Source organism: Prionailurus viverrinus, chromosome D3 (assembly GCF_022837055.1).
Source record: "Prionailurus viverrinus isolate Anna chromosome D3, UM_Priviv_1.0, whole genome shotgun sequence".
NCBI lineage: Eukaryota > Metazoa > Chordata > Mammalia > Carnivora > Felidae > Prionailurus > Prionailurus viverrinus.
In genome coordinates this window covers 33,424,050-33,677,094 of record NC_062572.1, presented here as the reverse complement: position 1 = coordinate 33,677,094, position 253,045 = coordinate 33,424,050, and the positions used below count along the sequence as shown (strand labels likewise).

Here is a 253,045-nt window from a genome sequence, read left to right as displayed (position 1 = left end):
TTCTCTCTGCCTCTCCCCTGCTCACACTCTGCCTCACTCTCTCTCTCTCTTTCAAAAATAAATAAACATTAAAAAAAAAAAAAGGCAGTTGATGCAGATCCCTCCCATTCGCTCAGTGGAATGAATTTGTTGAGCCCCTACGTTCCAGGGGCTGGGAATAGGAAGATGAAAAGCATGTGGTTGCCTCTCCCCCAGATGCTTCTGGATTTTTGCATATAGTGCTCTCCTCTAGGACAAGCATGGAGGAGCATGTTCTGGCTAGAAGAAATAGTATGAGCGAGGGTCCGGTGATGACAAGGAAGCTCCTTGCCTAATCCAGCTGGTGGACAGGCGGATCTGAGACGGTTGCCGCCCGTCGGCATCAGAGTCCCGGGGCGGAACTTGTTAAACCACAAACGCCTGTCCCCCCACCGGCCTCCCACAGCATGGTGGGGCTGAGGTGGGACCTAGGGTTTCCATTCCAGGTGACACAGCCACCCCTGTTCCCAGAGCCGACTGGGTGTAACGGAGCGAATGCAAGTGTGGACGCTGCCCCAAATGGAGGTATCAGGATAGGACTTCAAGCAGGGATGGGACTTTTGTTTATTCTTCAAGAATTCTTCATTGATTGTGTACCTACTATGCTTCTGACTCTGGACATACCAAGAATAATGATAATCCAGTTCCTGATCGCAAAAGGTTTTTAGCCTGGTGGGGAGGCAGAAAACCACGGATGATCATAAGCCATTGTGGTGAGCGTCAGAGGGAGGTGTGCACGGGCTGTGACGTAATTGCAGGGAGGGTGCTGCACAGGCCGGATGACACCCGGATGCACAGGCCAGGCATGGCTGCCTGAGAACCCACGGCCCTGGGTAAGATGGATTTGAAGGTGGGGCAAGGGCAGGTGACAGTGAGACTGAGCAGCAATCACCCAGGGATCAAAGGTGGTCTCATTTCTCTCCCTTTCTTGGTCGCCCAACTCCACCACTGAATAGCGTGTCTCTGTACCAAGGCGCTACCTCGTTAGGGTCTTAGTTTCCCCACTCGGTGAGATGCAAAACTCAGCAGTCATCCCTCAGACCTGGAGGTACTTACAGGAGCTGTCTCACCTACAGTGTGTTCTAACTCACCAAGCAGCCCCATTCTTCGAGTCTCATGCTCAGTACACGTTTGTGGAAGATGCTGATTTTAAAAAAATTTTTTTTAACGTTTATTTATTTTTGAGACAGAGAGAGACAGAGCATGAACGGGGGAGGGGCAGAGAGAGAGGGAGACACAGAATCGGAAGCAGGCTCCAGGCTCTGGGTCATCGGCCCAGAGCCTGACGCGGGGCTCGAACTCCCGGACCGCGAGATTGTGACCTGGCTGAAGTCAGATGCTTAACCGACTAAGCCACCCAGGCGAAGATGCTGATTTTAAATGATGATGCTTTTTAAAAATCAAAATAACAGCACCTAGCTTCCTAGTGCTGAGCATATAGGAAATGTTTGACAACAGGTCCGATCATAATTGTGAGCCACTGTAGCACAGGTGTGAGGGGGAGTCGTGCAAACCCCACTGTCCAGGCCTGTATGGGTAGCTGCGGTCTGTCAGCAGCTCAGCCCTCTGCCAGCCCCCAAAGGAAAGGCTGCCCCCCAGCCCCCTGCTTCAGCAGTTCCATCATGGGCCTCATCAGTCAGGTGGCCCCTGTATCAGATAGGCTGCATTGCTCTGTGAGTTCTCTACCTAACTGCCCCTAGAAAGAACAGAGCTGGCTCTTCTTTTCAGGATGCCAAGGTCGCAGTCTGCGAATGGCTAGTGCCAGTTTTCAGCTCCATCCCTTAGTGTGTGAACACTGAGAGAGCTTTTACATTTCTTCAAACCCCAGTTTGCTCATCTATGAAATAGGTTATAGCAGCACCAGCTTTGGAAGGTTACTGTAAGGTTAAAGCCATAGGTGGTAAAGGCCAGCATAAGTAGATGGTGGAGCCAGGATCCTAACCTAGTTAGGTTGTTTCTGGTTGTTTCTGTGTTCTCTTTCCACTGGCTCATCGCACAAACAAGGCCCTGATGCCCACTCAATGCCAGGTGCTGTGCTAAGTCCTGGGATTCAGTAGTGAACCGGACGAGGTCCCTGCCCTCATGCCACATCTCATTCTGCACAGGTCACCTTCTTCACAAAACAAGCGTCTGCTTCTTTGCACTTGAACTTTGGTTGTGGTCGTGCAGGGTAAATACAAATCTAAAAAGAAACAAAATCGATTTTCCCTGGTGCAAAAGGAAAAGAACCGCTCCTTTCCCTTCTTAAAGAGCATTTACTCTAGAAAACTTGTAAATTCTTTGTCCTTTTGAGATGTGTGTAAATGTTTTCAAAAGCTAAGTGGGCCTTTGGCCAGTTTTACAACCCAGAAATATTTTTTGTCAAAGTCCTGGGAGCCATCTCTTTGAAATGTTAGCTTAATTTTCAGGAGCACCTGGCTTCAAACCTACCTTCTATGGTGACGACATGAGAATTTTATTGCTCCTTTAGATAAAGACTATTAGCAAACAAAACAGCCACTCTAATTGCCAGGTAAAGTTAGGATGAACTCTGCGTGACAAATGGTGCTGTCAAGCCCTCTCACTTGAGAACACGGGTGGAAGGTGTTGCACCTGCCTGGCTATATTAAAGGGTGAGATTTCTTGCTGTGTTTGCAATCTCTTTACCTCCTGTGACACGCATTACATTCTGGCTTAATGTTTACTCAGTAGTAAAACTGTTTCTTTCTCTTCTATTCCGTGGAGAGTTTCTGGGGGGCTGACAGGAGATTTTGTTTTTCTTTATACTTCCCAACAGTAGAAAACAGCCCAACTGGAAAGAGCTGTGGGAGAATTTGGACAACCTGAACGATGAGAATTAGTCCCTCACCTCCATCTCTGCATTTGCAGCTAGTGCTCTCCGCGCATCTCCTTGCCGCAGCGCAGATGCCCCATCCGCGGGGACAGCTGAGTCCCGCATCCCTATTTTTAGCCGCCACAACCCTCGTGGCCAAACGGCAGGCAAGCGAGAGGTGCAGTAGAGCGCGGGTCCCGGTCCCGCCCACCGCGCGCGCGCCCCGCCCCCGCCCCGCCCTCACGCGCCGCGAGGGAGGAGTCGGGCGCGCTGAGTCGGGCGCGCGGAGTCCGAGTCGGGAACCCGCGCCTTGCGGCCGGCGGCCGGCGGCGATGAAGATCTGGAGCTCGGAGCACGTGTTCGGGTGAGGTCGGGCTGCGGGCCACGGTGGGGTCCGGACCGGCACCTGCTCCTGCCCCCAAACCTCTGGGGGCGGTCGAGGAAGGCTAGACCCCAGACCCAGCCCTCGCAGAGCCCGCCCGGCCCCGCGCTGGCGGGTCCCAGACCGCGGCCCCGGCATCCTAAAAAGAGGAGCAGGCCTTGTCCCAGCTAGGACGACGTTAGGTAGAGATCCCGCCGAGTGGTGCAGTCTGTTCGATGGAGGGGCCGTCTGACTGACGGAGGCCTGTGGTGGGATTGCTAAATCCAGGGGGCGGGGGGCGGCCTTTCCTTTGCGGGCTGGCGGAGGGCCGAGCCGCGGGGACGGTTCTCCGCTAGCCGTCGGGGGCCGAACGGTGGGGAGCGGGGCAGTGCTTTCCGCGGCAGGGCGCACCGGTGTGCAGGGAGGCCCGAGTGGACGTGGCCGGGAGAGGACCCGGCAAAGTGATGGTGCGCACTCCGCAGACCACCCGGGAGCAGGCCGTCTCTCCGCCTGCACAATGCGCTCTTTGGGCAGGGCGCGCGGCGACCCAGGGAGAACAGAGGCCTGGAGAGCTGGCCTGGTCCTTTGCTGAGATTGTGTAGGGCAATTGAACACCGACGCTAAGTGAGCTCGGGAGGAAGCCAAATGTGGAGAAGGCTTGTTGGAGGTCTTTCAGCCTGCATGCACTTGTGGGCATGGAAGGCCTCCAAAGCCGGCATGGAAAACTGCGAACTGTTTCAGAGTACTTTCGTGACCTAAATGATATCTCCAAATAAGTCGCTTGATCTGTGACACTATGAAACCATCTTTTAATATTTTTTAAAGGAACAAAGATTTTAAAGATTCCTTGACCCCACTTAAGAGAAGCATTTCATTTCTGAAAAAATATTGCATGAAATGGAATTGTCATTCTTTGACCTTTTTATATAAATTATTATGTAAAATAAAAATTTATCAAGTGGTTTAAAACCTCTGAAGTTATTTTTAATGAGATCTTGAGACTTTATGGGATCTAGTTATAGTGTTGATTTTTGTACAGCCTGCAGCCTTTCTCGACTGGGGTTCCTTGAGAGACCCAGAGAAAACCCCTTGAGAGAGACTCCAAAGATTCTTTTCTCAGTCCTTCCAAGGTTGGGACATAACTGACACCATCCAGATGCAGAGGGGATAAGTTAAGTCATTGCAAACTGTATGCCCAGGCATTGGGGTTCAGTTTTGTCATTGAACACCTGAGAAGGATTATCCTAGAAGTTCATGAAATGTTGGTTGACAGGCAGAAGTGAATGGTCAGCTGTGGAAAGTCACTATTGATAAACACCCATTTAAAGTGTACAGTTCAGTGATTCTTAATGCATTTGCAGAGTTACACAACCATCACTGTAGTCCAGCTTTAGAACATTTCCATCATCCTACAAAGACCCCTCATGCCCATTCACAGTCCCCCGCCACTCTCATCTCCAGCCCCAGGCAACCACCACTCTGTTTCTATTGATTTGCCTTTTCTAGACATTTTGTATAAATCTCATCATACAGTACGTAGTCATTTGTGTCTGGCTTCTTTTATGTCTGGCACGTATTTTTTTGAGCTTCATTGGTGTAGTAGCCTCTATCAGTCCTTCATTCGTTTACCTCATTCATTTTGTGTCCTTGGCACTCTGCCAGTGCCTGGCACAGAGTAGGTGCTCAGTGAGGGGCTGAGGAATCTCCGGGAAACCAGGTGCCCTTGCAAAATGAGGGCAGCTGGCAATCCACCAAAAGAATTCAGTGAGCCCCCAAGCTGTGGGCTAAGTGCTGGTCCTCTGCTCCCTGCCCCCTCCTTTTCTTTTAAATGAGAGAAATTGAACATTGCAGACAAAAGTTGAATGCCTTCCAGTGCTCTTCCCTTTCTCTCTCCCCACAGGCAGACAAAATTATGAATTTGGTGGGTATCCTTCTGAAGGTCTATGTTGCAAAGGTCCATTTGACTACGTTTATGTGTGTGTGTTCACGTGATGTCCATGTGATGCCGTTTGTTGTTTTAAAACAGGAATCAAGATCACCTGGTACAGGTCTTTTGACCATTTCCCTTTCTTCACAACAGTGTGTTAAGGAGGTGTGTGTGTCTCATAGCTGCATGATATTCCATTGTATGAATATGTCACAGTTTATCCTGTCTCTTATTGAAAGAACATGACATTCCCCCTTTATTCCACCATATCATTCCATATCATCCACCCCTGTGCATATTTCTGATCCATTTAATCAAGGGCCCATTGGGTTAGTGATTCTCAAACTTTTCGGCCTCAGGACCCCTTTACACTCTTAGAAAATGTGAGATACCCCAAACAGTTTTAATCTGTGTTACATCTATCGATATTTACCATATTAGAAATTAAAACCAATAAACTTAAAAATATCTACCAATTTATTAAAATTAATAACAATAGACCCACTGTATTAATGTAAATAACATTTGTATTAAATAACAAACCTATATTTTCCAAAAGCACAAGAAGTTGTAAGAAGATTGACACTGTTTGATATTTTTGTTGTTGTTAATTTCTGGCTTAATAGAAGATAGCTTGATACTCATGTCTGCTTCTGTATTCAGTGTTTTGCAGTCTGTTATTTTGGTTCAAATATACGAATAAAACCCAGCCTCACTCAGTATATGAATAAAACCCATTTGGAAAAGGCAGCAATATTTTAATAGTCTTTTAAAGTAATTGGGGCTATTTGCTGCTACAATGAGACAAGTGGTAGTTTCTGAAGTTTGTTGCAATGTCAACTCCAAAGCCATAATTACCAGAGTAATCGGCCCGGGTCTTTCAGTCCTGTGTGCTTTTATGACATTATGCACCAGTCACTTGGCATATATGGGTTCGTCAGGTTTACAGTATGGCACAGTCATCAGGCTCATGGTAGAGGATACAAGTTTTCTAAAATTCCATTCTGCACTCAGAAGCTCAAATTTTCTTTGGCAGCAAATACAATCAGTTGTTGAAGTGATAAGTTCACTTTATTAATTTTTGAGAAAATGTCTGCCAAGTGCCTACGTCTGAATAACCAGAGGTCATCCATCTGTTGTTTTACTTGGAGTGGTGGGCCGGAAAGAAGCAGCCACGAGGGCCTCCCCACCCAATAGCTGCCCCGTGCTTCCCCAGCCACCATGTACCCGCACGTGCGGCTGGAGCGCATCCTGCCTGCATCGTGTTCTCTCGCTCAGAATATCAGTAGAGGGGGGACTTAAGGGTCTAATGTAAAATTAATAGTCTTACTATTTCATAATGGATATTCTTTTTTTTTGAATTTTTTTAATGTTTACTTATTTTTGGCAGAGAGAGAGAGAGAGAACATTGGGGAAGGGCAGAGAGAGAGGGAGACAGAATCCGAAGCAGGCTCCAGGCTCTGAGCTGTCAGCACAGAGCCCGACACGGGGCTCGAACTCAGAGACCACGAGATCATGACCTGAGCCGAAGTCAGACGCTCAACTGACTGAGCCATCCAGGCGCCCCATAATGGGTATTCTTTTTTTTTTTTTTTTAATTAAATTTTTTTTTTCAACGTTTATTTATTTTTGGGACAGAGAGAGACAGAGCATGAACGGGGGAGGGGCAGAAAGAGAGGGAGACACAGAATCGGAAACAGGCTCCAGGCTCTGAGCCATCAGCCCAGAGCCCGACGCGGGGCTCGAACTCAGGGACCGCGAGATCGTGACCTGGCTGAAGTCGGACGCTTAACTGACTGCGCCACCCAGGCGCCCCCATAATGGGTATTCTTAAGAAGACACTGGCATTGTTTTCCTGAGTGCATGTATAGCAGTGGGCGCTGACCCCAGGTTTGGGTTCAGGGCCTTAATTCACGGTGGGAGGCCAGCAAGCTTTACTCTCTTACTTTTGCAGCATCAGGGTAAATGTCAGTATGGTGAAAAAGGCCAATCATGTCTTAGTAGCATTGAGACACTTTCGGCCTGGCAGAACTCCCCAAAGGGCCCGGGAGCCTCCTGGGTGTGGACCACTCTCTGAGAACCGCTGGTCTGGGCCTGGAGTTGCTTTGGGTGGGTGCAGGGACGCGTTGCCTTGGTTATGGCAAGTTATATATATATATATTTTTAAAAGCTTGTTATTATGGAAATTTTAAAAGTATGCAAAAGCGGAGAGCTGAGAATAGTGAGTGCCCACTGCCATCTCCCACATTGACAGTCACCCTCTTGCAGCCAGGCTTGGCTTCACGTGTCCCCACCCACTGCTCCCCACCCCCCCAAACCCCCCACTGCCGGGTTATTTCAGGCACACCCCAGGCATCCTATAATCTCATCCCACTCATCTTTCTGCCACCCTGGCTGTGCGTAGACAGATGTCTCTGTTACTCCTTTCTGCTCCCCAGTGTGCCAGGTGGGCCTAGTGCTGCCACCTTCCAGGCGCTGCAAGAGTGCTGCCTGGCCCTTCAGTGGTGGCACTGTGCTCTGAGGCAGCCACTCTGTGGTGGGGGCCTCCCACCCTGGGACCAGGTTCCCACTGCACCCCGATCACCTGAAGTGATAGCCAGGTGTGACCTGAAGGTCACCAGGAGTGACCTGAAGCCATAGCCAGGACCACGCACCCCGGAGGATGAATTCCAGCCGATTCCTGTCCTGCCTAACCCAGACCCTGTGCCTGAGCCCTGACACCAGGGCACCTGCCTGCTCAGCGTCTCTCAGGGCCTGGGCCAGTGTGTCACTGGCAGCTCCAACTCCCCGCTTTCTCCTGTCCTCCCCAACACTCCATATGGCCAGACTTCGCCATTTTTGCCAAACAAGTAAGTGTCAGGCTATTGCCTTCAACCAGGAAGTGTGTGATACTGACTTGCTGTACTTAACACTTGTTATTTTAAAAAATGTTATTTCCTGCATCTGTTGATGTCTCTGTTAAACGGATGTGATCATTCTCCTATAATCAGTAGGATTATTTATTATGTGAGTGTCATAAGTGGCTTGTATTTAGTTTAAATCAGTGAGAAAGATATAAGGTTTCTATATAAAAGAAAGATTATTGTGTAAGATTTGCTTAATACCAATATTTCTTCAACTTTTTGATAGTTTTAAGTAATTTTAAGAGGCAAAGCCTATTCTGCTTAAAGCAGGGATTTGTATGGGAACACCTCTTAGGACCTTAGCCTGCAGCGCCCGCAGAGTATTTCGTTGAGAAGGGCCCCATGTAACTAGGTCCCTTGCAGCTTTCATGTGTGTCTGGTTCTCCCTCCTTCCCTAGATCTTGGATGACCATCCCCTGACCTTTCTTCCTCAGAGAGGGAGGCTCGGCGTCTGGGTCCTACAGAGTGATCGGTGCAGCCACATCTCTGCTTTTTCATCCCTTTATGTTACAGCTAGTAGATGCATTAACTCGGTGACATGATTCCACAGTTTGAAAAAGCATTTCTTTGTTTAAGAGAGGGAATTTTAGACCAGTTCCTGCCAATCTAGAGGTCATGGAACTCAATGGAAAGAACATAGGCTAGGGGGCTGGAAGACCCAGTTCTAGTCTGGGCCCTGCTGCAAACTTTCAGAGCTGGGACAGACTTTTATGAGGATAAAGTAAATTAATGGTCAGTAACTGATATTTTAAAAGGATGTCAAATATGGACCAAAAACATTTAATTTTGTCATAATATTTGATACTTGGTTTAGTAAATCCATTTCCAGGAATTTATCTTAAGGAAGAATTAGATGAATGAAAGATGAGTGTAACCAGCGCTCACTACTGTCTGTATTTTGCCGAGTAAACTAAATAACCCACCACGGGGGCACCTGGGTGGCTCCGTTGGTTGAGCGTCTGACTCTTGGTTTTGGCTCAGGTCATGAACTCGCGGTTTGTGAGTTCGAGTTCCGTGTCGGGCTCTGTGCTGATGGTGTGGAGCCTGCTTGGGATTCTCTCCCTCTCTCTCTCCCCCTCCCCTGCTGGCTCTCTCTGTCTGTCTCTCTCAAAATAAATAAATAAACTTAAAAAAAAAATAACCCACCATAGGGAACTGGTTGAATATAAATGTCTGCAGGGTAACCTGTTGTGCAGCTGTTTATAATCGCCTTTCTGAAAATAGGTTCATGATCTAGGAAGATGTTCATCATTAGTTAAATATAAAAAGCAGATGATATGATAAATCTGACTATGGTTTGAGCCTGATGGCAGTTTAATCTGTTTAAGGTGCGTGCGTGCGTGTGTGTGTGTGTGTGTGTGTGTGTGTGTGTGTGTCTTAGTGTCTTAGTTTTGAGTCTGGGCTGTGTCTGTCTACACGTGCTGTTTAAACTTGTCTGGGTGTGTCTGAAGAACGATGGTGTTGTTGACATACCCAGGGGGGCTCGGGGGCAGGGGGCTCGGATGCCCTCTGGGGGCACACACATTGGAGGAAGGAAGAATTAGGGGAATAAGCACTCAGGGGAAGGGTCCACTCTGAATACTTGAAGGTGGTGCCTGACATCCTGTGGACCACCATAGGAGTTTCGAGCCTCAACTAGCACTGAACAAGCATTGTCCCAGCAGTGGGGCAGCTGTGGACGTGGCTTGCGACCTGATAGCAGGAAACAAAATAAGGACAAAGATATCCACCCCCCACCTCAAAGGCTCAGGGCAAGAGAAGGAGAGGTAGCATCTTGTAGGAGAAGGACGCCCTCGGGGACTCCTGCACATGCTGTGGTCATCTTTGGGTAGTGGAATTGTGGATGGTTTTATTTTCATAGTTTTCTTTATTTTTCAGTATTTTGGACACTTATTTTTTATAATCAGAAAAAATAGGTTGGCCACCTCACATCACATCCCACTTAGAAGTTGGAACAAAGTATAGTTGACCCTTGAATAATGCGGGTGCTTAGGGGGTGCTGACCCCCTGCACGGCTGAAAATTGTGTATAACTTAAAAACAACAACAACTCTTTCAGTAAATGGCCCAACTATCCACACAATTGTTCGAGCCCAAAACTTGGGGCTCATTCTCGAATCCTCCTCTTTCCTTATTTCCGGGATTAACACATAATTTATCATCCAAATTAGGATGTCTTTGAAAGTAAAAGGGGACACTCTTAGTATGTGCTGTGAGACAAAAGGCAAAAACTGGAACTGTCCTGGGCAAACTGGAATGTATGGTCACTTTTCTTTCTCTCACAATTTGTTACAAAGTACTACTACTTCCTAAATATCTTTTTTTTTTTTTCTTAATTGAAGTATAGTTAACACACAATATTATGTTAGTTTCAGGTGTACCACATAGTGATTCAACATCTCTATATGTCCTGCTAGGTTCACTACAGATGTAGCTACCGAATGCTATTACAGTACCATTGACTACATTCCCTATGCTGTACCTTTCTTCCTTTCTTTTCTCTTCTCTTCTTTCTTTCAAGTTTGCTGATTTATTTTGAGAGAGAGGACACAAGCAGGTGAGGGGCAGAAAGAAGGAGAGACAAAATCCCAAGTAGGCTCCATGCTGTCAATGCAGAGTTCAATGTGGGGCTTGAACTCACAAACCATGAAATCATGACCTGAGCTGAGATCAAGAGTTGGACGTTTAACTGACTGACCCACCCAGGTCCCCCTGTGCTGTACTTTTTATCCCCATGACTTAATTCATTCCGCAACTGGAAGCCTGTATCTCTCAGTCCCCTTCACCCATGCTGCCCATCCCCCATAGCCCCCTCCCCTCTGACAACCACCAGTTTGGTCTCTATATTTATGCATCTGTTTCTGCATTATTTATTCCTTTGTTTTGTCTTTTAGATTCCACATATAAGTGAAATTCTATGATATTTTTCTGTGTCTGACTTCATTTAGCATAATACCATCTAGATCCACGATAGCTCCTTTTTCATGCCTAAGTAATATTCCATTGTACATGTATACCACATCTTCTTTATGCATTCATTTTATCAGTAGACACTTGGGTTGTTTCCATATCTTGGCTATTATAAATTATGCTACAATAAACATAGTGATGCAAATATCTTCTTGAATTAGTATTTTCATTTTCTTTGGGTAAATACTCAGTAGTGGAATGACTGGATTGTATGGTAATCCTAGTTTTAGTTTTTTGAAGAACTTCACACTGTTTTCCACAATGGCCTGCCAATTTGCATTCCTACCATGAGGGTTCTTTTTTTCTCCATATTCTCACCAGCTTCTTGTCTTTTTTATTTTAGCCATTTTTATAGACATAAGGTGATAGCTCCTTGTGGTTTTGATTTTCATTTTCCTGATGATTAGTGATCTGGAGCATCTTTTTGTGTGTATGTTGGCCAACTATATGTCTTATTTGGAAAAATGTCTACTCAGGTCCTCTGCCCATTTTTAATTAGATCATTTGGGTTTTTTTGGTATTGAGTTGAATAAATTCTTTATATATTTTGGATTTTAACCCCTTATCAGATATACCATTTGCAAATATCTTCTCCCTTTCACTGGGTTGACTTTTTGTTCAGTTGATGGTTTCCTGCACTGTGCAAAAAAAATTTATTTGGGGGGAGGTGTAGTCCCAATAAATTTATCTTTGCTTTTGTTTCTCTGCCTTAGGAAACATAGCTAGGAAATTGTTGTCAAAGAACTTACTACCTATGTTTTTCTCTAGGAGTTTTATAGTTTTACGTCCCACATTTAGGACTTTAATCCACTTTGAATTTATTTTTGTATATGGTGTAAGAAAGTGGTCCAGTTTCATTTTTTTTTTTAAGTTTATTTATTTATTTTGAGAGACAGAGAGCAGCACATGCACGAGCAGGGGGAGGGGCAGAGAGAGAGGAGAGAGAGAATCCCAAGCAGGCTCCGCACTGTTAGCACAGAGCCTGACGCAGGGCTCAATCTCAGGAACCATGAGATCATGACCTGAGCCGAAATTAAGAGTCGGAAGTTTAACCGACTGAACCACCCAGGCGTCCTTCCAGTTTCACTCTTTTGAATGTAGCTGTTCAGTTTTCCTAGCATCATTTACTGAAGAGACTGTCTTTTCCCGATTGTATATCCTTGTCACCTTTTTGGTAGATTAATTGGCCATGTAAGTGTTGGTCTATTTCTGGCCCTCTGTTCTGTTCTTTTGATCTGTGTGTCTATTTTTGTGCCAGTACCATACTGTTTTGATTACTACAGCTTTGTAGCTTACCTTGAAATCTGGGATTGTGACAACTTCAGCTTTGTTCTTCTTTCTGAAGACTGCTTTGGCTATTCAGGGTCTTTTGGGGTTCCATACAAATTTTAGTATTATTTGTTCTAGTTCTGTGAAAAATGTTATTGTCATTTTAATAGGGGTGGTACTGAACCTGTAGATTAAAAATTATGTACAACTTTTGCTTCCCCCAGAAATTAACTTACTGCCTACTATGGACTGGAAGCCTTACTGACAACATGAAGAGTTGCTTAACATGTATTTTATGTATTATATACTGTATTCTTACAATAAGCGAGAGAAAAAATGGTATGAAGAAAATCATAAGGAAGAGAAAACACATTTATAGTACTTTTCTGTATTTATTGAAAAAAATCCACATGTAAGGGGACCCACACAGTTGAAACCAGTGTTGTTCAGGGGTGGAGTGGTGGAGGAAGTGGAGGACGGGAAGGTGCTGAGTGGGGGTGGGAAGTGGTTCGTTCCGCCAAGGCCCCAATGTCGGGGTGGCCTGTGAGGGCAGCACCTAGGCCAAGAATGCAGACGCACTGAACACGGCTGCCAGCAGCCTGAGACCTCTGTGTCCCCAGTGTCCTGCGAGTCCTCCCAGGCAAAGCCTTCCGGTTGCCCCTGGTCAGCCCAGAAGGATCACAAGATCCAGGATTTGGGTGTGGGGCCGGATGCCTCAGACAGATTTGTTTGCATATACCTTTAATTAAAGCCAAAAGAAAAAAAGCTTTTAACGAGAACATTAACGCTGATTTTCCTTTCACTCTGCGGCCACAGCAGCTCTGCCCCCCCACCCCCCCCCCACCCCCGTGCCTCTGTGGCACACTTTACAAATGTAGGGATTGCTTGCTTATGCTGGGTGGTTGTATTTTTCCCACCAGCCACCCATGGGACACTGTCATCAAAGCTGCCATGAGGAAGTACCCGAATCCGATGAACCCCTGTGTCGTGGGAGTTGACGTGCTGGAGCGCAGTGTGGATGGCCGGGGCCGGCTTCACAGCCACCGCCTCCTCAGCACTGAGTGGGGGCTGCCTGGCTTCGTGAAAGCGGTGAGGCTGCAACTGCGTACGTACCCCGCCGCGCCAGTACCGCCCCGCCACACGCACATAGCCCTGCCACACCAACCCCAACATGCCGGCTACACCGGCATCGCCCGGCTGCACCCATGTTGGCCCGCTCACCCACATGCCCAGGCTATACCTGCGTCATCCCCACTGCACCCGCATCGCCCCTGCTGCGCCCACAGCCCTGCTCGGGCTGCACCCCCGTTGGCTCCCTGTGCCCGCATCGCCCTGCCCGGGCCATACCCACAATCACCCAGTTGCACCCTCCTTGTTTCTGCTGCATCTGCACGTGCCCGGCTGGTGCCCATCTGCAGAAGGTGACAGCCTTCCCTGAGAACACCTGCTCAGGACTTCAGAGAAACCCGAGAGGTGGTTTGTTTCTCTGTAAACTTCATTTAATTTTCTATCTGTGTGGGTCCTGAGGTCTCCTGACGTGTGGCGTGGCTCCCCCACCCTCAGCCCTGACCCTACCCCCATAGACTCCTGCGTCACTCCACGGTCCTGTGTCCTAACCGGATACGCAGACTGGGGGCTCCGACAGAGGGTTGTTTCCTCACAGCTCTGGAAGCTGGAGGTCCGAGATCAAGGCAGGGGCAAGCTTGGTTCTCCTGAGGACTGCCAGGGAAGGGTCTGTCCCAGCCTCTGTCCTTGGCTGGCAGACAGCTGCCCTGCTTCCTCTGTAGGTGGTGGTCCCTTGCCCTCACGCAGCTCTGGCGGCTCCCTCTGTGTGTTCTTATCTCTCCTTATAAGGATATTGCTCAGGCTGGGTTAGGGCCCACCCTGATGACCCCCTTTTAAACTTAATTAATTACCTTTGGAAAGACCCTGTTTCCAAATACAGTCACATTCTGAGGTGTTGGGGGTCAGGGCGTCAACATATGAACTTTGGGGACACATTCGGTCCTGACAGGTCTCTTCCACAGAGCCATCAGGGAGGTCATTGACAATGTAAATCTGAGCATGGCTTTCTCCTGCCCATATGGACCCCCGTCCTCCTCTCAGCACAGAGTTTAAGCCCTGGCGTGGACCCAGCATGCCAGTGGGCCCACATTCTCCCTCTCCTGCCATGTTGGCCTGTCACTGTGCCAGGAGCTCAGCGCACAGGTCTGGCCCTGGGAGGTGACTGCAGCCCACCTGCTAAACCCAGAACTCTACATGGTGCCCTCCTTCCCTGGCTTTGCCACCTGGCAGAGGGGCCTTCCCCATGCTCCCCACCTCTCACTGTTATTTTCTTCGTCAGGGCGTTTATTACTGTCATACGCTCAACTCTATCTGAATCCATTCATTTGTTCAATGTCTGCCTCCACTGCTGGTACAGAGACCCACCAAAGTTGCTGGGGAGGGCCGTCCATGGCTGCGTCCCCCCTTGGGTCGTTTGTTGAATAGATAAAGGAATTAATTAGTAAATGAGATGGCATTTTGTGGTTGATGCTACAAAATGAAATTTTTGACACATTACTATGCTAGTTTTGCTTTGTTTTTTAGATTTTGGGAACCAGTAGGACTTTGACATACATCAAAGAACATTCCATTGTGGATCCAGTAGAAAAGAAAATGGAACTTTGTTCCACCAATGTAAGCAATGGCCTAAGATGAGAAAGGTGCTTGGTATTTCCTGGTGATGGTGGGTAATATCTTCATTTAATTTTATTTCCAGCCCACCTTTGGTCTAAGTGATCTTTTATTTTTAATAGAAAGGCTAATTTTATTTAGCAGTATTTTATTTATCTTTTTATTCCGTTATAATAAGCGCATAGAAAAATGCCTGTAATGAATTGTCACAAAGTGAACACACCTTTGTAACCAGGCAGATCAGGAACAGAATGTGACCAGACCCCAGGATCCCCCTTTATGCTTCTTTCTGGGGGGCACCCCCACCCCACCCCCAAGATAACCACTATCCTGACTTCCAACAGCATACATGACTTTTAGCACTAGGTTTTTTATTTCTTTTTTGTTTTGTTTATTTCTTTTTGAGAGAGAAATAGAGCATGAGTAGGGGAGGGGCAGAGAGAGGGGAAGGCACAGAATCCAAAGCAGGCTCCAGGCTCTGAGCTATCAGCACAGAGCCTGATACAGGGCTTGAACGCCCAGACTATGAGATCATGACCTGACCCAAAGTTGGATGCTTAACTGACTGAGCCATCCAGGTGCCCCTTTAGCACTAATTTTACAAGCACCTTTTTCCCTTCACTCTTCTCAGAAAAATTTATATTGGCCTACTGCACATTCAAAAAATTTGGGGAAAATGCAGAAGCTAGAAACATGGTTTATTTTATAAAATCGTATTCTATACAAGCAACTTTGTGCTCATTTACCTGGATGGTAACCCTGAATGCTTTTGTAGGACTGTTGATGGGTTGGCAGTTTGAAAGTGCCTTGAGGCCAGGCCAGACTTAGGTTTGGGTGTGGAGGACATGCAAAGGCTGCCAGAAGGAGCGGCCAGGGCTGGGTTTCCCTGGGACTTGGTGTTTCTTGTGTTCTGGCTTCAGTAAGTGGTGATTTGAGGATGGAAGAGTATGAGCAGGTGGTTTGGGAAGAAATGCAAGAGAAATAAAACCTAAAACCATTTTTTGTTTGCTTCAAGATCACACTCACAAACTTGGTGTCAGTGAACGAGAGGCTGGTATACACACCCCATCCGGAGGACCCTGAAATGTAAGCCATCGCGTCCTGGGATTGACACGTTGAATTCCAAGGTCAGGGTGGGCTGGAGCCTCCCCTTCCTCAGGCTGCTCAGCCCCTTTACTTCCTGCTTTTCTGTAGGACTGTGCTCACACAAGAAGCCATCATCACCGTGAAGGGGATCAGCCTCGGCAGCTACCTGGAAAGTCTGATGGCCAACACAATATCATCCAATGCAAAGAAGGTATGGATCTCAGTCCCGGGCCCTGTGTGCGCCCCAGGTGTTAAGTGCCAGATTTAGGGGGTGAAAGATATAGGTCCGGAAATCCTACTGAGTGCTGCGGCCCTCCATTACCAGCTGAGCTCATGATGGATGTCATAGCATTTTCCACTGGGATATTCAAACCTGGCCGCAGGGAGGGCTGGCCCAGGCCTGAGGGGAAGTGCCCGGTGAATCTGGAACGTAAACTCAGCGGAAGCAACCACCGCTTCCAAGAGCCAAAATAGCACAGGCTCAGTGAACAGAACAAACCCCACACGTTAACATCTTCAGGCAGGTTATTCAGGAATTGTCGTAGTACAGCCTACTGAATAGGCACCTAGCGGCTTTGGCTGAACCTCTCCTCTGCGAAGTTCCCTGGAGTCAGCTGCCGTCTTTGCGCCTCCCCCCTGGCAGGATTTGGGAATAAGCTTTGTGGAGGTGGCAGGAGAAAGGTTGGATCGCAGGAGGCCGTCCTCCCCAGGTCCCTAGCTGGAGGGCTGCCTTAGTGAGGCGGACACTGCTCACGGAGTCCAGGTTGCCCCTCCTCTCCAGCACAGCTGATGGAAAGAGCTTGGATGTGTGGAAGCCGTTATACGAGTTCAAGGTAATGTCACTCGAATTCAAGGTAATGTCACTCGCCAGAGCAGGGCCTTTGCTATTTAGCTTACCTCACTGGCTGACGTCTTCCTGGCTGTCCTCCCTTCCCCTGCTCTCTCCTGGTTTGTTTTGGTCAGAAGCAATTCTTCATTTTGGGGATCTGTGGGATGCCTACCGTGCTTGGCATAATTTAACTGGAAAGCCACTCACTTCTGGCTCGCATTTAGCCTAGGCACTGATAGAAGAGCAAGTCTTCCCTGTTTTTAAGAAAAACCCCGATTTGAGAAATGTTGGCATTAGCTCAGCTCAGTTCAGGGGAGGGCGGGGAAGGGGGTATGCAGTGCCCAGAGCCGCATGCCTCGTGTCCTCACTGCAGGCCCTCTTGGGAGGAGACAGAACCTTACTTACCTTTGTGTGGCCAGTGTCTGGCCTAGGGCAGGCGCCCTAAATGTTTGCTGAAGAAAATAAATTATAGGAGGAAGGGACTACTTGGTGAGTCCAAAGCGACCTGAGACCTCTTATGAGAAAAGTCAGGGGAAACTCAGTGAGGCCAAATGATTTTATTTCACTTTACGTTAGTGACTGCTGTGTTGAATCACTCCCCCCCACCCACCCCTGCTCCAGCTGTGTTACCACTTCAGTGCATCCCAGCAGCTAGGAAGATGCCGGAACAGAAGACAGGAGAAGGGGAGCAGGTCATCCTGGGATTTGGGTGGGATGAGTCATTGAGAAGGCGGTGAGGCTGCCCCCTCGTCCTGCACTCAGGAGATGATAGCGTAGATGGTAGGTGCCCGTGTTGGTGCAGCCTGAGCCTGTGCGAGAATTTCAGGCAGAACACCTACCACCTTATTTCTGAGCTTGAAAAACTGCCTGCTTACGGTGAAAGGTTATTCACAAATGGTTACTGTGTCTCCTTTAAAGCCGCAGCGCTTTCCTTGTGCCATTTAAAATCCAGGTTGTGGCTGGCCGTCTGCAGTTCGAGAAGCAGGATTTCTTACACCGTGTTGAACTCTTTCTTTGTTGCTCCAGGGGTGGGCTGCTATTGAGTGGATAATTGAAAATTCTGAGCACGCTGTGAGCTAACGGGGTCTGCACCTGCACCTTGTGATGAACAGTGGTAACTATGGTATTCTTTAACCCAGTAGAGAACCTAGCATCTTGCTAACTGTGTGCATGGTGTGCAGTGGGGAGTGTTTACAGGTGCAGCTGCATGTGTCTCCAGCCCGGCGCTCCTTAGTGTCTTCTGTAACGGAAGCAGTCATTAGTTCATCCTCTTCCTAAATTATCTTGTTTCATGGCAGGATTTATTTCCCAGGAAGACTTGATCATTTGTTATCTGGTCTCAGATAGAGGCAGTTCAGATTTTCCCAAGCCATTCTCAGGACCTGCTTGCCTAAACATTTCCTGTCATTAGCGCATTATCAGAAGGAGGCTTTCACTAGTAGTTCCAGACGGTGTCAAAGGCTGATCAAATGGGAGAATTTTTTCATTTCGGGCAGGGTCTGAATATTTGTACATGTTCTTATAAAGAATGCTATGTGCCTTTGTGTCAGCGCTGCGGGCTCGGGGGGAATCCTGCTCCTCGCCTGCTGCCAGCCAGCACCCAGCCACGTGACTGCCGCTGGCTTTTTTCTTTTAGTGGCAGAAGCCATTTCTAGCATCTTCTTGAGCTTCACAAACATTCCTTGATTTCCTAGGCCACCAGTGACTGGACCGTCAGGAAGGGATTTGACACTTAATTGGTCGGCAGTCATCTTCATACTTCGTAGGAAAGTCAGGGTTTCCTGCTTCCCTCTGTTTAGGGAATCCTTATACTCCTGCCTTGAAACCCCTCACCCTATTGATTTTCCATACTGTGCTGCTCTGGGCCCCGCTTCCCACGGTTGGTCTGTCTGTGTGTCTGCAGCATGTGTGTGTCAGCAAATGGGGATTGTGTGGTTCAGCCTCCTTTAAAAGCTTCCTACTGGAGCCTAAGTTTGCCAGAGCCCTTCACCTTGAATCCAAGGTTGTGATCTGCCGCTGGGTCTCTCTTCTTCCATGGACGCACCACTAAGGTGGCCACGCATAGAGAGCCTGCCGGCCTGGTGAGCATAGTGTGTGTGGGCAGTGTGGTGTGTGTGATGTGTCACTCTGAGTTGTGGACTCTGTCACATTCTGTTTCCTCATAAACTAGAGCTAAATTGCCTCAATCTTTGATCAGATGCCTCACCCAAAAAATCAAAGAAGAAAGAACAAAAGAAAAAAAAGGAAGGAAGAAGGCAAGGAAGAAAAAAGGAAGAACTAAGCGAGCCTTGAATATGGTTCGACCAGTCTGGGAGAGGTGTGGAAACTTCTGTAATCTGCCACTTGCCTGGTCACAGCCTCCACCGGGCTCTTCGGCTGCGACATCTCAAGACAGGAGGCCTGTCTGTTGCAGAATGAGACCCACAGAAGAGAAGACCCCTATATCAGGAGAAGGGCAAGGGCTGCAAAGCTGTCACCCTGCCGCTGCCCACGGCCCCACTGCCCCTGGGCCAGTGTTGTCAGACTGCTCTTGTGCCTTGTCTGTTCTCCCCTAGGTAGCAGCTCCCGGCAGTTTTCTGCTGACTCTTGGGATCTTACTAAACCACTCTTTTCCTGGTGACTCCCCGTATCCCACCCGTACCCCTTGATCACCTGTCTGCACCGACAGCCTCTTCACACATATCTGGGCGCTGTCACTTCAGATGCCGCTGTGGTGCGTCCTTCTCACCATTAGTGCAGATCTGCCCACGCTGGAGTAGGGGCGTCCATCCCCACAGCTGCGTGTGTGGGGACAGTACCGTGAGTTCTCCTGTCTCACGGTTGGAATTGGTCAGGGGAGCCAAGCACTGTGTCCCATGCTGCAGCTGGCTTGTCCTGCGCTCTGGGACCAGAGGCCCCAGGGGCTGAAGGCCTGTGTTACTTGTCATTGTTCAGACCTGTCTGTGGGGATGCTCACACAGAGTGGCTGTGACGAAGTAGTAAAAGTGCTTATGAGCCTAAGCTGTCGTGTTAGCTTTAGGGTACTTCCAGGTGGGAATTTTAACTTTCCTGTTTTCAAAAGTCGAATGTAAAATCTTTCAGTATGCTTCAAATTCTAAAAACTTGAGAGAAGGCCTCCTCCGTAAACAATGAGTAGCACTGTGTTCTTCTGTTTTTTAGGTCGTGTTTTTTGTTTGATAACAGTACTTCTAATCCAAAAGGAAATGACATTCATTTATATTTGTATCAGAATGTTTTATGCATAAAGCTTATGGCAACACAGAATTAAAAGATTTACGGTAAAAACAAACCCCCCTCACCCCTTTGGAAAAGCGTTTTTCTGTCCTGCTGAGGGAACGCTCAACTCTTTTGGCAGCTTTTGGCTTTTGCTGCTAGATTTATAAATAAATAAACATACCCTGTTATTTCTTGATTTGCCAAATTTAGACGCTATCTAGGAATTATTTACCTCTTTGGTAGATTATTATTTTCTCTCTCTTATATCTTCCTTCTCTCTCCCTTTCCCCCAAAATAGCTATATCGTTTATGGTTGAAAGCACAGAGTTTCCGTAATTTCGAAAGTACAAATGCCTAACTGTTGTTTATTACTAAGCCATAATTGCATTTTCCTTCTTATGCAATTTCCCCCCACCTAGGGGATGATAATTCTTTTCATCTGTTTAATTTTATTTTTTAAAAGTCTCTGGCTGAGTTCTTCCATACTCTTACCCACTGTTAGCAGTACGTCATAACGTTATTTTCCACGGGTCCGTCTTTTTGGGCAGCACAACCATTCCCAGTTTCCATGGCGCCATCCATTCTGGAAGCCAGGCCTCACTCTCTGACCAAACAGCCACGTGGCTGTCATCCCCTTTTCTGGGCATTCCTGGGCATTTCCTTGGCCTTCTCTCCTGGAGCCCTTGTTTCCCTGCTTCCCTGCCTTCCTCTTTCTCTTTACTGTTACAAGATGGGGAAGGACATCTCTTTGTGGTTTCTAAGACTTGGTACATCTGAAAATGTCTTTTCTGTTCTCATACTTTGTTCACAGCATAGCTTGACATACAGTTCTTTAAAAAAATATTTTCATTCAGAATTTTGAAGGCATTTTTCTGTTTTTTTCCACTCAGATTATCAACTTCTGTATATGAATTATTTCTCTCTCTGGAAGCTTTTAGGGTCTTTTTATCCTTGATGTTCTGAAATTTCATGAGGTTAAGCCTTATTTCAAGTGATCTTTTAATATTATTATTATTATGTTTATTTTATTTTTGAGAGAGAGAGAGCACGAGTGGGAGAGGGGCAGAGAGAGAGGGAGACACAGGATCTGAAGGAGGCTCCGAATCTGAACTGTCAACACAGAGCCCGATGCAGGGCTCGAACTCATGAACTGTGAGATCATGACCTGAGCCAAAGTCGGACGCTTAACTGACTAAGCCACCCAGGTGCCCCATTTGAAGTGATCTTTTAAAATTCATTGTGCTGCACTGTGCATGTTAAATTCCTGGTTTTGATATTGTAATTATGCATGATGTTATTAGGGGGAAGAGGGTCAAGGGTACATGGGACATTCCTGTATTATCCTTGCAGCTTCCTGTGAATCTATAATAATTTCAAAATTAAAACTAAAAAAATATATAAATAGTAACATCATGGAAAATGGTAGAGGTGGGTGCTCCAAGAATCTGTCCCTCCACTGAAACAACCAATAAGCTGGCGAAAAATAACAGAATCAACTTTTGTAGAACTGTGGATTCTAATAGAATACTTCAACCAGGGGAGCATTTAATGAATCCTGATTAATCTACCCTGCAGATTTTGGACTTGCCAGCCTCCATAATTATGACCGCTAATTGCTTAAAATAAATCTCTGTCTATATTTACACATTCTATTGGTTCTGGTTCTCTGGAAACCCTAACTAATACATTATTAGAGCTAAATTGGTATTGATTCAAATTATATTTTTCTGAGTTTAAGATGTTAATTATAATCACCAGGGTAACTAATAAGAAAATAACTAAAAAATATCCAGAAAATAAAAGGGGAATGAAAATGGTACACTAGAAAAAAAAAACCCAACACAACAGACGAAGATGGAAATAATTCAGGAACAGAAAGTTTTGGAACTCAATAGAAAACAACTAACAGTGTAAAAAAAAAAAAACCCAAAAAACAACTAACAGTGTAAAAAGTTAGTGCTTCTTTAACAGTAATTACTTTAAAAGTAAATAGATTAAATTCACCAGTTAAAGGACAGAGATTGGCAGATTAGATGAAAAAACACGATCCTACTATATATGCCGTCTACAAGAGACTCACTTCAGATCCAAAGACACAAATGGGTTCAATGTGAAAGATGGAACAAGATATTCCACGTAAATAAGAACCAAGAGAGCTGGAATGGCCATGCTCGTATCAGACACAATCTACTTTTGGTCAAAAAAATGTTATAAGAGACAAATAAGGACATTATATATCAATGAGAGGGTCAATTCATCAAGAAGATAAACGTTATAGCCATTTACACGCCAAGCTACAGAGCCCCCAAATATATGAAGGAAACATTAGCTGAACTAAAAGGAGAAATAGTTCTACAATTATAGTTGGACACTTCAATAACCCCCTTTCAACAATGGGCAAGACACCTAGACAGAAGATCAATAAGGAAACGGAGGACTAGAACAACACTATAAACCAACTTGACTTAACATATCCATAGCACACTTCACTCAACAGCAGAGTACACATTTTTCTCAAGAACACATGGATTCTCCATGATAAACCATGTGTTAGGCCAAACACCAAGTCTCAATAAATTTAAGAAGACTGAAATCACAAAATATCTTTTGTGATCCCAATGAAGTGAAATTAGAAACCAACCATAGGGGCACCTGGGTGGCTCAGTTGGTTAAGCATCCGACTTAGGCTCAGGTCATGATCTCATGGTTTGTGAGTTTGAGCCCCGCATCAGCCTCTGTGCTGACAGCTCAGAGCCTGGAGCCTGCTTTGGATTCTGTGTCTTCCTCTCTCTCTGTTCCTCTCTCTCTCTCTCTCTCTCTCTCTCTCTCTCAAAAATAAATAAACATTAAAAAAACCAAAAAGAAATCAACAGTATAAGGTAAATGGAAAATTCAGAAATATGTTGAATTTTTAATGTATATTCTAACAACTAGCGAATCAAATAATAAATTACAAATGAAATTATAACATTTTGAGATGAATGGAAATGAAAATACAACATATGCTATGAGAGCAGTGATCAAAGCGAAATTCATAGCTGCAAACACCTATGTTTGAAAGATCTCAAATCATTAACGTGACTTGAAGGAACTAGAAAATGAAGGACAAACTAAACTCAGAATAGAAAACTAAACTAGAGAATAGAAAAATAGAATCATTGAAATCAAGAGTTGTTTAGTTGAAAAGATCAACAAAGTTGAGAAGACTTTAGTTAGACTGACCAAGAATAAAAAGGATTCAGAATAAAAATATCAGAAAAGAAAGTGAGGCATTACTACACATCTTACAGAAATAAAAGGATATAAGAGAATACTGTGAACAGTTGTATACCAACAAATTAGATCATCTATATGTGATGGAGAAACTACTAAAAACACACAAATTCCCAGAACTAATTTAAGAAGAAATAGAATCTCAACAAAGACATTGAATCAGTAATTAAATTTAAGAAGATTTAGAATTTAAGAAGAATTTAAGAACAATTTAAGAAGAAATAGAATCTCAACAGACAAAGACATTGAATCAGTAATTAAAAACCTTCCAACCAAAGCTTCTCAGGGGGCAGTATAGGAAGAAAGCCCTGAAGTTTGGTGTAACTGCAACCTAGGTAGATGGGCTAAAGGTAGGCATCTGGTCTGACTGCTGACACTGCCCAAGAAGAAGCCTGCATTGGCTCCAGACTGGTACATTCTAACAATGCAGGGATCAAACCCTGCCCAGTGAGCCCACAGCAGACAAAGAGAGTCATTACAGATGACTGATCTGAAGACAAATGCATCCCAGGCATAACAGTAAGACACACGTGGCCCACATAGGAGACTTCCCTGAACTGCCTGGTTCTGGTGAACAGGAAGCATTATACTTCAGGGCACTGTGGGACCTCTTCTTCATAAGGCCACTACTTTTTTTTTTTTTTTTTTTAAATTTTTTTTTTCAACGTTTATTTATTTTTGGGACAGAGAGAGACAGAGCATGAACGGGGGAGGGGCAGAGAGAGAGGGAGACACAGAATCGGAAACAGGCTCCAGGCTCTGAGCCATCAGCCCAGAGCCCGACGCGGGGCTCGAACTCACGGACCGCGAGATCGTGACCTGGCTGAAGTCGGACGCTTAACCGACTGCGCCACCCAGGCGCCCCTTAAGGCCACTACTTTCAAGATCAGGAGACGTGGCAGACTTTCCTAACCCATAGAAACAAACACAGAGAGTTAGACAAAATGAGAAGACAGGAATATGTCCCAAATGCAAGAACAGGACAAAATCACAGCACAAGAGCTAAATGAAATGGAGCAAAGCAATATTCCTGATAAAGAATTCAAAGTAATGGTCATAAAGATACCCACTGGACTTGAGAAAAAGAGTAGAGGATCTCAGTGAGACCTTCAACAAAGAGATTGAAAATATGAAGAAGAAAAAAAAAAAGAACCAGCCAGAGATAAGAACATAACTGAAATAACAAATACACTAGAGAGAAATGGTAGATTAGAGGAGGCAGAAGAATGAGTCAGTGATCTGAAGACAGGGTAATTGAAAGCAACCAAACTGAATAGCAAAAAGGAAAAAGGATAGTAAAAAATGAGAATAGGTTAAGGGAACTCAATGACATAACTGTAATAACATTCATAGAAGGATCCCAGAAGGAGGAGAGAGAGGGAGGGGAACAGAAAATTTATTTGAAGAAATAATATCTGAAAACTTCCCTAATCTGGGGAAGGAGACAGACATCCAGATCCAGGAGGTGCAGTGAGTCCCCCAACAAAGTCAACCCAAACCAAGGAGGTCCACACCAAAACACATAATAATTTAAATAGCAAAAAATAGTGATAGAGAATTTTTAAGAGCAGTAAGAAAACAGTTACATACAAAGGAAACCCCAGAAGGCTATCAGCTGATTTTTCAGCAGAAACTTTTCAGGCCAGAATAGTGGCATGATATATTCAAAGTATTGACAAGAAAAACCCTACAACCAAAAAGGTTATCATTCAGAATAGAATTAGTAATAAAGGGTTTCCCAGACAAAAGTTAAAAGTGTTCACCACTAAAGCAGACTTATAAGAAATGTTAAAGGGAATTCTTTGACTGCAAAAACAAAAGTCATAATCAGGAGTAAGAAAATTATGAAAGGAAAAAATTTCACACGTAAGTGCAAACATAAAATAAAAGTAGTAGATTAAACACTTATAAAACCAGTATGGAGTTTAAAGCACAAAAGCAGTAAAATCAAGAATATCTACAAAAATCAGTCAAGAGATTCACAAAATAAAAGGATATAAAATATGACATCATGTACATAAAATGGGGGTGGGGGAGTAAAAATCTAGTGCTTTTAGAACTTAAGCAACAATCAACTTAATAACATACACTACTGTACGTGTAAGATGTTATAGATGAGCCTAATGGTAAACATAAATTTGTATAATAGATGTACAAAAAAATAGAGAAAGGAATCCAAGGCATAACATTAAAGAAAGTCTTCACACCACAAGGGAAGAGAGCAAAAGAAGAAAGGAACAGAGAAGAACTACAAAAACAACTGTAAAACAAAATGGCAACAAGCAAAATTTAAGTGTAATGGTCTAATGCTCCAATCAAGACATAGTGTGAGTGAATGGATAAAAAAGCAAGACCCATATATATGCTGCCAATAAAAGACTTACTTCAGACTTAAAGACACCTGCAAATTGAAAGTGAAGGGACAGAAAGACATTTACTATGCAAATGGAAGTGAAAAGAAGGCTGGAGTAGCAATACTTACATTGGATAAAATAGACTTTAAGAGAAAGACTGTAATGACAAAGAAGAACATTACATAATGATAAAGGGAACAATCCAACAAGAGGATATAACAATTGTAAATATACATCCAACATAGGAGCACCTAAATACATAAGGCAACTATTAACAGACATAGAGGAAGAAATTGACAGTTATATAGTCATACTAAGGGACTTTGACACCCCACTTACATCAATGGATATATCACCTAGAGAGAAGAAAATCAACTAGGAAAGAGTGGCTTTAAATGACACATTAGATAAGATGGAGGTAACAGATGTATTCAGAACATTCCATCTGAAAACAGCAGAATACACATTCTTTTCAAGTATACATGGAATATTCTCCAGAATAGATGACCTGTTAGGCCACAAAATGAATCTCAATAAATTTAAAAATTCAATAAATTAAAAAATATCATGCATCTTTTCCAGCCATAATGGTATGAAACTAGAAATCAATCACAAAAAATTTGAAAGAACACAAATACATGAAGAATAAATAACATTCTACTAAACAATGAATGGGTCAACCAAGAAATCAAAGAGAAAATTTAAAAAATACATGGAGACCAATGAAAATGAAAACATGAAGACAAAAAAATGAAAACAATGAAGATTTTGTGGTCCAAAATCTTAGGGACGCAGCAAAGCTGTTCTAAGAAGGAATTGTATAGCAATACAGGTCTACCTCAAGAAACAAGAAAAAGCTCAAATAAACAACCTAACCTTACAGCTAAAGGAGTGAGAAAAAGAACAAAGCCCAAATTCAGTAGAAGGAAGGAAATAATAAAGATTAAAGCAGAAATAAATGAAGCAGAGACTAAAAATACAATAGAACAGATCAATGAAACCAGGAGTTGGTTCTTTGGAAAGATAAGTAAAACTGATAAACCTTTAGCCAGACTTATCAAGAAAAAATAAATAAAATCATGAATGAAGGAAAAAAAACAAAGCAAAACAAAACCAAAAATAATCTACCAACAGAGAAAAGACCAGGGCCAGATGGTTTTACTGGTGAATTCTACCAAACATTAAAGAATTAATGCAAATCCTTTGCAAACCCTTCCAAAAAAAGAGGAGAGAATACTTTCTAACTCATTCTGTGAGACCCAATATTACTTTGATACCAAAGTTAGATAAAGACCCCCAGAGAATAAATCTAGACTAATATCCTTTATAAATATTGATGCAAAAATCTTCAACAAAAGATTTATATTATAAATATTGATGCAAAAATCAAGCTGGATCTAACAGCATATTAAAAGGATACACACCATGACTAACTGGGATGATCTCAGAAGCAGGAGGGTGGTTCAAATACAAAAATCAATGTTCTATTGATTAATATTAACAATATTAATCTCATTAATTTTGTTAATCTCATTAATCTCTATTAATCTCATTAATAGAACAAATGGAAAAAGCCCCACATGATTATCTCAGTTGATGCAGAAAAAGCATTTGAAAAAACACCCCTTCATGATGAAAACACTATTCTGGGAATAGAAATAATAATTCTAGAAATAGTTTAGGTATAGGAATAGAAAAGAACTTCCTCTCCATGATAAAGGGCATTTATGAAAAACCCACAGCCAACATCCTATTCAATGATGAAAGACTGCAATCTCCCCCTAAGATCAAGAACACGACAAAGATGTCCACTGTTGTCACTGATGTTGAACATTGTACTAGAAGTTCTAGCCAGAGCAGTTAGATAAGAAAAAGAAGTATTAGGCATCCAAACTAGAAAGGAAGAAATAAAACTATCCATAGTCATAGATGGCAGATCCTATATGTAGAAAACCTTAAGCCACCAGAAAGCTAATAAAGGGTATTTAGCTAAATTACAAGGTACAAGAACAACACATAAAAATCAATTGTGTTTCTTTACAATAGCAATGAGCAACCTCATAAGAAAATTAAGGAAACTATGGAATTTACAGTGGCATCCAAAAGAATAAAATACATGGGAATAAAACAAGGTGAAGGACTGTACATGAAAATTACAAAACATTGCAGAAAGAAATGAAAAAAAAACCCGTAAATTAATGGAAAGACATCCCTTGTTCGTGGATGGGAAGACTAATAATTGTTAAGATGGTAGTACTACCCAAAACATTCTGAAAAATCAAGACAGTTCTTATATAAAAATTTCTATAGCTTTTTTTTTTCAGAAATGGAAAAGCCCATCCTCAGATTCATACGAAATTGCGAGGGATCCTGCATAGCCAAAACAATATTGAAATAGAACAAATTTGGAGGACTCACGCTTCCCAATTTCAAAACTTCTTTTTTGTTTTGTTTTGTTTATTTTTGAGAGTGTGCACGCACGAGAGAGAGAGAGAGAGAGAGAGAGAGAGAGAGAGAGAGAGCATGAGCAGGGAAGGGGCATAGGGAGACAGAGACACAGAATCTGAATGAAGCAGGCTCCAGGCACTGAGCTGTTAGCACAGAGCCTGACATGGGGCTTGAGCCCATGAACTGCGAGATCATGACCAGAGCTTAAGTCAGATGCTTAACTGACTGAGCTACCCAGGTGCCCCACCAATTTCAAAACTTTTTACAAAGCTACAGTAATGAAAGCAATTTGGGACCAGCATAAAGATAGACAAATAGGTCGGTGGAATTAAATTGAGAGTCTAGAAGTAAACCCATGTATCTATGGCCAATTGATATTCAACAAGGGTGCCAAAACAATTCAATGAGGAAAGAATAGTCTCTTCAACAAATGGTTCTGGGATAACTGGATATCTACATATAAGAGAATGAAGTTGGACCATTACTTCACACCATATCCGAAGACTAACTCAAAATGGATCAAAAACCTACAAATAAGAATAAAAACTATGGTGCCTGGGTGGCTCAGTAGGTGAAACATCCTATTCTTGATTTTGGCTCAGGTCATGATCTCATGGTTCATGAGATGGAGTCCTGTGTCCAGCTCTGTGCTGACAGCACTGAGCCTGCTTGAGATTCTCTCTCTCTGCCACCCCCCCCAAATAAATAAACGAACTTAAAAAAAAAAAGAACAAAAACTATACAACTCTTAGAAGAAAACATAAGGGTATATATTCATGGTCTTGGATTTGGCAATGGATTCTTAGATATGACTACAAAAGCAGGAACAACAAAAGAAAAAGTAGATAAATTTGGCTTCATCAAAATTAAAGTTTTGTGCATCAAAAGACACTATCAAGAGGGGCGCCTGGGTGGCTCAGTCGGTTAAGCGACCGACTTCGGCTCAGGTCGTGATCTCGCGGTCCGTGAGTTCGAGCCCTGCGTCGGGCTCTGTGCTGACAGCTCAGAGCCTGGAGCCCGTTTCAGATTCTGTGTCTCCCTCTCTCTGACCCTCCCCCATTCATGCTCTGTCTCTCTCTGTCTCAAAAATAAATAAACATTAAAAAAAAAAGAAAAGACACTATCAAGAAAGTGGAAAGACAAGCTACATAATGGAAGAAAAAATTGCAAATCACATATCCAAAAAGGATCTGTTATCTAGAATGTATAAAAAACTCTTTACAACTCAACAACAAAAAGACAACTCAATTTAAAAATGGGCAAATAATATGAATAGACATTTCTCCTAAGAAGATATACAAATGGCCAATGAGCACAAGAAAAAATGTTCAACATCATTATTCATTAGGGAAATGCAAATCAAACCCACAGAAACCACTCACAACCACTAGGATGGCTGTAATAAACTAAATGGAAAATAAGCATTAGCAAAGATGTGGAGAAATTGGAAGCTTTGTTCATAGTGTTGCAAATGTAAAATGGTACAGCCACTCCACCCTTAGTTGTATACCCCAAAGTACTGAAAACAAGTACACGAATATTTATACATGAATGTTCACAGTAGCGCTACTCACAATAGTCAAAAAGTAGAAACTCAAATGTCCTTCAACCGATAAATGGTTACATAAAAGGTGGTCCATACATATGCTGGAATATTATTCAGCTATAAAAAGGAATGAAGTACTGATCCACACTACAATACGGATGAATCTCTAGAACATTATGCTAAATAAAAGAAGTCAAATGCAAAAGGCCACATACTATATGATTCCATTTGTATGCAATATCTATCATGGATAATCCATACAGACTGAAAGTAGATTGGTTGTTGCCAAGGGGAGAGGGGAGGTATAAATGGGGAAGAATCTGCTTTATGCATTTGAGATTTCCTTTTGGGGTGATGAAAATGCTTTGGAACTAGACAGAGGTGGTGGTTGCACAACAGTGTGAATGTACTAAATACCACTGAATTGTATACTTGAAAATGGTTAACTTATGTGAATTTCATTTCAGTAAAAAAGAGGAAAATATATAGCTGTAAACACATACCTACAAGTACACATGCATACATAAAGCTTTTGTATGTCAGCAAGACATCAAAAACAAAGAAACAAACAATTCATTGTGTTGGGAACTTGGTGGTCCCTTTGGTTCTGGTAATGATTTCTTTGACGATTTCCCCACCATTCTCTCTTCTTTTCTGGAAGTCCTCTTGGTCATATTGGATTGATCTCATAATTTTGTTCTGTTTTCTCTCATCTTTGTTCTACCTTTTGGGAGGTTTCCTGGACTTTATCTTCCAAGAATTTCATGAGTTTTTATTTTGGCAAATTGTAGTTTTAATTTCTCTTTCCTTTTTCTTATGGGATCCTGTTCTTGCTTCATAGATGTAGTGTCCTCCCTCCTCTCTCTGCAGGTAAACACTAAGTGAAGCTTTCTTCTGCATCTGGGTGTCTCCTCTGTGCCCCTTTGCATGGAAGGCTTCCTCGGGTGTCTTTCATGCTGACGTACCTGACACAAGCTGAAGTGGGGGTGAGGAGTGAGGCTTGCTGGCTGTTGGGCTCACTGCAGGTCATCGAGGGTGTCCTGTGGCCTTTTCCACCGCCCCCCCCCCATTCCCTTCTCTCTGAAGTGGTTCAGTTTCTCCCAACAAGACTCCTCAACCTTTATTTTTTGGGGTGGAACCCAGGGGTCTAAGAGTCAGGCTGTTAAATGGTTTTCAGCCTGTCCCTTGCTGTCCCCTGTGTGTCCCCTCTCTCTGGAAAACCCTTGGGCTCTGAATGGCTTGTGTTGGACCCCCTCTACCGCATCACAGCCCATGCCTCTGCCTTCCAACTTCTTATGGGCAGTGAGGGTGCTGACTCCGTGGGTTCTGAAGTTTTGTTTCAGTTTTATTCCTGATAGTTTAATGGACATTTCAGCAGACAAAGGGCCAAAGGTTTTTTTTCCCCACCATCTTGAAATCAGAGTTTTGCTCGCTTTTATAAAAAGTATTCCCTCAAAAAACACATAAAAGCAATCCATGTTTATAGTTAAAACACACACACACACACACACACACACACACACACGAGTCTCTGTTGAAGAGTGAAAGCCTCCCCTTTAGAGGAAGAGTTCCTGGGCTCTGCCAGTTAACTCCTGATTTTTACAAAGGTTTCCAGAAATGTTTTAAGCAAATGCCAAGGATATATGGGTTTGTTTTCCTTTTCTTTTATTAAACACAGATGGAACCATACTGTGTATACTGTTTTGTGCCTTTTTTCTATTTTTAAGCAACATTGTCTTAAAAAGTTCCCTCTTGAAGTTTAGCTGTATAGCACTGACGTCTTAATTCCTCAAGGATTTTCAGGTTCCTTGCAGATAAACCCTGGATTTGCAAAGGCAGTGGGTGCAGGGCAGAACATCTGTCACTCTGCTGCAAAACTGCACTCTGTCCCATGTATCAGCCTAGACACTGAACCCTTTCTCTAGTGACAGCCTCTTGTTCCACTTGTAGGTAACTCTGTTCCACCTAGTGTAACTGTATAACCTTGTAGAGGTAATGGTGTAAAAACTGTCATGTATAGAGTCCTTTTAAAAGGGAACATGGAAATTTGTGAGTTGGGAAACCACATTTGGAAGCAGGGATGAGTATCAGAAAATGTAGATTATCTTGATTCCTCTACAATGTGCAGGGATGCCCAGCGTAGTTTCAGAGGAAGATGGCATTTTTAGGGCAAGTGCATGTAAACAGTTACCCAGCCACTTCAAATTTTTGGTGGATTGAAGTGTGATAAAAATAAGCATATTCATGTGTTGGTTTTTTTTTATTCTCCTAGGCTTTCTATTATAAATAAAAAAATTTTAAGAGAGTCATTAAGAAAGTGGTAGTGATTATTTTCAAAATTTGTTTAGTATAAAATAGTTTGGTTTTGTAACTTTCGTTTTGGTCTGGGAATGGATTCAATATTGATCTGTGCAATGCTTTCTATTTGGAATTCATTATAAGCACAAAAGCAAATTCTGTATGATAAAATATCATGGAAGCTGGGTGGCAAAGCCAGGTGAAATTAAACCTTGATTTTTAGTTTGAGAACATGTTCTCAACTTTAATTACAGAGTATTGCATCACAATGAATACCTGTGATCACTGCTGTTGCACTGATGTTCAGTAGGTACCCCCAGCACCTGGAGGGGCCTCATTTCCTGAGATGCCCTCTGGCAGAAGTATGAGAAGATAAGCATGATGGGACCTGAACAGCCACCGTCTTCATCTCACCAGTTTAGAGGTGGGCACATCCCTGGGCGGGGGGGGGGGAGGGTTCCTCAGTGCTGTTCTCTCGGCAGGGTCGCGAGGCCTTGGAGTGGGTGATTGGCCGACTTAACACGGAACTGGAGGGCCTGGCAGCCCCCGCCTGCGCCAGAGCGTGAAGCACCAGCGGAGCCCAGGACCCGGAGACGCAGGTGCAGCAGCAGGTGGCAGACGTTCACCCCCACCCCCTCAACTCCCCGCTCCGCCCCCGGCAGTGGGGCTGCGAATTCGCTCCACACTTGGTCTGTTGGAGCGAGCCTGTGTGATCAGTGCATGGCTACTCTGGAAAGAGCGTGAATTTACCAGATCTTGGTCTACGGCTTACGTTTACCTTCTTTCTTTATTTTTTTAAGTAGGCTCCATGCCTCCCCCCCCCCCCCCCCCCCACCAGGGTGGGACTTGAACTCCCGCGCGCTGAGATCAAGGGTTGCATGTTCTACTGACTGAGCCAGCCAGGTGCCCCTAGCTTATCTTTACTTTTATCTTTATTATTATTATTTGATGGAAAGTTTTGTTTACTAAACACGTTAGATTTCTGATATCCCTTCCCCAGAAGCCAAGGTATCAGAGTGTAAAAGGGAATGGCTTTCTCCCATCATTTTCAAATAGAAGTTTCTGTGGGTTTTTGTCCTGAGTCGGTTGTAATCACAGACCATGGATATTCCAGGTCTGGCTGTGGCTCTCGGATCCAGCGTCAGTGCTCCAGGCGGTGGAACACCGTCCTTTCAACGCACGCTGTGTGTGGGGCCTCCGTGCCTGCCCCCGCTCAAGTTTGGGGCCATTCCACAAATATGATAGCTGTTCTGCACGCACACTTAATTTACTGACTGATCTTGAAGATCAGTCTGTCTTGAAGACAGACCCTAGATTTAATTTAGGAGATGGGTTTTTAATTATATGCATACAGCGAATAACAAAGCATCCCCATTTCATTTTAGTTTCTGAACAAGAAATAGGGTACTTTTTTCGTTTTAACCAAACCAATCAGTTTAGGTTTTTTTTAGAAGAGAAATGAGTTATCAGGAGAAACTATTTTGGTAATGTCCTATTACTTGCCTAATGCTTTATTTTATTGCCCAAAGCAAGAAATAAATCCAGAATCCTGCCGCCTTTCCTTAGTTTGCAGTGTCACCTCCCTGTTAGTGTGGCCTTTTGAGTTTGGTAGGAATAAAAGTTGAATACACCAGTTACTGTGTCAACTCTTCACCTAAACTAGAAGGCACTACAGCTAAACAAGAAGCTTCCTGTTGGAAGCTGGGCTTCCCAGAGCTCTTTAAGCGCTCTAGGCGATCCTGTGGTCTGTGTATTGGTACCTGTCTTCTGGTTAGGTAGCTACTTCCATACAAGCTTTCTAGAAGCAGAGCCAGGAGCTCTCTGGAAATAGGTTTCCCTTTTTGTGGGAAAATTGGTGGTACTCAATATTCTTTGAAGAGTGTTCCACCTATGTGGCATTAGAACCAACTATTAAAACTGTATCTGATTTGCACCAGTGGCTTTTTGGCTTCTAAAGAGTAGATGACTATTTGCCTCCAGCATTTTTGTCCTCACATTAAGGGTTAGGCATGCTTTGATATAGGAGTTAATTGCTGGGTGTCTCTGTTAGGAGCTTCATTTCCCTCACCCCCTGAATAGTCTTCCCTAGCAGATCTCTCCTTATGGTTGAGCCTTAGTGAATGCCCAATATATTCAGAACAGGTGTTCATAGGTTCTGTTACAACTTCAGTATCCAAAGAGGAAGTAGGGTTATTTATTTGGGTGACTTTGGTGGCTGAGGAGATTACCCTTTGTGAGGCAGCTGTTGGATTATAGGGTATGTAGGAGTAAATCTGGGCAGCGTGTGACTGCTTCATACCACTTCAGTTTCCTCCTCATAAAACGCAGACACTGAACCCAGCTCCAGGATCAAACCAGGGAGCAGATGTGAAGCGCCTCAGTGCAGCCTTGTGGCACCTTGGTCCACGGTGCTGGTACCACTGGCGCTGGCCCGCCATTGGGCCAAAGAGTCCCCTGGGGGGGGCGCCACTGGGCAAGGCTAGAATTGGGAACACTGGGCTTCGCTGATGGAACATTTTTTGAGGCGAGGGCATATTTTAACTTTTATCTTCACTCGTCCATGAGGCAATTGGTAAGACATTAATGAGTACAACTAAGGACTGATTTAGATTTCTGTCCTTCACTGCTCATCATGTTCTAGGCTTCTCTTCACCTATTATAGGACAGTCTGCTTAGGTCAGCGTTGGCAGACTATAGTCTATGAGCTAAGCATGGTTTTTGCATTTTTAAAGAGTTGCAAATAACCCCCCCCCCCCCCCCCCCCATAGAAGAGTATGCAGCAGAGACCATATGAAGCCCACCAGACCTAAGACTTACTATCTGGCCCTTAAAGCCAACCCCTTTCTTAGAGATTCCACTGCATCTCTTAATCAACATAAATCAAACTAAATTTGTTCCCTTTCACCAAACTTTCTGCTCCCTCATTTCTAAGTAGTGCTGCTTCCATTTGCCAAGTACAAAACCTGAGTTATTTAAGACTTATTTCTCTGGCCCTTTCTGTAGCCATATGCAAACCAAACATTCCTTTAAAAGGTCTCAGATCAATTCTGTGTCTTCTCATTTCCCTGTCGAAGTCTGCTTTAGGTCTTATGCGGTGTGGCCAGCTTCCAAGACAGCCCCCAAGGAGGCTGCCTCCTAGTGGCCATGTCTATGGGTGGTCTCTTCCCACACTGAGTAGTGTGTGACCAGTGGGATACTGCAGAATACTCCACAATGCTCTGTGACTTCCCAGGCCAGGTCATAAGAGACGCTGTGACTTGTACCTTGCTTGTTCGTGCATCACCTGCTCTGGGGCAAGCCAGCTGCCATGTCATGAGATGCTGGAGGAGCCCAACAGGGAGGTCCATGTGGTTAGGAGCTGTGAGAGGGAGCCATCTTGGAAGCAGATCTTCTAGCCCCAGGGAAGCCTTGAGCTAACTACAGGCCTAGCTGATGTCTTGACTGCAACCTCTGAGATGCCCGGCCAGAATCACCCAGCTAAAGCTGCTCCGGATTTTCTGACCACGGAAACTTGTGAGATAATAAATGTTTTCTGTTTCAAGCTACAGTGTCTTGGGGTTAATTTGTTATGTAGCAACAGGAAGCTAATCTTCACTTCATAATAAATTTGTACAATCACTTTCTAACTCATCCCCCTTTCCTTCAGTTTCACTTCTTGTCAGATTATTCCAAAATAATCTCATCATAATTTTCCTTCACTTAAAGGGCTACAGAGGTGTCTCATTCCTTTTTGGAAAAAGTCCAACCCAAGGCCTAGGCATTGGCCCAGATGACTCTGATGCAGGTGGGCATCAGGTTGCACTGTGGGCAATATTAGATCCTCTCTCCCCCCTGAACCCACTTTAAAATCAGATTCCAGGACTCCTGGGTGTTTGTCAGTTGGTTAAGCGTCTGACTTTAGCTCAGGTCACGATCTCACAATCTGTGAGTTTGAGCCCCACGTTGGGCTCTGTGCTGACATCTCAGAGCCTGGAGCCTGCTTCAGATTCTGTGTGTGTCTCTCTCTCTGCCCCCTCCTCCACTCACCCTTTGTGTCTCTCAAAAATAAACATAAAAAAATTTTAAGATAAAATCAGCTTCCATGAATGTGTCCTTGACTAATACCAGCTTACAGCTTACTATATATTCCTAGACATTTATGCTGCCTTGGATCACTTCTTTAAACTGTTCACATATTTGACCAGTTTACAGTTCCTCAGGAGCCAAGATCAGATGTTCTGCTTTGCACACACAGTTCCGGCATTCATAAGTGCTTTGGTGATGTGAGGACTGAAGTTAGAATCCTAGCAGCTAATAAGAAATGCTGGAAATGTAGCAGGGCTATAAGCACAGCTTAGGAGTTAGACCTCAGGCTGGATGCTGGGCTAGTGGTTTGACCTCAGGCATATGACAACCTTGTTATTCCTGTTTCTCATCTGTGAGAGAAGGTATTTATGGTACCTACTTCACAGTTGAGTATTCAGGGAGATAATGTGGCTGAGGGTGTTTAGCACAGTATCTGATATAGGGTATGTGCTGAATAACTGGTAGCTACTGAAAATCAGCAAAATGTTTTTTAAATTATGTGTTAATAGTAACATAGCACAGAATATCTAATATCATAATGCTTATCTTCATAGCTTTCCTTATTCTCTTTTATTGACCAAATTGTTTTAATACGAGAAATTTGAAATACAGTTGACCCTTGAACAATGCAGGAGTTAGAGTCACTAACGCCCCCCCAGTCAAAAATCCCCATATAACTTTTGACTCCCCCCAAACTTAACTACTAATCGTCTACTATTGATCAACAGTCAATTAACACATATTAAACATATATATATATATATTCTATACTGTATTCTCACAATATAGTAAGCTAAAGAAAATATTAAAATCAAGAGAAAATACACTTACAGTACTTTACTGTATTTATGAAGAAGAAAAAAAAAATCCACGTTAAGAGGCCCCACACAGTTCAAACCCATATTGTTCAAGGGGCAACTATAGTTTAATATTTTTAAAATTTCAGTCCAGTTGGCACATACACTTTTATCAAAATGTAATGATACTAGTAAGAGTTAACTCCCATAATGTAAAAGAGGCAAGTGGTAAAAAAGTTAATGAGTACAAACTCAGTACTGATAAATATACCCCTTGCATTTAAGTAGTAGCTTCAATTATAGGTCTCTAGGGTCTCTATACATCTGTACATCCACCTGTTAGTGGGAAAAAGCTGGGTCAGGGAGGCAGGGCTGTGCATGGTGGCTCCACCCAGGAGCTCTAGAAGAGAGCCCAGAGAGGAATGTGTAGTGAGTGCCATGTAGGAGTCAGGTAGAAAACCCAGATTGGCAAGTAGGGTTTCTGGAGCTCCAAGTCAACCATGTCAATGGTGTGAGCTACCGCCTCAAGCTTCTCTATTCTAATTAGTTACTTTAGGGCTGCAGTGATTTGTTGACTTTGAGGAAAGACAAAGGGGCTGTACGTGGCAGTTGTCTGTTAAAGAGCACAGATTAGAACTGCATCGATTGTTTTGAAGACATGTTGATGGTTCCACCTTTGTATTTCTTTTTCTCATTTCCATACTGAACCTGCTAATTCATTAGTTAATCCACTCCGCAAATATTTATTCAGCATCTGTTACATGCCAGGCATTTTTCCAGAAACTGGGGATATGGCAGTGAAGAAATCTGACAGAGATCCTTGTCTTCATGGAACAGTTTAGTAGGGTGTTAGGTGCTAAGTGCAATGGAGAAAAAATGCAGAAGAGAGGAGGGAGAAGTAGGAACTGTAGCAGGGAGACAGGAAAATTAAGAGGCTATTTAAGGCAGCCACTTGGGAGAGCAGGCACATTCTGTAGAGCCACACAAGACAGAACCAAGGAGTAAACAATGGGACTAAATTACATGGCTGAACTTCCCAACTATTAGAGCTGTTCAAAGATAGAACTTTACAGAAATAAGTGTCTCCCTGATCCTGAACATGTTTAAACAGAGCCAAGAGTTTGCCATTGGCTGGAGTGAGTGAGGATCGAATGCCTTCTTGGATCACTTTGAACTCTGAAAGTCGCTAGTAGAGTTCAAATTTGGTGGAGAAGAGAGCCAGGCAGGGATGGGGTATACAGCACTGAGAGGGCCAAAGAGACACGGTTCTTGGCTGGGGATCCCATTACTACACTGGGAAGTATATATATTGGGGGACTCCCTGTAGTTGTGGTAACTGGCTCTTTGATCAAGCTGGATAACAAGAGTGTACTGCCTCTTAAAGCAATGAAGATACTCTGTTATATGTAGTTAGTTGCCCATAGCTGCCTGGTTCTCTTTACATCTCTGACAGGAAAACACACCACATTGTGGGAACAAAGACTTGCCAGGTCTGACAAGGTCTTCCTGTTGCATAGGGTTGGGAGATGAACCTTCAGTAACCAGGTGTTGTTAGATATAAAACGCTGTTTTTGTGTGTGTGGTTTAAATATATATCAACTTGTCTTTCCGGAATTTTTCTTCTACATTTTGGGAGATCTACTGAGGAATTTTTTTAGATTCAGTTACAACTGACACACACAAGGACTCAGATTCTTTATAGTAATTGGTAAAGTTGACTTTTTTTTGTCTTTGCCTCCCCAAGTTTCAAATAAATGCAGCATACTTTGTGCTTTTTCTTGCATTTGTGTACTATACATCATCAGGTTTGTCATAACACAGAAATATTGCTTGGAAAGTATCATCATTTCAGCCTTCACTTTAGTGAAAGGGCTGGCTTGGATGCACAAAGGCTTTTTTCTCAATTTCTGGTTACGGTTGGCTCAGGCCCTCCGCTGTTTACTGGTTGGTACCTATGTGGTACTGGTTGTTTGATCCAGTGTGTTGAATGCCTCTCCTGGATAAAACTGACCTTAGAGATCACCTCATCCAACACCCTTGCTTTAAATTGTAAGAAAATAAAATCCAGAAATGTTAAGGAACTTTCGCCATGTCAGATGGCTGTTCTGCTGTCAGGCCGGAGCACAGTGAAGTTAGAGCCATTTCAAATACTTGAAACCAGGTACCGCTGAAAGAACCTGCTTTGCTGACTACAGACTAGTTTTTTTCCATTATCGGGACGAAAGCTCATCCTGAAAAATCCTTTTCCCTAGCAAATCCCATTTTGGAACAGAGTAAGGTCCTGTTCTTACTGAGAAGGAAGTGTGTCTACCATTGGCTACACCTGGAGGAATATTTTAGGCTGTCCTGGGAGTCACATGGAGGCAGGATGCCTGCTGTGTTATGCCCACAGTGCCAGTCCAAATTTATATTCTGTGAATCTGACTTCTGAAATGACCTTGATACTGTGCTAGGAAGACTCGAGGCTTTTTCTCTCATCATGTTCCCTTTCCTTGGTGGGTAAGCTGGAATCTTCTTAGGCTTCCTTCTCTCTTTGGGATGTCTAAGATAAAAATTTCCTTTTAAAAGTAGAAGTTATTCTGGGTTTTGTTTACGCCGTTGGCTCTACACAGCAGTGGCTACGTTGTTCAGATATACCTGTGCAGAGCCTTGCTGTTCCTTCCATTTCTCCCACATGCTTCCCTGCAGCTTTTACACCATGTTTGCTTAGGAACTTGATATTCAATGTGGCTCTACAGAAATTCTCAATTCATCTTTGGCATTTCCACTAGTCTGAATACTGCTGCTCCTGGGAGGAACTGGGATGTGATGTCCTCTGCTGTGTCACCCTAGGGGAAGGGACTGACAGACAATTCCTGCAGCCACAAGGGAACGCCAAAGCAAAGAATATATGGGAGGGCAAACTTGAAGTGAGCAAGCTTGCTCAAGGTGGTCCCTCCTTGCCAGCCACACCCAAGGTGAGGGAGTTCCCCGCCTTATTTCAGTCCACAGACAATGAGATTCCTTAGTGCAGCTTGTGAGAATGCTCCCAGTGCAGGACCCATGGGGCCAGGGCCTCTGGGCAGCAAAAGAAATCTGAGCACGGAGTTGTGTCGAACATGGCATAAGTTTAAACATCCAGAGGATCTTTAAAAGGAACTTTTGATGCCCCACTTTTCAAGAGCCATGTCTTGTCAGTTCTGAAGCTCTTTTATTTACATTGCTTCAATAATGCTGAAGTGGCTTGGGTTTTGCTGCCAGCATCAAAATCCAACAGTAGAAAGAGAATTGAAGATTTTTTTTTTTTTGCCACAGTTAACATCTATTCTACATACGTAAATTATACATTGGGGTGCCTGGGTGGCTCAACTAAGTGCCTGACTCTTGATTTCTGCTCAGGTCATGATCTAACAGTTGTGAGATTGAGCCCCAAGTTGGGCTCTGGGATGACAGCACAGACCCTGCCTGGGATTCTCTCTCTCCCTCTCTCTGTGCCCCTCCCCCATGTGCACACACATGTGTGTGCTCTCAAAATAAATAAACTTAAAAAAAATTAAATAAATTATACATCATAGACATTTTAGTGGAATGAGCCAGAATAATAGTGCAAATCCAGTCTGCCATGCCATGCATCTGAGCATTTAGTTAGTGTAGGCAGAGTTTTATATTAAGTAGGTTCTTACCTCCTGAACTTTTTGAGTGGACAAAAGGAAGTCTCTAGACATGGGCCTTTGGCTAACATGGGGGAAGAAGGAGCATACCCTATATGAACATTATAATGAATCTGTGTGTGTGTGTGTGTGTGTGTACCTGCACATTCTGCAGAGGGACAAGAACTAGAGTCTTTAAACACATCATATGTGCAATCAAGCCCTTTCCTAAAAATAGTTCTCATTACAAAATGCTAGACTATGATGCTTTACAACTATCTTCCTTCACTGGAGCTGAGAAGGGAAAAGACAGATACAGTTATTAAGGGTTACACAAAGCTTTCCTCTTTGTGGTATCCAAGTTTTCTGTATCTCTGGGGTCCAGGAGGTACAACACTAGGAATCTGACTTGGACTGAGAAAGTTTGTGTACACTGGAGAGAGAGCTGGACCCACACAAGTGTTTTGTTACACATACCTCACAGAGAAGCTTCAGTGGAAGATCCTAAAATATGCCTGACAAATAAAAGGATAGTGTGTGTAAATGAGTATCAAACTCAGTATCAGGTAATATTTGAGATATGTAAATATCTTAAGTGATGCTCTCTCTTTAGTTAATAAAAATATAACTTCCCTAAGTTCATTGTGGGTTTAAACTTCCTAATTTTCTCCTCAAGCAATTTACATACTACAACAGGAAATTTTCTTATCACAGGACATTTTAGGAATGTATCCCTTGGGGAATTCTGTTTGGAAAAAATAACAGAAGAGCTTTATCTTTCTATACATAATTTGTCTCCATGTATGTGACTTCTATGACAAAACGTTATACACTATTTACAGAATTTTAATTTCTTGTACTGTTGAGGGTTAAAAAGAAGTCACAGCTTCTTGGTTCCACAGCAGAGTTATGGCAGTGGCTCAATTTAAAAAAATTTTTTTCTAGTGTGGTCCTTGTCAGATTGTATGTCTCAAACCGATCATAACTTGTGGATGATACAGGTGTCTTCCCTTTCTAACCTAGGTGACTTCTGACAGCTAGTTACCGAAAGACATCACCATTTTACAACAGGAACTCAACACAGAAGTTATGATGGAAAGCCATTTTATTTTTCCCTAAACTTATTTAAAATAAAAGACTTGAATGGAAAATGTTTAGTACCGATATGTCACCCTGAATGCCAGCAATACCTTGACTTTTATACACACAGGAAGCCAGGTCAAAGTCCAGTCAGTGTACAGTTTTGCATGAACAAAATTTTCTGCCATTTTGCTTTAGCAAATAGCAACATAATTTAAAACGCTCATGTCTCCTCTGTGGCACCTAAAATCCAGTCCTATATTTATTAATACAGTTAGAAAAATAAAAGCCTTAAAAAATTCATGGTATGAGTTCACGGTGCTAATCACACAGTCTCCTCAAAACTAAGATCATTTTTAAAACTCCTACATAACAACCTTCTGGTTTAATTTGAAAGGCTTAAGACTTGAAATCTAGTAAGACTGTTAAGTCAATGTACATATCAATTATTTGACTTAATTTTTACTTGCCCTGGGAGAGTTAATTCCCATTGTCCACTGAATGAATGCCTTTCAAATATTAATACATATATTACACTATTTACAAGCATTCTTAACCACTCTGACATGGGTAGAAAGTTAGGCCGTGGGGAAGGAACCACCTCCCATCAGGGCAAGCTCGTGAGGTCTGGGACAAAAGGACGGTGCTGGAGGATGCACCAAGGGCTGCTTCAGTGTGCGTGCGAGCTCTCAGACACACCAGGCTCCTTTTGAGACCAGCTAGCCAATAATTTGTTGTTGCTGGATCAGGTATAAATGCACAGTGGCCGGAAACCAGGAAAAAAAAGGAACACTGTGATGGTATGTTATTTTAGTAGTTAAGAAGAGGGAGGCAGTCCTAATGTCAGACTAGGCTAAGGATGGTGCAACCATGCTCCACAAGCTGTTGGTGAATCACCCTCGGCAGATTACCTAACTTAGTCGAGGTGACGGGTACATGTCATGGGTAAGGAAAGGGTAAATGTAAGAAATTGTTTTGGCAACAAAAAGTGATGTTAATTCAACGTCTGCAAGTTTAACTGTACCACATGCCCTCTTCTTACACTACTTTCTGCAAACTGTCTCAAGCAGACATACCATCCATTTGACAAACCTTGTTAATGCTGCTGAAGGATTTACATTCTAATGCTCTGGTAAGAGTGATCATGCCTAAATCAGCCCATACAGTATCATAAACCTGAAGAGGTGAAGCCAAAGATTGAGAGAGGCTAGATATCTGCCTTGTGAATGTAAGCGAAATTCTCATTTGGGGGGCTTAGTTTCTTATGTTTTAGTAACAGCAGTAAACTAGTCATTATTTTAAAAAGCACACTATCTTGGGTCATGTCTATATATGTATACACATACCGTTCCTTTTCCTGGTAGTCATTTAGAGGTCCAAGCCTGGGGCCCTCAAAGGGCATGGCTTCCACCAAACCTTCTGGGGTACAGAGTCCAAATAGTCCCTTGGAAAATGTTATAAATTAGATTTGCCCAATATAATGTTTAAATCTCTTGCACAAGAGTCTTTAAAATAATTTAAACACTTGCAAACTCAATAAGGGTTCTCTGGTGGCCCACTTTCACATGCAAACACAGACGAACTGTTAACATGCATTATTTTAGTCAATTGGTAAAGTTTATTTCGTTAAGTATAAGTAATTTTAAGCCATTTACTAAATTGTAAATTTCAATCCATTAAAAACTACTACCAGAGCAGTTCTGAGGTATTACTGTTAATCTAATATAGAAATGTTACTCTATTCTGCTGTGGTATGAAATGTGACTGCCATGCCTCTTATGTAATGGTGCTGTTGCAGTGCTGACTACAGGCGTGTCCTATAGCTTTCAGGAAATTATTGCGTATGTGCATTCACTGATTTTCCAAACATCAATGGCAATTTGGTCATTTCTAAGCATACTAAAATAATAAAGTACAGCTCCTGGAATGGGACAAACAAGCGGGGAAATTTCAGGTATATAATGCCATCCTCCAACCTACTTCATCAAAAACCCACCCTACTCACTCCAGTCATTTACAAGGAAAACTTGTGCAAAAAGCATCCAAAAAGCCTACTGGTGGGTTAATTTTCTTGTAATTTTAAAAGAACTAGACAATGTTTTTTCCCTTAAAATTCATTTATAAAAATAAATTAATTTCAGTTTGAGACCTTAGATACCAAATTGTGGCTTAATTTAGTCGTGATGGCTAAGACTATAAAGTTATGAAAAATGTAGCTGAAAACGGAAGAGCTCCAGCTCAGTCCCCGTGGCGCGGCAATAGCTGGCACCCTGTGCGGTCACAACCCTCCCCATAGTTACCCAAAACACACTCAACTTCTTGACAGACTTTTGGCGTTCCTTTCTCCTGAAACTCCCACAAAACTTTAATTCTTAGACCTCTGTTGCAAAACTACAAGTAACCATAATACATTCAAGAAAGGGAATGAAAACCTGTCACCCACTCAGGAGACACTGATCCATTGCACTGGGGCAAACACAGCAGCTTGGAGGAAAACGGTCACCCACTTGGGTGTACGGCTTATCCAGATGTTTTGCACTAGAATGCAGGCGTGAAGTCCCTCGGAGTCTTTATCTCAGAGCAACAATAATTTAAAGTCAGTTTGACAGTATGAACAAACCCTTCCAGGTTTTGTGCCATGAGATGATGAGCAGCCTGGCCCCGACTCCAGGTACCTGGTGTGTGGCGGGGCCTGGTCACTATGTACATTAGATAGGAACACTGTCAGGTGGAAATGCCAATATGACTTACTGCTTAGGACTGTGCTGACATCGATGCCTTTGTGAGGCTGATTTCCCACGTGAGAAGCTTTTTGCCTTAGTCAGGAAATTATCTGAGGGAACAGTAAGGAACTGAACTAAGGAAAAAGTTTCTGGCCCCTAAATCCACACACACACACACACACATACACACACACACACACACACACACACACACACACACACACACACACACAAGCAAGTTTCAAACTATTGTTATCTCTCAGTGCAAAGGAGCAATCGGCTGACCTGTCACATACCATCAATCGATATGAACACAGCATTCAGTCTGTGGAACAACGTGATGCAGCAAAAACCTGATCTAATGCGAATTCAAGCCTATTAACTAAGACCGCGGCAAGGAGACAGTGCAGCTCAGTGTTTCTCCCGCGCTAGTGCCGACTCTGAACACAAAGCAACCGAAAGGCACAGGCTCAGATTTCATTGATAGTCCTCTCTGAAGGGCAGTATTCCGAGGGGCCCGGTGAGGACATATAGAAAGACTGTGTTTTCCTTTTTAATCGTGCTCTTTTGTTGGCCAACACCAGGCTGCGCCGGCTCGAACTGATGATTTCCGAAATGAACTTTTTGCAGTCTACGCACACCTCCATAGTACTCCAGTCCTCCATCAACTCTTTGGGAAACTGTAGTTCTTCATCTGATTTGTCCACAGACTTAGATTTTGAGGAGAACCTGGAACAAAACAAAATGTTCTGAATCCAGTATCATTACTCACAGTTCTCCTGCAATACTGAGCAACTAGGTGCAAAAAAGGTAAATTTGCTGCCAAAACATTTTACTGAATGGGTGAGTCACCTCATGTCCTTCCAAAGGAAGAATTTCTAATGGGGGTAAAATTCAAAATATTTTTTTAAAAAAGAAACCAGGAAACATGCTTTATTAAGAAATAATAATACTGAAAACTCTTAGTGTCCCTTCTAGAATTTTTGGAAAAAAAAGACATTCAGAGTATTCACCTGATTAACATACATGACGTCTAGCGGACTTTAACAATGAAAATGATACAAAGTACATGTTGCTAACGTCCTCTGGGTGATTCAGAAGGAACTTCAAGTTCTTTCTCCAGTGGCCCTGTGTCAGGGTTGATGAACATTAGTTAACTGTAGATGGTGGGGCAGATTACAGTAAGCTGAGGTAAATATGTCTTACCCTGAAAAGTTATCTAGGGACCAGCTTTCTCAACATTTTTGCGTTTCTCAAATACACCTTCCCCTCCCTAATAATTCTCTAATTCTCTACATTTGGATGACTAACTATTTGGATTCCAGAGAGCTGGAGTTCACCAGACCTCATCACAGTAATTGTTCTGGGCAATTTTTTGAAATAACTAGGAATCATCTACTCGTTTACTACTTTAGTTAAACCAAATAGGAACCTAGGTGTGGAGTATGTACAGAAAGGAACAACAACGTGTCCCGTCGCCTTGAGCTCACAGGTGATGATCCACAGTTGGAGGCCACCACAGAGCAGCAGTGTCTCAGGGCAGAGTGGGCAGCACAGGGGCAGCAGTGCCGGGCACAAGTTACCTGCTGGGCTCACAGCTTCCTTGCCTTGCCGCCCACATCTGTGGTGTGCAGGAGTGGGGCTGCCCAGTGCTCAGCACCAGTGCCTCTCCCTGACAGGGGGCAGCTGGTACATAAAACCCCAACCTTTTTGGCCTGTGAGTATGTGAGTACGTGAGCCGAGCTGGCCTGATCTCCATCCTTTCTCAAGGACCAACACTAACCTTACCCTGCATTAAATGCAAAGGGACTGATATTCAGGTTTTTTTTTTTTTTTAATTGCCATAAAGCTCTTGGCATAAAGCTTTATTTCTGCCTTATTTACAATAGGAAGATAAACCAAAGTTCTTACAGACCATTGGAAACCAAGACCTAAACAGATTTGCTTTCAAAACTAAGGAGGAAAGAAAGACAACTTCAGGTGCAGGTTTTCAACTGCACTGAAAACAAGGTCAGTTTTAAAGATGACTTTTAGAGAACACACAAAAGTAATTACCTCTAAAATAGAAAAAAAAATGATGACATTCAAGTATGCTTCAAGTAGCTAGCTATTATCCCTTGACAAGTTACCTTTGGGAAATTTTGAAGATTTGTGCGCAAGTCAAGACTATATTAAAACCAACCACCCAACCTAAAGCACCCTGAGCCCAAACCCTACTTTGTCACTGGTTCTCAAAAGGAACGTTCTTCCTTTACAGAGTAAAGTCTCAGGTGTCTTACTCACCTGGCAATGCTCCGGAGTGGCCGATGGTGGCCAGTGGGGGTTTTTTCTGGCCTCATGCAACTTTCCCCTCTTTGCAAGGTAGAAGGTCCCAATGAAAAGATGGGAAGAGTGGAGTATGGTTTAGAGGGCAGCCGCATCTATTATCCCAAATGAAACCAGAGTGAGCAGTACTGTTAAAGAGGTGGACTCCTTAAAATTAACACAAGTTATAATTTTGCCAAGCTTAGCTTACCTTTTTGCAACACTGTGAACACACGGGCCTGTACACAAAATCAGAAGTGTTACTCAGCATTGACGTGATGAGACCGGAGAGTGAGAGAAGTCAATGGCTGTGCGGTTGTGAATTTCTATAACAAACTGCAAAAACTCTCTTGTTCTTCCACCAGAATGTAACGGACTGATACAACCGTGGATTGCCAAGGAGATAATCTGTGAAACTGAACTCTTACACTGTTTCCTGGAAAAGGATCAACTCTCATCTGTCTGGGATTTTCTTACTTGTCTATCTAGGGAAGGATCACATGACAATCACATCTACTTTTTGTGTTTAAACAAGACATATGATTATTAGGATCACCTTAGTTATGTAAAAGAAGTACATGCGGAGAAACATTTTCCAGCTATAACGCTAAGTAACTGTTTGCTCTACTCTTTGAAGAAATCAGTATGACTAACCCACAAGCACAATACGATGTGATAACAAATTGGGGTAATTTCTAATACTGTTCCTGTGTGGAAAAATGACTAAACAGTGAATGTAAGTAGTATTTATTTACATCAATTACAAAAAAACCTTACCTCTTACAGAACTGACAGGTATAAGACCAGGTGAAGAAGGAAAATCTCCTGGTTCGGCAACAAAAGCAGAGCTAAAAATACAAATTTAAAGGGAGAGAAGAGCATTGCCAACAGTTAATTTCCTAATTTACATGTCTAAATATACTTTTACATATTAGGGACCTTTAGCAGACAGAAGGAAAAAGAGAATTCAGAAACCCTGTTTTCAAGTTTGGCTCTGTAAGAATTATAATTTGGCTATTTACTTATAATTCCACTTTTAAAAGGTAATAAAAGGCTATAGCTCTCAGAGGCTCATCATCATGGAATCAATCTGAAGAAGGTTCTGAAACAGTCTCTTCCATTTTTCAGATGTATTTTCTTTATAAATCCTTTAAAAGTATAACAACTAAATGCAGACATGATTTTATGAAGGCATGCCACTATTTATTATGGTTGTTTTAAGTCTTCCAAAGTTTTTGATTTCTCAGAGAGAAACAAAAATACTCTCTTTTGTAAGCAAAGCAGAATAGGAACTGTGTAGTACAGGGTAAGCCTCTTACCTCCTGAAATCCCCTAAAAGTCCTGTACCATCTGGCTGCCAGCAGACCACTCCCTCAGGAGACCAGGCCTGGGACTCACCATTCCTCTAACCCTACTTATCAACCAACTTTAAACAGCTCTCTACCTTTCCTTTTTTCAGGGCGGTGTAGACATCTTTATACTGTTGGTATTTTTCCAGCTCTGCCTTCACCAGGACCTGACGAATATGCATCACTTCCTCCACAGTAAGAGCTAGGCATTCCACTGGATAGCAGAATTCCTCCTGAAATTCAAAATTCCACATGAATAAGAAACTCCCACCCCCCTTTTCTGGCACTGCACAGTTTCCCTTCAGATCAGACACCTGGTTAGTAGCTCCAGAGAAGAAAAGAGGTTTCCCAATGAACACTGGAACAGAGCTGGCTCACTCTGGGGACCACATAATTTCTAATTACACTAAGACAACAGATGGCAGAAAACTTCTGGGGACCATGTCAAACATTATAACCTATAGAAATTTCCAGGAAAGGAAAGTTCCTCACATTTGAGTACATATTTTGCCTCAAGTTTCTATTTCATTAAGCAGAGCTATGTATCTGTGTAATGAAATCTTGAAAGAACATTTTCTTGTTCTAAAACAAATTGACATCTGTTTTCTCCTACAATTCTGCAAAGACATTGCTTCCTGTTATTTGTATACTATATGCTAATACTTAAATAACAAATCTACAACATTGGTACTATTTAGAAAACTGGTTTGTGGTACCCAGAATAGCCAAAAGGAGGTGGTTAGTAATTTATACTGAGAAGCATTATTTAGTGGTAAGTTACATCAGCACATTGAGAAAAATCCTAATGGTATGAGCAGAACTGAAACATGTAACTACTGGTGCAGTTTCCAGCCAAAAAGCAACCTCTACAGGCTGCACCATGGTTCTCTAGATTTCTGTTATTACTTTTAAACAACTGCTGAATGTACAATCAGCACTGGAAAGATGTGGAGAAAATCTTAAGAATTTCACAATAAATATTTATGCCGGCTGTCTTATGGTAATGGCTTCCCTAAAAACAGCTGAGGAAGATGTTGATGTAACTGATCCCACTGAATAAAGAGCCTCACCCCCATCTGCTCCCCATCCGGCCCTGTGTTTGATTGGTGGATCTAATAGAAAGACAGAACGGTCTTGTGCATTCTCACCCTGCCAGGCTTCACAGGGGCCATTGTGGTGTAGGGACACTGAGACTTAATGTTCTCAGTGCAAACACATTATAATTCACTCCCACACACACACAATAGCATTGCTCACAGGCATTCTGGAATCAAACAAGCCAAATGAGAAAGCACATGACTATGAATGCAGTCAGTTTATGGAGTTTTAACATTCAGTTCTGTCTTTCAATCAGAAAAAACAAAAACAAATCTAGGTTGCAAACTTGATAAACATTAGCATTTACTAAAAAAAAAGTAGTTTGAAGAACTGCTTCTTACTAACAATCAATACAAAATCATGTCTGGTCAGGCTAACTTTAAATTTGCTTAAAAATGTTTTGGAAAAAAATCCTGCAATTGAATTTTTAAGAGGAATGTTTAAGAGGATACTAAGCTGTATCCAGAGGGTGGGAAGGTAGTCTGTTCAGGAAGACTGTATCATTTGCTAGTCTAAAATATTTTTTAAAAAATCACCATCACATAATTTTCTCTTTCGATGGGAAAAGTTTTCAAACATAACAGGATTAAATTGGTGTCCAATATCCACTCAGTTTTCTTCCACCCTGAGAAAACAGCTTAGTGTCAAGTAGGAACAATGCACTGCCTGTGTGAAGGTTAGGCCACTACAATTCTGCAGGAGATAGGTATTGTCGGCTGCACATGTCTGAATGATGGCTTTTCTCAGCTTTTAACATATTTCATAAGAAGTTTCCTATGGTCTTTTTTATTCATTTGCTGAGTATGATTTTTGTGCATTTTCTGATAGTTAACCATGTGACAAAACTGCTGAGGTGGAACAAAATAATGTATGAATCTAGTAACTAATCAGAGAATCAACACCTGAGATTTGCTGCTATGGGAAGATGGCAAATAGTGCCAATTTAATTAACTTAACAACTGGAATGCCTGGGACGGTAAACATTTCTGGTAGATGGGAATCCTTTTTATTTGCAGGGAGATCCTAACACACATAATAGACCTGACAGGCTCTACTTCCCTCTTCTCAGTCTTAAATCACAAAAGGGCTTAATCAAGCATACTTTCAACTTACTGCTTTGAACCATATGCAAATCCAGTACTTCGTAAGACATAATAAGAAACTGTATTTTGTGGGTGTTCTTATTCTTTCTCTAACTTTCAGGCAGATTACTGTTTAGTAAAATAATTTCCATCAGGTCAAATGCTAATGTTTTAATTCTGGTGCTTTCCCAAGGACAACAAAACTTTAATGCAACATGAAAGAAAATAATAAACAGTTACTAGAATAGTTTTCATTATTTTTTTTCAATTGGCAAAAAAATTAAACATCCCCAATGCCAAATTAAGCCTTAACCTTAACAGATCTTGCGGAGATATTAAAGCTCCAAAATGTGAGGAGCATTTGGGGCTTTAACAGTGAGTGAGAGCTCTCGGTCATTCCTCCACATGCCCAGAGCTCATTGTCACAGCCAGACATGGGACTCTAAAATCCTCTTGCTTCTCTGTGCCTCAATCTCACTCCTAAATTTAGGAAAGGGAAGCTAAATCTGAAAGAGTTTTAATAAAGATTACAATATGCTATAGGGGGAGATGAGCCTTTAGAACTTACTTTTGATGTATGTCACTAAAATTGCTGAGTTTGTGCTGAATATTCTGATTACATTTACCATCCAGAAGGGTCAGAGTTAGGGAGCACAGAAATTAGATAACATAATGTATACTCTGGTTACTGAGCCACAGAAAGAATGGGAATAGTTATATTTTATATAGTATTCTTAATTAGCAAAAACTTTGTAAGTAGCAGATATTTGAAAATTATCCAAAATGACCATTGCTGTTTTGAGTTTTTAATAAATCAAAGGCAGATTTAAATTAAAATAGCACCTATTAAGTTTAATTACTCTTCTCTTTTTTCAGGTTCAATTTTAAAAGTCAAAGTGAACTGTTTGCCTACAGTGATATGTAGACATAGTATACAGATATCTCTGTCTGGGGAGTATTGATAATAAAAATAAAAATGTCAAACAAAAATAATATAAAAACAGGGAGGGGGACAAAACAGAAGAGACTCATAAATATGGAGAACAAACTGAGGGTTATAGGAGAGGTTGTGGGAAGGGGGATGGGCTAAATGGGTAAGGGGCATTAAGGATCTACTCCTGAAATCATTGTTGCACTATATGCTAACTAATTTGGATGTAAATTAAAAAAAAAAAACAAAAAATAAAACAAGTTAAAAAAATGTATAAAAATGTCAGATCTCCAGTAATAGCAGCAGTAAGAGTGACAGGAATTAAAATGCCATCCCTGCACCTGACCATGTACTGCCCAAAGGGCCAAGATCTAAAATGGAAAAAGAATAGAGATCTAGCCTCTATTTCATGACAAATAAGAAGAGAAAGGAATTTGTTGTATTTCATTTACATTCAGAGTCTCTTTTCCAAACCAAGATGAGTAATAAAGAATAACAAAGAAACCAGCTGCTGGTTCATTTGTCAAGGATATGTTTAGTAAATAAAGGACCTCACAGAGCCAGGACCCTATATGAAGCAGAACAGACCAGGCAGCTGCGAACACTAGTCAGCAGCACATGCTACTCTGGGGGCAGGGGAAGCTTGGGCATAGTCTGAGGGCTTTTTATTTCACTGGAGTTTGGAAAGTATTGGATTTTCTTTAAAAAATAATTCTGTATGAAAATCTAAAAAATAATAAAATGCATACTTATTTAAAATATTTAAAATAACCGCATCAATAAAAGGAAAACTTAAAACTTCTAGAAGTGGGTTGTCCTAAACACCATGCCACACTCTTGACGAACACAATGCAGCTGTATGAAAGGTGTGGGGAAGAAGGTTCTTGGAGCCCAGGGCAGGCATGGGCTACAGGTGCACAGCCCCTCTGAGCTCATGGCGGGGTGTGTGGGAAACGAGAAATGACATGGTTTCATGGGTTGTGGGGGAGTCCCCTGTGGCTATATGGCCTGGCAGGCGGTTGCTCTGCCAGCTGAATGAGGGAGCAAATGCCGATCCGATGGCAGGAAGGCCCTGGGAGGCAAGCACCCACAGGCTATCTGAGTGCCCCTGCACATGGAGAGGAGACGGCATTCTTCCTGCCATATAACTGGGTCACTCACAGGTCCCTCTAATCCGATGCTGCATTTTGAGTTTGTTGTCCTTTCAAGGTCATTTTCCTCTCAACTGAGATCATGGTGTAATCTATGCATCCTACAAAAGACTGGAATCAACAATCAGAAGCAAAGTGCCCATCTAAGCTGTTAATTGTTCAGAGTGCAGTAGCTGAGGTATCACTGTCAAAGAGATAGAGTAAAATAATCCCCAGAACCAGCAGAAAGAGGCCAACCTTTGAGGATTTCCACCTGCTGGTAAAAGCTCTCTCACATAGATAATACATAGCCCCTGCTACCCCAAACATGGTTGCTTCAAAAGGATGAGAGCTGAGCAGAGAAGCTGTTTGTATGGTAGAAAAAAGTGGTCGGAAAGGCGTCCTTGGCCATACACTGGTTATCCTAGGAACCTGAACAACAGATAAGGGAAAAAGAAAATGGCAGGGGGAAAGAAAAGGAGAAAATAATGCTGAACATGAGTGACCTAAAAATAGTGGTTACAGAGCATGAAAGAAAAACAAAACAAAACAAAAACACCACAGAGGATGTTAACAGTAGATTCCACATGTGTGTGTCCACACCAACGTCTGCTTCCACATGTGCAAATTAGTAATCATACCATGAAGTCATTCCTAGGGAGTCTCAGAATTCACAAACCAGAGACTTAAGATGTTTCTAACTTAGTGGCCCCCTGAACAGGGCTCACCAGGAGGCAGGACAGAGGCAACCACCTCTGGGGGCAGTGGGGAGCATGCAGCACACTGAGGAAGGTACTGAAAGACAAGTCTCCTTTTACTTAGATGGGCCATTGTCCTCAATCATTTGACCAAGTGATGAAAAAAAAATTACATTTTAAACATCCTAAGGAAACAGAGGGAGATACAATAAAAATAAAAATGAATACCAACAAAGACATTTCTGCCATCTTCAGTGTAAGGATTATAAATACAAAAGGATTCCTTGTTTTAATATAGCTAAAGTTTAAATTAATGGTCATACTTTTAAAGTACTTACCAAGCTAGACAGCACTACCACAAGACAAGTGTGATTATGGATTTCTCAAGATAAGCTATTAATGAGACCAGTCACTACTCTGACTGGAGGTTACTTTGTCTCAGCTGGCACCCAGAGGCCCTTCCCGTGAGCTATGGTTCCCTATAGAACCTGAGCCATCCAGTGCTGACCGAAGTACTTTCCCACTGCCTTTCACTGAGACTCTTCTCTGTGACTGCAGATAAATTTTGTCTTGCTCTCCTTGTCCATAAAAAACAACTCCCAGCCTGACCTACCACACACTAAGAGTTCCCCTTTGTCAGGAAATACACTTCTGGGTCCTTGATTTGGGCTGATGGTCTTTCTTCTATTAATTCTATGGTATTTCTTCTATTCCATTCAAAATTTCTCTTACTAGCTGAAATTCCTTTTAACTGATCTGATAGTTCTTCCACAGTGATAATTTTAAAATTTAACACCAACAATGGTGTCATATGATCACAAGGCCAGGTACACAGCTGAATGATAAACTGGCTTCTAAGAGAAAAGTTGGCTGAAGAGAAGAACCTCTTGATTATTGGACTTGTGATCTCTTATATACATTTAAGTTGTTCACATAAACAAAAGTCTTTGGACTTTAAAGTTTCAACCTGTCTGGTTAAGAGTTCTGTTTTTCTGCTGATAAACTACTGGTGAGGCTATACTTAATCAATGTTTCAGTGATTATTTAAGAGTTAGAGGAATTCTATCAAGAACTGACACACAATCATTAGTTCCTTAATTGAACTTTTTAGGAACAGAGATAACTGATCAAATTTCAGCGCTTGAAGCTCTGTTCAAACTTGGTATCTTCATAAGAACCATACTATCTTGGGGCGCCTGGGTGGCGCAGTCGGTTAAGCGTCTGACTTCAGCCAGGTCACAATTTCGCAGTCCGTGAGTTCGAGCCCCGCGTCAGGCTCTGGGCTGATGGCTCGGATCCTGGAGCCTGTTTCCGATTCTGTGTCTCCCTCTCTCTCTGCCCCTCCCCTGTTCATGCTCTGTCTCTCTCTGTCCCAAAAATAAATAAACGTTGAAAAAAAAAATTAAAAAAAAAAAAAAGAACCATACTATCTTCCTCTACTTTGAAGGAGGGAAATCAGTTATTGCTTTATTTGAACCCTTGATAATTCAAGACAGCCTAAAAATATGGACTGAAATATAGACAAGGCATATTCCAGTGCTTTTTATTCATGAATTTCTGAGAAAACATTAGATATTAGGTTGCTGGTAGAATTATTGATTGAAGCCTTCATCTCACCTGCAAATATTTCTTAAGTCAAGTGGACTACAAAAGAATCTTTGCAGACCTCTTTTAGTTAGAGGGTCTGTTACTACTTTCTGGCAGTGCCCTACGTATTACTTCCATTGTCCTGGGAATCAAACCCACTACACCAACCTGGAAGTCTCAGGAAAATAGCAAAATCATCATCCAGTGCAAATAGCAGCTTTGGCTCCAAATCATAAAACATACTTGAAAACAATGTACAATGGCTTGTAATGGATCAAAATTCTCCCCTTATACTTCTGCCTCAATAAAATAGTGTACTTTAGTCAGACTTTGCTAACTTTTTGATGAGTTTTAACAATTTTTAAGTGGACTAATTCCCTTTGAAAAGAAGAAGGCATTTCTTTAATAATAATACATGCTTTCAACCATTGATAAGTCTTCTGGGGAAAAAAAAAACTACTTTAAATGAACAAGGAATGGTCAAATTTCATTTAGGTTACTGTCAGAATTGGTTTTCTTTAGATATTAAAAACAAATAAAGCTATTTAAAGATCATTTTAACATTTGGAAGATTTTTTTCTCCTAATAGTTGTCTTAAGAAAGCTAATTATTCCAGGTCTCTAACTGATCCTTAAGTTACTACGCAGTTTTCCAGTTACTTACAAGAGATCGGGAGCTCTGCTTGGAGGGTGGCAAAAACTGTCTTACATTAGTGGGTGTTTCCTTTTCAATGGAATGTCGTCTCTGGGGTGGCTGCCGTCTCTCTGGCTGGGGTGTTGATGATATGGGCAAGAATTTCGGAGGCTCTAAAGAAATGAAATCAACCAAACTGAAATGAACTTTCTTACAAGTAAAAAGTCTTAGATTTTCAATTTCTGACAGAACACCCTTTGTCATTTGTCACAAACATTGCATTCAAAGATGAAATATTTGTTAGAGGGTTTTAGTAAGATTAGAAGTTCTTATGGGGATACTATGAGGACTGTTATAGAAAAATCTTTGCAAGATGAACTTTCCTACAGATATAGAAAGAAAAAAGAAAAATATTTGTATTTTTAATATTCATTCAAATATATCATAAAAACACAATTATAGTCTCAGATTTGTACATACAAATGCCTTCACATTATATACAACAAAATTTTACAGTCTCAGGCATGTAAAATACGTAAAAACATGTATTCTCCGTGTGTCCAAAAAAGGCTATCACATCATACCAAAATTCTGAAGTGTACTGACCTTTTATATTCTTCTTTTTAAAGATAAAATATAAAAACTCTTCCTTTTTAAATATTTATCAAGACATTCTGTCCTTAGATTTAAATCAAGCTCTATTTAAATTTGAAAAAATAAATTCCAGTTTTGATAATATTGTGCCACTGCTCTCCTTCATCTAGTAATATTTTGGGACAGAGTTTAAAAGGAGAAGGTTCGAGGGGTGCCTTGGTATGTAGAGCACACAACTCTTGATCTCGGGGTTGTGAGTTCGGGCCCCCATGTTGGGTGTAAAGATTACTTAAAAAAATAAAATTTTCTAAAAAAAAAAGTTTATAAAAGGAGAATATTTTCTGGTTTGAATGGTTCTGGATTTACATTCTGAAAACATAAGGAGAACATTAGAAATAAATTATATTGCTCTCTCTGAAAAGTAAGCCTGCTTCATTCAATGTAGCAGGTGAGGAAAGTGAAAGTCAACACCAAGTTAAATGTAATCCATCTATTTGGACTACCCCACCAACAGAAATCACTAAATAAAAATAACACGATTTCCATAATCAAGAAAGATACAGAAATCCATTATGTGATTTAATTGAATCTCTATAATATTTAATGGGCCTGGACAAACACCAAGTATAGATAATGACCAAGGTCAGCTCCTACTATTCTTGATACAATCTGACTAAGTAAATCAAAATACTAATTAAAGAATTTTAATCACTAAAAACTCCACGTGTACAGGAAATCAGTAAGTTGTTTTTTTAAATTGCAGTAAAACATACATAAATTATATTTAGTGTGTCTTAACTATTTTTAACTACACAGTTCAGTGGTATTAAATATGTACACTGTTGTGCAACCGTTATCTTCCATCTTGTAACAGTTAAGACCATAACTCCTCATCTTGTAAACTGAAACTCTACAACTTTCTATTCTCCACTACCTACAGCCCCTCACAACTACCATCCTACTTTCCATCTCTATGATTTTGACCGCTCTAAAAATCTCATATAAATGGAATTATACAGTATTTGCCTTTTTTGGAATTCTTTTTTCCCTTAACAAAATGTCCTAAAAGTCTGTCAGTATTGTAGCCTATTGCAGAATTTCCCCCATTTTTAAAAATGTTTTATTTATTTTTGAGAGCGAGCAAGCAAGCGTCTGAGTGGGGGAGGGGCTGAGAGAGAGAGGGAGACACACAATTTTTTAAAAAAAATTTTTTTTCAACGTTTATTTATTTTTGGGACAGAGAGAGACAGAGCATGAACAGGGGGAGGGGCAGAGAGAGAGGGAGACACAGAATCGGAAGCAGGCTCCAGGCTCTGAGCCATCAGCCCAGAGCCTGACGCGGGGCTTGAACTCACGGACCGCGAGATCGTGACCTGGCTGAAGTCGGACGCTTAACCGACTGCGCCACCCAGGTGCCCCAAGGGAGACACACAATTTGAAGCGGGCTCCAGGTTCTGAGCTGTCAGCACAGAGTCCAACGTAGGGCTCAAACTCACAAACCGCGAGATCATGACCTGAGCTGAAGTCGGACATTTAACCGACTGAGCCACCCAGATGCCCCAGAATTTTCCTCAATTTTAAGGCTGAGTACTATTTCATTGTGTGGATATTCCACATTTTGCCTAGCCATTCATCCACTGACGGACACTGAGGTTGCTTTCACATTTTAGCTATTGTGAATACTGCTATGAACATGGATGTACAAATATCTCTTTGAGATTCTGCTTTCAATTTTTTTTTTCTGTTTTGATTCTTTTGCTTATATAGTCAGAAGCAGAATTGCTGGATCATATATAATTCTATTTTTAAGTTTCTGAGGAGTCACCATACTCTTTTCCACAACACCTGTACCATTTCACATTCCCAACAGTGCACATGATTCCAATTTCTCTACATTCTTGCCAACACTTGTCTTCTGATTTTTGTTTTGATAGCAGCCATTTTAATGGGTGGGAGGTGGCATCTCACTATAGTTTTGATTTGTATTTCCCTAATGATTAAAGATGCTGAGAATCTTTTCATGCACTTGTTGGTCATTAGTGTATCTTCTTTGGAGAAATGTCCATTTGAGTACTTTGCCTATTTTATAATTAGGTTCTCTATTCTGTTGTTGAGTTTCAAGACTTTCTCTATATATTCTGAATATTAATCCTTTATTAGAGATATGATCTGCAAATATTTTCTCCTATCCTGCATGCTGCCCTTTTATTTCATTGATAGTGTCTTTTTATGCATAAAAGTTTTTTAAATTTCATAAATTCCAGTTTGTCTATTTTTACAAATAGACAATTTTTTGTCTATCCTTGGAGTCATAGCCAAGAAACCATTGCCAAATCCAATGTCATGAAGTTTTTGTCCTATGTTTTCTTCTAAGAGTTTTATTATTTTAGGTCTTACATTTAGGTTCTTAATCCATTTTGAGTTAATTTTTGTATATGGTGTTACGTGAGGGTATAACTTCCTTTTTGCATGTGGATATACAGTTCTCCCAGGACCATTTGCTGAAAGACTTCCCATTGAATTGTCTTGGCACACTTGTCAAAAATCTTTTGACCATATAGATGAGGCTTTATTCTGGGCTCTCTATTCTATTTTGTTGATTTATATGTCTGTCTTTATGCTAATACCTCATTGCGTTGATTACTATAGTTTGTAGGGTTTTTTTTCTTCAATATATGAAATTTATTGTCAAATTGGTTTCCATACAACACCCAGTGCTCATCCCAAAAGGTGCCCTCCTCAATACCCATCACCCACCCTTCCCTCCCTCCCACCCCCCATCAACCCTCAGTTTGTTCTGTTTTTAACAGTCTCTTATGTTTTGGCTCTCTCCCACTCTAACCTCTTTTTTTTTTTTTCCTTCCCTTCCCCCATGGGTTTCTGTTAAGTCTCTTAGGATCCACATAAGAGTGAAACCATATGGTATCTGTCTTTCTCTGTATGGCTTATTTCACTTAGCATCACACTCTCCAGTTCCGTCCACGTTGCTACAAAAGGCCATATTTCATTCTTTCTCATTGCCATGTAGTATTCCATTGTGTATATAAACCACAATTTCTTTATCCATTCATCAGTTGATGGACATTTAGGCTCTTTCCATAATTTGGCTATTGTTGAGACTGCTGCTATAAACATTGGGGTACAAGTGCCCCTATGCATCAGTACTCCTGTATCCCTTGGATAAATTCCTAGCAGTGCTATTGCTGGGTCATAGGGTAGGTCTATTTTTAATTTTCTGAGGAACCTCCACACTGCTTTCCAGAGCGGCTGCACCAATTTGCATTCCCACCAACAGTGCAAGAGGGTTCCCGTTTCTCCACATCCTCTCCAGCATCTATAGTCTCCTGATTTGTTCATTTTGGCCACTCTGACTGGCGTGAGGTGATATCTGAGTGTGGTTTTGATTTGTATTTCCCTGATAAGGAGCGACGTTGAACATCTTTTCATGTGCCTGTTGGCCATCCGGATGTCTTCTTTAGAGAAGTGTCTATTTACGTTTTCTGCCCATTTCTTCACTGGGTTATTTGTTTTTCGGGTGGGGAGTTTGGTGAGCTCTTTATAGATTTTGGATACTAGCCCTTTGTCCGATATGTCATTTGCAAATATCTTTTCCCATTCCGTTGGTTGCCTTTTAGCTTTGTTGGTTGTTTCCTTTGTCGTGCAGAAGCTTTTTATCTTCATAAGGTCCCAGGAGTTCATTTTTGCTTTTAATTCCCTTGCCTTTGGGGATGTGTCAAGTAAGAAATTGCTACAGCTGAGGTCAGAGAGGTCTTTTCCCGCTTTCTCCTCTAGGGTTTTGATGGTTTCCTGTCTCACATTCAGGTCCTTTATCATTTTGAGTTTATTTTTGTGAATGGTGTGAGAAAGTGGTCTAGTTTCAATCTTCTGCATGTTGCTGTCCAATTCTCCCAGCACCATTTGTTAAAGAGACTGTCTTTTTTCCATTGGATGTTCTTTCCTGCTTTGTCAAAGATTAGTTGGCCATACGTTTGTGGGTCTAGTTCTGGGGTTTCTATTCTATTCCATTGGTCTATGTGTCTGTTTTTGTGCCAATACCATGCTGTCTTGATGATGACAGCTTTGTAGTAGAGGCTAAAGTCTGGGATTGTGATGCCTCCTGCTTTGGTCTTCTTCTTCAATATTACTTTGGCTATTCGGGGCCTTTTGTGGTTCCATATGAATTTTAGGATTGCTTGTTCTAGTTTCGAGAAGAATGCTGGTGCAATTTTGATTGGGATTGCATTGAATGTGTAGATAGCTTTGGGGAGTATTGACATTTTGACAATATTTATTCTTCCAATCCATGAGCACGGAATGTTTTTCCATTTCCTTATATCTTCCTCAATTACCTTCATAAGCTTTCTATAGTTTTCAGCATACCGATCTTTTACATCTTTGGTTAGGTTTATTCCTAGGTATTTTATGCTTCTTGGTGCAATTGTGAATGGGATCAGTTTATTTGTCTTTCTGTTGCTTCATTACTAGTGTATAAGAATGCAACTGATTTCTGTACATTGATTTTGTATCCTGCAACTTTGCTGAATTCCTGTATCAGTTCTAGCAGACTTTTGGTGGAGTCTATCGGATTTTCCATGTATAATATCATGTCATCTGCAAAAAGTGAAAGCTTAACTTCATCTTTGCCAATTTTGATGCCTTTGATTTCCTTTTGTTGTCTGATTGCTGATGCTAGAATTTCCAACACTATGTTAAACAACAGCGGTGACAGTGGACATCCCTGTCGTGTTCCTGATCTCAGGGAAAAAGGTCTGAATTTTTCCCCGTTGAGGATGAGGTTAGCTGTGGGCTTTTCATAAACGGCTTTTATGATCTTTAAGTATGTTCCTTCTATCCCGACTTTCTCAAGGGTTTTTATTAAGAAAGGGTGCTGAATTTTGTCAAAGACCTTTTCTACATCGACTGACAGGATCATATGGTTCTTATCTTTTCTTTAATGTGATGTTATCACGTTGATTGATTTGCGAATGTTGAACCAGCCCTGCATCCCAGGAATGAATCCCACTTGATCATGGTGAATAATTCTTTTTATATGCTGTTGAATTCGATTTGCTAGTATCTTATTGAGAAATTTTGCATCCATATTCATCCGGGATATTGGCCTGTAGTTCTCTTTTTTTACTGGGTCTCTGTCTGGTTTAGAAATCAAAGTAATACTGGCTTCATAGAATGAGTCTGGAAGTTTTCCTTCCCTTTCTATTTCTTGGAATAGCTTGAGAAGGATAGGTATTATCTCTGCTTTAAACGTCTGGTAGAACTCCCCTGGGAAGCCATCTGGTCCTGGACTCTTATTTGTTGGGAGATTTTTGATAACCGATTCAATTTCTTCGCTGGTTATGGGTCTGTTCAAGCTTTCTATTTCCTCCTGATTGCGTTTTGGAAGAGTGTGGGTGTTCAGGAATTTGTCCATTTCTTCCAGGTTGTCCAATTTGTTGGCATATAATTTTTCATAGTATTCCCTGATAATTGTTTGTATCTCTGATGGATTGGTTGTCATAATTCCATTTTCATTCATGATTTTATCTATTTGGGTCATCTCCCTTTTATTTTTGAGAAGCCTGGCTAGAGGTTTGTCAATTTTGTTTATTTTTTCAAAAAACCAACTCTTGGTTTCGTTGATCTGCTCTACAGTTTTTTTTTAGATTCTATATTGTTTATTTCTGCTCTGATCTTTATTATTTCTATTCTTCTGCTGGGTTTAGGCTGTCTTTGCTGTTCTGCTTCTATTTCCTTTAGGTGTGCTGTTAGATTTTGTATTTGGGATTTTTCTTGTTTCTTGAGATAGGCCTGCATTGCAATGTATTTTCCTCCCAGGACTGCCTTCGCTGCATCCCAAAGCGTTTGGATTGTTGTATTTTCATTTTCGTTTGTTTCCATATATTTTTTAATTTCTTCTCTAATTGCCTGGTTGACCCACTCATTCTTTAGTAGGGTGTTCTTTAACCTCCATGCTTTTGGAGGTTTTCCAGACTTTTTCCTGTGGTTGATTTCAAGCTTCATAGCATTGTGGTCTGAAAGTATGCATGGTATGATTTCAATTCTTGTATACTTATGAAGGGTTGTTTTATGACCCATTATGTGATCTATCTTGGAGAATGTTCCATGTGCACTCGAGAAGAAAGTATATTCTGTTGCTTTGGGATGCAGAGTGCTAAATATATCTGTCAAGTCCATCTGATCCAATGTCTCATTCAGGGCCCTTGTTTCTTTATTGACTGTGTGTCTAGATGATCTATCCATTTCTGTAAGTGGAGTGTTAAAGTCCCCTGCAATTACCACATTCTTATCAATAAGGTTGCTTATGTTTGTAAGTAATTGTTTTATATATTTGGGGGCTCCGGTATTCGGCGCATAGACATTTATAATTGTTAGCTCTTCCTGATGGATAGACCCTGTAATTATTATATAATACCCTTCTTCATCTCTTGTTACAGCCTTTAATTTAAAATCTCATTTGTCTGATGTTAAGTATGGCTACTCCACTTTTCTTTTGACTTCCAGTGGCATGATAAATAGTTCTCCATCCCCTCACTCTCAATCTGAAGGTGTGCTCAGGTCTAAAATGAATCTCTTGTAGACAGCAAATAGATGGGTCTTATTTTTTTATCCATTCTGATACCCTATGTCTTTTGGTTGGCGCATTTAGTCCATTTACATTCAGTGTTATCATAGAAAGATATGGGTTTAGAGTCATTGTGATGTCTGTAGGTTTCATGCTTGTAGTGATGTCTCTGGTACTTTGTCTCACAGGATCCCCCTTAGGATCTCTTGTAGGGCTGGTTTAGTGGTGACGAATTCCTTTAGTTTTTGTTTGTTTGGGAAGACCTTTCTCTCTCCTTCTATTCTAAACGACAGACTTGCTGGATAAAGGATTCTCGGCTGCATATTTTTTCTGTTCATCACATTGAAGATCTCCTGCCATTCCTTTCTGGCCTGCCAAGTTTCAGAAGAGAGATCGGTCACGAGTCTTATAAGTCTCCCTTTATATGTTAGAGCACGTTTATCTTTAGCTGCTTTCAGAATTTTCTCTTTATCCTTGTATTTTGCCAGTTTCACTATATGTCGTGCAGACGATCGATTCAAGTTACGTCTGAAGGGAGTTCTCTAGCCTCTTGGATTTCATTGCTTTTTTCCTTCCCCAGATCAGGGAAGTCCTCAGCTATTATTTCTTCAAGTACACCTTCAGCACCTTTCCCTCTCTCTTCCTCCTCTGGAATCCCAATTATGCATATATTATTTCTCTTTAGTGGATCACTTAGTTCTCCAATTTTCCCCTCATACTCCTGGATTTTTTTATCTCTCTTTTTCTCAGCTTCTTCTTTTTCCATAATTTTATCTTCTAGTTCACCTATTCTCTCCTCTGCCTCTTCAATCCGAGCCGTGGTTGTCTCCATTTTATTTTGCAGCTCATTGATAGCATTTTTTAGCTCCTCCTGGTTGTTCCTTAGTCCCTTGATCTCTGTAGCAATAGATTCTCTGCTGTTCTTTATACTGCTTTCAAGCCCAGCGATTAATTTTATGACTATTATTCTAAATTCACTTTCTGTTATATTGTTTAAATCGTTTTTGATCAGTTTGTTAGCTGTTGTTATTTCCTGGACGTTTTTTTGAGGGGAATTCTTCTGTTTGTCATTTTGGATAGTACCTGGAGTGGTTCAGAACTGCGGGGTACTTCCCCTGTGCTGTCTTGAATAACTTGCATTGGTGGGCGGGGCCACAGTCAGACCTGATGTCTGCCCCAGCCCACTGCTGGGGCCACAGTCAGACTGGTGTGTGCCTTCACTTCCCCTCTCTTAGGGGCAGGATTCCCTGTGGGGTGGCGTGGCCCGTCTGGGCTACTTGCACACTACCAGACTTGTGGTGCTGGGGATCTGGCTTATTAGCTGGGGTGGATCGGCAAGGTGCATGGGGGTAGGAGGGGCAGGCTCAGCTCACTTTTCCTTCGGAGATCCGCCTCGGAAGGGGCCCTGCAGCACTGGGAGGGAGTCAGACCCGCCGGAGGCATGTATCTGCAGAAGCACAGCGTTGGGTGTTTGCGCAGAGCAAGCAAGTTCCCTGGCAGGAACTGGTTCCCTTTGGGATTTTGGCTGGGGGAGAGGCCAGAGAGATGGCACTGGCGAGCGCCTTTGTTCCCCGCCAAGCTGAGCTCTGTCGTCCGGGGTTCACCAACTCTCCTTCCCATTGTCCTCCAGTCCTCCTGTTCTCTGAGCAGAGCAGATGTCAAGTCCCGCTTGCTGTCCGAACACACTCCCTCCGGCCCCTCCGCTTTTGCCAGTCAGACTCAGGGGTCTGCTTGGCCGGTGGGCCGCCCCTCCAACCTGGCTCCCTCCCACCAGTCCATGTAGCACACACCGCCTCCCCGCCCTTCCTACCCTCTTCCCTTTCCTACCCTCTTCCGTGGGCCTCTTGTCTGCGCTTGGCTCTAGAAACTCCATTCTGCTAGTCTTCTGGCGGTTTTCTGGGTTATTTAGGCAGGTGTAGGTGGAATCTAAGTGATCAGCAGGATGCGCGGTGAGCCCAGCGTCCTCCTACGCCGCCATCTTCCCAGGATCTAGTTTGTAGTAAGTTTTGAAATCAGGAAGTATGAGTTCTTTTTCAAAGTTGTTTTGGCTATTTGGGTCCTCTGAGATTCCATATGAATATTAGAATGGGTGGTCTTCTATTTCTGCAAAAATGTCATTGGCATTTTGATAGAGATTGCACTGAATCTGTAGATAACTTTGGTCAGTATAAACATTTTAAGAATATTAAGTCTTCCAATCCATGAACACAGGATATGTTTCCATTTATTTATGTCTTCTTTAATTTCTTTCAGCAATGTTTTTAGTGAGCAAGGCTTTCACTTCCTTGTTTGATTCCTAAGTATTTTATTCTTTTTGGTATTCTTTTATAAATGGAATTGCTTTTGTCATTTCCTTTTCAGATTATTGCTTGTGTATAGAAATGGAACTGATTTTTAAAAATATTTACTTATTTTTGAGACAGAGAGACAGTGTGATCAGGGGAGGGGCAGAGAGTGAGGGAGACACAGAATCTGAAGCAGACTGTAGGCTCTGAGCTGTTAGCAGAGAGCCCGACACAGGGCTCAAACTCATGAACTGTGAGATCAGGAACTGAGCCACCCAGGTGCCCCAAAATGCAACTGATTTTTGTGTGCTGACTTTATATTTTGCTACTTTACTGAATTATTTATTCTAACAATATTTTTGTGTTTGGAATCTTTTAGAGTTTTTTTACATGTGAGATCGTATCATCTGCAAAGAGGTAAGTTTACTTTTTTTTCCTGTCTGGCTACCCTTTATTTCCTTTTTTTCCTTATTTCCTTTCCTTTATTTCCTAGCCAAACTGTGCTAACACTTCCAGGACTATGTTGAACAGAAGTGATGAAAGCTGGCATCCTTGCCTTGTTTCTATTTATTAGAGGAAATTTTTTCAGTCTTTCACCACTGAGTATGATGTTTAAAGTGAATTTTTCATATATGGCTTTTATTACATTAAGGTAGTTTCCTTTTTTTCAATTAAAAAATTTTTATTTTAAGTTTAGAAAGAGAGTGCAAGCAGGGGAGAAGGGCAGACGGCACAGAGAGAGAGAGAGAGAGAGAGAGAGAGAGAGAGAGAAATTCCCAAGAAGGCTCCACATTCAGCATGGAGTCCAACACAGAGCTCAATCCCACACCCTAGGATCGTGACCTGAACCAAAATCAAGAGTTGGACGCTCAACTGACAGCCATCCAGGTGCCTCAAGGTAGTTTCTTTCTATTCCTAGTTTGTGTAAAGTGTTTTTACCCTTAAAGGGTGTTCAATTTTGTCAAATGGTATTTCTGCATTGATTAAAATAATCCTGTGGTTGTCTTCCTGTTAATGTGGCATATTACGCTACTCAATTTTTATATGTTGAACCATCCTTGCAGTCAGGAATAAATCCTGCTTGGTCAGGGTATGTAATCCTTTTACTATAATGCTGAATTCTGTTTGTTAGTATTTTTATTTATTTATTTATTTATTTATTTTTAAAAATTTAAAAATATACAATTTACTGTCAAATTGGCTTACATACAACACACAGTGCTCATCCCAGCAAGTGCCCTCCTCAATGCCCATCACCCATTTTCCCCTCTCCCCCCAAATCCACTCTCAGTTAGTTCTCTGTATTTAAGAGTCTCTTGTGGTTTGCCTCTCTCCCTGTTTATAATTATTTTTTCCCCTTCCCTTCCCCCATAGACTTCTGTTAAGTTTCTCAAGATCCACACATGAGTGAAAACACATGATATCTGTCCTTCTCTGACTAACCTATTTCACTCAGCATAATACCTTGCAGTTCCATCCATGTTGCCGCAAAGGGCATGATTTCATTCTTTCTCATTGCCAAGTAGTATTCCATTGTATATATAAACCACATCTTCTTTATCCATTCATCAGTTGATGGACATTTAGGCTCTTTCCATAATTTGGCTATTGTTGAAAGTGCGGCTATAAACATTGGGGTACACGTGCCCCTATGCATTAGCACTCCTAGTAGTGCTATTGCTGGGTCATAGAGTAGTTCTATTTTTAATTTTTAACGAACTTCCACACTGTTTTCCAAAGTGGCTGTACCAGTCTGCATTCCCACCAACAGTGCAAGAGGGTTCCCATTTCTCCATATCCTCGCCAGCATCTATAGTTTCCTGATTTGTTCATTTTAGCCACTCTGACCGGTGTGAGATGGTATCTCAGTGTGGCTTTGATTTGTATTTCCCTGATGATGAGTGACGTTTCGTGATGAGCATCGTTTCATGTGTCTGCTGCCCATTTGGATGTTTTCTTTGGAAAAGTGTCTATTCATGTCTTCTGCCCATTTCTTCACTCAATTATTTGTTTTTTGGGTGTGGGGTTTGGTAAGTTCTTTATAGATTTTGGATACCAGCCCTTTATCTGATAGGTCATTTGCAAATATCTTTTCCCATTCCATTGGATGCCTTTAGTTTTGTTGTTTCCTTTGCAGTGCAGAAGCCTTTTATCTTGATGAGGTCCCAATAGTTCATTTTTACTTTTAATTCCCTTGCCTTTGGAGATGTGTTGAGTAAGAATGCAGCTGAGGTCAAAGAGCCTGGTTTCTCCTCTAGGGTTCTGATGGTTTCCTGTCTCACATTCAGGTCTTTCACCATTTTGAGTTTATTTTGTGTATTGTGTAAGAAAGTGGTCTAGATTCATTCTTCTGCATGTTCCTGTCCAGTTCTCCCAGCACCATTTGCTAAAGAGACTGTCTTTTCCATTGGACACTTTTTCTTGCTTTGTCAAAGATTAGTTGGCCATACATTTGTGGGTCCAATTTTGGGGTCTCTATTCTATTCCATTGGTCTATGTGTCTGTTTTTGTGCTACTGTGTTGATTACAGCTTTGTAGTAGAGGCTAAAGTCTGGGATTGTGATGCTTCCCGCTTTGGTTTTCTTCTTCAATATCACTTTGGTCATTTGGGGTCTTTTCTAGTTCCATACAAATTTTAGGATTGTTTGTTCTAGTTTTGAGAAGAATGCCGGTGCAATTTCCACTGGGATTGCACTGAATGTGTAGATTGCTTTGGGTAGTATTGACATTTTAACAATATTTATTCTTCCAATCCATGAGCATGGGATGTTTTTCCATTTCTTTGTATCTTCTTCAGTTTCCCTCATAAGCTTTCCATAGTTTTCAGCATACAGATCTTTTATAGATCTTTGGTTAGGTTTATTCCTAGGTATTTTATGGTTCTTGGTGCAACTGTAAATGGAATCAGTTTCTTTATTTCTCTTTCTGTTGCTCCATTACTGGTGTATAAAAATGCAACCAATTTCTGTACATTGATTTTGTACCCTGCAACTTTGCTAAATTCATTTATCAGTTCTAGGAGTCTTTTGGTGGAGTCTTATGGGTTTTCCATGCAGAGTATGTCGACTGTGAAAAGTGAAAGTTTGACTTCTTTGCCAATTTTGATGCCTTTGATTTCCTTTTGTTGTCTGACTGCTGATGCTATGAGTTCCAACACTATGTTAAACAACAGCGGTGAGAGTGGACATCCCTGTCATGTTCCTGATCTCAGGAAAGCTCTCAGTTTTTTCCCATTAAGGATGATATTAGCTGTGGGCTTTTTATATATGGCTTTATGATGTTTAAGTATGTTTTTCTATCCCTACTTTCTTGAGGGCTTTTATTAAGAAAGGATGTTGTATTGTGACATATGCTTTCTCTGCATCTGTTGACAGGATCATCTGGTTCTTATCCTTTCTTTTATTAATGTGATGTATCACACTGATTGATTTGCAAATATTCAACCAGGCCTGCAGCCCAGGAATGAATCCCACTTGATCATGGTGAATAATTCTTTTTACATGCTGTTGAATTTGATTTGCTAGTATCTTGTTGGGAATTTTTGCATCCATGTTCATCAGGGATACAGTTCTTTTTTGTGGGGTCTCTGTCTGGTTTGGGAATCAAGGTAATGCTGGTTTCATAGAATGAGTCCAGAAGTTTTCCACACATTTCTATTTTTTGGAAGAGCTTGAGAAGGGTAGGTATTAACTCTGCTTTAAATAGCTGGTAGAATTCCCCAGGGAATTATTTATTTTTGAGAGAGAGAGGGAGACACAGTGTGAGTGGGGGAGGGGCAGAGAGAGACACACACACACACACAGAATTGAAGCAGGTTCCAAGCTTTGAGCCATCAGCACAGAGCCTGACGTGGGGCTTGAAATCATGGACTGCGAGATCATGACCTGAGCTGAAGCCAGACCCTCAACCAACTGAACCACCCAGGCACCCATTTGTTAGTAAAAGATCTTTAAAAAAAAGTCAGTATTTGTAAAGGGTACTGATCTATAGTTTTCTGTCCTTATAGTGTCTTTGTTTGGCTTCAGTATCAGGGTAATGCGGTCTCACAGAATGACTTTTAGGAAACGTTCCCTTCTCTTCAATTTTTTGGAAATGTTTGAGAAGAATTGGTAGTTTTGGGTTTTTGTTTTGTTTTTTAAGGCATCAATTTCCAGCCTCTTCTTTGTTGGGAGAGTTTCTGATTGCTAACTCACTATCCTTACTAGTAATCTGAATGATTTTGTTTCTTTCTGATTTAGTCTTGCTAGATTTGGCATTTCTAGGAATTTGTCCATTTCATCAAGACTATACAATTAAAAAAAATTTTTTTTAACCTTTATTTATTTTTGAGACAGAGAGAGACAGAGCATGAATGGGGGAGGGTCAGAGAGAGGGAGACACAGAATCTGAAACAGGCTCCAGGCTCTGAGCTGTCAGCACAGAGCCCGATGCAGGGCTTGAACTCACTGACCGCGAGATCATGACCTGAGCCGAAGTCGGCCGCTTAACTGACTGAGCCACCCAGGCGCCCCAAGACTATACAATTTGATGGTAAGTGTTCATGATACTCTCTCATAACTCTTTTTATTTCTGTAGAATCAGAAGTAATGGTTCCTCTTTTCATTTCTCATGTTAGTATTTTGAGTCTTTTTTCTTAGGCCATCTTGTTAATCGTTTGTCAACTGTGTTGATATTTTTGAGGAATCAATTTTTGGTTCCACGGATTTTCTCCATTGTTTTTCTATTCTCTATTTCATTTATTTCTGCTCTAATCTTTATTATTTCCTTTCTTCTGCTAACTTTGTGTTTAGTTTGTTCTTCGTTTTCTAGTTCCTTAAGTTGTAAAGTTAGGTTGTTGGTTCACTCATTCATTCGTTCCTTCCTTTCTTTTTAAAACCACAAACTAATCATTGAAATGTGTTTATCACAGTAAGTTTCACCTTAGCAGTGTTTTTACTGTGTCCTATATGTTGTATTTTTATTTTCATTTGTAAGTATTTTCTAATCTCTCTGGTGACCTCTTCTTTCTCCCACTGATTTTTAAAAAGTGTATTGTTTAATTTCTATAATTTTGTGAATTTTTCAGTTTTATTTCTGTTACTGATTTCTAACTTTATCCCATTATGGCCAGAGAAGATCCTTTGTATATGATACCTATCTTTTAAAATCTATTGAGACTTCACTTGTAGTTTCACATATGGTCTATTCTTGAAAACGTTCCATGTGCCCTGAAGAAGAATGTGTGTTTGTTGTTGGGTGGAGTATTCTGTATATGTCTTTCAGATCTAGTTGGTTTATTGGGCTGCTCAAGTCCTCTATTTCCCTATCTTCTGTTTGGTTATTCTATCCATTATTGTGAGAGGGGTCTCCAACTATTATTGAGAACTATTTCTCTTTCATTTCTGTCAGTTTTTATTTTACATATTTTGATGGTCTGTCATTAGCTGCATAAATGTTAATAACTGTTCTTTCCTCTTACTGCATTGAGCCTTTTATTACTACACAGTCTCCTTCCTTGTCTCTTGTAACTTTTTTTTTTTTTTTTCAACGTTTATTTATTTTTGGGACAGAGAGAGACAGAGCATGAACGGGGGAGGGGCAGAGAGAGAGGGAGACACAGAATCGGAAACAGGCTCCAGGCTCCGAGCCATCAGCCCAGAGCCTGACGCGGGGCTCGAACTCACGGACCGCGAGATCGTGACCTGGCTGAAGTTGGACGCTTAACCGACTGCGCCACCCAGGCGCCCCTCTTGTAACTTATTTTTAATTTAAAGTCTATATTGTCTAATGTCAGTATAGTTACTCCAGCTTCCTTTTGGTTACCATTTGCGTGGAATATCTTTTTTTTTTTTTTTTAATTTTTTTAATGTTTATTTTTGAGACAGAGAGAGACAGAGCATGAACGGGGGAGGGAGACACAGAATCGGAAGCAGGCTCCAGGCTCTGAGCCATCAGCCCAGAGCCCGACGCGGGGCTCGAACTCATGGACTGCGAGATCGTGACCTGAGCTGAAGTCAGACGCTTAACCGACTGAGCCACCCAGGTGCCCCTGGAATATCTTTTCTATACTGTCACTTTCAATCTGTTTATGTCTTTGAATCTCAAGGGAGTCTTTTCTAGTCTGCATATAGTTGAATCATGTGTTTTTATCCATTCTGCCAATCTCTAGCTTTTGATTAGAGAGTTTAATTCATTTACATTTAAACTAATTACTGATCAGGATGGACTTCTGTCATTTGTTTTCTATATGCCTTCCAGCTCATTTCCTTCATTCTTGTTTTTCATGTGAAATTGTTTTTTTCTATAACGAAACATTTAAATTCCTTTCCCATTTTCTTTTGTATATATTCTGTAGCTATTTTCTTTGTGGTTACCATGGAAACTACATTTAACAGTCTAAAATTATAACATTCTGATTTGGATGTATAGCAGCTTAATTTCTATACCACACAAAACTCTGCTCCCATACAGCTCTGTCCTCCATCCCTCTTGGTTGTTGATGTCACAAAATTACATTTGTATACACTGCCTTCCCCCAAATAGAGACTAATAATTCTTTTTAAATGCATTAGTCTTTCAAATTACATAGAAAACAAAAAGTGCAGTTATAAACCAGTGTTACAATAATACTAGCTTTTATAATTGCCTATGTATTTGACCAAGACCTTTATTTCTCCTATGGTTTCGAATTATTACCTAGTGTCCTTCTATTTCAGCCTGTAAGACCTCTGAGCCTTTAATGTAGGGAGGGTCTAGTGGTTATGGACTCCCTCAGCTTTTGTTTATCTGGGAATATCTTTATTTCTCTCTCACTTTGAACTATAGTTTTGCTGAATAGAAGATTGTTGCTTGACTTTTTTTTTTTCTTTAAGCACTCTGAATATACAGAGTTCCCCAACTATCTGGAAGGAGAGCATTCCTATGAAACCTTTTGTAAGCTGAAATGGCAAAAACCAAAGAAGCAACTGAAACATCTTGTAGAAGTGAAAATCCTCTTTGGATTTCTCAGTTAGCTAAAACAAATATTAATGTTGATCTTTCAAAAATAGTGAAGTGGTGTAAAGCAAACTTTCAGACTGTGGGTGACAGTGGGTGAAAAAGCTGTTATTGGTCTACCGTCTTCAGGCCTCCAAAGTTTCTGACGAGAAATATGCTGAAAATTTCATTGAGGATCCCTTGTCTCTAGTGACTCACTTCTCTCTTGTTGCTCTGTCTTTGGCTTTTTTTTTTTAATTTTTTTTTTTCAACGTTTATTTATTTTTGGGACAGAGAGAGACAGAGCATGAATGGGGGAGGGGCAGAGAGAGAGGGAGACACAGAATCGGAAACAGGCTCCAGGCTCTGAGCCATCAGCCCAGAGCCTGACGCGGGGCTCGAACTCCCGGACCGCGAGATCGTGACCTGGCTGAAGTCGGACGCTTAACCGACTGCGCCACCCAGGCGCCCCCGTCTTTGGCTTTTGAAAGTTGGGTTATAATGTGTCCTGCTGTGGGTCTCTTTGAGTTCATTTTAGTGGAGCTTCTTGGATATTTATATTCATGTCTTTCATCAAATTTGGGAAGTCTCAGAAATTATTTCTGCAATTATTCTTTCTGCCCCTCTCTCTCCTCTCCTTCGGGGACTCCCACTATCCATTTGTTGGTCTGGTTGATGGTGTCCGACAGATCTCTCCGTCTGTGTTTGCTTGTCTTTGGTCTTTTGTCTTTCTATTCCTCAGGCATGATGTTTTTTATTGCCCTGGCCTGAATTTGTAGATTATTTTTTCTGCTTGCTCAAATCTGTCCTTTAATCTTCTAGTGAATTTTTCTTTTCAGTTAATGGAATTTTCAGCTCCAGAATTTTTTTGGTTTCATTTTAGGTTTTCTGGCTCTTTATTATCTTTCCATATTGTTCACACATAGTGTTCCTGACTTTCTCCACATCTTTTAGTTCTTTGAGCATGTTAAAACAGTGTTTTTAAAAGTCTTTGATGGGCATATCACCCTCTTTTTCTGGGGCAGTTTCCGTTGATTGTTTCTTTACTCTGAATGGGCCATACCTTCATGTTTTTTTGTATGCCTTGTGATTTTGTTTTGTTTTGTTAAACACTGGACATTTGAATCTAATAATGTGGTAACTCTGGAAATCATATTCTGCCCCTTTCCCAGGTGCTGCTGTTTTTTGTTATTGTTTTTGTTCACTGTTTTCTTGACTGTTGTAGGCTCTCTCTGTGCTGAGGATCAGCCTGAGATATAAACTTAAGATCTCAGGTCTTTCATAAGCCATTCTCTGGGCATGCATAGTAACTTTATAATTTTTCCTATATATGTAGTTTTTTCTGAATATCTTAGTCTTTAATGTCTGGCTCCAGAAAGGGACAAAGCTAAAAATGAAGGGGGTAGGGGGAAGGAGCCAGGCCTTTAAATTCCCTGGAAGACACTTTAGCATGCAGGGAGCTGGCAACAAGGAACAACAATGACTACAGGCCTCTTTGTCTACACCTTTGGAATCAGATGGAACAATCAGCAATCAAAGGAAAGATTCCCAATATTTGGAGGACAGCGTCCTTTTTGCCCACCCTAGTTCCTGTAAACTGTGTGTAAGCTGCTTCAGGAACACTAAACTGCCTTGTGGCTGGGGGTGGGGCATGAGTAGCTGCTACTGTACTAAGAGCTGAAAGTGACTGAAATATCCACAAGTTTTCATCTAAATCTTCCCCTGGAAGTTGCAAGCCTTCAACAGACTTCAGAGTTCCAAAGTAGTTACATCAGACAGATTCTGCCAGTGCAATTGTTGTCTAGGTGGGAGACGGATTCTTGGTGCTTCTTGTTCCAACATCTTCCCAGAATCCTCTCCCTAAATGTGTAATTTTTAATCTTTCATAATGATCTTGTACATGAAAAATATTATTAAAAACATTTAGAAATCACTTAACTTCAGATTCTGTGTTCAGAACCTATGAAGAGCTACAAAGGCATTTTTACTATCTATATATGTAAGGGGGTATAGATACATGTATATGTGTGTGGGGGTGGGAATGATAACAAGTGTGATTACTTAGGGCTCTGAGCTTAAATTCAGACAAGGAGGTAATTAATCTAAAACACACACACACACACACACACACACACACACACACACACACTTGACTTATTCCTTACAACCCAAAGGTGACTGATCTGTTATAAGAACCTGAGGCCCAGTTATCAGTTAAGCCCTATCTTAACAAGTCACTCTAGGACTATAACAATATTTCTGCTCCTGACTAGTGAAATTACAGGGTTAATTCTTTCTATCTTAAATGATCACAAGGCACTCTGGGATTCCCTATTCTAGGTCGAGTGTGTTTTTGAAGGTATCTGACACTAGCTCGTTTCATCACAAATACTCACGCTTCCTCGTGGACACAGCCTCTACTGAGGGATCTTCAAGGAAAGAAGGAGACACACTGCTGCTACTGGCTGATCTGTGCAGAGTTTCCTCCTGAGAAAGGTGGGGGCAGAGAAACAGAGAGATTCTTAGACATTAGTGCTCTCATATTAATCACATTTTACTATTACAGATTTATTTTAATGTGAGGCACCAAAGTAAAATGCCAAAGGTTCAAGGCAAGCAGAAGACAAACTAGAAGGGATCTAACATAAGACAAGTCTGGGTTTGTATCCCTCATTAGTGTGATGGGACACGGAACTAGTTTCTCATCTAGGTTTTTTTTTTTTTTTTTTAATTTTTTTTTTTTCAACGTTTATTTATTTTTGGGACAGAGAGAGACAGAGCATGAACGGGGGAGGGGCAGAGACAGAAGGAGACACAGAATTGGAAACAGGCTCCAGGCTCTGAGCCATCAGCCCAGAGCCTGACGCGGGGCTGAAACTCACGGACCGCGAGATCGTGACCTGGCTGAAGTCGGACGCTTAACCGACTGTGCCACCCAGGCGCCCCTCATCTAGGTTTTAACACCTGGTATTTAACCATCTTTACACTGTGTTATTGGATCACATAAGATAATGCACTCAAAACTCAAAATGCTTAACACATTACCAGGCACACAGTAAATAGTGGTTAACATTATTATTAGGGAAATATTTAATACATTTATAAAAGTAATAGATTGGGATCTGCATGAAGGTAGAAGCTATGTGTCTCATTTGTTGTTGTAACAAACCCACTGTTACTAAGTAATGAATAAATATTAATATTTGTTGAATAAAGATGAAAATAAACATTTCATATGAATCTAGAAAAATATCTACATTGTGCAAAACAAAATTTAAATTCCTATAACCTGTGAGAAGAGATCCTTAATTTGTTTTTAATAGTAATACCAAGATTAAGTACAATATTTATTCATGAAAAACTTACTATACATGAACTAAAAGACAACTTATTTCCATAATATCTATAGAAAACTGCTAAATAGTTTTAAATGTAGAAGAAAGAAAACTGGGTTAAAAAATTAACCTATGATTATGTGTGACAAGTAGTGAAAATTCTCTCTGGCCTACTTAGTTAAGGTGATTTTAAGAATTAGCCATTCATAAAAAATGGCCTCACCTAAAACCTAATGTTGAAAGCTGTGGTTTCAAACAAGCTACAATACAAAGGATCTGGTCAAAGAACATGAGATGAAAAAAGGCTGTATAAACCACACAGTTCAAACAAAGAAGGTTTGAACAATGATTTCCACACTCTTGGTACATACCATGAAGAACAAATCAAGTAATGTAACCAAAGTTTCAACCCTAGACATGGTGTAAAGGTCACACAAATCTCCAGAAAAGCTAGCAAGCAACTAGAACGACCTCCTTCTGCTTATGGAGGGTCAAAAGGAAATAAATGCCAAGAGTATCTCTTAGGAAAAGAAAAAAGGGGCCATATACACAGTACTCCCCAAAAATTATGAAGTGGGTGCTACCTAGATTTAAATAGCAGAAACCATCCGCGAGCCTCATATATGTTAGCCCACCTTCCCCAGAAACATTTTTTTTCTTAACATTTATTCATTTTTGAGAGACAGAGCATGAGCAGGGAAGGGGCAAAGAGGGAGACACAGAATCGGAAGCAGGCTCCAGGCTCTGAGCTGTCAGCACAGAGCCCGATGCGGGGCTCGAACTCACGAACTGTGAGATCATGACCTGAACTGAAGTCGGATGCTCAACCAACTGAGCCACCCTGGAGCCCCCCAGAAACATTTTTAGAGTTCAGTTTTACAGAACTGAGCATGTCCACCCCTTCTACACCACTCTTTACTGATTCCACTTGCTTCTACTGGGAAGAACCAAGAACCTGTTCTGGGGCAGTCAGGTGACTGTAAGTCAGTCAGCAGGAGAGAGAAGTGGTGGGGGCAATGGCATGGTTCAAGTCCCTTCAGGATTTTCTCTCAAAAGCTGTTGATGGTCCTCTGCCCCTGCTTGCTGACCACACACAGCTGGACCCAATCTCTCACTATTTAAAAACTAATCTTCATTAAGATTAGTTCCCAGCCCAGAGGAATCACAAAGATGCCCAGAAGAGGCCAGGGGACTTGGAGGTCGGATCTGAGCAAGAGGATGTGGGTGTAGAATCCGGCTCAGCTTGCCCTGTGGTGCCCATTCCCCCAACTAAGCACTTTGTACCTGGCTGGGGGATCCTGATGGCCTCTATTCTTTGAAGCACCAGTCTTTTCTATTGCCGGGCCTGCTTTCGAAAACTTGCTTGCTTGTATTGTCCGATGCAGTTACTAGTCACTCACTAAACTAGGCCTTTTCTAGTTCTACATCCTGACCAGTAGGCTCTTAATCATATGTGCTGGTTGGAACAACGTCACTTCTAGAATTCCTGCTGCTCCTTTACTGCTGCTTTGCTCCAAGGGTGGCACTGTCACTGAAGGCTGCCAGAACTGTCTCAGAGACAGGTCTGGGCAATTAAAGAATAATTCCTTAATTCTAACTTGGATGAACATGGAGTGGATGGAGCCAGCAACCACAACAGCAAACAGAAGATGAGAAGCTGGCTGTGTGTGTGTGTTGTTTGTCTGGCAGGGCCTGAGGGTAGAGGGAGGCAAGCATGTAATTTCATTTTATACAGTGGAGATACACAACATTGATGCTGCAGACAAAGGCTTGAGAGAGAATTGGGAAGCACCAGCATCCTGATTTTTTTCTGGAAAACAGGGAGGACATGAGATCTTCCTCCAAAGGGCAGCAGGAGAAAGATGAAATCTGGATAACCTTAGCAGAGTTTTCTTTTGCAGACCTGTCTATTAGTATTATTACAGAAAGAACGAGCTTCACTATGGGTAGGTGTGTGTGTGTGTGTGTGTGTGTGTGTGTGTGTGTGTGAGAGAGAGAGAGAGAGAGAGAGAGAGAGGGAGAGAGAGAGAGAGAGAGAGAGGAAGAAAGAGAAGAATCCATGGAAATATATTTTTCTTTTTTCCTTCCCAGAATGAAGGGAAACGTAATGAAGATACTATGTTTGCATCTTTTTTTTTCTTATTTTAATAGCACTATAATCTAAGACCATGTGAATATTTCAGAACTTATTCTATAAACTATGGCCACTATACTGGTCTTTACCGAAAAACAGTAAGTAATCCACTGTTTCACTTCCTGCCAAACAAATGAATTTCAGTCCCAACTTTACTGATTGAAAAATAGGAAGAGATCAAGCAACAACTAAGGCAACGTGATTAGTAAACTAGGTCAGAGAGGGCTGGCATTCTGAACATGGAATCAAGATTTGAGAGCCAGGACCTAATGGGACTCACCTCAGAGTCTGAGCTGTCCAGTTCAGCCAGAGTTGGGGCTTTGAGGAGCTTCTTCCGCTGCACAGGCACCTGCTGTGCAGCGCGCAACCCATTTTCTTTTGCTTGTGATGTTAAACCTCCATTCACCATTGATGATTCCACAACGTTCTTTGGAGATTCGGGAGTAGTTACATCTGGTGAAAGAAAGGCGAAAGCTTACCTTTCTTTTCTCAAGCTAAGAAAGGTAATTAGTAGGCTGAATGCACTTTTCTAAGTACCTGCCTGTACTTGGTAGCACACATTAGGTGACATGGCATTTCCATGTCACACAAATACAACACAGAGGCTTGATACAATAATGCCTGCGTATATAAAACATTTTTGTTAGATATTATCTGTCAGGTTCAATTAAAGAAAACCTTTAAATGAATAATTATATTCATATTTATACATTAGAATTTAGAGCCAGAAGGAATCCTATAGATAACTGACTTTAACTTCTGTATCCTCAAGAGATGTTAGTTTTACTTCATAGTCTCCAAAAAGCTAGTGATAGATGGACCACAGTGGTGGCATACACAAAGCCAAAGCAGCCATATGGCTCAACTATTTGAAAATGGTTTAATTTAAAAATCAAAATAGTGAATAATCTATATTCATATAAACATGATCACAAAGAATCTAGGATACATTCCTTCTGATAAAGCTGATTTATGATTTAGGTTATTTAGAGCTCGAATCTGGGTGGGAAGATGATACAACCGATTAAAGACATGTGGCAGCACAGAGTATACAGTATACAGAGTACAGAGCATAGAATATATAGTACAGAGTACAGAGCATGGGGTATATAGTATAAAGTACAGACTATGGAGCACAGAGTAGTATAGAGAGTACAGAGCAGGGTGTATATAGAGTATGCAGTACACAGTATAGACTACAGAGTAGAGTATAGAGACTACAGAGCATAGAGTATATAGTATACAGTACAGGGTTTAGAGTACATTTTTTAAAAGTGAAATAGGCTTTATTTTGAATATACATATTCACTCAATTTTTCATAGTGCACAGCTATGTATGGAAGTATACAGAGAAAAACAAACATTAGAAATACCTAAGGATAGAAGCTTACAGGCAAAGGAGACATCTGATACATACCCATGAACAGGCTTAGAAGCATCATAGGACAGCATCCATTAGAAAAGAAAAAAAGCCATGCAAAAAAATCTATCCAAACCATGGCAGGCAAGTGCAATCAGTACAAGTTACAGTTTCTTATATAGTACAAAAGTATACATGTTCTTTGGATTGAAAACATAATATAAATAAATGGCTTGGCTTTTATGTCCAAGTCAAAAATCATCTAATGTAAGTAACAAGTGTGGATGCCACATGTGACAATAAAATATTAAAGGCCACAGTATATAGAGTATTTAGTACAGAGGAGAGTACAGCGAGGATAGTATGTAGTACAGAGAAGAATCTAGAGTAGTACAGAGAGTACATAGAGTACAGAGTATATATTATATAGAATAGAGTACAGACTACAGAATATAAAGAGTACAGAGCATAGAGCACATAGCATATACAGTATGGAGTAGAGGGCACAGAATATAGAGACAATATAGTGTAGAGTATAGGGCACAGAAATATATAGTATAGAGTACAGGGCATAGAGTATATAGAGTATATAGTATATAGTATAGAGTATATATAGCAGTATATACAGTATAGAGAGTAAAGAGCATAGAGCATATAGTATAGAGCACAGAGCATATAGAGTATAGAGCACAGAGTACACACTACAGAGCATAGAGACTATAGAATATATACAGAGAATATAGTATATATAGTTAAGTATACAGTATAGAGCAGAGTACAGAATATATATTACCGAGTACAGCCTAGAGAGCACAAAGCATAGAGTACAAGTACAGAATAAGAGTACTAAGTGCATAGTATAGAGGACAGGTTATACAGTATACAGAGTACAGAATATAGAGTACAGAGTATATAATATAGTAAGATGCAGATGATTTAGGTTCAAAGTCTAATTCTGCTGCTAGTTGTCTGTGAGCAAGTTACTTAACCTCTTGTTTCATCATCTGTAAAATGGGCCTAACTAACAACAGACATGAGCTCATTTTGAAGATTAACAATTGCGTATAAAATACTACTGTTTGTAATAATGGTAACACACAGTAAATGTTGGGAATTATTAACACTGATTTTTATCTCCATTAGCAGGAAAGTTAAGGCTCAGAGTGACTTAGCCAGTCACACAGCTATTGTGTTGTCAAGTTTTCCATTAATAATTTAATGTAAAATAAACAATTAATGGACAGATCTTCCTTTTCTTCCTTTCCTCCCTCCTTCCTTGCTTACTCATACCTTTTCTTCTCAGTCACAAGGACATGTGCTCTGACCTTCTGACCAGTCGCACAGTTGATTCCTTGTTAGTATTATTAATTCTCAAGGCTGCCTTTTTCTCCTGGTATCCTGTGGGACTAATGCAAGTGGAACTAATTTTCTTTAGTATTTCAAATGAAGTGTTAAACACAGACTGAGTTTAATAACTATTAAATTAAAGCACTTAAAAATGAAAAAAAGCAGTCACTGCACATCTATTTTACAGACAAACAACATGAAACTGATCTCTGCACATGGACAGTCTGTGAAACTCCCGTGGTTGAAGGTAAGGGTACACTAAGCATGAAAGTGAAGAAGACACGAATGATTAAAGCTCCTTTAAGAGGGAAAGCACTGTAACTGCAGTTATTATAAAATATAGTAGTTTCCCTCCCAACATACAATATTTATATGCTTTAAGTATAAGTGGTATTTCCAGGAAACATTCAGTGAATAAGTGTGTTCTAGTACAGCCTTCCTTGACAGTATTTACAAGTCATAAATTATTATCAATAATATGTATCTAGTTTAATATTTACAATTTCTGCTTACTTTTAGAAATGAAGAAGGTCAGAGCACATGTCCTTGTGAATGAGAAGAAAGGGTATGAGTAAGCAAGGAAGGAGGGAGGAAAGGAAGAAAAGGAAGACAGATCTGTCCGTCAATTGTTTATTTTACATTAAATTCTTAATGGAAAACTTGACAACACATGTGTTCATCTTCGTGTTATCTTTCCAGATGTTAGGCAGCTGGAGCAAAAACATAACTAGGTAAGGGGCTGCAGTGAAGGGGACAAAAGGGCAAAAGCAGCAAGTTTTTATACAAATTTAAAGGTTGAAATCTTTAAATAAATCTTTCCTACGGAGCTGCAGAGAGCAGCAGGCTGCCACACTTAAGAGTATAATTAAAAGTTTTCCAGAAAGCAAAAGAGGAAATGATCAGGCTAACGGATAAATCCTATTCTTTAAGAAAAAAGGTAGTGTTCAAATATGGTCTTGAACATATTTTAAAAGATCTTATTCTATAGTGTATCTTATTTTATACACTACCTATAGAATTTCTCAAGTTGTTATAGTAGTGAGGCTTTCAATAGAAAGTATGGAGTTAAAACGCACACATCTTTGTCCCCTCCTAGCTGCTCAGATTCCAACTGAGGCGCCCCCACTGCAGGTACCGTGAGAAGAGAGATATTCAGCTTTCCGAGGTGGGTCTCACATTTCCAGTCCTTCAAGTCGGAGCTTCCCCAAGGGTGAGACCACTAGTAGTGCATGGAGGAACACTGAAAGTTTTAATGGTTATGTATTTATGTTAATGCTTCAGGAAAAATAAATCGAATACGTGGCTTTATGGGTGTTTTTGCTTAAGAATTTTTAATAAGTCATTGATGATAGATTAAAGCAATTTAAATAATACTGGTGGTACTTAAAGCCTGGCAAAAATAATGAGTGTGGCATCTGATCTGAAGTTTAGGGAATACTGCTAAGTGACAGTGGCTGCCATGAGTTCATTTCATTCTCAATGCAGGACACTTGAGAAATTACCTCAATAGTTCTCTACTTGCCTAAACACTACCATGAGATTGATAACTATATTTGAGCTCATTCACTAACCTACTGAAATAAACACCTGTATTGAATTCAAAGCTTTGAGATAAATGGGACTGATAAAAAAAAATATGTAACAAGTTTCAAGATGATCTCCACATAGAAGACAAATACTGTGTGTGATTTTATCTCATACTACTACATATTTGTAAAAGACCCAGTTGAACATATTTTCAAGAGAAACTTGTAAGTAGTTTGATTATGGTTTTAGAAGTCACATACCTCATGTTTAGAATCTAAAATGCATAACCACGATATTAAATACTTTATGTAATAAATTCATGTGTGTCAGATACACCCAACTGCTGACTTATTTAGTGGGAGGAAATAGGACTGTGATACAGATTACACATGTTTGCATTGCAAAAATAAATTACACTTACCTTAATTAATGTTGAATGGATTGTTACGATTTTCCACTAAGTATTAATATTTGTAAGACATACATAAGCAGCAGAATATACTTCATTATGTCTTATTTTATACTTAATTTCAGGGGCATTATCTATACTACATACTTAAATATTTACTCCTTAGTGTGTTAATTTTCCAATTTAGAGAAGAATTATAGTCCAATCTTTGCATTTAGGTTAAAAGAATGGATCGATCTTTTTCCATTTGTAACTAGGGACATCTTAATTGATTAGTCAAAATGTAACAATGCAAACAAAAGTAGCTAGCACAAGAAATCAAGAATGAAGCATATAGAAATCATGAAGCACACTAAAGCGGCAAAATGATAAGCAGTTGAAAGCAAATAAAATTTTTTGCTACTCTTTTACATTATAGAGGTTAAGAGCTTTCTTCCCAAATCAGAAGCCACCATATTACCTATAACAATATATATGTGTGTGGGCATGCATACTTTCCAGATCAACCTAATTTATGTTAGCTAATAGTAAATATGTTTAGGTAGCCAGCCATTCCCTCAGAGTCCAACTGATAGAAACATCTCCAGAAAAAGAGACATAGTCTCTATAATATATACTGCTAACTTTTGGAGATTATCAATAACAAGCTATGTACCAAAACATTTCTGAGTTTATTTTCCAGATCAAAATTTTTACAAGGTTTTTCTTTTTCTCTTTTACAACATTTACTCTGCATTCTGCAAATGGTTGATAAAATAAAAATTTTCAAATGAATAAAGAAAATAGAAAAAGCTCTTCAGTGGTCAGTCAAAAGTAGTAAATGAAGATTATAAAATATTTATCTGAGTTTTTTAAAAGCATAAATAATAGTGATGCCTGAGACCTACAAATATAATTAGAAATTTAAAAAACAGCTGGGAACTAGCTTAGCAGTTGGAAGATACTCCGTAAATATTAATAAACAGAATATGATACTAGAACTCTCTGGCTCTTTAAATATGAATTTGTATATAAGGTATGCCAACAATTCTAGAGCAAATCTAAGAAAACTCTGGAAGAAAATATTAATGCCACTATCTCATTTTATACTCAAAACAGCAGCATCCAAAATGAAAAATTCTAACTTGCAAAATATTTTATTGGGATTAAGTTGGCTTTGAATAGTCACTCACATATATTTTTAAAAACCCAACTTAAAAAGGGGCTGGTTTTAAGGCATCAAATTTAGTCATTAATGGTTACTTGTTTCACTCTTAATCCCTGTCTATTTAACAGCAGGGAACTAAACTTGTACTACAAACCCAGAATACATTAATTATACAGTTGACTCTTGAACAAGGCAGGGATTAGGGGTGCAGAGCTCCACCCCAGTTGAAAATCTGCAAATAACTTTTGATACCCCCTGCACCAAAACTTAACTGCTAATTAAGTGTACTGTTGACTGGAAACTTTACTGATAATATAAACAGTCAACTAACATATTTTATATGTTATATGTAACACACACACACACACACACACACACAGAGTATTCTTAAAGCTAGAGAAAAGAAACAAATTTTTTTAGAGAAAAGAAAATATTAAGAAAAGCATAAGGAGGGGCGCCTGGGTGGTGCAGTCGGTTAAGCGGCTGACTTCAGCCAGGTCACGATCTCGCGGTCCGTGAGTTCGAGCCCCGCGTCGGGCTCTGGGCTGATGGCTCAAGAGCCTGGAGCCTGTTTCCGATTCTGTGTCTCCCTCTCTCTCTGCCCCTCCCCCGTTCATGCTCTGTCTCTCTCTGTCCCAAAAATAAATAAACGTTGAAAAAAAAAATTAAAAAAAAAAAGAAAATCATAAGGATGAGAAAATGCATTTACAGTACTATATGTATATTTGCTGAAGAAAATCTGTGTATAGGCAGGTCAAGCCAGGCTGGAGGTGGCAGTGAGCCTGGTCCCATGAAGACATATTCCGCAGCCTTAGCAGAGGCAGCCGCCTGGCGGGTGGGCAGCCACAGTGGCCTGGGGGTACAGTAGAGCTGTCCCATCTGCCTATAAGTGCCCCACCAACCTACGGCCATTGGCAGCTGTGGCCAGTCATGAGTGGGAAGGGAGGGGGTGGCCCAAGGCTTTGCAGCAGCCGGCCAGCATAGCCTGAGCCTCAGGGGCCAGGGGTGATGGGTAGGTGGAGGAGCACCATCCCGCCCTCTGGGTACATTTCCTTGCTTCAACTCAGCATCCTGACCCCCAGCTCTGGGTGCAGACCCTGACCACCCTGCAGCTCTGCTCATTGCCTCAGTCCATTGGGTCCTATGAAGCAGGGGGGGAGGGGGGAGTAGGGGTGGGAGGCACCTGTAAATAAATCCCTGTATCTTCTCCTGTCACCTCTTGCATAAAAAAATCTTCCCACAAGTGGACCTGAGCAGTTCAAACTCATGTTGTTCAGGGTCAACTGTATTTTACAACCGAAGCCATTAAACACATCTGCATTTTTATGCTCTCAATCAGCACTCAGAGTGATTCATGATTAGGCTCTACCCACAGGGAGCACAGGGACACAAAGGACAGTTCTTGCCTATCAGTGGTCTTCTGAAATAGCTGACAGCTTTGAGTCTAATTACTTACATAACTGAATGTGCTTTAGAGAGTAGTTAGCGTCAAAACTTCATTTCTTGAAAATCTTTTCTATTCTCTTAAGGCAAAGTTCTGTTTTAGATTTTGACGTCATTGCTTCAGAAGAGTATGGGTAAAAGACAGTAACCCTAAGGATGGTCAGCCAGATTTCATAACCACAAGGATTGTGTAATGGTTCTTCTATAATCCCTTGGTAGGCAACAGATTTATTACTATAGTTTTAATTTTTTTTAAGTATATTGTTTTCAAATAAGCAGAATTTTTTATCTTACTGACCACAGCTTAGAAGAAGCCTTTCAATTTTCTTCTTTGACATGTATGGACAAGCAGATGAATGAAATGTATTTCACAGAAACCACAAAACCCACATCAGGTGTGAAAGTGTTTTGTTTTGTTTTGTTTTGTTTTTTACCTGACAAGTCAAAACTGTAAGACATGCTAAGTGGCCGCATTGCTGAAAAAAGAAAACAATAAAAAGAAAATAATTCAGCTGTTAGGAATACACAGAGAGGACAAAAAAGGGGGGGGGGGAGGATTCAAGAAGACCTGTAACGGCATATTTCAGACTTGAAGGCAGAGAATAAAAATCTGAAATACAGTAAAACCATGAGTCTTAGTTTCAATTATATATATCACTAAGACTTGAAATGGAGTAACAATAAAAGAAAAAAAATAACTTTTTAAAGAACACGTTAAAAATGAAAACATGATAAAGATACAAACATTTTAAATAAACTTAGTATAGGATTTTGGCTTAAATATGATTTTAGGGTACAAAATTTTTAAAGAAAAAATGCATTCTTACATAATTTATTTCAGGACGAAAATCTGGCCAAAATCTCTGCCAAAGGTGAAATATTTTATGAAATATCTCCTTTAGGAACTATCATCACACTGTATCACTATACTGCCCATTGCAGGCAGTATAACATAGCAGTTAAAGAGAGGCCTCAGGAGCCAGAATGTCTGAGTTTGAATCTCAGCTCTGCCACTTGCTAGCAGTGTGATTCTGGGAAAGTTACTTAACCTCTCTGTGCTTCAGTTACTTAATCTATAAAATGGGAAGAATGGTTATCTTATGAGATTGTTAGAAAGGTTAAATGACCCTACCAAAAAAAGGTGCTCGCACATAGTAAACAGTGCTTTGCATGTAGTAAAGGCTCAATAAATATAATTTCATTTTTTATTTATTTATTTTTTTTTAATTTTTTTTTTCAATGTTTATTTATTTTTGGGACAGAGAGAGACAGAGCATGAACGGGGAGGGGCAGAGAGAGAGGGAGACACAGAATCAGAAACAGGCTCCAGGCTCTGAGCCATCAGCCCAGAGCCTGACGCGGGGCTTGAACTCACGGACCGCGAGATCGTGACCTGGCTGAAGTCGGACGCTTAACCGACTGCGCCACCCAGGCGCCCCTATAATTTCATTTTTTAAAAAGATTTTTTATTTTTAAGTAATCTCTACATCCAATGTGGGGCTTGAACTCATGACTCTGAGATCAAGAGCTGCCATTACACTGACCAAGCCAGCCAGGTGCCCCAATTTCTTAAGAATAAACTTATTTATTTCCTGTTGAAATAATTTGTCTTAAATTTTGTATTACATATGCTAAAGCCCACTGAATTGTATACATTATACAGGTGAATTTTATGGTAGATAAATTATGCCTCAGTCAACTTTTTTTTTTAAGCTTACTACAAAGACTTGATTGATTTAGGTATTCATGACAGTGAGAATTAACTATTTTCACTGCGGCCCCAAATTCTTAGCAGTATCATCGATTCTATAACCTAGGGTCAGGTAGGACAGCAGCTCAGATCTATAGCGGGGATGGATCTATAGGCATAATGGGAAGAATGTCTCCCCGTTAGTGTTTTCCAAAGTGGAATGCCTGTAGAGTTCCAATATCTAAATTTAATAGAAAGTATCTCTCAATTTTTTTTTGGTAGATGTTTATAAAGGAATAATTTATATTTATAATCCAAAATCTCAATACAGTATTTTTTACAAATGATGTGAAGGTAAAGCATTGAGTGACATCCCAAATGCAACTAGGTAAGATGTCAGAATCATATGTAGATGGTTTTAAAAAGCACTTATGTCAACAAAGGAGATGTGTATCTTCAATGGGGCAAATAATGCAACTCTTTGTTGACAATCATACTTATTGGTTGATGATGAGGAAATATTTTAAGTATTTCATCCTAATATATAAATTAGGATGTAATTTTTAAACAAGCATTTTACTGTATTTTAGTTATCTCAGAGAAAAGTAGTTAGGAATTTTATGTTGAGGAGAATAATCTTCTACTCACCATTAAAAAACCCTATATTTCTTGTAGAAACACTTTTCTTGATAGGCCTCTTCAGGCAAGGGAAACAAGCAAAATTAAACTCTTGGTACTACCTCAAAATAAAAAGCTTTTGCACAGAGAAGGAAACCATCAACAAAACTAAAAGGCAGCCTACTGAATGGGAGAAGATATTTGCAAATGATATGACTGATAAGGGTTAATACCCAAAATATATAAAGAACTTATGTAATTCAACACCAAAAAAAAAAAACGCAATTAAAAATGGGCAGAGGACATGAATATTTCTGCAAAGACATCCACATGGCCAACAGATACATGAAAAAAAGTTCAACATCACTCATCATCAGGGAAATGCACATCAAAACCACGATGAGATATCATCTCACACCTGTCAGAATGGCTAAAAACAAAAACACAAGAAACAGCAAGTGTTGGCAAGGATGTGGAGAGAACGCAACCCTAGTGTAGTGTAGTGTTGGTGGGAATGTCAACTACTGTGGAAAACAGTATGGATGTTCCTCAAAAAACCAGAAATAGAATCACTGTATGATCCAGTAATTCCACTACTGGGTATTTATCCAAAGAAAATGAAAACACCAATTTGAAAAGACACAGGCACCTCTACGTTTATTGCAGCATTATTTATAATAGCCAAGATATGGAAGCAGATCAAGTGTACATCAACTGATGAATGGATAAAGAAGATGTGGTATATACAATGGAACATTGTTTAACCATAAAAAAGAATGAAATCTTGCCATTTCCAACAGCATGGATGAATCAAAAGGATATGATTCTAAGTGAAAGAAGTCAGAGAAACACAAATACCCTATGGTTTCACTCATACTCTGAATTTAAGAAACAAAACAAATGAACAAAGGAAAAAGACACAAACAAAAAAAAGATGTTGGTGGTTACCAGAGGGCACGTAGTTGCGGGGATGGGTGAAACAGGTGAAGGGGACTAAGAGTACATTTATCCTGAAGAGCACTGAGAAATGTATAGAATTGTTGAATCATTACATTGTACACCTGAAACTAAAATAACACTGTATGTTAATTATACTTCAATAAAAAAAAAAGCCCACCTATCTAAAAAAACCCTGCATTTCTGAATTAAAATACTATTGACTCTAGATTTCCCTAATTATGCATAGCAAATAAAATACAACATGGTCTCAGAGCACTCATCACCCTTCCCTAATATCTTCTCATTCTACTCTTCTCTGGTATAGGAACCTATCTTTTGAAATAAGACTGACTATTGCATAAGAAAAGGATGCTATTATTTCTTGGAAGATGAAGTTTGGATCTATTCCAAGTTCTATGTATTACAAAGAGGAGAGAAATCAAGCATAATAACAATTAAGAAGTTTAGGGAAAAGATGTTTAAAAAATTTTTTAATGTTTGTTTATTTTTGGGAGAGAGAGAATTGTGCACAAGTGGGGGAGGGGTAGAGAGAGGAAGACTGAGGATCTGAAGCAGGCTCTGTGCTGACAGCAGAGATCCCGATGCGGGGCTCAAACCCACAAACCGTGAGATCATGACCTAAGCTGAAGTTAGATGCTCAACTGGCTGAGCCACCCAGGAGCCCCAGGGAAAAGATGCTTTTAAAGGAACAATTTATATTTAAAACCCAAAGTCTCAATACAGTATGAGATGTTAGAAAAAAGAAAATGATCAGACATGAACAAAGACTGATGCACAAGAACAGTATTTTCAGACCTGACGGGGGAAAAAATGGAGAATCTGTCAAACAATAGGGAAATAGGTAAATAAAACACAATATAGCCATATATCAAGATATAAGGTCCTTAGGAGTTGTATTTAATGACATGGGAAGATGTTCATGTCACATACACCGTTAAATGAAGAGAGCAGAATACTTTCTTGTCTCCATTTCATAATGCACAAGTAGATTCACAGTGGATGCCTCTGGCTGTTGAAATTATGGGTAACGTTTCTTCTATAACATTTACACATTTCCCCAATTTCTATAGTAGGATTCTGCTTGCAATTACGTGGAGGGGAAAGGTTATAAAAATATTTAGGGAAACTGCTCTTCAAGTTCATTCTGCCATCCTTACCAAACCAAACTCCCCAAAGCAAAATTGTATAGTAAGAACCAATGTAGATCTACAGAAAAAATAAGCCTAATTCCCTTGCTTTCAAATAAAATTCAAGATCAGTTTGAATGCAGAATCATAGAAATGAGACTCTCACAAAACGAATAATCACTTTCTATAACAGCTCAATTCTGGTTGTTATGAAATACCCAATGCATAAGGTTAAAATAAAAAATAATAAGATATTCTCACAACATAAAATTGATATTTATTCTAAAGTAGGTTTTCTGTTATTGAGCATCTAATTTGTTTAAAATGAAATAGAAGAATATATATGTAGACAAAGGCTTATGATGACCCTTCCGGGCAATGAGAGTGTCCCCGTGACACTTACGAGGACTTCTAGTCTTTCCCTAGTCTCCCTAGTCTCTCTGGCCTCACTAATGCCTTGTGATTGGCTGCTGTTAATGGTCTTGCAACATGAATATGCACAACACTCCAGAGTCATTCTTCTGTAAGCATTTGTGGGCAAACACTATGCCTTTTTCATCTCTGTTCCCCAGGAGATGACATGGTTGTTTAATAGAAAATAAAGGTTCAAAAAAATATTAGAAAAGCGAAGTAACTATATGTCAAATATCATATGCATTGTTCATGCACATTATGCCTATCTTGCTCCTCTCTTTTCTATTGCACTTCCACTGAAGTTTACAACCCCTCAGCCTAATTACTCTGTACTCCTATAAATCACAAAGCTTACTTTTATCATGGTAATATATTTGTTTTGCCTCACAGTTTTGCTGAAATCTTTCTACTACCCCCACTATTCTTTTTCAAGGTATAGTAATTTTAAAAAAAATTTTTTTTTTCAACGTTTATTTATTTTTGGGACAGAGAGAGACAGAGCATGAACGGGGGAGGGGCAGAGAGAGAGGGAGACACAGAATCAGAAACAGGCTCCAGGCTCCGAGCCATCAGCCCAGAGCCCGATGCGGGGCTCGAACTCACGGACCGCGAGATCATGACCTGGCTGAAGTCGGACGCTTAACCAACTGCGCCACCCAGGCGCCCCTAAGGTATAGTAATTTTTAAAAACTCCAGTCTTAAGCTAACATCATATAATATCACTTCCTTATTCTTCCACAGTGGTTCTTACTCTTTTGAAGCAGTGGACTCATTAGGAATCTTAGGAAAGCCATGGACCCTCTGTCCAGAAAAATGCACATACATACACTTTGTGAACTAAGCACATTTTTTATATTTCAGGGGATTCACAGACTCTCCTCAGGCCCATCTGAGGACTCTCAGGACTCTTGGTACACATGGCTTATATGCTTTAGTTCATTATTATACAAATGCTCATATGGATTTGTCACTTACCATGCTTTAAACATTATTTTTAAGAGATAATACTTGCTGCCATAAAAATTAGCAATAAATTGATACAATCCATACTCACTCTGTAGCTTTGTAACTGGAAGGTACATTCAATTATTTCAACACCTATGGGAGCCCTTCTACAACAATGAACAAGAAAGAAATGGGTCCTGCTGGCATGGAGGTCACAAGGTAACAGAAGAGCCAAGAGTTTAAGTGACTGAAGAGTTCGAGGCTGGAAGCAGAGAGGATAGTCAAAGCTGATGTGATAAACTAGACAAGAATCTTCGAATATGACGGGCTGAGTTAGGATAGTGTTGGGCTAAAAAAGGGGGAGGTTAGAAAGATCCAGAATAAGAAACATCAATAGGACTTAGCTGTTAAGTAGGAGTCAGAGATGATGCTGAGGTTCTGCCTTGGGCACACTGAAATGGAGGAGGTTTGAGAAGAAAACAGATGATTTCACTCATCCTGCTGCAGGCCCCAGCTAGCAGACAGCTGGATGAATGGATATGAACTCAGAGGGATCAGTGGGCAGATAGGAGCTGAAATAGCTGGAATAAAAACCATGGAAAAAAGGGTGTGGTTGCTCAGGGAGAAGTGAGCCCAGGACAGAAATCTGAAGGACCAAGCAGAGTCTGAAAGAGGCAGGAAAAAGCGATCAGAGGAGAAAACTAGGAGAGTGTGGTTCCTTTCCTGTTTAGAGGCCATTATAATCTATTTTCCTAAAGGAAATTTCTCTGAATTCTTTGGGCATCTTTAATCTTACAAATAGAAGGAAAGTTGTATGAACAGAAGTGTTTACAAACATTTTATAATATGGTCTTATTATAAATCAAAATTAATGTGTGTTTATAGTACACATTAAACAATATTAAATATAGTAAATATAAAGGAACGTTGGGAATAAGTGATGTAAGATAACAATTGATGCTTGCATTACATAATACTGTATCTTTAAACCAATAATAAGACAACAGTAATGTGCAATAAAACTATGTATCACTTATATTTCTAAAACATAATAACTTTGTATGTGTATTATAATTTATGAAGTATTTTGACCACAACCCTATTTAATTCTTACATAAAAGCCATAATGAAAATGTAGAGGAATTTTTATCTCCCTTCTGCCAATGAAGAAATCAACACTCAGAGAGGTAAAGGGACTCTCCTAAAAACACAGTCTACAGAATGGCACAGCAACTCCCACTAAGCTATGATGCCCTCATGTATGTAGTTCAGTATCATATGGGGAGAGAATCTCTTCTTCCATGAATTTCAAGTATAAACTTCAAGTAAGTGTGAAGGTGTGTGAGTGTGTGTGTGAGAGAGAGAGAGAGAGAAAAGGAAAGAGGAACAAACACTACTTTTACTTTGCACTATACCACTATTTTTCACTGGGCTGGTTGTATAAAGACATTGCTTCAAGTGGATGAGGCTGGACCAGCCGTGTAGTAAGCAGCTGACTCACCTAATCTGCTCCGTCTAATTTCCTCTGGGGAGACAGGCCGCAGCTTTCTTTCTGCTTTGATTTCTTCTAATATTCTTTCATGGAGGCTCCGTGGCCGTGGTGGAGTGGGTTTCAGTTTTCTGGCTGAGACCTTGGAAGAAAAAAAGTAATGGCTACAGACTTGAATAGTTGTTCTTAAACAATTTTTAATGCAGTCCATTCCTACAGTATAGATAGTATTTCACTGATTGAAACATTGCCTGATAAGACTAGTTTAAGCAATAGGGCAATTATTGGATTTCACAGTAATTTATCACATGTGCTCAATCAATTTTAAGGAGTCAGTTTTGCTAAAGTTATAATTATGTTCACAATATGCTACCATGATAGGCAATCAACTGAAATGTAAACTATACTTCATCTATTACTATTATTGTTTTTAAAAGTAACATTCTTAGGGGCGCCTGGGTGGCGCAGTTGGTTGAGCGTCCGACTTCAGCCAGGTCACGATCTCGCGGTCCGTGAGTTCGAGCCCCGCGTCAGGCTCTGGGCTGATGGCTCAGAGCCTGGAGCCTGTTTCCAATTCTGTGTCTCCCTCTCTCTCTGCCCCTCCCCCGTTCATGCTCTGTCTCTCTCTGTCCCAAAAATAAATAAATGTTGAAAAAAAAAATTAAAAATAAATAAATAAATAAATAAAAGTAACATTCTTAAATGTTCATTTATTTATTTTTGGGGGAGGGGGCATGCACGAGTGCAAGCTGGGGAGGGACAGAGAGGGAGGGAGGGAGAGAGAATCCCAAGCAGGCTCCGTGCTGACAGTGCAGAGCCCAACTCAGGGCTCGATCTCATGAACTCTAAGATTATGAACTGAGCCAAAATGAAGAGCTGGATGCTTAACCGACTGAGCCACCCATGTGCCCCTAAAAGTAACATTTTGAGTAAGTCATCACAACCTTCTTAGATTATTATTATCATCTTTCTACTGTAAGGGCTGTAATAAGGGCTCACGGAGGCTGATTAATTTACTCAGGGACATGTAGCTACTAAACTGCACCATGACTCAGGTCGTTTTGAGTTAAAATATCCTAAGACAACCTTGTACTGCATAATTGTTAAGTATTTTTCTGTGACAAGAATGTAACTTACAGTTAGGCTTCACCATTTTGAGAATAAAAGTTAGGTGTAAAAACTACTTTGAGAGCTGAGTTCCAGAGATCACATCCTAGACAAGAGCATGTTGCTACCTTCTTCTAGCCAAGGGGAATGCCTCAGATTACATACCGGATTTAAAGGGGGTCTTGATCTGATGAAGTCCAGGATGATTTCATGAGCACTTTTTTTTAACCGAGGGGGAATATCACCATTCACCTGAAAGGAGACATAAAGTATAAGATTCATGTGACTATGGGATTATCATTATAAATTTCTGGGTACAGTGGTTATCTCAACATATGTCATAATATCACTGAAGCGTATTCTGGCTCTACCAAGGATGCATTTCAAATCAATAAAATACAGAGTAAATGGCTGAGTGATCTAGAGCAAAAATAACTATGTAGAATTGAAGAAAATAAAAGTTCATAAAATGAATCATTGGTTCTACCACTTTGGGAAAATGTATATCAGATTCATCCCTTCAAACAAAAAGTTTCTAAAATTATAAATGTGAATGGAATAAATAATACTATGGTTATTAACTATTTTATAAACTATAAAGCCTTTTACGTCTTATTTTCATCCTTGTACAAACCCAGGTAACAGAAAAGAGACTGGTGACCTGATTCACATTCTGTAGATAAAACTCACATCAAGGAGGGAATCTGCTACATTCACACAATTAGTAAGTATAAGAGTTCTGGTAGAGCCCTCACCTGTTTCAGACTCCTGCTCTAATGTCCTTTTTCTTTTTTAAATGTTTATTTTTGAGAGAGAGAGAGAGAGCGAGTGAGTGCAAGCCAGGGAGGAACCGGGGGGGGGGGGGGGGGGGGGGCGGGGTCTGAAGAGGCTCTGCCCTGACAGCAGAGAGCCTGATGTGGGACTTGAACTCATGGACTGTTAGATCTTGACCTGAGCAGAAGCTGGATGCTTAGCCAACTGAGCCACCCAGGTACCCCTAATGTTCACTTTTTATGTCAATGTGTTACAAAATAATTTTTTAAAGCAATTTAATAAACCCACAAAAAATGATCTAAACTCACATTATGACCACCCAAAAGGTACAGTTGTGACCATTTTGTCATATTTTTTCCCAGTCTTATATGAAAAAAATAGAATATGCTAGGCATTTTTCTGTCATGCTCCTCATGAAAGATGGATGAAAAAGATATGTTAACAAATTATAAATTTAAAAAATGAGAAACATCTTAAACTTCTCAATAATCCAAAAAATTAGCATACTTTTTACTAATGCACTGCTTGAAAAATCTCTATAACACTTTCCCCCTCTACTTTGGAGACCTACTGTTTGATTACACCATAATATTCTAACAACTTTATAATATCAATTTTGTTCGAGAGAAGAAAAAGGTAATTTCATTATTCCTCTTGCATCAGTGGTTCGTTTTTTCATTTTGATGCTTCACAACTTGTTACTGGAAATGTCACTTAAATTTTAGAATTACTGTAAAATTTGGTCCGACCTTTTCAAGTATTTTTTGTAAGACTACAACATTTTAGGCATGGACAGTTTTCTCGTGTACTCACCAACTTTATAAATACTATTTTAATTGCTCACAAGTCATTAATTAGTTGGTTTTTCTTCACTGCAGCTGTATTTTATGAGTTGTGATTTTTTTTTTTTTTTGGTCATTGTTGTTATTTTGTGTCCACTGAAAAATAATGTTAAATATATTTGTTTAAAAAAGGACCTGAACTGCCACTCCCAAGCACGGTTGGATCCCCAAATGCAACCCTTCTACCTGAGTTCAGGGAGGATGACAAGCCTGTTGTGGCCCACATAGTATCCACTCTCTCCTTCCCTGGGCCATACCTCCTAGCCCTGAATGAGGCCAGGATGGCCCATGGAAAGATTTAGGAGTAAAAGCTGCTTGAACCAAGTCAAGCTTGAGACTGCTAGTACTTGGTTCAAGGAGGGCATGTCCCGTAGCAGCAGAGGTAGAGGCCTAATGTGGCACAACCCCCATCTATGTATTTCATGTTACATAAGACATTTTTTTAAATCCTTATTGTACAGAACAACCTAATGAGACTTTCCTATTAACTTTCAACTATACTCCTGAACAGGGTAATACATATCTTTCTAGCCATTTTACTTTAATGTATATTTTCCATCACAACAGCAGGGCTTAGGGAATGGTTTAAATAAGGCCAGGGTTGTGAATTCCATTCCCTAAAAAAGTGCAGTTTCCTCACTGGTCAGAAACTGTATCCTGGATCCCAATTACAAAGTGTGTGTCAGTGCTCATGAGGTAGATGGCAGAACTTTATGGATGTGAGTCAGTGAAAATCCTTACCAGGAGGAGAAAAAGCAACTTTGTGCTAATACCATTCTGCAGCTGGCTCAGTGAAATTATACCCCTACACATACAGAACACATACTGAAACAAGTTGTCTGAGCTGCAATGATAAATGATTCCTGGATGAACACAAATAGTAGAGCCACAAGTAAATAAGACACTTCTACAACTTGATCTCATTTTTGAGCCACGATGCCTTAAACAAAGAACTTCTAAATAAAAGGTGTTCTTTCTATATATCTTCATTAAAATTTTTTAAAATTATTTTTATTTATTTTTAAGAGAGAGAGAGACAGAGTGCAAGTGGGGGAGGGGCAGAGAGAGAGGGAGAGACAGAATCTGAAGCAAGGCTCCAGGCTCTCAGCTGTCAGCACAGAGCCCAACGTGGGGCTTGAACCCAGGAGTGTGAGATCATGACCTGAGTCCAAGTTAGATGCTTAACCAACTGAGCCACCCAGGCATCCCTCTACATCTTCATTTTAAAAAGGTGAGTTATTTGAAGCTATTTGTTAGAATTAAAGCATTTTACTCAAACATTCTGAAAAAAGCCAACTGAGATGTTTTACACTTCTATAACTTAATATTCTGGATAATATCCAATATGGCTAAGCCACCAATTCCCAATATCACTACAAATGTACTAAAAACAGTGGATTACTGTGGTATGGTTGTATAGTTTAAACCTGAGGATTAAATATTTTTAAAATTATTTGTATTAAAAAAAATGCTTAATGTTACTTTTTGAGAGCGAGCGAACGAGTGAGTGAGAGTGGGGGAGGGGCAAAGAGAGAGGGAAACACAGAATATGGGGCAGGCTCCAGGCTCTGAGCTGTCAGCACAGAGCCCGACTTGGGGCTCAAACTCACAAACTGTGAGATCATGACCTGAGCTAAAATCAAGAGTCGGATACTTACCTGACTGAGCCCCCTAGGCGCCCCTATACCTGAGGATTAAATTAAAAACATCTCAGCACAGTGCCTCATGTAAGATGGACCATGTTTGAAAACTCTGTTTGCTCTTTACAAAAAAAATTTTGTTTTTATTCTTTAGAGAGAGAGGCAGAGCACAAGCGGGGGAGGGGCAGAGAGCGGGGGAAGGGCAGAAAGCGAAGGAGACACAGAATATGAAGCAGGCTTCGGGGTCTGAGTTGTCAGCACAGAGCCTTATACGGCTAGAACCCACAACCGTGAGATCATGACCTGAGCCGAAGTCAGATGCTTAACTGACTAAGCCACCCAGGTGCCTGTACAAAAATATTTCTTAATGGGGCGCCTCGGTGGCTCAGTCGGTTGAGCGTCCGACTTCGGCTCAGGTCATGATCTCGCGGTCTGTGAGTTCGAGCCCCGCGTCGGGCTCTGTGCTGACTGCTCAGAGCCTGGAGCCTGCTTCGGATTCTGTGTCTCCCTCTCTCTCTGACCCTCCCCCGCTCATGCTCTGTCTCTCTCTCTCTCTCTCTCAAAAATAAATAAAACATTTAAAAAAATTTAAAAAAAACAACAAAAAAACCCAAAAATATTTCTTAAAGAAATTAGAAACTGGCATCTACTCATTAGAATAAAAATGTTTAAGATCGAGTTTTTGAAGATTAAGTATGAGTAGTTGAATTTCTACTCTCATTTACCAGGTACATTTATATAAAATAAGGAACTATTCACACTTTTAGTCTTTTATTTATTTTTTTAATGTTTATTTTTATTTTATCTTTGAGAGAGACAGAGTATGAGCAGGGAAGGGGCAGAGAGAGGGAGACAGAATCTGAAGCAGGCTCCAGGCTCCAAGCTGTCAGCCTAGAGCCCCACAAAGGGCTCAAACTTGCAAACTGTGAGATCATGACCTGAGCTGAAGTTGGATGTTTAAGTTAGCCACACAGGCACCCCAAATTTTAGTCTTTTAGAATGAAAACTTGAAAGCTCCCCACATGAACTTAATCATACTGGAACCTCCATCTGCCCAGCTCCTTGCATAGGGACTCAGTATATACTTACTTAAGCAATTTGCACAGATTCAACCAGACAGAGAAAGACATGGAAAGGAAAACAACAATGGCTACCATGAAGTAGAAACATCTATCCATTTCTCTTCACTTCCTACCCACAATCTACGAGTTCAAAAAATGTATCATTTATACCCAGATACACTGAATGGCAAACAGAGGCATCACTGATAATTATCATAAAAAACACATAAAACTACCTGTCATTACGAAGCTCACAGAGCCCTCAACAAACAAAAAGCTTAAATAACTTGGTCTTTGAAAAAACATTATTTTCTATTTCTGTCTTAAGCAAACAGAACCACTAACAATGACGTAAGATTCCAACTAAAAATGTACAAAGCCAATCTATAGTTTATGGATTAATTTTGGGCCCCCAACCAAACTGCTTTTTCCCCTCAGCTTGGAGGTTGAACGGACAAGTAAAAATTATACATATCTAAAGTAAACAGTGTGATTATCTGATATGTGTGTATACATTGTGACTGATGACCACAACCAAGCTAATTAACACATCCACCACCTCCCATAGTTACTGGTTTTTTGTGTGATGAGAACATGTAAGATGCGTAGTCTCAGCATATTTCAGCACACAATAGAGTATTAGTAATGATAGCCACCGTGCTGAGTCCCCAAAACTTACTCATCTAATGACTGAAACATATGACCTATGACCAACATTTAACCAACATCTCTCCAGTTCCCCCATCACTGAGCCCTGGCAACCTACTCTTCTACTCTCAGCTTCACCATACAAATGAGATCATATACAGTATTCGTCTTTCTGTGCCCAGGTTATTTCACCTAGCATAATGTCCTCCAAGGTCATCAATTTTTTTGCAAATGGCAGGATTTCCTTCTGTATTGCGACTGAATTACTATTCCATTGTATATGTATACACTATCCATTCATCTGTTGACAGACATTTAGGCTGTTTCCATAACTTGGCTATTATGAATAATGCTGCAATAAACATGGGAGTGCAGATATCTTGAGATCCTGATTTGATTTCCTTTGGAAATATATGCAGAAGTGGGATTGCTGGATGATGTGGTAGTTCTATTTTTTTTGTACTATATTTGTTTGTTTATTTATTTATTTAATTTACATCCAAGTTAGTTAGCATATAGTGCAACAATGATTTCAGGAGTAGATTCCTTAATGCCCCTTATCCATTTAGCCCATCCCTGCTCTCCCACAACCCCTCCAGTAACCCTCTGTCTGTTCTCTATATTTAAGAGTCTGTTTTGTCCGCCTCCCTGTTTTTATATTACTTTTGCTTCCTTTCCCTTTGTTCATCTATTCTGTGTCTTAAAATCCTTATATGAGTGAAGTCAGCACAGAGCCTGATGTCTTTGATATGATATTTGTCTTTCTCTGACTAATTTCACTTGGCATAATACCCTCTACCTCCATCCACGTAGTTGCAAATGGCAAGATATCATTCTTTTTGATTGCCGAGTACTACTCCATTGTATATATATACCACATCTTCTTTATCCGTTCATCCATCAATGGACATTTGGGCTCTTTCCATACTTTGGCTATTGTTGACAGTGCTGCTATAAACATTGGCATGCATGTGTCCCTTTGAAACAGCATACCTGTATCCCTTGGATAAATACCTAGTAGTGCAATTGCTGAGTCATAGGGTAGTTCTATTTTTAATTTTTTGAGGAAGCTCCACACTGCTTTCTAGAGTGGCTGCACCAGTTTGCATTCCCACCAGCAGTGCAAAAGAGATCCTCTCTTTCTCTGCATCCTAGCCAACACCTGTTGTTGCCTGAGTTGTTAGTGGTAGCCATTCTGACTAGTATGAGGTGGTATCTCATTGTGGTTTTTAATTCGTATTTCCCTGATGATGAGTGATGAGCATTTTTTCATGTGTCGGTTGCCATCTATCTGGATGTCTTCTTTGGAGAAGTGTCTATTCATGTCTTTTGCCCATTTCTTCACTGGATTATTTGTTTTTTGGGTGTTGAGTTTGATAAGTTCTTTATAAATTTTGGATACTAACCCTTTATCTGATGTCATTTGCAAATATCATCTCCCATTCTGTCGGTTGCCTTTTAGGTTTGCTGACTGTTTCCTTCGTTGTGCAGAAGCTTTTAATTTTGATGAGGTCCCAATAGTTCATTTTTGCTTTTGTTTCCCTTGCCTCTGGAGACATGTTGAGTTAAGAAGTTGCTGCGGCCAAGGTCAAAGAGATTTTTGCCTGCTTTCTACTCGAAGATTTTGATGGCTTCCTGTCTTACATTTAGGTCTTTCGTCCATTTGAGTTTATTTTTGTGTATGGTGTAAGAAAGTGGTCCACTTTCATTCTTCTGCATGTTGCTGTCCAATTTTCCCAGCACCACTTGCTGAAGAGACAGTCTTTATTCCACTGGATATTCTTTCCTGCTTTGTCAAAGATTAGTTGGCCATATGTTTATGGGTCCATTTCTGGGTTCTCTATTCTGTTCCACTGATCTGAGTGTCTGTTTTGTGCCATGTGGTAGTTCTATTTTTAATTCTTTCAGGAACTGCCATACTTTTTTCCATATGGCTTTACCAATTTACATTCTACCACCAGTGTACAAAGTTCCCTTTTCTCCATATCCTCACCAACACTTGGTATGTTTTGCTTTTTAATAACAGCTATCCTAACAGGTATGAAGTGACATATCACCATGGTTTTGACTTTCATTTCCCCGATGACTAGTGGTTTTGAGTATCTTTTCATAAACCTGTTAGTAATTTATATATCTTCTTCAGAAAAATGTTTATTTAAGTCATTTGCACTTAAAATTTTTTTATTTATATTATTTATTTTATTGCTATTGAGTTGTATGAGTTCCTCATATGTTTTGGATATTGGCCTTTTAGCAGGTATGTTTGCCTAACCAAATTTCAAAAACATTTCCTTTTATTAAAGAAAAACATTGTAAAAAAGTATTGGGGCGCCTGGGTGGCTCAGTCAGTTAAGCATCTGACCTCAGCTCAGGTCATGATCTCGTGATTTATGGGTTTGAGCCCCACACAGGGGTCTGTGCTGACAGCTCACAGCCTGGAGCCTGCTTCAGATTCTGTGTCTCCCTCCCTCTCTTGTACTCCCTTGCTTGTGCTCTGTCTCTCTCTCTCTAAAAAAAAATAAACATTAAAATAAAATAAAAAAAAGAAAAACAAGTATCTTCAACACTGATGCAAATCCCCCTATATATAAAGAGCAGTTAGAAATCAGTAAGAAAGACTAGCAGCACCTAGGTGGCTCAGCCAGTTAGGTGTCTGACTCTTGATTTCAGCTCAGGTCATGATCTCATCGTTTGTGTGGTTGAGCCCCATACTGGGCTCTGTGCTGACAGTGTGCGGAGCCTGCTTGGAATTCTGTCTCCCCTTCTCTCTGCCCTTCCTCCCACCATGTGCATTTGCATTCCCTCTCTTTCAAAATAAATACAGTAAATAAACTTAAAAAATTATATTAAATCGTACTAAAAATTGTTTCTGTTGTCACCCACTACAACCTCCTCTTTAGCAATGTTTTGGAAATGCAAAATATTCTTATAAATCAATTATATTTGTGTATCAATATTTATTTAAAGCAGCAGAAATCCAGTTTATGTTTTAACAGTTACATAATATTACTAGAGTTTCATAAAACATGTGGCCCGCCACATACTCCCTGCACCTCTAACACACATACTTGAAAGAAAGGGTAAGATAGTTTTCCTCAGAAACATGAGAAGCTACAATTTCATCATTAGGATTTCAAATATATCTCCAAATTTCTAATCACAAAGAGGTTTATGAGGGTTTTAGACAAGTTGACAGTATTCACCAAAGGCCTTAAAGATGTGTATATTCACTGATCCAATAATTCCATGGCTAGAATTTACACTGAGGAAATTAATATAGCTTTTTATATAATACTAAAAAATGGTAAATCTATATTATCACCTCATATTTGTCAGAATGGCTATTATCAAAAAGATAAGACATAACTGTTGGTAAGAATGTGGAGAAAAGGGAACACTTATGCACTGTTGGTGGGAATATAAATTGGTGCAGACACTATGGAAAACAGTGTGGCGGTTCCTCAAAAAAATTAAAAATAGAAATATCATATGATCTAGAAATTCCATTTCTGGGTATTTATCTGAAGGAAATGAAACACTAACTTGAAAAGGTATCTATACGCTGTGTTCACCGCAGCATTGTTTATAATACCAAGACATGGAAACAACCTAAGTGTCCACTGACACTTAGGATGGATGGATAAATGGATGAATGGATAAAACAAATGGGGCACTTGAGTGGTTCAGTTGGTTAAGCATCTGACTTTGGCTCAGGTCATGATCTCACAGTTTGTGGGTTTGAGCCCTGTGTTGGGCTCTGTGCTGACAGCTCAGAGCTTGGAGCCTGCTTTGGATTCTGTGTCTCCCTCTCTTTCTGACCCTGCCCCGCTCACACTCTGTGTGTGTCTCTCTCTCTCAAAAATAAATAAACATTAAAAAAAATTTAAAGACAAATATAAAACAACAATCATAAATCTATGTAAATAGACACAAAATGTATAAATTAGACATAATTTATGACAATAACAACATAAGGGGGGGAATGAGCTATAAAAGAGAAGAGTTTTTATACATTATTAAAACTAAGCTGGTATTACCTCAAACTTGATTGCTATAAAGGTAAGATATCAATTACAATCTCTAGGGAACTACCAAGAAAAAAAGAAAAAATACAGAAAAAAATGAGAAGAGAATCAAAATGGTATATAGGAAAAAAATAATCACAAAAAAAGGTGGCAATGAAGAAATTATAGGACAAATGAGATTTAAAACATAAAGAAAATAAATGTCAAAAGACAAATAATTTCTTCCTTATCAATAATTATCTGCAGTATAAAATGAATCAATTCTCCAACTGAAGAAATCAACAGAGTGGACATAGAAAACATGATCTAATTTTGTGCTGTCTACAAGACTCAAATAAGATCCAAAGACATGTATAAGTTGAAAGTGAAAGCATGAAAAAAGATATTCCATGCAAATAGTAATCAAAGGAGAGATTGGGTGGTTTTATTAATATCAGACAAAATAGACTTTCAGACAAAAACTGTCACAAAAGACAAAGAGAGACATCATATATTGATAAAAGGGCCAATAAATCAAGAAAATATATTATAAACATAAATGCACCTAAATATATGAATTAAAAATAGAAATAGTTCTATAATAATAGCTGGAGACTTCAATAATGGGTAGAACTAGAGAGGTCAGTAAGGAAAGAGAGAACCTGAACAACACTAATCTCCAACTAAACAAACCAACTAATAATATAGAACATTCTACCCAACAGTCTGCTTTTTCTTAAATGCACAAAGAACATTCTCCATGTTAGACCTCAAAACAACTCTCAACACATTTAAAAAGACTGAAATTATAAAAGCATCTTTTCTAATCACAAAGAAATGAAAGAAACCACTGGCAGAAGGAAAGCTGAAAACATTCACAAATATGTGAAATTTAAAAAACACACTGCTAACAACCAGGAGAAATTATGAGTCAAAGAAGAAATTATCAGTAGAATAATAAAATACCTTGAAATTAATGAAAATGAAAACACAATATACAAAAATTTATGAAATGCAGTGCTCAGAGGGAAATTCATAGTTGTAAAGACCTATATTAAGAAAGAAGGAAGAAGAAATAATTCAAATCAATAACCTGACATTACATTTTAAGGGTCTAAGAAACAAACAAGCTTGCATAAGGAAAGAAATGATAAAGATTAGAGAAGAAATAAATCAAGAAAGAAAAACAGACAAAATTAACAAAGCCAAAAGTTGTTTCATTCATTCAAAGATCAACAAAATTAATCAACAGACTGACCAATAAAAAAAGACACAGGATTCATACAAATATCAGAAATGAAATCAAAGTAAGGACATTACTACAGATGTTACAGAAATACAAAGCATTACAAAAGAATAGTATGATAATTTTACATTAACAAATAAGATAATCTAGATGAGATGGACAAATATCTAGAAAGACACAAACTAACAAAACTGATTAAAAAGGAAGAATGTGAGGTAGGGAGGAAGAGAGAAAGAGAAAGAAAATCTGAACAGACTTCTAACAGGTAAAGAGATTGAGTAAGGAATCAAAAATCTTCCAACAAAGAAGAGCCCACGACCAGAAGACTCCACTGGTGAAGTCTACTCAAACATTTAAAAAAGAATTAACCCCAATCCTTCTCAAATTGTTCCAAACATTAGAAAAGGAGGTAACACTTCCTTAGTTATTCTGAGGCCAACACTACCCTGATACCAAGCCAGACATGGGCATCACAAGAATACTATGTATTAAATCCCTTCTGAATACGGATGCAAAACTCCCAACCAAATAGTAAGCTGACTCTAGCAGCATACTAAAAGTATTGTACATCATGGCCAACTGGGATTTGTCCCATAAATGCAAGGATGGTTCAATGCATAAAAATACACCAGGTAATACACCACCCATGTTAATGGAATGAATCAAAAGAACCCACATGATTGTCTTAATTAATACAGAAAAATGATTTAGCCTAATACCAACAACACATGATAAAAATACTCAACAAACTTGGAATGGAAGGAAACTTCCTCAGTCATTTGTGAAGGGGAGCCTGGGTGGCTCAGGTGGCTGAGTGTCTGACTTTAGCTCAGGTTATGATCTTGCTGTTCCAGATTTCGAGCCCTGTATCAGGCTCTGTGGTGACAGCTCAAAGCCTGTAGCCTGTTTCAGATTCTGTGTCTCCCCATCTCTCTCTCTCTGCCCCTCCCACTCATGCTCTGCCTCTGTCTCTCATAACATTTAAAAAAAAAATTTTAAGTAAACATTAAAAAAAATGTTTTTAAGTCATTTGTGAAAATCCATAGCTAATATTATACTCAATGACGAAAAACTGAATGCCTTCCCCTTAACATCAGAAAGAAGATATGGATGCCTGCTTTTGCTAATTCCATTCAACAACTGATGTTTCTAGCCAGGATAATTAAAAGGCATCCAGAGGGGTAAGGAACAAGTGAAAGTATCTCTCTTCACAGATTACATGATCATGTATATAAAATAAAATATCCTAAAAAATCCATCGAAAAATTATTAGTGTTAATAAACTTGGCAAAATTGCAGAATATAAGAGAAACATATAAAAATCAGTTGTGTATGTACATATAATATGTATATGTATGTATAATGCATATACATTAGCAATGAATGATCCAGAAAAAATTAAGAAAACAATCCCATTCACAATGACATTGAAAACAATAAAATTTTTAGGAACAAATTTAACCAATGAGGTGTAAGGCTTATATCCTGAAAACCATTAAACACTGCTGAAAGAAATAAAAGAAGACCTAAATAAATGGAAAGACATCCCATGTTTATGGATTGGAAGACTTAATATTGTTAAGATGACAATATAACCAAAAGTGATCTAGAGATTCGATATAATCTCTATCAAATTCTCAATGTATTTTTTTGCAGAAATAGAAAAGCCTATTTTAAAATTCACATGGAATCTCAAAGAATTCTGAATTACCAAAACAATCTTGAAAAAGAAAAACAAAGTTGAAGGACTCACTTTCAGATTTCCAAGCTTATCACAGAGCTATAATAATTAACTATATGTATTGTAATCATCCCACAGTGTGGGATAAACATAGGACAGTCATCATACATCAATGAAACAGAATTCAGAGTTCAGAAATAAACTCATACATTCAACTGATTTATGACAAAAGTCCCAAGACCATTAAATGGAGGTAAGAAAAGTCTCAACAAATGATGCTAAGACAAATGGGTATCAAAATGCAAAGAATGATGTCTGACCTTTACTTCACACTATATGCAAAAAATTAACTTAAAATAGACTGAAGACCTACATATAAGAGCTAAAAGTATAAAAGTCTTAGAAGAAAACAGGGGTAAATCTTTATAGCCTTAGATTTGACAATATATTTTTAGAAATGACACCAAAAGCCTGAGCAATAGGAGAGAAAGAATAGATAAATTGAATTTTGGCAAAATTAAAACCTTTTCTGCTTCAAAATACACTATTAAGAGAGTAAAAAGACAAACTACAGAATGGGAGAAAATATTTGAAAATCATGTCTGTCAAGAGTCTAGTATCCAGAGTATATAAAGAATTTTTATCATTCAACAATAAAAATACAAACAACACAATTAAAAATTAGGCACAGGATCTGCATTGACTTTTCTCCAAAGAAGATATACAAAAGGCCCACAAGCACATGAAAACATAAAACATCATTAGTCATTAGGGAAATGCAAATCAAAATCACAGTGAGATTTCACCTCATACTTACTATGGTAGGCATAATTAAAAACAAAAATGGACAGTAACAAATGTTGGCAAGAATGTGGAGAAACTGAAACTCTCATACACTGCTGGTGGGAACATAAAATGGTGCAAGTGGTACAGAAATCAGTTTGGTGGTTCCACAGTAAGTTAAGCTTAGAATTATCATGATCCAGCCATTTCACTCTTAAGCATTTACCCAAAAGGACTGAAAACAAGTATTCAAACAAAACTTGTACATGACTGATCACAGCAGCACTATTCACAATAGTGAAAAGGTAGAAAGAACCCAAATGTCCATCACATGATGAATGGATAAACAAAATATGGTATATGCACACAATGGAATGTTATTCTACCATAAAAAAGAATAAAGTACTCTTACATGCTACAATGTGGATGAACCTAGAAAGCATTATTCTAAATGAAAGAAACCAGACACAAAAGGTCACATATTATTTGATTCCATTTATATGAAATATCCAGAAATATCCAGAATATATGAAATATCCAGAATCAGGGCAGGGGAGATTAGGAGTGACTGCTTCATGGGTACAGGGTTTCCTCTGAGGTGATGAAATTATTTTCGAATGAGACAGAGGTGGAGGATGCACAAAACTGTGGATGTACTAAATGCCACTGAGCTATATATCCACTTTAAATACCTTAAATGAATGAATGAGTGAGTGAAAGAGAGGAGAAAAAAAACCAAAAACAAACAACCAGACTCTTTAAAAGCCTTTCATTTACCACAAAAGAATAATACCTTCCAAACCTGGATGCACAGTTATGTCTATTACATCCCATTATTTCCCAAATACATGATCTTGAGCCTTACCCAATGTTATATGTCTTAAAACATATTATAACCCAGCTGAAACCTGTGAAATCAGCATCTACAAGAGGAATCTACCCTATGTAATTCTTAGTATCAGACAAGTTTAACTACTATGTAGCACAATTATTTTTCTCTGATAAAAATAGATTGATTTAGTTATATTGTGGGTGACAGGTAAGACATTAGTTATAGATCAAATAGAAATGTTAATAATTTATTAAGCAGTATCAACATTTACTTATTTTAATCAATAATATGAATTTCTAAATAATTCCTTCAGGATAAGAGATTTTGAAAATCACCTGAGATTAATGTTGAGTACTCCCACTCAGAGAGGATATGGTTCAAATAAGTAGAAATTTTTGAAAAAGACAGCATTGTCCAATATTAGCAACAAAAATTATCTTGCATTGTTTGTAAAAGTGTAAACTGGTGTAAGTTTGGCAAAATGTATTAAAATTTTAAATGTGCACAATCCTTGATCTATCCATCTCACCAACAGAAATTTAAACCAAGGAGATAATTAGATGAGATGTTTGAGGATATTCATCATAGTACTAATTAAAACAATGAAAACTGGAAACAATCTAAAGGTCTATTAATAGAGGCTTGGGTAAATAATTCACAGTGCACATATACTAGAAAATACTGTGAAGTCATTTAAAAAAGAGAGACTGTCGGACATTCATTCCTCACAGGAATTACAGAATGAAAAGGGCTAAAAAACAGTACATGATTCTCTTTGTATAAACAATCATCCATCCATGAATATAGAAGAGTTTGGAAGGAGAGGTTCTTCAAGATGCTGAACGGTACAGATGGAAGATTTTCAGGAAATTTTTGCTTTTATTTATGTCTCCTAAAAATTTTTTCTACAATGACCATGTACATAGAAAAAAGACAAATGTGTTTTGTGGAAAATGTATGCGAAAGCATGGTGTATTGCAGCTGGGTTTAATTATAATCTGTTAAATACTGAAGACCTGACTGATGCATACACACTTAGTGATGGCCTCTTATCCTTCTAAAGCATACCGTACCTGTTCCAACCATTTCATCTCACAGAATGCTCCTTGTTGCTGCCCATAAATTGGAACTCTATCTTCATGAGGCAGTGATGTCCCTGAGATGCTTTCTGCAGTGTATTTAATGGCATTTGATTTGTCTGCTAAGCTATAAGTTCTGCTGTGTTTTCACAGCAGTGCAAGTGCTCGGCTGTGATGAGTCAGACTCCTGCAGGTGCAGCTGGCTATGGAAGGAGCACACTCAGCAGTCACACATAACCCTTCAAGGAGAATGTGCACAACATTGCCAGAGATGGGCAGATGTACCTTTCTCAGTTTTACAGCATTAGCAAAGAACCCAGGCTTCTCTTCAGGAACAACACAGCTGCTTTTTGCTCATCACCTGGACCCGAACATATTTTCCAGCGTCCTATCATGTCTACTTGTGTGATTCCACGACCGTTTGAAAACTCAGCTGTCCCGTTAGGGTAACATCAATGTCTATTTGGTCAAATATTATTCATTCTTCCAATTCCAAGCCCAGAATAACCTTTCCTTGGAGCCTCCCTTAACATGTTCAGAAAGAGCTGGCTGTCTCTTCTATATCTTACCCTCAACCTTTCACTTATTGTATATTGGTCTCTCTAACCATACTGTGAGAATGGAACCATACATTCATCTTTAAATCACCAGTATGTGGCATAAAACCCTAAATAAAACTTTAATTAATTAAATTTTAAATAAAATTAATTCTTTGTAAAATGTATGGAAATACACCCATTCTGGAAAACTGTTTGACTATTTTTCATAGAACTAAATATGCCCTTACAATATGACCCAAACAGTTACACCATGGACATTTATCCCAGAAAAATGGAAACTTGTGCCTATATAAAAACCTGTACACAATTGATGATAGCAGCTTTATTCTTAGTATCTCCAAATCGGACACAATCCATATACCTTTTAATAGGTGAATGGTTAAGCCAACTATGGTATGTTCATATGATGGGATACCACTCAGCAATAAAAAAGAGTGAATGATTGATAGGCATGACAACTGGGACAGATCTCAAGGAATGAGTGCTGAGTAAAAAAAAGCCAATCTCAAAAGGTTATAGTCTGTACTATTCCATTTATATAATATAATTGAAGCAACAAACTTAAGGACTCCACACAGGAGTCCTGTGGTATTGGAACAGTTCTGTATCTGGTGATGGTAGTTACATAAATCTACAAATGTGGCAAAATTTCACAGACACACACACACACGCACGTGGAGTTTAGGGTTATGATGTGACAGTGGAAGGACACAAAAAGTTGACAAGAAATAGAATAATACTACCAAAGCTAGGCCTTAGAAAGGTTAATCCAGTAGCAGTATCAAGTACTGGAGGGTCGGAGGGGACTGGAACAGAGGCAGGAAGGTGATGCAAAAGATACTATAGAAAGAATTAAGAATTCTAATTCTTACAATTAAGAATTCTAACAATTAACTGGATGTAAGGAGAGAAAAAAGTGTGTAAATTTATAGAAAAAGGTATTAACAGTGGTCATCTCTGCATTTTACGACTGCAGAGATTTCCAGTTTATAATTTTTTTGTATTTGCACTGATGAAGTTTTAAAAATTGTGATAATTACTTTTATATTCAGGAAAAGTCTATTTTCCTAAAAAATGTGAAGTAAATAATTTTAGTTATTGTAAAGCATTTGACTGACTAAAAGTCATTTTATTATTATTTTCTGATATGAAATTTATTGTCAAATTGGTTTCCATACAACACCCAGTGCTCATCCCAACAGGTGCCCTCCTCAATGTCCATCACCCACTTTCCCCTCCCTCCCGTCTCCCATCAACCCTCAGTTTATTCTCAGTTTTTAAAAGTCTCTTATGGTTTGGCTCCCTCCCTCTCTAACTTTTTTTTTCTTCCTTCCCCTCCCCCATGGTCTTCTGTTAAGTTTCTCAGGATCCACATAAGAGTGAAAACATATGGTATATGTCTTTCTCTGTACGTAAAAGTCTTTTTAAAAGACAGCAACAAAGAAAAGATCTCAAACTGATAGTAAAAGATGTTAGCCCAGGTGAGCTGAAGAATGATGATCTTACATGAACACAAAAAGAAGAGCAAATGTGGGGACACAGAATATTGAGACCAGTCTTGGATATACTTGGTGTAAGAAATCCTGGAAGAGGTGCCCAAGAAAGTGTGAAATATATAAAGTACTCAAGGCAGCAGAGACTATTTAAGACAGTTGAGAACTGCAGTCACACAGATACTGAAGTATAGGTGATAATGAAAATTTTAAGTTTTAAGGGAGAAAATGTGGACCATGAAAGAACTCTATAGGAGCCAAATCTTGAGGAATGTTTGTGTTTAGGGCATGACAGAAGGCAAAGAAGAGAGTGCAGTGGTTGTCCCCAAGACAGGGTTGGGGATGGGGAGATGGGAGGTCCCACACACAAGGAAGGAAACAAAGCAGACTCCTCCTCTGACTGTCCCCACCTTCTTTCAGACCCTGCAACCCGACAAACTCCACCCCTAGCTTCTAATGCTCTACTTTCCCCTTCCCTACAACCTACAGCCTTTCCCAAGCATTATTACCAAACAAAACTTTCTTTAGCCCCAATGTGCCTTCCAGATGCTAGCTACCCTTAGATCTCTTCTTAAAAACTTTAAAAAGGCACACTCAGACTGTTTCTGCTTCCTCATTTCCAACCTACAATCTGGTTTCTTTCTATTCCTTTACTTAATAAAGTTTACAAATCATGTCCATGTTGCTAAATTTGTTAAATATTTCTCAATGCTTAAATGGTCTGACCTGCCAGCAGCATTCTGCCTCCAGAAATGCTACCTCCCTTTTGCATCTGTGACCCCATTTTTCCTATGTTTCTTCTCAGCTACACCTTTTCAATCTGTTTACCACCTTCCTCTGTTCTAATCTCTTACATGCTGAGGCTCCCTGGGATCTGTCCCAAAGCTGATCTCTCCTCTTACCTCTGCCCTGTCCCTGAGAATTCCAGTATGTCCACTGTTCCCCACCCTCCTTGACAACTCTAGCCCTCACGATTCTACATTCCATTCTATACTCCAATTATAGAGAATTTTTGTAGTTTTCTTATGTCAAATCCCATCACTTCTTGGTCTTTGTACATTTTTTTTTTTTTTTTTGGCATATAGCCTCTTACATTGAGCTTATCACACTGTATTGCCTAATTACCTGTGGCTCCCACCATACTTTAAACTTCCTGAGAACAAGGACTATATTACATCCTTTTTCCAGATTCTAAAATAGTGCCTGGAACATGAGAAGTGCCTAGTAAATAATTGTTAAATTAAAATAAAATTAAGAAATATACAACTGGTATATATTTTAAAATGTTTAAATGTACTTGTAACCAAAGAAATATAGATTTAAAAAATTTTTATTTTTTTATTTTTTTACTTTAAAAAAAATTTTTTTTTTTTTGGCAACATTTATTTATTTTTGGGACAGAGAGAGACAGAGCATGAACGGGGGAGGGGCAGAGAGAGAGGGAGACACAGAATCGGAAACAGGCTCCAGGCTCTGAGCCGTCAGCCCAGAGCCCGACGCGGGGCTCGAACTCACGGACCGCGAGATCGTGACCTGGCTGAAGTCAGACGCTTAACCGACTGCGCCACCCACGTGCCCCTAAAAAAATTTTTTATGTTCATTTATTTTTGTGACAAAGACAGAGTACAAGTGAGGGAGGGGCAGAGAGAGACAGATAAACAGAATCCGTAGCAGGCTCCAGGCTCTGAGCGCAAAGCCCGACATTGGCCTCGAGCTCACGAACCATGAGATCATGACTTGAGCTGACCATGAGATCATGACTTGAGCTGAAGTCGGATGCTTAACTGACTGAGCCACACAGGCGCCCTCAGAGAAATATAGATTTTAAAAATAAAAGTATTTTCTCCCAGTCAAATTTGTCAACCCCAAATGATACCCACTTTAGTCAAGGATATGAAGAAATGGGCAAAACTACTGTGTTGTAAATAGTAATCATCATGATATAACTAAAGGGCAATTTGGCCACACGTGTGTAACACACAGCACAGGTTCTGACAGAATGGGGATGAAGATAGGCTTTGCCTTATAACTAGTTGTCTGAAGAGCACCTTTAAACTTCAGTTGCCTCATTCCTAAAAGAAATCAGATTTACTAAGAAGTAAATCAACATAATATAGCTGCAATATTGCAGCTTATTAAAATTAATTAACAAAGAGCTCAAACAGCTACCTAAATGTTTTTTTTAGAGTTTGTTTATCTATTTATCTATCATCTATCTATCTATCTATCTATCTATCTATGTAATCTCTACACCCAATGTGGGGTTTGAACCCAGAGATCAAGAGTCGCATGCTCTTGGGGCGCCTGGTTGGCTCACACAGGTGAGCATCTGAATCTTGACTTTGGCTCAGGTCATGATCTCCTGGGTTCGTGGGTTCAAGCTCCGCATTGGGCTCCACAATGGCAGTGCAGAACTTGCTTGGGATTCTCTCTTTCCTCTCTTTGCCCTCCCCCTCATTCTCAAAATAAATAATAAATAAATTTTAAAAAAAAGTTGCATGCTCTTCCGACTGAGCCAGCCAGGTGCCCTTACTTAAATCTATTTTAAAACTAAGTGATGTGCTTCGTAAGAATCTTCCACATAAAATAACTCTGATTAAATTTTCTAAAAAATGGGGATATAATTCATTAATTCATCTCCTATCTACAATTCATTAATTCATTCCACAACTATTTGTTGGGCACAGTATTTAGCACCTGGCTGTGTGTCAGGCACATGCTCTAGTTAGGGGATATAACAGCGAAAGAACTAAGTTCCTGTGGTAAGAGAGATAGCGAATCTGAAAATACATGACACTGTGAGCTACTGACACATGTGGGTAGGGGGGCAAACGCTTCTCTAATCAGGGGACATTTGAGCAGAGACCTAAAATGTGCTAAGGAAAGCTACATAGATGTGTGGGAAAAGAGAGTGCCAGGGAAAGGGGCAGCAAAGGTTCTGCTGCAGGAGCACTTGACAGCAGAGACCAGCATGGCTAAGGAGGAGAAATCAACCAGGAAAGGTGGTAGGAGGTGATGTCTGAAAGGTAAGCTGTACCAGACTCTGCAGAGCTTTGCAGGCCAAGGTAAGGATGTGGCGTTTGTTCCAAGTGTGATGGAGAACCATGGGAAGTTCTGAGCAGGAAAATGGTATCATCATATTTTTACCTGAAGAGGCTTACTCTGGCTGTTTTTGGGAAAAATTGACTAAGAGGGGCAAGAGTGAAAATAGGAAGGCTACTTAGAGGTCACTGTAATGTATGATTGAGAGACAGTGGCAGTCATATTCAGGACATATTTCAGAGGTAGTACTGTCAGGATTCCAATTCTAAGAACCTAACTCAAAGATTTCACTATTGCTATTCAAAAACATTTATATATGCAAGGATACACAACATAGGCTGCCACAACTTAATACAAGTTGATCGACTTAATAAACTCTGGTATAGCCATAAAGCTAGAAGGGAGGTAGTCATTTAGATGTGATGATGTTGAACACATAATGACATGGAAAAATGTTCATACTATGTATGTTAAGTGAAAATAACTGGTTACAAAACAAAGTATTGAATATTAATCCATTTTGTCTAAATAAAATGGATAGAAAAAAGAAGGTTATAATACAAGCATGTTAGCAAAACACCTCTCGGGACTATGAAATCACACATTTGCAACTTTTCTTCTTTGAGCTTACTGTATTTTTCAAATTTTCTGTAATAATTATGTATTACTTCTATGGGAAGAAATGATTTTTAAAATACTGAGAACAGGGGCGCCTGGGTGGCTCAGACAATTAAGCGTCCGACTTCAGCTCAGGTCATGATCTCACGGTTCATGAGTTTGAGCCCCGCATCGGGCTCTGTGCTGCCAGCTCAGAGCCTGAAGCCTGCTTCAGATTCTGTCTCCCTCTCTCTCTGCCCTTCCCCCGCTCGTACTCTGTCTCCGTATCAAAAATAAATAAACGTTAAAAAAAAAAAACAAAACACTGAGAACATTTTCAACAAATAAGATTACTATAGAATAACCATTTGAGTTTATTAATGGTTTTCTTTGTTACTTACCATTACTTTTCGCAAAGTGTATCTTTTAGATCGAATGTCATCCATTAGCATCTCATACGGGGTGAGCTGATATTCAATGGGCAAAGGGTTGTACTGCCGCTCTTGGACCTTCTTAAGTTTTACTCCATTCCGCAAATCCCTCATCACCTGTACCCAGAATCGAGCCTAAAAGAATCAAGGGTAGAGAGATGTCCATGAATAAATTTACTAGTTCCCTCTAAGTAGCTACAGTCATACAGAAAAAATGAAGAGCTTGGCTTGCAAAACATTGAGTAGACCGAACAAAACTGATTTTTAAAACTAGATTTTATAATACTAAGTAAAAAGCCAGTAGAGAATCACGAGCTCTAAGTTCTGAGGCACCTGGGTATAAACCCTAACTCATTCACTGTGAAAGGCTCTATTAATGGCCTCAGTTCTTCACGCCTCTTGTGTCTACACCCTGTTATGTGATTTTGCTCACTGAAGAGTATATTTCCCACACTCTAACATTGGTTTTGGCTTTACGATTTGCTTGGCCACTGGAAGGAATAGTAGTGGATGTGATGTAACCAAAGTCTGCAAAAGCAAATGCATAATGGGTTTGTGCTTCTATTGCCATGAGAACATTATGCCTGGACTAGCATGATTGTCCAGGAGAAGAATGACACACACATAACTGATCTGTACGCTCATGAGCTAAATAAATGTACTACTTTATGCGACTGTGATTCTGTAGTGGCTGGTTAGGCGGCATTACTGTGACCACAGCTAAATGATACAATCACCTATTAGCTATCTGACATCCAGCAAGTTGTTTCACCTCTCTGACCCCTGGCTTCCTCACCAATAAAAGATAATGGTACTTCATAACTTGCTGAGATGGTCATATATTATGTGGAAAATGGCCATAATTTTTATGTTATTACTATCTTTGCACAAATTACATAATATTGGCCTTCTTATCAACAAATAATGGTAAACTGATTTGCTAGGCCTTCAAGAAAATGAGATATAAATGAAGTACTTACAATAATATAAGACATACTAAATATGTATATTATTATTATAAGTTAATCCTTTTATTTTCCTGCCTATAAGCTAAGGTGTCATAGTCTCTACTTCAGTGAAAAGTAAATCAATATGATATTTAACTGAAACACTGTGGTTTGTTAAAATTAATAAGTAGTTCATATTTATTACTTAAACATATTTATTAAAAACCATGTGATATATTTCATAAGAATTATCTGTATAAAATAACTGATTAAATTTCTCAAAAGTGGAATTTATGATTTTTTAAAAAATGTATACCATTTCTTATTCCAAATAAGATTCGAGGTACTTAATATTGTGGTATATCCATTAGAACACCTTCTAAAATATTCCTATTTTAAACAGATCCTTAGAGGGGCGCCTGGGTGGCGCAGTCGGTTAAGCGTCCGACTTCAGCCAGGTCACGATCTCGCGGTCCGTGAGTTCGAGCCCCGCGTCAGGCTCTGGGCTGATGGCTCAGAGCCTGGAGCCTGTTTCCGATTCTGTGTCTCCCTCTCTCTCTGCCCCTCCCCCGTTCATGCTCTGTCTCTCTCTGTCCCAAAAATAAATAAACGTTGGGAAAAAAAATTAAAAAAAAAACAAACAGATCCTTAGATTCTGCCATTAAAGATATTCTAATACAATATCCCTAAAATATTCAGATATCTCTTTTGAGAATGTTCTTGTCCCAATTTCTCTTTTTCTTTTTTTTTTTTTTTTTAAATTTTTTTAACGTTTATTTATTTTTGTGACAGAGAGAGAGCATGAACAGGGGAGGAGCAGAGAGAGAGGGAGACACAGAATCTGAAACAGGCTCCAGGCTCTGAGCTGTCAGCACAGAGCCCGACGCGGGGCTCGAACTCACGGACCGTGAGATCACGACCTGAGCCGAAGTCGGACGCTTAACCGACCAAGCCACCCAGGCGCCCCCCAATTTCTCTTTTTCTTATACGCATTCCTTTTAAGATCCAGTTCAAATATCATCTCATCTTTTAAAATGCTATCTCTTCTCTTGACTGCCCAGGGCTTTAAGAAAACTTGACATATGTGAAATTTTGAGTACTTAAAACAGATAAATTAGGGGATGATTACTCATATTAGAAGATTTTGCTATAATTTATGAAAGGATTCAAACAGACTTTTTATATAGCCAGTTCTTTATATATTATTGTTTGGCAAAAATTTTCAGAAATTTAATTCAGAGATAAAAGTCACAGTAAAATAATGCACGACTGTCACTGTATGTACTCCCAGAGATTCAGTCATTCACATATTCCATCAGAGAGATCCTGAGATGCTACCATCAAAGATACTCTAATTCTCCTTCATTCTTTCATTTCATTCTAATCTTTCTAAATAATTCATTTTAATGGTCTTATAAGAGAGCAGCTGGTGATCTAGGCAAATGGAACTCCCTTTGGAGTTAGTGCATCTCTCGTCAGTGATCCTACCAGTTTTTAAATGAGGCTGCCCTACGGCAATAAGTTAAGTTTTTAGTTCAAGTTTAAACTAGCTGTTTGCTAAATTCTGACCACCTGGAGTTATTTATCTGGCTTCCACGTCTAAAAAAACAAATTTTAAAATTTATTAGTCAAGATAAAATACACCTGAAATAAGGCTATTAGAGTATTCTACACAAAGGAAACTTAATAAACAATACTATTCTAAAATGATCATACCCATTTACAAGACATTACAGGCTACTTATTTTTTAACCTTAATCTTAAATGTTCTAGATTAATATCATTCCAAATATCTCAGTGAAGATATCAATAAATTATGAATATTTATATCCATACATCAATACATGTGGATCCATACAATGGATTGGAATACTACTAGTAATAAAAACAACAAACTATCGGGGCATCTGGGTGGCTCAGTCGGTTAAGTGTCCGACTTAGGCTCAAGTCATGATCTCGTGGTTCGTGAGTTCGAGCCCCGCGTCGGGCTCTGTGCTGACAGCACGGAGCCTAAAGCCTGCTTCAGATTCTGTGTCCCCCTCTCTCTCTACCCCTCCCTCACTCATGGTCTGTCTGTCTGTCTTGTCTCTCTCTCAAAAATAAACATTAAAAAAATGAAAAAACAACAACAAACTATTGATAGAGGCAACAACATGGATGAAATCTCAAAAGAATTATGCTGAGTGGAAGAAGCCAAGCAAAAAACAGTACATACTATATGATTACATTTTTGCAAAATTTTAGAAAATGCAAACTAATCTATAGTGAGAGAAAGCAGATCATGGATTGCTTTCCCATGAGTTCCTCCCAGATCATGAGGAGAAAGGAAGCAGGATTACAAAGGGGTATGAGGAAACTATGGGGGTTAATGGATGGGCTCACGATTTTGATTATGATGATGGTTTCATGGGTATGTATGTATGTGTGTATATGTCAAAACTTATCAAATTATGCCTTTTAAATATGTGTAACTTATTGCATGCTGATTATACTTTAATAAAGGTGTTAAAAAAGAATATGGCAAACAAAGTCTAATATGGTCAAAAGCAATTTGTTCATATCCCCCAAATATTCCTAGTCCCTCATTTAATGATATCATTTTTTTTAACGTTTTATTTATTTTTGAGACAGAGAGAGACAGAGCATGAATGGGGGAGGGGCAGAGAGAGAGGGAGACACAGAATCAGAAGCAGGCTCCAGGCTCTGAGCCATCAGCCCAGAGCCCGACGCGGGGCTCGAACTCACGGACCGTGAGATCGTGACCTGAGCTGAAGTCAGCCGCTTAACTGACTGAGCCACCCAGGCGCCCCTAATGATATCATTTTTTAACCAATATCCTTAACCTGAAAATTCAGAATCCTAAAATGTGCCTTCCCACTGATGCCTGAACATACCTCAGTCTAATTTCATGACAATGACTCAGCCCCAAGGCTGTCATGCCTACCCAACTCTAAGTCATACATGAGGGCAGGGACTCTTGGTTTTACTAGGGTCTAGTACCATGCCAGAAAAATAGTGGCTACTCAAACTGTATTGCATAAATACACTGTAATCATCTGTGCTAGAAATCTGTCTTCTGTTTTATGCAGGCAGAGATCCTATAATAATACAGGAATGAATAATTCTGCATCTCAGAACCCTAATACAGTAACTATTCATCGGATAAATGAATGCACAACACTGTAGTTTCACACCTTATCCTGAAACAGAGGTTAAACTCTGACTTACAAGAGTATGCTAAGGCATTAATATAATCAGGAAGGTCAGTATTTTATTTATTTTTTTTTCAACGTTTATTTATTTTTGGGACAGAGAGAGACAGAGCATGAACGGGGGAGGGGCAGAGAGAGAGGGAGACACAGAATGGGAAACAGGCTCCAGGCTCTGAGCCATCAGCCCAGAGCCCGACGCGGGGCTCGAACTCACGGACCGCGAGATTGTGACCTGGCTGAAGTCGGACGCTTAACTGACTGCGCCACCCAGGCGCCCCAGGAAGGTCAGTATTTTAAAACATCAATTTTATCAGAAGGGACATTGGGGTAGTTCTAATAAAATCAGTTAGTTTTGTAAAATGGGGAAGATATTTCCTCAAATGTAAGACTAAGCACATTCAAATTCATATAATATCAATTCGTATTACAGTCCTTAGTAACAAGCATTTTAGAAATCATCACACTCTGTCTTCAACACTAAGCAAAACAGTGAATATCCAACTACCTTACCCAGTCAGCATTTTTCAGGTCTTCCAGGTCTGTGTTAGATTCATCACTCTTTTCCATTTCTTGAATCTTCTTAAGATTCTATCAATTAAAATAAAAAGAAAACATTTAGGTATAAAAATTTCATTATGCTACCTTCTCAAATGAAAATTTCTAACAGATATCTTCAGATAAAGTCTATATAGAAGCATTATTGAAGCAGATAGTACAGAATCTACTCCCCTATACATTTCAGTCAATGGTAAACTACAATAGATACAGTACTACAGAGAGATGGGCTGAGATTGTTCCTTCTAATTTCCTTCTAGGCCTTGCAGCTAAACCTTTGTCACAATATTAACTCACACCACTAAAATGTATTGACATTGCCTTTTCCCCCAATGCCCTTATTCAATCCACCATCAAATCTCACAGATATTATTTCCTCCATATAACCTAAGCCCTCTTCTTTTTATCTCCACTGCAGATGCCTTAATCCAAACACTAATTTTTGCTGACTTCTGATGTGGTCTGGCCCCAGATGTTCTCCTCTCCTCACCCCCATGCCTGGTCTCATTTATTCTTATTTCTGCTCTTCTTTCAGATATCAGGCTCAACAGAACCATCAATTCTTCAGGAAAGCCTTCCCTTCCCCTCAATTAAGTCAAATCTTCCTACTATACAGTGGCATATAGCACCATCCACCTTTCCTCTGTAGCCCTTGTTACACTGTAGTTTTACATTTGTTTGTACCTTCCCTCTAGGTTTCATGAGGCAAAATTCCATTCTCAGGGGCTAATATATATAGCATTGGCACTTTTTATACTCAATATATATTTGTCAAATAATTTCATGAGTAAATTTCAATATATAAAATGCTTTTTATTTATTTATTATTTGGTAATGTATATATTGCAAAAACGATTACTGCAATAAGGGTAGTTACCACCTCCACCGCCTCCTATAATTACCTTTTTGTGTACGTGGTGAGAACACTTCAGATCTACTCTTGAAACTTTCAAGCATGTAAGGCAATATTGTTAACTACAGTCAACATGCTGTATATTAGATCTCCAGAACTTATTCATCTTAAAACTGCAAGTTTGTACACTTTTCAATTTTTAATTTATTTGAATGCTGTTGACACACAATGCCCCACCCTTTGAAACTGCATGAATCCAACATTTGCAATTTTAAGAAAATCATGATAACTAAAACATCTACTCAGCTATTAATTACTAATCTGTGTTATACCATTCCTACTTACAACAAATCAATTCTTGTATATTTTATAATTTGTTGAGTTTATTTGCCTGAATGCTTGTGGACTGAGTTTAAAGTACCTTATGAAACTTAGTTTATTTTATATGAAAATACTTAATAGAAAACATTTCTAAACCATTTATTTTTTGCTTCTCAACATCTCAGATTGACCATCTGCAAAATGAGAATAACATCACCTGCTTTTTTTGTACTTAATGTATAGGAGTATTAATATAAAAAGAATAAAATTACTCTGAACACTTGAAGAAAATGTGGTATAAATAACGTACTCTCTTGCTAGGAAAGACATTTGGGGGATGAGGGAAGTACTTCTTGGCTGCAACAGGGTATGGGGAAATAATAATATCAGCTAACAAGTGCTAAGGCTTCAAGCAACCATCACTTAACCCCAAGCACAACCCCTGTTATGGCTGGGCTCACAACTGAGGCTCACAAAAGCTAAGTGACATGGCTGGGGTCTCCCCACAGGCAGGACAGAGAGCTAAGTAGGTAGAAGTGGCATCAGGGTCTCAGACAGGAGATAAGATGTGTGGAAGGGACACCAGATAATGAGAAGAATGGCCCTGTTGGGAATCTAAGTGTCCTGATACTGCTTCCCAATGACTTAGATAAGCCTTAGAAAAAAGCTGGATAAAGTTCTACATTACTTTTGCTAAAATTAGTATTTATGAACTGCTAACACACAAGGAAAAAGAAGACTTTACGACTTGTAACTGGGCTTTGCAGATAATTGGGTACTTAATATCTAGTGTAACATTGTGTCAAAATCTGAGTAATAATCATTACTAAATTAGGACCCTCCATTTTCTGTGTTTAATGACACAACAGATGTCCTGGTACATGCAATTTTTCTGATATTTAAAATACCCCCCCCTTTTTTTTGCTACAGATAATTAGTTGTCTTTTTAAAAATCTCTGATGATTTAAAGCCATGGTTTTCAACCCAAGTCCACAATCTTCATCAAGTAGTGATATCTTGAAATCAGAGCTGAACAGGGAAGAGATCAAAAGGACAGGCACATTTATTTTGTTCCTCTGAGGACTTTAATCCAAGCTCTATCCCAAAAAGAATTAATGCCTTAAGGTATATATTCTTCTATTGACTAGAATAGTGTTCTTTCTAGCTTTTTATAATTAAAAGCGTAAAAGAAAAGAAAGAGATTTAGGGAGGTGAAATGCCTTTGGGCACCTTGGGACTCTCTTAGCAGCAGTGCTCTTCCCTCCCTTACCCAAATACCAAAAGCTTAGAATAAGTACCTCATCTCTTCCTATTTCTTCCAACTCCGGCCTTGGGGCATTTGCACTGGCTGTTCCTCTCTCCACAATGCTTTACCCCCCATCTCCACATAGCTAATTCCCATACATATCTTATTTTTGCTCAAATGTCACCTTCTCAATGGGGCCTACCTTGACCATCCTATACAATCCTATACAAACCCCAAGCTCCACTCCCTGCACTAGCAATTCCCCTAGTCTATGTCTTTTCCAAAAATCATCCTGCCTTCTAATAGTCTATATGATTTACTCAATGTGTTTACTGCCTGCCTTTCGTTACTAGATTTTAAGTTTCATAAGGAATTATTTTTGTGTATTTTGTTCACTGCTGGGCTCCTGAAATCTCTAGAAGCATGCCTTGCTCTTGGTAGGTGCTTAGCAAGTATTTGTTGAATAAGTGAATTAAGATCTTTCAACCAAGCCCTTCAATCTCAACAGCTCTTATCAAGTCAACTTTAATAAGAAGCCCTATGAAAGGGAAAATTATTCAGAGGAAATTCTGAATTTTCTTCTCTAAATTCAGAATCTACTGAAGGGGTGGGGAAGAAAACTCTTATCTATGCCACACGGAAACATGTGCTTTCCAGTTCAGGGAAATAAACATGTAATCCAAGCTCACATTACATTTAAGTGTCTCATTCAGTCAACAGATTAAAATAAATAATAATCAGAGTAAATAAAAAGAAAAAAATGCACACTGAAGTAATTATAATACTAAACACGTCAACAAGATTCAGTCAACATCAGAATAAATTGGCTTGAAACCTTAGTGCCTAAGAAGATCTAGATGTACACATGGGCCAACACCCTAACAACACACTTTCCCCATCCATAACCAAGAGTGCAATATGGGCTCTTTGTCACCTACAGGCTGATCCCACAGCAAGCACTATATTGTTTACCCAATGATCTATAAGCCAAAAGATAATGAAAAAAGCTGAAAACATGATGGAGAAACCCATTTTTGCAAGCCTATGTTGTTTTTTAAAATTTCTTGGGGCGCCTGGGTGGCGTAGTCGGTTAAGCGTCCGACTTCAGCCAGGTCACCATCTCGCGGTCCCTGAGTTCGAGCCCCGCGTCGGGCTCTGGGCTGATGGCTCGGAGCCTGGAGCCTGTTTCCGATTCTGTGTCTCCCTCTCTCTCTGCCCCTCCCCCGTTCATGCTCTGTCTCTCTCTGTCCCCAAAATAAATAAACGTTGAAAAAAAAATTAATTAAAAAAATAAAATAAAATTTCTGATGGTCTCTAGGTCCTTCTAGGCTCCAAACAAGAGAAAGCAAGATAAACAGTATAGGTACAGGAGAAGATGGGTGGTCTTTGGCAAGATGAAGATATATATCTTTTTTTCTAGATTCCCACTGCTACTACCAAAGCTGATGATGGCAAGTTCTTTCAACTGTTCTTTCTGCCTCGGTATCTTCCTCATTTGGTTTATCATTTTACTCCCCTATGATGGGTTCCCAGTGTTTCTGCTGTCACCTTCAAACTGGGGTACCCATATTTCCAGGGACCTCTGGTCAAACAGTATAGTGATATGCCAGGGAGCATTTACAATGACAGATAAACAGGACACATTTTCCTGGAGCAAATTTTACTCACAGATGTGATGGATTATCATGCTGTGGTAAGTTGCCTAGGTCCACACCCTGCACCCACTTCAGGAATGAAGTACTCTTCCACTGCTGCTGGAGGTTTTGTCTGCTGTGGCTCATAACCTAATCCTGCCCTAGGAGCTGCACTCAGGGCTCAGAGCAAGGAGCTGCCTTGTCATGGGTATGCCCCATCTCTGGGATAGCCCACACCCAATCACTGGTCTGTGTGGAGGTACACAGGTCAGGCCCCCTTGCCTCTCTTGGGACATCTCTGAAAGGCCATCCCAACTTCTGAGCTCCCTGTGGGATCGGCTGCAACCTGCTGCACGTGCATAATAGTTCAACTTTTCCTTCACCGCTCACAGGTGTTCCCCAAAGCAGTTCCCAATAAAACCTCCCGAATTCAAATTTTACCCCTCAGAATCCTTTTCATGGGGGAACTCAATCCACACATGGAACATTTAAAAAATATTACAATTAGGGACGCCTGGGTAGCTCAGTCAGTTGAACATCCGACTTTGGCTTGGGTCGTGATCTTACAGTTCGTGAGTTCGGGCCCTGCATCAGGCTCTGAACTGACAGCCCAGAGCCTGGAGCCTGCTTTGGATTCTGTGTCTCCCTCTCTCTCTCTGCCCCTCCCCCACTCATGCTCTGTCTCTCTCTGCCTCTCAAAAATAAAGAAACATCATACAAAAATAAAAAAATAAAATATTACAATTAGATGTAGACATATAAAATAAAAGTTTACATGGATTTTAAAGGTAAAATGTATGATTTCAAGGACACTTTGACTTGCACTGAACAATACATCTCTCAGTGGGTATCTGTTGCTTTTGTCTAGACACATCTCCCCCCTTCCTTCTTTCATTTGGGGAATTCAGCCCCTACAGTTTGAGTAGGGCTAATCCCATGGCTGGCACACCTTATCACCTACTCACAAGGGTGAGGACACAGCCTCCACCAGCCAGTGCAGCCACAGTAACTAGTTCTTGAGCAGGCATATGTTTCTGAACTTTCCTCCAAGATATTTTTGCTCTAATTAAGAGAAAGACTTTCTGCTGGAGTTACTAAACTGAGGAAATGTGAGGTTTAAGCTACAGACTGTCATCTTACCTGCTTTTTAGTAAAAGCCCATCCCGGGGAGTGAGAGAGAGAAGGCCAGCCCTGATTACAGAGTTTGAGACACTGGATCCAGCTGCGCCTAAAGTTAGCTGTACCCTTAGACTTTCCATTTATGTGAGCCAGTAAATATTCCCCTACTTCACACATGCTAATTGGAATGGATTTCTGTTACTTGCAACTGAAAGAGTTATGATTTAATATGTTCCTTTAGTCTAGAAGTACGAGTTCATGCTTCTATGTCTTAGGGGTAGTCTGGTTGAGTAATATGAGAAGCACATGGTCCCTTTTCCACCCAACCTTAAATTTTACTGTTTTCCAACACATCCCATCCAGATGGTCTTACTGTTTTACACCTTTACACATCTCCGCCTTTACTTGTGCCGTGATAAAATCCCTAACTCCCTGCTACTAAGAAAAACGATCTGTTCTTTATAATACTAAAGACAGTTTAAATTAATAGTCCAAGAATTTCATGTTTTTTAATTTTTCTGAATTTCTACCATAAACTGTAGTTCAGACACTTCCTAGCTGTGTGTCTTTATACGGGTCACCTAACTGCTCTAATCCTCAGTTTGTTTTCCCATCTGTAAAATGCAGACAAAGAACTACTTTCTAGATTTTGTTAATATTACATAAAATAATACAGAAAGAATACAGCATGGTGCCTGGCTCATGTTAAGCATTTAGTAAGTACTAGTTATTAAAAACCAACAAATATCTGTGAGATTTCACTGTGAATACTTTTTATTCCATCACAATAACATTTTATTCTTTTACCAAATGAGACCTCTCTCTGGCCTCTTCATGAAATCAAAATCCTGACTCACAAATAAGTCAAATACAGTAGCTGAGAATCTGTGAATACTGTAATTGAACAGGCCTGAAGAAATGTGCAACTAGAAATCTCAGGTTTCTAGTTAGCAAAAACAAATGAGTTATTTGAAAGTAAATTACATATTTTTCTAGTGTTAGTGACAAGCTTCTGTCAATTATATTCTGGCTTCTGAATAAATTATTTTGTATGCATAAATGTAATAACAGATGCCAACCTGAGCTTGGAATATGGTGAGAAAGTTATAATTGAGTACCCGCATGGCAATTAACTCTCTGCATGTCTGACATAACCATTCTCAAGCTAGCAATTAGCACTGCTCCAAGCCAACACTTTCAGTTCCTGGCACCTTAAAAAACAAACAAATAAAATCTACTCTGTGAATCACAAGATATCAAATGCTCACAGAATAATTTTAATTCATTTGTATAGGTTCAACACCAGCTCACATATAAATGCCTCTTTTTAGATTAAACCACCCTTACAGATATATTCATATATTAAAAGAATACTTTAATAACAGCATTTCAATGATGATCATTTTCCTGCATACTGTTAACCACTTCACGCCATTTATCATTTATTGATATTCCTCTATATACTGAGTACATGTTTCAGTTAGAAACTTTTCAATGTGTAAAAATGAATATGTTTTAGTAACTCCTTAAACCTTTTTTTTACTCAATATATGCTAATATGCTTTCAAAGAAATTACTATTAATTATATTTCCCGAGTGACAAAATCACTTATATAAATGTCGCCTGTAATAAAAAGAACACATATATCAGCCACAGAGATTAACAGCCATGCTGTCCTAGCTGAGATATTTTTACCATAGAGAAAAGCAAGAAAAGGGATTTTATCATATTTACCAGCCCAAAATTAGTGTTCCAAAAGTTAGGGTACAAAAAACTCCCATGGAATTACAGCAGTTCATCTGAGAACTGGAAGTCTCCCATATACATTAAAGAGTTAGTGGATAATTACAAAAGAATATGATTTATATTTTCATCAAGTTTTATAACACTTTCTTAAAGATGTAATATAGTCTTCTCCTCAAGGGATACGATTAGGAAAAGGTAACTACAACAAAGATGAAAAAAGTCAGCATTTTATTTAATTAAAAAATGTAAAATGTTAAGATACTAAACTATAAGTTAATAATTTCTGTAAAATTTAATTTGAATTTATATGGTTCATTAAAGAAATTACAAAAAACTATAGATGAAGTCATCACAATGAAGGAAATTCATTCTAAATTCTTCCAATACTTTTGTGTACACACACACACACACACACACACACACACACACACACACTCTGTCTCTCTCTCTCTCTCTCTCTCTCTCTCTCTCTCTCTGAGGGTTTAATGAATGTCTCTGCCTCAAGTAGCTGGACTCACAGTATCTCCCTAATACAACCACCCTTCCAGTTTTCATATTTATCCACCCCTATAGACTCACCCCTATAGACTCATCAAGTCTTTACACATAAAGAAAGGCAGTGATAATCATAAAATGATCATTATAATATCATGGACAATATTTGCAATCTATATCACAACAAGTATTTTCTTAAGACATACAAATGGGTAAGTAAAGACCAATACTACATTAGAAAAATGGGCAAAGGATATGAATAGGCAATTGATAAATACAAATATGCCCTTAAGCATATGAAAAGTTGCCCAATCTCATTCATTCAAAGGAGAATGTAAACTAAAACTAAGGAATACAAATTTTCACCTATCACTTAAAAAACACATTGCGTAGGAAAAGACACACTCTTACACAATGCAAAGGATAAGATCATTGGTAAACCTCTATTGAAGACAATTTCATATTTTATGAAAATTGTAAATGCACATGCCATTTGAACGAGTAATTCAAATTTTAGGAATTTATCCTACATATATGATTACACCCATGAAAAGTAGCTTTAAAACTATCCACTGTAGCATTGTATGAAACATCAAAAGATTAGAAGTAATCTTTCTAACAGAGAGCTGATTAAATCAATCAGTATATCCACACAAGAAAATATTACAAACTCATACTAGATGTAAACACTATGGACTGATATGAAATGATCTCCAAGATATATTATTAAATGAAAAAAGGAAAGTTCAGAACAGCATAAAAAAGGAAGAAAAAAACATGATGTTTTTGTTAGTTATGGATAAAATGTCTCCATAACAACAAAAAACAAATTAATAGCATTTATTGTCTGTGGGACAGCAGCCAGCATAAGGGTATAGCTTAGTATAATTTGAATGTTTGAATCATATGAATTTTCTTAAAATAAAGTTAATTAAATTGAAGAAGTTACAGAACCTGCAAGTAGAAGACTTCTTACATGCTATTTATTTATTTATTTATTTATTTATTCATTTATTTATTTAGAGACAGAGAGAGAGAGATAGAGAGAGAGAGAGAGAAATGGTACAAGAGTGAAGAGCAGAGAGAGGGATAATCCCAGGAGGGGCAGAGAAGAGAGAAAGAGAGAGACAGAATTGAGGCTCACCCAAAGCAGGGCTCATGTTTTACCTGAAGAGGGGCTCGGGGCTCATGTTCACTGGAAGTGGGGCTAGAGCACACCTGATGTGGGACTTGAACTCACAAACCATGAGATCATGACCTGAGCCAAAGTCAGATGCTTAACGACTGAGCCACCCAGGTACCCTTACATGATCTTAAATAAAGATTCTTCTGCAATTATTTTAGCAGGGAGAATAGTGATACAAGCAAGATACCCAGGGCAGAGAGAGTAATTTAATTACTTCTGATGAGGTAAATGCTCTGCACGTTTACTAACATTCACAAAATAATAAATCAATAGAAAAAAGACAGACATTGACAAGGGCCATGAAAAGTTACAAATGATGGACGATCTAATTAAAATGAACAAATGGCAATCTTACAAACAGACATCTGGTGGCAGTTCTTTCTTTCAAAAAATGATATGCTCATGTCTTGGCAGAATATAAATCCATTTTAGCTGTAGGGAGAAATTTCCAGCTAACCTAAATGCCAGTTTTATTATTGGAAGTGTTGTGAGCAGGCATGAGGAGAATGATAGGCAGGGAATATGAGAAAGCTGACTAAAATACACTTTTTTTTTTTAACTTATTTTTTTTAAGTAGGCTTCATGCCCTGCGCAGAGCCGGAAGCAGGGTTTGAACTCACAACCCTGAGATCAAGACCTGAACTGAGGTCAAGTCGGATGCTCAACTGACTGAGCAACCAAGGGACCCCTAAAATACATCTTAATATGTTAATGAGATAGAGGTCTTGTGACTTTATCTTTGTAAGTGTAGCCAAGCAGAATATGTCAGAAGTCATATCACATGCAGATGCCTTAGTATGATTGAATGTGGTCACTGGCAATGGTATTATGTAACACAGGTGGATTTGGTTATGGGCTGATAAGAGATGGTGGATGCTAAATACCTACATTTGATTTTTTCCAATAAACTGTAGGTAATTAAATGTGGCTATTTGACTTTTTAAAAAGACAAAAAACAATAACAGCTTAGTCAATTCCAAAAACATCGCTTTTCCCCTAGCAACAAAAGATACTTTATATACACACATTTATACACACACACATATACACACACACATAATATTCCACTGGTAATAATCTTATCTAAGATAAACAGCTCAAAGATTTCATCATGAAACTTTGATTTCTTATAGCACTAATAGTAACAATACTTAATGAAGTGTCACAGCAGTAGTTACGATTGTACAGTATAAAAACACTCATGTTAATATTGTGAAGATTCATACTGAGATTCATGCTTATTTCCAGTTCATCTTCTTACCCCATAATTCCAATATCTGGTCAAATATTAGCAGATAAAGGTAAACTGGTTCTAATCTACGCATCTAGAGATCATCCTTCCATCATTAAATTTAGGGTAAGATTTAACTATTCAAAAGAGTTGAATGATGAGGTTTAAAATAAAGTCACATGTAACTAAGGATCATTAAAACATTCAGAAAATCAAGACACTAGCATAATGCTACTTGTATTTTTATTTTTCTAAAAATTTTTACTTTCATTTGAATATAGTTGCCACACAATGTTCTACTAGTTTTAGGTGCACAATGTAGCGATTTGATAAGTTTATATATTCCGCTATGCTCATCACAAGTGTAGCTACCATCTGTCCTACTATACCACTATTACAATATCATTGACTGTATTCCTTGTGTTGTGCTTTTTATTCCCATGACTTATTCATTCCATAACTGGAAGCTCGTGTCTCCCACACCCCTTCAACAATTTTGTCCAACCTCTCACCTCCCTCTCCTCTGGCAACCACCAGTTTGTTTTCTGTATTTATAGGTCTGATTCTGCTTTTTATTTACTCATTTGTCTTTTTTTTTAAGCTTCCACTTATGAGTGGAATCATACCGTATTTGTCTTTCTCAGTCTGAATTATTTCATTTAACATAATGCCTTCTATGTCCATCCGTGTTGTCCCAAATGGCAAGATCTCATTTTTTCTTATGGCTGTGTAATACTCTGTACCTTGACTACTATAAATAATAAACTTGGGTGCATATATCTTTTTGAATTAGTATTTTCATTAAATACCCAATAATGGAATTACTGGATCATATGGTAAACCTATTTTTTTTTTTTTGCAATTCTATTTTTATTTTGAGGAACCTCCATACCGTTTTCCAGAGTGGCTGTACCAGTTTGCATTCCAGCAACCATGCACAGGGGTTCCTTTTTCTCCACATCCTTGCCAACACTTGTTATTTCTTTGGTCTTTTTAATTTTAGCCATTCTGATAGGTGTGGGGTGGTATCTCATTGTGGTTTTGATTTGCATTTCCTTCATGATGAGTGATGCTGAGCATCTTATGTGTCTTCTGGTCACCTATCTGTGTCTTCTTTGGGAAAATGTTTATTCAGGGCCTCTGTCCATTTTTTGAGTTATTTATTTTTCTGATGTTGAGTTGTGTAAGTTCTTTGTATATTTTGGATATTAACCTTTTATTGGATATATCATTTGCAAATCTCTTCTCCCACTTATAGTATGTTGTCTTTTTGTTTTGCTGATGGTTTTGTTTGCTGTGCAAAAACGTTTTATTTTGATGTAGTTCCAACAATTTATTTTTGCTTTTGTTTCCCTTTCCTTAGGAGACGTATCTAGAAAAATGTGGCTATGGCTGATGTCTGAGAAATTACTGCCTATATTCTCGTCTAAGATTTTATGGTTTGAAGTCTCACATTTAAGTCTTTAATCCATTTTGAGTTTATTTTTGTATATGGTGTAAGAAAGCCATCCAGTTTCATTCTTTTACATATAGCTCTCCAGTTTTCCCAGCAACATTTATTGAAAAGACTATCTTTTCCCCATTGTATATTTTTGCTTCCTTTGTCATAGATTAATTGACCATATAATCCTGAGTTTATTTCTGAGCTCTCTATTCTGTTCCACTGATCTATGTTTTTGGTGCCAGTACCATAGTGTTTTGATTACTACTGTGTACTACATCTTGAAGTCTGGGATTGTGAAACCTCTAGCTTTGCTCTTTCTCAGAATTGCTTTGGCTACTTTGGGTCTTTTGTCATTTCACACAAATTTTAGGATTATTTCTTCTAAAATTAAATACCCAACAGCATTTTCATAGTGATTGCATTGAATCTATAGGTTGCCTTGGGTAATATGAGTATCTTAACAACATTAATTCTTCCAATCCATGAGCATGGAATATCTTTCCAATTGTTTGTGTCATCTTTAATTTTTTTCATCAGTACATTGTAGTTCTTGCAGTACAGGTCTTTCACCCCTTTGGCTAAGTTTATTCCTTGGTATTTTGTTCTTTTTGGTGCAACTGTATTTGGTGCTTTTTAAGTTTCTCTCTACTACTTCATTATTAGTGTATAGAAACACTACTGATTTGTGAATATTAAGTATCTTGCCACCTGAATTTATTACTTCCAGTAGTTTTTATTTATTTATTATTTAAAAATTTTTTAATGTTTATTTATTTTTGAGAGAGATAGAGAGAGAGCACGAGCAGAGGAGGGGTCAGAGAGATGGAGACAGAGAATCTGAAGCAAGCTGTAGGCTCTGAGCTGTCAGCACAGAGCCCAATGCGGAGCTTGAATCCACAAACCAAGAGATAATGACCTGAGCCGAAGTCAGATGCTTAACCAACTGAGCCACCCAGGTGTCCCATAAGTAAGCATTTTCTAGGTGAGAGAAGAGGGGGAACAGGAACTTCAGGTAGGTACAGAGTCCCTGGATGCTCAGAGACTACAGGGGAGGTTGCATACAGTGAATGAAGAGCCTGGAGAGGTTAAGATTGAAGCCTGATTCTGAATAGTGCCCTATGTCATGCCAAGGAGTCTAAACTTTCCACCTACAAGTACCAAGTAGCCAACAAGATCTCTACACAGCGACATAACACTGGGTGGTAGACTGTAGATGAAAAGGGAAATTACATCAGAAGGCTTTCCCGTGGCCCAGGCAAGAGATGTCAGACCACTGCATGAAGAAGGCACAAGGCAGTGAGAACATGAAGGAGGCTGTACATTCTGGAGACAAGTCAAGAGTGTCAGGGACCAAGATTCAAGATAGATGGTAAGAAAGAAGATCTACAGTAGCTAAACCACAGATTCTCTAATTCATTCAACACTGATCAAATATTTAGAGGCCCTATTACACTGGGATATAGCAGTGTATCAGAGAGAAAAGGTCTTTGCCCTTCATGAGATTATTTTCTTGTGGTAGATACCAATGAGTAAGAAAAGAGGTCATCAAGACAACTGTGATAACTGTGAGGAAGGAAATAAACAGGGCAACTGATTTTAAAGTAAAAGACTGAGTGTAAGATATAAATATATATCTATATCTATTTATGTATACACACACACACACGAGTGTTTAGGGGCGGTCTAAGGAGATGTCCATTAAGCGCAGGCCTGAAAGATGCAAATGGAAAACCATAATTAAAACAGTGGATGAAGATAGAATTTATGAGTTTAAGATTCAATAAAAAACTAATTAAGCACCACACTTGAGAAGAGATCAAAGATCGTTATAATCAGATAATCAGAAGTGACAATCCACACCTGTAGAGGCTGCTTCTGAAGAAATCCAAGATGGCTTAACTATATGAGACATCTTATCCCTTAGAGATCAAAATGTTTGGAATATTCCACTTTAGTTCTAGGATTGTTTATGTGTATGATGCAAGAAAGTGCAAGGGGAGAGAAAATTTTCATCACTTTGAGTACACAATCTCCTAGAAAACACTGACTTTAAAATCTATTTTACATGCCTTCTTATAATAATATGAACATATAATGTTTCATAAATCTCAATTATTTTTACTGTTCATTAATTTATGCCTAATATTACTGCATTAGGAATTTCTTCTTTATAGGGATTTATCATTAGATTTTAAAATACAGAATTTTTAGTGGATACTGACATCAATTAATAGTAATGTTGAGTGTTATAGCTCAATATTTATAATATTGAGCTTTCCTCTAAAATCTTCAACAGTGAATTGCCTTCCTATAAAATCCATCTCAAGTTTAAAATATGATGTAAAATAGTATATAATAACTTCATAGCAAATTTTACTGGGCATGCACTTAAAATGTTTATCAGTATACATTTTGCCTATACAACAAGACTTAAAAAAAATGAGAATGAATAAAACAAAGATTTAGCCCAATGAATTGTACTTTCTGCAGCGAAGTTAACGATTACAGGGGCCTTAGCATACCTAATTGCCCTCTCCTCCCTTTCTAAAGATAAATGAACAGAAATCTAGCAAAAGCTATATAACTGATGTCCCATGAATAATGAGTGAAAGAAAATGATTCACCAACAACAAAGGGGCTTTTAAAAATGATCAGCGTCAGGGTGCTTGGGTGGCTCAGTTGGCTGAGCATCTCTTGATTTCCGCTCAGGTCATGCTCTCAGGGTCGTGGGATTGGGCTCTGTGCTGAGCACAGAGCCTGCTGCACATTCTCTCTCCTCTCTCTCTCTCTCTCTCTCTCTCTCTCTCTCTCACCTTCTGCCCCTCTCCCCCACTTGCGCACTCTCTCTCTCACTCTAAAGTTAAAAAATAAAAAAAATGACTAGTGTTAATATATTATAAATATAAATTTTAAAATGACTTATTTGCTTGAAAAAAGGATTCTTCTTTCAAAAGAAAGATTGCTTTTATACACTATACTTCTCTGATACCTCAGGTTTTTCTTTTTATACTAAATATAGTAATTAAAGAAATATAGTAAATATTCTATTGTGAAGCAACATATTTACTGTAGATTTGGGGTTGGGGGCAAGCACACTACACACTCTCAACAAGGAGGCAATGATGGTTAGAGCATGCTAGGAACATACTAGAATAAAATCAACTGACTTCTAATCTTAAAATGATTTTATTTCAGTCTTCGACATTTCTATCACACTTCTGTCTCTTCCCATTTCACACCTCCATATTATTTCATACCTAAACTTAACATGATACCTTCCTTCCTTCCATCCCATTTGTGTGCGTGTGTGAGACAGACACACACACACACACACACACACACACACACACACACAATGTTCTCTCATTTACCCTCTTCTCCCCAGCTCCAAATTTTATTCTCTCTGGCTCCCATAAATTTCTTTCCAATCCTGCTCAGAAGCCTATATCAAAGCATACATCTCCATTTTAGGAACTCTCTTCAACTTTGTTCCAATATAGTCTATCGTATGTGACTATTCTTAGAGGAAACCTTTGAGCATCTTTATGGGGATGAAGATGAGGATGAAGATGGAAACGCTGGTATCAGAAGTGCTGACAGCTTCTGTGTTAGCCCCCAATCTCTGTAAGCCTTAGTTTGCCAATTTGCAAAGTAAGAGTCACAGGACTGTTCATTAGGATTAAATGGAGTAAGCGACAGAGGGCATTTTATAGCTGTAGGAATAATACAGGAAAGCAGTAGGGATCACAGTTTGAGGAACCGATAAATAATTTCATTTAACAATAATAACACAGGGACTGATGATCAAACACTACCTAGACAGCAATGGAGTAAAGGACACTACCATTAATATAACTTCCTTTTCTACAACAAAAAATTTACATTTGAAACTGCCAAGCTAAATTCTCTACTCTCCAGCACACATGCTCACTGGCCACACTTGCTGGTAGAGTTTGGGTGGTGGTGGGTTACTGGCAATAGGACCTGGGCTGTCTCTTCTTTCATACAACCTGATGCACTAAATGGATTGTTTAGCCTGTCCCTTCATCTATAATTACATACAATGATATCAAATTGCTTATGAGACACAGTAATATGTGCCTACTTTCAAGAATATCAAATTGCTTTTGAGACACAGTAACAGCAGGTCTATCCAAAACTTCTCTATCATTCAGAGAATAACCTTAATGGATCTCATTCATTAAGAAGGAAATCATCACATCATAAAAAGATTAGAATAAAAGTGAGTTTGTATTCCATATAGATGATGAACTACAAAGCTCTGAGCTTTCTAAAGTAAGCCAGGTCTAATAAGCATAATTATGTCATAGAACAACTAGTTAACACTTGGGAACAGGTTAGGGGTTTTACTTATATTTTAATACATTGTCAGTTGAGCATATAAGAAATTTAACATGAAGTATTTTTGGTCTGTGAAATCAGGAACATTATCAGCAACTAAGCTCAAATATTTTTTTCCCAATGTTTTGATACTACGAATTTACCCTAATTTTACACACACATGCGTGCCCACACACACAGATAAAATGTAATGTGAAACATCACTGATGATCAGATAATCAACTTATTAAATCAGAGGTCATCACTTTGAAAATTCCACTTGATACATACTAACTCACAGGTACAGAAGAAATATTATCTGATTCTTTATACATCCTGATATTTTTTAATGTTTATTCATTTTTGAGAGAGAGAGAGACAGAAGCGGGTCAGGGAGGGGCAGAGAGAGAGGGAGACACAGAATCCAAAGCAGGTTCCAGGCTCTGAGCTGTCAGCACAGAGCCTGATGTGGGGCTCAAACCCATGAACTGGGAGATCCTGACCTGAGCCGAAGTCAAACACTTAACCAAGTGAGCCACCCAGGCACCCCTGAAATACTGTCTGATTCTTAAATGTATAAGCATACCTCATAGATATTGCGGGTTTGGTTCCAAGCCACCACAATAAAGCAAATACCACAATAATGTGAGTCACGTGAATATTTTTGTTTTCATAGTATATATAAAAGCTATGTTTACACTATATTTCAGTCTATTAAATGTGCAATAGTAGTAGGTCTATAAAAACAATATATATAATTTAAAAATATTTTATTGCTGGTGTGCCTAGGTGGTTCCATCGGTGAAGAGTCCAACTTCAGCTCAGGTCATGATCTCACGGTCCATGAGTCTGAGCCCCGCGTCAGGCTCTGTGCTGACAGCTCAGAGCCTGAAGCCTGCCTTTGGATTCTGTGTCTCCCTCTCTCTCTACCCCACCCCCCACTCATGCTCTGTCTCTCTCTTTCAAAAATAAACAAACATTTAAAAAAATAAAAAAATATTTTTATTGCTAAAAAAATGCTAACCATCATCTGAAGTTTCAGCAAGTTGTAATCTTTTTGCTGGTGGAGGATCCTGCCCTCAATGTTGATGGCTGCTGACTGATCAGGGTGGTGGCTGCTGAAGGTTGGGGTGGCTGTGGCAGTGTCTCTAATATAAAACAACAATGAAGTTTGCTGCATCAACTGACTCTTCCTTTCAGAATTTCTCTGCAGTATGTGATGCTGTTTGATAGTATTTTACCCACAGAACTTCCTCCCAAATTGGAGTCAGTCGTCTCAAACCCAGCCACTGTTTTATCAACTAAGTTATGTCAAAGTCTAAATTCTTTTTGTCATTTCAACAATATTCACAGCATCTTCACCAGGAGTAGATTCCATCTCCAAAAAAACTACTTTCTGATATTTTAATAGTGTTGTATGCTGACAGGTGGTAACTACACTTGTGGTAAGCAGAGCATAATGTATAGAAATGTTGAATCACTATGTTGTACACCTGAAACTAATGGACCACTGTGTGCCAACTATATGGAAATAAAACAGTTTTTCAAAAACCACTTCCTTTGCTCATCCATAAGAAGCACCTCCTCCCCCATTAAAGTTTTATTGTGGGATTATAGCAATTCAGTCACATTTTCAGGCTCCACTTCCAATTCTAGTTCTCTCTTGTTACAGAGTAACATCTGTAGTTATTTCCTCCACTGAAGTCCTGAACACCTTAAAGACATCCATCCATGAAGGTTGGAATCCACTTCATCCCATTTCCTGTTAATGTCAATATTTTTACCTCTTCCCATAAATCACAAATGTTTTTAATGTCATTTAGAATGGTGAATACTTTCCAGAATGTTTTAATTTTTTTACATGTTTATTTTTCAGAGTGAGAGAGACAGAGCATGAGTGGGGGAGATGCAGAGAGAGAGGGAGACACAGAATCCAAAGCAGGCTCCAGGCTCTTAGCTGTCAGAACAGAGCCTGACACAGGGCTCAAACCCATATACTATCAGATCATGACCTGAGCCAAAGTCGGATGCTCAAAATGACTGAGCCACCCAGGCACCCCCAGAAGGTTTTCAACTGATGTCCAGATCCATCAGAGGCATCACTATCTATTGCAGCTATAGCCTTACGAAATGTATTTCTCAAATAACAAAACTTGTAAGCTGAAATTGCTCGTTGATCCATGAGCTGCAGAATAGATGCTGTGTTAGCAGGCACGGAAACAACACTAATCTCACTGGATATCATCAGAGCTCTTGGGTGGCCAGGTGCATTGTCAGTCAACAGTAATATTTTGAAAGGAATCTCTTTCTTTCTTTTTTTCTAGGTCTCAACAATGGACTTAAAATATTTCATCAACCATGTTGTAAACAGACGTGATGTCATCCAGGCTTTGTTATGCCATTTATAGAACACATCAAAGTAGAGTCAGCATAATTCTTAAGAGCCCTAGCATTTTCAGAATGGTCAATGAGCACCGGCTTGAATTTAAAGTCACCAGATGCATAGCCACAAACAAAAGAGTCAGCTGTCCTTTGAAGCTCTGAAGCCAGGCACTGACTTCTCCTCTCCAGCTATCTGGCATCTTCTTCTAATAGATGAGAATTACCTTAGTTAGACCTTCTGGATAACCTGCTACAGCTATTATATCAACACTTGCTTCAACTTGTACTTTTACGTTATGAAGACAGCTTCTTCCCTTAAACTTCATGAACTAACCTCTGCTTGTTTCAAACTTTTCTTCTGCATCTTCCTCACCTCTCTCAGCTTCAAAGAACTGGAAAGATTTAGGGTCTCCGGATGAGGCTTTGGCCTAAGGGAACATTACGACCGTTCTATCGAGACCACTCAAACTTTATCCATATCAGCAATATGGCTGTTTTGCTTTCTTATTGTTCATGTATTCACTGGAGCAGTACTTTTGATTTCCTTTAAGAACTTTCCCTTTGCATTCACAGCATGGCTAACTGTTTGGCACAAAAGGCCCAGCTTTTAGCCCATCTTGGCTTTCGACATACTTTCCTCACTGAGTTTAATGATTTCTAGCTTTTGATTTAAAGTGAGAGACGTGCAACTCTTCCCTTCACTTGAACAATTTTTTTTTAAATATATGAAATTTATTGTCAAATTGGTTTCCATACAACACCCAGCGCTCATCCCAACAGGTGCCTTCCTCAATACCCATCACCCACCCTCCCCTCCCTCCCACCCCCCCATCAGCCCTCAGTCTGTTCTCAGTTTTTAAGAGTCTCTTATGCTTTGGCTCTCTCCCACTCTAACCTCTCTCTCTTTTTTTTTTCTTCCCCTCCCCCATGGGTTCCTGTTAAGTTTCTCAGGATCCACATAGGAGTGAACACATATGGTATCTGTCTTTATCTGTATGGCTTACTTAAAGGCCCCTGTACAGTTATTAATTGGCCTAATTTCAACATTTTTGTGTCTCAGGGAATAGGGATGCCCAAGGAGAGGGAGAGAGATGGGGAAACAGGCAGTCAGTGGAGTAGTCAGAACAGACATTTATCAATTAAGTTTGCTGCCTTATATGGGCACAGTTTGTGGTACCCACGATTACAATAATAGCATTAAAGACCATTGATCATAGATTACCATTAACAAACATGACAGGAATGAAAAAGTCTGAAATATTGCAATAATTACCAAAATGTGACATAGAGACATGAAGTGAGCAAATACTGTTGGGAAAATATCACGGATAGACTTGCTCTACACTGGGTTGCCACAAACATTTAATTTGTTAAAAGAAAAACAACAACAACAAAAAACAAACACAGTATCTCTGAAACACAATGAGGTATGCCTGTCTGTATAAAGTACTTTAAGATCTTTAGAAAAAATATTCAAATTAGCAGACTATTTTATTACTAGTGTGAATTTAGTACTCTTGAGAAAAGGTTAAAATGACTATCATACATACATGAACATATATGAAAATATTCATAATTTCAAGAAAGCAGCACACATTGCAGAGGAAAAACAAATCCTCTTGGACCATGTTAAGACTTTACTTCTAAAACCTCAGTGTTGACAAGCAATTTATGTAACATAAAATCTGTAATTAAATGGTACAGAATGTTCTTAAGTTCAGGATTTCCACATATTCTATAGCTTGTCCTATCAAGATTCATTATTAAATGAAATTTTATGTATAAATTTAAAGAACAGCAAGAGCACTCTAAGACCTCATCTATATTCCCATAAAAGTTCTCCTTTTACTAGAAATACTTTGGCCAAAAGGTTTCTAATCATCACAAATGCTTTCAAAACTGACTTCTTTCAACAAGTTGAAAACCTCTGCAGTTCTAGGAAACACAGATATAATGTATAAATTGTTTCAGTTCAACAAGTATTTCTGGACTGTTTCCTATGTGCATATACTACATTAAGAGTCATTGGCATAAAGATGATTTGAAACACAGTCATTTATCTCAAGAAGGATCTGGTCCAGCTGTGGAGAAAAAAACCACAAAGACGTAAGCAAATAACTACTATAGAGTATGAGAAGTGCATGACTGAAAGATGAATAAGATACAGAGATAGTGGAGGGCATAAAGCTCTGTTGGGCTGGAGGGAGGTCATGAATATTTCACAAAGAAGGCAAATATGGAAGCAGGGTTTAGATGGATAAATAGGAGTTCACCAGGCAGACAATGGGAGAAGAGAATTCCAGGCAGAAAGAACAGAATGTGCAAAGGACACAGACCTACAATAGCATGACATATTCAGAAACTATAAGTAATTTTGATTGGATACTGTTAAAAAGGACAATAAAAACATAAGGAGGGGAAACACCATGAAGGGCCCTGTGTGCAATAGAAAAGTTTTAATTTTACTCTATAGTTGATGGGGAACCATATTAATCAGGGAAGCAACATGGTTCTTTTCAGCTACCAGGGGTTTTAAGGTCAGGTAGAATGAACTGAACTGAAAGTACCAATCAAGCCTTAATTCACTGGATGCAACAGTGCAAACAAGAGGCCAAAAAGGATGTTTTGCTCCTCTTGTTCCATATTTCCCCCCACAGAATGACACTGGGCAAAAGTTAGGTGACGTTCAGAAAAGTGGGGAAAAATCCCCTCACTGCTGAGGAGTATTGGACAAAAGGCTCCAGCCATTTTATGGACCAGGGGCTGGTGGGAGGTAAAGAAGGAAGGAAGAAATGGAAAGTTATGAGCCAGCGTGGAGGAAAGCATGTCAGCCAAGGCCCTGGTGAAGGTGCCTGGGCTAGGGATGCAGATGTGTGAATGAACATGGCTGACCCAGTGGGGATGCTCACTGTTCTTGCCACTCCCTCCAGAAAACCAGTGTGCAGAACCCTGGCTATGCACCAAGTCATGTGTGGGAGGGCACCTTCCCCTATTGGGATTTGCCAGGGAAAACCAGCCTAGGGTCAGGCCTGAAAGATCACATACCTGTGTGACTGGACTCCTCAGGTCAGATCTGTGATCTACAAAAATCATTCACAGACAATGTGAAAGATGAACTTGACGAAGAGGATTCACAGTGACAAGGGGACTGGTGGGAGGTTAGTGCAACAATCCGGTTTGGACATGTGACCTGAACTCCTGTTAAAGTGACTGAACCTAGTTCACGCAGGAAAGGACATACATCCAGGAAGGGCTAATAAACTGGAAGAAAAATGGGGGAGTCGAGAGATTGAAAGATGAGCTCAGGTGGCAATGAGGGAAAGAGCTCGAAAAGCAGAAGTTACAGTTAGGAAGTGGGGGATAAGAGTCCATGATTTCTAAGGTGGAATGATTATAGGTGGTTCTGAGGCCAGAAGTGTGTTCAGGTAAGCAGAGTAGTGAAGTAGAGGGGAAGTCAAGGACACAGAGCTACAGTTTCTTTTTATCAAAGAACGCACACAAGATGGTGGCAGATGACAGTGACAATGGGTTTAAGAATAACAGAACCTGGGGTATCTGGGTGGCTCAGTCAGTTGAGCACTGGACTCTTAACTTCGGCTCAGGTCGTGATCTTGGGAGCGTGAGTTTGAGCCTTGCAATGGGCTCCATACAGTCAGCGCGGAGCCTGCTTAGGATTCTCCTTCTCTCTCTCTCTCTGTTCCTCTCCTGCTCACACATTCTCTCTTTCTCCTTCAAAATAAATAAATAAACTTAAAAAAAAAAAAAGAAAAGAAGAACAGAAGTAGATGGCATGAGCTTTCTGTGCAAGTTAAGAACAGCAGTTGTTTGGAAACAGCAGAGCAGAGACGGAGTATTACTAACTCACAAGGCACAGATATACAAAGTTATGCAGGAAAGAATAGCTTTAGAAAGGGGGAAGTAGCAGAAAGGACTACCCTCAGATGAGCAAGCCTGAGAAGAGCCTGAGGGCTCTGAGGAGTTCTCTCTAAAAATGGAGCAGTTTCCAGAGAAAAATGGAAAGGGGTAAGAGAGATCAACAAAGAGGGGAAACAGAGTAAGAGATGAGAAAACAGGCCAGAACTGATATTTACAAAGACCTAAATCTGGGGTGGTGCCAGACGGTGACGTGGTGAGGTGGGGCTGGAACTCCAGGGTCCCTGGCCTTGGTCTGGCTGGTCTCTGTGGGCACTGCCACACAGCGACTAACCACTTGTATTTTACTCTGCTTGTGAGATTTTTATTTAAATAAATTTTGATAATGTTTAAATTTCCTGGAGTGTGTTTGACAAAGCAAAGTTCTAATGAAGAGCAAAAAATATCTTTTTTTTTTTTTAGCTCACATTGTAATGGAGTAGAAAAAATAATATAAGAATAAGAAAAACTTATTAATACATTTCTTTAAGCTCAGAAACAGTTCCTGAGAGTGTGTGGGTTGGAAGAACTTTAACAGTACATTTAATTTACGCTAACCCCACAGGACTATACTTACACCCTAAAAGTAATACTTGTTCTCTGGAGAAGGTAATCTCAAACTTAACAAACTGGGGAAGATAATTACAAGCTTAAAAAGTAATCTTTTCTACTATGTAATAAACCTTAATTGAGAATGTACTTTCGGATGTTTACTCTGAAACTTTTAAACGGATCTTACATCCTCTGGTTCTATCCAGGAGGAAAAGCTAGCCCATGATGCATTTTTAATTATTCTTCAAATAACACATAGTTATTTTTCCACCTTTTCCACCCCACTGACGACTTTCTTCTTGGTCTAACTCTATAAAATCCTAAAAAAATAAACAGGTTTTCACTGGCCTGTAACAAAAAGACAGACTGTAAGCAGTATCCTGGCTAGGACAGAAGAGGAATGCTTAGAGCTCTTATTCAGACATAAACAATGGATTTATTTAAGGTGGTTTATTAAGGATGACACATCTGTCACTTATTACCAGAACTAATTAGTCTTATAAGTCTAGTATAGGTTAAAATTTTCCTTCCACTCTTACATATGCCATTTGTATCCCTCCCCAAACTGTGTGTCATCATAAGTTTTAAACTAGTGCTTCACATAAACTCTGTACATTAGTCATAAAAGAAATGATACCCACCACCTATCATGTACTGAGCTCTTACTGTGTGCCAGATGCTGCACTGCTTTATATAGAGCTCATGAATCTTCACAACCATCTGTGTGATGTACACTATGGTGATTCAGCTCGTAAATAAATTAAAATGGTTCATTTGGACTCTACACATAACATTTTAAGTCACAGTGATGAATAATAATGTAAGACAATAGCTAAAATGAGATCAACAATTATATGAATATTAATTCCAACTACCTCCATTAGATATTTATCCAAATCCACTATAAAATAGTTCAATTATCAAATGTGTAGCCTACTTCCTGAGTCCTTATCCCTTCCTGAAACAGGTACCGCATCTTTTAAAATGGAAAAAGAGTGGCAGAAAGAGTGAAAAGCAAGTCATATGGGAAATTGATTGAACATTTCTCATTTGTAAGGAAGCTTTATGAAAATCTTTGCTTAGGGACACCTGGGTGGAGCAGTTGGTTAAGCATCTAACTCTTGATCTTGGCTCAGGTCATGGTCTCACAGTTTGTGAGTTCGAGTCCCGCATCGGGCTCTGCACTGATGCTGCAGAGCCTGCTTGGGGTCTGTCTCTACCTCTCTCTGACCCTCTCCCACTTGTTCTCTCTCTTTCTTTCTCAAAATAAATAAACTTAAAAAAAATAATTAAAAAAAATCTTTGCTTAATAAAATGGATTCCTACACTTGCATTTTAAAAAACAGATTTTTTTAAAAAGAAAGAACAGATTTAATTTTATTTAAAAAAAATTTTTTTAAGGTTTATTCATTTTTTTGAGACAGAGACAGAGCATGAGTGGGGGGGGGGGCGGGTAGAGAGAGAGGGAGACAGAGAACCCAAGGCAGGCTCTAGGCTCTGAGCTGTCAGCACAGAGCCTGATGTGGGGCTCGAACCCACGAACTGTGAGATCATGACCTGAGCTGAAGTTGGACGTTCAACCAACTGAGCCACCCAGGTGCCCCTAGAACAGATTTAATTTTAAACAAAATCAGACACGAGAGAGTAGAAATAACAACTTGACACCACAGAAATACAAAGGATAAGAGAATATTATCAAAAATTATATGCCAACAAATTGGACAACCTAGAAGAAATGGATAAATTCCTAGAAATATACAACCTTCCAAAACTGAATTAGGAAGACATCTGTGAACAGATGAATTATCACTAATGAAATTGAATAAGTTATCAAAAAACTCCCAACAAACAAAAATCCAGGACCAGAGAGCTTCATAAGTAAATTCTACCAAACATGTAAAGAGGAATTAATACCTATTCTTCTCAAACTATTCCAAAAAATAAAACTTCCAGATTCATTCTATGAGGTCAGCATTACCCTGATACCAAAACCAGATAAAGACAGCACAAAAAAAAAGAACCACAGGCCAGTATCTCTGATGAACATAGATGCAAAACTCCTTAACAAATACTAGCAAACTGAATCCAACACTACATTTAAAAAGTCATTCACCACGATGAAGTGGGATTTATTCCTGGGATGCAAAAAAGTAGTTCAATATTCACAAATCAATCAACATAATAAATCACATCAATAAGAAAAATGATAAAAAAACATATGATCATTTTAATAGATGCATAAAAAGCATCTGACCAACACAACATCCTTTCATGATAAAAATCCTCAACAAAGTACATTCAGAGGGAATACACCTCAACATAATAAAGGCCATACATGAAAAACCCACAGATAATATCATACTCAATACTGAAAAACTAATAGCTCTTCCCCTAAGAGCAGGAACAACACAAGGATGTCCACTTTCACCACTTTTATTCAACATAGTACTGTAAGTCCTAGCCACAGCAATCTGACAAGAAAAAGAAATAAAAGGCATCCAAATGAGCAAGGAAGAAGTAAAACTCACTATTTGCACATAGCATGATACTATTTCTAGAAAACCCTAAAGATTACACCCCAAAAGTACCAGAACTGAAAATGAATTCAGTAAGGTCACGGAATATAAAATCAATGCACTTCTATACACTAATAAGCATCAGAAAGAGAAATTAAGAAAATAACCCCACTTACAATTGCATCAAAAATAATAAAATACCTAGGAATAATCATCATATTACCATCATAAGGATGGTAAGAAATATTTTAAATAATATGACAGACAGTGTTGAAAATTCAAGTTAATTTTCCACAATACCAATAAATATGAAAGCAGTAGTACTCACCTCCTTTGCACTCTTAATTTTAGTCAGAAATGTATGCAGCTCCATTGTTTCTGCAAACAGTGCACGACATACTGCCTGATAATGATTTGGTGCCTCTGATTCAGTTGGCAGATGAGCAGCACATAACTACAGAAGAAGAAAATAAAACAATAGGGCTCATTTATTATTTTGGGTTTTTGGTACCTAAAAGACAGACATACCCAGTATATTCCTATTTTTATATCAGACAGTAAGGCAATCCCCATCATCCAAAGCCTAATGCATCACCAAATCATCAGTAAAATTATATGGAAAAAGTGGTCCACTAACAAACGGCCAATAGTACAGATGAGCTTAGTAAAATTAGTTAGCTTCTATTTGAAAGTGATAGGACATATATAAAAGTTTTGGTTGGAAGTAGAAAGGGAACTACCATTTACTGAGTGCTAATCATAATGCAGGTATTTTAATAGCTGTCATTTATTTTTTACCATGCCAGGCACTATATTTGACATGTCATATACACAGCATAATATCATTTACTCTTCAGTGTAGCCCGGAATTATCTCCATTTTACAGCAAAGGAAACTAAAGCTAAGAGGACTCAAGTGACTTGTCCACAGTCAGAAGTTGACATGACGGAGAAGAATTAAACATAGTTTTATGGGTTTCTGAAGCCCAGGCTCATCCCAATACATGCTGAATTGTGTAATGCAATAAAAAGACTGTTGGGATGACATGTGGACCACAGGGAAGACGCTCCATCAGTAAATGGAGAGTGCAGCAAAGAGAGCAGAGGGCAGAATAAGTCTGCTGGTCGTATCTCCAGTCTCGATGTCTTTTACCATACATAGTCCATAATCCCCCCAAAACTACCAGTGGGTAAAAGATGCACAACAATTTAGAAAACTCAAACGCCATTTAATATATTAGATTGGAAAGATATCCTATCAAGGGTCTAGTGCATGGGAATAATTTTGCTTTTTTGTAAAGTAATAATTTTGTAACCATGTACTATAGTTATGTTTTAAGGGACTTCATTTTCTTCAAAAAGATGTAGGTTCTCCCTTAATTCTTTACTATATTCAGTAAATTTGACATTAATACAATTACTGAAAATATACATTTTATTGTATTTAAAAAAAATATTTTTTTAAACGTTTATTTATTTTTGGGACAGAGAGAGACAGAGCATGAACGGGGGAGGGGCAGAGAGAGAGGGAGACACAGAATCGGAAACAGGCTCCAGGTTCTGAGCCATGAGCCCAGAGCCTGATGCGGGGCTCGAACCCACGGACCACGAGATCGTGACCTGGCTGAAGTCGGACGCTTAACCGACTGCGCCACCCAGGCGCCCCCACATTTTATTGTATTTTAATAATTTCTATCCATTGGAGAATAAAAGATGTCTTTGTAGATTATACTATCCTTCATAATGTGCCTTCTATTATTTTCATTTGTAATAAGTATCACATGTCATTTATTAGATTACTATCTTTAATAAAGTATATTCTTCTCAAGAAAAATACCTTGGGTTTCAGTAAGAAAATTTCCCCACAGTACCCAAAAGGAGGCTAAGAATTGATTTATCAGAAAGCACAAAAAACAAAAATCTCACAAGCTATACAATGGAATATTAGTCATAAAAAAGAATGAAATCTTGCCATTTGTAACAACATGGATAGTTCTAGAGAGTATTATGCTAAATGAAATAAGTCAGTCAAAGACAAATACCATAAGATTTCACTCATATGCGGAATTTAAAAACAAACAGATGAGCAAAGGCGGGGGGAGATAAACCATGGAACAGACTCTTAACTACAGAACAAACTGATGGTTACCAGAGGGAAGGTGGGGGGAAGGATGGATGAAATACGTGATGGAGATTAAGGAGTGTACCTCTGATGAGCAGCAGGTGATATATGGAAGTGTTCAATCACTATGCTGTACACCCAAAACTAACGTTGCATTGCACATTAACTAACGGGAATTTAAATTAAAACTTTAAAAAAACTCACAAGCTTGTTTTTCACAGAGCTACCAATGAACAGAGTATTTTTATGCATACTTACTTTTATACACAGAAGACAGCTTCCAATATACAATTTTATATCCAAGGTAATGAAAAGCAACTGCTAAGAGTTTCATGTTCATCTAACCAATCCCATAATTTTACATTCTAATTACATGGTGTGAAATACGGCATAATATTTTTGACTATAATTCCCAGTAAGAAATATATTTTATACAAGGACTCAAATACATGCATACATCTATGTTTTATACACAAAAATTTCACAAAACAAAACTTACACACTAAATCTATTTCATGCTCCACTAATAGGCTGTGACCAGCAACTTGAAAAAACACCGGTATAAAAGTAATAACTAGGTCTAAAAATGTTTTTTAATGCATATGACATAATCATATATATATATATGATATATGATATATAATCATATATATATATATGATCCAAAGGAATTCACAAATAACTATTGGAGCTAGTAAGCAATTTCAGCAAAGTTGTGGGATACACGATCAACACACACATACAAAGGTATATGTCTATATCAATGAACAAACAAAAAATGAATGGTTTGCCTCCCTCTCTGTTTGAAACTATTTTTCCACTTCCCTTCTCCCATGGTCTTCTGTTAAGTTTCTCAAGATCCACCTATGGGTGAAAACATGATATCTTTCTCTGACTGACTTATTTCACTTAGCATAATACCCTCTAGTTCCATCCACATTGTTGCAAATGGCAGGATTTCATTCTTTCTCATTGCTAAGTAGTATTCCATTGTATATATAAAGCACATCTTCTTTATCCATTTATCAATTGATGGACATTTGGGCTCTTTCCATGATTTGGCTATTATTGAAAGCACTGTTATAAACATTGGGGTACAAGTGCCCCTATGAATCAGCACTCCTGTATCTTTTGGATAAATTCCTAGTACTGTTGTTGCTGAGTCATAGGGTAGTTGAGAGTTGATGGGGGAGGGAATGTGGGGGAGAGAGGAAAATGGGTGATGGGCATTGAGGAGGGCACTTGGGATGAGCACTGGGTGTTGTACGTAAGCGATAATCACAGGAATCTACTCCCGAAACCAAGAGCACACTGTATACAACATATGTTACCTGATCTGACAACAAATTATATTAAAAATAGAAAAATGCACAAAGTACTCATCTAAATGTTAAAAAAAAAGAAAATGAAGTTAAGAAAGCAATTCCATTTATAAAAGTATTAACAAATGCTAAGGAATAAATTTAACTAAGGAGGTACAAGACTTACACACTGAAAACTAAAAATATTGCTGAAAGACTCAAATATATGGAAAGACATCCTACATTTCATGGGTTTGAAGACAATATTGTTAAGATGGCAATAATTACACAAAGTGATCTAGAGACTGAATGCAATCCCTAACTAAATCCTCATGGCTTTTTTTGAAGAAACAGAAAAGCTGATCCTAAAATTCATATGGAATTGCAAGGGAACCCAAATACCAAAGACAATCTTCAAAACAACAAAATTGAAAGGCTCATACTTCTTATTTCAAAACTACAAAATTACTGTAATCAAATCAGTGTGGTATATAGGGAAAGACCTATAGATTAGTGGAATACAACTAAGAGTCCAGAAATAAACCCATATATCTTTGGTTGATTAATTTTTGATAAAAGTGCCCAGACCATTAAATTAGGAAAGAACAGTCTCTTCAACAAATGATGCTGAGAAAACTGGATAGTCACATGCAAAAACACAAAAACAAAACAACAAAAAAAAATTAAAAAATAAAAAAATGAAGTTGTACCCCTATCTTATGCCATTTATAAAAATTAACTCAAAGTGGATCAGACACTTAAATTTAACAGCCCAAAATATAAAACTCTTAATGTTTTGGGGCGCCTGGGTGGCTCAGTTGGTTGAGCGTCCGACGTCAGCTCAGGTCACGATCTCGTGGTTTGTGGGTTTGAGCCCCGTGTCGAGCTCTGTGCTGACAGCTCAGAGCCTGGAGCCTGCTTAGGACTCTGTGTCTCCTTCTCTCTCTGCCCCTCCCCCACTTGTGCTCTATCTCTTTCTGTCTCTCAAAAGTAAATAAATGTAAAACTCTTAATGTTTATTTGAGAGAGAGAGACAGAGACAGACAGAGTGCAAGCTAGGGAGGGGCAGAGAGAGAGGGAGACACAGAATCTGAAGCAGGCTCCAGGCTCTGAGCTGTCAGCACAGAGCCCAAAGCAGGGCTCGAACTCATGAACTGTGAGATCACGACCTGAGCTGAAGTCAGATGCTTAACCGACTGAGCCACCCAGGCAGCCCCAAAATATAAAACTCTTAGAAGACAACACAGGAAGGGATAAACCTTCACGTTCATAGATTTGGTAATGATTTTTTAGATATGACACCAAAGGCATAAGCAACAACAATATGGATAAATTAGACTTTATCAAAGTTAAAAGATTTTGTACATCGAAGAACACTTTCAAGAGACCCACAGCACAGAAGAAAATATTTGCAAATCACATATCTGAAAAGGGCCTGCTCTGCAGAATATATAAAGAACTCTTAAACACAATGAAAAAGACAACCCAATGTAAAAACTGACTTGAACAGACATTTTTCCAAAGAAAATATACAACTGACCAAAAAGCACAGAAAAGGATGCTCAACATCATTAGTTATTAGGGAAATGTAAATCAAAACCACAATGAGATACTACTCAGACCCAGTAGGATAGCTATAAAAGCAAACAAACCAAAAATGGAAAATAATTGTTGATGAGAATGTGATGAAATTGGAACCCTTATGTATTGCTGGTAGAAATGTAAAAGGTACAGCCACAGTGAAAAACAGTTTGGTGGTTCATCAAAAAGTTACCATGTGATCAGCAATCCAACCCCTCAGTATACAGTTGACCTTGAACAACATGGGTTTGAACTGTTCAGGTGCATTTACATGCAGATTATTAAAATATAAATACATTTAGTATAAAATGTAATTTCTCATGATTTTCTTAATAACATTCTCTACCTTACTTTATTAAGAATACAGTATATAATACATTTAACATACAAAATATGTGTTAATTGACTATTCATGTTATCTGTAAGGCTTCTGGTCAACAGTTGGTTTGCTTAGTTAAATTTTTGGGGAATCAAAAATTATATGTGAATTTTCAGTTGTGCAGGGTGTTGATGTCTCTAACCTCTGCACTGGTTCAAGAGTCAACTATAAATCAAAAAGAATAAAAAGCAAATTTTCAAACAAAAACTTGGATACCAATGTTTATACCAGCAACTCTTCATAGTAGCCAAAGGTGGAAAAAATTCAAATGTTCTGAACTGATACATGGAAAAACAAAGGTAGTATAAATAGTGGAATCTTATTCATTCATAAAAAGGAATGAAGTACTGATACACACTACAACATGGATGAACCTTAAAAACATTATGCTAAGTGAAAGAAGCCAGACAACAAAAGGTCACATATTGTATGATTCCATTTATATGTAATTCCCAGAATACACAAATCCACAAAGTCAGAAAGCTGATTAGTGGTTGCCAGGGGCTGAAAGACGAGGGATAAGAAGTGATGAGTAGGGTTTTCCATGTGAGGTGATAAAAAATCTCTAGAACTAGATAATGGTGATGGCTGGACAATATTGTGAACACACTTAATGCCATTAAATTGTACACTTTAAAATAATTTAGGGGCGCCTGGGTGGCTCAGTCAGTTAAGCATCCAACTTTTAATTTCAGCTCAGGTCATGATCTCATGGTTTCTGCGTTTGAGCCCTACGCCAGGCTCTGTGCTGTCAGCACAGAGCCTGCTTGAGATTCTTTCTCTCTCTCTCTGCTCCTCCCCTCCTCTCTCTCAAAATAAATAAATAAAATTTTAAAAACCTATAATAAAATAAATAAAATAATTTAAAAGATAAATTGTATGTTATGTGTATTTTACCACAATTTAAAATATGTATTAAGGCCACCTGGGTGGCTCAGTCAGTTAAGTGTCTGGACTCGATTTCGACTCAGGTCTTGATCTCACAGTTTGTGGGATCAAGCCCCATGTAGAACTCAACACTGACAGCACAGCGCCTGCTTGGGATTCTCTCTCTCTCTCTTGCTCTCTGCCCTTCCCCCACACACGCTTTCCCTCTCTCTCAAAACAAATAAACTTTAAAAAATATGTGTTAAAAACTTAATAAAAACCAACAAAATTCCACAAAGTCACCATTGACACAGAGGAGAAATAATCCCACAGAGGAGAAATAATCCAAGTGGTTATTTCACTGCCCATGAACTGCTTGATTTTTATTTGGTTCTTTGTTCCTAAATGCATTTCATTTAATCCTCACAAGAAGCCAATTTATGGATATGGAAACTGAGATTTAGAACAACTAAGCAATTTACTCAAATCACACAGGTAGGCAAGAGAAGTGGAATCGAACCCATGTAGTCAACCTCCAAAAGCCAAGTTCTTACGCACTCTAAATGAATGTGGATTACTTTTGTATTATAGAAAATCGTATTTTTTAAAGTTTATTTATTTTGACAGAGACAGTGCGAGTTGGGGAGGGTCAGAAAGAGAGAGAGAGAGAGAGAGAGAGAGAGAGAGAGAAGGAGAGAGAGAATCCCAAGCAGGCTCCACACTGTCGGCACAGAGCCTGACACGGGGCTTGAACCTGTGAAACTGCGAGATCACAACCTGAGCAGAAACCAAGAGTCAGACTCTTAACCGACTGAGCCACCCAGGAGCCCCAAGAAAATCATGTTTTTAAAGTGTTTTAGCATACAACATGGTACACAGCAGGCATGCAACAAAACCATCTTTTACAGTTACAAAAAAAGAGACAATATGGGGATGGAGGAACATAATGAGAAAAAGAGTAGGTTCTATCAACATGATATTATACGACCTTGGACAGTTTATTTGACATTGCTGGGTTTCAGTTTATTTCTAAAAGGAGAGGACTGGACTATGTTATGTCTTACTTAACCTACCTGCCTTTGTTCTATGAATAAATTTTTAAGAACAGCTTTAAATGCCACCTAAAGGCTGATGACTCCCCAACTCCTACTCTAGGCCACTCCTGGTGTGTGTTTGTCAGAAAGAGATCTATTTTACCTTTATTCTTGAAAGGCATTTAGGTTCTATTCTAGAGCTTTAAAGAATCATTCAAACCGTCTTCTGGTTTCCACTCTTTTTATTGAGAAGTAAGTAAAGGTGCAGTCTCATTTTCCCTCTAAGATTTTGTTTGTAAGTTTTAGCAGTTTAACTATAAGGAAACAATGTTATTTTCATTTTTTTTTCTCTTGATTTGTGGAGTTTCTTGAATCTGTGGCATAGTGTTTTCCATGGTTTTGGAAAATTCCTAATTTGTATTAATTATTATGTATTAATTATGTTGTTACCTTAGTATGTATTAATTTTTAGTATTCAAATATTTCTTCCATCCTCCCATTTACTTGCTCTCCTTTTAGGACTTTAATTAGATGTACTGCCTTTGTAACTGACCCTCTATTCTATATTTTTATTCTTTTTGTGTCTTTGTGCTTCATTCTGAGTATTTTCTAATGTTTATTCATTTTTGAGAGACAGAGCACAAGTGGAGGTGGGACAGAGAGAGGAGGAGACACAGAATCTGAAGCAGGCCCCAGGCTCTGAGCTGTCAGCACAGAGCCTGAAGTGGGGCTTGAACTCATGAACTGTGATATCGTGACCTGAGCCGAAGTCCCACTGTTAACCCACTAAGCCACCCCAGCATCCCAATTCTGAGTATTTTCCACTGACAATATTTCATTTCATTCTTTCTCTCTTCAGCACTGTCTAGTCTATTAAACCCATTCACTCAAGTTTTATTTCAGTTATTTTATTTTTTGGTTCAAAATTTCCAGCTGGCTCTTTTCTAGTTTTCTAGTCAAGGTTTCAACCCTGACTCTTGGAACCCTGAGTTTCAAGAATGATTTAAAATATGTGATATAAAATAAAATTCAAAGTCAAAGTCAATCTGAGAACTCAATTATCTGGATTCCCTATACAGAATCATTAATACAATCGCTAGACTCCAAATAAATTTTCTGAAGTTTTCATTAAACATATAGGACCCTGTTACATATTTTCAACAAAACTTGAAAATACCTGAAAACCTTGACTAGGTAGATGTGATTTAAAAAAAAAAAAAAAAAAAAAAAAAGACAACCTACAAATACTTTCTTTTTAAAAATTTTTTTTAATGTTTATTTATTTTTGAGAGAGAGACAGACAGTGTGTGAGCAGGGGAGAGGCAGAGGGAGACACAGAATCTGAAGCAGGCTCCAGGCTCTGAGCTGTCAGCACAGAGCCCAAGGCAGGGCTCAAACCCACGAACCGTAATATCATGACCTGAGCCAAAGTCGGACGGTTAACCTGCTGAGCCACCCAGGTGCCCCCTTATAAATACTGTCTAACATTTTGAAACATTTTCATTTTTTTGTCAAATAAGTTAATATCTGTATTTTTGAAGCAATGCACCAACTACAAGAAAAAAATTTATTTGATATCACATCAAAGATGTATGCCAGTAACTCAGAAATTTTATATATTATCTACTGATGTTTTTTACCCTAATTGGTGTCAAAATACTATACATACCACCAAGTTTTTCTTAAAACCTTGGCACATTGAGAATAGTTTTTGCTTAAACTCCAAATTCCAAAGCATTTAGCAATCCAAGTCACCCTTTGTTTAGAAACACATAATCGCAATGTGTGTAAATTCTATTATCCCAGAAAAGAAAATGGCATAACCAAAATGGTATCTTCTGAGAGCTTTACAATTTATCATATAATAGTCCTCTGTTGATAACATCGGACTCCAATATTTTCTCACAATTTATTCTTGATTATTGAAATTCAAATGTTTTTAAAAATGTTCAGTTCACAAAGTTCAGAATTTTATTTGCAAAACCTAAGTAGAATATTATCTTAATATAACTAAAATGTTTTGCCTAGTGAGTATAATCACGTATTTATCATAAGAAATTAATAACAAAACAAAAAGTACAAAGACTATCTTCTCTAAATTTAGAATCATATAGTTAGTATAAATTACTAAATTTTTGCTTAAATCAGTAACAACAAATTAGTATGTTCCCAGCAAATTTCAAAACTTAGAGAACACAACATTCTGAAATACAGAGAACTGCAATTTCTTTGGAGTCTCTCTAGTTTGACTTATGAATCTTATTCACTCAACTAACCTATATTCACAGAAATCCTAATTCAGTAATGACAAGCTCAAACAAACATCTTGCCCTCCCTTGCATATGTTCCATTAAATCAAGGCCACATTCATACATAGATGAAAATAATACATTTATCCTGTATCGGCTATTTATATACATGTGCATTTTGAAAATGAAGACAAATTCTGCACCGGGTTAATCTAGTCTGGCATAATAAAATTAAATACATAAAGCTTGTTTCTATTTTAAATCACATTCTACAGTACCATTCTTTTCTCCCCTGAGAAGTTTTCAAAATAGTTTGCAAAATCTGACATTACATGGCAAACCAAAAACTGCTAACTTTTTATAAGCAGGGGTTATTATGTATAAACTTTATATTTGCAGAAACATGCTGCATTTTGTTTTAAATTATAAATTAACACTGAAAGCATAACCTGCAAGACTATTCAAGGCCAATAATATACTTAATATACTAGAATTTTACAATCTTTTATTATATAAATGGTAAAAAATAAGAGGAACAGAATTTCTGATGCTAAATGGTTTACTCTGAATCACACCACCACTAATACACTATTTCAAATTACCACATTTTCCTTCATTCTTTACCCATATACCAGTATATGCAGAACTTTGTGGTCTCTTTTCCATTTATTAATACAGAAATTTCCATATTGCTAAACAACTCACAGAATTATAATTTTAGAGATTATCTAATATTCCATATAGTTGATACATCATTTCTTTATGAGCCCTTTATTTCATTATAGAATAGTATAAATAAATAATGCTACAAAACACATCTTCAAGGGGTGTCTGGATAGTTCAGTTGGTGAGAGTCTGACTCTTGATTTCAGCTCAGGTCATGATTCCAGGATCAGGGATTGAGCCCCACGTCAGGCTCCACACTGAGCATGGAGTCTGCTTAAAATGTTCTCTCTCTGTCTCTCTCTCTCTGGGTGCCTAGCTGTTTCAGTTGGTTAAGCATCCAACTCTCGATTTTAGTTCCGGTCATGATTTCATAGTTTGTGAGTTTGAGCCGCATGTCAGGCTCTGTGTTGACAGTGTGGAGCCTGCTTGAGGTTCTCTCTCTCTCCCTCTCTCTCTCTCTGCCCACCCCTGCTCTTCCTCTCTCTCTCAAAAAATAAATAAATAAATAAAAACTGAAAAAAATGCATTAAAAAAATTCTTTCTCCCTCTGCTCCCTCCCTTGCTCGTTCTCTCTCTCTCAAAACAAAAACAAAAACATATCTTCAAGGTATCCATGTAACATTTTCACCTTTTAAAAATTATCTCTTTGAACAGACTCTTAACTATAGAGAACAAACATGGTTACCAGAGGGGAGGTGGGTGGGGGATGGAAAATAGGTGATGGGGATTACGGAGTGCACCTGTTGTAATGAGTACCAGGTGATGTATGGAAGTGTTGAATCATTCACTATATTGTACACTTGAAACTAATATTACACTATATGTTAACTAAATAGAATTTAAATACAAACTTAAAAAGAATAACCTCTTTGTACAGAGAAGAGATGGGTAGTTGGCAAGGGTAGAGGGAGGGGGGTGGGCAAAATGGGTGAAGGAAGTCAAAAGGCACAAACTTACAGTTATAAAATAAGTCCTGAGGATGTAATGTACAGCATGGTGACCATAGTTAATAATTCTGCATTGTATATTTGCAAGTTGCTGAGAGAGTAAATTTTAAAAGTTCTCATCATAGGGGGAAAAAAATGTGTAACTATGTGTGGTGATGGATGTTAACTAGACTTATTATGATAATCATTTCACAATATATGCATATATCAAATCATTAAGTTGTACACCTAAAACTAACATGTTATATGTCAATCATATCTAATTGAAAAAACTTACCTCTTTGAAAAATTTCTAACAGTAGTATTGCTATCACAAAGGATTATTCTGGATATTTTTACATATTTTAATTTTTTATAAGAAAAAATGTCAAAATAAAACTAGGTGAATAGTATATGAATCAGCATGTACTCATCATCCAACGTTAACAATGATCAATTCATGCTCAATCCTATTTTATCTACTTCCTTACCTGCTCAGCTCCACCCTCTAGAATTATTATATAGCAAATCCCATATATCTGAGTTTCATACATAAATATTTCAGCATATATCTCCAAAGATAAGAGTTCTTTAAAAAAATAAACACAATACTATTATCATATTTAAAATATGAGTAATTTCTAATATCAAATATAGCATAAGGTAAAATTTTCTTGATTATCTCAAACAGTCACACATATTTTTACAATTTATTCATTTTCATTAGAACCCATATAAGGTCCATATACTGCAACTGGGTGCTATGTATCAAGTTTGATTTAATGTAAGTTTTTCCTCTCTCCCTCCCCATTTATCTTCTATGTATTTATCAAAGAAATTACATGATTTGTCCTATAGAGTTTCCCATAATCTGGATTTTGATGATTGCATCTTTATGGTGGTTTTAAAATGTTTCTATATCCCCTGGATTTCCTACAAATTGGTAGTTAGATCTAGAGGCTTGATTAGATTGAAGATTGATGGGTTTTTGGTTTGCTTGCTTGGCAAGAGTACCTCCCAAGTGGTGCTGTGAACTAAGTCTGCTGGTCTCTTGTGATGCCACAATGATTACTGCTATTATCATTATTCTTCTTTATTAGATTATTACCATTTTGCAATCCCTATTATTCTGTTTTCACATATTAGCTGGGACTTTTATAAAAAGAAACTTATACAGAACTAATTGGTTACCTAAGGTAACCTCTTCACGGGGAAAAGGCAGGATGAATTTGCTTATTTGCCAATTTTTGAAATAAGTTGATTCCCTAACAGCCTCTAAAGGTGACCGATGAGGGTTTTATTTTCACTTATGTGTTCATGGAATTCAGAATATTTGATGTGATTTTTAATTCATCACAGCTATTGTTCTTATCGATGATCAAATTTTTCCATCTTTGACCAATCAGAACTTCTTTGAGTTGGCTTTCGAGTCCTTTTTATATAATTCAGTAATCTTGGATAGTCTGTTTGCGTTCTGTATAACAAGATGCTCCAGGCTATTTTATACGTTTCCTTCCCAGATCTCGAATTAGCCATTTCTCTAAGGAATCCTGGAATTCTTTTAATGGGGAGTGATATTTAGAGACCACAACCTGGTGGTAGCTGTGCTCACTGCCACTATGTGGTTATAGCTTTGTAGGTCTTCCTATGTAGTTATGTCTCCAGTGTGAGAACAGTTATGTTCAATTTGCCTTGAATGCAGGGGGAATTATATTTCCATATTTAACTTTGTTTTATAATTATGTAAAACATTTATATGATTTCTAAATCAAATCTACAGAATTAAGTATACTCAGAGATGCTTCACTTTTTTTTTTTTAATTTTTTTTTCAACGTTTATTTATTTTTGGGACAGAGAGAGACAGAGCATGAACGGGGGAGGGGCAGAGAGAGAGGGAGACACAGAATCGGAAACCGGCTCCAGGCTCCGAGCCATCAGCCCAGAGCCTGATGCGGGGCTCGAACTCACAGAGCACGAGATGGTGACCTGGCTGAAGTCGGACGCTTAACCGACTGCGCCACCCAGGCGCCTCAGAGATGCTTCACTTTAATGCCTGTCCTTGTTTCTGCTCTGTTCCTTTATCTATAGCTAATTTCTTTAGGTTTATCTTTCCTCTTTTTTAAAACCATATAAACAAATACCTTTATACATATTCTTAAATTTTTGTTTAATGTTTGTTTATTTTTGAAGGAGAGACACAGAGCGTGAGAGGGGGAGGGGCAGAGAGAGAAGGAGAAACAGAATCCGAAGCAGGCTCCAGGCTCTGAGCTGTCAGCACAGAGCTGGACGTGGGGCTCGAACCCATGAGGCTGTGAGATCATAACCTCAGCCAAAGTCAGACACTTAACCAACTGAGCCACCCAGGCGCCCCACCTTGTTTTTTCACCTAAACAATATACCCTGGAGAGAGATTTCCTCAATCCTTTCAGATAGTTATATAGTACTTCACTAGCTATACCCATAGTTAATTCAACCATTCCCCTGTTAATGAACAGCTGGGATGTTCCTAGCCTTTTGCTATCATACACAGTGAAGACTTTTAAATATACTGTCAAGTTATTTTATATAAGGGCTATGAAAATTTACACTGTAGCTATCAATTACTACATGAAATAGTTTACCATAATTTCAAATATCAACAAAAGTAACTTCTTGCTTGCAAAAGAGTTACAAATGGCATTGCTGTATACGCATTCCCTGATTATTAGGGAGACTGGATTGTGTAAGAGAATCAGAATCCCCCAGGCTGAGTTCAGTGCCTCTTTCTGTGCTCCCTGAGCATTTCAGGTACACGTGTTGAACCACCACTTCTGTATGTTCAGACTGTTCACGAGGGTACTATATCTAGAAGGACATCCTCCACATCACAGACATTGCAAATTTCTATTTATTATGACAATTTTCCTACAGATGGCAGCCAAGTATCTTGAAGAAGGAACGCCTATTGCTAATTTGCCCAAAGGTAGTGTATGAGCTAGTATGGTCCTACGCACCTGGTCTATAATACTTATTTCACAGGGGTTCACCTAACCCTATTTAATCTCAGCAACCTAAGTGCTGATAGAGCACTCAGCACAAAGAAGGCACACTAAACGCTTACTTTACATTTCAAAAGGTAAATGAATATATGAATAAACTGAGAATTTTACATTCATTTCAAATGAAGAACTTTGTTCATGTACTATTCTCATATTAATTTCAGTCATTTCTCAGACACTTTTCCTAGATTCCACACCACTTTTTTTTACTCATTCTTTCTATCCACTGTCTTAAGTCTTACTCTTCCATCATCTCTAACCCTGACTCTTCAATCTCCTTTCCTGCACACTTTGTGCTCCATCAATCTCCAATTTTTCTTCATGTCTACAATCTCTTCTTTTTGATTAATGTTAATTGGGTGAATATTTTCCAGAATGTATTTACAGATACAAAAATAATGTTTTTTAAAGTGGGCTTCACACCCAGTGTGGAGCCCAATGCAGGGCTTGAACCCACAATGCTAAGATCAAGACCTGAGCTGAGATCAAAAGTTAGACACTTAACTGACTGAGCCACCCAGATGCCCCTTACAGATAAGAAAACAATTTTTTAGAATGATCTTTTGTTAATGCTTCTTGAAGGTGTTAAGTACTTGGTTACAGGTTATACATACATATATATATATATATATATATATATATATATATATATATTCATATATTTCTCAAGAAATACTTCAACTGAAAGGAAAATGCTTTAGGTGTTACATTCTTTTAAAAAAAATTTTTTTTTCAATGTTTATTTATTTTTGGGACAGAGAGAGACAGAGCATGAACGGGGGAGGGGCAGAGAGAGAGGGAGACACAGAATTGGAAACAGGCTCCAGGCTCTGAGCCGTCAGCCCAGAGCCTGATGCGGGGCTCGAACTCACGGACCGCGAGATCGTGACCTGGCTGAAGTCGGGCGCTTAACCGACTGCGCCACCCAGGCGCCCCTAGGTGTTACATTCTTAATTTAAGGGAAGAACATGTTCTATCTCTGACATAAATCTGTGACTGCAATGAGTCAGAAAAAATTACATGTGTGTGTTTATGCTTTACTTGTTTATATTCTATTTTTCTACATTAAAATTAGGAGCCATAAAGGTAGGGACCATTTGTATGTTGCGTATTGCTATGTGCCTAGCACCTAGGAAAATGCCTGGCATATAGTAAATGCTATTAAATTGTTATTCATGACAAGAACTATACTAGATACTTTATATTAATTATGTTCTCTCTCTCCTCTCTCTGCCCCTCCCTCCCACTCACGTTCTCTCTCTTTCAAAATAAATAAATAAATATTTTTTAAAAAAAAGAATATAGGACACCTGGGTGGCTCAGTCAGTTAAGTTAAGCTCTTGGTTTTGGATCAGGTCATGATCTCATGGTTTGTGGGTTCAGCCCAGCATCAGCTCTGTGCTGACAGTGCAGAGCCTGCTTGGGATTCCCTTTCGCTCTCTCTCTGCCCCTCCCCTGCTCACTCTCTCTGTCTCTCTCTCAAATAAATAAGTAAATAAATAAATAAATAGAAATTAAAAAAAAAAAAATAAGGATCATAGGATTCGATAATCCAGGGCAACAACAGTTGGTATGAAAATGGTAAAACGAGGCCTACCAGAGTATAAGCTCTGAATATAATCACCATGTACCCTTCTTACTTATTCAGTTCTATGAAGCTGGAGAAGTCATATACCTCTCTGAGCCTTAGTTCTTCTATGTGTAAAATGGGTATAAAAATGTCTTCTCAATCTACCTCACAGTGTTATCATAAGGCTCAGAGAACAACAAATATATGAAAATATAACAAAATATTAGTAGAATAAGAACAAATAACTATTCAGGGGAAACATTACACATTAAAGAGGTCTTGCTCACTAAGAATGAAAAAAAAGCTGTCTCCAAGTTCCTAAATATTCTATTATTTATATTATTCAAACTTAGTTTCATATTTCCACTTCCAACAAGGAGAAAGTAGTTATATTCCTTCAGTTACTTCTTCTCTTCCAACAAAATAAACAAGAAGTTAGTTTACTAACTGAAGATTTCAACTCATTAATTAAACCACAAACTCTATGTATCACTATGTGGCCATGAATAATGGATTTTTATGATACATAAGCACCCTTTTAACTATTTATTTTTCATATTAAGGTAGCAGTAAGATAGGCAGGAGTCCAGATGCAATAGCCCAAATTAAAAAAATAAAACAAGTTCAGTTCAAATGGCTGAATGTCTGAGAATTTTTATTTTATAAGTTAAAATATTCAATGTCTTGAATAATAATGATAACAATCCAATAAATCCCTAGCCCTCATCTTCCAAATCTGCAGTATGAGCAATCTGGCTATGACATCTGTCATTCTACTGGTGCCAGGGTTAACTTAATTGCTGTAGCTGGTTAAGTGAGTGTTCTCTTCCTCATTCACCATTCCCTGTTCACTGCCCCCTACATAGCCCCCACCAAAAAACTGCAGACTCAATTTTAGAGGCATAAATAGGTTTATGTCTTAATGGAAAACCTTTTACTCTTCATTTTTAATCATTATCACTGGTCTGCAGTGGAACAAGTAGGTCATCTGTGGGCTGCAGAAAGTTTTATCTGGCCTTTAAGTGTATATATATTTTAAAATATACTTGAAGGGGTGCCTGGGTGGCTCAGTTGGTTGAGCATCCAACTCTTGATATGGGCTCAGATATAAATAAATAAAACAAAAAAATAAAATATACCTTGACCCCTAGAAAATACAAAATGAATAAACTGTGTGAAATTTTAATTTCTACACATTATGAGGGTTTTACCTACAGACACTGTTGATTTAAAACGAGAAGTATTGCAAGTATTAAAAGAGCTAGAGCCACGGGGGTGGCTCGGTTGGTAAAGCATCTAACTGTGGATTTTGGCTCAGATCATGATCTCAGTTTGTAAATTTGAGCCCCATGTCTGGCTCTATACTGACAGCATGGAGCCTGCTTGGGATGATCTCTCTCTCTCTCTCTCTCTCTCTCTCTCTCTCCCTCCCTCCCTCTCTCCCCCCCCCGCCCACCCCATTCCCTGCTCATGTCTATCTCTAAAAAAATAAATAAACTTAAAAAAAAAGAAACAAAATAAAAGAGCTAAAGAATATCTGAATTTCATAAGTATCATAAATGTAGAGCCCTATTCCAGAGTTTCTAGGAGATTTATCATCTAAGAAGGAACAAGAAGCAGGGTATGCTTCAGTACACCTGGAAACTACTATCTTCACAGTTTCTCTCTATTCTTTTCTCTGGGATGTTTTTTAAAAAGTTGTAAAATAAGTGATATATAACCAGTATTGCTTACAAAATCCAGTAAACACCATATACAAATAGCTCTAAACAGAATTCTCTTTTAAGACTAAACTGACAAATCTTAATTTTAATCTCTGTACATTTAGCATTATAGAAATTATGTTCTTCAAGTACACACAAAAATTTAACTAAGAAGAAATTTTCAATTCAAGCTACAGAACTTGTTTCATTACATATAGATAGCACTGAGTAGGTCAAGAAAACAAAGTTACACAATCAGCTGTGATACTTCAGATTCAGAATCTTCATATAAATTAGATCACAGTTGTTATTTAGTCCATAAAAGAAAATGCAGAAGTCAACTCAAGACATAATGTGCAGTTAAGCTGGTGTATAATATGTAATATTAGGAGCATATAATATCTAAAAGTGGATTTTTGAGAGTTATCATTTAATCACAAAAGGCCATGTTGAAGCTATGAACAAATCACAAAACCAGGAGTATTTTAGTTCCTTATTCATTTCACTTATAGCTAAAGATCTACAAACTATGATCAAATGCTGAATTCCCATTTACTTTTTATAGTTCATAACTTATTTTTTCCCCAAATGCTTTTTTAAAAAAAGTTTTCATTTAAATTCCAGTTAGTTAATACACGTTGTTAATATTACTTTCAGGTGTATAATACAGTGATCCAACACTTACATACACCTGTTGTCATCACAACACGTGCACTCCTTAATCTCCATCACCTGTTTCACCCATCCCCCTGTCCACCTCCCCTCTGGTAAACCATCAATTTGTGCTCTACAGTTAAGAATCTAAAATGAAATAACTCTTAAAAACAAGTACTATGTAAACTGCCTCTTTACCTTCATGACATCTCTATATGACCGGATGGCTGAGACTTTTCTCTTTTCATCTTCTCCATCTTCCAGGCCTTCATCTGCAGCCTCATAGCCCTCATCATTGCTGCCATCAGCTTCGACCGTGTTGGCCATGTGATCAATGAGCTGCTCTAGGGGTGGGCTTAACTCCCTTTCTTCATTCTCCTTCAAACCATAGTCCAGTGCTTTATAAATAACAATTCCCAAAGATTCAATAACCTAGGGACATTAAAGAAAGGTGATTAATAAAGATGACTAAATAGCTTTATAGAACTGTAAGGCATAAAATATTTAGTATGACACTTAAGCTAAGTATAATCTATTCCACTGCAGAAACAGGTAATAAATTAGATTTGAGGAGATAAGTAAGCCTCACCTATACATTAAAAAAAAAATCCCAGATGGAAATTTTTGTGTGACTTCTTCAATCCAGTATATACAATACATGAACTCTTTTTGTTTTCTTAGATTTATACTATAAACTAAAATCTGTATTATCCATTCATATAAAATACTAACCAGGTGGATTATCCACATTTCCAAAAGATATTTCTGAGAACAGACAGAGCTATCAAAGCACATATTCTTTCAGAACTTTTACACTGGTGTTTATCAATGTCTATTTCACAGACACCCCAGGAATGTGAGAGACTGCAAACTCAATTATTAGTAGCAGCTAACTTAAGTTTAAACAAACAAATCTACTCTTAACCATATAAACACTGCCCAGTGAGTTACATTTAATTATTGAAAACACACAGCTCTCATATGATACAAATAAGTGAGAGACTTTTTCAAACTCTGATTTCAATGTAATGCATAGATAATCCTCCCTATCCTGTCACCTCCACCAATATTACCTCTGAAAATATAAATACGAATTTAGGAACACTGGGTATGTATCACTGCCTAATATAACCCTGATAAATGCTCCAGACTTGTGTTAATATAGGGAATTCTACGTTATTCCTCAATAGAGCCTTTCTTTTCTGCTTAGAAAGATCACATATAAACAATTCTTCTCTATCTAAAACCTTTGGCACCCAGCAAAGGCAGTCATAAGAGGGAAGTAATATAGCAATCCAGGCCTTCCTAAAGAAGGAAGAAAGGTCACAGATACACAACCCAACCTTACACTTTAAAGAGCTGGAAAAAGAACAGTAAGTAAAACCCAAAACCAGCAGAAGACAGGAAATAATAAAGATTAGAGCAGAAATCAATGCTATTGAAACCAAACAAACAGAACAGACCAATGAAACCAGGAGCTGGTTCTCTGAAAGAATTAACAAAATGGATAAACCCCTAGGCCAGTTTGATTAAAAAGAAAAAGGAAAGAACCCAAATAAATAACATCAAGAATGAAAGAGGAGAGACCACAACCAACACAGCAGAAATACAAACAATAATAAGAGAATATTATGAGCAATTATATGCCAATAAAATGGGCAATCTGGAAGAAATGGACAAATTCCTAAAAACATATAAACTACCAAAACTGAAACAGGAAGAAATAGGAAATTTGAACAGACCCATAACCAGTAAAGAAATCAAATTAGTAATCAAAAAATCTCCCAAAAAACAAGTGTCCAGGGCCAGATGGCTTCCCAGGGGAATTCTACCAAACATTTAAAGAAGAGTTAACACCTATTCTCTTGAAGCTCTTCCAAAAAATAGAAATGGAAGGAAAACCTCCAAACTGTTTCTATGAAGCCAGCATTACCTAGATTCCAAAACCAGGCAGAGACTCCACTAAAAAGGAGAACTACAGACCAATTTCCCTGATGAACATGGATGCAAAACAACAAGATACTAGCCAACTGGATCCAACAATACATTAAAAACTTATTCACCTTGGGGCGCCTGGGTGGCGCAGTCGGTTAAGCGTCCGACTTCAGCCAGGTCACGAACCCGCGGTCCGTGAGTTTGAGCCCCGCGTCAGGCTCTGGGCTGATGGCTCAGAGCCTGGAGCCTGTTTCGGATTCTGTGTCTCCCTCTCTCTCTGCCCCTCCCCCGTTCATGCTCTGTCTCTCTCTGTCCCAAAAATAAATAAACGTTGAAAAAAAAAAAAATTTAAAAAAAAAAAACTTATTCACCACAAGCAAGTGGGATTTATACCTGGGATGCAGGGCTGGTTCAATAACTGCAAAACAATAAATGTGACATATCACATCAATAAAACAAAGGACAAGACCACATGATCCTCTCCATAGATGCAGAGACAGCATTTGACAAAACATAGCATCCTTTCTTGATAAAAACCCTCAAGAAAGTAGGGGATGGAAAGATCATACCTCAAGACCCATAAAAGCCCTATATGAAAGACCTACCCCTAATATCCTCAATGGGGAAAAACTGAGAGCTTTCCCCCTAAGGTCAGGAACAAGACAGGGGTGTCCACTCTCACCACTGTTATTCAACATAGTATTGGAAGTCTTAGCCTCAGCAATCAGACAACACAAAGATATAAAAGGCATCCAAATCAGCAAGGAGGAGGTCAAACTTTCACTCTTCGCAGATGACACGATACTCTATATGGAAAATCCAAAAGATTCCACCAAAAAACAGCTAGAACTGATCCATGAGTTCAACAAAGTTGCAGGATATAAAATCAATGCACAGAAATCGGTTGCACTCATATACACCAATAATGAAGCAACAGACAGAGAAATCAAGGAATCGATCCCAATTACAATTGCATCAAAAAACCATAAAATACCTAGGGATAAATCTAGCCAAAGAGGTGAAAAATCTATACAATGCCGTTTTTTTAAAATACATTTTTTTAAATGCTTATTTCTGAGACAGAGAGAGACAGAGCATGAGTGGGGGAGGGGCAGAGAGCGAAGGAGACACAGAATCTGAAGCAGGCCCCAGGCTCTGAGCCGTCAGCACAGAGCCCAACACGGGGCTGGAACTCACAAACCATGAGATCATGACCTGAGCCGAAGTCAGTTGCCCAACTGACTGAGCCACCCAGGAGCACCACAATGCTGGTTTTTTTTTTTTTTTTAAATTTATTTATGTGGTATCAAAGAAAAAGAAAAGTCAGAAGTTTTAAAGATAAGTTAAGCACAATAGAGTCATGGTCATCACATACTCTCCAGCCCTTAAAAGCATTGAGGCATTCACTCAAAAAAATCTCTACCAAATTTGAAATCTACCTTATCAACTGAAATAATATTTTCTCAACACAAGTTTCAAAATGTATATAAGGCTTAATTTCTCAACTTCTAGTTTTTAACCAATACTTTTTTTTTTTACTATTTCCCACTGAAAATACAGAATATTTTCATCCATTTGTATTGTGTGACTTGGAACTCTACTCCCTGTTTTCAAAGTTGAAGGGAAACAAAAGCAAAAATAATCAGGACCACATCAAAATAAAGATTTTGCAGCCTAAAGGAAACAATCAATGAAACAAAAAGACAACCCACTAAATAGGAGAAGATACTTGCAAATGACATATCCAGTAAGGGGTTAATATCCAAAACATGTAAAGAGCTTATACAACTCAACATCAGAACAACAGCAACAACAACAAAAACCCCAATCCAATCAAAAAATGAACAGACGACCTAAATAGACATTTTCCCAAAGAAGACACAGAGATGGCCAATAGAAACATGAAAATATGCTCAATATCACTAATCATCAGGGAAATTCAAATCAAACCCACAATGAGATACCATCTCACACCTGTCAGACTGACTAAAATAAAAAAAGACAATAACAAGTGTTGACAAGGATATGGAGAAAAAGGAACCCTCATACACACAATTGGTAGAATGTAAATTAGTATACCCACTATAGAAAACAGTATGAGAGTTCATCAAAAAATTAAAAATAGAATTATTACACAATCTAGTCATTCCACTACTGCATATTTTCCCAAAGAAAACAAAAACACTTATTTGAAAAGATATATGTATCCTTATGTTTATTGCAGTTATTTACAATAGCCAAGATATGGAAGCAACCACTGACAAATGGATAAGGAAGATGTGGTATGTATATACACATACATACACACACATACACACACACACACACACACACACACACACACACAAACAGAATATTACAAAGCCATAAAAAAGGATGCAATCTTGCCACTGCAACTACATGGATGGACCTAGAGGGTTATTATGCTATGTGAAATAAATCAGACTGAGAAAGACAAATGCCATATGATTTCACTTATATGTGCAATCTAAAAACAAAACAAAACAAAACAAATGAATAAACACACAAAAAGCAGAATCAGACCTGTACATACAAAGAACAAATTCGTGGCTGCCAGAGGGGAGGGAGCTGGGGGTGGGCAAAATAGGTGAAGGGGAATGGGACATAAAGGCTTCTAATTAAGGAATGAATAAGTCACATAAAAGGTACAGCATAAGGAATATAGTCATTGATATTGTAACAGTGTTGTGGTGAGCACAGCATAATGTATATACCTGTCCAATCACTACTGTTGTACACCTGAAACTAATGTAACATTGTGTGTCAACTACCCTCAAATAAAAAAATTAATAATAAAAGACACATAAAATTAACCATCACAAGTGTACCTCTTGTGAATCTGGCACACATATACATCTCTTTAAGTCTCCTTAAAGTCCATTCTGCTATTCTATCAAGTCCACTGCTTCAGGATAGTGGGAAACATAGTAAGACCAGTGGATTCTGTGAGCAGGCCCACTGCTACACCTAATTTCCTATTTCATTCCTTGATCAGAAGTAATGCTGTGTGAATTACCATGATGGTGAGTAAGGCATTCTGTAGATCCAAGGATGATAGTTTTGGCAGAAGCACTGTATGCCTAGGGAAGGCAAATCTACATCAAGAGTAAGTCACTCCTTAGCTAAAATGAACAAATCAGGAGACTATAGATGCTGGAGAGGATGTGGAGAAACGGGAACACTCTTGCACTATTGGTGGGAATGCAAAATGGTGCAGCCACTCTGGAAAACAGTCTGGAGGTTCCTCAAAAAATTAAAAATAGATCTACTTTATGACCCAGCAATAGCACTGCTAGGAATTTACCCAAGGGATACAGGAGTGCTGATGCATAGGGGCACTTGTACCCCAATGTTTATAGCAGCACTGTCAACAATAGCCAAATTATGGAAAGAGCCTAAATGTCCATCAACTGATGAATGGATAAAGAAATTGTGGTTTATATACACAATGGAGTACTACATGGCAATGAGAAAGAATGAAATCTGGCCTTTTGTAGTAATGTGGATGGAACTGGAGAGTGTGATGCTAAGTGAAATAAGTCATACAGAGAAAGACAGATACCATACGTTTTCACTCTTATGTGGATCCTGTGAAACTTAACAGAAGACCATGGGGAGGGGAAGGAAAAAAAAATTAGAGGGAGGGAGCCAAACCATAAGAGACTCTTGACAACTGAGAATAACTGAGGGTTGATGGGGGGTGGGAGGGAGGGGAAAGTGGGTGATGGGCATTGAGGAGGGCACCTGTTGGGATGAGCACTGGGTGTTGTATGGAAACCAATTTGACAATAAATTTCATATTAAAAAAAAGAAATTAGGGTAAACATAAGGTTCCTGTTTTATTACTATTCAATAAAAGCTCTCTGTTGTACACTCTCTGAAAAAAAAAAGAGTAAGTCACTCTTCCAGTAAGAACAAAATGCTGCCCCTTCTATGATGGAAGAGATCCAATGTAATAAACCTGCCACCAGGGAGCTGGGTAACAGCTCTTGCCCAGGGTAACAGAGCCATATTGGGAATTTAGTATTGGTCTCTCCTTGCTGTTAGATTGGGCCCTAGGCAGTGGCTATAGCTAGGTGAACCCTGGTGAGTGGAAATCCATGTTGATGGCATAATCCCCATCCCTAGCCATGTTCACAAGACTACTGCAAGATGACAGAGTGGCTGGGAAAAGAGGCTGACTGGTATCCACAGAAAAGGTCATCCCATCGATTTGAATATTAATATCCTTCTCTGCTGAGGGCACTCTTTGGTAAGCATTCACATGGGACACAAATACCTTCCCATTTTTTGTCCAGAGAATCTAACCACATATCTCTTCCCCAGATTTCCTTGTCACCAATATTCCAATCATGTCCCTTCCAAGTAAAAGTACACAACTTGGGGCACCTGGGTGGCTCAGTCGGTTAAGCAGCTGACTTCAGCTCAGGTCATGATCTCGCGGTCCGTGAGTTTGAGCCCCGCGTCGGGCTCTGTGCTGACAGCTCAGAGCCTGGAGCCTGTTTCAGATTCTGTGTCTCCCTCTCTCTGACCCTCCCCTGTTCATGCTCTGTCTCTCCCTGTCTCAAAAATAAATAAAACGTTAAAAAAAAATTAAGAAAAAAAAAGTACACAACCAAGTATACTGTTCAAAGTTCTGCCCACTGGGAGGATTTCCCTTCGACACTATCCTTCAGGGATATCCCTGAAAGGACATATATTGCTACAGCTGTCCACTTCCAGGTGACACCTGCATATTATGCAGAACCATCTGTAAACCAGGCGCCAGTCTTCTTTTCTTCTGTCAACTGACTATAGAACTCCCCAGAACGCAGACAGGTATAGGCTAGGAAGACAAGGGAGTGTAGCAGAAGTACATTCAGGCAGTGCTTTCGGGGCGTACTTGTGCCCCATCACATATACACCATTCCAAATGATGATGGAGTGCTGCTATACACACTCCTCATGACTTGAAGGGTCTGATAATACCCAGTTCATGACGGGAAACTCAGGTCACATAGTAACTTGGTGGCCCATGGTTAAGTGTTCAGTCTGTAGTATGGCCTAGTAGCAGACCAAGAGCTGTTTCTCAAATGGAGAACAGTTATGCACAAAGAGTAACAGGGCTTTACTCCAAAATCCTAAGGATCTACACGGCCATTTACCTACTGGAGCTTGCCAAAAGCTCCAAACAGCAACTATCTACTTGCCAATTCAAGCACCATTGGATTTGCTGGACCATATGGCCCAAGTGACAGAGCAGTTTGCATAGCAACAGGACTTGTTTCAGAGCCTTCTCTTGTTCTGGGTCCTACTCAAAACGCAATTTTATTTACCACAGTCATGGTAAAAGGTGTGTCTTCTAGGCAGACATTCCCAGGGTGAAGAGTAGGCTTTAAATAACAAACACAGTTTCTCATCTTACTATAATTCATCTCTTCAATGTAGTTTTTTTTTTATTATCACTCATGTACACTGTTGTCCAACTGTACTGATTTCTTATTCTTTCCTTTATATGCTTTTTATACTTTGTCTCTATGACATTTTTCAGTATTGTTCCTACCTTCTACATGGACTTTCTCCTGTACTTTTGTATGTCCAAATCCTATTCATTTTTCCATCTCCCTGCTCAAAGGAACCCTTCAATAATGACTTGCTAACCCTGATTAACAACTATCAGCTGTTATATCACATCACAGTCTCTATCCACTGTTCTTCCTTGATGAAAACAATCATTTTTCCCTTCAAAATCACCATGACATTGACTTGTACCTTTATGCAGTACATTTCACTTTTTAACTTGGATAATAGTTAATTATGTACATATCTTAATTCCCCAAAAAGATTAACCTCCTTGAAGGTAAAGTCCTCTATGATTCATCTTTATGTCTTTACATTATTTTATAAACAGCAAAGACTTAACAGTTAATGAGTGAATAAACCAAAATATAAATTCCTTCAACTCATATCTGTATGGTTGAAAGTTGGATATGGAATTTATGGACATGGGCAAAAATACCTGTCACTTTAATCTCTCTCATTTCAACAGACCACTACAGTGGTGATCCAACCCTGAACAGCCTCTGAAACTTTCTAGCTAAAGCATAAATTATGTCTAACCTGGTTTAAATGTCCTAAATCTATTCATCTTTCCTGATTTAAATCTGAACCACAAAGTAATTCTATATTTAACCCAATCTCTTGGAAACATAGCATATATGGCTGGGCATGAGTAGTCTGACATGTACACCAGATGACTCACTACTACTTCTGGACTGAGGTAACTTTTAACCTTTTGCTAAAATATATATCCAGTTCTTCAGATAGTCTGCAGCTATGGAATAAGGGTGACCACAAGAACAATAATCAAAGCATAACTGTACCTAGACATGCTAGCTTGCCTAGATATATACTTACTTGTACTAATTTTAGAAGTTCCTTTGCCAAAACCTTTGGAAATGTTAAGAAACCCAAGGGAAACAACAATGTCATTCCTTTGAATGACCAGTCTCCAGGCAGCTGGAAAATCATCCTTCCTGTCCTGTCACATTGGCACCACACCCCAACCCCAGACGCTTCCAGAGACTCTAAAATGAGCAGGGAATTACAGCATAAAACCTTAAAGTTAAATGGAACAATTGAAGCACAATTGAAATCTGTGGTTTTTAAGCCTAATCAACTGATAAAGGGTGAAGGAAAGAAGGCATCAAATAAAACCACGTATTCCAAAATTTAAGGCTGCTACAACATTATGACTAATTACCTCTCAGCTAGTGATAGCTGGCTATAAAACCCTACAGCTCAGAGTAAAGAGACACATGAATGGAACTGAGTGTTCTCTGGACTCCAGACCCAGCCATGCCATCACTGAGAGTAGCCTCACTATAGAACAACAGCATACCCACTAACGTCACTGTTTCATGGAAAGCACGCAGGTTGGCGTAAGCCCACTGAGCCCACATACAGTCTTCCTCTTACCATGCTAACTCACTTCATCTGGCCCCTCTTCAACTTGACTTGCATTTCCTAAAAATATTTGAGTCCACATTTGTTTTCTTTACTAAAATATAAACTTCAGGGCACCTGGGTGGCCAAGTCAGTTGAGCATCCAACTTCGGCTCAAGCCATGATCTCACAGCTCATGAGTTTGAGCCCTGTATCAAGGTTGCTGCTGTCAGCACAGAGCTCCCTTCCCATCTTTTGTTCCCCTCTCTCTCTGCCCGTTCCCCACTTGTACTCTCTCTCAAAAACAAATAAATCTTAAAAAAAAAAAAGAAAGAAAGAAACTCCTTTAGGACAGGGATCAAGTATGATTCTTCCTGTTATTTAGGACAGGGATCAAGTATGAATCTTCCTGTTATTTAGGACAGGGATCAAGTATGATTCTTCCTGTTATTTGCTACAATGCCTAGCACTTTGCTTTACACAGAGTATGTGCTTTAAAATCTTGGTTAAACACATGAGAGTTATAATAGCACAGAAATCTTTAATGCCAAATCTGATAAAATGGGGACAACTTATATCAAAGTTGTCAAGCAAGGTGCCTAGCACTTTAGTGACATCAAACAATCAGTAGTTGCTATTGCCTTCACCATTGTGCCTCATTGCCAAAATCCCCTATTCTCCAGCCTGAAAATTAAAAACAGTTTCTTCAACTCCTCAGGTCCCTTTGCCAATGAGATGAATGAGATGTCCTTATATTTGTGTAACATTTTATTAGAACATGTTTTCCTTTATTTATCACAATCTGTGAAGAAGACATCTCCATTTTAAAGATGAGAAAATTGAACTTAAAAGAGGGTCAATAAACTGTTTACTGTCGATTAACAAGTAACAGAGCCAGGACTCCAACCTGACATTGTCACTTATAAAATTCCATAGCCAGAATTTTACTATAACCAAGCTGCACATCTGAACATCTCCTAGTCTGCCAATACTTGCCCAAAATATGTTATTCAGTACTAAATTCCATTCCATGTGTAGTACAATCATCAAAGAAACAACAAATGGGCATCTTCCTTGTTCTACATCACATAGTTCTATAAATATACCTAGTTTTATATTCAGATTTCTGTTAAACTCATTAAATTGCTGACACTTTAGGTTTACATTCAACCACAGTGACAAGTAATTCAGACAACATAATAGTTAACCAACTTTTTCTATTAATAAAACAACTGAAACATAATTGTACCTAGTCTTTGTAAAGATGTTATGTAATCCTGGTAAAGGGTTTTACATTATCTCTAATCTATTTTATCTTTGTATTTTGATAAATAAAATTTTTTGTTTTTGTTTTGGGGCACTTGGGTGGCTCAGTCAGTTAAGCGTCTGACTTTGCCTCAGGTCATGATCTCACAGTTCATGAGTTTGAGCCCCATGTTGGGCTCTGTGCTGACAACTCAGAGCCTGGAGCCTGCTTTGGATTCTGGGCCTCCCTCTCTCTCTGCCCCTCCCCCACTCGCTTATATGTGTGTGTGTGTGTGTGTGTGTGTGTGTGTGTGTGCGCGCTCTCTCAAAATAAACATTTAAAAATTTAAAAAATGTTTTGCTTTTCTTAGGAACATCATTTAAAATCTAGAGTCTGCCATCTAATTCATTTACTATCATTTCTAAACTTCTAAAATCTGCCAATTTGGGTATGCCTTCTGAATCTTCATAAAACTGATTTAAATGTTAAATAAGATAGTTGCATCTAAGAAGCCTTCAGAACACCAGAGGCATTTTTTCCATGCTGACTCTAACTACAATGTAACTCTATAATACTGATCTGACACTCTTCTACCTTGCTCACAAAAATATAAAAGATTTAATAAAATTTCCTGCTACAATCTCTAAATATGGTGGTAACTCACAACTAGTAAAATCTATCCAAAGAAAGTATATTTTTCCATTAATTAATCTAGCTAATGTCCAGTGTACACAGTTCCCTTCCCTTCACTCATTCATTCAGTCAACAGGTATTTACCAAGAGCAGTATATATAGCAATGGAGATAGAACAATGATGAAACAACTCTGTGAGCTCTCTGGCTTTCACAGAAGTTCTGTCTTAGAGAAAACAGATAATAAATAAGTCATGTAATTGTGCTAAACATTATAATAAAGAAGAAAGAGTGTTATGAGAGTATATAACAGGGAGCCCTAATCTAGTTTAGAAATTCAGGAAACCCTTCTTCAGGAAATAAATCTTAAATGGAGACATGAAAACCAACTAGAGCTAACCAGAGAAGAGGGAATTAGAGTAGAATTCCAGAGAGAAACAGTGAGTATAAAGGCCTGGAGGTCAAGAAGAACAAGGAGTGACTGAAAACAAAAATCCTAATGACAAGAGGAAGGGCTAGGAAGAGGCTAGAGAAGTGGAGAGTGGGTCCTTCGCACAGAACATAAGGCCTCATATGAGCTATCTGAAGGACCTGAACCTTCATCACGTAAAATCAATGGCAGGCAACTGACATGTTTTGGGAGTGGGATGATCTGATATTTCATTTTGTTTTATTATAAAATTTTATTTTAATTTTTTTAACGTTTATTTATTTTTTGAGAGACAGAGACAGAGCATGAGCTGGGGAGGGGACAGAGAGAGAGGGGGAGTCACAGATTCTGAAGCAGGCTCCAGGCTCTGAGCTGTTAGCACAGAGCCTGACGAGGGTTCAAACTCATAAACCATTAGATCATGACCTGAGCTGAAGTGGGACACTCAACCGACTGAGCCACCCAGGCGCCCCTAAAAAAATTTTTTTTAATGTTTATTTTTGAAAGAGAGCACAAGTGGGGAAAAGGCAGAGAGAGAGGGAGACACAATCTGAATAGGCTCCAAGCTGTCAGTACAGAGTGAGACTTGAACTCACAAACTGAGAGATCATGAACTGAGCTGAAGTCGGATGCTCAACTGATGGGGTCACCCAGGTGCCCCTGATCATATTTCATTTTTAAAAGATATCATGCCAGGGCACCTGGGTGGCTCAGTCATTTGAATGTCAGACTCTTGATTTTGGCTCAGGTCACAGTCCCAGGGTAGTGGGATAGAGGTCTGCACTGGGCTTGCGCTGATTGTGGAGCCTGCTTGGGTTCTCGTGCCCTCTCTCTCTCTCTCTCTCTCCTCCCCACCCCCCACCCCATGCACACATTCTCCCCCCCTCATGCACACATTCTCTCTGTCTCTCTAAAAATAAAAAAAATAAAATAAAAGATATCATGCCACAGTAATCAAGACAATGTGGTACTGGAAAAATAATAGACAAATAGATCAACTAAACAGAATAAAGCCTAGAAAAGAGACTCAAAAAAATATACACAACTAAACTTTGACAAAGGAACAAAGGCAATTCAATGGAGAGAGGACAGTCTTTATTACAAATGGTACTGAACTACAGGATATCTACATGCAAAAATACAAATCTAGACACAGACCTTGTAACTTTCCCAAAAATTAACTCAAAAGAGATCATAAACCTGAAAGGAAAATGCAAAATTATAAAACTAAAAGACAACATGGAGAAAATCTACGTGACCTTGGGCTTGGCAATTTTTTAAATACAATGCCAAAAGCACAATCATGAAAGAAAAAAAATGATAACATGAACTTCAATATAATTAAAGCTCTGCTCCATGAAAGGCACTGTTCAGAGAATGAAACAAGCCCCAAGACTGGAGAAAATGTTTGCTGAACACATACTGATAAAGGACTGGTATCTAAAATACACAAAGCACTCTAAACATCAGTAAGAAAATGAACCCATGGGGCACCTGGCTGACTCAGTTGGAAGAGCATGCTACTCTTGGTCATGAGTTTGAGCCCCATGTTGGGTGTAGAGATTACTTCAATAATTAAAAAAGGAAAGAAAAAAAATGAATTCTATTACACAAGAAGCAAGTGATTGGAACAGACAACTCACCAAAGAAGATATGTGGATGGCAAATAACATATGAAAAGACACTCAACATTATATGGACTAGGGGACTCCAAGTTAAAACAATGAGATCCCACTATGCACCTATTAGAATTGGTAAAATCCAAAACACTGACATCATCAAACACTGGTGAAGATGTGGAGCAACAGGAATTCTCATTAATTGTTTGGTGGGAATGCAAAATGATCCAGCCACTGTGGAAGACATCTGATAATTTCTCACACAACTGAGGATATACTCTTACCATAAAATCAAGCAATTGTGCTCCTTGGTATTTATCCAAATAAGTTGAAAACTTATGCCCACATGAAAATCTGCACATAAATGTTTACAGTGACTTTATTCATAACTGACAAAACTTGAAAACAACCAGGATGTTCTTCAGTAGATCAATGGGTAACAGACTGTGATACATCCATACAATGGGATATTATTCAGAGATAATAAAAAGAAATTAGCTATCAAACTATGAAAAGATATGAAGGAACCTTAAAAGTATATTGCTAAGTAAAAGAAGCCAATCTGAAAAAGATAAATATTACAGGACATTCTAGAAAAGACAAAATATGGAGAAAGTACAAAGGTTGCCAGGATTTGGGGAGCTAGAAAGGAGATGAAAAGGTGAAACATGGGGGATTTTTAAAGTAGTGAAACTATTCTACATGATACAGTAATGTGGATACATGTCATACATATTTATCAAAATCCATAGAATGTACAACACAAAGAGTGAACCCTAATGTAAACTATGGAATTCAGTTGTTAAAATAATAATAATAAGAAGAAGAAGAAGAAGAAGAAGAAGAAGAAGGTATCAATATTGGCTCATCAATTGTAACAAATGTACCACATTAACGTGAGTTCTAAATAACTGGGGAGGGCACCTGAGTGACTCAGTCAGTTGGGCATCCAACTTCAGTTCAAGTCAAGAGCTCATGGTTCATGAGTTCAAGCCCCACAATGGACTCTCTGCAGTCAACGCAGAACCCATTTTGGATCCTATGTCTCCCTCACTTTCTGCCCCTCCCCCGCTCATTCTCATTCTCTCTCTCTCTCTCTCTCTCTCTCTCTCTCTCTCCACCCCCCCCCTCCCTAGAGGAGGAAAGGGGTATGTAGGAACTCTATACTTGCCAACCAATTTTTCTATAAACCTAAAACTGCTCTGAAAGAAATATTCTATTAACTAAAAAAGAGGGAGAATGTACTTAAAAATACAATGTTGGAAAATGGATGAAAAATGGGCCAGAGCAGATATGGAAAGACCAATTAGGAGGCTACTGCAGTAGTAGCCAACTCAGGAATGATGGTTTCTTGGGCCAGGGTGATAATAGTGTTTAGACAGAAAATGCAGAGGATCTGAAACAACTTCACAGGTAAATGGATAGGAGAAAGGACTTGGCAATGCATTAAATGTAGGGAAAAGGAATCAAAGTGATCCTTAGGGTTTCTAGCTTGGACTAGTAGAGAAAATGGTACCATTTACTGATACAGAAAATTGGAGGAAAAAGAGATTCAGAGAGAGAGATGGTAAGTTCAGATATCTGTGGGAAACATAATCACAGATGTTAGATCTGCAGCTATATGGACTGCAGAAGAGTCATGAACTGGGGTCATAAACTGGGATTCCTTGGCAAATCATTGGTCAACAGAGTCATGAGAATATATGAGAGAGCTGAAGGAGTGAAAACACACAAAGGAAGAAGAATCAAACACTTAATGAATGGTCAGAGAATGTGAAATCAAGATAGAAGACTGTAAAGGAGCACTAGTAATGGGGAAGGGACAGAAGGATGAATGAATCAAATGATGATATCACAAAAATCTAGGACTTTAAGAAGGAAGACACAGTCATATGTATTGGACGTGGGTGAGGAAAGGTCTAGGACACATACCTTGGATTTAGTGAAGCAGAGGTTACTGGTAGCTTTAGCAAGGGCACTCTGGGTAAGTAAACAGTAGTATGTGTACATAGTATGATCAGAAATTGTTATGAAAATAGGGGTGCCTGGCTGGCTTACCTGGAGGAGCATGTGGCTCTTGATCTTGGGGTCATGAGCTCAAGCCCCACACTGGGTGCAGAAATTGCTTAAATAAATAAAATTTAAAGAAAAAAAGAATTTTTTATGAAGACAAAGGGAAATGTGACAGCAGCCAGACATGAAGCAGCGCAGAGGTAAGATTTTATTTATTTTTTTTATTACTTTTCAAGACTACAGAGCCTTAAGTATGTTTCAATGGTGATGAAAAGGAAGAAGAAGGGGGAAAGCTGAAAATAATGAAGAGATCAGAGTTACTGACAGTGACAGAATAATTATTATATTACCTTCCTTGGGCAAATCTGACCTCCAAAAAATACATACTTCCCTAAAATTCAGACATGCTTTTTTTTTCTTTGCTTTTATTACATGGCAAAAAAGTCCATTTGCACACATATCAGAATTATTCACTATTATTTCCTGAGCACTTTTAATGTGGATATATAATAAATTCTTTAACATGCCATTCTAAGTCTTTTACCTTCTAAGCCCAGTGAACTTTTTCATGCACAGCTCCACACTGTGCATATTATTTCAATCATTTTCATATTGCTGTGCCTTTCTTTATCCACGCCACTCTGCCGATGGCATTTCTCTCTGACAAATCCTACCTATCCTTCAAATCCCAGCTCAGTGTTACCTCCTGTACGAAGTATTCCTATTCACTCCAGAATTGATCATTTCTGCCCTCGTCAACTTTCTTGCTGTTTAACTGACTTTTAGCATAGTACAGGTGACTATTAACTGCACCAAAAACAGCAGAATAATCATCCTTTTCAAATGTAGATGAAAACTAAATACACTTCTAAATAACCCTTAGGTCAGAGAAGAAATCTCAAGGGAAATTCAAGAATATTTTATGATAATGAAAATATATACCCAAATCTGTGGGACACAACTAAAGCAATGCTTAGAAAAAAATTTATTGCTTCAGATGAACAGGCAAACTCCCTGAAAGGCACAACTTACAAAAAGTTGGAAGATCCCAACATTGAAAACTATAATACATTGCTGAAAGAAATTAAAGATCTGGGTAAGTGACAAAATACACTAAGTTCATAGACTGAAGGACTAAATATTGTTAGAATATCAGTTCTCTCCAAATTGGTCAATGCAATCCCAATCAAAACCCCAGCAGAACTTTCAGAGAAACTGACAACCTAATTTAAAAATGTATATGGGATAGCAACACGAATTTTGGAAAGAACAGCACAGTTGGATGACTGACACTACCTGATTTCAAGACTTACAATAAAGATGCAGTAATCAAGACTGTCTAGGGGGCGCCTGGGTGGATTGGTTGGCTGGTTCGGCTCAGGTCATGATCTTACAGTTCGTGGGTTGGAGGCCCGCATTGGGCCCTGTGCTGACAGTGCAGAGCCTGGAGCCTGCTGTGGATTCTGTGTTTCCTTCTCTCTCTGCTCCTCCCCCACTTATTCTCTGCCTCTGTCTCTTAAAAATAAACATTAAAAAAAATTTTTTTTTAAAAAGACTGTCTAGTACTGGTATAAAGGTAGACACGTGGAACAAAGTGTCCTTAATTAATCCTACCCTATATGAGCAATTGATTCTAAACAAAAGTGCCAAAGTAGTTCAATGGAGGAAGGATATTTCAACAAATGGTGCTGGAACCACCAGATGACTACAGAAAAAAGTAATATGCCTAGATCTCTACAACATACACAAAAATTATTTTTAAATGTAAATATAAGTATAAAAGTTAAATCTATTACACTTCTAGCAAAAAAAAATAGGAAAAATCTACATAACACTGGTAGCTTCTCACAGATTTTAAATATTTTCTATATACGTTTTCACGTTGTCAGTGAAAGAGGCAAATATTTGTTATACAGGACATAAAAAACACTAATCACAAGAAGAAAAAATAAATTAGATTTCATCAAAATTAAAAACTTTGCTATTTAAAAGACAATGATAACAAAATGAAAGGGCAAGTCACACACTGGGTAAAAGTATCTATAATATATACGTGTGTGTGTATGTATACATATGACATATATGTATGACAAAAGACTTCAATCTAGAATACATTTAAAATTTTAAAACTCAATACTAAGATAAAGAATCCAATAAATAATGGACAAAAGATCTGAACATAAATTTCACAAAAGAAGATATACAAATGGCCGAAAGCACGTGAATAAGGCTCTGTGTCATTAGGGAAATGCACATCAAAATGACCAGATATTTTACATCCTCTAGAATGGCTAAAATTTAAAAAACTGACAATAATAAGGACTGGTGAGGATGTACAACTAGAACTCTCATACATTGCTGGTGTGAATGTGAAATGATACAACCATACTGTAAGTACAGTTTGGCAGTTTCTCATAAAAGTTAAATATACTTTTACCATGTGACCCATCAATTATACTGCTAGTTATTTACCCAGAAGAAATGAAAATATACATCCAAAAAAGGCTTCATACATAAATACTCGCAGCACCTTTACTTGCAATAGCCAAAAACTGGAAACCACCCAACTGTCAAGCAACAGATGAATGGATATACACTGCAACGGATCTACCCAGTGAACTACTAACCAGCAATAAAAAGGAGCACACTACTTCTCACAGCAACACAAATGAATCTCAAAAACATTCTGCGGAGCAAAACCGTGAACACAGAAGTACATTCTGTATGATAACTTTTACATGAAGTTGGAGCTCAGGGGGAACTGACTATAGAGGGAACTCTCTAGGGTGATGAAATGATTCGGGTGGAACTTATGTGAGTGTACAAATTTGTTAAAAGCCATTGAACTAAACACTTAAAATATCTGCTTTTGTTATATTTAGGTTACACCACAACGGTGGTTTTTAAAAAGAACTGAATACAGTATTTACACTATGAAGAGAATAGTGGACCAGCAGTCATGAGATGGAATCTGCTCATTATGTGATGTGTGACCTTGGGCGGGTCACTTATTCTCCACAGATCTAAGACTCTTCAAGAGTAAATTTAAAGAAAAACCATTTAAAGTGCTTTCCAATCCCAACAGCTACAAGAATTAGAAAATTGAAGAATTTGAATACTAAAAGAAAATACATAGGCTATAAATATATGAAGTTTTGCTTATGGAAATGCCATGGTTGAAGAACTACAGAGGTTAACTTGACTTTTTTTCTGTAAGTAGGTTTTTGAGTAAATTGCACTTTAAGAGGAGTAAAGACAAATTACAGCAAGTGCTATCTCTGAAAACCCTAAACATAATAAAGGGAACTTGCCTGCCCTGTTTTGTTGGAACATTCAATTTTGGAACTGGTTCCCAACTTAAACAACAAAAAACTCAGATCTTAAGGACGTTTAGGAGAGGAAAAAACCATACATGCATACATACAAAAAGACAAGGACAATCTGAACAGCTAAGAACAAGACAGGAATTTTCCACCACTAAGAAGGAAAAGCTTTACACACACACACACACACACACACACACACACACACACGCATGCACACACATACACATACTGAATAAAGCTTATTTTTAAATGACTGGGACTATACATTCAATGAAATACTGTTCAGACTTAAAAAGGAATGATATTCTGCTATATGCTGCAACATGGATAAACCCTAAAAACATGCTAATAAAATAAACCCAACACACAAATACAAATATGGTAATTCCACTTATATGGAATACCTATAATAGGTAAATTCCTAAAAACAGAAAGTAGATCAGAGGTCAGCAGGGTGTTGGAGAAGGTGGAATGGGAGCCATTGCTTAATGTGAGTTTCCATGTGAGATGAGGAAAAAGTTTGAGAAACAGTGGTGATGGCTGCAAAACACTGTGAAGATAGTGCAACTGAACTGTACACTTAACATGGTTAAAATTTTACGCTATGTGTATTTGATCACAATAAAAAGTCTGATTGGGGCTGCTCAGTTTCTTAGGAAGTGCTATGACTCAGCAATATTCAGAAAGGCCTGATTCCTCATATCTGCAGGGGTTACTCGGGTTTCCAAAAAGAAATAAAGGGACTGATTTATCTACGTTTCTACTGGAAGCATTTCTCTGTTAGAACCACACACAGCTCTGCTTCACACTACCACTCTGTTTAGAGTGCTGAGTGCGCCTGTAGTTTGCTTGAATCATCAAGGCTTTGAATCCGCCTGTCACCAGCATTTGACACAGCTGACCATATCTTTTTTTTAATCTTCTTCTGATTCCACACTCCTCTAATTTTCTTCCTCTTTGACTCATGACCTTGACAAGAGAAGCTTTGATGGAGTAAGTCTTGGTGGAAACATGAGAAGAGGACATGGAGGCGGTGGTAACGGATAGAAATGTCTCTTTCTGCTTATTTCTGAAATAATATCCTTGAATAGATGTTTGGTACAGATGCAGGGAAGCAGATTGGGTAGTGGGAGAACGTGAAAGTTCTCTTCAGGTTGCGTTTCTTGAGTAAAAAAAGTACAGCTGCAACTGAGAGTGAGGCGGGAGAAAGGAGAAGAGGGTGTTGGAGGCACGAAGAAACAGAAAGGTTTGAAACAGTTTCCCAGCCATCAAGAAACACTGGTCCATTTAAAACCCCAAATTTATCATGTTCCTCTCTTACTAAAACCCTTCACTATGTCTTTTAAAAACGAAGTACACTACATTAAAGAATTTTCCCATAACTCCTGGCACATATAGAAATGCTTTCTTCAGTCGGAGAGAAAGTTACACCTGGTTTGACAGGGTGTTCACACGATCCCAGCCAAGCCCCTAGGCCTAAGTGGCAGACCACAGTGACTGCTACTGTTATGGAAGGGACAGGTATCTATCACAAATTAGTGTAATGACTGTGAGCTGTAATTTCATTTCATGCACAGCCTCATTTTTAATTAAAACTGGACAAAAAGCAATGAGGACAGCGTCAATCCACAACTATACCACATGTGAGATGCTACAAATATTTGTCAATTACCAAATAAAAAACAAGGGGATGCAAAAAAAAAGGGAGGGGTTCACCTGGGTGGCTCAGTTGGTTAAGTGTCTGACCTCAGCTCTGGTCATGATCTTGTGGTTTGTGAGTTCAAGCCCCATGTCAGGAGGTTCTATACTGACAGCTCAGAGCCTGGAGCCTGCTTCCCATTCTGTGTCTCCCTTTCTCTCTGCTCCTCCCCTGCTCATGCTCTATCTCTCTCAAAAACAAACATAAAGAAAACAAGGGTATGCAAGTGAAATCTGTAATAGTGATATTCATATTAATAAAAGCATCCTGATTATCATAGAATAAGGCTTATTTATGCTTATTTCCTGATAGCATATGTTGATTGCTTCACTTACATTAAATTGGAAGTGAAGGTCTACAAAACAAATCAAGTCTTTATTTTTTCAATTAAAAATTAGAACATGGGCTCTTGGGTGACTCAGTCAGTTGAGCATCCAACTCTTGGTTTCAGTTCGGGTCATATCTCATTTACAGTTTTGTGAGTTCAAGCCCTGTGTGTTGCTCTATGCTGGCAGCATGGAGACTGCCTGTGATTCTCACTCTCTGCCCCTCTCCTGCTTGCACGGTCTCTGTCTCTCTCAAAATAAATAAGCTTTAAAAAATTAGAAAAACATTTTTCCTTATAACAGGGTAATTTCCTAAGCCATTTACATAACTAATTTTATTAAAAACAAGATTATAAAATGGAGTTAATGGCCCAAATGAGCATCAAACTGATGAATGGGAAAACAAAACGTAATATAGCCATACAGTAGCTTATTCAGCCATTAAAAGAAATTTAGTACTGATACATGCTCCATAAATGAACCTTGAAAGCATTATACCACCAGCCACAGTAGGAATATACTATATAGTTCTATCTCTATGAAATGTCCAGAACTGGCAAATCTTATAGAGGGGTATATTACTTGTCACCAAGGGCAGAGACATTGAAGGAAATGAGGTATAACTGCTAATGGGTATAAGAATTCTTTCTAGAGTGAAGAAAATATTCAAAAATTGTGGTGATGACTGCACAACTCTGTGAATAAACTAAAACCACTTTAAATAGACAAATTATATGCTATGTGAATTGTATCTTAATAAAGCTATAACAAATATACATATTGGTGGCTCAGTTAAGCATCCAGCTCTTAGTTTCGTCTCAGGTCATGATCTCACAGTTCGTGGGATGGAGCCTGGCATCAAGCTCTGCACTGAGAGTGTGGAGCCTGCCTAGGGCTCTCTCTTTCTCTCTCTCTCTCTCTCTCTCTCTCTCTCTCTCTCTCTCTCTCTCCCCCTTTGCCCCTCCCCTGCTTGCACCCTCTGTTTCTCTCAAAATAAACAAACATTTAATACACACACACACACACACACACACACACACACTAAAGAATATTATATGCAAATCTTTGTCTTGAAAAGCAGCAACACTGTATGATCGGGGATTTAGTCAGATCTGAATAAACTGACAGGAATATGCTAGTGTACTTTATATGTGTTCTGAGGCACACTAAAATCTGAGACATGGTGAGCCACAGGAAGAACTGCAAACTCCTCGGTGCACACAAGGCCCCTTATGACCTGGGCTCTGCGTGCCATTCTAGCTTCATCCCCCACCATTCTGTGTCCCAGACATGATCTAACTATTTTACAGTGTTCATGCCTCTGTGTCTTTGCTGATGTCATTCCTTCTATGCAGACCACTGCGCAACTTAACAACACACACACACACACACACACACACACACACACACACATCTCACACACATCTTCTATTTATATTCAGTTAAACGTGGTATTTGGGAGTGACTAAAAGACACTGTTGAACACTTAAAAATTTTAACTGTTTCATGTATGTTGCACAACAAAGGGACCAAGTCCTATTATAAGCATCAGCTGATATAGTTTATGTGAAAGTACTATATAAATGTAAGATGCTATAACTGCTATTATCAAGATAGATCCAGGGGCACCTGGCTGGCTCAGTCGGTGGAGCATGCCACTTTTGATCTCAGGGTTGTGAGTTCAAGCCCCCTGTTGGGTGCAGAGGTTACTTAAAAATAAATAGTCTGGAAAAGACACAGAATAAAGAAAATGGAGACTTTTCTGAGGGAAAAAACTTCACTTTTCTTATTTCCAGATAATTCTTCCATTTATCCTGAAAGATAAAGTTTGTTTCATTAGGTCTCTCTGCTGTGCCTAGCACAACACCTTGCACATGGCAGGTAATCTGTAAATGCCTGCTGAACTACTAACACTTCACTGAGTTTCCCAGCTAAGTAATGAAAGAAAAGGATTTGAGAATAACCCACAAGTGTGACCAGGAATCCTTGAGAATCAAGGAAGATGTCCCATGTCACCAAAAAGCACAAAATAATCATGACATTTAAGTCGATGATCCTATGTTAGTCATTTCCACAGAAAGTTGTCAAACTACTTATTTAAAATATTATTACTATAGTACTTTGAACTACAGTAACTTTTATCTAAGTTGCTTAATGCACTTGATTAGCAACCATTAATTAAGTTTCCATACTGCACAAAGTATAATTTCCATTTTGAAAACAGGAAAACCAAAGCACTGAAGATAAACAACCAAGATTAAAAGGTGAAAATAAAAAATTAAACAGCCATGCTTTTTTTTTTTACTCTATCCTGATTAAATCTGAAAATACCATCCCCACTGATATTTTTCCTTAACTCTATATAGTGAATCAAAATTCATTATGAGAGACTAATGCTCTAAATGCTTAGTTTCAAATACAGACAAGGAACTTGATGAACTACTTTTTCAATCATAGGTTTCATTAATAGTTGTCTGCAACCCCAAAAGGTTCACATTCCCATGAAGTTTGCTCCTTGAAGGTAAATGAATATCCTAACTCCACAGATGAATCAACTCAAATAAAACAGCATCATGAGTACAATACAACAAACCAAAATCAAAATTGGGTCCTTTGTGTCCCAGTCAACTTTATACACCATAAATCATGATAAATGTTGACTAAGAGAATCAGTATCTTACAAATAGGAAAAAGCCTAAGATCTCCAGTCCAACCACTCAATGTATGCATTAGTCCCCTTTGGCTATATGTTTCCAATGATTGATTTTATTGATGTAAGGGCACAGAGGCATGTTCAGCCAAATGATTTCCTATAGAGCACATGAAAAGGATGTAGGAAAGCTTAAAGAACTATTTAAGAAAAAGGAAAATTTTACCACTGCTCTTTGGTGTTACTCAAATGGTGATGACCAGCTATCCTCCAGCTTAACTTGGTTTATTTCCTTGTTTTAGGGAAACTGTGGCCCACCTCAATGAAGCAGATCAACAGATTACCCAATGATCAATTTTTCTCTTCACAGTTAACTGTATCAAGAGTCACAAATTGTCTTGAAGTAGAAAAGCTGTCTCAAAGAGGAAAAGTCTCAGTCCAAATTATTGCAAATCTAGCTGATAATCATATTATCTGGGGGATTGTCTGTTTCTTAATGTATGTATCCAGGCTCCAAATCAAACCTATCAAATCAAAATCTCTGAAGTATGTCCCAGGTATCAGTGTATTTGAAAGCTACATAGGTAATTATTAGGATCACCTATCCATTCATTGATTCATTCATTAAATCTTCACTGAGCACCTATGTACCAGGTACCACATCTAGGGGTGCAGTGGTGAGGTAAACAGGCATGGTCTGGACCCTGCCCTCCTGGAACTTAGTACAAGAATCAGAGAGAGAGAGAGAATGAATATCCAGGTGGGGACTGCAACTGGAGAGTGCAGCTCCTAAAAAAGGGACAGCAGCTTTACTTTTCCAGTTGAATGTTTCCATGTAGAAATGCATGATGAGGGGCAGCTGGGTGGCTCAGTCAGCTGAGCACCCAGTTCTTGATTTTGGCTCAAGTCATGATCTCACAGTTTGTGTGATCCAGCCCCGCATTGGGCTCTCCACTGACAACGCAGAGCCTGCTTGGGATTCTCTCTCTCCCTTTTCTCTGCCCTTCCCTTGCTCATGTTCGTTCTCTCTCTCTCTCTCTCTCTCTCTCTCTCTCTCTCTCTCTCTCTCAATAAATAAATAAATAAATAAATAAATAAATAAATAAATAAATAAATAAAGTTAGGGAAGTTAGGGAAAAAAAGGAATGCATGATAATATTGCCATACGTGATTTTTCAAAAAGGCAAGAAAAAGAGGGGTGGGACCTAAAACAAAATATGACATATAGATAACACACAAAAAAAGAAATGTCTCCAAATATACCAGAAATTATAATAAATGTAAACAGGAAATGCATGTCTATTAGAAGACAAACTCTTAAATGAGATTTAAAAAAGAGAGATAATCTAGCAACATACTGTTCACCATAAATACACCTAAAACAACATCTAAAACAAAAAGAATGGAAATATACATGCTGGAAAACGCACGTCAGAAAAAAGCCAGAAAGAAGTAAATTAATATCCAAAGAAAAGAGAATTTAAGGAAAGCAGTATTTAAAATGGTAAAAAGGGACATTTCAAAAAAATAATTATGAACTTGCCTGCCACCAAACAATACCACTTCAAAACATAACCTCAAATATTTTAATTTTAGATTTCACTTTGTAATTAAGACAAAGTGAAAATGATAAATCCTTAGTCACAATAGGAAATTTTTTAAATCTCCTTCAGAAACTTATTAAACAGATAAAAAATAAAATTATGATGAATATGATGAACAAGCCAAATGGAAAACATACATATACACACACACATGCCTGCATATGACACACTGGAATAGTAAAACATTTCACCCTGCAAAGAATATGCATAATTTTTCATTAGAAAAAGAAAAGTTAGAGAAACTAAGTAACCAAGAAACTTCAAGAGAGGAACAGCAGAGAAATGAACAGCTAGGGTCCCATCAGACAGTTGGCTTTGAGTGATGGCAGCAATTCAATTGTCATAGGGAAATAATTCAAACAACTGGTTCCTTTGCTGAAAGTTATTCATCTCTTCTACACATTTAAAAATACGGGAAAGACTAGAAATTTAATAAAGCACTTAAATTACCAAAAACATAAAAATCCTTCTTCACAACTCAGTTATTTTGCCACCATAATCTTAAAACATTAAGCCCTAGGGGCACCTGGGTGGCTCAGTTGGTTAAGCATCCAACTTCAGCTCAGGTCATGATCTCATGGTTCATGGGTTCGAGCCCCACATGGGCTCTGTGTTGACAGCTCAGAGCCTGGATCCTGCTTCGGATTCTGTGTCTCCCTCTCTCTCTACCCCTCCCCTGTTCACACTGTCTCTCTCTGTCTCTCAAAAATAAATAAATGTGAAAACAAAAACAAAAACATTAAGCCCTAAAGCATAAACTGATATTCCCACAAATAATTTGGTTAGACTCATCTCCACATTCATGCCTTTGCCCATAAGGTTCACAAGAACCTTATGAAGAAGGTACAATTATTGTCCCCATTTTATAGATGAGGCACAGACATATGTGAGGCAACCTTTCCAAGATTACACATCGTATGATTAGTGGAGCCAGGATGTGAATTCAGGAAACAGACTTCAAAGACTACTTCTTTAACCTAATATGATATTGCCTTTCCCCTATGCAGAGACATCACATTACTTCCAGTAGTACGTTAAAATTTATTAGAAATGACAGCTAACATTTACTGAGCATGAACTATTTGTCAGTGACCATATCAAGCATTTCACATGTATGGGTATCATTAAATTCTCATGATAATTCTATCATTAGGTATTATGCTTACCCTACTTGCTTCTGATAAAGAAACTGAAGCACAGAGAGGTTAAGTAATTTGCTCCAAGTCACACAGCCTGAAAGTCACATGAACAGGCAGAGCCACTAAAAAGAAAGTACCACCTAAGCCTGTGGCAGTCATGGAGTGGTAAGGATTATCACGTATAAAATAAGATTCCAAGAGATGATGTGACAAAGTGGGAAGCGTATGGATTGGCACAAGCAGACCTAAATCTTGATTCCAATTCTCCCACTTAGTAGCTTTGAGCTCTCAAGAAAAAACTTAATCTCTCTGGCTTCAGGTACCCAGTCTATAATAAGGCAATGCTACAGTGGTTCCAACATTGTTTTTGTTGTTGTTGTTGTTGTTTTTGTTGTTGTTTTTAAGAGAGAGAATGAGTGTGAGCATGGAAGAGGGGCAGAAGTAGAGAGAGAGAATCTTAAGCAGAATCCACGCTCAGCATGGAGCTTGACATGAAGCTCGATCCCACAATCCTGGGATTATGACCTGAGCCAAAATCAAGAGTCAGACGCTCAACCAACTGAGCAAGCAAGACACCCTATAATTTCAAATTCTAAATTTTAGTGCTGATAAGGCAGCCAAGGCAACTGAATAAAAATAAAGTTGGATAGGGGTTCCTGGGTGGCTCAGTTGGTTGGGCATCCAACTTCAGCTCGGGTCATGATCTCACAGCTCGTGGGTTCAAACCTCGCTTCAGGCTCTATACTGACAGCTCAGAGCCTAGAGCCTACTTCAGATTCTGTGTCTCCCTCTGTCTCTGCCCTTCTCTCCTGCTCACACGCTGTCTTTCTCTCTCTCTCAAAAACAAATAAACATTAAAAAAATAATAAAATTGGATCAACAGGCCCAGGAAATTATTCTAATAGAACCCTCTATCAGAGCAGTTCTCAACATCTGATTCAAAGAACAGCTGCTTCACTGTGATGCCGGTTAAAAGTCAAAGTCCCAAGCTATTCCCAGGCCTGATGCTGACTGGGAATTTATAGGGAAGGATCTGGGACTGCATATGGTAACAAATCCTTAAGTGACCCTATACACTTTGCATTTGAGAAGTGCTGCTCTAACATGCGCTAGATTGGAGTCCACTGACTTAGGGAGAATCCAGCGCAGTGTATTGAAGTCAGGAATTCTTTTTTTTTTTAATTTTTTTTTCAACGTTTTTTATTTATTTTTGGGACAGAGAGAGACAGAGCATGAACGGGGGAGGGGCAGAGAGAGAGGGAGACACAGAATCGGAAACAGGCTCCAGGATCCGAGCCATCAGCCCAGAGCCTGACGCGGGGCTCGAACTCACGGACCGCGAGATCGTGACCTGGCTGAAGTCGGACGCTTAACCGACTGCGCCACCCAGGCGCCCCGAAGTCAGGAATTCTTTAAATTGCTTAATTTAAAAAAAATTAACAGCTTTCTTAAGATCTAATCACATACCATATAATTCACCCGCTTAAAGTATACTTTGGTGGGTTTTAGTATGCTCAGGGTGTTATGCAACCACGACCACAGCTGTAGAACATTTTCATCACCCCAAAAGAAACCCCATACCCATCTGCAGTCTCTCTCCATTTTTCCCCAATCCTATCCTTTCTCCCTCTTGTAGACAACCATTAATCTACTTTCTGTCTCTATAGATTTATCTATTCTGGATGTTTCAAATAAATGGAATCATACAAGATGTGATCTTTTGTGACTGGCTTCTATCACTTAGCAAGCCTTATTACATGCTGCATCTATGCTACAGCATATATCAGTACATCATTTCTTCTTATTGCCAAATAATGTTACATAGTGGGAATGTACCACATTTCATTCATTTATTCATTACTTGATGGATATTTGTTTCTAAAATTGCCTAATTTTAACAGAGAAAATAGAAGATTAGATTAAAATTTTTTGCATTAAGATTTTTGCCAGGTAGGGGTGCCTGGCTGGCTCAGTCAGAGGAGCGTGTGGCATTTGATCTCGATGTCATGAGTTCAAGCCCCACATTGGGTGTAGAGATTACTTACTTACATATATACATACATACATAAACAAACCTAAAAAAAAAGATTTTTCCAGGTAAATATTTGCACATACACAACCTGTTCACTACAGTAAATCTTACTACAACGTAAGAAATGTACTACTTATGGTTAACAGCATACTTTTACATTATTTACTGATATTAAAACAAATAGGCTACCAAAACGTGAATATGATCATCACATGTTTAACAGTGGAGACTTCTATTTCTAAACCAAATCCTGTTTCTTTCAAAACCAGTTGTTAAATCGTGACTCTGCCCCCAGAAGGTTATGGCTTCTGTACTGGAAAATTACCGACATCACTTTCCAGTTCACAATTGCTCTCCTTGTTTCACTTTTTTTTAACCTCTGTGGACTTGCTCCAATCTACTTCACAGACCTTATTTCTTTCTACTCCCTTTCTTACTTGTCTAGTGCTGACCTACTAATTGTCTTTATAGGCAAATCTGTCAGCTTGTGAAAGCACTTCTATTCAACACTCTGGAAAACTACACTGATTTTCCTGAGTATTCTTTTTTTTTTTTTTTAAACTTCAGAGTTCCTTTACTAAGCTCTCAATTTAGTACTTAATCCCTGTTTCAATTTAAATTTCTTTTCCCACCTCAGACTGGGTCAAAGTTTTCTTTCAATACTTGACAAGTTCCAAGGCACAAACACCTTTCCCCTGGACTCAGTGTGGTCTGGACCACACCTATTTTGGTCACTGTTGTATTCCCAAAACCCAGCAGAGAGCATGGGTACTTATTCACATGCTATTCATATTCCTGTTGAAAGACTGAATAAAAAGAGGCACTTGGGTGGCTCAGTCAGTTAAGCAGCAACTTCAGCTCAAGTCATGATCTCACGATTCGTGGGTTCAAGCCCTGTGCTGGACTCTGTGCTGACAGCTTAGAGCCTGAGCCTGCTTCCCATTGTGTCTCCTTCTCTCTCTGCCCCTTCCCCTATTAGGACTCTGTCTCTCCCTCTCTCTAATAAATAAATAAATAAATAAATATTTTTTTAAAAAGACTGAATAAAGGAAAATACAGCTTAAAGTAGATTTTTACAGTAATAGCTAAGATCTGTTGAGCTTACTTATGTGGGCAGGGCTTGTGCCAATAAATATCTTCACACATTATCTACTTAATTCTCATCACAGTACTATTTTTTTAATTTGAGAGTGTGAGAGTAAGCACGAATTGGGGGGTGGGGGTTGGAGAGAGAGACAGAGAGAGAGAGAATGAATTCTAAGCAGGCTCCACACTCAGCACAGAGCCTGATGCGGGGCTCAATCCCACAACCCAGGTACCATGACCTGAGCTGAAATCAAGAGTTGGATGCCCAACTAACTGAGCCACCCAGGCACCCCTTGTCACAGTACTATTAAATAGACATTATGCATATTACCCTCTCTCCATTCTAAAGAAGAAGAAACTGAGATTAAGTAAAATGATTAAAGATTAATTAGCAAGGGAGACAGAGCTCAAACTCTGGTCTGCCTCAAAGCCTATGGACATAACCAAATGAACAGCTCTATTCACACTGAGTCAAAGGCAACAGAGGGAAAGCCGGAAACAGAAAGTTTGGAAGCAGGGACACTTGTGACCACAGACCACACCACTAGGATGGCAGGCCAAGGGAAGAGGTCCAAAAGCAGCTTAACCCTCTGGGGTTTCCAGTAAAGAAGGCAGGCACCCTCTATCTACAACCTTCCTCCAAACACACACAAAGGCACAGCGTAAAAGGCACCCAAACTGCCAGTACACATAAAATGTTCCCCTCGGCTCCTCCCCTCCCACCCTGTTGCTAGCAAAGTTGCTCTTATGTAAAACTAGCTCATTCTGAATGGTCCACACCCCATTATTTCTGAAGTAAAAAGCTTCTGTGCTAAACTGAAAAAACAAGCAGAAAAGCACAACCTGAGAAGAGTCAGGCCAAGGACAGTCACTAACCAACTGCCAGTTCCTTCTGGTTCTAATCCAGTCACAGCCACCATCTCAGTGCTCATTTTTATCTATGTCAAAACAGGGAAGCAGAGAACAAGTTTTTAAGCATTAAATTACAGAGAGTAATATAATGCAACAATGATATTAATTTATAAAAATAAGTACTTTCCCACTGTCCATATACAATTTGTCTTCATAAAGCAAATACATGTTGATAAATAACACAGATTTATACTTTTTAAAGGTTTAAATACATAATAAATACACTCTCAGGACTAGCTGGGCTATGAGGATATTTTAATCTTGCCTCTTTCAGTAACATCTTTCCTACATAGCAACTGAAATGCCATTCTAAAAGTTATCTCCTAATTTCTGAACAGGTTACATTCTAAAGTTCCCTTTCAGGGTGGTCTGACAACTGGAAATGATTTTTTTCGTAAAAAAGCTATAAAATGTTCCAATTGTAGGCCACAATAGACTATTTACATTGTAAATACAGTACAAAAGTGGTTTTGAGTCCCATGCTCACCCTATAACCCTCTGAGCCCCAAGAGGGGAGAAGGGAGCACCAGCAACATAGAGATCTTGAGCTAGCTATGAAAAGCAGCAATGAGAAAAGAAAGACGTGAGGACTCCTGAGGAAGCCATTCTCAACACAGGCAGGCAGGGGCAGGCAGGAGCACTGCAGTTTCCTTGGCCAAACAGGGTAGCGGGGCACCCTTTCTTGAGTGAAGGACCTCTGATATGTGTAAGTTATTGTTTGTAGTTTGTGAAATGGGTTTTGTAACTCTCATGATTTCTTCCACCTAAATATAAATTCACTGGAAAATACTTAGCCAAAATAATATCTATAAACATACGTAACAGTGATACAGCAGTGAACCAAACAGACAAAAGTCCCTGTCTACCACAAAAGCCCCTGTCCTAGAAGAGGGAGACAGACAATAAACAAGATTAATAAATAAATTACAATATATCAGAAGGTGCTATGTACCATGGAGGAAAATAAAGTGTGAAGTGCTGGGGGTAGCAGTGGCAGCAGTGTGAAATTTTAAATCAAAGTAGATACTTACATCAGATAGTTGCATAGGAGTAACTGGAAGGAGGTGAGAGGGCAGGTGTGTAAATATCTGGGAACAGTGTTTGAAGCAGGTGGGACAGCCAGTGCAAAGGCCCTAAGGAAGGAGTGTGCCTGGAATGTTCTGTCAACAGTAAGGTGGCCAAAGTGTCTGAAGAAAAGTAAGAGAGACAGCATGAAATGAGAAGTACTGGAGCACCAGATCACACAGGACTTTGCTGACTATTGTAAGGACTCTGACTTTACTCTGAGGGAGATGGTAGCCACTGAAGGTTGTGAATAGAGGGGTAACAATGACATGACTTATGGCTAAACATGAACGCTCTGTCTCTTGACTGAGCACAGACTCTGGTGAAGTTAAGAGCAGCAGGAAGGAGTGCTGGTGAGGACTGGCCAGTTCCTAATTATAGTTTGATTAGCAAATGTGAACCCACATTTGCTAATTCTCTGTTAGCAAACCCATCTTTGCTAACAGACTGATGGTTAAGTATTAGAAATCAAAGAGGGCTCCGAGGTTTCTGTCTTGATTAGACATGGAAGACTTTAAGAATAGCAGTTTTGGGGCGCCTGGGTGGCTCAGTCGGTTAAGCGGCCGACTTCGGCTCAGGTCATGATCTCGCGGTCCGTGAGTTCGAGCCCCGCGTCGGGCTCTGGGCTGACAGCTCAGAGCATGGAGCTTGTTTCGATTCTGTGTCTCCCTCTCTCTGACCCTCCTCCGTTCATGCTCTATCTCTCTCCATCTCAAAAATCAATAAAAAAACGTTTAAAAAAATAAAAAAAAAAAAGAATAGCAGTTTGTGGGGCGGGGTGCATCAGGAATTCAGTTTTAGGCAGATTCAGTTTGAAATGCCCATTAGGTATCTCAGAGGACCAGTAAATTGGCAGGCAACTTCAGGGGAGCAGTACAGGTTACAGATATCAAGCTGTAAGTCGTCAGCACAGAGATGATATTTAAAACAATGAGGACAGATGAGATCACTGTCCTAGATTCAAGAGCTTCAGTAGAGAAAAGAATTCACCAGGATTTCCTTTTTCTAAGATAATGAAGAACTGCCAGCAATTTGAAGTTACTTACTGAAGATACACTTGAAGGGCTCTTTAAATGTATGATAGGAACAATCTGTTAAACTAACCATAACATTTTAGAAAAATGAATAATCCCATTTTTCATTCACGTATGTCTTCTTTCAGGAACAACATTCTTTTTGATGTCTGGTCATCAGAAAAATCCGATCATTTCTTTCATTCTGAAAGTGAGTTTAAAGATCATCTGATCCAATCGTTTTGTTGTACAGAAAGGAAGATGAAGGCAAAGAGAGGTTAAACCACCTGCCTAAATCCACACAACTCATCCATAGCAGACCACAATACTGGTCTCCAAACCCAGCCTCCCTTCCACTCTACTGCCATGTTTTTTTCTGATGGAGAAGTTCCAGCTGGTCTTCCTACAAAACAGTGGTCCCCAGCCTGTCTCTACCTTCACACACCTGGTCCTCATCCACTCTCACCACAGGTGGAGATAACTGCTGATGCAGGGAGAGGGCTAAGCAGCTGAAAAAGCGCCTCAGGAGATTCTACCACACCTACTCTCACCCCGAAGTGTGTCTAAGAGGGATCGCTACTGTAAGGCGTTATCAAGACCAACAAAGAAGGAAAAGAAAAAAAAAAAAAAAAGGAATTGTCACTTAATGACTATACAGACAGCTGTGGAGATTTCATTTCCACTATCTTATTTTTCTGTCACTATTAGGTTCTCTGATTCCTATCTAAGGTTTGTGGAATGGTTACTCTTCTCTTTACCTGATCAAAGCCTATTACTATGAGCCATCAGCTACCAAAAACAAAACAAAACAAACAACAAAAAAACCCCAAAAAACAAAAAAAGAAAGACATTACCTTCATGTATAGTTTTAAGTCAATTTAAACCATAATTACAAAACTCTCATAAGAGTTAATGACTAGGGACTGGGAAGGAGAGTAAAAAAAAAAAAAAAAAAAGCGTTAATAATTATTACTTAAAATGGGCTTAAAATATAAACAGAAAATATCATCTTTTAACTAAAATCTGCTTAGAAAGGAAATTATCTACTTAGAAAAGTTAAGACCATATAATGAGAATTATTATCACTTAACTATCAATAAAGACTAATATAGTAAATAAAAGATCAATTCATTTGATAATGCAAAATACTAAAAATTAGTCAAAGTTTAACAATATGAAATAATAGTTTTTTTCTTTCTTTTTTCTTTTTATTCCAGTATAGTTAACAAACAGTGCTGTATTAGTTTCAGGTGTACAATATAGTGATTCAACAATATGAAATAATAGCTTTGAAAGTATTTTGCATACTATAAAGCACCTTACAAATAAAAGATTATTTATTATGCTTATCTAATAAATAAAAAACATGAGATTGTTAAAGATCACCACTTAATGATACACACACTGGAAAGTGGGAGATGCTTCATGCATTCATTCATTCAAAAAAATATTTACTAAGTTCCTGTTATACACCAGCACTACACTTAGAGCTGGAAAATACAACGGGAAATAAGACATAGTTTCTTTCCTGAAGAAGTTTATAGTCTACTGAGAGATGCACACTTAAGAAAGCATGCAATTAAAACACAGAAGACTGAGTGCTTCTAGGAATAAGGACAAACTACTACCTATGAAGCACACTGGAGGGGCAACTAATCCAGTTTTGGAAAACATCCAAGAAGAAGGAATGGCTAAACTTAGGTCTGAAAAAGTGTGTATTAGCTAGACAAAGAGGGAAGTATGTTATAAGCAGGAGGAATGCGATGGCAAATGTGTGGAACTTAAAGAGATGATGAAGTTTTCAAAGCCTTAACAGTGAATCAATAATAAAGAATAGGAGGGGAAAACAGATGATGCCAGAGAAGTATGATCAAATGTACTCTATTAAATGAATCAATATATAGCTTTAATACTGAGCAATGAAGGATCAGTTAAATTATAGTATATCCATACAATAAAAATACTATGAAACCATAAAAAATGATGCTTAAATATTTGGTAACATGGAAAATGTTCATTAAAAAATATCTATTGAGCATCATTATTGCACTGAGCTAATTAGGTGATAAAATTAGGTTACAAACCCCCCAGTGTCCATCAAGAGATAAACGGATAGGGGGGCACCTGGGTGGCTCAGTCAGTTAAGTGTCCAACTCTTGATGTCAGCTCAGGTCATGATGTCATGATTTGTGAGATCAAGCTCCATGTCAGGCTCTCTGCTGACAGTGCAGAGACTGCTTGGGACTGTTTCTCTCTTTGTCCCTCCCCTGCTCGCTCTCTCTCTCTCTCTCTCTCTCAAAAATAAACAAATATGTAAAAAACAAAAACAAAAAAATAAAAAAATAGACGAATGGATAAAGATGTGGTATGTGTGTGTGTATATATATATATATATATATGTTTATGCATATGTATGTATGTATGTATGTATGGGGGGGTGTGTGTATAATGTAATATTACTCAACCATTAAAAAAAAAGAATGAAATCTTGCCATTTGGGACAACATGGATGGATCTAGAGGGTACTATGCTAAGTGAAATAAATCAAGTAAAGACAAATACCATATGATTTCACTTATATGTGAAGTCTAAATGAACAAAACAAACAAAAAAAAAGACTCTTAAATACAAAGAATAAAACTGGTGGTTGCCAGAGGGGAGAGAGGTGGGAGGATGGGTGAAATAGATAAAGGGGATTAAGAGGTACAAACTTCTACTTACAAAATTATAAGTCACAGAGATGAAAAGCACAGCATAAGGAATATGGTCAATAATATTATAATAACATTGTATGGTGACTATACTTATCACGGTGAGCACTGACCATTGTACAGAATTGTCATACCAGTATGTTGTACAACCAAAACTATATATATATATATATATATATATATATTATATATTTACAAGCCAATATGTTGACATGTAATATAACTCTTAAGGAAAACACACACATGTCCATAAAGTAAAAATAAAATGCCAACAGCTATTATTGCTAGGGAAAGGAGTTTGCAGGGGATCTTCCTTCCTTTTTTGTTTATCTTGATTTCCTAACTTAATCTCTTTATTGTGAAAGTTGGTATAAATAACCCAAAGTAGATGAGAACCTTTTCCATAAGGCCAAGTTTTATTAAAAGAAAACTATCGTGGATGGAACTGGAGAGTGTGATGCTAAGTGAAATAAGCCATACAGAGAAAGACAGATACCATATGGTTTCACTCTTATGTGGATCCTGAGAAACTTCACAGGAACCCATGGGGGAGGGGAAGGAAAAAAAAAAGAAAAAAAGAGGTTAGAATGGGAGAGAGCCAAAGCATAAGAGACTTAAAAACTGAGAACAAACTGAGGGTTGATGGGGGGTGGGAGGGAGGAGAGGGTGGGTGATGGGTATTGAGGAGGGCACCTTTTGGGATGAGCACTGGGTGTTGTATGGAAACCAATTTGTCAATAAATTTCATAAAAAAAAAAAAAAAAAAAAAAAACCAAAACAAACCAAAACTTAATAAAACTATAGTACGAGATCATAATTAAATTAAAAAAAAAAAAAAAAACCAAAACTTAAAAAAAAAAAAAAAAAAAAAAAAAAAAAAAAAAAAAAAAAAAGAAAACTATCCATGTGACTCATTCATCACAGGGTCTGGCAAAGGGTAAACATCTAGAGTTCTCTCTGTGGTGTTTTCTTTTTTTAATGTTTATTTATTTTTGAGAGAGAGACAGAGTGTGAGCGGGGGAGTGGCAGAGAGAGGGAGACACAGAATCCAAAGCAGGCTCCAGGTCCTCAGCTGTGAGCACAGACACGCGGGGCTCGAACTCACTAGCAGTGAGATCATGACCTGAGCTGAGGATAGACGCTTAACCGACTGACCAACCTAGGCACCCCTTATGTCTGTGTTTTTTAATCAATTATCTGACTAACCTTTACTGAATACCTGCTTTGCACCAGGCACTGAAATATGGATGCAAAGATAAATAAGACATAGTCCTTGCTCTGAAAAAGCTCACAATCAAGAGGAGTAAACAGATATGCAAGCAGAAAGTACGAGTGTGGGAAATGCCAATAGAAATATCAGAAAGCACCATGGAAGTACTGAGGACAGAGGCTTGTGCGCAAATGTCAGATATGTGTGACAAGAGTACCATTGCAGGCATTACAGAAGCTGCTCTTTAATACCTGCCGTATGTACTCCAGTAAATCATATTTATCCCACATCACTTTGACCTATCTGCCACAAGGAAAAAAAGTGGGGAGGGGTTGGAGGAGACACTACACCAATTATACAAACTGGGCTCACAATGCAGGGCTGATGTACTAAACCTGCTCCACGAGGAGCCAAGTGCTGCAACTACACAATGACCTGCCATGATGTGTTATCAGATAGTCCTCTCCTGTACTTTAGCACGCTGACTTGTCAAGGGCAGACACACAGTCGGGTTTGTACACGAACAGGGAGCTCTCAAGGAAAGCCAAATAGCTAGAAAAGAGGAAGCCCTGGATTAGCAATCTTGTAGAGAAAGGAAACATAAATGAAGGGCAAAATAAAAACCAGGAAAGAAAGCTAGAGTCTGCTTTCTTCTGGTTTAACTCCTACATTTATTTTGACTTTTTAATTTCACAGAGATTTCATTCTTCTCTTTCACTGTACTACTTCCAGTTTACTATCAAATACAGTGGAACATTAAATATAAAATATCAGCCTGGCTACTCTGAGTATTTAAACCTTTATTAACATAAACTTAGGAAAAAGTATTTTTCCTACAGAGTTAAAAGAATAGGAAACATCCAGACAGTGTAAATCATATAAGCACCTGTCATTTGAGTTATTACCCATGTCAGATATTCACTGTGAAATTTCATGAGAAAGAGAAATCCATGGCTCACATAAAATCCATATACTGTAATTACTGTGGCACTGGACCTAACATCACAACACTGTTTAGTTCACACATGGTTAACCTTAATAATTAAAATAACTGTGTCAAGTAACTCACAAAATAAACACTTGGGAGATAGGACTTTTGTCATTTACTTTATAACAATACATTACACGTTCCTTAAGAAGATGAATGTAGATATGAGAACCTAATAGTACAGTTGCACCAATAATGCACTGCCTTGTTAACACTCTTCCTATTTCCCCTCCACCTGTAAGAATGAGCAACCCACTCAAAAGTCTGCCCCAATCCTCACCAACCCATTACTTTATTCTGGCCAATAACAGCTCTTAAGAAATGCTTACCTTCCTTTCTTTCTTTGCTTCCCTACAAAACCAAAGTATCCCATTTTGTTCATCTCCTACCTCAAAACCTCTATTCACCATTTCACTTTTGCAACTTTTCTCTAGTCTGTCACACACACACACACACACACACACACACACACACACACACAGTTACTCTCAACCACTGGCTTATTTACAACTCCCAAGTTGAAAGAGAGCCCACCCACTATAGCCATGCCCCCGTCTGGGCCTGTGTACCAGAGCAAGCATGAAAGAGGGCTAAAGCTGACAGGTCTGAAATACCAGTGGGCCAGCTGTCACCCACAGACACAAGGAGTCTACAGTGGGAGAGTGGTGACTGGGGACTGCTGTAGCCCTGTGGATAGACCTTGAAGACTCAGACAAACAGGTAGGAGTCAGAACAGCTTTCTTATGCTAACCCAGTGCCAAAAACTAAGGGCAAACTGTATTATTGTCTCCATATCTCTGAGCCTGGCACTTCTGAACATTTGCCAAATGAATGGTTTCATCCCAGGGCCTCCAAAATAGTTCAACTGCCAAAGGAGTGTTTGGAAAGAAGAAAAGAAACTCTGCATAATAATAATTTGCTGAGAGGGGCGCCTGGGTGGCGCAGTCGGTTGAGCGTCCGACTTCAGCCAGGTCACGATCTCGCGGCCCGTGAGTTCGAGCCCCGCGTCGGGCTCTGGGCTGATGGCTCAGAGCCTGGAGCCTGTTTCCGATTCTGTGTCTCCCTCTCTCTCTGCCCCTCCCCCGTTCATGCTCTGTCTCTCTCTGTCCCAAAAATAAATAAACGTTGAAAAAAAAAAAATTTAAAAAAAAAATAAAAAAATAAAAAAAAAAATAATAATTTGCTGAGAATTAAATAGTAACAACCTCAACAGCTGGCTTCTCTTGCACTAGAAGTATTCAAAAAGCAGAGCAGATATGGTCTCCACTATTTTTTTTTTTTAAGATCTGTCCAGTTGCCCAAAACAGCCGCTTAATTTCTTTGCTCTACTTTCTAGTGGGCATAATTAAATATGCAGGCTGGAGGAAGAAGAGAAGAGTGGACTCAAATGGCACAGATGACCACATGACCGCATAGCTCAATGTGTAGGCCCCTTCTCTGCCCCCAGCTCAGTGCCATTCACTCGTATCCAGACAAGCCTGAATAACACTTGAGGGGAGTCGTGGGTGAGGAGCTAGCCAGGACAGCGCTGGCCCGCGGCGCGTGTGCAGAGGCAGCAGAGATTTCACATACTTTGGATTTTTACACAAGAGACTAGCTTGAATCACCAAACTAAAGGGTATATTATCTTTGACATTTAAAAATTATGAAATATACAGTATAAAATAAGAAAACAAAGAATTATCTATATTATTTACTCGTAACATATTTTTCTTATATTCATTTGGTATAATTGTGTATCCCTAAATATACACAGTTATTTTTTACATTAGAATTGTACAATGATTAGAAGATACCTCAAATCTAAAATTCCTTTCAAATTATGTTGGAAGCAATAATTCCTTTGAGAACACTGCTCAAATTTTGGGTTCTTTAATAAAAGCAGTACTGTGAATTCTATTAAGATATCCTTTAGACAGCATATAAAATACACATTATATTTTAATGACCACACAGAGGAAAAAGTGTACTTCTTTCACCATTTGATTCCAGGCTGTATTTGTCCTGACATATCTGTAACACAAATCACTTTTTACGTGGGTTTTTTTTTTTTACCTCAAATAATAAAACTCCATCAAGCAAATTAACTAGCAATTTAACAAAAGTTTAAATAGAATAAGCTTTTTAAATGCAATTAATTATAATGTTATCAATTAAAATCCGTTTTAGTGAAAAAGTAGTTTTAAATTATCATAATTTATATGTAAATAGATGCCACCAAAGTAAGGTTACTACTTTATGATCAACAGGGTAATAACAAAAATAAGCCCATAAATTAACCTTGGTATATACAAAGATAGAGTAAATAAACTTTCCATTTCAAATCAGTGAAGAAAAGTAGAAGAATCATTAATGTCTTAGAAAACAATAAAACAGGGGCGCCTGGGTGGCTCAGTCGGTTGAGCGGCCAACTTGGGCTCAAATCATGATCTCACGGTCTGTGAGTTCAAGCCCCATGTCAGGCTCTGTGCTGACAGCTTGGAGCCTAGAGCCTGCTTCGGATTCTGTGTCTCCCTGTCTTTCTAGCCCTCTCCCATTTGCGCTCTCTTTCAAAAATGAATAAATGTTAAAAAAAAAATTTTTTTTTAAAGAAAACAATAAAATAACATCCTTCACATTAAACCATCTCCAAATTTTCAGGTAAAGACTAAAATATAACTATTTAAAAAAATTTTTTTATGTTTATTCATTTGTGAAAGACAGAGAGAGACAGAGCACAAGCAGGGGTGGGGCAGAGAGAGAGGGGGACACAGAATCTGAAGCAGGCTCCAGGCTCTGAGCTGTCAGCACAGAGCCCAACGCAGGACTCGAACTCATGAACCGTGAGATCATGACCTGAGCTGAAGTCAGATGCTCAACTGACTGAGCCCCCAGGCGCCCCTATACCTATTTTTTAAAGTACTAGGTGAAAATGTGAAAATTTATCTGCTAATATTACAGGAACAATTTCTCTCATGTTTAAAAGCAAAGAAGAATCCATTTTTTAAAATTCTGTAGGATCAAAAATACCATATATAATGTAAAAAGGCCAAGGAACTGATTACAAACATCGCTAATATACTCAACAGAACAAAGAGATAAGACATATTAAATAATGGACTCTTAACCAATATGAAGAGGAATATCACAACAGAAAAACAAGAAAAGGATAGTAATAGACAACTCACACAAAAAATATAAATAACCAAAAATATGGTTTTTGTCATTGTTAAAAGGTTCAATTGCCCAGGGTGCCTGGGTACCTCAACTGGTTAAGCGTCTGACTCTTGATTTCAGCTCAGGTCATGATCTCATGGTTTGTGGATTCAAGCCCCAAATTAGGCTTTATGCTTACCACGGAGCCTACTTGGGATTCTTTCTCTCTCTCTATCACCCCTCCTCCCTCTCTCAAATAAATAAACTTTAAAAAAAAGGTTCAACTGCATTAACAGATCAGTGTATTTTTTTTAAATGAGATGTCATCTCTTGCCTATCCATTTAGAAAATAGTTTTTAATGTTAACACTCAATTATCACCAAATGTTCAGGAAAATGAACATTCTTTCCTGTCACTGGTATGACCATAAATTGGCACAATCTTTTGGGTAGACAATTTGGAAATATGTCAAGTCTTTAAAAATGTGTATACCCTTTGATCTAGTTATCTACTTCTCTGAATATTTCCTTGTGATAAATTTCTAGATATAAGATTTACTCTGTTGGGGCACCTGGGTGGCTCAGTTGGTTGAGCGTTCAACTTTGGCTCAGGTCATGATCTTGTGGTTTTGAGTTTGAGTCCCGCGTCGGGCTCTCTGCTGACAGTTCAGAGCCTGGAGCCTGCTTCAGATTCTGTGTCCCTCTCTCACTCTGCCCCTCCCTTGCTCATGCTCTTTCTCTCTCTCTCAAGAATAAATAAAACATTAAAAAAATTTTTTTTAAAAAGATTTATTCTGTTTACCCAAGAGTTACTTATAATATTTAAAAAATCTGAAATCCTAACCTTTTACTCCATAGGACTGGTAAACTATACAGCCTTACAATACAATGCCATATAATTACTATATTGTCAAATATTTAATGTCATACAAAATATTCATAAGGAATTAAGTGAAAAGGACATGTAATATATTTTACACAAACACACATCACTGGAATAGTATACACCATAATTCCATATCCATTATCAGGGATTGGTCCAAAAACAGGCAAGTTATAGTATTTGAGTCAATTACAGAATAAAAAAGATTTGCTTGGAAGACTTCTGGAAGTGATGGTCTTGAATGGATAAATCTGAGTAAAGGATATACAGGACTTCTTTAAACTGTTCTTGAGACTTTATTGTATGTTTAAAAGTATGTCAAAATGAAACCTTCTAAAAAGTTTAAAGTGACTTAAATAGCAAGGGTATTTATGGGCTCAATGAGAAAGCATGCCACCCTGATCGTTATAGGCAAGCACCTACAACCTCAGGAGGAACCAGCATTAGGATGAAGCTCACACTGTGGGCTGTTGAGCAGAAAGACAGACAGAACCTAGGCATTTCATAAGATTGCTGAGCTGCTACATAAAGCCCATCCTAAAAAGCCCACCCCTCTGGACTTCTAGCTTTGGAGTCAATAAACCTCCTTGAAATTTAAGTCAGCTTAAATTTTCTGGAACTTTTCATTTCAATATAATTAACATTCTACCTCATTTGTTTTACATCCCCCCTCGCATGCTAGTGCTCTCTTGTGCGCTCACGCTACTCTCTCTCTCTCTCTCTCTCTCTCTCTCTGTGTCACACACACACACACACACACACACACACACACACACACACACACTATCTTTGGAAACCACCTGAGAGAAAATTACATACATCACGTTCATCTCTTCTCCAAATATTAGTGTTTGTTTTTTTAAAAATAAGGACATGGGATGATCAAAAAGGATTTAAATAATATAACAGAAAGTGAATTTAGAATAATAGTCATAAAATTAATCGCCGGGCTTGAAAACAGTATAGAGGACAGCAAAGAATCTCTTGCTAGGGAGATCAAGGGACTAAGGAACAGTCACGAGGAGCTGAAAAACGCTTTAAACGAAATGCAAAACAAAATAGAAACCACCACGGCTCGGATTGAAGAGGCAGAGGAGAGACTAGGTGAACTAGAAGATAAAGTTATGGAAAAAGAGGAAGCTGAGAAAAAGAGAGATAAAAAAACCCAGGGGTATGAGGGGAAAATTAGAGAACTAAGTGATACACTAAAAAGAAATAATGTACGCATAATTGGTATCCCAGAGGAGGAAGAGAGAGGGAAAGGTGCTGAAGGGGTACTTGAAGAACTAATAGCTGAGAACTTCCCCGAACTGGGGAAGGAAAAAGGCATTGAAATCCAAGAGGCACAGAGAACTCCCCTCAGACGTAACTTGAATCGATCTTCTGCACGACATATCATAGTGAAACTGGCAAAATACAAGGATAAAGAGAAAATTCTGAAAGCAGCAAGGGATAAACGTGCCCTCACATATAAAGGGAGACCTATAAGACTCGTGACTGATCTCTCTTTTGAAACTTGGCAGGCCAGAAAGAATTGGCACGAGATTTTCAGTGTGCTAAACAGGAAAAATATGCAGCCGAGAATCCTTTATCCAGCAAGTCTGTCATTTAGAATAGAAGGAGACATAAAGGTCTTCCCAACCAAACAAAAACTGAAGGAATTTGTCACCACTAAACCAGCCCTACAAGAGATCCTAATGGGGATCCTGTGAGACAAAGTACCAGAGATATCGCTACAAGCATGAAACCTACAGACATCACAATGACTCTAAACCCATATCTTTCTATAATAACACTGAATGTAAATGGACTAAATGCGCCAACCAAAAGACACAGGTTATCAGAATGGATAAAAAAACAAGACCCATCTATTTGCTGTCTACAAGAGACTCATTTTAGACCTGAGCACACCTTCAGATTGAGAGTGAGGGGATGGAGAACTATTTATCATGCTACTGGAAGCCAAAAGAAAGCTGGAGTAGCCATACTTATATCAGACAAACTAGACTTTAAGTTAAAGGCTGTAACAAGAGATGAAGAAGGGCATTATATAATAGTTACAGGGTCTATCCATCAGGAAGAGCTAACAATTATAAATGTCTATGCGCCGAATACTGGAGCCCCCAAATATATAAAACAATTACTTACAAACATAAGCAACCTTATTGATAAGAATGTGGTAATTGCAGGGGACTTTAACACCCCACTTACAGAAATGGATAGATCATCTAGACACACGGTCAATAAAGAAACAAGGGCCCTGAATGAGACATTGGATCAGATGGACTTGACAGATATATTTAGAACTCTGCATCCCAAAGCAACAGAATATACTTTCTTCTCGAGTGCACATGGAACATTCTCCGGATAGATCATATACTGGGTCACAAAACAGCCCTTCCTAAGTTTACAAGAATTGAAATTATACCATGCATACTTTCAGACCACAATGCTATGAAGCTTGAAATCAACCACAGGAAAAAGTCTGGAAAACCTCCAAAAGCATGGAGGTTAAAGAACACCCTACTAATGAATGAGTGGGTCAACCAGGCAATTAGAGAAGAAATTTAAAAATATATGGAAACAAACGAAAATGAAAATACAACAATCCAAACGCTTTGGGACGCAGCAAAGGCAGTCCTGAGAGGAAAATACATTGCAATCCAGGCCTATCTCAAGAAACAAGAAAAATCCCAAATACAAAATCTAACAGCACACCTAAAGGAAATAGAAGCAGAACAGCAAAGACAGCCTAAACCCAGCAGAAGAATAGAAATAATAAAGATCAGAGCAGAAATAAACAATATAGAATCTAAAAAAAAACTGTAGAGCAGATCAACGAAACCAAGAGTTGGTTTTTTGAAAAAATAAACAAAATTGACAAACCTCTAGCCAGGCTTCTCAAAAATAAAAGGGAGATGACCCAAATAGATAAAATCATGAATGAAAATGGAATTATGACAACCAATCCATCAGAGATACAAACAATTATCAGGGAATACTATGAAAAATTATATGCCAACAAATTGGACAACCTGGAAGAAATGGACAAATTCCTGAACACCCACACTCTTCCAAAACTCAATCAGGAGGAAATAGAAAGCTTGAACAGACCCATAACCAGCGAAGAAATTGAATCGGTTATCAAAAATCTCCCAACAAATAAGAGTCCAGGACCAGATGGCTTCCCAGGGGAGTTCTACCAGACGTTTAAAGCAGAGATAATACCTATCCTTCTCAAGCTATTCCAAGAAATAGAAAGGGAAGGAAAACTTCCAGACTCATTCTATGAAGCCAGTATTACTTTGATTCCTAAACCAGACAGAGACCCAGTAAAAAAAGAGAACTACAGGCCAATATCCCTGATGAATATGGATGCAAAAATTCTCAATAAGACACTAGCAAATCGAATTCAACGGCATATAAAAAGAATTATTCACCATGATCAAGTGGGATTCATTCCTGGGATGCAGGGCTGGTTCAACATTCGCAAATCAATCAACGTGATACATCACATTACCAAAAAAAAAGAGAAGAACCATATGATCCTGTCAATCGATGCAGAAAAGGCCTTTGACAAAATCCAGCACCCTTTCTTAATAAAAACCCTTGAGAAAGTCGGGATAGAAGGAACATACTTAAAGATCATAAAAGCCATTTATGAAAAGCCCACAGCTAACATCATCCTCAACGGGGAAAAACTGAGAGCTTTTTCCCTGGAACAGGAACACGACAGGGATGCCCACTCTCACCGCTGTTGTTTAACATAGTGCTGGAAGTTCTAGCATCAGCAATCAGACAACAAAAGGAAATCAAAGGCATCAAAATTGGCAAAGATGAAGTCAAGCTTTCGCTTTTTGCAGATGATATGATATTATACATGGAAAATCCGATAGACTCCACCAAAAGTCTGCTAGAACTGATACATGAATTCAGCAAAGTTGCAGGATACAAAATCAATGTACGGAAACCAGTTGCATTCTTATACACTAACAATGAAGCAACAGAAAGACAAATAAAGAAACTGATCCCATTCACAATTGCACCAAGAAGCATAAAATACCTAGGAATAAATCTAACCAAAGATGTAAAGGATCTGTATGCTGAAAACTATAGAAAGCTTATGAAGGTAATTGAGGAAGATTTAAAGAAACGGAAAGACATTCCCTGCTCATGGATTGGAAGAATAAATATTGTCAAAATGTCAATACTACCCAAAGCTATCTACACATTCAATGCAATCCCAATCAAAATTGCACCAGCATTCTTCTCGAAACTAGAGCAAGCAATCCTAAAATTCATATGGAACCACAAAAGGCCCCGAATAGCCAAAGTCATTTTGAAGAAGAAGACCAAAGCAGGAGGCATCACAATCCCAGACTTTAGCCTCTACTACAAAGCTGTCATCATCAAGACAGCATGGTATTGGCACAAAAACAGACACATAGACCAATGGAATAGAATAGAAACCCCAGAACTAGACCCACAAACATATGGCCAACTCATCTTTGACAAAGCAGGAAAGAACATCCAATGGAAAAAAAGACGGTCTCTTTAACAAATGGTGCTGGGAGAACTGGACAGCAACATGCAGAAGGTTGAAACTAGACCACTTTCTCACACCATTCACAAAAATAAACTCAAAATGGATGAAGGACCTGAATTTGAGACAGGTCCATCAAAACCTTAGAGGAGAAAGCAGGAAAAGACCTCTCTGACCTCAGCCGTAGCAATCTCTTACTCGACACATCCCCAAAGGCAAGGGAATTAAAAGCAAAAGTGAATTACTGGGACCTTATGAAGATAAAAAGCTTCTGCACAGCAAAGGAAACAACCAACAAAACTAAAAGGCAACCAACGGAATGGGAAAAGATATTTACAAATGACATATCGGACAAAGGGCTAGTATCCAAAATCTATAAAGAGCTCACCAAACTCCACACCCGAAAAACAAACAACCCAGTGAAGAAATGGGCAGAAAACATGAATAGACACTTCTCTAAAGAAGACATCCGGATGGCCAACAAGCACATGAAAAGATGTTCAGCGTCGCTCCTTATCAGGGAAATACAAATCAAAACCACACTCAGGTATTACCTCACGCCAGTCAGAGTGGCCAAAATGAACAAATCAGGAGACTATAGATGCTGGAGAGGATGTGGAGAAACGGGAACCCTCTTGCACTGTTGGTGGGAATGCAAATTGGTGCAGCCGCTCTGGAAAGCAGTGTGGAGGTTCCTCAGAAAATTAAAAATAGACCTACCCTATGACCCAGCAATAGCACTGCTAGGAATTTATCCAAGGGATACAGGAGTACTGATGCATAGGGCCACTTGTACCCCAATGTTTATAGCAGCACTGTCAACAATAGCCAAATTATGGAAAGAGCCTAAATGTCCATCAACTGATGAATGGATAAAGAAATTGTGGTTTATATACACAATGGAATACTACGTGGCAATGAGAAAAAATGAAATATGGCCTTTTGTAGCAACGTGGATGGAACTGGAGAGTGTGATGCTAAGTGAAATAAGCCATACAGAGAAAGACAGATACCATATGTTTTCACTCTTAGGTGGATCCTGAGAAACTTAACAGGAACCCATGGGGGAGGGGAAGGAAAAAAAAAAAAAAAAAAAGAGGTTAGAGTGGGAGAAAGCCAAAGCATAAGAGACTGTTAAAAACAGAACAAACTGAGGGTTGGTGGGGGGTGGGAGGGAGGAGAGGGTGGGTGATGGGTATTGAGGAGGGCACCGTTTGGGATGAGCACTGGGTGTTGTATGGAAACCAATTTGACAATAAATTTCATATATTAAAAAAAAATAATAAGGACATGGCTTAGACGACCATAGTACAATTATCAAAATCAGAAAATTTAACATTGATCAATCTAATCCACAGTTTATAGTCAAATTTCACAAACTGTCCCCAAAATATGTCCTTTTTGGCTATTTTTCCTAACCCAGGGTCACTCACTGCATGTGTTGTCGTATCTCTTTAGTCTCCTTTAATCTAGTAAATTCCTTGGCCTTTGTCTTCCATGGCACTGACACTTTTGAAGAGTACAGGCCAGGTTTTTGGACTGCTTCATGCTTCCCTGGGTTCTACATACTTGGCAGGAATATCTGCATATTCCTTCTGAATCCTGAATTGTGAATTCCTTCTGAATTGTATCAGAAGTGATACTGTGTCCCTTTCAGTGCAATAGGAGGCACATGATGTTGGTTTGTCCTAATACTAGTGATGTTAACTTTGATCATCATAGCAGACAGATTCTAAGGTGCCCCTGTGATTGCCCCCCTCCTGATGTTCATGCCCTGTGTGACCCCTCCCTGAGTGGGGACAGAACCTGTGACTTGCTTCTAACCACCAGAATACAGTAAAGGTGACAGGGTGTTTTACAAGTATGGGGTTATGTTACCTAAGATGTAGATTCTGCCCTGCTGGAGCTTCCTCTCCCTTGCTGACTATGAGGATGCCAGTGGCCATGCTGGGGAACCCACATGGCAAGGAACCGCAGACAGCCTCAAGGAATTGAGGGCATCCTCTAGCCAACAGCCAGCAGGAAAATTAGGCTGTCAGTCCTACAATGGCAAGGACCTAAATGAGGCCAACAAGCACATGAGTAGGAAGTAGGCCTTCTGCCAAGTGGAGCCTCCAGGTAACCCGGCCCTCACTGACACCTGGATTAAAGTCTTACTGGACCCTGAGCAGAGGACCAGCAAAGCTATGCCCAAACTTCTGACTCACAGAAACTGTGATATAATCAATGTGTGACTGTTTTAAGTGGCTAAACTTAAGAAGGTTCTGCCAGATTAGTCCAGTGTATTATTTTTCCCTTTGAAATCAATATGTAAGTTCTGGGGAGCTCCTCTGAAACTATGTCAACATCATAGTCCTCATCAAATTTTCATCAGCTAGTCTTAATAACCACTGATGATTTTTGCCTAAACCAATTATTACTATGATATTTAGAAAATGATGCCTTCTACCCATCATTTCTTCCACATTTATTAGTTAGCAATCTAGTATAAAGAAGAATTTTCCCATCTCCATTTTTTAAACTCATGAATTATTTTATTCTGTACAGAATTAATCCATTGTCAATATTTATTCTTATGTTCAAGTATTCCTAGATTTGGCCAGTGGTAGCTTCTTCAAACTAACTCCTGAGTCCTTGTGACAAATCCTGTGTTGTTGTTTTTTAACATATTGAGGTATAATTCACTTACCATAAAATTCACCTAATTAAAGTGTACAATTTAGTCATTTTTTTTTGTAAATTTACAAAACTGCACAACCATCACCACAAACTTTCAAATGCTGATTTTGTTACCACTCCAAAAACAAACTTCATGTCCATTTGCAGTCATTCCCCTTCCAACTCCCAGCTCCAAGAAACCACCCATCTATTTTCTGTTTCTATAGATTTCCTTTTCTGGACATTTCCTGCAGATAAAATCACATAAAATGTGGTCTTTGCGGTCTGGATCTTGTTTACCTAGCATGTTTTTAAGGCTCATCCATGTTGTGGCATATGTTAAGTACTTTGTTCCTTTTTGCTGGCAAATAGTTACCCACTGTATGAATGAGAATGTGTACTCAATGTTCTGTGTACTTCCTTGGTTCCTGGCCTACCAAGATGCCCTGGGCTCATCCTGTACTTCCTGCCCCAGTCCTAGAATCAGCCATTTCTCCAAGGAACATGGCTACTTGTATTGGGGAAGGCTATTTAGAAACCAAGATCTGGATAGCTAGGTGTGCTTGATGCTACAGGGGTGGCCCTGCTGCCTCCAGACCCTTGAGCAACGTGTATGTATGTTTCTATAAACACATACACAGATATACATACATATAGACAAGAAAAGTTGAGCTACTTTTTGCTGCTTGCAGTTGAAAACATCCTAAATGACACAGACAGCAACATCAAAGATGAGATAATAATCCCTTCCTTTCTCTGGTTAGGAAGGAAACAGCAGTGAAAAACAGATTAGACGTTTAGTTTCATTCTGTTTCATAACTCTTGATATATATCCCTGAAAAGGCTTTCTTGAGCCTTTTGGCAGAGAAATCTTTTCCAAGCAATGATCCCAAAAGCTTGATGTTAAATTTTTATTTTTTTACTTCTCTCTCTAGAATTTTGCATACTAGGTACAAAACTGTTTCTATTAAAATACCCCATACCCCACCCTAACTCCTATCAATTCATATAATCCCTACCAATTCATTCTTAGTGAATAGTTAGTAAAGGGTAACTTCTCAGTCATGTTTTACTGTGACTTCACTCTTTGAGACTGTCATTCCACAAATACACTCCAAGTAAATGGAAAATTTTTAAATATTTTTGAGACATAGCCATGCTCAAAAGAAGATGAGCATTTCCATGGACCTGGAACAGAACAGAAAACAATAAAGGTATGCATCTATGGTCTCCTGATTTCTGTATCCAGAAGCAGCCAGGAGTTAGGGTCTTGTGCACAGCTGGAGACACAGAATCAGGTAAGGCTGGAGGAAATCTGTCCTGCCATGAAATAAGGCTGATGAAAACAGCAAGTACCATGTAGCCTACAATTTGTAGTAAGGGCACTGCTCAGCGACTGAATCTATGATATCTCAAACATCACTGTAGGATAAGCGCTCCAAGCCACCAGTATAAGCCAGGAATAGAAGAACATCAATGCCCTAGTTATGCATAAAGTCTTTCCATGGGCATCGGGAGTTCAAAAACCCATTGACATTGTAGGTAAACATGTTACTATATTTGCGTGTTTTCTTTTGGGGAATATTCCATACTCTTCATCAGATTTTCTTTTTCTGTTTTTGTTTTTCATCATAGACCCCTATACAGTAAAGGACCACTGCGCAGTACACGTGTGAGGTAACACATTGTAAACCACATGATAGCCTCCAGATAGTATGTTTAGTTCCGTCAGTTACTTCTTCAAATGTTTGACTGTCAAACAGTTTGTGAGCATTTAGGAACACAGTAGAAACTAAGTCTCTGCTCACCTATCAGCGGGGAAAGGGCTGAGCCAGAGTAAAGTATTTTCTGAACAAAGCCAGAGCAGATCACGTCACTGCTCAAGTCTCCCATAGCTGCACACCCATGTTCATAGCAGTACTATGCACAAGAGCCAAAGGGGGGAAGTAACTCATGTGACTACTAACACATGAATGGATAAACAAAATATAGTATACATGCGCAGTGTAATATTATTCAACCTTAACAAGGAAGGAAATTCTGATACACACTGTAAATTAATCTGGAGGTCATCATGCTAAGTGGAACAAGCCAGTCACAAAAAGATAAATAGGATCCCACTTATATGTGGGACCTAGAGTAGTCAAATTCACAGAGACAGAAAACAGAATGGTGGATGCCAGGAGCTGGGGGAGGATGGGTGGGGAGTTGTTTAATGGGAATAGGGCTCAGTTTTGCAAGATGAAAAGGTTCTAGAGATCTGCTGTACAACAACATGAATAGTAATATTTAACACTACTGAGCTGTACACTTGAAAATGGTTAAGATGATAAATTTTATGTTTAGGGAGGGGGTAGGGGAAAAGAAAGGGGCATTTATATGCCTACCTAGCTCAGGGCTACTCTCCTGGTCTAGCTTGTTTCCAGGGCTGCTCGCCTTACTAAAACAAGAAAATTATTTTCTCCCTTTAATTACCTGATTTTTATAATTAACAATCTAATGTTCCCTTTTATTAGTACTATACACATAATTAAAAGGCTGACTTACCCTCACACCTGCTGAACAATAGAATAAAACATGATTTTGTTAGGACATGCAACTTGCTTTTTACTTAGCTCAAGGTAAACAAATTTCAGAAACTATTTCAATTATCTTAGCAGTCACCTGATATAAGAACAGCACTGGATCTGACAGATCCACTACCATACTATAACTGTGACTCATGAAGTGGCTTCCACAAGAGTAAATTTCCGAGTTTCTAACTGCCTGAGTAACTTGTGACAATCACAAGGTCCTGTTTCTTGAAAATGGATTGTGCTAATTCAACAATATTCATGAAAAGGCTTTAAAAGCAATAGCAGTTCATCTTTTTAGAACAGGCTGTAACAGCTAACTTTCCCTTACATCTTATATTTCTTTCAAGTCACCTTCAATAGATGTTTCTCAGCTCAACCTGATTTCACTTTTCTCTCCTAGCTGAAAACTGAGATCCCTAAAGAGACTAAATGTTACGAGAATCAGCTACCGGTGGTTCTTGAATTGTGGCCAGGCCCTAAGGCAATGAGCACAGCTCTGGCTCCCCCACCCCTCATCTAGCTAGTCATGGGACTGGACTTGGGTCTGGATGGCCGAATGCAACAGACTGCTACAGAGTCACTCGTGACCAGTAACAAAGCAAAATGTGTGTTTCCCGTTTTAGAGTTTTTCACCTCACTGCACCCTCCACCCCCCACCCCCCGACAAATACGCCCATGATGTCTCTTTTATTGTTTTCATATTACAAAAGCAAAACGTACTCATTATAAATCCTAGAAAATACAAGCAATGTAAAAGAACATAAATCCCAGGGACAGTCACTGTTAACAGTTTACTGTATTTGTCCTGTGCGTATTTTTTAATAAATATTGGAGCATTTGGTACCTCCTGAATCCATTCCATTGTGCCCTCCAAAACTAATGGTCCCCTGTATCTTCATCTTCTCTGAATGATCCCTTCACCTTCTTGCTCTCACCTAAATCTAAGTCTCCCCAGAGGGCAACATTGGTCCTGGCTGTTCTTTCTTTGATAATTCTCAACCCTGGGACTGAAATTGGGGAAGATGTTCTTGCTTCCCCCAGATGTTTCCTCACACATTCTCCCTCTCTCCCTCCCTCCTCCTCAAAGCTCTCCAGGTTTGCTCCTTACATCACCAGTCCATATACATATACCTACTCTCCCTCCCTGTTGCTATCATTTATAAAGCCTCCAATTATCCCATCATAGCTCGATTTTAGCTTCCAGTTTCCTGTCAGTCTCTTCTCTTAATTCTTGGGTGATGTTAAATGACCCTCCCGACACCAGAGCCTCTCACTTCTGTGAACTCCACTCCTGTAATGTTTCCTCCACCTGACCTTAGGCACTCCCTGTCACAGTAATATCCCACACTCCCTCACCAGCAGTAACCGAAATGTTTCCATCACTTCAATTTCAAGGATCCCTCTCTTTGACAACCTCCCCTAGCTTTCTGGCTCAATCCTTCTAGTATCTGACTCTACTACTCTTTCAACCCCACCAGGACCTACAATCCATTGATCCTATATTCTTTCTACTCTCCCTCACCATTACTCTCATATTCCAACTTCTCCTTAAGAAGGTTAAATTCCAAGGTCCATCGTTATAATGATAAATCTTTCTGTTCCTTGCCTTCCTAGAATCTATGCAGTATACTTGAGAATATACATCTATTCTTTACTGTCAGCTAGCTAAGACCCTCACCATGATGTCCTTACTCCCCACTAAGCCTCCTGGATTTTTGTTAAAGATAATTCAAGACCAACACTTCTTTGATCCCTTCAAGTTTCTCATTTTTCAAGCATGTCTTTTCCTTCTTCTCCCTACTCCTTTTACTTACATGTGACTAGGAGCACTTCAAGAGTGACTAGCCCAAACAGAGAAGTGAAGTAAAATACACACCAGAAATACTTCAGCATGAACTAAAATAAAATAGTTCATTAATAATTTTCATTTTTTTAAGTTTATTTATTTTGAAAGAGATAGAGTTGCAGGGGAGGGGCAGAGACAGAGGGAGAGAATCCTAAGCAGGCTCCATGCTGTCAGCACAGAGCCCATCACAGGGCTGGATCCCATGACCATGATCCCAGGATCATGACCTGAGCCGAAATCAAAAGTCTGATGCTCAACCAACAGAGCAACCCAGGCGCCCCAATAATTTATACATTGATCACATGTTGATATAATGTTTTAGCTATACTAGTTTAAATAAAATATATTGTCAAAATTAATTCCTTTCTCCCTGAAAGAATTTCTTTCCTTGGTTTTTGTTTTAATAACAGGAGGCTGGGAAAGAAGATGGGGGATACTACATGCAATTAAAAGCAGAAACTAAACAAAATTTCTGTAATGCTTTGAAATTACTACTTTGATCTTCACATGAAATTGAAATTTTTAAGATGACATTTTTCAAAGACATATATATAATAATAAAGTACACTTAAGTGGCATTAAAACACAACATTATCAGGGCACTTGGGTGGCTCAGTTGGTTAAGTGTCTGACTCTTGATTTCGGCTCAGGTCATGATCTCACAGTTCATGAGTTTGAGCTCTGTGTTGGGCTCTGTGCTCTCAGCTTGGGATTCTGTCTCTCCCTCTCTCTCTGCCCTTCCTGAGTGGGCATTCTCTCTCATTCTCTCAAAATAAATAAACTTAAAAAAAATACAACTTTACCACAATCTGTAAAAGTTCAGCAAGCTGTAACTTAATGATTCGTGCCTTTTCTCAGTGCCCTATACTTCAATAAAGTATTTACACCCATAATGTTAACACCACATAACTGTATGCACACCAAATGATATATGTTTAAGTAATCTTGCTTTGCTTGCTTCCTAAAATGTTAACAGAGTGAAATAAAGTACCCTCTTCCTTTCATCTCCTGCCTTAAGAAGTCAGAGTTCAGTAACAGTTCATTTAAATACTGCTCCTTCCCAAAGGAATCTCCTTAGCAACATTTTACAGTTTGTCATGGGTTACAGAACTCTCTCCATCTCCCATTCTTTTTTTTTTTTTTCCTCCATCTCCCATTCTTAACCAGGCCTGTCTCCCTTCCAGAACAAAGAAATTTAAAACAGGAAACATAACTAGCTCTTTGAGTAGATACTTTAAAGTTTCGCAATCTCCCTCAATTCTTTTGCCAGCTCCTTCTCCCTAAGAATTCTGTTCTCCTCCAATCCCTTCCCTGCCCAAAGTCAAGTCAAGTCTGGTAAGATGGCCTCTCCTCTAATGCTACCTGGTAGTCCTTATTCAAGGCCATACATACTGGCCCAAACCATGGAACCCCAAGCCCATGTCACAAATACAGATTGTTGATCTGTTTTTAATTATTCCATTTCATTCTTTAACTTTTCTTTTAATTTTAGAGAGAGATTGTGTGAGCAGGGGAGAGGGACAGAGTAAGAGACAGAAAATCTTAAGTAGGCTTCACACTTAGTGCACAGCCCAATGACCCTGGAATCACGACCTGAGCCAAAATCAAGGTCGGATGCTCAACCAACTCAGCCACTCAGATATCCCTTCAATTTCTTTCTTGTGTAAGCTACAGAGCAGTAATAGATCAGTATATTTGAAAATAAAAAAGCATCAAATCATATAAATGATTGTCTTGCTCTTTTTTATTAGCTTGGTATTAACCACCTAATTTTATTAACTATGCATAAGGAAAAAATAAAATTCCAAGTTTAATAAACCAAAATGTATATAAATAACAGTTTAAGGAAATTGGTATTATTGCCTCTAGAGTAAAAAGGGAATATTTGTGTCCAAAACATATGCCAAATTAGAGCCAGTGCCCAGAGTCTTTCGTTTTATGCCCTACTCAAAAAGGTATCTTTTTCTCCTATCTCTTTTTCCTGGGATAGACAGTGAAAAACGGAGGCAGCCATGGAAGTACAAGGAAGGAGCTCATCTCACATCAAAAAAAAAAAAAAAAAAAAAGAATTAAGATTCACATTCATATAATCAACATGATCACCAATGCAAAATGAAGAGGCTGTACATCATGGTCTTTCTAATATGACTTCAATTACTTATAAGATATAATGGAAGGAGACACATTATCCTATTCCCAATCATCTACTCTCACCCACTACCAGCTTCTGTCCCATACCCACGCACTACCCAAGGAGAGTTTTACTTTTGCCAGCCCAGATTCTAAGCTGTCCACGGTATAGAATGGAGACTAGCAAGAGACACAGGATCAATGTCAAGGAAAAGAAGACAGGAATGGGGCAAGGAAAAGGACATCCCCTCTGTGATTCTGGACTCTTCATTTGGAGTGGAGAATCTTGGTATTAGCTGATGTGGAAAGAACAAAGGGCAGAGAGAAGAGAAAATGACAGAACTCCAGGAAAAGTGGGGTGGGTTGGGTGGCTTTGTTTGAGGGTAGGAGTAAGAGGAGAGTTCCAAAGTAGCTACATGGGATGAGGAAATTAAAAAAAAAAAAATTTTTTTAATGTTTATTTATTTTGAGAGAGAGAGAGCACATGCATGCAAGTGGGAAGAGGCAGAGTCAGAATCCCAAGGAGGCTCAACACTGTCAGCACAGAGCACGACATGGGGCTTGATCTCATGTATAGTGAGATCATGACCTGAACCAAAATCAAGAGTTGGATGCTTCACTGACTGAGCCACCCAGGCCCCCTGGAAAAAAAAAAAAAAAGAAATTTAAGGAAATTTTGATAATTTTTTTGGTGTTGTAACCTATAAGATAAATCCACTACAAGATCCTTTGAGAGATACGTTTTAAATACTTTTGACTGCTACAACTGTGTTTCTTTGCTACTCTGTTGTAGCTAGTGGGCAAGTGTTTGAATTCAAAAACTATGGGAAGAAGCGAGTGAAACTGGCAAGAAGCGAGTGAAACTATGGCTTGATCAAACAAGCTCACGTTCTGATCTCTTATTCTGTTATGTTGTATCATGTGCTACTTTTTGTTAAGATTACTAATAAATCAACAATTCTTTTTAAAAAATATTTTATAAAAGCAGTACTCTAGCAACATATCAATTCTTGAGGACAGCACTGCATTCCCTATGCTTAGCACAGAGTCTGTAAATGGTAAGTGCTTGACAAATGATGTCCGAATTAAGTCAAGTTTTACTATTTGTACCCACAATTCCTCCTCCCTTTCACAACGTTTTTCATTTACCTAAGATCTCTATTTATCCATGAGAATTTCCCCCCAGATAATAAATTCAAATGAAAGAGCAAAGGGCTTATTAATTACCCACAGTTGCAACAGCCACAATCTGCAAAACTGTCAAAGAACTTTTCTGTTGAAGAAAAATAAGCAGTCATGTCAGATAAAACCTCTATGATTAAAAACATGAGTGTTCAGCAAGTAAAGTCAGTCACAACTCCTAGTTTGAAAGCCATCTATACCTTTTAACTTTATATTCCAGAAAGTACTCTTGCAATAAAGTTGATATTCTACATATAAAATGATCCTCAGGGGAAACCAAACACAGCCCCAATTTCAGTTACAATGGGCCAAACTGAAGTCTGTTTCAACACACATAAAATTTACATATCTACTTGAAATATAAATTATATAAATATTGTCCCAAAAGTCTCTGATTTAACATTCAAACATTTAAGTATTCTCTCATAAAATTGATTTGAAATAAATTTTTAAATACCCTCCAACACTGAGTTCCATAAAAACAATTTTTAAAAAGGAAAGAGCAAAAAAGATGAAGTGAAAGGTATCCAAATTAGAAATGAAGAAAAAAAGCGATCTCTATTCACAAGATGACATGATCTTGCACATAGAAAATCCAAGGGCATATACTAAAAAACTACTAAAACTAATAAATGAGTTCAGCAAGGTTGTAGACACAAGATCATTATACAAAAATCAACTGTACTTTTATTTTTAAAGTTTATTCATTTATATTGAGAGAGAGAGAGAGAGAGAGAGAGAGAGAGAGAGAGAGGACAGGGGAGGAACAGAGAGAGAGGAGGGGAAAGAGAGAGAGAATCCCAAGCAGGCTCCACTTTGTCAGCACAGAGCTCCAATACGGGGCTCAAACTTGTGAACCATGAGATCATGACCTGAGCTGAAACCAAAAGCCGGATGCTCAACTGACTGAGCCACCCAGGCACCCCTCTACTTTACTTCTAAATACTTGCAATGAACAATCCAAAAATGAAATTAAGATAACAATTCCATTTATATTAGCATCAAAAAGAATAAAATACTTATGAATATATTTAACAGTGTAAATGTAAAACTTATGCTCTGAAAACTACAAAATATCATTGAAAAAACTGAAGAACATCTAAATAAATGGAAAGACACCCTGTATTCATGGATTGGAAGGTTTAGCACCATTAAGAGGCAATACTACCCAAAGCCATCTAAAGATACAACACTATCCATATCAGAATCCCAGCTAGCTTCCTTGTAGAATTTACAAGCTGATTCTAAAGCTCATATAAAAATGCAAGGCACCCAAAAGAATCAAAATAATCTTGAAAAAGAACAAGTCTGGGGGACTCACACTTCTGGATCTCAAATCTTACTACCAAGAAGTGGAAATCGATTAAGACAGCATGGTGCTGGCAGGACAATATAGAACTGAGAATCCAGAAATAAACCCACAGATCTATGGTCAACTGATTTTTGACAAGGGTGCCAAGACTATTCAATGAGGAAAAGAATAGTCTCTTCAAGAAATGGTGTCAGGACAACTGGATATCGACACATAAAAGAATGATGTTGGTCCCTTATTCACTTCATATTAAAAAAATAATTGGAAAATGGATCAAAGACCATCAAAATATAAGAGGCAAAACTATGAAACTCTTAGAAGAAAACACAGAGGTAAATGCTCATGATCTTGCTTTTGGCAACAGACTCCTAAGATACCAAAAGAAGCAACAAAAGAAAAAACAGACACGTTAAAACTGCATCAAAATTTAAAACTTTTGTGCTTAAAAGTATACCATCAAGAAATGAAAAGAAAGCCCAAAGAATGGGGGAAAATATTTGTAAATCACGTGTCTGATAACGGACTTGTATGTAGAATATATAAAGAACTACCACAACTCAACAATAAAGAGATAGCCCAATTTAAAAAGAGGCAAAGATGAACAGAAAAATGTACAAATAGCCAATAACCATGAAAACATGCTCAACATCATTAATCATCAGGGAAACACGCAAATCAGAACCAAAACAGATGCCATTTTACACCTACCAGGATGGCTAGAATCAAAAAGGCAGATAACAACAGGTACCAGTGAGGATGTGGAGAAACCCAAACCCTCAGATACTGCTGGTAGGAATGTCAAATGATGGAGCTACTTTGGTAAACAGTTTGGCAATTCCTCAAAGGTTTAAAACATGGAGCTACCAGTTGACCCAACAATTCTACCCTTAGGTATACAACCAAGAGAAATAAAAACTTACATCCACACAAAACCTTACACAGGAACCTTTATAGGAGCATTATTCATAATGGCCAAAAGGTGGAAGTGATTCAAATGTCCATCCACTAATGAATGGGTAAACAAAATATGGCATATCCATATAGTTGAATATTTAGCAGTAAAAAGGAATGAAGTACTGATACACGCTATAACACAGATAAATCTTGAAAACATTGTGCTAAGTGAAAGTCAGGCACAAAAGACCACATATCATATAATTCACTTATATGGAATATCCAGAATAGGCAAATCCATAGAGATGGGAAGTAAATTAGTTGTTGTTTGGGGTAGTGTAAGGGTACTAGGGAATGGTGGATGATAGCTAAAGGTACTGGATTTTCAGAGGTGACAAAAATGTTTTAAAAGTGAGTGTTGTGATGGCTGCATAACTCCGTGAATATACCAAAAACCAATGAATACACATTATAAATGGGTGACTTATATCTGTGAATTATATCTTGATAAAGCTCTCACTTGATAAAGCCCATCATCAAAAGACATTAGGGAACTGTCACAACACCAAGTAAAGTCCCTGATTTTACTGATAATGGGTTTTTTTACACCGTTTTTTTTTTTAACATTTTTATTTATTTTTGAGACAGAGAGAGACAGCATGAACAGGGGAGGGTCAGAGAAAGAGGGAGACACAAAATCTGAAACAGGCCTCAGGCTCTGAGCTGTCAGCACAGAGCCCGACGCGGGGCTCGAACCCACCGACCGCGAGATCATGACCGGAGCCGAAGTCGGCCGCCCAACCGACTGAGCCACCCAGGCGCCCCTTTACACTGTGTTTTATAGTATCTGCCAAATACAGTAAAAATCTCTACCAAATGGAGGGATGATGTCAAGAGACACCATCCTGGGGGCGCCTGGGTGGCTCAGTTGGTTGAGCGTCCGACTTCGGCTCAGGTCACAATCTTGTGGTCCGTGAGTTCGAGCCCCGCGTCAGGCTCTGGGGTGATGGCCCAGAGCCTGGAGCCTGCTTCCGATTCTGTGTCTCCCTCTCTCTCTGCCCCTCCCCCGTTCATGCTCTGTCTCTCTCTCTCTCAAAAATAAATAAATGTTAAAAGAGACACCATCCTGAACAATGGAAGCTCTCCTAATCAGCCGCTCTCTGACTGTCCATCTCACATTCCCCAGTCATTCTAGATTACACTGACTGGGCTCCATGACTACTACTAGCCATGAATGGACAAGCTACTCTTTAGGTCATCAGTGCATTTTTGCCCCCTACCAGGTGAGCCATATGTCTACCTTAAACATGCTTATGCTTAAATTTTGTCTGCAAGGTTTGTTCCCAAACCCATGTATGCAACAGCTCTTATGTGATTACAGTAACAATTTAATGAAATGATACATAAACCGATGAAATACAAATATATAAATATGCAAAAAATATAAGCAAACAGCAAATAAAGAATACACATCAAAAGAATAACCCTAAGAAATAGAAGAAAATTTCAGACAAAAATGTTTCTTCTCTTGAAGAGAAACTGGACCTATGTCTAATCTTCAATATGGTCTATAAGACCCAGCACCACATTGTCTTCCCTACATTTCCTACAACTCTCCCTAACATTCTCTATGCTTCAGAAAGCCTGGTGTTCTGTCAGTTTTAAAAACAGTTTGATCTCTTAAGAGTTCTCACTGTGATTCCCTTCTGCGTGGAAAGTTCTACCCATATATCTAAAACTTTCCCTCTGTCTGGCTAACTCCTTAAAGCCAAGTTTGTCTTTTATGCAAAGATACATGTATCTCTGAAAGCAGTACACAATATATGCTCAATGATTAAGTCAACTTTGTTATATAAATATGGGAAGACGTCTAAAAGAATAAACAGCCATTACCAGTAGATGGTAGGGTATGAAGTGTTTGTTACTTTCGTCTTCATATCTTTCTGCAATGTTCTAATTTTTAAAGTGAATATATAACATTTCTACAAAGAATAAAGGTACTTTGAAAAAGGCAATAAAGGGGAGCCTGTGTGGCTCAGTCAGTTGAGCATCTGACTTTGGCTTAGGTCATGATCTCGCAGTTCGTGGGTTCGAGCCCTGCATCAGGCTCTGTGCTAACAGCTCAGAGCCTAGAGCCTGCTTTGGACTCTGTCTCCTTCTCTCTCTGCCCCTCCCCTGCTCATTTATATTCTCTCTCTCTCTCTCTCTCTCTCAAAAAAGCAAACATTAAATAAAAGAAAAAAAAGCAATAAAAAAATCTAGCCCCTTCCCACCTTGATCTATCAGCATTGTAGTCTCTGTGCTGAAAAATACTGTTGTTGTGGTTTTTTTTTTAATTTTTTTTTCAACGTTTATTTATTTTTGGGACAGAGAGAGAGACAGAGCATGAACGGGGGAGGGGCAGAGAGAGAGGGAGACACAGAGTCGGAAACAGGCTCCAGGCTCTGAGCCATCAGCCCAGAGCCTGACGCGGGGCTCGAACTCACGGACCGCGAGATCGTGACCTGGCTGAAGTCGGACGCTTAACCGACTGCGCCACCCAGGCGCCCCTACTGTTTTATTTTATTAAAAATTTAAACTTTTCATTAAGGCAGATTGATATGGCTCCCTGATAAGGCAAATTATAATGAAAACCTTCTACTCTATTATCAAAGTACTTACAGGTGCTTCAGATTCCTATAGTGTAAACTTTCTACTCAGTCAAGAATACTATGTTTACTCTCAGATAATCTGAGCTATTCTGAAATCCTCTGCCAGACATACATATATAATTGTTATTGGTCTTCAAATATAGTAAAAACTATACAAAGGAATACTACCTGTATAAATTTTGTATCCTATGGTCAAACCACGTATTTAAGACATCTATGACTACAACACAGAAAGACATTTTGGTAATAAATGTTATGAGAAGAGGGAGGGTAGAGGGGAAAGAGAGGCAGGAAGAAAGAAAGGCAAGGAAGGTGGGTGAAATGAATTTCAAATATAACAAGTAACTAACAAAAAATGCCAGTCTCTATCTGATGACACATGTAATCCAAATGAGATTATCTATTTATCACACCATTAAACCTCACTACTAACCTCTACTAATATTCATACTCAGAAGCAGCAACTCAAAGGTAGACACAATTTACTCTGCAGACACACAAGCTAATTTCCAAACCATTTAAGTTGAAGTCAGCCAAAAGGCCATGTAAATTCAGGCACGTTTGGGGTTTTTAATCCAAAAGCACAGCAAGTAGAGTGTGAGCAGCCTTCCCATTTCTTTTGGTCTACTGACCAAGGAGAAAATGCTATTGTTACCTGCAGTTAATGGAGCCTATTCTTCCAATCTTTTTATAGAACATATATCATTATTTTAACTTCTTGTCATGCAATTCCATTTATAAAACCTTAAAGTAAGGTTTAAAATCCACTGAAAGAACAGATCTGACAGTAATTGTCTTTTTGTTTCTGCTTTAAGATTTAATTAGTTTGGTATCAAATACTAACCTCACAATCATTTAAACAAGCTCATTATGCAGCTGTAGTTATACACAAATGCAAATATTTTCATAAAAAATTACAGCTGATCCTTGAATAACATGGGGTTGAACTGCATGGGTCCACTTATACTGTGATTTTTCAGTTAAATACAGTACAATACTGTAAATGTATTTTCTCCTCCTTATGATTTTCTTAACATTTTATGTAACTTACTTTATTGTAATAAGACAGCATACAACATAAAAAGGATCTGTTGGTAAGGTTATTAGTAGTTAACTTTTTGGGGAGTCAAAGTTGCTCAAGGGTTAACTGAACATACTTCTTCAACTTACATTTTTAAGTTACTTTTGAAGTTAACTAAGGGCTATCAAATGTCAATTAAAAGAGGCATTACTCATCCCACGGTCACCATGGGTCTGCATGAACCAGAGATGAAATCAAAGGGCAGTGGGCTGATTTAGCTAAACACAAAATGGGCAACTTTTAAATGTTATACTCTGTGTTAAAGCAGCAAACTCCCACATACTACCTTTGGCAGTTTATTTTAGGCTGCTCAGGAAACATAAAAAAATTTCATATAATCCTGTTTGTGTCAAAAACTGTATGTAATCAAAATGGAGTAAGTCCAAGGCACTAGCTCTGATATATTTGGGCTCCCCCACAAAGCAGACTAATTCTAGTTAGTCTGGTTTCCCAGGAGGTTCAAATATATAGAACAATTCTTGAGTCATTCTGAGTAAGTTAGAATCAGACTACTTCACAAATTACTACACTACAGAACTCTATGTTCTGTAAACCTATGTTCGTCTAACCAACAGGGTTGAAGGTTCAGGGACTGCAACCATTCCTTTGCCCAGTTTACATCGAGCAAGAACACAGTCCCAGTTTACGTGGGGCAGGAACACAGTCCCTGGCTACACAATGCCAGGAATTGTAGTCACAGGTAAAAGACACATACAGAATAAGGAGACACAGCCATTTCACTGTCCCGAATGGGGCTCTAAACTAATTGCCAGCATTATGTAGATGCCTTACACTGCAGATAAATAAAGGCTGGATAAAGACAAACAAATTTAAGGCGAAGGGAAGTGGTTCTGCAACACACTGGCTATATGGCCTTGGGCAAGTTACTTAACCTCTTTATACCTCAGCTCTCATTTCTAAAATTTGTTTTTAAGTTAGTTAAGAGGATAAAATTAATGTCTACAGCAGTACTTAGCATACAGTTAGCTCTAAAGTATTTTTTTTTTAAGATTCAATGTGGGAATGAGACAGAATAAGTATTTATGTACAGTATATAGCAACTCTATTCCTAAGATGTGAACATGAATCTTTTATAGTTTCCCACAGTAAAGATTACATTTTCCTGCTCCACTACGATTTTTATAAACTAGCTTTATCAAGATTAAAGTACTGGCAAAACTTTATATAATGTTTTAACCTATTCCACTTAAAGCAGCTAATCTACCAAGGGAACAAGAGGATTGTTCTAGTTATTCATTTAACCTTCTTCCCTGCTAAAGGGAAAGGGCCTCAGTGCTTCATAGTTAGTGGTGGTTAATAGCAAACAGGGATGTGATAAAATTTGGAAAGCTGAAAACAACAATAAAAATGCCTCAATTAAAATACTTGAAAAATTCAAATCCTTTATGTTTTATTTTTAGCATTAAGTGCTTAGCAATTTTCTTCAAATATAAAAGTACAACCCACAAAATTATTTAAATAATGGCAGTAGGAAAAACTTGTAAAATGGGTAAAAGCTCCCTCAAACTGTGGAACATAACTGCCTCTTAGTACCCACAGGAACAGGTCAGTCATCAAGAGTTTATAAATGACCAGGCTGAGCTGTGAGCACTTCTAGAGAGGGAGAAGCAGGGGTAATGTACTGTTGAAATTATATGCCCTTCTCAAAATGAAAGGACAAAATACAGATCAGTGGTTGACAGAGGCAGGGAGTGGGGGAGGTGAGGGAATGACCACCAAGAGCCACTGGAGGAGTTTGGGGAATGACAGAACTTGATCGTGGAGTTGGTTAGCACAACTTAATGTTTCTCAAAACTCAAAGAACTATAACTGAAAAGGGTAAGTTTTACTGTATGCAAATTATACCTTCAAAAAATGGAAAAGAGATACAGGAAAAAATTAAATTGCCTATTAAAGTAAAAAACTTTGCAACGTCTTTTAAAACAAACTATATGAAAGCATTTGGGTGGCTCAGTTGGTTAAGTGTCTGACTTCAGCTCAGATCATGATCTCATGGTTTGTAAGTTTGAGCCTCACATCGGGCTCTCTGCTGTCAGTACAGAGCCTGTTTCAGATCCCCTGTCCCCTTCTCTCTGCCCCCTTCCCCACTCATGCACACTCTCTCTCTCTCTCAAAAATAGATAAAACATTAAAAAAAATAAAACAAACTATATGAAAGATTTCCCTTAATGAGTTCAAATACTGGAAAACACTAGTATAATCAAGTACACTAAAGAAATTTTCCAAACAGTGAGAAATAAGGTACAGTACTTGATATTTTAGAAACACTAAGCTATACTGAGGTACAAGATCACATGAAAGTTGACTGAACGCCTACTTATGGCCTCCTTGCTTTCTCTAAACTCATACTTTTGTTTGGTTTTTCTGAATACAGGAAAAGTATTAAAAAGAGAATTGTAAGTAAAACTAGAAAACAGTTCATAATATGATTTCTATATACTACAAAACCTATTAAAATAACATAGTTGAACACTTCGAGTTATACGTCCTGATGATGTAAAGGGATTCTGCTTTCCCTAGCAGTCACCTGAGGGTCCTAGTAGTCCATGAGCCTTGTTCAGGAAGATGACTTTCTCTGTCCCAGGAAACTATACACCTCTGAAGCTACATTCATTAAGCCAGGCTTTATGCTAAACTCTGTATTCACCCATCTCTCAGATGAGGAATCTTGAGGCTGAGAAGTGAAGGGAAAGGGTGGAGCCAGAGCTGGGCCCAAGCACAAACACCGAACATATGGGCTCCTGGGGCGTGAACTTGCACTGCAATGTGGAGCAAGCAACGTGCTACTCCACCTTATCCAGGGCCCTTCACAGTTCCACTCGCCTACAACTTGTTAGCAGCCCTTACTTTGGTCTGCACTTAATGCCAGAGCGTGATGAGCATTTCCTCTCAACAGAAGACCAATGAAAGCGCAAAAGAGGCTCTAGCAATCACCGTTCTGATCCAGGATAACCTCATTCTCAGAAATGACCCTGTCATCTTATGGACAGAAAAGACTGGCTTAAATCCTTATTATCAAGGAAGGATTCCCTCAATTTCCCATGGTCTTACTCAAGACTGTGGTTTTACTGCTCTCAGCCTTCAATTCTGTTTCTCAGGAAAAAATACCCACTATAACCACACTGCAGAGCCCAGCAGCTCTCAGACTGTGACCCTTTTACACTCTAAAAACTACTGAGGAATCCAAGGAGCTTTTGTGTATGTGAGCCATAATCTACCAATATCTCTTGTATCAGAAATTAAAACTGAGAAATTTTTTAATCACTTAAATCACTGAAAAATATTAAATATGTTAATATAAGTAACATTTTTATGGGGGAAAAACTCTATTTTCAAAAAAAAAAAATGAGAAGGGTGATACTGTTTCACATTTTTCTAAAACTATTGAAGGTCATGCTTAATAAAAGCTGGCTAGATCTTGCCTCTGCTTCTGAGGTGTGGTATGTCATAGGTGGCCAAGGAAAATACCACTGTATCCTTGAGAGAATCAAAGTAAATAAAAGGGCTGGTAATGTCTTAGTATTACTTCAAAAATAGCTGGATCTTGAATGGGTGTCAGGAACACACACCCCCACCCCCGAGTCCTCCCACCACACTTGGAGAACCATCATTCTAGTCAAGCCAAATGTAGTCTTACATCTAGTTACAGCATATATCCACTCTCTAACTTGGATTCCAGCCTATTCCCTCCTGCTTCCTTACCACCGCGACCCCCCACCTCCCCAAGTACCATCGTTCCTAAAAAATAAAACTTCTTACTTAAGCTGTACCCTCTTTCTCTCAAGCCACCAAACTTCTTGAAACAGTTCCCGTTGCCTCTACTGTTCCTTCATTTTATGATTTTAATAAATAAAGTAATACGTTAAGACATTCTAATTTTAAAAAATTCAAACAATATAGATAAATCCCCACCCACAATTCCAGTCTCTTTGCCAGAGGAAGCAAGCACTGTTACCCCTAGAAAATACCCCAAGTCTATTTTGTAAACTAATCAGATTGATCTTATCTTCTTGTGATTTTTTTCCTCTTTAAATGATTATTAAAAATCCTGAATGAGAGTTCTGTTTAGATTCCAATGCTTCTGGTTACCCAAGGTGTAGGTCAAAGAATAAGTGCTACTAATTAGGAGACAATGGAGATAAAATGAGTGATGTTCCTATACAAAACAAGTACTAAACAAAATGCTATAACCATTCAGATTTTATGGCAACACAACATAATAAGACAGAATAATGAGACCTTGACATCTTGACATATATAGTGTCTTCAGGGTTTGTATAACATTTTCACATATATTTGCTCTTTAAAATTTCACAACCCATGAAGTTAATAGGAATTATGATTAACATTTTACAGATAAGATAGCCAAAGTTCTGGGAGAAAAAAATTACTGCTCAAAATTACATACCTAGAAAGACGCACACCAGAAACCACAGAGAGAAATTTTATCTTCTGACTCCAATCAAGCCCCACTTCTTTGTATTACTCAAAAATTCTCACAATAAAAAAAAATTTTTTTATTACGTTCTTGCCTATTTTTTGAGCTAATTTGGAAAAAAATTATCTCTACTCCCAAAGCTGAAGACACAAAAATAAACCATAGGGGCATCTGAGTCAGTCAGTTAAGCGTCTGACTCTTGATTTAAGCTCAGGTCATGATTTCACAGTTGGTGAGTTTGAGCCCTGAACTGGGCTCTCTACTCATGGTGCAGAGCCTGCTTGGGATTCTGTCTCTCCCTCTTTCTCTGCCCCTCCTCCGCTCACACTCTCTCTCAAAATAAACATTTTAAAAAATAGTAACTTCTGAATGCAAAAAAAAATTATTTTTGCTTCTTTATTATATAATACAATCCCTTAGAAAGCTTGCATTTTACTTAAAATAACAGTTGAAATTTACTAAAACCTATAACAGTAGACAGGTTATCAAATTAAAAAAAATAACTTCTTAAATCCTTTATTTAGTCATTGCCATTAATAAATACCCAAGATTCCTAATGTAAAGATGTACAGTTCCTAAAAAGAACACCACATATACATACTTCATGGATGCTACCCTTATATTTCAGTGTTACCCTTGAAATTCCTGCAAGGAACACAGGGAATCACATGGAAATTCCTTAAAATTCACAGTCAGAATTTTGAACTAAATTATTAAAAAGTACTAAATCTGTTTATACAAATAACAAAGCACTTAATTCATTATTAATCTTACTAGAATACTGTTTCCAAGCCCCTGTTTTTTTCCTACACCAAGACAGGTCCAGAGGATTCCAACACGTTTAAATGATTATGACACATCAGATTGGATTATGAAAAAAACTGAACTTAAACTATTTCTTATTAAGGGCTCTGAATCTTAGCATCTCAATTTTGCAAATAATAACATGGGAAAATTTTAAAACCATGATTAAACTAATCTTTTTAACACACCCTAGACTTTTAAAAATATGGGCAAGGAGTGGGGCGCCTGGCTGGCTTAGTCAGTGGAGCATTTAGCCCCACATTGAGTGTGGAGATTACTTAAAAATAAAATCTTTTAAAAATATATAAAGAAACAATATAACTGATTTTCTCCACATTTTACTCTTCTTAAATGTAAAAGATATACACCTGCTCTCAACATATCCTTGTCAGAAGGCCAAAAATCCATAGTGATAGTTCAATACTTAAGTTAGTCTAAAGAACTGCAAACCTGCTTTACCAACAAATTTTTGAGTGTTTCTCTTACCTCTGTCTCTGTACAATGTGAGTATCCCAATTTACCTGTAATAAAAATACAAAAAGTTACTTTCAAAGGATTTTAGCTTTTTCATACTGATAAAAATATCTCAGTTACTCTGGCATGGCTTCATTATATCTATGAAAAGCTATGCAAATAAAAGATGCTAGAATGACCAAACATTGTAGAAAGTCCTGCTTAGGGATTTGTTTAAATAGGACCAAAACAAAGTAATAGAAAGATGGGAAGAATATATTCAATTATAATAAGATCTAAAACACACACACATATTTAATATGCATATATACAAGTTAATGAAAGTAAAATACAAATATTTTTATCAAAATCTTAATTTATTTTAAAAATATCTTAAAATACGTTAAATGTATTTAAAAGGTACCTTTTAAAATCCTCTAAAATACCTTCAAAAAATCTTTAAAGACTCTTGGGCTTCTTTCCAAACATATATTCCAGCTTAAAGGTACAGTGATCATTTCAATGAAAGCATAAATGTCTTAAACTAATAGTTTCTTTAATACATGATGGTTGTTTTTCTTTGATTAATGATTAGACAAAACCACATAATTAACTTAGTAATTTTTCCAATAGAGGATCACCTAATCGATAACTAGAATTGAACAATATTTGGCTGCAGCAACATTTTCTCTTCATCACTGAGACTGAACACCAAGGAACATGTAAAATTATATATTTCTTTCACTTTGGATGAATAAAACATACTTTTTCAATAAAAAACACCTATCTTAAAGATCACTTATTAAGTAGTTTTAACAAAAAGAACAGGTTACACATTTATATTGGGTACTAAAAAATGTAATTTCCCCAGTCCACACATCTTAAATCTCATTGTCCTCACTTCAAACATACATTAATCTCTACCTCCTTTCCTCCAATAACATTATCCTTCCCCCTAACTGCTTCCTCTCTCCAGGCTATGACCCCCACACCTAGCCCTAACCCACAGTGGTTGTTCCATCAGTCTGTGTTTTTTCTTTAATGCTTAATGAGAATTTATACACCTTAGAGTTTATGATATCACACACACACACACACACACACACACACACACACACACAAAACATAATGTTTTTTGTGTGCCTCCTGACTCTTAAAATGAAAAAACTGAAACCCACAATTTCTGATGACCTAATAATCCTAATGTGAAATATTGGCTGAAATTGAGACCAGAAGATAAGTGACCACAGGTTCTGTGAATTAAAAATGATTTATGAGCAATAAATAAAGATTACATGAACATACAGATCAAATGGGTTTAATATATAAAGGTTTTACCAATTTGACAACAAACTTCATATATTGAAAAAATATATATATAAAGGTTTTATATACTATGGTTTGATAAATATATAACTGTTATTTATATATTCATATATTGTTACATGAAACTGTATAATATAGAATTTTATATATATTATACAGTTTTATGTATGTGTATATGACTGCTCAGAACATCAGTGCTTTTGGTAGATTAATTATCCTTGACTCCTACAGAAAGGGTGATTAACTTAACCTAGCAAAGTATTGTGAACAGGAGCAGCTCAAAGAAAGGCACAGACTACCTCTCAACAAACATTTAGAGTGTCTAGGGAAGGGAAGGGGAGGGGAGGGGAGGGAAGGAAGGAGGGGGAAATACAGTGTTAAGACAACTATAACAGAGAACAAACTGTTTGAAAGTACATGGAAGTACATCTTCAGTATGACAGATTCTTAATTTTTTTTTTCAACGTTTATTTTTATTTTTGGGACAGAGAGAGACAGAGCATGAACGGGGGAGGGGCAGAGAGAGAGGGAGACACAGAATCGGAAACAGGCTCCAGGCTCCGAGCCATCAGCCCAGAGCCTGACGCGGGGCTCGAACTCACGGACCGCGAGATCGTGACCTGGCTGAAGTCGGACGCTTAACCAACTGCGCCACCCAGGCGCCCCGACATATTCTTAAGGTAAAGAGAATTGCAAAGAAATCTACAATTTTACGTAGAAGGTTTGTTGTTGGTAGTATAGTTGGTAAAAATTTTTGAAACTATTTTGTATGTGTTGTAGCACTGAGCAAATAAATACAGTGATATTGCTGGGAATTATAAACTGAAGGAGAAGGAGCATACAATCCTAACATGTGGGAAGGAGAGGAAGAGCCTGTGGTGGTAAACTGGAATTAGAGGTATTATCTAACTTCAAAAAAAACATACTCCTTAGCTTCTCTTCCAAAAGAGGGAGAAGCAATAGTACCCCATTTTGCAAGAGCACACCTAGCCCATTCTCCCTCAAAGGAACCAGGACTTGGGATTGGCTGACTCCACAGATGGGACAGAGAAATTACAAGATAAGCTGGAACATCTTTTTCCACCAAAAAGTAATGAAGTACTCAAAGAATGACAGAGTGATGTCAAAAGGACTTGTGAGTCCTATGAAATAAGATTTTTTTCAATGACCTCTATTATAAAACTGAAAATTATTTCCTATTTTTGTGAGAGTGCACAACCACTTCTGTTTATTCAATATGACCCAGTGACTAAATCATGCAACTACAGAAATGTGGTTAACTACGAAATGCTTGACCACCTACACTATTCTGCCATCCAAATCCCTGCCCAGACTCTGACCCAGGAATCAGAAAAATCCTAATTACATGACAGCAGAGCTAAAAGGAACCTTGGAAACGATCTTGCCCAATCCATTCATTTTACCAATGAGTAATCTGAGCCTGAGGAGTCAAATGACTTGCCCAAAATGACAGAGCTAAGAGTAGACTCTAAGGCTCCTGACCTTTGTCATGACCTGTCCTCCATTCCCACTTGCAGTGGCCACTGGGGTTAGGATAGGGGATTGCAGAGGTGCTATCCCAGCTACCTACCAATTATAATACTGTATCTGGGGAAATGGGAAAATGTATTCCTCAATTTAACAGTTGGTAAGAAATTTTCATTTGACAACTTTTGAGTCCTCTATCAAAGGTCAACCACCTGTTTTCCAAAACTAAACCTAAGGAATCCCTCTAAAACCTAGAATCATATAACTTCACTTTCTACAAGTACAGTAAACTAAGCTGATGGTAGGCCTAACCAAGGTTTCAGATTATTAAATGCAGTGAATTCTTTCTTTCAACAATTAAAGTTCTAACAACTTTATTATTATTAGGTTAATTAAAAGGCCAGATTAACTATCTGATGATGTAAAATAAAAGGAAATATCTGAAATGATACTTAATATTAGGTTTCAAAATTTTCCAACATTATCATTGTACTTACACTCTAAGAAGAGGGATGATATGCATAGCAAGCCAAAACTTCAGCTCACTGTTTCCCAAAAGGAATGAGCATTTTAATAATGCTGGAAGAATCAAGGCTAAATTTTTTTAGGCCCTTTTTTTTAACTGATTCTGAAATATCTGATCTGCTCTTAAGATTTACTAGACAAGTTAGTTCCTTCATGTCCTAGGAAATGGAAAAATCAACCTTCCTATAAACTGACATAAAATGGCTTTAAGAAACAAACCAGCCCTAATGTAAAATGTCTGTCATAAAGAAATCCTCAACTAATACAATGCAAACATTTTAAATCCTAAATATTAGTAATCAGACGCTTCCATTCAACAAGTCTACTCAATGTTACCAGAAAGAGCATTTTGGTGAACAAACCTTAGAAGACCACGCTGGTCTTAGAAGACCACGCCTGGGTGGCTCAGTTGGTTAAGCATCCTACTCTTAATTTCAGCTCAGGTCACTATTTCATGGTTTGGGAGATCAAGCCCAGCATCGGGCCCTGTGCTGACAGCTTGGAGCCTGCTTGGGATTCTTTCTCTTCCTCTCTCTCTCTCTGCCTGTCCCCCGCCCCCACACACATGCATACCCTATCAAAATAAATAAATAAACATTAGAAAAAAAAAAAAAAAGACCACTCATAGTCTTGGCTGTTCAGATTTAGGCCTAACATAGCACACTCTCTGAAATGGCCTCACCTCAGTGGAATCACAAAATTTGATGAACCACACAACTACACGGTGGAAATTAAGGTACAGTTTCAGAAAAAATTCAAGATGTTCATGTAGATGAATAATACTTGTAAGCTAGTAGAAACCTCAGTGTGCAGCTGAATTGTCTGTCACACAGCCACGTTATGAATATGATTCAAATTAGCTGAATAAGAAGGCGGCACACAATGCCCACCAAAAAGACACAGGGCCCCTATAATCTTTATGATAAATAAATAGCTCTCAGAATTATTCTCCAAATTTTCCCATGGGACCAAATGTGGGCAATGTTTGGGTCCATCTGTGAAAGTATGTTCTTTTTTTCATGCTGAAACTGAGCATCAGTATCAATAGATAAACCCTGTCCTCCTGTCAGCTTGCCTCTGCCCCCTCATTCATTGAATAAATATTTGCTAACACCTACTAAGTACTAAAATACTGATGATATAGCAGCAACCAAGCCACACATAGTCCTTGCTCCCTTTTTGAAAGAGAGGGAATGCATGAGGGAGGGATAGGGCTTACGTTCAGTGAACACAGACCCAAAGAAACAAATAAAATAACTACAACTGGTAATAAATGCTATTAAGGACAGAAAAGGGAGAGAGAGAAAATAACAGAAATGATCCAATTTACAGTGGTCAGACAAGATATTTAAATAGAGATCATGATGTTGGGTAGCGTCTAACTACAGGGTTGACAGAAAAACCTGTTCTAGATCCCTTGAAGTGTTTGGTTGGGTGGGGGGGGGGGGGAGCATAAAATGCATTTAGAAAGACAGGCAGGGGTAGATCACACAGGCCTTTCAGGACAGTGTAAGGAGTTTAGATTTGATTTTAAGGACAATGGGAAGCTACTGGAGGAGATTAAGCAAGGGCATGAGCTGATTCAAGGTGGGTTTCCCAGTTGGTCCTGCTCTGTGGAGGGTCAAGGTGAAAGCATGAAGGAGGGGGGTGGCAAACAGGGGTGGAGTTGGGGAAAAGCAATGAGCCCAGGTGGTGGCAGTGACCAGGAAGCAGAGAATTAAGATATAATTTAGAAGCAGAATTAACAGGATTTGCTAATGGATTGTACTGGGAATGGAGCAGGGTGAGAAGGGAAGAATGATACCCTGGACAAGCCATGTTTTCAGGAACAGCATTCTCAAAGACTTGATTCAAACCAATCAACATCAAGCTTAAGTTCAAGACTCAAATACCCTGAGGGCACCTAGCTGGTTCAGTCAGAAGAGCATGCAACTTTTGATCCTGGAGTCATGAGTTTCAGCCCCATGTTGGGTGTAGAAATTACTTCAATAAATAAAAATAAACGTAAAAAAAAAAAACCAGAACTCATACTCTGTAAGAGACAAATATATTAAGTACACTTTTGGGACAATTTTTATATGAAAACTAGAGAAAAAGTACAACTTTGAACAGTTAGACCAAAGTTTAATAATAAAATAATCCCTACAGCCTAACCACACCTGAGTTTCTTAAACATCATGGCCGTTAAAGGCTCAGAATCCACGACCAGATGTTTCAGTGTCAAAAGTTATGACACTGAAACTGTACAATCATTAGCTTATACCTATGTCCCCCAACAAAAATTTTTTGCCAAGTAACATTTATAGTGAAAAAAGATCTATACACTTGACACAAGAAACAGTCATATAAAGGATCTTTTATTTGTTAAATGATCAAATCATTATCCACTATGCCATACAATCTCACTAGGATAGCTACTGAAAGATGAACAGGAATTTAGAATTTAGATATGGGAGAAAATTGGTATACTTGCTAACCAAACAAAGATTGTGTGTTCATCAAGCTCCTCTTCTTGGCCTGGCTGTCAGGAAGAATGAAATAAAATATGATGTTCCACTACCACAAAAGCCTTTTCTTCTTCACACCTGTTGATAATTACCCTTTCTCTTAGCTGCCTTGGGAAGGCAGTGTGGCAGAATAACAAGAGCAAGCCTTTAGACTTGGACAGACCTAGGTTCAAATCTCACTTCCATACTTACTAATAGTGTGATGTAATTTTAAAATATTTGTGTATTTATTTTTGAAAGACAGAGAGGGAATGCATGCGGGAAGGACAGAGAGAGAGGGAGACAAAAAGAAGCCCAAGCAGGCTTCACACTGTCAACGTAGAGCCTGACACAGGGCTCAGACCCATAAACCTTGAGTTCATGACCTGACCCAAAATCAAGAGTTGGATGCTTAACCAACTGAGCCACCCAGGTGCCCCTGTGATGTAACTTTAAAGTAAAATATTTCCAGGGTTTTCCACCTTCTCATCTACTTAAAAAAAAAAAAAAAAAAAAAAGGAATAGTATCTACCTCACGGGCTTACATGAAAATTAAGTGGAAAAAAATGTTTTGAGGGGCTCTGCACAATGCCCACTGCAGGAGCTCAGCAACTGGTAGCTAAGCTTACCACTATTAACCCTGTGGAAAGATGAGAAATGTAAATACATTAAAATAGAGTCCTAAGAAAAACAGAGCAAAATGCTTACTAGGATTACAACCATGTAAAAGAGGTTATCGATTTTGAAATAAAGAAGTAGCTAAATCACATGAAAAAATACTATAAAATTCAACTCATTTTTATACTTCTTGTATAGATCTTTAAAAGCTACTACCTTTCACTCCATACCTCTCCACAGAGGTTCCTAACACATAGCTTCCCCCCAATTCCTTATGTGGTGGTGTCCAGGATGATGACACTCAAATGGTCAACAACAGCTGGAGCTCAGCAATGGCTCAGGAGGAGGTGGTGGGGAGTGAATTGTCATTAGGTATTACTCAAAACTGGGGGCGCCTGGGTGGCTCAGTTGGTTAAGCATCTGATTTCGGCTCAGGTCATGATCTCACGGTCTGTGGGTTCAAGCCCCGTGTCAAGCTCTGTGCTGACAGCTCAGAGCCTGGAGCCTGCTTCAGATTCTGTGTCTCCCTCTCTCTCTGACCCTCCCCCGGTCACGCTCTGTCTCCCTCTCTCTCTCTCAAAAATAAATAAAGATTGCCTGAAATGGCAATCTCGATAATCAACCCATAAATAAAAATACTGTAAAGTCCCCAGAACTTACTACTTTACATGGCAAGGTGATTCTGAAGCTGTGATTAAGTTAAGGCTCTAGAGATGGCGAGATTATGCTGGACCATCCAGGCAGGACCAATGTAACAAAGAGCTTTATGAGAGACAGGAGAGTCCAAGAAGGAGCTGTGATGACAGAAGCAAAGACTGAAGCCATGTGAACGCAGGAAGGGGGACACAGGCAAAGGAATATGGAAAGTCTCTAGAAGTTGGAAGAGGCAAGGACCAGATTGTCCGTTGCAGCCTCCAGAAGAAATATAGCCCTGAAAATACCTTGATTTTAGCACACAAGACCCATTTTCAGACTTCTGACCTCCAGAACTGTAAGCTAATTTTGTGTTGTTTTAAGCTACGAAATTAGCGATGACTTCTTACAGGAAATGAATACACAGACCATGAAAAAGTCAAAGCAATATTACATGCTCTCACCATCTCAAACCCGACCCCAGGCTACCCTGTGTACAGGAGAATCCCATGCAGAATGTTCCAGAGTCAGAACTCGCCCACTGAACACAAGGTAATGGAGTACAGTGGTTAAGAGCAAGGGCTCCAGGCCAGACTCTTGGGGCTTGAATCCCAGGTGGGCTGCTGGCTAAGTTTAAGGCCTCTATACTTTAGTCTCCCATTTAGAAGGCAGAGGCTAAGAAGAGTACCTATCTCCTGGAGTTGTTGTCAAGATCAAAAGTAATAATCCAACTAAACTGCTTAGCCGACTGAAGGTCTCATAGTAAACACTTAATATGAGCTTAATATGAGCCATTTAAGTCTTTGACCTTCTCTCCAAGGAGGAAATAAGCTGAAAGACTCTTGTCTTCCAAACCCAAAAAACTGTAAGTCAACAGACCACTGGGTCCCTCAGATCCCTAGGTATAATTTAACGGGCCCTCTCCTGTGCCTTGGCCTGTAAGTTCGAGGGGTCTCCCGTGTGTCTACACACTGTGTTGGCCCAAAGAGAACGCAGCTGAGCTTTCATAAATGTATTAAACTTTCCTGAAATGTGACTCACAGGAAGGAGTTCAGTCCTCGCCCTCTCACCAACTCTCTCCTCCCTGTCTCCTCAGGGTAGCGTAAACGGTTGCCTTTTACTGCCAGTGCATGCCCTTGGCAGTCTTATCTTGCCTCTTAAGTGCTCCTTCCAAGACTGGCAGCACTCTATGAATGATTCTAGTTACTATAATTTTTCATCTCCCTACAGTGAACATCTCTGGTTGAAAACTTCACTTAGATATTCTACTTTTATAAGACATCAACCTCAAGGGAAATGCTATGACCAGTGGAACTACTCTGAACACCTCTACCAGAAATGCATTAAAGCCAAAGGCATCCATCCAAACTACCCGGAACATTTCTAGAAATACATGCCATTCAAACCAACCCCTGAAATGCTCTTTTAAACTCCAAGAAAATAAATTATTTTTAATGAAATATCTCATTAATACTTAAAATTAATCCAAAGCAATCGCTTTATGTAGTTGAAACACATTGTAAATGCCAGTGTAAAACCTTCATTTTTACAGCTGAGGAGGCTCAAGCTCTAGAGATAAATGATTCATTGAAGGTCAAGGAACTGTGACCAGTTACCCAGGCTGCTGACCCACTAGTCGTCCTACGGTCTCCCCTGGCTCAGTAAGGGAGAGGCTGGGAAGCAATGGATGCCTAAAGGTGAAGCACAGAGTCCACACTAGTGGGAAATACTAAAAACAAACTTTCTAAGTATCACTTTGGTTTATTTGTTCACTGATCATGACTAATAAATGCAGATAGAGAAAAAAATATGCTGTTAATGTGAGCCTTATGCCCTCTTAATAGGACAAAGAATCCCTTGACTAATCAATATGAACAATACATTTAATCACACTTTGTAGAACTTAAAGCATAATCTTACTATTTTAAAGAAGTGTAGAAGCATAAAGGCATCACATGTTTGCTTCTGTAACACGATGTTGCTCTTAGAGGTAACTGACTTTGATCCTGGTCAGGAATAAAACCTCTAATCTTAATACCACTTATGGAAAAAATGTCACCCATCTCTTCATTCATAGACAGTGTCTATGTGACAGGCCCTTCCAGAACCTGACTCTCCTTTCTTGAGAACTTCTAACTCCTATTTGTAGACTCTGCCCTAAGCCAGGCTCTGTGACCTTTCATGTCAGTTATCTTTGCCATAAATCTCAACTTTATCTTAATTCTGAAATATGGGCTTCTGCTTTATTTTTGAGGCCCACTCTTTACTTTGTATCCTAGATCCCATAATAAAACCCCTTATCTTTAAAAAACCAAAAACAAAAACAAAAAACCGTGGCTTATTATTGCCAGTCACTTTCCTAGGGATTATAGTCTAGCCCTTGGACCTCACATCAGTGACTAAAACCAACTACCAGACTTTCCCAGCATAGACCACTTACTGGCTCTTATCTGTATCACTGTCTACCTTTTCTGGCTCTGCTTGCTCATGAGATGAGCAAGTCCTGCAAATGGATATTGTGGGGCCTGGCTGGTGGAACGAACACCCCTGATTGTCGTCCACCCATGAAGGCAGGCTTCACCATCATCATGGCCACCCTCCAATCTAGGAGTAAGTTTGGTCCAGACCCCACACCCTCCCAACCTGTTCTAGAGTGACCAAAATTGATCTTGTTCTAAAAAGAAAGTTTTAAAAATGTTTTAATTATTAGAGTGTGATTTTTCTTTCTATTAAGCAACCTTAATTAACTAAACTTTATATCATCTCATTGAACAAAAATCATTAAAGGTCAAGTATTTTCCACTAAAAAATAATTTCAGCATGTTCCACCAAAACTCAAGTATTATCTTTGTGTATTTTACGTATACAAAATTTATATAGCAAAAAGGTTTAATCTTTTGTGCCAATTCAAACTGGATGGTAATGACAGTCTTACCATCTTCAGAAGAGTTGTGAGGGCAAGTACAGGGTGGAAGGTGTCCATAGCCATTAGCAAGGTTTGCCATGGGAACAGACAGGAGTGACAATACAGAAGACACATTCCTGACACTCCTGTGTTAGAGGACAGGATGATGGAAATTGTGTTTCTTTTTGTAAACAGTGTGGATTTGGATTAAAATTTTCCCTGCCGATATTAATTCAAGCATTAGGGGTGCCTGAGTGGCTCACTCAGTTGGTAAAGTGTCCGACTCTCGATCTCAGGTCAGGTCATGATCTCATGGTTCACTGACAAGGTGGAACCTGCTTGGAATTCTCTTCCTCTCTCCCTTTCCCTCTGCCCATCCCCAACTCAAGTGCATGCCCTCTCTCTCTCTCTCAAAATAAACTTTAAAAAAAATAAAGCATGTTTAAAAAAAAAATTAATTGCTTAAATTTCATGAGGCTTCAGAAGAAATCCACTGAGATCACAGCATACTATCACCTTATTCAAGAATAAAGAAGACTTGGAGGGGAACCTCCCCAAGCTAAATTATAAAAAAAAGGACTACCAAGTGCCAGTTCCAAACATTCCTGTATTTCCTGTCAAGTGAATAATTCTGGTTTTCATGCATTTCATAAGCATTTCATAAGTGCATTCCGCTTAGAATCTCCTCTCCCACCCTGGCATCATGTATGAGACCATACTAGCCAACAGAAACCTTGTCAAAGAGGTATCTCAAGTACTTCTATTCGCAAACGCAAGCTCCTTTAGTTATACTGCCATAACTACCACCCATGTTCACTTACCCAAACATGTTATGATATAAGCTTCAGAGCTGAGAATTAAAACCACACCTTCTACTGCCTACTCCTGTATCTTCCGTGTTACCATGCAACATTAAAGAGTTGATCTGCAAAGGAACTTGGTAGGAATAAATATGACTCCACAGGAAAAATATTTTTTCCAGGCCAATTTAGTTTCTAACAAGTCATTATCTTCCCACCCTATGCTGCCTCTCCTGCCTTCCCAACAGCCAAGTACCCAGGTGGGAAGTCTGAGAGCCTTCCAAGATTCCTTCCTCTTTCTCACCCCCACATCAAACACCAAAGGGCCTGCCGGGGTGCCTAGGTAGCTCAGTTGGTTAAGCCTCCCACTCTTGATTTGGGCTCAGGTCATGATCTCTCAGTTGGTGAGTCCCACATGGGGCTCTGCGTTGACTGCATGGAATCTGCTTGGGATTCTTGGTCTCCCTTTCTCTCTGGCCCTCCCCTGCTTGTATGCTCTCTCAAAAATAAATAAACTTAAAAAAAACAACAACAACAAAAAAAAACTAAAGGGCCACATCCTGTACTATTTCCTAGATTGCTCTCAATCGGACTCTTTCTCCCCGAGGTCTGCCCTTGTTCAGACCTCCGTCATACCATAAATACTCCCAACTGGTTAGGCAACTTAAAGGTTACTAAGATCTAATGATAGTATGAAATGTCTGCTGGTGTCTCTGCCCTTGTTTTTAGCCAATTCAATCCATCTTCTACAAAACTCCCATCGTTACCTATTCAAAAAGAGTAATCTGCTTACATCATTTTCCTGCTTAAAATCCTTATATGGCTCTCTATTGCCTATACAGGCTAACATACAAACTCAACAGTGCAGCACAAAAACATCCTTCATAACCTGATCCCAGCCAACATACCTTTCTAGTCTGTCTCATTCTCCACCACACCCCCACACATCCCATGCTCCAGGCACAGCGGACGCCCACTGCAAGGAAGACAAACAGGTTCAACTTCACGTGCCAACTCCAAGTAAGTGGTAGTGGCTGCCTGAAGCAAAGCTGAGAACTCTGAAGCTGCTTATAAATTTAGCAGCAAAAATGCAATGACTGATGAAACAGTGTCTGCTTTTGGTATGGGGAAGTGGGTGTCAGCACAAATGCCATTCTACAATTTACGTACTACTGTTCTTTGAATAGTTCTTCCACATTTCTAAACCTTGTACTTGTTGTTGCTTCTGCCTAAGTGTCCTCCCTTTATCCCACTGCTCATCCTTCAAGGCCTCCAGAAAATTGGTCTCCTCTATGAAGTCTGCCTTACATCACAACAGCACAGTCACCCTCTCCCTTAGGCTCACACGGTTTTCTGTACATGTCTCTATCACTTTAGAATTACTGTAACTGTACTGTAAGTGTTAGTTTATGCACCTGTGATCTTCTTGAAGGTATGGGTGCACTTCATTCTTCTTTGTATCTTTAAACCTGGTACAGTACACTTAGAAGGCACTCAAACACTGGTGAAATGAATAAATGAAATCGTGGGATGGGCGATTCCTCTAACATGATATTATTGCTAAAATCCAGGAAGATATGGCCAAGCCCAGAACCAGACAACCTGTGGTGACTGACAGTGGCATTCTACCACTATTCATCACCTATTTCTCTATATATCTTTATCTCTGAAAAATACAAGATATGAGAGAAGTATACTGGGTAGAAATTTGGCTTCCAATTAGACTGGGCCATGAATGGGAAATATGAGGAAAAAAGACAACAGACCCAAAGTTTTAAAAATACATTAGCCCAAGTAGCATAAAAAGATCTGAGAGTCAGTTTTCAGAAGTTACATATGGATCAGCAAATCCTGCTATTATTAGTGATATAGCCTTTCCATATACATGACACTAATCAAATCCTGATGAAATTCATACTAATGTCCCAGATTGGTTTTAATTCTTAAAATTTGGGAGTGGCATCAGGGAAATGTAAATCAAAACTACAAGGAGGTGTCACCTCATAGAAAATGGCTCAAATCAACAACACAAGAAACAACAGGTGTTGGTGAAGATGTAGAGAAAAAGGGACAATTGTGCACTGTTGGTGGGAATGCAAACTGGTACAGCCACTATGGAAAACATCTCAAAAAGGTAAATATAGAACTACCCTACTACTACAAAAACACTAATTGAAAAGGATACATGTACCCCCTATGTTTATAGCAGCATTATTTACGATAGACAAGATATGGAAGCAGCCCAGTGTCCCATCAATTGATGAATAAGGAAAAAGTGTTACAAACACACAACGAAATATTATTCAGCCATAAAAAAGAATGAAATCTTGCCATCTGCAATGACATGGATGGAGAGAGAGTATTATGCTAAGTGAAATAAGCCAATCAGAGAAAGACAAATACCATATGACTTTACTCATGTGTGGAACTTAAGAAACAAAGCAAATGAGGAAAGGGGGTAAAAAAGAGGGAGAAACAGAGACACATAAACAAAGAAACAAACTTAATTACAGAGAACAAATGGATGGTTCCAGAGGGCAGGTGCTTGGGGGTATGCATTAAATAGGTGATAGGAATTAAGGAGTACACTTGTGATGAGCACTGGGTAATATATGGAATTGCTGAATCACTATATTGTACACCTGAAACTAATATAACACTGTATGTCAACTAACTGGAATTAAAACAAGAACTTTTTAAAAAATTAAAATTAGGGATGCCTGGGTGGCTCAGTCAGTTAAGCATCCAACTTTGGTTGCTCAGGTCATGATCTCATGGTTCATGGGTTCGAGCCCCATGTTGGGCTCTGTGCTGACAGCTCAGAGCCTGAAGCCTGCTTCAGATTCTGTGTCTCCCTCTATCTGACCCTCTCCTGTTTGTGTTGTCTCTCTTTCTCAAAAATAAGTAAACATTAAACATTTTTAAAATAAAAAATTAAAATTAAAGGTGCATGTGAGCAGCTTGGTCGATTAAGTGTCCAACTTTGGCTCTCAGGTCATGATCTCACAATTCATGAGCTCAAGCCCTGCATCGGGTTCTCTGAAGTCAGCACAGAGCCCGCTTCAGATCCTCTGTCCCCCTCTCTCTCTGCCCCTACCCTACTTGTGCTCTTTCTCTCTCTCTCTCTCAAAAATAAATAAGAACATTAAAACAATCTTTTAATAAAATTAAAAAACAAAATGTTTGTGAGATGCAATCATTTTGGAAAAAAACTTTTGGCAGTACCTATTAACACTGAAAATACCCAACTACTATGAACTAGCAATTCTACCTTTAGGTATATACTCAACACAAATGCTATATTCGTTCACCCAAAGATCTGCTTAATAATGTTCACAACAGCATTTTCCATAATTTCCAATAGCTCAATATCCAAATGTAGGATCCAAAAAATCAAACAACCATGGATAAATTATAGTATATTAATACAAGGGGGTATGATACTAAAATGTGAATGAACTACAACTATATGCAACAATATAGATCAATCTCAGAAAGCTCAGAGAAAAAACTCACGCATTAGGCTGTATAATACTAGTTGATTCTGTACACATAGGTTCAAATATATGCAAAACTTATGGTGTTATAATTCATGACAGTGGTGACTCTTGGGGTGGTTGCTGACTGAAAGGGTATACAGACAGGTCTGCTGGGATGTTAATAACGTCCTGTTCCTTGACCTGTATTCTGATTACACAGTGTATTCACATTGTGAAAATTCATCATTTATAATTTATGCACTTTTCTGTGAGTTATACCTTAATGAAAATTCGCTTTTAAAATAAAGACAAGATAGAGACATTTACAAATAACAAAAACTGAGTGAATTTAATAGTAACAGACTTGCACTAAAGTAAATACTAAAGAAATTCTTCAAACAGAAGGGAAATGATCCCAGAAGAAAGTATAGTAATGCAGGAAGAACTACAGAGCATGGGAATGGCAAATATGTGAAAAAATCCAAATGAATATTAAATTGTACAAAAATGATGTCATATTTTAAATCTATGATAAACTAAAATACATGTCAACAATCATAAAACAACAAAAGGAGATCAACGAAGTTAGGATGTTCTAAGATCTCTGCACTGTCCAGAGAATAACACAGTAAGTAGTTTATATGAGATTTTAATAAAAATTCAATAATGCATGTTTGGTTAAGATATTTTATGAGCATATCACAAGAATATATTTTATCCACACCCTATACTCCAGAGCAGTAATGCAAATGCATGTTTACAAAATGGACAACTATTTCAAATGTGATCAATCACCAACATTCTGTATGGTTCTACTGCAGCCTCAGGGACAGCTAGCCCTGAGTATCCATAACTACTTATAACAGGAAGGCCAATGATGACAAGATTTGTCCCAAACCAGTTCGTGACCACCCACATACTCCAGTCACTCCATACTGGACCCCAGGCCACATTTCACTGACCTCCCCTCAGCTCCAGTATATCCAAGTTGATATCCCAATCAGGCTCCCCTGGCTTTAGCCCCCAGGTATCTCTCCCTTTGGGTAAACAGCGTGTACAGACTGCTCTCTCTCAACCTCTGTATTCAACTTGGCTCTATGGTATTCATTACATAACTGCAGAAAAGATGTGGTAGGCATGCCAGTAAAAGCGAGATACCAGAAAGAGATACCTCACAAATCTAACAAAGTTTGAACACCAAAAAGAACTATGCCTTATGCTATTTGAATTCTTCTTCTATATTTAAAACAAAACAACACCAGCATCAACAATCATACCCCGTGCTGGGCTCCTGAGAGGTATGTCTGATTGTAGGGCCAGGACAAAATACATACACATCATAAACCTTAAAGTATCTTGTAGCACCAGAAAGTATAGATGTGCTCAAAAACACAAAAGGATAGCTGCATGTCAAAGGGACACAGGAGCCAACATGAAGGAGCTTCCAATGGCTACAGCTGGAACAATTTGAGCAACAAAATAACATGGTAATGAATAACGAAGTATAAAATATACATGATTCCAGAATGATATAAATACATAAATGGGGGGAAAGGGACAAATCTTCCTTACAGAAGAAGTCCAAATAATATTAAGTAGTAACAAAATATAAAATTATATTAAAATTAAGTAATATAAAATTAAGTAGTAATAACAATATTAATTCACCCCTCCAGGAAAAGGCCCCCTTCTCGAATGCAGGCTAGACTTAGTGACTCCTTTCCAAAGAACAGATTGTAGAAAAGGTAACTCTTTACTGGAGAAACCCAGCAAGTAAGTGCATATCCCCAGTGGTGTCGTGTCAATATTGTATGCCTCCATCCTACGTGATGAGAGGAGCCCCTTTCCCTATGTGGTAATAATTCTTTGCCCAAACACATAATCCCAGTCTAGTCAGGAAAACATTAGGCAAACATAAATGGAAGGATAGCCTGCAAAACCCCTGACCAGTACTCCTCAAGACTGTCAACTCAGGGGAAACCAGGAAAGTCTAAGAAACCACAACAGACCAGAAGTATTCCATACTGTATTATGGAATAATACAGTATTCCATATTATACAGGAAAAAGGCCATTAACAGAAAAACTAGGGAAATCCAAGCGAAGTATGGAGTTTAATTAATAGCAATGTGCCAGCGCTGGCTTCTTAGTTTTGACAAACAGCACAGTAGAAGATGGTAACATTAAGAGAACTGGGTAAGAAGTACACAGGAATTCTCTGTGCTATCTTTCAAACTTTTCTGTATATCTAAAATTATCTCAAAATAAAAAGCTTATTGGGACACCTGGGTGGCTCAGTCGGTTAAGCCTCCAACTTCGGCTCGGGTCATGATCTTGCAGTTTACAAGTTCAAGCCCCACATCAGGCTCAGTGCTGACAGCTCAGAGCCTAGAGCCTGCTTCAGATTCTGTGTCTCCTTCTCTCTCTGCCCCTCCCCCACGCTCGCTCTCTCTCTCTCTCTCTCTCTCTCTCTCTCAAAAATAAATAAACATTTAAAAAAATGTTTATAAAAAACCCACTATTTTTGGGAATAGGCAATGTTTTCCTCAGAGTTTTAAACAAATATCTAGAAGAAGATTGTTTCTCTTTTTTCTACTTAGCCAACAGGAAGCAAGCAGGAAACATAATATGGCTCAGATGACACTATTATGAAAGCAGGATGGGAAATGTTGCCATTTTACAGAATTTGTGATGCGGGAAAGTGATTCTGACCTTAGAAATAAAACAGGCAGAGCGTGACTCGTCATCTCTCACCAACATTTAGTCCTTGGTAGATCAATGGTTGTTTTCTTCTAAAGATGAGTCATAATTCTTGGTGAGGCTAATGGCTTTCCAAAAGAACCCCAACTTACTTAAGTACCCATATCTGTATATAACCAAACTCTTTCCACTGTTTTCCTCTGCAGAAGGCAGAAACACAGATACAAAGCACAAACGCACTATTGCACAATTTCTGCCAAAAATGTCTGTGGCTACTCTCACATAATGCAACACAACTAGAAGTATGTTGGAGGGTAAACTGGAGTCAAGTGACAGCAATGTTACTGATTATGGCTAAAATATCTTAATTTTGTAAATGACTACCTGAACATATCACTGAAGCCCCACCCAGGGGCCTAGAAGAGGCTTGTGTAAATAAGTGGGCTCAGGGTTGAAGCTGCACTAGCTTCGTGGTAAACTTCCCACTGTGTTTATGTTTTATCTTCTCTTCTTCAATGTCTAAAACAATTTATTTTTATATCGCTCACTGCTTACACAATAGCAGGAACTCAATTCATGTTTTTAAAATTTAATTACCCAACATATTTGGACATACTGTTCAAATGGAATAATCCTTACCTATTACTGTGCCTGATAAGACATTTCACCAACCCCTAATACCATCATTCACCCCCAAACTCTACCCTGGACACATACACATAAATCTCAAAAGTTCCTTCCATTTAATGATCAGGATGTGAACACTCAAGAATTATACCAAGAATGAACAAGAATTAATCTTTTAAAATATGTTTTCACTATTTTAACCTTCTCCACAACTATTCGGTCTCTCTTTAAAATCAAATAGTATATTATTCCAGGACCAATTCTCCCACCAAATTAGCATGAAACTTGCTGAGAAGTTGACAGATCATGTCCTCTTTTCAAAGTCCAAACAAAGCCTGAATGTTTCCTATACCAAGGGATGCCGTTATTAGTATGCACGCAGGCTTTCATTGTTCCTCAAAGGAAAACCTAGTACCAATCTAAGATTATTTTAAATCAAGATGTGGTCATTTTAAATGTTCTTTATACATCTACCATTATAGATACATTGAAGATTTTGAAACCAAAATCTGAAATAAGTTTTTTTTTGGTCAGATGAGTATTTAAGGACTAAGAGGCTGCTGAGAGACCATGCAATGGATCTAAGCTCTAATACTGCTGTTATTAATAATTCTTTGTGGCATCCCAGGGGAAAAAAAAAGTTTTAATCTTTCAAAGATCTGGAATATAACCTAAATTCCATCAATGACTCTTACTAAATAATGTGTATAGTAAAATGTGTTCCAAATGCCAGTTAGGTACACTGGTGACAAAGAGCAGGCTCTATATGTAGACCCTAAGTGTCTTTAACTCATTTGACAGAGGTGTGAAAGCAAAAACTTCATCAAACTGTTACCAGACAATAAGGTCTTACTATGGCTACAAGTACATAAACATTGGGTAAAATAAAAATGTTAAGTTATCCAGCTAAGAAGAATCATAAGCCCTCTTGATTCTAAGCAAGTTTCCTTCTATCATCACAGAAATAACTTCACAAAATATACTAATTCATGATTTAATCATTTTTACTCTTAAGACATCCTTTAAAGAACTAATATTTTCTTCTTTAATTTATCTCCTTCAGTCCTTTATCACACTGCTTTCATAGCCATGTTAGTATATGGCACTAGATTATATCTTAATGCTAAATAAAATTGCCTATTCCTTTTTTTTTTCCGTATTGGTCTCATTTCCGTGTCTCCCACATCTTTCATCATTTTCCGATTTCTTTTATAAAGTATTTCTAATTTAATTCAAACTGATTGTGAAAATTCCGGATGTATCAACACTGTTAAAAGTAAACAAGAACTAAAATCAATTACTACTATATTCAACCCCAAAACAAGTTCAGAAAGCATGTGAGCAACATGCATCCCACGCATCTATGGGATTAAGAGGAGCAATACTACTGATAGGGAACCAATACCACTTGTTCATTCATTCAACAGCAGAGGGAACAGTGGCCAGCTGAAAGACTCACTCACTGGAGGATAACCGCCAGGATCCGATTCTCCACTCTGAACACAACCCTGCGTACCACTCATCATCTGCTAGACCAATAGTTCTCAACAGATCACTTTGCCCTCCCAGGGGACATTTAGACATGTCCAGAGACATTTTTCATTGTTATGACTTGGGGGAGGGGATGGGTAGTTAGTGGCATCCAGTGGGTAGAGATCACGGATGCTGCTGTACATCCTATACAGGCACAGGGAAGCCCCATACCGAATTATTCATCCAAAAATGTCAATGGTGCTGAGACTGAGAAACCCTGACCCAAACATTTGTCCCAATTCTGAGTAAAAATGCAGAATTGCAGGACCAGAGGCACCATGGTGTGAAAGGACACAAAATTAGGGGAAAAAGGAAACTAAAACTTACTGAGTATCTGCTACATACTAAGCCTTGCTGTTGTCATCTTACACGCATCATCTCACTTAAACACTCTCTCGTGAAAAAGTCATCTATTCTCATTTTACAGATGACAAGGCTGGACTCAGGGTGACTGTATATGCAGAACTTGAGTGTCTTTAACTCATTAATTAAGGGAGGTTAAGGAAGTTACTCAAGGTTACTCAGCTAGGAAGGGGAGGAATCATGACCCAAATTCAAACCAAATCTGTTTCTAAGCCTAGAGGTTGAAAGACCTGGATTTTATTCAAAGTTACCAGTATGAATTTAAGCAAGTCCCTTATTTCCCTAAACCTCCATTTGGAAATAAATCAATGGGTAAATGTATGAAAATATAAATGCTGTTGATTGCCAACAACATACATGATAAATGCCCTACAATGAAAAAGTACTTCTTAGAATTGAAGTGTCATGATTACCATTTTTCCTTAAAAACAATTTATACATGTGCACAGTATAAGTTATCATTAATTTTTAAGAATCAAGATTAAGTGCTCATTTGTACCTTCTGTAGCCATGCAACTACTCTTAAAGCCTAGGAGTAAATAAATTAATATAAACAACATTTTGGTATGAACTTCCTAAAGATTTTTAATCGGTCAACCCTAAAATGCTCAAGACTGTATCAACAACTTTGGTTGGGCTCTCTCCACAACTGGTAGCAGAAATCATGAGCAGAACTAAGGAAGAAGATGGGGTGCCTGTGTAGCACAGTTAAGCATCTGACTATTGACTGATCTCAGTTCAAGTCATGATTTGCTGTTTGTGGGTTCAAGCCCTGCATCAGGTTCTGCGCTGATGGCTTGGAGCCTGCTTGGGATTCTCTCTCTCTCTCTCTCTCTCTCTCTCTCTCTCTCTCTCTCTCTCTCTCCATGTCCCTCCCCCCCATTCCCTCTTTCTCTCTCTCAAAATAAACTTTAAAAATTAAAAAAAAAAAAAGAACTAAGGAACAACAGAAAATGTTGTTTATAAATCCATTGCCACTACTGCAGGGGAAACTACTATTCTCTCCATGAAAAGAGTATTACATTGAGGTCAAGATGTTATCACTCATAGGAATGATGCAAAATAATAACGATAATTCATTTTAACTACCACCAGAATACACCCTTGTCTTTGACAAGTAAACTACTGTAGGTCCATAAACATAACGTAAACCACACTCTTCTGGGATCAAGTTCAGAGAAAGATAATGTAAACTGCTGTTTGTTCCTTCCAGAAGTCACCAGTACCAAATGCTACTTCTAAAAGGGGGGTGCAGGGCACCTGGGTGGCTCAGTTAAGGGTGTGATGTCTGAGTCCAGCTCAAAGGTCATGATCTAGTGGCTTATGGGTTCGAGCCTCTTGTCAGGCTCTGTGCAGACAGCTCAGAGCCTGGAGCCTGCTTCAGATTCTGTGTCTCCCTCTCTCTCTGCCCCTTCCCTGCTTGAGCTCTCTCTCAAAAATAAATAAACATTAAAAAAATAATAAAATAAAACGGGGTTGCACCCAACATTATTTTCCTTAGAAATTCCAGATTCCAAGGCATGGCTTTGCTGTATTTTATAATAAATTTATCTTTTAATATCACATTAATACACTGTAAGTAAATTATAATCCCGAGTATTTTCCACTAATGTTAAGTCAAAACTTAAAAACAATAAACACATCAAATAAACTAAAAACTATTTGAAATAAAATAATTTCTAAAGAATTATAAAGACTCAATTTAAATAAATAAAAGTTCTAAAATGTGTTTAACACACACACACACACACACACACACAAATTAATATTCTGGTGGAATTGAAAGAATTGTTATCCATAACCTTGAACGTTTTTTATTTTAAATAAGGATTTGCATTAAATGTCATTTTACTAACTACTTATGAATTACATCTTTCACCGTTAGCATTTTGATACTTTCATCAACTTTTTAAAAGTGAGGGCAGATTATTTCTCTATGTTCTTAACATACTTGCCTCTCAAAAGACTGAATTACATTAAAACTGACATGAAAAACCTATTATCAATCCCTTCATCACCATCACTAAATCTGAGTAAGCCCTAGCTACATATTAACGTGTAGGTGATAATCTTGAAGAATTTACACCAGACAATGACCTAACCAAAATCCATTTTGTTTATCTGAAATCCTGTCAACGTTTGACTCGACAAACCTGTTTTTTCATCACAACAAATTCTAATACGCAGGTAAACAGCAGTTGTTTTATAATTTTCAAGAGCTAGATAGAAATCATTATTTAATCTCCTTCCATCTCTCCCAATATAACATAATTCTCCTCGGGGCTTTTTATATTTCCTAACCAAAGGAATTTGTTGCCAAATTAAAAAAAAAAAATACTATTAGCTGACTATTCATTCTGAAAGGTGTAATTTTCGTGACAGCAGAATTAAGTATCCTTGGTGAGATCTCACGTGAACCTTTCATAGCACCTATCACATCATAAATGCAACCCCAGTAAATAGCCCTGGCATGTAAGTATGTATACATAGCTTATCACGAAAAGGACCCAACCCATTCCATTTCCCAAACAAGACGCGGGCAGCTGTCCTATGACAGTGTGTACAATTACCAGCACCCTGGGCAGGTCGGATGGCCCAGCAGGAGTGCGGAGGGCGGCGCAGGCCCGCCCAGACACCCTCTTCACAGCCCCTCTTTGTGCCGCTACCCGCCCCCCACCCCCTGCTCTGACCTACGTGGGGCGCCGCTCCACCACAGCGCCAGCACCACCCTCCCCCGCCGGCCCCAGGCCCGGCTCCTCCCGGTCTCCGTTGGGAGGTGGGGGGTCGCGGGGCGGAAGAGCCGGGCCCAGGGACTGCGAGGGAAAAGGGGGGGGGGGCCACAGCGGGGATCCTCCTGTGGGAGGTAAGGGTCGCGGAGAGGGGGCAGGGCCCAGGGACTGCGAGGGAAAAGAGGGGCCGAGGAGGGGGTCCTCTCGTGGTGGGGGGGTGGGAGGGGGGGGGGTCGCGGGGCGGAAGGACCAGGCCGGGGACTGCGAGGGAAAGGGGGTCGTGGCGGGGATTCTCCGCGGGGACGCAGGTCGGCGGCCTCACCCGCAGCGGGGGGCGGCTCTCCCGCGTCGCCGGGCGCCAGGGTGACGGCGCCGTCCCTCCAGACACGGATCTGCGCGGCTGAGCGCACGCGGTGGCGGGGCTGGCGGCGGCCGGCGTCCGCGGCACGCAGGGAGCCGCAGCACTGGTAGCACACGGCCCACGCCTGCTCCTCGTTGATGGGCTGGTTGTAGAGCCTCAGTATCTCCTCCAAGCTCAGCGCGTCCGGCGGGCCGCCCGCCGCCTCGGGGTCCGGCGGCCCCTCGCCACCCGCCGGCTCCGCCCGGGGCTCCCCGCCGCCCGCCGGGCCCGCCGGCTGAGCCATCCCGCGGGTCGGCGCTGCGCTCGGCCGCCGCGCCTTGTGCCGGCGTCTCTTCAGGTCCGGAGCATCGTCTCGGCGCGCCACCGCCTCCTCATCCCCGGAACCGCCCCGCCCAACCTGGCCGCGCGCGCCGCCGCGGGGGACCAGGCAGGGAACGGGGCGAGGGCCCGGCGGCCGTGGGCGAGCGGAGCGCGGCGAGGACGCCGCGGCCGTCCTGACCAGGCCGCCGCTGCCGCTGGCAGCCCGTAGCGACGCGATGGCGTCCGCCGGCCCCGCCCCGCGCCCGTCGCGCGCTCTGTGCCCGGGCTGCGGAGCCGCCCCTCTAGGGGTCCGTACGGCTGGGAGTGCCGGCGTGCGCTCCGCCGCCGCGCTGATCATTCCGACCGCAGCCATCCCCCGCCAAGCGGAGAGGCCGCTGGCGCTGGATCCCCCTGAAATTGGCTCGCCGGAAGTCTAATTAGGAACTCGAACCCAGCCTGGAGCGAATTCCTAATAAAGGTCTGTTGAACTGCTCCGGCACCGGCTCCCAGGCTGCCCCGCCTGCCCCCATCCACCGCAGGGCGCTGATCCCGCGCCTCCTTCAAGCCTGCACGCGGTTTCTCTTGACCAGCCGACTTCGTACTGAGCCCGGCCTCGCTCCTTCGTCATGTCCCGGACCCGCCCTTGCTCTTTCTGGAGTAGCTGTCGCCATCAATATACCGTATAATTTATTTAGATGTATTGTTTATTGACTAGGTCCTCCCATGTTCATTGTAAGTCCCAGGAGGATGGAGGCCTTTTATGGGTTTTGCTCACTGACTTCCCCAAGCGCGTAGATCAGGGCCTGGGATATAAACATTTTGTAAATAATTTGTAGACATTAATTTCGGCATCCTTCCGGATTCATTTTGTAACATTTCTAAAACTCCTCACTAAGTCTCCAATGATCACACCCATCATAGTGCAATTAACCCAGTAGATTCAGACAATGTGGAATTGATATCACAGTAGCAAAATTGAACTGAGGGCAATTAGCCATAGAATTAAAGAAATACTGTACTCCCGAGGGCCTTGCTGAATTCATTAAGTTATGCAATAAAACATAATTCTTAGATAAAACAATCACTCATTGGTAAATGAGTTTACTTGGTAACATTCCACTCTGAGGCTAGTCCTGTGTCAGAACTTGACAGAGTTGAAAGCATCAACCAAGTAAGAAATGTATACTAACTACCAATAAAACTTTTAAGGCAGTTTGTGATATTAGATCTCACACTCTTAACAACTGCATCTTGCAGTAGAAATTACAGAGGTCTATTATTTATGCTTAAGATACCACATAGAGTAGTAGTGGGGAGAAGAGAGAAAATCAAAAGGATATTTTTAAAAAGAGTAAGGAATTAAAAGAGAGGGGAGAAAAAAGCTTCACCCTAGTCACCTTATGATAATTTCACTACAAGAGATAACAAAACCCCCCTTAAGTAACATCACTTAATCATAGGTTCATAATTCCATTTGCAAAAATGTGCTATGTGTGCCAATGCCCTGAGAAGAAAGGTCTAATTCCTTATATAGATGTGGAGACAAAACCCCTTGATTTAAAAATGGGAGAACATTCCCAAAATTTGACATTTAAAAAGTTTAGATCCTGTGTGAATTTTGAAAATAGAGGGCTTTAAAACAGTCCCGACAATGCAGAAAACTAAATGGTCTACTTTTATGGACACCACCACCATCTCCTGGCTGTATAAGATATTGCTGTCCTGTTTCACTCTGATAGCTACAGCCAACCAAGATCAATTACATTTTTGTTCTTATCTTTACTCCCCCCACAAAAGACAATTTAAGTGAATTAATGAATTGATGAATCCATGAGCCAATCACTTGCTACTCCTGGCATAGGGCAATAAATAAATCTCCAAGTAAAGGTTAACAGTGAAGGGAAGAAGGGAGTGGAAGTGAAAGAAAAATCCAA

General features: G+C 39.0%; 2 protein-coding genes across 21 annotated transcripts; one reads left to right on the top strand and one right to left on the bottom strand.

The window, feature by feature from the left end:
* Positions 1-3,116: 3,116 nt before the first annotated feature.
* PRELID3A (PRELI domain containing 3A) lies at positions 3,117-35,517 on the top strand. 15 transcript variants are annotated; one of them, XM_047828418.1, is made up of 8 exons: positions 3,117-3,194; positions 13,180-13,348; positions 14,849-14,938; positions 15,951-16,021; positions 16,130-16,232; positions 16,732-16,854; positions 17,877-17,964; positions 19,048-21,184. In XM_047828418.1, the coding sequence occupies exons 1-7, from the start codon at positions 3,163-3,165 to the stop codon at positions 17,928-17,930; spliced, it is 642 nt and encodes a 213-aa protein (XP_047684374.1). In that variant the 5' UTR covers positions 3,117-3,162; the 3' UTR covers positions 17,931-17,964; positions 19,048-21,184. The 15 variants fall into 15 exon arrangements, 12 of the variants coding, with proteins under 12 accessions (XP_047684374.1, XP_047684375.1, XP_047684382.1 ...); XR_007145923.1 differs by lacking the exons at positions 16,732-16,854; positions 17,877-17,964; positions 19,048-21,184 and adding exons at positions 32,468-34,557; positions 35,218-35,517; XR_007145922.1 differs by having other exon boundaries at positions 16,732-17,964; positions 19,048-19,068.
* Positions 35,518-41,563: 6,046 nt separating this feature from the next.
* On the bottom strand, positions 41,564-251,338 carry SPIRE1 (spire type actin nucleation factor 1). Of its 6 annotated transcripts, none has more exons than XM_047827151.1 (17): positions 250,773-251,338; positions 228,273-228,307; positions 161,251-161,484; positions 143,291-143,416; positions 117,939-118,016; positions 113,240-113,404; positions 92,722-92,808; positions 91,462-91,591; positions 77,254-77,426; positions 73,901-73,991; positions 55,122-55,264; positions 52,432-52,605; positions 48,028-48,165; positions 47,361-47,431; positions 46,795-46,822; positions 46,563-46,699; positions 41,564-45,008 (listed from the first exon to the last, which is right to left on the bottom strand). In XM_047827151.1, the coding sequence occupies exons 1-17, from the start codon at positions 251,092-251,094 to the stop codon at positions 44,750-44,752; spliced, it is 2,391 nt and encodes a 796-aa protein (XP_047683107.1). In that variant the 5' UTR covers positions 251,095-251,338; the 3' UTR covers positions 41,564-44,749. The 6 variants fall into 6 exon arrangements, with proteins under 6 accessions (XP_047683107.1, XP_047683112.1, XP_047683110.1 ...); XM_047827156.1 differs by lacking the exon at positions 250,773-251,338 and adding an exon at positions 250,292-250,313; XM_047827154.1 differs by lacking the exon at positions 250,773-251,338 and adding an exon at positions 245,211-245,229.
* Positions 251,339-253,045: the final 1,707 nt, after the last annotated feature.

What these genes read in the sequence shown, in the direction of transcription:
- PRELID3A (XM_047828414.1), top strand. Translation starts at nt 3,163, where the DNA reads ATGAAGATCTGGAGCTCGGAGCACGTGTTCGG. An exon ending in TGGAACTTTGTTCCACCAAT is followed by an intron (nt 14,939 to 15,950) that starts GTAAGCAATGGC and finishes GTTTGCTTCAAG; the next exon opens with ATCACACTCACAAACTTGGT. An exon ending in CATCCGGAGGACCCTGAAAT is followed by an intron (nt 16,022 to 16,129) that starts GTAAGCCATCGC and finishes GCTTTTCTGTAG; the next exon opens with GACTGTGCTCACACAAGAAG.
- SPIRE1 (XM_047827151.1), bottom strand. Translation starts at nt 251,094, where the DNA reads ATGGCTCAGCCGGCGGGCCCGGCGGGCGGCGGGGAGCCCCGGGCGGAG. An exon ending in AAATTAAGAGTGCAAAGGAG is followed by an intron (nt 118,017 to 143,290) that starts GTGAGTACTACT and finishes TTTAATTGATAG; the next exon opens with AATCTTAAGAAGATTCAAGA. An exon ending in ACCTGTCAGTTCTGTAAGAG is followed by an intron (nt 46,823 to 47,360) that starts GTAAGGTTTTTT and finishes TTTTGTGTACAG; the next exon opens with GCCCGTGTGTTCACAGTGTT.